Here is a 223,458-nt window from a genome sequence, read left to right as displayed (position 1 = left end):
CTCTTTCCACAGTTTAGATATTGCGGACATTGCTGCTATGAACATTGAGGTGCATATGCCCTTCTTTTCACTACATCTGTGTCTTTGGGGTAAATACTGAGGAGTGCAATTGCTGGGTCATAGGGTAGCTCTATTTTTAAATTTTTGAGGAACCTCCACACTGTTTTCCAAAGTGGCTGTACCAACTTGCATTCCCACCAACAGTGTAAGAGGGTTCTCCTTTCTCCACAACTTCTCCAACATTTGTTGTTTCTTGCTTTGCAAATTTTTGCCATTCTAACTGGTGTAAGGTGGTATCTCAGTGTGGTTTTGATTTGAATTTCCCGGATGGCTAATGATGATGAACATTTTTTTCATGTGTCTGTTAGTCATCTGTATGTCTTCTTTGGAGAAGTGTCTGTTCATCTCTTCTGCCCATTTTTTGACTTGATTATTTGTTTTTTGGGTGTTGAGTTGGAGAAGTTCTTTGTAGATCTTGGATACCATCCCTTTATCTGTAGTGTCATTTGCAAATATCTTCTCCCATTCTGTGGGTTGCCTCTTTGTTTTGTTGACTGTTTCCTTTGCTGTGCAGAAGCTTTTTCTCTTGATGAAGTCCCAAAAGTTCATTTTTGCTTTTGTTTCACTAGCCTTTGGAAATGTATCTTGAAAGAAGTAGCTGTGGCTGATGTCAAAGAGGAAAGAGGTTACTGCCTATGTTCTCCCCCAGGATTTTGATGGATTCCTGTCTCACATGGAGGTCTTTCAATCATTTTGAGTTTATCTTTGTGTGGTGTTAGAAAATGGTCGAATTTCATTCTTCTGCATGTGGCTGTCCAATTTTCTCAGCACCATTTATTGAAGAGACTGTCTTTTTTCCATTGTATATTTTTTCCTGCTTTGTCGAAGATTAGTTGACCATAGAGTTGAGGGTCCATATCTGGGCTCTCTATTCTGTTCCATTGGTCTGTATGTCTGTTTTTGTGCCAGTACCATGCTGTCTTGGTGGTCACTGCTTTGTAATATAGCTTGAAATCGGGCAACTTGATGCCCCCAGCTTTCTTTTTCTTTTTCAACATTTGCTTGGCGATTCAGGGTCTTTTCTGATTCCATACAAATTTTAGGATTGTTTGTTCCAGCACTTTGAAAAATGTCATTGGAGTTTTGATCAGGATGGTGTTGAAGGTATAGATTGCTCTGCGTAGCATACACATTTTAACAATGTTTATTCTTCTGATTCATGAGCATGGAAAGTTTTTCTATCTTTTTGTGTCTTCTTCAATTTCTTTCATGAGTGTTCTGTAGTTCCTAGAGTATAGATCCTTTACCTCTTTGGTTAGGTTTATTCCGAGGTATCTTACGGTTTTTAGTGCTATTGTAAATGGAATTGTTTCTCTAATTTCTCTTTCTACAATTGCATTGTGAGTTTATAAGAAAGCAACTGATTTCTGTGCATTGATTTTGTATCCTGCCACATTACTGAATTGCTGGATGAGTTCTAGTAATTTGGGGGTGGTCTTTTAGGTTTTCCACATAAAGTATCATGTCATCTGTGAAAAGAGAGAGTTTGACTTCTTCTTTGCCAATTTGAATACCTTATATTTCTTTTTGTTGTCTGATTGCTGTTGCCAGGACTTCTAGTACTATGTTGAACAATAGTGGTGAGAGTGGGTATCCTTGACGTGTTCCTGATCTTAAGGGAAAGGCTCTCAGCTTTTCCCCATTGAGGATGATATTCGCTGTGGGTTTTTCATAGATGGATTTTATGAACTTGAGGAATGTTCCTTCTATCCCTACACTCTGAAGAGTTTTAATCAGCAAAGGATGCTGTATTTTGTCAAATGCTTTTTCTGCATCAATTGAGTGGACCATATGGTTCTTCTCTCTCCTCTTATTAATATGTTTTATCACATTGACTGACTTGTGAATGTTACATCCTGGGGATAAATCCCACTTGGTCCTGGTGGATGATCCTTTTAATGTATTGTTGGATCCTATTAGCTAGGCTTTTGTGAGGATTTTGGAATCCATATTCATCAGGGATATGGGTCTGAAATTCTCCTTTTTGATGGGGTCTTTGCCTTCTTTGAGGATTAAGGTAATGCTGGCCTCATAGAATGAGTCTGGAAGTTTTCCTTCTCTTTCTATTTTTGGAAACAGCTTCAGGGGAATAGGTTTATTTCTTCTTTGAATATTTGGTAGAATTTCCCAGGGAATCCATCAGGCCCTGGACTCTTGTTTTTTTTAGGAGGTTTTTAATCACTGCTTCAATCTCTTTACTGGTTATTGGCCTATTCAAGTTGTCAATTTCTTCCTGTTTCAGTCCTGGGAGTTTATGGATTTCCAGGAAGGCATCCATTTCATCCATTCGTCAGCTTATTGGCATATGGTTGTTGATAATAATTTCTAATAATTTATTCTATTTCCTTGGAGTTAGTCGTGATCTCTCCCCTTTATTCATAATTTTATTAATTTGAGTCCTTTCTCTTTTCTTTTGGATAACTCTGGCCAGTGGTTTATTGATCTTATTAATTCTTTCAGAGAACCAACTTCTAGTTTCATTGATCTGATCTACTGTGTTTCTGGTTCCTCATTCATTGATCTCTGCTCTAATCTTAATTATTTCTCTTCTAATGCGTGGCTTAGGCATCGTTTGTTGCTTTTTCTCTAGTTCTTTAAGGTGTAGAGTTAGGTGGTGAAATTGGGATTTTTCTATTTTTTTTTTTTTTTTTGAGTGAGGATTAGATGGCTGTGTATTTCCCCCTTAGGACCGCCCTTGCAGTATCCAATAGGTTTTGGACCAATGTGTTATCGTTCTCATTGGTTTCCATTAATTGTTTAAGTTCTTCTTTGGTTTCTTGTTTGACCCAACATTCTTGAACAGAGTGGTCTTTAACTTCCAAGTGTTTCAATTTCTTCCAGTTTTTTTCCTGTGATTGAGTTCCAGTTTTAAAACACTATGGTCTGAGAATATTCAGGGAATAATCTCAATCTTTTGGTATTGGTTGAGACCTGATTTGTGATCCAGTGTGTGGTCTGTTCTGGAGAAAGTTCCATGTGTGGTCAAAAAGAATGAGTATTCTGTTTTAGGGTGGAATGTTCTGTATATATCTTTGAGGTCCATCTGGTCCAGTGTGTCATTCAAAGCTCTTGTTTCTTTTTTGATTTTCTGCTTAGATGATCTGTCCATTGCTGAGAGTGGAGTATTGAGGTCTCCTACAATTAATGTATTGTTATCAATATGACTCTTTATTTTGGTGAACAGTTGGCTTATGTAGATGGCTGCTCCCATGTTGGGGGCATAGATATTTACAATTGTTAGATCTTCTTGTTGGATAGACCCTTTAAGAATGATATAGTGTACTTCTGTGTCTCTAACTACAGTCTTTAGTTTAAAATCTAATCTGTCTGGTATAAGAATTGCTACCCCAGCTTTCTTTTGAGGTCTGCTGGCACGGAAGATGGATCTCCATCCCTTTACTTTCAGTCTGCATGTATCCTTATTTTCAAGATGAGTCTCTTGTAGACAGTATATGGATTGGTCCTGTCTTTTTATCCAATCTGCAACCCTGTGCCGTTTTATGGGAGCATTTAGGCCATTCACGTTGAGAGTGATTATTGAAAGATATGAATTATTTGTCATCATGTTGCCTGTGAAGACCTTGTTTTTATAGATTGTCCCTGTAAATTTTTGCTGTATATCACTCTTGGGGTCTTTCTCCTTTTATAGAACCCCCCTTAATATTTCTTGCAGAGCCGGCTTAGTGGTCACATATTCTTTCAGTTTCTGCTGGTCCTGGAAGCTCTGTATATCTCCATCCATTCTAAATGACAGCCTTGCCAGATAAAGTGTTCTTGGCTGCATGTTCTTCTCATTTAGTACCCTGAATATGTCTTGCCAGGCCTTTCTGGCTTGCCAGATCTCTGTGGATAGGTTTGACGTTATTCTGATGTTCCTTCCTCTGTGCACAAGGAATCTCTTCCCCCTAACTGCCTTTAAGATGGTTTCCTTGGTTTTAAGATTTGCAAGTTTTACTATTACATGCCGGGGTGTTGGCCTGTTTTCCTTGACCTTGGGAGGGGTCCTCTCTGTCTCTAGGATGTGAATGTTTCTTTCATTCCCCAGATGAGGGAAGTTCTCAGCTGCGATTTGCTCAAATATTTTCTAGTCCTCTCTCTCTCTTCATCCCCTCAGGGATTCCAGAATTCTAACATTGGAGCGTTTCATGGTGTCACTTACTTCTCTGATTCTATTTTCATGGATTCTGAGTTGTTTTGCCCTGGCCTCCTCATTTCCCTTTTTATCTATTAATTGGTCTCCTAGTTCACTAATTCGTTTTTCTGCCTTGCTTACCCTAGCTGTTAGATTACCTAGATTAGGTTGGATCTCATTGATAGCATTTTTAAGTTCTGCCAGTTGTTTTCATTTCTGCCCTTAAAGACTCTATGTTGCCATCAATTGATTTCTCCATTCTAGCTATTGTCTTCACAGTTGCTAGCCTGGATTCCACCTCCGACATCTTTGTTATATATGAATCCATTTGTAAATCTGTGTCTCTGAGTTTTTCCTATTTTGTGGGTTCCTCTTTGTAGTCCTTCTGTTGAAGGCTGGTTGAGGGAATGTATAGAGTCCAAATTATTGACCACAACCCAAGCAAGTTGCACCCCTTTTCTAGGGACCTTAGGGTTGATGGCCTCTTGTTTTCCCAGCCTGTCTTCTGGGGGAGGGACCTGCTGTTCTGTTTCTCAGGCAACCCTTTTTGGGCAGAGTTGCCTCGCTCCCTGTGGTGAGGGATGGGCCCAGTGAAAACTGTTCTTTGGGGGCTTTTGTTCTCTGGCAGCTTTCCCTGGTGGCTTTCTGCATCTCTTCTGAGAGTCAGAGTAGAAGAGACCATTTTCAACCCTCTGCCTCAGAGCAGAGAGATCACAGTCTATTCTTCAATGAGCTCTGCAGGCCACACTATCTCTGTTTCTGTCTGTGCTGCTATAAACTGCAGTCCTGTGTTGTGCACTCCTCAGCAGGGCTCCCAGTCCTTGCCTCCATATCAGGGCTTGGGGCACTTCTCTTCCTTTTGTGCTTCTGAAACCTCCAGCTGCCCCCAGTTTGCACACAAGGCCCTGCTGCTCCAGGTTTCCATCTGGGGCATTGCCCTAAATTCTTTTCCCCACCACTACTGGTCGGCGAGTCTATGTCCTATCCCCAGTACAGGAGGCTATCACTCACTGGCGGTGTAAGATCCCAACAGTTTGGCTTCCTCCCCCTTCCGTTTATCCTCTGATATCTGTCAGTGGAATCACGGCTCCCTGCTTCATACCTCGAAACCAACTCCCTCCGATAATCTGTTTGTAGAGATTTAGATCTATCTTCTTACATCTCAGCCTGATTTCGTGGGTGTTCAGAGTGGTCTGGTAGATATCTAGCTTAATTCTGGGGACCAGTTGGAATAGTGTTCTCTACTCCTTTGCCATCTTTTCCCCCTTCCTGGCAATTCTATCTTTATTTTATTTTATTTTGTTTTATTTTATTTTATTTTTTTAGAATTGTCCTTATTGTTTTCCACAGTGTCTGCACAAATTTCCATTCCCACCAACAGTGCATGAGTTTTCCTTTTTCTCTGCATCCTTGACAACACATTATTTCTTGTCTTTTTTTATTTTAGCCATTCTGACAGGTGTAAAGTGATATATCATTGTGGTTTATTTTGCATTTTCCTGATGATGAGTGATATTGAGCATCTTTTCATGTATCTCTTGACCATCTGCATGTCTTCTTTGGAACAATGTCTATTCAGATCCACTACCTATTTTTAATTGAATTGTTTGTTTTCTTGGTTTTGAGTTGTATACATTTTTTATATATTTTCGGTATCTACTCCTTATCAAGTATAACATTTGCAAATATCTCCCATTCAGTAGGTTGCCTTTTTGTTTTATTGGTGGTTTCCTTCTCTGTGCAAAAGCATTATATTTTGGTGCAGTCCCAATAGTTTAATTTTGCTTTCCTTTTCCTTGCCAGAGGAGACATGTCTAGAAAAATGTTTCTATGCCCAATGTCAAAGAAATTACTGCCTGTGTTTTCTTCTAGGAATTTTATGGCTTCAGATCTTTTAGGTCCTTATTCCATTCTCAATTTATTTTTTTGTGTGATGTAACTATGTGGTCCAGTTCCTTTCTTTTGCATGTAGCTGTCCAGTTTCCCAATTCCATTTGGTGAAGAGACTGTCTTTCCCCCCTTGTATATATTTGCTTCCTTTGATGTACCATAAAAGTGTGAGTTTATTTCTGGACAATCTACTCTGTTCTATCGATCTATGTGTCTTTTTTGTGTCAGTAACCATACTGTTTTGATTAGTACAGCTTTGTAGTATGTCTTGAAATCTGGGATTGTGATACATTCAGCTTTGTTCTTTTTCAAGGTTTATTTGGCTATTTGGGGTCTTTTATGATTTTATACACATTTTAGGATTATTGGTTTTGGTTTTGTGAAAAATGCCTTTGGTATTTTGATAGGGGTTGCATTATATCTGAAGATTGCTTTGGGTAATATGGACGTTTTAACAATATTAATTCTTCCAATTCATGAGCATAGACTATATTTCCATTTGTTCACATCATCTTCAATTTTTTCGTCAATATTATATAGTTTTCCAAGTATATGTCTTTCACCTCCTTGGTTAAGTTTATTCCTAGATATTTTATTCTTGCAATTGTAAATGGCAATGCTTTCTTAATTTCTCTTTTTGCTACTTCATTATTACTGTATAAAAACACATTGGATTTCTGTACATTTATTTTTTTGCCCAATGCCCTTACTGAATTCATTTTTCAGTCCTAGCAGTTGTTTTGGTGGAGTCTTCAGGGTTTCAAGTATATAATATCATGTCATCTCTAAATAGTGAAAGCTTTGTTCTTTCTGTAGTAATTTGGATGCTTATTATTCTTTTTACTTGTCTGATTGCTGTGGCTAAGACTTCCAGTACTATATTGGATAAAGTTGATGTGAATGGACATCCTTGTCTTATTCTTCATCTGAGAAGAAAAGCTCTCAGTTTTCCACCACTGAGTATGCTGTTAGCTGTGCGTTTTTCATCTATGGCCTTTATTATGTTGAAGTCTGTTCCCTGTAAAGCTACTTTTTTGAGAGTTTATATCATGAATGGATGTTTTACTTTGTCAAAAGCTTTTTCTGCATCTATTGAGATGACTATATGATTTTTATCCTTTCTCTTGTTGATGTGAAATATCACTTTGATTGATTTGCAAATATTGAACCACCCTTGCATACATAGACTAAATCCCACTTGATCATGGTGAATAACTTTTTAATGTATTGTTGAATGTTGTTTGCTACTATATGGTTATGGATTTTTGCATCTATGCTCATTAGAGATATTGGCTGCAGTTTTCACTCTCTCCTGTTTTTTTTTTTTTTTTGTGGTGTTTTTATCTGTTTTTTTCTATCAGGGTGATAATAGCCTCATACAATGTATTTGGAAGTTTTCCTTCCTTTTCTATTTTTTGGAATAGTTTGAGAAGGATAGGTAGTAACTGTTCTCTAATTGTTTGGTAGAATTCACCTGTGAAGCCATCCGGTCTGGGACTTCTGTCTGTTGGGCTTTTTTTGATTACTGACTCAATTGCATTTATAGCAAATTGCATTTATAGTCTGGTCAGGTTATCTATTTCTTTATGGTTCAGTCTTGTAAGGTTGTATGTTTCCATTTCTTCTAGGTTGTCCTGTTTGTTTGCATATAATTGTTTATAGTAGTCTCTTATGAGCTTTTATATTTCTTTTTTTAAGATTTTATTTATTTATTTGACAGAGAGAGTGTGAGAGAGCACAAGCAGGGGGAGCAGCAGAGGGAGTGGGAGAAGCAGGCTTTCCACCAAGCAGGGAGCCCAATGTGGGGCTCAATCCCAGGACTCTGGGATCATGACCTGAGCTGAAGGCAGACACTTAACCGACTGAGCCACCCAGGTGCCCCTGAGCATTTGTATTTCCATGGTAACAGTTTTATCATCTCTTTTATTTCTGATTTTATTTATTCGAGTTCACCTTTCTTTTTTTCTTGGTGGTTCTAACTAAAGACTTGTCTATTGTGTTGATATGTTTAAAGAACCGGCTCTTACTTCCATTGATTTTCTTTTTTTTTTAAATTTTTTTTTTTAAGATTTTATTTATTTGCGAGAGAGAGAATGAGAGACAGAGAGCATGAGAGGGAGGAGGGTCAGAGGGAGAAGCAGACTCCCTGCTGAGCAGGGAGCCCAATGCGGGACTCGATCCCGGGACTCCAGGATCATGACCTGAGCCGAAGGCAGTCGCCCAACCAACTGAGCCACCCAGGTGCCCACTTCCATTGATTTTCTATATTGGCGTTCTAGTTTCTATTTTATTTATTTCTCTTCTGATCTTTGTTATTCTTTGACCTTTATTTGTTCTTTTTTCTAGTTCCTTAGGATTGAAAGTTACATTGTTTATTTGAGGTTTTTCTTGTTTCTTGAGGTACCCATTTATCACTATAAACTTCCTTCATAGAATTGTTTTTGCTGCATCCCACAAGTTTTGGTAAGTTGTATTTCCTTTTTCATTTGTCTGGTGATATTATTTTCCAATTTCTCTTTTAATTTTTTTAAATTGAACCCTTGATTGCCCAATAGCATGTTGTTAAGCCCCACACATTTGTGAATTTTCCAACTTTCCTCTTGTAATTAATTTCTAGCTTTATACCATTGTGGCTGGAGAAGATGCTTAAGATGACTCAGTCATCTTAAACTTTTTAAGACCCTTTAGTGGCTTAGCATATTATCTAACCTGCAGAGTGTTCCATGTGTATTCTGTGAAGGTGAATGTGTATTCTTTTGTTTTGGGATGGAATGTTCTATACTAAATCCATCTGGTTTAACAGGCTATTTATAGCCAATGTTTCCTTATTGATTTTCTGTTTGGATGATTTTCTTTATTGATGTAAGTGGGGTATTTAAATCCCTTATTATGATTGTATTGCTGTCTAACTCTTCCTTTAGGGTTGTTAATATTTGTCTTATATATTTTGGTACTCCTTTGTTAAGTCCATGTATGTTTACAAATATTATATTTTTCTTGTTGGATTGACTCCTTTATCTTTATGTAATGCCCTTCTTTGTCTCTCATTACAGTCTTTGTTTTAATGTCTATTTTGTTGAACACAAGTATAGCTACTTCAGCTTTCTTTTGATTTCTATTTGCATGGAATATCTTTATCCATCCCTTCATTTTCAGTCTGTATGTGTGCATATATCTGAAGTGTGTTTCTTGTATGCAGCATATAGATGGGTCTTTTATTTATTTTTTTATCCATTTAACTACAAGTTGTCTTTTTTTTTTTTAAAGATTTTTATTTATTTATTTGAGAGAGAGAGAATGAGAGAGAGCGAGTACATGAGAGGGGGGAGGGTCAGAGGGAGAAGCAGACTCCCCGCCGAGCAGGGAGCCCGATGTGGGACTCGATCCAGGGACTCCAGGATCATGACCTGAGCCGAAGGCAGTCGCTTAACCAACTGAGCCACCCAGGCGCCCCTACAAGTTGTCTTTTGATTAGAGAATTTAGTCCATTTACATTTAGAGTAATTATTGAAAAGTATGTACTTACTGTCATTTTGTTAAATTTTCCTGCTTATTTTGTACTTCCTCTGTTTCCTTTTTTCTTCTCTTTTTTGGTTTGAGGACTTTCCTTAGTGGTATGTTTAAATTCCTTTTCCATTACCTTTTGTGTATATACTATTGCTTTGTGGTTATCATGAGACTTACATACTTACATTTATAAGTCTATTTTATGTTGATAACAACTTACATTTGAATGCATACATTTTTATGCCCCTGCATGTTTAATGTTTCTGATGTCATATTTTACATCTTGTTATATTCTGTATCCCTTAACTAATTATTGTAATTACAACTATTTCTCCTACCTTTGTCTTTTAATTTTTATACTAGCTTTATAAGTGATTAATCCATTACCTGTACTATATATTTACCTTTACCAGTTTGATTTATAGTTTCATATATTTTTTGTTACTACTTAGCATCTTTTCATTTCAGCGTAAAGAAGCCCCTTTAACATATCTTGTAAAATGAGTTTACTGGTGATTAACTCCTTTAGCTTTTGCTTCTTTGGAGTGATAACTGCTGGGTATTTATTTTGAAGTATATTTTTTCTTTAACACTTTGAATATATTATATCACTCCCTTCTGGCCTGCAAACTTTCTGCTGAAAAATCTGCTTATACTTTTGTGGGGATTCCCTTGTATGTAATAAGGGTTTTTCTGTTTGTTTGTTTTCTCTTGCTGCTTTAAAAAATTATTTATTTGTTTATTTATTTGAGAGAGAGAGTGAGAGAGGTGGGGAGGGGCAGACTAGAGAATCTCAAGCAGACTCCACACCGAGCATGGAGCCAGGTGCAGGGCTTGATCTAACCACCATGAGATCATGACCTGAGCAGAAACCAAGAGTAGGATGCTTAACCAACTGAGCCACCCAGGAGCCCCTCTTGCTGCTTTATTATGCTCTCCTTGTCTTTAATTTTTGACACTTTAATTATAATGTGTTTTGGTTATGGGTCTTCTTTCATGTTATTTGGAATTTCTGGGCTTCCTGTACATTTATGTCTGTTTCCTCCTCCAGATTAGGGAAGTTTTCAGTCATTGTTTGTTCAATTAACTTTTCTGTTCTTTTCTCTCTCTCTTCTCTTTTTCTGGGACTTCCCTATTGGAAATGTTGGTCTGCTTAAAGTTGTCCCATAAGCCCCTTAAGCTATCTTCATTTTTGCTCATTTTTTTCCTGTTTTGATTGGGTGAATCTCTCTGTCCTATCTTTTATTTTTTTGACTTTTTAAAATTTTTTATTATTATGTTAATCACCATACATTACATCATTAATTTTAGAGGTAGTGTTCCATCATTCATTATTTGTGCATAACACCTAGTGCTCCATGCAGAACGTGCTCTATTTAATACCCATCACCAGGATAACACATCCTCCCAACCCCCTCCCCTCTAGAACCTTCAGTTTGTTTTTCAGAGTCCATCATCTCTCATGGTTCATCTACCCCTCTGATTTCCCCCCTTCATTCTTCCCCTCCTGCTATCTTCTTCTTTTTTTTTTTCTTAACATACATTGCATTATTTGTTTCAGAGGTACCGATCTGAGATTCAACAGTCTTGCACAATTCACAGCACTTACCAGAGCACATACCCTCCCCAATGTTTATCACCCAGTCACCCCATCCCTCCTACCCCACCCCCCAACCAGCAACCCTCAGTTTGTTTCCTGAGATTAAGAATTCATCATTTCAGTGAGGTCATATGATACATGTCTTTTTCTGTTTGACTTATTTCACTCAGCATAATACCCTCCAGTTCCATCCACGTCATTGCAAATGGCAAGATCTCATTCCTTTTGATGGCTGCATAATATTCCATTGTATATATATACCACATCTTCTTTGTCCATTCATCTGTCGATGGACATCTTGGCTCTTTCCACAGTTTGGCTATTGTGGACATTGCTGCTAAAAACATCAGGGTGCACGTACCCCTTCAGATCCCTACATTTGTATCTTTGGGGTAAATACCCAGTAGTGCAATTGCTGGATCGTATGGTAGCTCTATTTTCAACTTTTTGAGGAACCTCCATACTGTTTTCCAGAGTGGTTGCACCAGCTTGCATTCCCACCAACAGTGTAGGAGGGTTCCCTTTTCTCCACATCCCTGCCAACATCTGTCATTTCCTGACTTGTTAATTTTAGCCATTCTGACTGGTGTGAGGTGCTATCTCATTGAGGATTTGATTTGGATTTCCCTGATGCTGAGCAATGTTGAACACTTTTTCATGTGTCTGTTGGCCATTTGGATGTCTTCTTTGGAAAAATGTCTGTTCATGTCTTCTGCCCATTTCTTGATTGGATTCTTTGTTCTTTGGGTGTTGAGTTTGATAAGTTCTTTATAGATTTTGGATACTAGCCCTCTATCTGATATGTCATTTGCAAATATCTTCTCTCATTCTGTCGGTTGTCTTTTGGTTTTGTTGACTGTTTCTTTTGCTGTACAAAAGCTTTTTATCTTGGTGAAGTCCCAATAGTTCATTTTTGCCCTTGCTTCCCTTGCCTTTGGTGATGTTTCTAGGAAGAAGTTGCTGCAGCTGAGGTCGAAGAGGTTGCTGCCTGTGTTCTCCTTTAGGATTTTGATGGACTCCTGTCTCACATTGAGGTCTTTCAACCATTTTGAGTCTATTTTTGTGTGTGGTGTAAGGAAATGGTCCAGTTTCATTCTTCTGCATGTGGCTGTCCAATTTTCCCAACACCATTTGTTGAAGAGACTGTCTTTGTTCCATTGGACATTCTTTCCAGCTTTGTCAAAGATGAGTTGACCATAGAGTTGAAGGTCCATTTCTGGGCTCTCTATTCTGTTCCATTGATCTATGTGTCTCTTTTTGTGCCAGTACCATACTGTCTTAATGATGAAGGCTTTGTAATAGAGCTTGAAGTCCAGAATTGTGATGCCGCCAGTTTGCTTTTCTTTTTCAACATTCCTCTGGCTATTCGGGGTCTTTCTGGTTCCATACAAATTTTAGGATTATTTGTTCCATTTCTTTGAAGAAAGTGGATGGTATTTTGATGGGGATTGCAATGAATGTGTAGATTGCTCTAGGTAGCATTGACATCTTCACAATATTTTTTCTTCCAATCCATGAGCATGGAATGTTTTTCCATTTCTTTGTGTCTTCCTCAATTTCTTTCATGAGTATTTTATACTTTTCTGAGTACATATCTTTTGCCTCTTTGGTTAGATTTATTCCTAGGTATCTTATAGGTTTGTGTGCAATTGTAAATGGGATCAACTCCTTAATTTCTCTTTCTTCTGTCTTGTTGTTGGTGTATAGGAATGCCACTGATTTCTGTGCATTGATTTTATATCCTGCCACTTTACTGAATTCCTGTATGAGTTCTAGCAGTTTTGGGATGGACTCTTTTGGGTTTTCCACATAAAGTATCATATCATCTGCAAACAGTGAGAGTTTGACTTCTTCTTTGCCAATTTGGATGCCTATTATTTCTTTTTGTTATCTGCTTGCTGTGGCTAGGACTTCTAATACTATGTTGAATAGCAGTGGTGATAGTGGACATCCCTGCCACGTTCCTGACCTTAAGGGGAAAGCTCTCAGTATTTCCCCATTGAGAATGATATTCACTGTGGGTTTTTCATAGATGGCTTTTATGATATTGAGGTATGTACCCTCTATCCCTATACTCTGAAGAGTTTTAATCAAGAAAGGATGCTGTACTTTGTCAAATGCTTTTTCTGCATCTATGGAGAGGATCATATGATTCTTGTTCTTTCTTTTGTTAATGTATTGTATCACGTTGATTGATTTGAGGATCTTGTACGAACCTTGCAGCCCAGGGATAAATCCAACTTGGTCGTGGTGAATAATCCTTTTAATGTACTGTTGGATCCTATTGGCTAGTATTTTGGTGAGAATTTTTGCATCCATGTTCAGCAGGGATATTGGTCTTTAATTCTCCTTTTTGATGGGGTCTTTTTCTGGTTTTGGGATCAAGGTAATGGTGGCCTCATAAAATGAGTTTGGAAGTTTTCCTTTCATTTCTATTTTTTGGAACAGTTTCAGAAAAATGGGTATTAATTCTTCTTTAAATGTTTGGTAGAATTTCCCTGGGAAGGCATCTGGCCCTGGGTTTTTGTTTGTTGGGAGATTTTTGATGACTGCTTCAATTTCTTTAGTGGTTATAGGTCTGTTCAGGTTTTCTATTTCATCCTGGTTCAGTTTTGGTAGTTGATACATCTCTAGGAATGCATCCATTTCTTCCAGGTTATCGAATTTGCTGGCATAGAGTTGCTCATAATATGTTCTTATAAATGTTTGTATTTCTTTGGTGTTGGTTGTGATCTCTCCTCTTTCATTCATGATTTTGTTGTTTTGGGTCCTTTCTCTTTTCTTTTTGATGAGTCTGGCCAAGGGTTTATCAATCTTGTTAATTCTTTCAAAGAACCAGCTCCTAGTTTTGTTGATCTGTTCTACTGTTCTTTTAGTTTCTATTTCATTGATTTCTGCTCTGATCTTTATTATTTCTCTTCTCCTGCTGGGTTTAGGCTTTATTTCTGTTCTTTCCCCAGCTCCTTTAGGTGTAGGGTTAGGTTGTGTATTTGAGACCTTTCTTGTTTCTTGAGAAAGGCTTGTATTGCTATATACTTTCCTCTTAAGACTGCCTTTGCTGCAACCCAAAGATTTTGAATAGTTGTGTTTTCATTTTCATTGGTTTCCATGTATTTTTTTAATTCTTCTTTAATTTCCTGGTTGACCCATTCATTCTTTAGTAGGATGCTCTTTAGCTTCCATGTATTTGAGTTCTTTTTGACTTTCCTCTTGTGATTGAGTTCTAGTTTCAAAGCATTGTGGTTTGAAAATAGGCAGGGAATGATCCCTATCTTTTGGTACCGGTTGAGACCTGATTTATGACCTAGTATGTGATCGATTCTGGAGAATGTTCCATGGGCACTAGAGAAGAATGTGTATTCCGTTGCTTTGGGATGGAATGTTCTGAATATGTCTGTGAAGTCCATTTGGTCCAGTGTGTCATTTAAAGTCTTTATTTCCTTGTCGATCTTTTGCTTAGATGATCTGTCCATTTCATTGAGGGAGGTGTTAAAGTCCCCCACTATTATTTTCTTGTGGTTGATGTGTTTCTTTGCTTTTGTTATTGATTGCCTTATATAATTGGCTACTCCCATGTTAGGGGCATAGATATTTACAGTTGTAAAACTTCTTGTTGGATAGACCCTTTAAGTACGATATAGTGTCCTTCCTCATCTCTTATTATAGTCTTTGGTTTAAAATCTAATTTGTCTGGTATAAGGATTGCCACCCTAGCTTTCTTTTGGTGTCCATTCGCATGGTAAATGGTTTCCTACCCCCTCACTTTCAATCTGGTTTTGTCTTTGGCTCTAAAATTTGTCTCTTGCAGACAGCATATTGATCGTCTTGTTTTTTAATCCAATCTGATACCTTGTGTTTTTTGATTGGGGCATTAAGCCCATTTACATTCAGGGTAACTAGTGAAAGATAGGAATTTAGTGCCATTGTATTGCCTGTAAGGTGACTGTTACTGTATATTGTCTGTGTTCCTTTCTGGTTTATGTTACTTTTAGGCTCTCTCTTTGCTTAGAGGACCCCTTTCAATATTTCTTGTAGGGCTGGTTTCCTATTTGCAAATTCCTTTAGTTTTTGTTTGTCCTGGAAGCTTTTTATCTCTCCTTCTATTTTCAATGACAGCCTAGCTGGATATAGTATTCTTGGCTGCATATTCTTCTCATTTAGTGCTCTGAATATATCCTACCCATCCTTTCTGGCCTGCCAGGTCTCTGTAGATAGGTCTGTTGCCAATCTAATGTTGCTACCATTGTAGGTTACATATCTCTTCTCCCGAGCTGCTTTCAGGATTTTCTCTTTGTCTCTGAAATTCGTAAGTTTTACTATTAGATGTCAGGGTGTTGACCTATTTTTACTGAATTTGAGAGGGGTTCTCTGTGCTTCCTGGATTTTGATGCCTGTTTCCTTCCCCAAATTAGGGAAGTTCTCTGCTATAATTTGTTCCAATATACCTTCTGCCCCTCTCTCTCTTTCTTCTTCTTCTGGGATCCCAATTATTCTAATGTTGTTTCGTCTTATGGTATCGCTTATCTCTCGAATTCTGCCCTCGTGATCCAGTAGTTGTTTATCTCTCTTTTTCTCAGCTTCTTTATTTTCCATCATTTGGTCTTCTATATTACTGATTCTCTCTTCTGCCTCATTTATCCTAGCAGTTAGCGCCCCTATAATTGATTGAACCTCATTAATGGCCTTTTTGATTTTGACTTGGTTAGATTTTAGTTCTTTTATTTCTCCAGAAAGTGTTTCTCTAATAACTTCCATGCTTTTTTCAAGCCCAACTAGTATCTTTAAAGTGATGATTCTGAACTCTAGATCTGACATCGTACTAATGTCCATATTGAGTAGGTCCCTGGCAGTCGGTACTACCTCTTGTCCTTTTTATTGAGGTGATTTTTTCCATCTTGTCATTTTGTCCAGAGGAGAATAGATTAATGAGAGAACAAAATGCTAACAGGGTAACAACGTCTCCAGAACATATACTCTAAACAAATCAGAAAAGACCTGAAGCAGGGGGAAAAGAAAGGAAAGAGAGAAAAAAGAAAAAGAAAAAAAAAGAAAAAGATAAAGATAAAGATAAAGATAAAAACAAACAAAAACAGAACAAAACAAAAAAAAAACAGAATATGATCAAATATGATCATGCTGGTACATAGATCAGTGCCACACACTAGATTTTGGGTGTATTTTGGTCTGTTAGAAGAAAGTGCCTCCCAGAATTTTAAAGAAAAAAAAACATATATGTACAAAAATAAGGGTTGATATGATGAAGGGATGGAATATGACTGTAAAGATGAAAATTATAAAAAATTTTATTAAATGAATTCATAAGAAGTTGTTTGAAAAAAGAAAGAAGAGGATTAAAAAAAACAAAAACAAAGGGAGAGAATGTCATCAGGCAGGAGAGTAGAAAAAAAACCATACACTAGAGATTTAGGGTATATTTTGTTCTGTTAGAAGAAACTATCTCAGGGGCGCCTGGGTGGCTCAGTTGGTTAAGTGACTGCCTTCGGCTCAGGTCATGATCCTGGAGTCCCGGGATCGAGTCCCGCATCGGGCTCCCTGCTCGGCGAGGAGCCTGCTTCTCCCTCTAACCCTCCCCCCTCTCATGTACTCTCTCCCTCTCTCTCATTCTCGCTCTCTCAAATAAATAAATAAATCTTTAAAAAAAAAAAAAGAAGAAACTATCTCAAAATTTTTAAGAGAGAACAACATATAAATATGCCAAAAATACGGGTAACTACTATAGAGGGATAGAATATGACTCTAAAAATGAAAAATAAAAATGTTTTTTTAAAAAGGGATTGACAAGATGTTGGTTGAAAAACGGAAAAAGAGAAATTCAAAAAAAAATTAACTTTGAAAGACTAAAGAATCATAGTAAAAAAGCCATGGAGTCTATGTGCATTATTCCCCTAGCATTGGAGTTCTGCCGTTCTCATTGATGGGTAAACTTGGTCTTGGCTGGCTGTTCTCGCTGATCTTCTGGGGGAGGGGACTGTTGTAGTGGTTCCCAAATGTCTTTGCCAGAGGCGGAATTGCAATGCCTTTGCCCGGTCCGGGCTAAGTAATCTGCTCAGGTTTGCTCTCAGGAGCTTTTGTTCCCTGCAATCTTCCCATACAGCTTTGGAGGCCGAGAGTGAAAATGGCGGCCTCCCAATCTCCACCCCCGAGGAGCTGAGTACTCGGAGCCCCACTCCTCAGTGAGCCCCCAGAGAAAAGCAGTCAGTCACTCCCGTCTCCCCGGTCTCCAGCCGCACTCCGTGCTCACCTGGCCTGTGACTGAGCATTTCTATGTCTGGCACCAGACTCGGTGTGGAGTCTCCAAACCCAGCAGATCCCTGCGGTGCACTCCCGCGCCGCTCCTCCCCGGGGAGGAAGGGGAGTCTCCCCGGATCTGCCATTTGTTGGGTCCCTGCTGGAGGAGCAGGGGCCCGACTGTGCCACGGATCATGGTTCATGGCAACCCCGAGCTGAGAGCCCGCGCCCAGTCTCCGTCTCCGCAGCCAGCTTCCCTGTTCTGATACCTGGGAGCTCCATGGCACTCAGGGACTCCCGGTCTTTCTGTGACCCTGAGGGTCCTGAGACCACACTGTCCCACGAGGGTTCCACCGCCAGCTTAGCCACCAGAGCGACGTCCCTCAGCGGAGCAGACTTCTAAAAGTTCCGATTTTGTGCTCTGAGGCTCTATCACTTGCCAGAAGAGGCTGACGGAGGCCCCTCCCCCACCGTCTATCCTCCCGAATATCGCCTCGGATTCACTTCTCCGCACGTCCTACCTTCCAGAAAGTGGTCGCTTTTCTGTTCAGAGAGTTGTTGCTATTCTTTTCTTCGATCTCCTGTTGAGTTTGTAGATGTTCAGAATGGTTTGATCCCTATCCAGGTGAATTCCTAAGACCAGACAAAATCCAGGTCTCCTACTCCTCCGCCATCTTGCTCTGCCCCATCCTATCTTTTAATACAGTGATCTATTCTGTTTCTAGTTTGCTATTGAACCCCTCTAGTGTATTTTTCAATTCAGTTATTGTATTGTGCAGTTATGTGACTTCTGTTTGATACTTTCTTATATATTCTATGCCTTTTTTGAACATTTTGTTTTTTACTGTTTTTATCCATCCTTTTCCCTAATTTAGTGAGCATCTGTATGAGCATTACTTTGAACTCTTCATCAGGTAAATTACGTATCTTCATTTCATTAAGATCTTTTTCTGAGTTTTTATCTTATTTCATTTGGAACATATTTTTCTGTTTCTTTATTTTGCTTGACTCTCTGTGTTGATGTCTATGTATTAGATGAAATAGCCACCTTTCCCAGTCTTAAAGGTTTGGCCTTGGGTAGGACATGAAACTTATCATTCACCCCTGCTCTGGCTCTTGGTTGTCTCTCAAATGTTTGTGATTATCCAAGCAGCCTATTTTATTTTTAATAGCTCCCTGTTTTTGAGGGTGTGCCAAAACCTGTTAGTGTCCTGAAGGGACGGATCTCAATCAGCACCTAGATTCAAGCTGATTGGGAGACAGACCCTCAGACAGTGTCCTTAAAAGTATGCAAATGTATTGCAGTACCTGGGTGGCTCAGTCAGTTAAGCATTGCCTTTGGCTCAGGTCCTGGGATCAAGCCCCATGTCAGGGTCCCTGCTCAGCCAGGAGCCTGCTTCTCCTTCTCCCCCTGTCCCTCCCCTGCTTGTGCTCTCTCTTGCTCACTCTCTCTCTCAAATAAACAAATAAAATCTTTTTTAAAAAATAAAGTATGCAAATATATACAGTCCTGTGGGAAAACAAGCATCAGCCCCACTGTCCATCAGAGCCAGGCAATCTAGAAGTGTCCTCTGGGTGGCAGTTGCAAAATTCAGGGCTCCAGAGGAGTGCCTAAACTCCTTTATGGGAGATACCAGTGAACTGTAGCAAGACACAGGGAAAGCAAAAAGATGGCATCCCTCAGCCTATATTCTCTGAGAGCATCTCTGTAGCCTCTAGATGTGTGCCAAATCTGAAACATGCCCCTAATGCTGAAGCTCCAGAATGAGCAAGTAAGCCTCTTTCATAGAAAGCTTGAGGTATGCTTCAGTCTGCTGTCTGTGCAGTGTTCTGGGTGTTGTAGCCTGTCAAGAACTTTCTTTACTATTGTTACACTCCCATGAGACCCAGGAATGCAAGTCCCCCTGGACACTAGAGCTCAAGGGGTATTGCCTGCACAGCAGCAACAAAAACCAAGCACAAAATGTGGGTATAAGTTCCTCTATAGGAGATGCTGGTGCTCAGGAGAGCAGCAGTGGGAAAGCATGAAGATGGTATCCATTGACTTGAGTGAGGCATAAAGGGAGTGTAAAAATGGCACCAGCAAAAAAAAAAAAAGGAAAGGAAAGGAATGAAGAAAGAAAAACAAAAAAAGAAAAAGAAAATAAAAAGAGAAAAAAAAAAAGAGATGATGCCCACCAGCTTTAGTAAGGTAGAGTGAGAGTAGAAAGATCTTGCCCACCAGCTTCTGTCCTTGGAAAGTACTACAGCAGGCCCTGCCCCTCAGACCAAATTAGGAAATGAGTCTTTCACATAAAGTCTGGGCACTTTTCAAAGGACTGCTTCTGTGCTGGATTCTGAAGCAGATGAGTCTGGGCAGCAGCCCCTTTAAGAGCCATTTCTCAGTTGGCCATAGCCCCACAGATCTCATAGGCATGAGCCCCATTGGTTTTCTTTTTTTTATCTAAATTCAATTAGCCAAAATATAATACATCATTAGTTTCAGATGTAGAGTTCAATAATTCATCAGTTGCATATATCACCCAGTGCTCATCACATCATGTGCCCTCCTTAATGCCCATCACCCAGTTACCCCATCCCTCCACCCACCTCCCCTCCCGGAACACTGTTTGTTTCCTATAGTTAAGAGTCTCTCATGGAAGGGAGGGAAAACTGAATGGGAAGTAATCAGAGAGGTTTTCAAAGTTAAATCTCTGAGGGCCTTGTCTCTCCAGTTCATCTTAAAAGTTGGGATGATCACTGTGGGTTATGAACCTTTTGCTCCTCAAGAAGAAGCTCCAGGTTTTGAATTTCCTCCTAATCATGGGTTGCTGCAGTGGAGGTGGGGTGCATGGCAAGATTATATCTCAGCCCTTCCTACCTGCTTTGGTATTTTTTTTTTCATTTGCCCAATGTGAATCAGGTCACTGTGCTAGAATTTAGGTAGAGAAAATTGTTCCTTATATAGCTGTAGATTTGGTGTGTCTGTGGGAGTTGGTGAGTTCAGGATCTTCTTATGTCTTCACTTTGAACTAGAACCTTCAACTGTAATCTTTTGACCCTAATGGCTGCAGATTTTTCATCTACCTTTAAATTATTTCCAAACTATGTCCGCCATTTTTCCACTCTGAGTTCCATGTTAGGTAAAACAGATATCAGCACCTTGATTCAGTCTTTTAGGTAGCCCTCAGACAGGTTAGGACAGGCTAACACAATAATGTGCAAATGAAGTTTTGTTTGCTCCCTCTGCAACCAGGGGCCAGGGTCATACACATCTTAAATATCATAGCTGAGCTGGGAGGGGGTAGGGAAAAGATGAATAAAAACATTAAAAAGCTTTTCTACATTTTTAAAAAAGATTTAATTTCTTTATTTGGCAGAGAGAGAATAAGCAGGGGGAGTGGCAGGCAGAGGGAGAGGGAGACGCAGACTCCCCACTGAGTGGGAAGCCTGATATTGGACTTAATCCTAGGACCTCCAGGATTATGACCTGAGCCAAAGGCAGACACTTAACTGACCGAGCCACCCAGGTGCTCCAACTTTCCTACAATTTTTTAGTTAGATTTTTCTTGATTCTATGTTTGTTTGTTTGCTATAAACATTTGACTGTTTTCCACAGTAGTGACTAAGTTAGTTCTGAGTTTCTACTTGTGTTTCAATGTTTCTGTGGAGGGATGAGTTTGGAGCTGGCTAATCCCTCATTTTACTGATTTGACTCCATAATATACAACATAATAAAGTTAATTTCTAAATTACTGGCATAAAAATGGTGGTTAGATTCCCAGGCCAGTCACCAATTTCCCATCACCACCAAAACCTAGTTAACCTAAAAATATATATGAATAAATTCACACCCCCAGGAAAATAATTGTGTATGGTATATTTCTGTATGCCTAATTCCTATATAGTGCCTGTAAAAAAAAAAGTGCTTAATAAATGCATTTTGAATAAATGAATAGTACCATAAAATCCAACCATTAATAATAACAATGATTACATAGAAATATGTGAAATTCTAGAAATACAGAATTGTATTAGCAATCACAATTTATATCCATACACCCCTTCACACTTTCCAGGGTACTTTCATATTTATTATCTCAACAGAGCTTCATAATTATTCTGTGAAGTAAGAATGATAAGAGCTATAACCCCCATTTTATAAATCAGATAGATTAAGTGATGTTCTAAGTCATCTAACTGTAACTGGCAGTGGCAGGAATTTTATCTAGATCTGCTGCATACAAAACCTCTCCTTTTATTTTTATTTCTTTTGAGACTCATTATGGAAGAAAATAATTCCTCTTTTCATTTGTTCCTCCTGAAAGAAACAACACACTGCTTTGTTGGAGGTTTTGAAAAATACCAACTGCCAACAGCTACAGGAAACCGAATGATTTCCTACTATAAAGCATCTCAGAACAACTGAATATGTGCATATGTATGAATGGTGGGGTCTGAATTCTTGGAGGGATAATTGAATTTTATTTGCCTGTCAGAGGCCCAACACCTCCCATTTGAGGCACTTATCACAGGAGTAGAATGACGATGTGAGAAGGATTTGGAGTTCAGCCCAGGCACAGGGAAGATCAGGAAATGGGAGAGGAAAGACAACCACAGGGGCCTTAAGGCTTTCTTTCTTCTTCTCTCTGATTTCCTCTCCTAACTCCACTAAGTCCATCTGTGATGTAACTGAAGAACTGGAGCCTGGGGCAAGAAGAATTGGGTGTAGAAAGATGTAGGAGTAACTCTAGGCAACAGTGAAATCCATAGAGGTGAAGGAAAAAGAGCATATTGTAAGTTATGGCACACAGAAGCATTAAAGGAGTTCTTGTGGTTTCCCTATGTGAAAAAAAAAAACAGTTTATGCTAATAAAGTTTGAGTATTTGTCTTAAAGGAAGCCATACAAAGAGTATTCCTTGCAGAGACTCAAGTGAACTATTTATCCTGTTTCTCAGCGTGAGATCTTATTTTTCCTGTAAAGAAAGAAAAAATGATATAGAGAAATGGAGTCAGGTAGACCTAAGTTCAAATCTAGCCCCACTACCAGCTTACTACTTGTGTGATTTCAACAATTTAATTTAGTTATCTGAACCTTAGTTTAGATAGTCATCCTCTAAGAAATGGTGATAACATGCATTTCAAAGTATTAATGTGAGTGTTACATGAAAAATGAACTTGCTTTTTATTTTTTTATTTTTATTTTTTTAAAGATTTTATTTATTTATTTGAGACAGAGAGAATGAGAGACAGAGAGCATGAGAGGGAGGAGGGTCAGAGGGAGAAGCAGACTCCCTGCTGAGCAGGGAGCCCGATGCGGGACTCGATCCCGGGACTCCAGGATCATGACCTGAGCCGAAGGCAGTCGCTTAACCAACTGAGCCACCCAGGCGTCCGTGAACTTGCTTTTTAAATGTTAGATCTTGTTATTATCACCTTTGGATTGTATGAACTGCATTATAGATAATCCTCATTTATCCTGTAACATTTGGAATTCATAGAGTGGTTTTCAAAAGTGAGTTTAAAAGACAATTAAGCATTAGTGTTTAAAAGTTAAACCTCAATGGAAATATTCCTAAGATATATTGTACAATTCTATACCTGCTTCAATGGTAAACTAAACAGAATTTTAAACATTTTCTTTATTACTGAGGGTCATTATTAATGAACATCCATTATCACACATCACTACCACATAAGATACAATGATAATCCTCAAGGACTAGGATACTGGTAGTCATGTGATAAGGGCAGGAGGGTTCTTGGCACATAAATTCAATAGTCTCAGAAAAATGTTTATTTCCTATTGTCTCTTTTTGAATAGTTTTTGTTCCCCCCCTTCTCAGCCTATTAGATGTTGCTTCTTGCTGTTATTGGTATGCCTGTCTCTGACTACTCCCTTTCTAATTGTTCCTGCTAATCTACCTTGGACAACCAAATAACTAAGCTTGTTAAAGTCATGTCTATGTAGTGATTCTCCTATTGTCATCCTTGGACTGGTAGTATCAACATCACTGAGAAACATGCTAGAAATGAAGAATGTCAGGCCCAATCCCAGACTTATTTAATCAGAGACTTCTGGGGGTAGATTCCAGAAATCTGTGAACAGTCCCTTCAAGTAATTCTGGTGTATGCTCAAATTTGAGATTTACTGCCCTACTATATTTGTTAATAATGTTCACGTTAATAAGGTACCAGGTTTCATTATGAGAGATATGACTTAGTAGGTCTGGAGTAGAGCCTAAGAACCTTAAGTATTTTTTTTTAACCAATACCCCAGATTATTCTGATGAAAGTAGTCAAAAAACACAATTGGAGAAACGTTTCTCAAGCATAGACCAGTGCTTCTCAAACTTACCTGGGGATTTTGTTAAAATGTATATTCTGATTTAATAAGTCTGGTGTTCAGTATTTTTTTTTTTTTTTTTAGTTTTTGTTTAAATTTCGGTTGGTTAACGTACAGTGTAATATTAGCTTCAGGCATACAATATAGTGTTTCAACACTTCCATACAACATCTGGTGTTCATTACAAGTACACTCCTTAATCCCTGTCACCTATTTAGCCTATCCCCCCTGCCCACCTTCCCTCCAGTAACCTTTCGTTTGTTCTCTATAGTTAAGAGTCTGTTTCTTAGTTTCTCTCTCTCTCTTTGTTCCTTTGTGTTTTTTCTTAGATTTCATATATGAGTGAAATCATATTGTATTTGTATTTCTCTGATTGATTTATTTTAGCTTAGCATAATACTCTCTAGCTCCATCCATGTCATTGCAAATGGCAAAATTTCATTCTTTTTTATGGCTGAGTAATATTCCACTGTATACCACATTTCCTTTATCCATTCACCATTCTATGGACATTTGGGCTCCTTCCATAACTTGGCTATTGTAGATAATGCTGCTATAAACATTGGGATACATTTACTCCTTTGAATTAGTGTTTTTGTATTATTTGGGTAAATACCTAGTAGCACAATTGCTGAATTGTAGGGTAGTTCACTTCCTGTAATTAAAAACAGTATCAGTCTTTTTTTGTTTTTGCAAAAGATGGTATTTTCTCCAAAATCAAATATTATCAAAGTTGTTTATTCATACTTTTTAAATTTTAAAGAAACGAGTTGTTTTAGTCATACAAGTTAGTTCGCTTTGAATACAGAATGAAGGAACTCTCCTATGAGTAAAATTATATGAACTTTAGTTTTAGACTCAGTGTCACCTTCTCCAGCTTCTCAGAGGCCTTTTACTCTGTCTTTCTCGGTCTTAAGTATATCATGAATAGAGAAGGAGCAATAAAGCTTCCCTTCCATGAGGGTCAAAATTCTGTTAGATTATATTATTCTTTCTGGAACTAAAATAGATGCTACACTTTCTCTAGTCTAAGCTCTAAGTTTCAGCATTTATATTCTCCCTGAAGGGTCTTGATTGACAATCCAAACCTTTTCTAAGAGGCAAAACAGTTATTCCTTCTGAATGAGTATCCTGAATGTTGCATCCTTTCAAGAAGGAATGGGGTTCTGAGTCAAGCCTTGGTACTAATCCCTGACTTTGACAATCTCTGGACTTCTCCTTATAGAAAGAAAATACCTTGGTAGAGAACCAGTCAGGGAGACTCCTCATGCTTCAACTCCCGGATTGCTTTAAATATTCCTCTTACATAGGAGCTTTTGTTGGTTATAATCTCCACAAGGAGGAAAAGCAAATAAATGATAAAGGATGTCAATTTAGACAGCTTTTCATTTCAGGTTGGATAAATGACTCTAGACCATGAGTTCTAAAGTGAACCTAGTGCTGCACCCCCCCCCATAACTTCAATATTGCAATTGGGCCTTTCAAAGTGGGGTCTGTTGATTTTCAGGATCGACAGAGCTGAAGCTATTTTTATGAAATGGACTTCAAAAATCATTTTAGTTTATTTTCTGGAAGATCTAACCTTAGGATTATTGGTGGTGAGATATAATGTCATGTACTTGTTACTGCCTTCTCCTTTTCACTTCTTTCCTTTCTTCTTTCCATTCTGTTAGAATAGTATATTGGAGGTCGGATCAGACAAATCAGACAAATTTAAGCATCTGCTCTTTTCTAGGTGTATGGCCTTGGACAAATGACTTAAACTTTCTGAGCCTTAGTTTACTCAACTGTAAAATTAGGGTAATAACACCTATTATTTCAGGGTTGTTGTGAGCATTAGAGCTAATATATGTAAGGCATAAAGAAATTATGTCTGTATATAAGTGTTCAATAATAAAAAGCTGTTATTATTGATGGTAACATTTTCACCTGCTCTCTTCATTTCACAAAGTTGTTATGAGAATGAGCTCAGATGAGTACTTTACTCAGAATTATACTATACCTTATTATTACCTAGCCATTATTTTCTATTAATCCATAATGCATACTGCTCACTCCCGATGTGTCTGTTCACTGTAGCATTTGATACTTTTTCTTATATCTTTATGCTGTTCCCCATATGCTTCATCTTTTCCACCCAACCCACTAAGTCTCAAATGTATTTGGTGGCAGAGCACCAGAAGTCATGGTTCTTTTTGTAGAATATAATGAAGTAGCTTTATTAAACATAAAATAGCTAACTATATGATTGTGCTAAATTTACTACTATCTTATTCTGTATTTTAATTTAAAGAAGCCGTAGCAATTGTCAAATAATTTTTAAGAATGTATAGAAAGAAATTTTCAAATTAAAAAAGTTAGTTGTTTTGAAAATTGGAAAAAATAGATTTAAATAGTGGAACACCCTGGCCCATTTTACAGAATTCCAGTGCCATAATGAAGAATTTTGAGATATACTGGACTATCCATCCAGAGGGTATCCATCTCTTAGAGCCAAACTTAAGTCCCACCTTCTCCAGGAAGACTTACTGATCATTGCAATCCTCTCACTGGTCTGTCCTTTCAGAACTTTTCCCTATATAAAATCAATACCATGAAATAGAATGAATTGTTTGCTGAGAGTTTCATGGTTAATAATTCACTGTGATTATAAAACAAAAGGAAGAGAAAGAACATCTACTGAGTGTCTACTGTGTTCTAGTCAATGTGATTGTTCCTTCATATATATTATACAATTTTCTTCTCATAAAAACATTTTGATGCAAGTTTTATTATTGCCATTTGTAGATAAGGAGCCTAAAGCTACTGGTCACACAATTAGAAAGCAGCAGGGTCAAAAGTTGAACCACCCAGCAAAAACATAATGTACATTCTTCTCAAATGCACATGGAACATATGGATACACCTTATGCAAGGGCATAAACTAATAAAACCATGTATGTTCTCTGGCAATACAATACAGTTTTGTTTCTTAAATTCCACATATGAGAGAAATCATATGGTATTCATCTTTCTCTGACTTATTTTGCTTAGCATAATACCCTCTAGTTCCATCAAAGTCATTGCAAATGGAAAAATGTCATTCTTTTTGATGGCTGAGTAGTATTCCATTGCATATATATACCACAACTTCATTATCCACTCATCTGTTGATGGACATCTGGGATCTTTCCACATTTTGGAAATTGGGGACATTGCTGATATAAACGTTAGGGTGCATGTGACCCTTCAAAACACTATATGTGTATCCTTTGGATAAATATATAGAGAGCAATTGCTAGATTGTAGGGTAGCTCTATTTTTAACTTTTTTTTAAAGATTTTATTCATTTACTTGACAGAGAGAGGCACAGCAAGAGAGGGAACACAAGCAGGAGGAGAGGGAGAGGGAGAAGCAGGATTCCCACTGAGCAGGGAGCCCGATGTGGGGCTCGATCCCAGGACCCTGGGATCATGACCTAAGCCGAAGGCAGACACTTAATGACTGAGCCACCCAGGTGCCCTATTTTTTAACTTTTTGATGAACCTCCATACTCTTTCCAGACTGGCTGCATCAGTTTGCATTCCCACCAACAGTGTAAGAGGGTTCCCCTTTCTTCATATCCTTGCCAACATCTGTTGTTTCCTGATTCATTAATTTTAGCCATTCTGACTGGTGTGAGGTGGTATCTCATTGTGGTTTTGATTTGTATTTACCTGATGCCGAGCGATGAGCATTTTTTCATGTGCCTTTTGGCCATTTGTATGTCTTTGTTGGAGAAATGTCTGTTCATGTCTTCTACCCATTTCTTGACTGGATTTTTTGTTCTTTGGGTGTTGAGTTTGATAAGTTCTTTACAGATTTTGGATATTAGCCCTTTATCTGATAAGACATTGGCAAATATCTTCTCCCATTTCATGGGTTGCCTTTTAGTTTTGTTAACTGAAGATTTTTATCTTGATGAAGTCCCAATAGTTCATTTTTGCTTTTGTTTCCCTTGCCATTGGAGACATGTCTAGCAAGAAGTTGTTGCAGTGGAAGTCAAAGAGGTTGCTGCCTGTGTTCTCTTCTAGCATTTTGATGGATTCCTTTCCCACATTTAGGTCTTTCATCCATTTTGGGTTTATTTTTGTGTATAGTGTAAGAAAGTGGTCCAGGGCGTGTGGGTGGCTCAGTTAAGCTTCTGCCTTCTGCTAAGGTCATGATCCCAGGGTCCTGGGATGGAGCCCTGAATTGGGCTCCCTGCTCAGTGGGGAGTCTGCTTCTCCCTCTGCCTCTCCCCCCTGGATTGTGCTCTCTCTCTCACTCACTCTTTCTCTCTCTCTCAAATAAATAGTAAATAAAATCTAAAAAAAATAAAATAAAATAAAGTCGCCCAATTTAATTTTTCTGCATGTGGCTGTCCAATTTTCCCAACACCATTGTTGAAGAGACTTTTTCCATTGGATACTCTCTTCTGCTTTGTTGAAGATTAGTTGTCTATAGAGTTGAGGGTCGATTTCGGGTTTTTCTTTTGAGTCCCATTGATCTGTGTGTCTGTTTTTGTGCCACTACCATACTGTCTTGATTATTACAGTTTTAAAATACAGCTTGAAGTCTGGAATTATGTTGGCTCCAGCTTTGGTTTTCTTTTTCAACATTCCTTTGGCTATTTGAGGTCTTTTCTTGTTCCATAAAAATTTTAGGATTGTTTGTTCTAGCTCTATGGAAAATACTGATGGTATTTTGATAAGGATTGCATTGACTGTTTAGAGTGCTTTGGATAGCATAGACATTTTTAACAATATTTAATCTTCCAATCCATGACCATGGAAAGTTTTTCCATTTCTTTGTGTCTTCTTCAATTTCTTTCATAACTGTTCTGTAGTGAAAACAGTACAGATCTTTTACCTTCTTTGGTTAGGTTTATTCCAAGGTATCATATGGTTTTTGGCTTAATTGTAAATGGGACTGATCCCTTGATTTCCCTTTCTGCTGCTTCATTATGGCTGTAGAGAAATGCAACAGAATTTTGTGCATTTGTTTTATGTCCTGTGACTTTGCTGAATTCTTGTATCAGTTCCAGCAATATTTTGGTGGAGCATTTTTTCTACATAGAATATCATGTCATCTTCAAAGAGGGAAAGTTGACTTCTTTGCTCACCTGGATGCATTTTATTTATTTTTGTTGTCTGATTGCTGTGGCTAGGATTTCAAGTAGTATGTTGCACAACAGTGGTGGGAGTGGACATTGCTGTCGTGTTCCTGACCTTAGGGGAAAAGCTCTCAGTTTTTCCCCATTGAGGATGATATTTGCTGTGTGTTATTCATATATGGTTTTTATGATATTGAGCTCTGTTCCATCTATCCCTACAGGATGGAGAGTTTTTATCAAGAAAAGATGCTCTATTGTGTCAAATGATTTTATGCATCAATTGAGAGGATAATATGGTTCTTGATTTATATTGCTCATAATATTCTCTTATAATTATTTGTATTTCATTGGTGTTGGTTGTGAAGTCTCCTCTTTCTTTTTTTTTTTTAAAGATTTTATTTATTTATTCATGAGAGACAGAGAGAGAGAGAGGCAGAGGCAGAGGGAGAAGCAGGCTCCCCACAGAGCAGGGAGCCTGATGCGGGACTTGATCCCAGGACCCTGGGATTATGACCTGAGCCAAAGGCAGACACTTAACTGACCGAGCCACCCAGGCGTCCTGTGATGTCTCCTCTTTCATTCATGATCTTATTTATTTGGGTCCTTTATCTTTTCGTTTTGATAAGTCTGGTTAGGGGTTTATCAATCTTATTAATTCTTTCAAAGAACCAGCTCTTAGTTCCGTTGATCTGATCCACCTTTTTTTTAATTTCTATGTCTTTGATCTGCTGTAATATGTATTATTTCTATTCTCAAGTTGGATTTAGGCTTTATTTGCCATTTTGTTCACAGCTCCTTTAGGTGTAATTTTAGCTTGTGTATTTGAGACTTTTTGTTTGTTTGTTTCTTGAGAAAGGCCTGTAGGACCGCCTTTGCAGCATCCCCCAAATTTGGACTGTCGTGTTTTCATTTTCATTTTTTTCCATGTATTTTTTTAAATTCTTCTTTTACTTTCTGGTTGACCCATTCATTCGTTAGTAGGATGCTCTTTAACCTCTGTGTATTAGTGTTCCTGTCCAATTTTTTTATTCTAGTTGACTTCAAATTTTAAAGCACTGTGGTCTAAAAATATGCATGGAATAATTTCTGTTCTTGTACCAGTTGATCCCTGTTTTGTGACCCAGTATGTCATCTATTCTGGAAGGTTATTCTATGTGTCCTTGAGAAGAATGTGTATTTTGTTGCTTTAGAATGAAAAGCTCTGAATATATCAGTGAAGTCCATCTGGTCCAGTGTGCAATTCAAAGCCCTTGTTTCCTCGTAGATCTTCTGCTTAGATGATCTGCCAATTGCTGTGAGCGGGGTGTTAAGTCCCCTACTATATTCTGCATTATTTATTTTTACTTAAATTCAATTAGTACATCATTAGTTTCAGATATAGTGTTCAATAATTCATCACTTGCATATAACACCCAATGCTCATCACATCACATGCCCTCCTTAATGCCCATCCTCCAGTTACCCCATCATCCCACCCACCTCCCCTTCACAACCCTCAGTTTGTTTACCAGAGTCAAGAGTCTCTCATGGTCTGTTTCCATTTCTGATTTCTTCCCACTCAGTTTTTCCCTCCCTTCCCCTATGATCCTCTGTGCTATTTCTTATATTCCACATATGAGTGAAACCATATGATAATTGTCTTTCTCTGACTGACTTATTTCACTTAACATAATACCCTCCAGTTCCATTCACATCGATGTAAATGGTAGGTAGTCATCCTTTCTGATGGCTTAGTAATATTCCATTGTATATATAAACCACATCTTCTTTATCCATTCATCTGTGGAAGGGCATCTCAGCTCCTCAACTCAATCTCAAGACCCTGGGATGATGACCTGAGCTGAAGGCAGCTGCTTAATTGACTGAGCCCCCCAGGCATCCTTATTTTTAACTTCTTGAGGAAACTCCATACTGTTTTCCAGAATGGCTGTACCAGCTTCCATTCCAACCAACAGTATAGGAGGGTTCCCCATTCTCCACACTTGTCAACATTTGTTGTTTCCTGTATTGTTAATTTTAGCCATTCTGACTGATGTAAGGTGGTATCTCATTGTGGTTTTGATGGAGTCCCAATAATTCATTTTTGCTTTTGTTTCCCTTTGCATTCAGAGAGGTGTCTTGCAAGAAGTTGCTGTGGCCGAGGTCGAAGAGTTTGCTTCCTGTGTTCTCCTTTAGGATTTTGATGGATTTCTGTCCTCCATTTAGGTCTTTCATCCATTTTGAGTTTATCTTTGTGATTGGTGTAAGAGAATGGTCCGGTTTCATTCTTCTACATGTGTCTGTCCAATTTCCCCAGCACCCTTTACTGAAGAGATTGTCTTTTTTTCCATTGGATATTCTTTCTTCCTTTGTTGAAGATTATTTGACCGTAGAGTTGATGGTCCATTTCTGGATTGTCTATTCTGTTCCATTGATATGTCTTCTTTGTGCCAGTACCATGCTGTCTTGATGATCACAGCTTGCAATATAGCTTGAAGTCAGGCATTGTGATGTCCCCAGCTTTGGCTTTCTTTTTAACATTCCTCTGGCTATTTGGGGTCTTTTCTGGTTCCATACAAATTTTAGGATTGTTTGTTCCAGCTCTGTGAAAAATGTTGATGGTATTTTGATAGGGATTGCACTGAACGTATAGATTACTGTGGGTAGCATAGACATTTTTAACAATGTTTATTCTTCCAATCCATGAGCATGGAATGTTTTTCCATCTCTTTGTGTCTTCCTCAATTTCTTAATAAGTAAGTGTTCTCTAGTTTTTAGAGTACAGATCCTTTACCTCTTTGGTTAGGTTTACTCCTAGGTATCTTATGGGTTTTGGTACAATTGTAAATGGGATCAATTCCTTGATTTCTCTTTCTTCTGCTTCATTGTTAGTGTATAGAAATGCAACTGATTTCTATGCATTGATTTTATATCCTCCCACATTATTCAATTCCTGTATGAGTTCTAGCAATTTGGGGGTGGAGTCTTTTGGGTTTTCCACCTAAAGAACCATGTCATCTGTGAAGAGTGACAGTTTGACTTCTTCTTTGCCAATTTGAATGCCTTTTATTTATTTTTTTTGTTTTCTGATTGCTGAGGCTAGGACTTCTAGTACGGTGTTGAACAAGAGTGGTGAGAATCTTCCTGACGTTAGGGGAAAAGATCTCAGTTTTTCCCCATTGAGAATGATATTCACTATGGGCTTTTCATAGATGGCTTTTATGATACTGAGATATGTTCCTTTTATCCCTACACTGTGGAGAGTTTTAATCAAGAAATAATGCTGTATTTTGTCAAAGGCTTTTTCTGCATCAATTGAGAAGATCATAAGGTTCTTGTCTTTTCTTTTATTAATGTGAAGAATCACAATGATTGATTTGTGAATGTTGAATGCCCTCGCATCCCAGGAATAAATCCCACTTGGTCATGGTGAATAATCCTTTTAAAGTCCTGTTGGACCCTATTGGCTAGTATCTTGGTGAGAATTTTTGCAACCATATTCATCAGGGATATTGTTCTGTAGTTCTCCTTTCTGATGGGGTCTTTTGTTTTGGTATCGAGGTAATGCTGGCCTCATAGAACGAGGTTGGAAGTTTTCCTTCCATTTTTATATTTTGAAACCATTTTAGAATAGGTATAATTTCTTCTTTAAATGTTTGGTAGAATTCCCCTGGGAAGCCATCTGGCCCTGGATTCTTGCTTTTTGGGAGGTTTTTGATTACTGCTTCAATTTCCTTGCTGGTTATGGATCTATTCAGATTGTCTATTTCTTCCTGTTTCAGTTTTGTTAGTTTATAAGTTTCTAGGAATGCATTCATTTCTTCTAGATTGCCTAATTTGTTGGCATATAATTGCTCATAATATGTTATTAAAATTGTTTGTGTTTCCTTGGTGTTGGTTGTGATCTCTCCTCTTTCATTCATGATTTTATTAATTTGAGTCCTTTCTCTTTTGTTTTTGAGAAGTCTTGCTAAAGGTTTATCAATCTTATTAATTCTTTTAAGGAGCTACCTTCTAGTTTCGTTTATCTGTTCTACTGTTCTGGTTTCTATTTCATTGATCTCTGCTCTAGTCTTTATTATTTCTCTTCTCCTGCTTGGTTTAGGCTTTATTTGCTGTTTTTTCTCCAGCTCCTTTAGATGTAAGGTTAACTTGTATATTTGAGATTTTTCTACTTTTTTGAGTGAGGCTTGTATTGCAATGTACTTCCCTCTTGGGACCTCCTTTGCTTTATCTCAAAGGTTTTGAACAGATGTGTTTTCATTCACATTAGTTTCCATGAATTTTAAAAATTCTACTTTAATTTTCTGTTTGACCCATTCATTCTTTAGTAGGATGCTCCTTAACCTCCAAGTGTTTGAGTTCCTTCCAATTTCCTCTTGTGATTGAGTCCAAGTTTCAAAGCATTTTGTTCTGAAAAGAAGCAGGGAATAATCCCAATCTTTGGTACCAGTTAAGCCCTGATTTGTGACCCAGTATGTGATCTGTTCTGGAGAAAGTTCCATGTGCACTCGAGAAGAATGACTATTCTGTTGTTTTAGGTTGGAATGTTTTGTAATTATCCATGAAGTCCATCTGGTCCAGTGTGTCATTCAAAGCCCTTGTGTCCTTGTTGATCTTCTGTTTAGATGATCTGTCCATTTCTATGAGTGGGGTGTTAAAAGTCCCCTACTATTATTATATTATTATCAATGAGTTTCTTTAATTTTATTATTAACTGGTTTATATATTTGGTGCTCCCATGTTAGGGGAATAAATATTTACAATTGTTAGACTCTTCTTTTTATATAGACCCTTTTATTATGATATAGTATCTTCCAACTTTTATTACAATTTCTGGTTTAAAATCTAGTTTGTCTGATATAAGAAGGGGTATTCCACCTTTCTTTTGATGTTCATTTGCATGATAAATTGTTCTCCACCCCTCACTTTCAATTCGCAGATATCTTTAGATCTGAAATGAGTCTTTTGTAGGCAGCATATAAATCAGTCTTGTTTTTTATCCATTCAGACACCACATGTCTTTTGATTGGAGTGTTTAGTCCATTTACACTCAAGGTAATTGTTGATAGATATGTGTTTATTGCCATTTTATTACTTGTTTTGTCATTGTTTCTGAGGATTTTTTTTTATCCTTTCTTGTCTTTGTCACTTTTGGTCTCTCTTTTGCACTCAAAGCATCCTCTTTAATATTTCTTGCAGGACTGGTTTAGTGTTTTCAAATTCCTTTAGTTTTTGTTTTTCTGGGAAAGTCTTTATCTCTCCCACTATTCTGAATGATATCCTTGCTGGATAGAGTCTTCTTGCATGCAGATTTTTCCCATTCAAGACATTGAATACATCATTCCCCTCCTTTCTATATTGCCAAATTTCTTTTGAGAAATCTCCTAGCCTTATGTGTTTTCCCTTGTAATTTTAGGACTTCTTCTTTCTTCTTTTAAGAATTTTTTATCAATATATTTTGAAAATTTAATTACAATATTTTTTTTAGTGTTGGTCTGCTTTTGTTGATGAGAACTTTCTGTTCTTCCTGGTTCTGGATGTTTGTTTCCTTCTCCAGATTAGAGAAGGTTTCAGGTATTATTTCTTCAAATAAATTTTCTGCCCTCTTTACTCTCTCTTCTTATTGTGGTAATTCTATAATATGAATGTTATTACCTTTGATGGAATCAGTTCCCTACATCTATTCTTGTCTTGCATATTTCTTCCTACTCTCTTTTGTCCAACTTCATTGCTTTCCATTACTTTGAGGTCTAGGTCATTAATTCGTTCCTCTACTTTCCAGTCTGTTGCTCATTGCTTCAAGCTTGTTTCCAATCTTTTTTATTGTACTTTCCATCTCTGATTGATTCTTTTTTAACTCTTTTTTTTATGGTAATAATCTCACTTGGTGTCTTCCATTCTTTTCTCAAGTCCAGTGAGTATCCTTAGGATTGTTGCTTCAAATTCTCCACCAGGAATATTACTTATATTTCCTTCATTTAAATCTCTGGTCATGGCCTTATCTTATTCATTCATTTGGGATAAATCCCTCCATCTTCACATTTTCTCTAAGTCTCTGTCTTCTCTGTGTTAGAAAAGCCAATTATGTCTCCTGCTCCTGAAAGTAACAGTCTTATGAAGAAGAGCTTACCTAGTGCCCAGAGCCTGGTGTTTCAGAGATTAACTCTGGTGCATGCTGCATGCACTCTGCTATTGTGTTTTGGCTGCTCTATCCTTCAGGTGAGTCTTCTCCAGAGGCTCTCCTTGGCTGATGTGAGCAGTGTTTGGTCTCTGACCTGAGTGTGGTGAATTTTAACTAGGCATGCTTTGGTCTGCTTGTGAAATGAGAGCTGACACAACCTGCACCAGAACAGAGGCTTGCAGAACTCTCTGGTCTGGAGACATGGTGTGGATGGGTTTTGTGCTGGTCCTTTGGGGGAGGGGTCTGACGTGCTGGGACTGATGCAAACTTGTGTGAGAATGGCACCCTGCCATAACACATGGGGTTTGGGCTTAGTGTATGCAAGTTAGACAGCTAGAGTCTGTGCTGCACTGCTTCCCCAGGTGGCTCTGTGTTAATGTTGCTGGGTGGGGGAGGGAAATGGTGCCAGACAGCAACTTCATTCCCAGAGAGGCCTCTGTTTTCACTGCCTCTCAGAGACATACCACCAGAAGAGCGAATATTCTCTCCACTGTGTGCCCCAAGCATTCTTCAGAGACATGCTACCAGAAGAGCAAATAATCTCCCCACTGTGGGTCCCAAGCATTCTTCAGGTTGCTGTTTCCAGGTTATCTACCCCTGGGTTAGTTTTCCTGCCTTCTCTAAAGGAGCAGTGTAGTGTCCTGTGCTCTCTCACACTGAAGCCCATTGACCTTTAAAACTTCAGGTTTTAGGCCCCACTGGTTGTAAAAACTCACAAAATTCATCCCCTCTTGTTTTCCAAGCAAATGGTTTTGAGAAAACTTTCTCCTTTTGGGTTTTTCTGTGTGCTCCTCTTTCTTTCCCTTCTCTGCAACCACAGCTCTCTTCCCTTGCAGCACCCCTGATCCAGTTCTCACCTAAACCTCATCTCCACACTTCTACCTTTTTCAATGTGGCCTCTTCTTTCCCTTTAGTTGTGGAGTTTTTTCAACAGCCTTCAGGACTATTTCTGAAGTATTTAGGATGATTTGATAGTTATCTAGTTGTGTTAGGTGAGGCTGGGGTCCTCCTACTTAGCTGCCACCTTCTTCTCTTAATAAATGACATTTTCTTAATTTCATTTTGAGATTGTTCATTGCTAGTGTATGGAAATATAATTAATTTTTGTATACAGTTCTTGTATCATACAATATTGCTGATTTGTTTATTAATTCTATTAATTTATTAATTACAATATATTATTTGTAGGTTCCCTAGTATTTTTTAAAGATTTAGTAATTTATCTGAGAGGGAGAGAAAGAGCAAGCACAAGCAGAGGGAGGTGCAGAGGGAGAGGGAGAGGGAGAGAGAGAATCCTCAAGCAGACTCCCCACTGAGTGTGGAGCCTGAGGACCCTGAGATCATGACCTGAGCCTGGATGTTTAACTGACTGAGCTGCCCTGGTGCCCAAGTTCCCTAGTATTTTTTACATGAAACATACCACCTGTAAATGGTAAACACCCTTTGCAGTTTTTGTTTGTTTGTTTGTTTGTTTGTTTTCCTTGACTAATTGACTTGGCTTTAACTTTAATAATAATGTTGATTGGAATTATCAAGAGTATTCAGAGGGTGGAATTAAGACGGTGGAGACATAGGGGGACCTAGAGCTTTCTTCATCCCTTCAATGAGGCTGTTTTGAGGTCAAATCACTTGGAAGACCCAGGGAATCAATCTGAGGGTTGGAAGAAGGATTTCCACAGTTGGAGGGAGACAGTGTGATAGGTGCAAGGTGCATGGAAGTGAACTGGGGGAGAATCTTTTCCATGGGGAGAGAAAAGGGAGAGAAGGGTTGAGAGAATGCAGTGTCCATTGGGTTCACACAAGAAAAAAACCTCCAGGACCACAGACTGGGGAGCTGGAGGAACTGAGTGGGCAGTTTTTTTGCAGACAGTGAGTGTAGCTCAAACTTTTGGAAGTGCACAGCTTTTTCCAGAGCTGAGCTGTAGTGTGTACTTCTAGAGGGAAGGACAGCTCTGGGTGCACAAGGTGGTGTAGGGATCTCCTGGGTCACACTGGGAAAGACCATTCTCCTTCATGGAGTACATTTGGAAGAAGGTATATTGCCTATTCAAAGACAAAACACCCTGCAGGCACCAGCAAATGGGTTTTCATCAGTAGTGAACAAAGGTTTGGGCAAGGCTGGATAATCTGGTAACTGTTTTTTTATCTCTATGCCATAGATTCTGTGCACCCTGCAGACATGGGACTGTTTTTGTGAAATAAAGGGCACTAGTCAGAGCACAGAGAGGCTCTATTCTGGAGGAAGGAACAAGATCCAAGGGGTGCTGGCTCCTTTAAGATTGGAGCTCTCAATACCTGCCAGAACCAAAGATAAAATGCAGGACAGCTGTCATGCTGGGAGTGCTAATGGCCCTTGCCTTTCGGTGAGGGGCTTCTGAACAGGGGGGGGGGGGGGGGGGGGGGTGAGATCCCCTGTCCCTGGGGGCAATGCCATTGTTCCACTGGTACCAACACAGTTGGATTTCAGAGAGCAACACAGCGGCCTCCAGTGGAGGTGGGAGCTACTTATATCAAACCTCACACCCCTGTGCCTGGCAAGCATTTTTTTCTTTTCTTTTTTTTTTTTTTTTTTTACTGGGGCACGATTGACTCTAAGCCAGCACAGCAGGCCTCTCCCCTAGAGAAGCAATACATGCAGCATGCCACAAGCACCAAGTCTACAGATCATACAGTGTGTCCCTTTCAGTTCTGGTGGGAATAGGACCAGGATGTATTTTCTTTCTCATTTTTTTTCCTTGAAATAAGGCTGGCAGGTTTTTATCTGTTTGTTAGATTGTTGTTGTTGTTTTTCATTTGCTTCTCTCTTTCTCTCTCTCTCTTTTGCACCAGGTTTCTTTTTTTCTTTCTTTTTATTTATTTACTTTTCTTTTTTTTTCTTTGGAATCAGGCTTATAGTTTTTTGTTTATTTGTTTTTTGTTTTTTATCTGTTTGGTTTATTTGTTGTTCCTTTTCCTTTTTTTTCTTTTGTTGGATGAGACAGGCTTTGTTTCCTTTTTCTCTTTTTCCCCTTCCCTTTTTTTTCAGGCTTTTTTCACAAACAAATAAAAACAAACCTAGATAAAGGCCCAAACATTCCCCACTGCAAGCCAGGGGAAACTCTGCAGAGGATGGACCAGTGGTAATGAACAGCCAAAACACAACAGTGGAGTATACACAGCACAAATTCGAAACACTTCTCCAAGTGCCAGGCCCTAGACACTGCATGACGTTTTTAATATAACATTACTCTGAGGTGAAGGATATATAACAAGCTTTCATAACAGGCAAAAGAGACAAACTTAGCTGAAATGACAGGATGGAGGAATTCTGCCCAAAAGAAAGGTCAGGAAGATAACACAGCCAATATATATATATATATATGAACAAGAATTTAATTCAACAGTCATAAGACTACTAGCTGGATTTGGAAAAAGCATAGAAGATACCAGAGAAACCCTCACTGCAAAAATAAAAGACCTGAACACTAGTCAGGCTGAAATAAAAAATGCCATAACTAAGATACAAGATAGATGATATAATCACTACAAGGAATGAAGAAGCAGAAGAGAGGATAGGTGACATAGAAGATAAAATTATGGGAAAAAATAAAGCTGAAAGTAAAATAAAAAAAAAACTTTAGATCATGAGGTAGACTTAGAGAACTCAGTGATTCCATAAAGTGAAATATCTGTATCATAGGAGTTCCAGAAGAAGAGCAGAAAAAAAGGCAGAATTTTTATTTGAACAAATTATAGCTGAAAACATCCCTAATCTGGGGGAGGAAATAGGCATTCAAGTCCAGGGGGCATAGAAAAACCCCCTCAAAAGTCAAAACAGGAGAACACCATGACATAACATAGCAGAACTTGCAAAATACAAAGTGAAAGAGAGAATTCTGAAAGCAACTCTGGAGAAAAGGTCCTTACCCTACAAGGGGAGACACATAAGGCTGGCAGCAGACCTGTCTACATAGACCTGGTGGGACAGAAAAGATTAGAATGATATATTCAACATGTTAAATAGGAAGAATATACAACCAAGAATACTTTATCCCACAAGACTGTCATTCAGAATAGAAAGAGAGATAAGAGTTTCCAAGACAAACAAAAAATAAAGGAATTTGTAAAGACTAAACCAGTCCTGCAAGGAATATTAAAGGGGACGATTTGAGCAGAAAGAGAGCCCAAAAGTAAAAAAGACCAGAAAGGAACAGAGACAACCTGTTCTGGAACAGCAACTTTACAAGTAATACAATAGTTCATGGCACTAATAACTCTGAATGTAAATGGACTAAATGCTCCAATCAAAATACATGGGGTATCAGAATGGATTAAAAACAAAAAACAAAAAAACAAGATCCATTGATATGCTTCTTACAAGAGATTAAATTTATTTTTTAATTTTTTTTTAAGATTTTATTTATTCATTTGAGACACAGAGATACAGAGAGAGAGAGAGAGCATGAGCCCTGGGGGGAGACAGAGGGAGAGGGAGAAGCAGACTCCCCACTGAGCCAGGAGCCCAACATGGGGCTTGATCCCAGGACCCTGGAATCATGACCTGAGCCGAAGGCAGACGCTCAACCATCTGAGCCACCCAGGTGCCCCTACAAGAGATTAATTTTAGATTCAAAGGCACCTTCAGATTGAAAGTGAGGGGGTGCCGAACCATTTATCATGCCAAAGGACATCAAAAGAAAGCTGGAGTAGCCATCTTTATATCAGACAAACTAGATTTTAAACCAGAGATTGTAATAAGAGATGAAGAAGGAGACTATACTACAATAAAGGGGTCTATCCAACAAGAAGATATAAAAATTGTAAATATTTATGCTGCTAACTTGGGAGCAGCCAAATATATAAACCAATTAATAATAAAATTAAAGAAACTCATTGATGAGAATACAATAATAGTAGGGGACTTTAACATCCCACTCACAGCAATGGACAGATCATTTAAGGAGAAGATCAACTAGGAAACAAGGGTGGCAGTTCCCTCCCCCAGAAGACAGGATGGAAGAACAAGAGGACAACAACCCTAAGGTCTCTATAAAACAGGTGCATCTTGCTTGGGTCGTTGTTAATACTTTGGACTCTGTACATTCCCTCAACCATCCCCCAACAGAATGACTAAGAGGAGGAACCCCCAACAAAGAAAACAATCAGAGACTCTGGCCTCAGCCACAGACTTAATAAATATGGATATAAGCAAGATGTCAGAAATAGACTTGAGAGTAACAATTATGAAGTCAATATCTAGGCTGGAGAAAAGTATTAGCGACAATATAGAATCTTTAAGGGCAGAAATGAGATCTAATCAGGCCAAACTTAAAAATGCTATGAATGAAATGCAGTCTAAACTGGATACTCTTACTGCCAGGGTAAATGAGGCAGAAGAACGAATTAGTGAACTAGAAGATTAGATGATAGAAAAGAAGGAAACCGAGGAAGCCTGGGAAAAATAATATTAAAGCCCAAGAGATCAGACTAAGAAAAATTAATGAGGCCATGAAATGTTCCAATGTCAGAATTATTAGGATCCCTGAGGGGGTGGAGAGAGAGAGAGAGGTCTAGAAGATATATTTGAGCAAATTGTAGCTGAGAACTTCCCTAATCTAGGGAAAGAAATACATGTTTCTAGGGAAAGCATACATGTTGAGAATTGACAATCTGAATAGACCAATAACCAGTTATGAAATAGAAGCACTGATTAAAAACCTCCCCAAAAAACAAGAGTCCAGGACCTGATGTATTCCCAGGGGAATTCTACCAAACATTCAAAGAAGAAATAATACCTATTCTCCTGAAGCGGTTTCAAAAATAAAAACAGAAGGAAAACTTCCAAAGTTGTTCTATGAGGCCAGCATTACCTTGATCCCCAAACCAGGCGAAGAGCCCAGGAAAAAGGAGAATTACAGACCAATATCCCTGATGAATATGGAGATCAAAATACTCAACAAGATCCTAACCAATAGGATCCAAAAGTACATTAAAAGGATTATCCATCACCACAAAGTGGGATTTATCCCTGGGATGAAAGGGTGGTTCAACATTCACAAATCAACCAATGTGATAGAACACATTAATAAAAGAAGAAACGAGAACCATATGATCCTCTCAATGGATGCAGAAAAAGCACTGTGCAAAATACATCATCTTTCCTGATTAAAACTCTCTACAGTGTAGGAATAGAGGGAACATTCCTCAATTTTATAAAAACCATCTATGAAAAGCCCACAACGAGTATCATTCTCAATAGGGAAAAGCTGAGAGTTTTTCCCTTAAGATCAGGAACACAACAAGGATGCCTACTCTCGCCACTATTGTTCAACATAGTACTAGAAGTCCTAGCATCAGCAGTCAAACAACAAAAAGAAATGAAAGGTATTCAAATTGGCAAAGAAGAAATCAAACTCTCTCTTTGCAGATGACATGATACTTTATGTGGAAAACCCCAAAAATTCCACCCGCAAATTACTAGAACTCATACAGGAATTCAACAATGCAGCAGGATACAAAATCAATGTACAGAAATCAGTTGCTTTTCTATACACTAACAATGTAATTGTAGAAAGAGAAATTAGAGAATTGATTCTATTTACAATAACACCAAAAGCCATAAGACACCTAGGAATAAACCTAACCAAAGATGTAGAGGATCTATACTCTAGAAACTACAGATCGCTTATGAAAGAAATAGAAGATGACACAAAAAGATGGAAAAATATTCCATGCTCATGGATTAGAAGAATAAACATTGTTAAAATGTCTATGCTGCCCAGAGCAATCTATACCTTCAATGCCATCCAGATCAAAATTCCAATGGCATTTTTCAAAGTGCTGGAACAAACAATCCTAAAATTTGTATGGAACCAGCAAAGACCACAAAGTGCCAAGGGAATGTTGAAAAAACAAACAAACAAACAAACAAACCTGGGGGCATCACGTTGACTGATTAGAAGCTATATTACCAAGCCATGATCACCAAGACCGCATGGTACTGGCACAAAAACAGACACATAGATCAATGGAACAGAATAGAGCCCAGATATGGACCCTCAACTCTATGATCAACTAATCTTTGACAAATCATGAAAGAATATCCAAATGGAAGAAAGACAGTCTCTTCAATAAATGGTGCTGGGAAAATTGGACAGCTATATACAGAAGAATGAAACTCGAACATTCTCTTATACCATACACAAAGATAAACTCTAAATGGATGAATGACCTCAATGGGAGACAGGAATCCCTCAAAATCCTAGAGGAGAACATAGGCAGTAACCTCTTCAACATCGGCCACAGCAACTTCTTTCAAGACACGTCCCCAAAGGCAAGGGAAACAAAAGCAAAAATGAACTTTTGGGACTTCATCAAGATAAAAAGCTTCTGCACAGCAAAGGAAACAGTCAACAAAACAAAGAGGCAACCCATGGAATGGGAGAAGATATTTGCAAATGACATTACAGATCAAGGGCTGGTATCCAAGATCTATAAAGAACTTCTCAAACTCAACACCCCAAAAACAAATCATCAAGTCAAAAAATGGGCAGAAGACATGAACAGACACTTCTCCAAAGAAGACACAGGAAAAAATGTTCAACATCATTAGCCATTAGGGAGATTCAAATCAAAACTACATTGAGATACCACCTTACACCCGTTAGAATCACAAAAATTAACAAGACAGGAAACAACAAATGTTGGAGAGGATGTGGACGATAGGGAACCCTCTTACATTGTTGGTGGGAATGCAAGTTCGTGCAGCCACTTTGGAGAACAGTAAGGAGGTTCCTCAAAAAGTTAAAAATAGAGCTACCCTATGACCCAGCAATTGCACTACTGGATATTTACCCCAAAGATACAGATGTAGTAAAAAGAAGGAGCACAAGCACCCCAATGTCCACAGTAGTCAAACTGTGGAAAGAGCTGAAATGCCCTTCAACAGATGAATGGATAAAGAAGATGTTGTCCATATATATAATATTACTCAGCCATCAGAAAGGATGAATACCCAACTTTTGCATCAACATGGATGGGACTGGAGGAGATTATGCTAAGTGAAATAAGTCAAGCAGAGAAAGTCAATTATCATATGGTTTCACTTATTTGTGGAACATAAGGAATAGCATGGAGGACATTAGGAGAGGGAAGGGAAAAATGAACGGGGGGGTCAGAGGGGGAGAAGAACCACGAGAAACTATGGACTCTGAGAAACAAACTGAGGGTTTTAGAGGGGAGGGAGGCGTGGATGGGTGAACCCAGTATAGATACTAAGGAGGGCACATATTGCATGGAGCCCTGGGTGTTATATGCAACTAACAAATCATTGAACACTATATCAAAAGCTAATGAAGTACTGTATGGTGACTGACATAACATAAAAAAAGAAAGAAAGAAAAAAAATACGGCCATCCAAATTTTGGGGAAGCAGCAAAGGAAATCCTAAGAGAGACGTATATAGCAATATAGGCCTTCTTTAGGAAGCAAGAAAAGTCTCAAACACATAACCTATTATTACACCTAAAGGAGCTGGGAAAAGAAAAGGAAGTAAAACCTAGAGCCAACAGGAGAATGGGAAATAATAAAGATTAGAAAAGAAATCAGTGATATAGAGATAAAAAAATTAGGACAGATCAACAAAACTAGGAGCTAATTCATTGAAAGAATTAACAAAATTGATAAACCTCTAGCCAGACATATCAAAAAGAAAAGAGAAAGGATCTAAATAAAGTCATGAATTGAAGAGGAGAGATCACAACCAACACAAAAAAATATAAACAATTACAAGAGACTACTATGAGCAATTGTATGTCAATAAATTAGGTAATCTGGAAGAAATAGATAAATTTCTAGACACTTAAACTAACCAAAACTGAAATAGGAAGACATAGAAAACCTGAACAGACCCATAACCAGCAAAGAAATTGAAGCAGTAATCAAAATTCTCCCAAGGGACAAGAGTCCAGGGCTGGATGCATTCCCAGGGTAATTTTACAAAACATTTAGATAATTAATACCTATTCTTCTGAAACTGTCCCAAAAAATAGAAATGGAAGGAAAACTTCCAAATTCATTCTGAGGCCAGTGTTACCTCGATCCCAAAACTAGGAAAAGACCCCACCTAAAGGATAGTTACAGACCAATATCCCTGATGAACATGGATACAAAAATTTTCAAGAAGGGAGTAGCAAATCAAATACAACAGTACATTAAAAAATATTCACCACAGTCACATGGGATTTATTCCTGGGCTTCAGGGATGGTTCAACATCCATAAATCAATCAACATGATTCACCACATTAATAAAAGAATGGTTAAGAGCCTTATGATCCTCTCAATAGATGTAGAAGAAGCATTTGACAAAATACAGCATAATTTCTTTTTTTTCCACAAATAAACCAACTTTAATAGATATTATTTTGTATTTATATAGCGTCTTCTTCAAGAACCTTAGATGCTTTACTGCATAATTTCTTGATAGAAACCCTGAATAAAGTAGGGAGAGGGAACGTACCTCAACATCATAAAGGCCATATAGAAAGACCCACAGCTAATATCATCCTCAATGGGAAAAAACTGAGAGTTTTCCCCTCTAAGGTTAGAAACATGACAGTGATGTCCACTCTCATCACTGTTGTTCAACACAGTACTGGAAGTCCTAGTCTCAGCAATCAAAAAACAAAGAAATAAAAGGCATCAAAATTGGCAAGGAAAAATCAAACTATCACTCTTCACAGACGACATGATACTCCATGTAAAAAAACTGCAAACACTGCACCAAAAAGTGCTAGAACTGATACAGGAATTCAACAAAGTCACAGGATATAAAATCAATGCACATAAGTCTATTGCATATCTATACACCAACAATGTAGCAAAATGAAGGAATTGATCCTCTTTACAATTGCACCCAAAACCATAAGATAATTAGGAATAAACCTAACTAAAGAGGTTAAAGTCCTATACACTGAAAACTATAGAACACTTATGAAAGAAATTGAGGAAGACACAAAGAAATGGAAAAACATTCCATGCTCATGGATTCGAAGAATAAATACTGTTAAAATTTCTATGCTTCCTAAAGGAATCTACACATTCAATGCAATCACTATCAAAGTAACAGCAACATTTTTCATAAAACTATAAGAAATGATCCTAAAATTTGCATGGAACCAGAAAAGAACCCGAATAGCCAAGACTTCAAACTGTATGACAAAGCTGTAATCATCAAGATAGTATGGTACTGGCACAAAAACAGACACATAGATCAATGGAACAGAATAAAAAACCCAAAAATGGACCCTTAACTCTATGTTCAACTAATCTTTGACAAAGCCAGAAAGAATATCCAATGGAAAAAAAGAACATCTTCAAGAAATGTTGCTGGGAAAATTGTACAGCAGCATGCAGAAGAATGAAAGTGGACCATTTTCATATACCATGCACAAAATTAAATTCAAAATGGGTGAAAGACCTAATGTGAGACAGAAGTCTATCAAAATCCTAGAGGAGAACACAGGCAACAAACTCTTTGACCTAGGCCACTGTAAATTTTACTAGACATATCTCCAGAGGCAAGGGAAACAAAAGCAAAAATGAACTATTGGAGCTTCATTAAGATAAAAAGCTTCTACTCTGCCACCATCTTGTCTCCTCCATTCTCTTACACCATACACAAAGATAAACTCAAAATGGATGAAAGACCTAAATGGGAGACAGGAATCCATCAAAATCCTATAGGAGAACACAGGCAGTAACCTCTTCAACCTTGGCTGCAGCAACTTCTCCCAAGACACGTCTCCAAAGGCAAGGGAAACAAAAGCAAAAAATTAACTATTGGGACCTCATCAAGATAAAAAGCTTCTGCACAGCAAAGGAAACAGTCAACAAACTAAGAGAAAATCCATGGAATGGGAGAAGATATTTGCAAATGACATATCAGATAAAGGGCTGGTATCCAGGATCTATAAAGAACTTCTCAAACTCAACACCCAAAAAACAAATAATCCAGGCAAGAAATGGGCAGAAGACATGAACAGACACTTCTCCAAAGAAGACATACAAATGGCCAACAGAGACATGAAAAAATGTTCCACATCACTTGCCATTAGGGAAATGCAAATAAAAACCACAATGAGATACCACCTTACACCAATCAGAATGGCTAAAATTAACAATACAGGGAACAACAAGTGTTGGTGAGGCTGTGGAGAAAGGGAAACCCTCTTACACTGTTGGTGGGAATGCAAGCTAGTACAGCCACTCTTGAAAATAGTATGGAAGTTCCTCAAGACGTTAAAAATAGAACTACCCCATGATCCAGCAATTGTATTACCTTATATTTACTCCAAAGATACAGTTGTAGTGAAAAGAAGGGCCACATGCACTCCAATGTTCACAGCAGAAATGTCCACAATAGGCATACTGTGGAAGGAGCTGAGATGCCCTTCAACAGATGAATGGATAAAGATGTGGTATATACATATAATGGAATATTACTCAGCCATCAGAAAGGATGAATACCTACCATTTACATCAACATGGATGGAACTGGAGGGTATTATGCTAAGTGAAATAAGTCAAGCAGAGAAAAACAATCATCATATGGTTTCACTCCTATGTGGGATATAAGGAATAATGCAGAGCACCATAGGGGAAGGGAGGGAAAACTGAATGGGAAAGAATCAGTGAGGGAGACAAACCATGAGAGACTCTGGACTCAGGGAAACAAATTGAGAGTTGCAGTAGGGAGGGGGTTGGGGATGGGGTAACTGGGTGATGGGCATTAAGGAGGGCACATGATCTGATGAGCTCTGGGTGTTATACACAACTAATGAATCATTGAACAGTACATTAAAAACTAAAGAGGTACTATATGTTGGCTAATTGAACTTAATAAAAAAAGACAAAAGCCTTCTGCACAGCAAAGGAAACAGTCAACAAAAGTAAAAGGCAACCCATGGAATGGGAGAATGTATTTGCAATTGACCTATTAGATAAAGGGCTAGTATCCAAAATCTATAAAGAACTTATCAAACTTAACACCCGAAGAACAAATAATCCAGTCAAGAAATGGGCAGAAAATATGAACAGACATTTCTCCAAAGAAGACATACAGGCCAACAGACACATGAAAAAGTGCTTAACGTCACTCATCATCAGGGGTATGCCAATCAAAACCATGATGAGATACCACCTCACACCTGTCAGAAAGCCTAAGATGAACACCTCAGGAAACAACAGAAGTTGGCAAGGATGCAGAGAAAGTTGAACCCTCTTACGCTCTTGGTGGGAATTCAAACTGGGGTAGCCACTTTGGAAAAAAGTATGGAGGTTCCTCAAAAAGTTAAAAATAGAGCTACCCTATGACTCAGCAATTGCACTAACAGGTATTTACCCAAAGGATGCAAAAAATACAGATTCAAAGGGATACATGCACCCTGATGTTTATAGCAGCACTATCAACGATAGCCAAAATATGGAAAGAGCCCAAATGTCAGTCAATGGATGAATGGATAAATGAATGAATGGATAAAAAAGATGTGCATGGAATATTATAATAGAATATTTACTCAGCCACCAAAAAGAATGAAATCTTGCCATTTGTAACGAATGGATGGAACTAGAGTTTATTATGCTACCCAAAATAGGTCAGTTAGGAAAAGACAAATATCATATGATTCCACTCATATGTGGAATTTAACTAACAAAACTGATGAACATAGGAGAAGGGAAGGAAAAATAAAATAAGATAAAAAGAGAGAGGGAGGCAAACCACAAGAAAGTCTTAACTATAGGGACAAATTGAGGGTTGCTGAAGATGAGGTGGGTGAGTAGATGCGGTAATTGGGTTATGGGTATTAAGGAGGGCACTTTATGTGGTGAACACTGGGTGTTATATGCAAATGATGAATCACTAAATGCTAGCCCTGAAACTAACAATACACCATACCTTAACTAAATTGAATTTAAATTAAAAAAAAAAGAGTATTCATACTTGCTGTTTTTCCTGGTCTTGGGGGAAAATTTTCAGTTTATTATCCTTACTTACAATATTAGCATGGGTTTTTCTCAGATCCCCTTTATGAAGTTGAGGAGGTTGCCTTCTATTCTTAGGTTGTTGTTTGATTTTATCGTGAAAGGATGTTAGATTTTATCAAATGCTTTTTCTATATGTATTGAAATTATCCTGTGATTTTTGTCCTGTATTTGATCAATATATTACACTGAATTTCATATGTTGAACCAACCTTACATTCCTCAGATGGTTCACATTTGATCATGGTGTGTAATTATTTATTTTTATGTTATTGGATTCATTTTGCCAGTAGTTTGTTAAGGATTTTGCATCTGTATTCATAAAGGACATTGATGTGTAATTTTCTTTTCTTGTGATATCTTTGCCTGATTTTGGTTTCATGGTAATACTTCTCTCATATTTGGGAAGTATTTCCTCCTATTCTACCTTTGTAAGAGGTCTTAGACATTTGATAGTATTTATCAGTGAAATCATATGAGTTGGGTTTTCTTTAATGGGAAGTTTATTATTGTTATTATTATTACTATTTTACTTATTATAGATATATTTCAGGTTTTCTATTTCTTCATGAGTTAGTTTTAGTAGTTATGTTTTTTTATGAATTTGTTAATTTCATCTAAGTTATCTGATTTGTTGCCATACAATTATTTACATCATTTCTTTTTAAATTTATTTTTATTTTAATTCTGGTACAGTTAGCATACAGTGTAACATTAGTTTCAGGTGTACAATATAGTGATTCAACAATTCCATATATCACCCTGTGTTTATCACAGTATGTACACTCCTTAATTCCCATCAACTATTTCACCCATTCCCCCACCCACCTCCCTTCTGGTAACCATCTGTTTGTTTTCAATAGTTACCAGTCTATTTATTGGCTTGTTTGTTCCTCTTTTGTTTTTTTTTTTTACTTTGCTCATTTGTTTTGTTTCTTAAATTCTACATATGAGTGAAATTATGTGGTATTTGCCTTGCTCCAACAGACTTATTTCACTTAGTACTATACTCTCTAATTCTACCCATGTCATTGCATATCACAAGATTTCTTTCTTTCTTATGTCTGAATAATATTCAATTCTATATATATACCACATCTTCTTTATTCATTAATCAGTCAATGGACATGGGCTGCTTCCATAATTTGGCTATTGTAAATAATGATGCAATTAACATATGGATGCATGTATGTCTTTGAATTACTGTTTTTGTGATTTTGATTAAATACCCAGCAGTTCAATTTCTCAATCATACGGTAGGTCTATTTGGAAATTTTTGAGGAACCTCCATACTGTTTTCTTGAGTGGTTGCACAAGTTTGCGTTCCCACCAACAGAGCAAGGAGGGTTCCTTTTTCTCCACATCCTCACGAACACTTGTTCCTTGTGTTTTCTATGTTAGCCATTCTCACAGGTGTGAGGTGACATCTCATTGTAGTTTTGATTTGCATTACCCTAATGATGAGTATCTTTTCATATGTCTGTTGGTCAACTGCATGTCTTCTTTGGAGAAATGTCTTTTCATGTCTTATGCCCATTTTATAATTGGATTATTTGTTTTTTAGTGTCAAATTGTGTAAGTTCTTTATGTATTTTGGATACTAACCCTTCATCAGAGATGTCATTTGTGTACTACCATTTCCCATTCAGTAGGTTGCCTCTTAGATTTTTTGATGGTTTCCTTCTCTGTGCAGAAACTTTTAAATTTGATGTAGTCCCAAGTTTATTTTTGCTTTTATTTCCCTTGTGTCAGAAGACATATCTAGTAAAATATTACCATGACTGGTATCAGAGACCTTACTGCCTGTGTTCTCTTCTAGGATTTTTATGGTTTGCAGGTCTCATACTTAGGTCTTTCATTCATTTTGAGTTTATTTTTGTGCATGGTGTAAGGAAGTGGTTATTTCATTCTTTTGCACAGGGCTGAGCAGTTTTCCCAATACATTTTCTTGAAGAGACTATCTTTTTCCCATAGTATATTATTTACTCATTTGTCAAAGATTAATTGACCTTATAGTTGTGGGTTTATTTCTGGGTTTTATATTCTGTACCATTTATCTATGTGTCTATTTTTGTGCCAGTGCCATACTGTCTTGATAATGACAGCTTTGTAATATAACGCTAAGTTTGAAATTATGATACCTCCAGCTATGCTTTTCTTCTTCAAGATTGCTTTGTCTTTTTGGCGTCTTTTATGTTTCCATATAAATTTTAGAATTGTTTGTTGTAGTTCTGTATAGGGATTGCATTAAATGTGTAGATTGCTTTGGGTAGTATAGACATTTTAACAATTTTGTTCTTCCAATCCGTGATCATGGAATGTCTTTCCAATTCATGGTTTCATCTTCAATGTCTTTCATTACTGCTTTCCATTTTTTCAGAGTACAAGTCTTTCACCTGTTTGGTTAGGCTTATTCCTAGGTATTTATTGTTTTTGATACTCTTGTAAATGGGATTGTATTCTTGATTTCTCTTTCTGCTGCTTCATTATTAGTGTATAGAAATGCAACAAACTTCTGAACATTGTTTTTGTTTTTGTTTTTTTTATCCTGTGTCTTTACTGAATTCATTTATCAGTTCTAGTAGTTTTTTGGTGGAGTTTTTAGGGTTTTCTATGTATAGTATCATGTCATCTGCAAATAGTGAAAGTTTTACTTCTTCCTCACCAATTTGGATGCCTTTTCTTTTTTTTTTTTTAATCTAATTGCTGTGGCTAAGACTTCCAGTACTGTGATGAATAAAAGTGTTTAGAATGGCCATCCTTGTCTTATTCCTGACCTTAGGGAGAAACACTCAGTTGTTCCACATTGAGTATGATGTTTGCTGTTTTTCATATATGACCTTTATTATGTTGAGGTATGTTCCCTCTAAACCTACTCTGTAGAGGGATTGATCATGAATGGATATTGTACTTTGCCAAATGTTTTTTCTGCATCTATTGAAAGGACCATATTGTTTTTATATTTTGTCTTATTGATGTGATGTATCACATTGATTTGCAAATATTGAACCACCTTATATACTGCAAATAATTCCCACTTGATCATGGTGAATGATTTTTTTTAATGTGCTGTTGGATTCTGTTTTTTAGTATTTTGTTGAGGATTTTTGCATCTATGTCCATCAAATATACTGGCGTGTAGTTCTATTTTTAGTGGTGTCTTTTTAAAAATATTTTATTTATTTATTTTGACAAAGAGAGAGAGAGACAGTGAAAGAGGGAACACAAGCAGGGGGAGTGGGAGAGAGAGAAGCAGGCTTCCTGCCAAGCAGGGAGCCCAATGTGGGGCTCGATCCCAGGACCCTGGGACCACGACCTGAGCTGAGGGCCAATGCTTAACGACTGAGCCACCCAGGCACCCCTTTAGTGGTATCTTTATCTGATTTTGGTATCAAAATAATGCTGGCCTTATAGAATGAATTTGGAAGTTTTCCTTGCTCTTTTATTTTTTGGAATAGTTTGAGACAAATAGGTATTAACTCATCTTTAAATATTTGGAAGAATTTGCCTGTAAAGATATTTGGTCCTGGACTTTTGTTCATTGTGAGTTTTTTGATTACTGATTCAATCTCCTTGTTGGTGGTAGGTCTATTCAAATTTTCTGTGTTTCAGTTTTGGCAGGTTATATGTTTCTAGGAATTTATCCATTTCTTCTAGGTTGTCCAGCCTGTTGGCATAGTGTTTTTCATAATATTCTATATATTTTTTTTAAATTTCTGTGGTGTTGGTTGTTAGTTCTGCTCTTTTATTTGTATTTTTATTATTTGTGTTCTTTCTTTCTTTCTTTCTTTCTTTCTTTCTTTCTTTCTTTCTTTCTTTCTTTCTTTCTTTCTTTCTTTCTTTCTTTCTTTGATGAGTTTAGCTAGAATTTTGCTTATCTTTTCAAAGAACCAACTCCTGGTGTCATTGATCTGTTTTTTTTTTTGTTGTGCTTGTGCTGGTGTATGTGCATGTGTGTGTGTGTGTGTGTGTGTGTGTGTGTGTGTTTAGTTTCTATATCATTTATTTCTGGTCTAATCTTTATTATTTCAATTATTTACAACATTTTAAAATCATTTTTATTCCTCTAAGTTTGGCAGTAATATCCCCTCTTTCATTTCTGATCTTCATAATTTGAGTCTTCTCTCTCTCTCTTTCTCTTTTTCTTGGTCAGCCTAGGCACAGTTTCTCAATTTTTAAAAATCTTTTTAGGGACACCTGGGTGGTTCAATCAGTTAAGTGTCTGACTCTTGATTTCGACTCAGGTTGTGGTCTCAGCATCATGAGATCAAGCCAAGTGTTGGGCTCCATGCTCAGTGTGGAGTCTGCTTAAGATTCTCTCTCTCCCTCTTCCTTGGCCCCTCCCCAACTTGCTCTCTCTCTTTCTCTCTCAAATAAATAAATACATAAATAAAATCTTAAAGGATATTTTTAAAGACACGACTTTTCATTTTATTGATTTTCTCTATTGCATTCTCTTCATTTATTTAGCTTCTAATCTTCAATATTTCCTTCCTTCTCCTTACTTAGTTTTTAAGTTTTTTTTTACTAGTTTCTTTAGGTGGAAGGTGTGGTTATTGATTTGAGATCCTACTTATCTTTTAATGTAGGTTTTTATTGGTAAAATTTTCCTCTAAACCCTGCTTCTGCTGCATCCCATGAGTTTTGGTAGGCTGTGGAATTGTTTTGATTCATATCAAAGCATTTTCTATTTTTTTTTTGTAGTTTCTAATTTAAATGATTGGTTACTTAGGAGCATTTTGTAAATTTCTGCATACTTTTGAATTGTCTATGTTTCCTTTAGTTATTGATTTTTATTTTATTTCATTGTACAGAAAACATATTTTGTATGATTTTAATACTTTTAAATTTACTGAAACCTATTTATGGTTTAACATATGGTCTATCCTGGAGAATGTTTTATATACACTTGAGAGGAATGTATACATTAAGGCTGTTGGGTATAGTGCTCTGTTTCTATTATGTTTAATTTATAGTGGTCTTGAAACCATCTATTTCCTTGTTGATCATCTGCTAAGTTGGTCTCTTCATTATTGAAATCGTGTATTAAAGTTCCCAATATTGTCCTGAATTGTCTGTTTCTCTCCTCAGTCCTGTCTGACTTTATTTCATGTATCTGGGGAATCTGTTATTAAGTACATGGTTATAATTATTTTATATTCTAGATGGTTGACCAATTATCATTATAAAATGTCATCTGTAATAACAATTTTTGTTATAAAGTCATTTTTGTCTGATATTAGTATATCCATTCCAACTCTTTTTTTTTTTTGGCTACAATTTGCATGGGATAACTTTTTTCCATTTTCTACTTCAAAACAATTTGTTTATTTTTACCTATAGTGTGTTTCCTGTAGATAGCATATAATTGGACCATGTGTTTTAATCCATCTTGCCAATCTGTGTCTTTTAAGAGGAGAGTTTAATTAAATTTACATTTAACCTAAATACTGACTTCTACCATTTTTCTCATTTTTTTTTGTTGTTCTTGTTACTCACTCCATTACTGAATTATTTTGTGTTAGTTGCTTTCTAGTGTATCATTTTAATTCCTTTGTTCTCTCTTTTACTATGTATTTTTAAGTTATTTTCCTAGAGATTACTCTGAGGATTACAATGAATATCTCAACTATCTACTTCATATTCATACCAATTGAATTACAGCACTGTACAAAACACTTGCTCAAATATAATTTTAAGCTCCCTTTCTCCTTTGTACTGATTTTAAATAAAAATTACATCATTATACATTGTGAGTCCATCAGTCTACTTTTATTTTTTTTCATTTTTTTCAATTTAGTGATTCATCTCTTACATGTAACACTCAGTGCTCATCATAAAAAGTGCCTTCCTTACTACTCATCACCAATTTAGCCCATTCTCACCCACCTCCTTCCATCAACCCTCATTTTGTTCTCTATCATTCAGAGGTTGTTATAGTTTGCTTCCCTCTCTCTCTTTCTTTTTTCCTATGTGTTCATCTGTTTTGTTTCTTGAATTCTGCATGTGAGTGAAATCATATGGTATTTGTCTTTCTTCAACTGACTTATTTAGCTTACCATTATACACTCTAGCTTTATCCATGCCACTGCAAATGGCAAGATTTCATTCTTTTGGATGGCTGAGTAATATTCTCTTGTATATATATACCACTTCTTCTTTATCAACTCATCTATTGATCGATATCTGTGCTCTTTCCATATTTTGGCTATTGTTGATAATGCTGCTATAAACCTCAGGATGCATGTATCCTTTCGAATCTGTATTTTTGTATCTTTTGGGTAAATACCGAGTAGTGCAATTTCTCAGTCATAGATAGTTCTATTTTAAACTTTTTGAGGCAACATCATACTGTTTTCCAGAGTGGATGCACCAGTTAGCTTTCCCACCAACAGTGTAAGAGGATTCCCCTTTCTCTACATCCTCACCAACATCTGTTGTTTCAAGATTTTAGCCACTCTGACAGGTATCTCATCATAGTTTTGATTTGTATTTCTATGATGATGAGTGATGTTGAGCATCTTTTCATGTGCCTGTTAGCACATGTTTTCCTTGTAAAAATGTCTAGTCATGTCTTCTGTCCATTTCTTAACTGGATTATCTGTTTTATGGGTGTTGAGTTTGATAAATTCTTTATTGATTTTGGATACTAACCCTTTATCAGATATGTCATTTGCAAATATTTTCTCCCATTCCATAGGCTGCCTTTTAGTTTTGTTGATTGTTTCCCTCACCGATCAGAAGTTTTTTAATCTTGATGAAGTCCCAATAGTTTAGTTTTGCTTTTGTTTCCTCTGCCTTTGGAGACGTGTCTTGAAAGAAGTTGCTGTGGCCGATGTTGAAGAGGTCACTGCATGTGTTCTCCTCTAGGATTTTGATGGATTCCTGTCTCACATTGAGGGCTTTCATCCACTTTGAGTTTATCTTTGTGTATGGTGTAAGAGAATGGTCCAGTTTCATTCTTCTCTATGTAGCTATCCAGTTTTCCCAGCACCACTTATTGGAGAGACTATCTTTTTCCATTGGATATTTTTTCCTGATTTGTCAAAGGTTAGTTGACCATAGAGTTGAGGGTCCATTTATGGAGTCTTTATTCTGTTCCATTGGTCTATGTGTTTGTTTTTGTGCCAATACCATACTGTCTTGCTGATCACAGGTTTGTAATATAGCTTGAAATCAGGCAACATGATGTCCCCAGCTTTGTGTTTCTTTTTCAACATTCCCTTGGCTATTCAGTGTCTTTTCTGGTTCCATACAAATTTTATGATTGTTTATTCCAGCTCCTTGAAAAATGCCAATGGTATTTTAATAGGGATGGCATTGAAAGTCTAGATTGCTATGGGCAGGATGGACATTTTAACAATGTTTAATCTTCTAATCCATGGGTAATATACACATTTTAAAAATGATTGTTCTTCCAATCCATGAGCTTGGAATGTTTTTCCATTTCTTTGTGTCCTGTTCAATTTCTTTCATAAATGTTCTGTAGTCTTCAGAGTACAGATCTGTTACTTAAATTTTGGTTAGGTTTATTTTGTTTTTGTTTTTGTTTTAGGTTTTGGTTAGGTTTATTCCTAGGTATCTTATGGGTTTTGGTGCAGTTGTAAATGGGATCAATTCCTTGATTTCTTTATCTGCTGCTTCATTATTGGTGTAAAGAAATGCAATAGATTTATGTACATTGATAATATATCCTGCAACTTTAGCTGAATTCATGTATGAGTTCTAGCAACTTTTTGGTGGAGTCCTTCGGGTTTTCTACATAGAGTATCATGTCATCTACAAATAGTGACATTTTGACTTCTTCCTTACTGATTTGGATGCCTTTTATTTCTTTCTGTTGTCTGCTGAGGCTAAGACTTCCAGTACTATGTTAAATAACAATGATGAGAGTGGAAAGCCTGTGCCTGGTCCTATTCCTAGAACTGAAGTTTTGTAGCAGTCTGTGATCAGTAGACTTAGTGTGTGTGAGGGGTTTCTGCTGGTCTTTTTGGGTAGGGGGCTGCTGTGCTGATTCTGGGAGGACTTGCCCTAGTAGAGATGTACCTGCAGGGTGCATGGGGGCAGGGTTTAGTGTATGTGGCTCCAGTCTCCCCTGGGGGGCACTGTGTTGCTCACTGAGGATCAGTCCTTGCTTAAATTTCATATATGTGTAAAATCATATGGTATATTTCTTTCTCTGACTTATTTCACTTAGCATAATACTCTCTAGCTCCATCTACCTCACTGCAAATGGCAAGATTTCATTCTTTCTTATGGCTGAGTAATATTCCACTGTATATATCCAATAATATTTCACTGTGTGTGTGTGTATATATCACCTCTTTATCCATTAATCAGTTAATGGGTGAAGGAGAAAGTGGTGTCACCTTTCCTGGGAGGGGGGAGATAGTGCCCACCACTCTTCAGGAAGCCCTCACAGAAGAGCAAACAATCTCCCCTCTTGTGTTCCCAGTTTCTGTCAGATCCCTGACTTCACCGTGTCTGTGTTCAAGCTGTCTGTCTGCCCGGTAGCACAGTACTCCTGTTTTATGTCATGTTCAGGGCTGGTTTCAAAAACCCAAATTTTAAGGATCTGTGTGGCATGGACCCACACTGATCCTTTGGGGGAGGGTCTTGCCATGCTGTGGCCAATGATTTTTGTCCCAGAAAAGCAGTTGCTTGAAAGCACAGCAGTTTGGAGTTTATGGTAAAGCACAGCAAAAAACTGGCACCAATGTTTGCAGTCTCAGCAGGTGTGTATGTTCCTATGCTAGTGAACAGGACAGGAAGTTTGCACCTGCCAGCTCTTTTGTCCCCTGGAGAGGCTGTGCCACCATTCACAAATGCTCTCCCAGAAGGGGAACTGTTTCTACCTGTGTGACCCAGGGTATCCTCAGACCACGCTATCTGCTCCCAGGCCTCCACCCTCCTTCCCCACCAGAGCACTGCTAAACCTGCCCAACATGACCATAGCAATAGCACAGACTTCTAAAACTTCAGTCTTTGAGCTCCACTGCTTATAAAAACGTATGGTAGTAAGCCCCTCTCCTTTTCCCAGTCAGTGGTTTTGGGGAGAGTCTCTCTTGTGCAATCCCCTGCACATTGTTTTCACTCTTTCTCTCTTTCTCTCTCTCTCTTTCTCTCTTGCTCTTCTCTCCATGATCAGGGCTCCCTTCCCTCCACAGCACCTGCAATTCTTTTCACCCCAAATCAACTCTCTACAGCTCCTACCTTCCACGATGTGGCCATTTTTGTAGCTGTAGATGTGCAGTTTGTTCTCTCAGTACTCATCAATTTCTTGGGTGTTCAGAATGATTTGATATTTATGTTTTCAAGGAACTAGGCAAGCTTAGGGCCCCCTTACTCCTGTGCCATCTTAACTCCTCCCCACTTGATGGTGTACCACAGTTCTCTTAATCTTTGTTCATTTTTCTTCATTCTTTTCAATTTCTGCTCCTAATACTAGATAATCTTAGTTGGCATATTATTAAATTTACTGCTTCTTTATTCTTCCAATTGAAATCTGCTGTTGAATACCTCTAATGCCTTTTTCATTTTAGTTATTGTCTTTTTTTCAGTTTCAAAACTTTTATTTAGTTATTTTTTATAATTTCTATACTATTATTGAAGTTCTATATTTGGGAAGACATCATTCTCATACTGTCCATTTGTTTCTTAGAAATGTTTTCTTGTAGTTCTTTAAACATATTTAAAATAACTGATTTACAAAACTTCAATGAGATATCACCCCACACCAGTCAGAATGGCTAAAATTAACAACAGAGGAAGTGACAGGTGTTGGCAAGGATGCAGGGAAAGGGGAACCCTCTTACACTGTTGTTGGGAATGTGAACTGGTGCAGCCACTCTGAAAATGGTGGTTCCTCAAAAAGTTAAAAATAAAACCACCTTATGAAATAATAATTGCACTACTAGATATTTACCCAAAGGATACAAAAATACTAATTCAAAGGGAAACATGCACCCCAATGTTTATAGCAACATTATCTATAATAGCCAAATTATGGAAAGAGACCAAATGTCCATCAACTGATTAATGGATAAAGAGGTGATATATACACACACACACAGTGAAATATTATTGGATATATACAGTGGAATATTACTCAGCCATAAGAAAGAATGAAATCTTGCCATTTGCAGTGAGGTAGATGGAGCTAGAGAGTATTATGCTAAGTGAAATAAGTCAGAGAAAGGAATATACCATATGATTTTACACATATATGAAATTTAAGAAACAAAACAAACAAGCATAGGGATAAAGAGAGAGAAGCAAACCAAGAAACAGACTCTTTAAAAAAAATTGTTAGTTAACATCCAGTGCAGTATTGGTTTCTGGAGTAGAATTCAGTGATTCTTCAGTTACATACAACACCCAGTACTCATCAAAACAAGTGCCCTTCTTCTTGTTGTAATGAGCACTGGGTATTATATGCAACTGAGGAATTACTAAACTTTACCTTGAAACTAATAATACACTGTATGTTAACTAACTTGATTTTTTTTTTTAAAGTGCCCTCCTTAATACCCGTCACCCATCTAGCGCATACCTCCTACTTCCCTCCATCAACCCTCAGTTTGTTCTCTGTCCTTAAGAAACACTTATGGCTTGTTTCCCTCTCTCCTTTTCCCCCCAAGAAACAGACTCTTAACTATGGAGAGCAAACTGAGGGTCACTGGAGGGGACCTGGGCAGGGGGGTTGGTTAAATCGGTGTTGGGTATTAAGGAGGGCACTTGTGATGAGCACTGGGTGTTGGATGTATGTGATGGATCACTAAATTCTACACTTGAAACTAATACACTGTATGTTAAGTAGCTGGAATTTATTTAAAAACTTGGAAAAAATAAGTAAAATAAAATAAAATAACTGATTCAAATATTTTGTCTAGTAAGGCTGACGTCTGGGCTTGCTCAGGAATAGTTTCTATTTCCTTCTTCTTTCCTGTGCATGAGCCATACCCCCCTATCTTTGTAGAGGTATAATTGATATTTTAAATATATATATTTAAGGTATACAAAATGATGTTTTATAAATGTATAAATTATGAAATGATTTCCACAATCATGTTTATTTACGAAACCATAACCTCATATAGTTACCATACTTTTTTTTTTTTTGGTGTGGTGAGAACACTTAACATATACTCTTTAACAAATTTGAAGTATACAATTAAGTATTATCAACTATAGTCACCATGCTCTACATTAGATCCCAAGAACCTATTCATCTTTTAGATGAAAGTCTGTACTGTTTCATCAACATCTCCCTATTTTCCTGTCTGCTGTGCTTCGTAATTACCATTCTAATCTCTGGTTGTAGGGGTTCAACTTTTTTAGATTTCATGTATAAATGAGATTATATACTATTTTTCTTTCTCTGTTTGGTTTATTTCACTTTGCATAATGTCTTCCAGGATCATCATGTCATTGCAAATAGCAGAATTTTCTTCTTTTTAGAGCTGAATAATATTCCATTGTATATATATGACATATTATTCTTTATTCATTCACCCATAGATGGACACATAGGCTGTTTTTATATCTTGGCTATTGTGAATAGTGCTGCAATAAACCTGGGAATGCAGATGTCTTCTGGAGACAGTAATTTCATTTCCTTTGGGTATATACACAGCAGTGAGATTGTGGGATTTTATGTCAGTCCTAGTCTTATTTTTTTTTAAACCACCATACTGTTTTCCATAATGACTGTACCAATTTACATTTCCACCAACGATGTACAATGGTTTTCTTTTCTCCATATCCTCACCAACACTTGTTATCTCTTGGGTTTTTTTTCTTTTTTTATTTTTTTTTTTTTTTTTTTTTTTTAAAAGATTTTATTTATTTATTTGACAGAGAGAGACACAGCGAGAGAGGGAACACAAGCAGGGGGAGGGGGAGAAGCAGGCTCCCCGCAGAGCAGGGAGCCCGATGCGGGACTCGATCCCAGGACCCTGGGATCATGACCTGAGCCGAAGGCAGTCGCTTAACCAACTGAGCCACCCAGGCGCCCTTTTTTCTTTTTTTGATAGAAGAAATACTAACAGATGTGAGGTGATAGCTCATTTTGGTTTTGATTTGTATTTCCCCAATCATTAGTGATGTTTAGTACTTTACCATCTACTTGTTGACCATGTGTATGTCTTTGGGAAAATGTCTATTCAAGTCTTTTTCCCATTTTCTAATTGGATTACTTATTTTTTTGTTATTCAGTTGTATGAGTTTTTCATATATTTTGGAAATAATCCCTTATTAGGTTTCTGGTTTGCAAATATTTTCTCTGGTTCTGTTTCTCTTGCTTTTTTAGTCTGTTGTTTCTATCCTTTGCTGTACAGAAGATTTGCAGCTTGATGTAGTTCCACTTGTTTATTTTCACTTTTGTTGCCTGTGTTTTTAGTGTCATATAAAAAATATCATTGCCAAGACCAAATTCAATGAGATTTTCCCTATATTTTCTTCTAGGAATTTAATGGTTTTAGGTATTATGTTTATGTCTTCAATCCATTTGGGGTTGATTTTTGTATATGGTGTAAGATAAGGGTCCAATTTCATCCTTTTGCATGTGGATATACAGTTTTCCCAACACTATTTACTGAAGAGACAATCTTTTACTTATTGTGTATTCTTGGCACCTTCAGTTGACTTCATATGCATGGGTTTATTTCTGAGTTCTCTACTCTGATTCCCGGGACTATATTTCTCTTTTTATGCCAGTACCATACTGTTTGAATTACTGTAGTTTTGCAATACAGTTGGAAAACACAATGCCTCTAGCTTTTTTCTTCTTTCTCAAGATTGCTTTGGATATTTGGGTCTTTTATGGTTCCATACAAATTAAGATTTTTTTTTCTATTTCCATGAAAAAAATGCCATTGGAATTGTAACAGGAATTCCAATGAAACTTTAGGTCACATTGAGTAGTATGGACATTTTATAATATTAATTCATCCAATCAAATAACATGGGATATCTTTCCATTTATTTGTATCTTCTTCAATTTCTTTCATCAATGTTTTATCGTTTTTTGGTTTGGTTTGGTTTGGTTTGGTTTTGTGTAGACCTTTCACCTCCTTGGTTAAATTTGTACCTAAGTATTTTGTTGTTTTTGATGTTATTTTAAATGGAATTGCTTTCTTCATTTTTTCCAGACAGCTCATTTGTACTATATATAGGCATAACTGATTTTTGTGTGTTGATTTTGTATTCTGAGACTTTACTGAATTTGTTAGTTCTAACAAGGGTTTTGTAAAATCTTTCAATTTTTCTACATATAGGATCTGGTCATTTACAAAGAGAGATAATGGTATTTCTTCCTTCCTTTCTCTTTTTAAAATTTTCTTTACTTTTTCTTTTTCTATTTTTTGAATTTTTTTAAAATTTTATTATGTTATGTCAGTCACCATACAATACATCATTAGCTTTTGATGTAGTGATCCACGATCCATTGTTTTCGTGTAACACCCAGTGCTCCATGCAGTACATGCCCTCCTTGATACCAATCACCAAGCTAACACATCCCCCCATCCCCTCCCCTCTAAAACCCTCAGTTTGTTTCTCAGAATCCATAGTCTCTTATGGTTCATCTCCCCCTTCAATTTCCCCCCTTCATTTTTCCCTTCCTTCTCCTAATGTCCTCCATGCTATTCCTTATGTTCCACAAATGAATGAAACCATACGATAATTGACTTTCTCTGCTTGACTTATTTCACTTAGCATAATCTCCTCCAGTCCCATCCACATTGATGTAAAAGTTGGGTATGCATCCTTTCTGATGGCTGAGTAATATTCCATTGTATATATGGACCACATCTTCTTGATCCATTCATCTGTTGAAGGGCATCTTGGCTCTTTCCACAGTTTGGTTATTGCGGACATTGCTGCTATGAACTTTGCTTCTTTTCACTACATCTGTGTCATTGAGGTAAATACCGAGGAGTGCAATTGCTGGGTCATAGGGTAGCTCTATTTTTAAATTTTTGAGGAAACTCCACACTGTTTTCCAAAGTGGCTGTACCACCTTGCATTTCCACCAACAGTGTAAGAGGGTTCCTCTTTCTCCAAAACCTCTCCAACATTTGTTGTTTCTTTGTCCATTTTTGCCATTCTAACTGGAGTAAGGTGGTATCTCAATGGTATCTCAATGTGGTTTTGATTTGAATTTCCCTGATGGCTAATGATGATGAACATTTTCTCATGTGTTAGTTAGCCATTTGTATGTCTTCTTCAGAGAAGTGTCTTTTCATGTCTTCTGCCCATTTTTTGACTTGATTACTTGTTTTTTGGGTGTTGAGTTTGAGAGGTTCTTTATAGATCTTGGATACCAGCCCTTTATCTGTAGTGTCATTTGCAAATATCTTCTCCCATTCTGTGGGTTGCCTCTTTGTTTTCTGGACTGTTTCCTTTGCTGTGCAGAAGCTTTTTATCTTGATGAAGTCCCAAAAGTTCATTTTTGCTTTTGTTTCAGTAGCTTTTGGAGATGTATCTTGAAAGAAGTTGCTGTGGCCAATGTAAAAGGGGTTACTGCTTATGCTTTCCTCTAGGATTTTGATGGATTCCTGTCTCACATTGAGGTCTTTCAACCATTTGGAGTTTATCTTTGTGTATGGTGTTAGAGAATGGTCGAGTTTCATTCTTCTGCATGTGGCTGTCCAATTTTCCCAGCACCATTTATTGAGGAGACTGTCTTTTTACCATTGCATGTTTTTTCTTGCTTTGTCGAAGATTAGATGACCATAGAGTTGAGGGTCCATATCTGGGACCTCTTTCTGTTCCATTGGTCTGTATGTCTGTTTTTTTGCCAGTACCATGCTATCTTGGTGATCACTGCTTTGTAATACAGCTTGAAATCAGGCAACGCGATGCTTTTTCTTTTTCTTTTTCAACATTTCCTTGGCGATTCGGGGTCTTTTCTGATTCCATACAAATTTTAGGATTGTTTGTTCCAGCACTTTGAAAAATGTCATTGGAATTTTGATCAGGATGGCATTGAAGGTATAGATTGCTCTGGGTAACATAGACATTTTAACAATGTTTATTCTTCTGATCCATGAGCATGGAAAGTTTTTCTATCTTTTTGTGTCTTCTTCAATTTCTTTCATGAGTGTTCTGTAGTTCCTAGAGTATAGATCCTTTACATCTTTGGTTAGGTTTATTCCAAGGTATCTGATGGTTTTTGGTGCTATTGTAAATGGAATCGTTTCTCTAATTTCTCTTTCTACAGTTGCATTGTCAGTGTAAAAGAAAGCAACTGATTTCTGTGCATTGATTTTGTATCCTGCCACATTACTGAATTGCTGTATGAGTTCTAGTAATTTGGGGGTGGAGTCTTTTGGGTTTTCCACATAAAGTATCATGTCATCTGTGAAAAGAGAGAGTTTGATTTCTTCTTTGCCAATGTGACTATCTTTATTTCTTTTTGTTGTCTGATTGGTGTTGCTAGGACTTCTAGTACTATGCTGAACAATAGTGGCGAGAGTGGGCATCCTTGACGTGTTCTGTTTTAAGGGAAAAGCTCTCAGCTTTCCCCCACTGATGATGATATTCACTGTGGGTTTTTCATAGATGGATTTTATGAACTTGAGGAATGTTCCCTCTATCCCTATACCCTGAAGAGTTTTAATCAGGAAAGGATGCTGTATTTTGTCAAATGCTTTTTCTGCATCAATTGAGGGGACCATATGATTCTTCTCTCTCCTCTTATTAATGTGTTCCATCACATTGATTGATTTGCGAATGTTGAGCCACCCTTGCATCCCAGGGATCAATCCGACTTGGTTATGGTACATGATCTTTTTAATGTATTGTTGGATCCTATTAGCTAGGATTTTGTTGAGGATTTTGGAATCCATATTCATCAGGGATATCAGTCTGAAATTCTCCTTTTTAATGGGGTCTTTGCCTTGTTTGGGGATTGAGGTAACGCTGGCGTCATAGAATGAGTTTGGAAGTTTTCCTTCTGTTTCTATATTTTGAAACAGTTTCAGTAGAATAGGTATTATTTCCTCTTTGAATGTTTGGTAGAATTCCCCAGGGGATCCCTCAGGCCCTGGACTCTTGGTTTTGGGGAGGTTTTGGATCACTGCTTCACTCTCGTTACTGGTTATTGGCCTATTCAGGTTGTCAATTTCTTCCTGTTTCAGTCTTGGCAGCTTATAGGTTTCCGGGAAGGCCTCCATTTCATCCAGATTGCTCAGTTTACTGGCATACAGTTTTGATAATAATTTCTAATAACTCTTTCTATTTTCTTGGTGTTAGTCGTGATCTCTCCCCTCTCATTCATAATTTTATTAATTTGGGTCCTTTCTCTTTTCTCTTGGATAAGACTGGCCAGTGGTTTATCGATCTTATTAATTCTTTCAAAGAACCAACTTCTAGTTTCATTGATCTGATCTACTGTGTTTCTGGTTTCTATTTCATTGATCTCTGCTCTAATCTTAATTATTTCTCTTCTAATGCGTGGCTTAAGCAACGTTTGTTGCTTTTTCTCTAGTTCTTTAAGGTGTGGAGTTAGTTGGTGAATTCGGGATTTTTCTATTTTTTTTTAGTGAGGCTTGGATGGCTATGTATTTCCCCCTTAAGACAGCCTTTGCAGTATCCCATAGGTTTTGGACTGATGTGTTTTCGTTCTCATTGTTTTCCATGCATTTTTTAAGTTCTTTGATTTCCTGGTTGACCCAATCATTCTTGAGCAGAGTGGTCTTTAGCTTCCAAGTGTTTGAATTTCTTCCAAATTTTTTCTTGTGATTGAGTTCCAGTTTTAAAGCATTGTGGTCTGAGAATATGCAGGGAATAATCTCAATCTTTGGGTATCGGTTGAGACCTGATTTGTGACCCAATATGTGGTCTATTCTGGAGAAAGTTCCATGTGCACTTGAGAAGAATGAGTGTTCTGTTGTTTTAGGGTGGAATGTTCTGTATATATCTATGAGGTCCATCTGGTCCAGTGTATCATTCAAAGCTCTTGTTTCTTTTTTGATTTTCTGCTTAGATGATCTGTCTACTGATGAGAGAGGAGTACTGAGGTCTCCTACAATTAACATATAGTTATCAATATGACTCTTTATTTTGGTTAATAGTTGTCTTATGTAGTTGGCTGCTCCCATGTTGGGGGCATAGATATTTACAATTGTTAGATCTTGTTGGATAGACCCTTTAAAAATGATATAATGTCCTTTTTTGTCTAACTACAGACTTTAGTTTAAAAAATAATTTGTCTGGTATAGGAATTGTTACCCCAGCTTTCTTTTGAGGTCTGCTGGCATGGAAGATAGATCTCCATCCCTTTACTTTCAGTCTGGATGTATCTTTAGGTTCAAAATGAGTCTCTTGTAGACAGCATATGGATGGGTCCTGTCTTTTGACCCAATCATCAACCCTGTGCCGTTTTATGGGAGCATTTAGGCCATTCACGTTGAGAGTGATTATTGAAAGATATGAATTAATTGTCATCATGTTGCCTGTGAAGACGTTGTTTTTATAGATTATCCCTGTAAATTTCTGTTGTAGATCACTCTTGGTGTCTTTCTTCTTTTATAGAACCCCTCTTAATATTTCTTGCAGGGCCCACTTAGTGGTCACATATTCTTTCAGTTTCTGCCGGCCTTGGAAGCTCTGCATCTCTCCATCCATTCTAAATGACAGCCTTGCTGGATAAAGTATTCTTAGCTGCATGTTTTTCTTTTTTAGTACCCTGAATATGTCTTGCCAGGCCTTTCTGGCTTGCCAGATCTTTGTGGGTAGGTCCAATAGGTCAGGTTATTCTGATGTTCCTCCTTCTATATGTAGGAATCTCCTTCCCCTAACTGCCCTTAAGATGGTTTCCTTGGTTCTAAGATTTGTGAGTTTTACTATTACATGGCAAGGTGTTGGCCTGTTTTCCTTTTTCTTCGGAGGGGTCCTCTCTGTCTCTAGGACACGAATGTTTGTTTCATTCCCCAGATCAGGGAAGTTCTCAGCTGTGATTTGCTCAGTTTACTGGCATACAGTTTTGATAATAATTTCTAATAACTCTTTCTATTTTCTTGTAGTTCTCTCTCTCTCTCCACTCCCTCCAGGATTTCAATTATTCTGACATTGGAATGCTTCATGGTATCACTTATTTCTCTGATTCTATTTTCATGGATTCTGAGTTGTTTTTCCCTGGCCTCCTCATTTCCCTTTTTATCTATTAAATTGTCCTCCAGGTCAATAATTCGTTCTTCTGCCTCACTTACCCTAGCTCTTAGATTATCTAGATTAGATTGGATCTCATTGATAGCATTTTTAAGTTCTGCCAATTCAGCTTTCTTTTCTGCCCTTAGAGACTCTGTGCTGCCATGAATTGATTTCTCCATTCTAGCTATTGTCTTCACAATTGCTAGCCTGAATTCCATCTCCAACATCTTGGTTATATCTGCATCCATTTGTAAATCTGCAGCATAAGTCATAATCTCTGAGTCTTTCCTATTTTGGGGGTTCCTCCTCCTAATCATTCTGTTGGTGGGTGGTTGAGGGAATGTATAGAGTCCAAATTACTGACCAGAACCCAAGCAAGATGCACCTGTTTTCTGGGGACCTTAGAGTTGTTGGCCTCTTGTTCTCCCAGCCTGTCTTCTGGGGGAGGGACCTGCCACACTGTTACTCAGGCAACCCTGTTTGGGCAGAGTTGCCCTGCCCCCCTGTGGTGGGGGATGGGCTCAGTGTGAACCAGTTTTTTGGTGCTTTTGTTCTCTGGCAGCTTTCCCTGGCAGCTTTCCGTGTCTCTTCCAAGAGTCAGAGCAGAAAAGACCATTTCCAACCCTCTGCCTTAGAGCAGAGAGAGCACAGTCTGTTCTTCAGTGAGCTCTCCAGGCCACACTATCTCTGTTTCTGTCTGTGTTGCTGTAAACTGCAGCGTCCTGGGTTGTGCGCCCCTCTGCATTGCTCCCAGTCCTCCCTCCAGGTCGTGGCACATCTCTGCCATCTGTGCTTCTAAAACCACCAGCCGCTCCCAATTTGCACCCGTGACGCTGCCACTCCGGTTTCCATCTGTGAAGCTGCCCTAAAGTCCTTTCCCCACCGCTATCGGTCTGTGAGTCTCTGCCTCATCCCCAGCGTGCGAGGCTGTCGCTCACTGGCGGTGTGGGATCCCCATGGCCAGGCTCCCTCCCACTGCCGTTTATCCTCCAATATCTGGGCACAGAATCACAGCACCCCATTTCGTACCTCAAAAACAACTGCCTGTGATATTCTGTTTGTAGAGATCCAGATCTATCTTCTTACATCTCAGGCTGATTTCGTGGGTGCTCAGAGTGGTCTGGTAGATATCCAGCTTAATTCTAGGGAACAGTTGGAATAGGTTCCCCTACTCCTCCATCTTTCCCCCCCAACCTCTTCTTTCTTTTCCTTCACTAATTTCCCTGGCTAGGACTTCCAGTATTATGCTGAATATAACTGGGGAGAGTGGACACCATTATCATATTCCTGGTCCTGGAAAAAAATATTTCAATTTTTCACCATTGAGTATGTTGTTAGCTGTAGACCTTTCATATATGTCCTTTTATTATGTCCAGATACATTCCTTCTATACCTACTTAATTTTTTATCATGAAAGGATAAATTTTGTCAAATGATTTTTCTGCATCTTTTGAGATTATTATGTGATTTTTCCCTTCATTTTGTTAATGTGGTATATCACATTTATCGATTTGCATATATGAAACCATCCTGGCATCTGAGGGATAAATCCCCCTTGAACATGGTGTATGATCCTTTTAATGTAATATTTAATTCAGTTTGCTAGTGCTTTTTAAAGGATTTTTGCATTTATATTTATCAGGGATACTATCCTGTAATGTCCTTGTCTGGCTTTGGTATTAGGGTAATTCTGGCATTATAAAATGAGTTTAGAAGTGTCTCCTTGTCTCCCATTTTTGGGAAGAGTTTGAGAAGGATTGGCTTAAATGTTTTTTAAATGTTTGATAGAAATTCACCAGTGAAGCCATCTGGTCCTAGACTTTTCTTTGTTGGCAGAGTTTTTTTTTTTTTATTACTATTTCAATATTTTTACTCATTTTTGGTCTGTTCAGTTTTTCTATTTCTTTGTGATTAATCTTGGTAGGTTGTATACTTCTAGAAATGTATCAATTTCTTCTAGGTTATCCCTTTTTTTTGACATACTATTGTTTATAGTAGTCTCTCATGATCTTTTGTATTTCTGTGGCATCAGTTGTAAAGTCTCCCCTCTAATTTATACTTTATTAGAGTCTTCTGTTTTTATTCTTGGTTCTATCTAAGGATTTGTCAAAATGTTTATCTTTTCAGAAAACCAACTATTATTTTCACTGATTTTTTCTATAATTTTTCTAGTCTCTATTTTATTTATTTCTGCTTTAATCTATATTATGTTCTCCCCTCTGCTAACATTGAGCTCAGTTTGTTCTTCTTTTTCTTGTTTGTTAAGATGTAAAGTTAGCTTGTTTATTTGAGATGTCTCTTTTTTCTTCATTTATCTATATAAACTTCCTTTTAGAATTGTTTTTGTTGTGTCCTTTATGTTTTGATATGTTGTGTTTCCATATTTGTTTGTGTCCAATACTTTTTGATTTCCCTTTAGATTTCTTCTTTGACCCATTAGGTTTTCAAGAGTATATTGTTTATATTGTTTAATTTTCACATATTTGTGAATTTTCCAATTTCCCCCCTGTTACTCATTTCTAGTTTCATACCATTGTGGTCAGAAAACATACTTGATATAATTTAAATCTTTTCAAATTTATTAAGATTTCCTCTGTGACCAACATATGACCTATCCTTGGAATGTTCCATGTGTGCTTGAGAAAAAAAAAATTGTATTTTGGTTCTGTTAGATGTAATGTTATGTATGTGTTTGTTAGGTCCATTTGGTCTATACTATTATTAACATCCACTGATTTCATATTGATTTTCTATCTGCATAATCTATATAGTGTTGAAAGCACATTTTTGAATTACTCTGTTGTTACTGTATTTTTTGCTTATTTCTTCCTTTTATTCTGTTTATATTTTCTTTAAATATTTAAGTTCTCCAATATTGGGTACACATATTTTGAAAATGCTTAAATCCTGTTGATCAATTGACTTTTTTTTTTTTTTACTATATAATAGTCTTTTTTGTTTCTTGTGGCTTTTTTTTAACTGAAAATGTATATTATCATGGTATAATATACCAATACTCTTGCTCCCTTTTGGTTGCCATTTCTGTAAAATATCTTTTTCTTTCCCTCTACTTTCAGCTTATGTGTGTCTGTAAGTCAATCTCTTGCAAGGAGCGTATTGTTGGTCTTGTTTTTTATCCAATCAGCCATTCTATGTCTTTTGATTGCCTAATTTAATCTATTTACATTTAAAGTATTTTTTAATAGATAAGAACTATCAAGAACTATTGCCATTTTATTTATTATTTCTTGTTTTGTAGTTTTGTTTTGTTTTGCCTTTTTCCTTGCTTGGGGTCTTTTGAGTTTCATGTATCTGAATGTGCATATCCCTCTCAAGATCTAGAATCTTTTTAACTATTATTTCTTTAAATAAAATTTCTGTTCCTTTCTTGCTTTTCCTGGGACTCCTATGATTTGAATGTTAATTCACTGGATGTTGTCCCATGATTCATGTAGGCTTTTTTCATTCTTTTTGTTCCTCTAACTGGGTAATCTCAAATGACCTATCTTTGAGTTTTTTGATTCTTCTGCATGATTGAGGCTGTAATTGAAGTTTTCTATTAAAATTTTCAGTTCTGTTATTGTATTCTTCAGCTCCAGTATTTCTGTTCAGTTCTTGGTTATAATTTATATTTCTTTATTAAGCTCCTTTTTGTTCATGCATTGTTTTCCTCATTTCATTTAGTTGTGTTGTCTGGCATTTCAATGAATTTCTTTAAGATTATTATTTTGATTTCTTTGTCAGATCATTCATAGATTCCATGTAGTTGGGGTCAATTACTGGAGCTTTTTTCCCTTCTGTGGTGTCATATTTGCCTGGCTCATCATGATCCATGTAGATTTGCATTTATGTGTACATTTGGAGAAGAAAATACTTCTTTAGAAGTATTTGGTCTTTAGATTGTGTTGGTTCTCTGGGTTGATGGGATTACCTCCAGAATTGAAATCAGGCTGGGTTGGAGTTGGGTCATGTGGCTATTGTTGCATCTGCAGTGGGGTCCCCAGTTAGTAGACCTGATACCAGAGGCTCAGCTGGGCATAGATCCTGTCATGCCCTTGGGTGGATTGGGATGGCCTCCAGGATCCTGTTCAGTAAGGCTGACCCTGGACAAAGGTCCACTTTAAGATCCAAAGTTTGGTCCACAGATAGCAGGCCTGTTGCCAGGTGCTTGGATGTGTTTCTCTCCTGCCAGACCAGATCCCCAACCGAATTCCTGCCAGGTCACTGAGTGGATTTCTGGGCAGGCAGAACTGACTGGGGACTGTGGCTGATAGGGGCTGGAATTGAGTTCTAGGGCTACTTCTGGGTCTATAGTCTGGACTGTAGTCTACAGAGCTGGCCCCAGGAACAACAGACAGGTGTTTCTCCCACCATTTTCCTGGGCTGGCAGGAGTGCTCCCACACTGCTATGGGTAGGGGCTGGAACCAAATTACAGGGACTTTTCAGAATCTGCAGTTGGAGTACAGTCCATGGGCCTCCCTCTGAATGCATGTACAGGTGTAGCTCCTGGTGTGTTACTGAAAAGGCAAGACTGCTCATGGACTGCAGCTAGGAGGGGATAGATCTGAATCATAAAGCTTTTCAAGAGCTGCTGTTGGACCAAATTTGGTTGGCCTGCCTCCATGGGTACCAACAGGTATGCCTCCCAGTGGTTCCCTGGGCCCACAGGACTACACACGTACTATGGCTTGGAGTGGCTGGAGCTGAGTCATAATGTTGCTTCAGCATCTGCTGTCAGACCAAGTTGGCTGGCCTAACTCCAGGGGCACCAATGGGTATATCTCCCAGCAAAACCCTGGCAAACAAGGAGTGCCCCCTTGACCATAGCTGGGAGGAGCTGGAACCAAGTTGCAAGCTGTTTCAGGATCTCTGTGGGTGCAGATAGGCATATTTCCCACCAGGTCCGTAGACTCCAAGGACTGCTCCCAGACTGCATCTGGAAGTGGCTTCAGCCATGTTTTAGGCTCATTTCAGAATCTTCAGAGGCACAAATTGGTGTGTCTTTCCACAGGTTCCTGGGACAACTACTCACAGACTGCAGCTGGGAGGGGCTAGAACCCACTTATAGGGTTGATTCAGAAATTAAGTCTCATAATCTTTTGTTGAAAACTGAAGATTTTATTTTTTTAATTTAAATTCATTACCAACAAATAGTACATCATTAGTTTCAGATGAAGTGTTCAATAATTCATCAGTTGCATATAACACTCAGTGCTCATCACATCCCATACCCTCCTTAAGGCCCATCATGGGTTTTTGGCTTCCTGTCTCACCTTTATGTCTTTCATCCATTTTGAGTTTATTTTTGTGTATAGTGTAAGAGAGTGGTCCAGTTTCATTCTTCTACATGTAGCTGTCCATTTTTCCCAGTACCATTTATTGAAGAGACTGTCTTTTTTCCACTGGATATTCTTTACTGCTTTGTTGAAGATTAGTTGACCATAGAACCCATTTCTGGATTCTCTATTTTGCTCCATTGATCTATGTGTCTGTTTTTGTGTCAGTACCATGTTGTCTGGATGATCACAGCTTTGTAATATAGGTTGAAGTCAGGCATTGTGATGGTCCCAGCTTTGGTTTTCATTTTCAACATTCCTCTGGCTATTTGGGGTCTTTACTGGTTCCGTAAAAATTTTAGGATTATTTGTTCCAGCTCTGTGAAAAATGTTGATGGTATTTTGATAGGGATTGCATTGAATATGTAGATTGCTTTGGGTAACATGGACATTTTAATAATCTCTTCCAATCCATGAGCATGGAAAGTTTTTCCATTTCTTTGTGTCTTCCTCAAATTCTTTTATAAGTGTTCTGTAGTTTCTAGAGTATAGATCCTTTACCTGTTTGGTTAGGTTTATTCCTAGCTATCTTATGGTTTTTGGTGCAATTGTAAATAGGATCAATTCCTTAATTTCTCTTTCTTCTGCTTCATTGTTAATGTATAGAAATACAACGGATTTCTGTGCATTGATTTTGTATCCTGCCATGTTGCCCAACTCCTGTATGAGTTCTAGCAATTTGGGGGTGGAGTCTTTTGGGTTTCCCACATAAAGTATGATGTCATCTGTGAAGAGTGAGAGTCTGACTTCTTCTTTGTCAATTTGAATGCCTTTTATTTCTTTTTGTTGTCTGATTGCTGAGGCTAGGACTTCTAGTATTATGCTGAACAACAGTAGTGAGAGTTGGCATCTCTGTCATGTTCCTGGCCTTAAGGAAAAAGCTCTCAGTTTTTCCCCATTGAGAATGATATTCACTGTGGGCTTTTTGTAGATGGCTTTTATGATATTGAGGTATGTTCCCTCTATCCCTAAACTGTGGAGAGTTTTAATCAAGAAAGGATATTGTATTTTGTCAAAGACTTTTTCTGCATCAATTGAGAGGATCATATGGTTTTCGTCTTTTTTTTTTTTTATTAATGTGATCTATCATGTTGATTGATTTGTGAATGTTGAACCACCCTTGCATGCCAGGAATAAATCCCACTTGGTCAGGGTGAGCAATCCTTTTAATGTACTGTTGGATCCTATTGGCTAGTATCTTGGTGAGAATTTTGGCATCCATGTTCATCAGGGATATTGTTCTGTAATTCTCCTTTTTAGTGGGGTCTTTGGTTTTGGGATCAAGGTAATGCTAGCCTCATAGAATGAGTTTGGAACTTTTCCTTCCATTTCTATTTTTTTAAAACCACTTCAGGAGAATAGGTATTATTTCTTCTTTAAATGTTTGGTAGAATTCCCTGGGAAGCCATCTGGCTCTGGACTCTTGCTTTTTGGGAGGCTTTTGATTACTCCTTCAATTTCTTTGCTGGTTATGGGTCTATTCAGATTGTCTATTTCTTCCTGTTTCTGTTTTGCCAGTTTATAAGTTTCCAGGAATGCATCAATTTTTCCAGATTGCTTAATTTGTTGGCATATAGCTGCTCATAATATGTTTTTAAATTTTTCTGTATTTCCTTTGTGTTGGTTGTTACCTCTCCTCTTTCATTCATGATTTTATTAATTTGGGTCCTTTCTCTTTTCTTTTTGGTAAGTATTGCTAGGGGCTTTCCAATCTTATTAATTCTTTCAAAGAACCAAAAACTGAACTTTTAAATAATATAACATAGCAATTCTGAAAATCAGATCCCCTCCTTTCCCAGGATTTAATGTAATTGTTATTTAGTGACTTCTGGAATAATCCTGTAAAGTCTGTGTTCTATGTTGTATGTGAACACTGAAGTCTCTGCTTGGATTAGCTTAGTTTTCAGTAATGATTCCACAAAGTTCTTCTTAAATGCTTTGAATCAATAAATTCTCCTTTTGCCAAGAGATTTTTGTGTGCATGTTGGGATATACTTTCAACACTCAACCCTTACTTCTTGTTGCACAGAGCCTTAAAGTCAGCCAAAGATGAATGATTGGGACCTTTTGGAGTCTTTCCTGATCACACACACAGTCATGCACATGCACATATCCTCCCAGATCCTCGGGAATATGTAGAGCTTTTCATTGTCCCCTCTGGACATCTAGTTTTCAGCTTTTCCTTCTAAGATTTTGGTAAGGTTTTGTTTGCCCCAACTGTTATTATGACCTAAAGCAGCTGTGATGTTAAACAACTGCCTCTAATTGCTTTTGATAAACATCTCTGGGGAAAAAAATTTGTTCACCATGCCCAAGCTTTAAGTCAAGTCAAATAAAGACAAGTCCTGTGAACCACGTTTTCCATGAAACTGCCAGAAAAATCAGATAATGATAATTCTATGGGAATGAGACTTTGGAGGAGATATAAACTCATTCTGATCCCTCTATTTGCTTCTAGATTGCTGCTTCTCATGGATACTGTGGTTGTGAAATTGTTGGCATGTCAAGGCTGCAGTTAATATGCAGGAGGAGATGGGAATAGAGCAAACTACATTTTCTGTTATTACCAAGGTTCAGCCAGTTTTTTTTGTTGTTTCCTGTTTTGTTTTTGTTTTAGAATGAACACTCCTTGGATTATTGCAAGTCTTTAGTTAATTGTCAGAATTCTGGAAAAGTTTATTTGGCAATTTTTGTTAGTGTTCTTATTGCTTTTATTGACAAGCTACTTTGGAGGACCTTTCTCTACAATTATTGTTGATATCACCCATAACTAGAATTTAAAGTTATGTGACTATCAAAAGATTTCATGTCATAAAGGTAATTACATGAACTTTTGAACATTTGTAGAGTTTTTGTCATTCATTGTTTTCACTATTTTTAACCTCTACTGTGTAAAAAAAAAAGGTGCTTTCCAAACAACTAGTACGAATGTTGACTGAGCTACAAAGTCAATTATAGAGAGATTTTTAAGGAAATTGCCGCTAGATAATAAGTGACTCACAAGAAATAATTTTTACCCAAGTCACCATTATTTAGACAAAAGTTAGGGCATATATATATATATATATATATATATATATATATATATATATATATATAACATTTATATATATATAACATTTATATATATATAACATTTGACTTCATATCAATATATATATTGAAGTCAATATATATGACTTCATATATATGAAGTCAAATGTTTTTTATAACTTTCACAAGCTGAACATGATTGTAGGCATCTATGAGTATGTCAAAGGCAACCATAGTACAAAGACAAAGCATTTAATTAAATATTTATTGAAAATCCAACATATACATAGTAATAGGCAAAGTGTTGGGATTGGGGAGGCAGAGATACAAACAATGAACATGATTGGCTCTTACCTTTTGTGGAGCTCAGAGTCTAGAAACAGACTTGTAACAAATGAGGGAGGAAGAGAAATTGGAGAGGTAGAGGGGAGAGAATCCTGAATGTGAAAAACATTATTACTCACTAGTCTTGACCCTTGCATGGTCTATTACACCTCTATATCCTTTCCTATGCTATTCCATTGGCCCAGCACGTCTTCCACAATTTCCTTACCTTTTCCCTGATGAACCTTCAATGCAAACTCAAATTTTCCTTTCCTTGCCTCAGCTAGCAGAACTACTTATTCTCTCTTTGGTATTCCCTTAGCATTTATAAAAAAACTTTATGAGAGTATATTATATTGTTCTGTAGCCATTTATTTACATGTTTGTCTCACCTACTAGAATGTGAGCACCTTATTGGGACCATGTAATATTTGTTCTAGAACCCTCAGCAACTAGAGCAGTACTGGACACAAAGTATGTAGAGAAAGAGTAAAAAATTAGAATTTCCTAACTTCAAAGATCCAAATTGTCACAGTGACTTTATAATATGGAAAAGCAGCTTTTGTTTATCCTTCTAGTGGTAATGTCTAGGAATGAAAGCCCAAGAGAAATACCACTTTGATATTATGTTTCAACAGCATAGTTGATAGTGAAGCAACTTACCAAGTTTGGGGGTATGAAAATAGGTTAGATGGATAACTATTTAGAACTTTACAGTTTATAAACAGCTTTGACATGTGTTTTGGATTTAATCTTTACAAAACCCTATGAAATAGGTACCATCATCTTTCTTATTTTACAGGTGAAGAAACTGGCTCAGAGATGTACTATAATTTGCCCAAGATCACAACTCGTCATAGTAAAGTTGGGACCAGCCCTTATGTGTCTTGACTCTCATTCTACTACAGTTATTGCTGCTTATCTTTAAGTGATTCATATCTCTCTGTACTATAACCAATAGTAGCAATATCTTAAATTTATACAATTGTACATTAATAACATACTTTCAATGACCATTTACTTGTTTGTGCTTCATACCAGTCCTCTCAACAGACAGATAAGATTATCCCCATTTTCTAGGTTAGAAAACATACTCATGGGTGAGATGACTACATAAAGTCACATAGGAATTCAGGGAGAATCTTGGGAAAATGGCAGAGTAGGAGGACCTACTCATGCCATCCCATGGTGACAACTAGATATCATCCACATCCAAGTAAATAAACCAGAGTGTGATAAACTCCACAACTTAATATAGAGAAGTTGTATCTCAAAGATTAGGAAGGTCAGAAAGGCAGAGGAAGGCTGCCTGAAAGAGACAGGGAGGTGCATGTATTAAGGCAGAGGAACTGGGTCCTTGCACCAGGGAGTTCACACAGGGAAGACTAACCCCCATAATATTTGGCTTTGAGGTGAAGAATTCCATTACTTTGTATAACCAGTGGGACTTGGAGCCTAGAATTTTAAAAGTCAGCTGACTTAGCACTGGGTGAGGCTGGAGGGTTAGTGATAGCTGGGTCATCACCCTTAAAGAGACAGCAGCCTGCACAGAGAGGCAACATAAAAACTGCAGCTTACACAACACGGGGGGGAGGGTACAAAGGGGAGACAAATCTGTTCATACTGGTTTTGGAGCATGTTGGGGGACTTCTTTGAAAAAGAGGGAACTGGCAGGCATCATTTTGTTCCCCTGCCCCATAGCATAAACAGAGCCACCTGCAGGAGGCAGGGCTACACAGACACTTGTATCCTCTACCCAGGTCTCAGGGCAAATTTTGTTAAAGCTCTGTGTGTGCCCTGCTCAACCACCAGGTGCACAGTTACCACTACACACCCTGCCAAGCCACAGTGAAGCACCCAGCCAAATATCCCCAGCCACTGTCACATGCCACATCCAACACCTGGAGCACAGCTGTCAACATGCACTATGTCCAGACACTGAGTGCACAACTACTGAGGCACCCCACACCCAGTTGCCATGCTGTGCTCAGCCACGTGGTGTGAGCCACCATCATACACTGTGCCCAGCTGTGCTTAGCAATTGTCACATGACTTGCTCAGCTTCACACCCCAGACAACCCCGGCATGCAGTCCCCAGCTGCTGGAGTGCTTCAGGGTATCCAGCATGGGACTAGTGCCCCAATCCAAATTTGCTAACACAGTTGATCTGCTTTCAAGTTCCCCAGTAAGCATGCTCCCTCAGAACTGGCCTGCTTGGGTCCCACTAATAACACAGAAAGCAAGCACAACCCACAAAAAAGAGAGTCAGTGCAGACAACTGCACAGAAAAGAAAATGGACTCAGACACAACAACAGGGCATACACAACACACTCAGGATTCTCTCCTACAGTGCCAAGTTCTGGTGGTCAGAGGACCCTGCACTGCAGGGCACTTCAGGACCTCCTCTTCATAAAGTCACTACTTTCTTTTTTTAAACGATCTTATTTATTTATTTTAAAGAGAGAGACAGAGAGTGAGAGAGAGAGAGAACAAGCCAGGGGGAAAGGCAGAGGGAGAAGCAGACTCTCTGCTGAGTAGGGAGCCCGATGTGGGGCTTGATCCCAGGACCCCGAGATCATGACCTGAGCCAAAGAAAGATGCTTAACTGACTGAGCCACCCAGGTGTCCCTAGAGTCACTACTTTCAAGAATAGAAGACATAACTGACTTTCTTAACACAGAGAAACAGATAAAATGAGAAGACAGAGAAATTAATCACAAATCACAGCTAGAGATCTAAGTGAAACAAATATAAATAACATGCCTGATAGAGAATTTAAAGCAATGATCATAAGGATACTCAGTGGATTTGAGAAAAGAGTGGAAAATGAGTGAGACCCTTAAAACAGAGATAAGGAATAAGATAGCAGAGATAAAGTACTCAATAAACAAAATGAGAAACAGGCTTCATGGAAGAAATAGCAGGATAGAAGAAGCAGAGGAACGAATTAGTGACTAACAAGACAAAATAATAGAAACTAATCAAGTCAAACAAAAGAGGAAAAAGAATTACGCAAAATGAGAATAGACTTAGGGAACTAAGTGACTCCATCAAATGTAATAACATTTGTACTATAAGAGTCCCAAAAGAAGAAGAGAAAGAAAAGGGGGTAGAAAATGTATTTGAAGAAATAATAGCCAAAAACTTCCCTAATCTGGGGAAGGAAACAGATACCTAGATTCAGAATGCACAGAGAAATCCCATAAAAATCAACAAAAGCAGACACAAATCAAGACATATTGTAATTGAATTTGCAAAATATAGTGATAAAGGAAAAATCTTAAATGTGGCAAGACAAAAGAAGTCATTAAATTAAAAGGGAAAGCTCATAAGGCTTGCTGCAGATTTCTCAACAGAAACATGGAAAGATAGAGGGAGTGCATGATATATTCATAGTGCTGAATGGAAATATCTACAGGTGAGAATATTCTATCCAGCAAGGCTATCATTCATAATAGAAAAGAGATAAAGTGTTCCCAAACAAAAACTAAGGCGTTCATGACCACCAAAGCAGCCCTGCAAGAAATATTAAAGGGGACTCTTTGAGTGGAAAGGAGACACCAAAAAACAAAAGCAGTAAAAATAAATATTTCTGTAAAAAATCAGTCAAGGAACTCACAAAATAAGAATATATAAAATATAACAACATATACTTAAAAGTGAGGAGAAGAATAAAGAATGGATTTAAATTTAAATGACCAATATAAATGCCTATATGCAGAAGAGTTTATATACAAACTTAATGGTAACTGTATATCAAAAACCACTAATAAATATACAAAGAATAAAGAGAAATAATCCAAATACATCATGAAAGAAAATCTGCAAAACATGAAAGAAAGACAAGAAAGGATCAGAGAAAATCTTTAGAAACAAACACAAGAAACAAAATGGCAATAAATATATATCTATCAATAATTACTTTATTTTTGTTTATAGTTCTTTTTAATTTTTTAATTTTTATTAACATATTATGTATTATTTGTTTCTGTGATTCATCAATCTTACAACTTCACATTGCTCACCATAGCACATACCCTCCCCAATGTCCATTACCCAGCTACCCCATCCCTCCCACCCCCTCTGCTCCAGCAACCCTCAGTTTATTTCCTGAGATTAAGAGTCTCTTATGGTTTGTCTCCCTCTCTGGTTTCATCATGTTTCATTTTCCCCTCCCTTCCCCTATGATCCTCTGTCTTGTTTCTCAAATTCCTCATATCAGTGAGATCATATAATACTTGTCTTTCTTGAATTGACTTATTCTGCTTAGTGTAATACCTTCTAGTTCCATCCACGTCATTGCAAATGGCAAGATTTCATATTTTTGATGGCTGCATAATATTCCTCTGTGTGTGTGTGTGTGTGTGTGTGTGTGTGTGTGTGTGTGTATCACATCTTTAACTATTCATCTGTGGATGGACATCTTGGCTCCTTCTATAATTTGGCTATTGTGGACATGGCTGCTATAAACATTGGGGTGCACATGCCCCTTTGGATCACTACATTTGTATCTTTGGGGTAAATACCCAGTAGTGCAATCGCTGGGTAGTAAGGTAGCTCTATTTTCAACTTTTTGAGGAACCTCCACACCGTTTTCTAGAGTGGATGCACCAGCTTGCATTCCCACCAACAGTGTAGGAGGGTTCCCCTTTCTCCACATCCTCACCAACATCTGTCGTTTCCTGACTTGTTAATTTTAGCCATTCTGACTGGTGTGAGGTGGTATCTCATTGAGGTTTGGATTTGTAGTTCCCTGATGACAAGAGATGTTGAGCAGTTTTTCATGTGTCTGTTGGCCATTTGGATGTCTTCTTAGCAGAAATGTCTGTTCATGACTTTTGTCCATTTCTTGATTGGATTATTTGTTCTTTGGGTGTTGAGTTTGATAAGTTCTTTATAGATTTTGGATACTAGCCCTTTATCTGATATGTCATTTGCAAATATCTTCTCCCATTCTGTTGGTTGTCTTTTGGTTTTGTTGACTGTTTCCTTTGCTGTGCAAAAGCTTTTTATCTTGATGAAATCTCACTAGTTCATTTTTGCCCTTGCTTCCCTTGCCTTTGGAGATGTGTCTAGGAACAAGTTGCTGTGGCTGAGGTTGAAGAGATTGCTGCCTATATACTCTTCGGGGATTTTGATGGATTTCTGTCTCACATTTAGGTCTTTCATCCATTTTGAGTCTATTTTTGTGTGTGGTGTAACTAAATGGTCCAGTTTCATTCTTCTGCATGTGGCTGTCCAATTTTTCCCAACACCATTTGTTGAAGAGATTGTCTTTTTTCCATAGGACATTCTTTCCTGCTTTGTCGAAGAGTTGGGGATCCATTTCTGGGCTCTCTATTCTGTTCCATTGATCTAGGTGTCTGCTTTTGTGCCAGTACCATACCATCTTGATGATGACAGCTTTGTAATAGAGCTTGAAGTCTGGAATTGTGATGCCGCCAGTTTTGCTTTTCTTTTTCAGCATTCCTCTGGGTATTCAGAGACTTCGATGGTTCCCTATAAATTTTAGGATTATTTGTTCCATTTCTTTGAAAAAAGTGTATGGTATTTTGATAGAGATTGCATTAAATGTGTAGATTGCTCTAGGTCGAATAGACATTTTCACAATATTTGTTCTTCCAATCCATGAGCATGGAGCTTTTTTCCATTTCTTTGTGTCTTCCTCAATTTCTTTCATGAGTCTTTTATAGTTTTCTGAGTACAGATTCTTTGCCTCTTTGGTTAGATTTATTCCTAGGTATCTTATGGTTTTGGGTGCAATTGTAAATGAGATCAACTCCTTAAATTCTCTTTCTTCTGTCTTGTTGTTGGTATATAGAAATGCAACACATTTTTGTGCATTGATTTTATATCCTGCCATGTAGCTCAATTCCTGTATGAGTCCTAGCAATTTTGGGGTGGAATCTTTAGGGTTTTCCACATAAGGTATCATATCATCTGCAAAGAGTGAGAGTTTGACTTCTTTGCCAATTTGGATGTCTTTTATTTATTTTTGTTCTCTGATTGCTGAGGCTAGGACTTCTAGTACTACATTAAATAGCAGTGGTGATAGTGGACATCCCTGCCATGTTCCTGACCTTAGGGAAAAAGCTCTCAGTTTTCCCCCATTGTGAATGATATTCGCTGTGAGTTTTTCATAGATGGCTTTTATGATATTGAGGTATGTACCCTCTATCCCTACACTCTGAAGAGTTTTAATCAAAAAAGGATGCTGTACTTTGTCAAATGCTTTTTCTGCATCTATTGAGAGGATCATATGGTTCTTGTTCTTTCTTTTATTAAGGTATTGTATCACATTGATTGATTAGTGGATGTTGAACCAACCTTGCAGCCCATGGGTAAATCCCACTTGGTCATGGTGAATAATACTTTTAATGGACTGTTGGATCCAATTGGCAAGTATTTTGGTGAGAATTTTTGCATCCATGTTCATCAAGGATAGTGGTCTGTAATTCTCCTTTTTGATGGGGTCTTTGTCTGGTTTGGGGATCAAGGTAATGCTGGCCTCAGAGAATGAGTTTGGAAGTTTTCCTTTCATTTCTATTTTTTGAAACAGTTTCAGAAGAATAGGTATTAATTCTTCTTTAAATGTTTGGTAGAATTCCTCTGGGAAGACATCTGTCCCTGGGCTCTTGTTTGTTGGGAGATTTTTGATTACTGCTTCGATTTCCTTAGTGGTTATGGGTCTATTCAGGTTTTCTATTTATTTCTGGTTCAGTTTTTGTAGTTTACACATCTCTAGGAATGCATCCATTTCTTCCAGATTGTCTAATTTGCTGGCATATAGTTGCTCATAATATGTTCTTATAATTGTATTTCTTTGGTGTTGGTTGTGATCTCTCCTCTTTCATTCATGATTCTATTTATTTCAGTCCTTTCTCTTTTCTTATTGATAAGTCTCAGCAGGGGTTTATCAATCTTATTAATTCTTTCAAAGAACCAGCTCCTCATTTCATTGATCTGTTCTACTGTTCTTTTGGTTTCTATTTCATTGATTTCTGCTCTGATCTTTATTATTTCTCTTCTCCTGCTGGGTTTAGGCTTTATTTGCTGTTCTTTCTTCAGCTTCTTTAGGTGTAGGGTTAGGTTGTGTATTTGAGACCTTTCTTGAGAAAGGCTTGTATTGCTATATACTTCCCTCTTAGGACCACCTTTGCTGCATCCCAAAGATTTTGAACAGTTGTGTTTTCATTTTCATTTGCTTCCATGAATTTTTTAAAGTCTTTTTTTAATTTCTTTGTTGACCCATTCATTCCTTAGTAGGATGCTCTTTAGCCTCCAAGTATTTGAGTTCTTTTCGACTTTCTTCTTGTGACTCAGTTCTAGTTTCAAAGCATTTTGGTCTGAAAATATGCAGGGAATGATCCCAGTCTTTTGGTACCAGTTGAGACCTGAATTGTGACCCAGGATATGGTTTATTCTGGAGAATGTTCTATGTGCACTAGAGAGGAATGCATATTCTGTTTCTTTGGGATGGAATGTTCTGAATATATCTATGAAGTCCATCTGGTCCAGTGTGTCATTTAAAGCCTTTATTTCCTTGATGATCTTTTGCTTAGATGATCTGTCCATTTCAGTGAGGGGGTGGTGTTAACATCCCCTACTATTACTGTATTATTGTCAATATGTTTCTTTGATTTTGTTATTAATTGGCTTATATAATTGGCTGCTCCCTTTTTAGGGGCATAAGTATTTACAACTGTTAGATCTTTTTGTTGGATAGACCCTTTAAGTATGATATACTGTGCTGCCTCATCTCTTATTACAGTCTTTGGTTTAAAATCTAATTTGTCTGATATAAGGATTGCCATCCCAGCTTTCTTTTGATATCCATTAGCATGGTAAATGGTTTTCCACGCCCTCTCTCTAAATCTGGAGGTGTCTTTGGGTCTAAAATGAGTCTCTTGCAGGCAGCATATTGATGGGTCTTGTTTTTTTTATCCAATGTGATACCCTGTGTCTTTTGATTGGGGCATTTAGCCCATTTACATTCAGGATAACTATTGAAAGATATGAATTTAGTGCCATTATATGTGTCTTTAGTGTATGTAAGGTGACTGTAAGGTGACTGTTACTGTATATTGTCTCTATTCCTTTCTGGTCTATGTTACTTTCACACTCTCTCTTTGCTTAGAGGACCCCTTTCAAGATTTCTTGTAGGGCTGGTTTCTTGTTTGCAAATTGTTTTAGTTTTTGTTTGTCCTGGAATCTTTATATCTCTCCATTTTCAATGACAGCCTAGCTGTATATAGTATTCTTGGCTGCATATTTTCCTCGTTTAGTGCTCTGAATATATCCTGCCAGTCCTTTCTGGCCTGCCAAGTCTCTGTGGGTAGGTCTGCTACCAATCTAATATTTGTACAATTGTAGGTTACTGACCTCTTGTCCTGAGCTGCTTTCAGGATTTTCTCTTTGTTTCTGAGACTTGTAAGTTTTACTCTTAGATGTCGGGGTGTTGGCCTATTTTTATTGATTTTGAGGGGGTTTCTCAGTGCCTCCTGGATTTTGATGCCTGTTTCCTTCCCCCAAATTAGGGAATTTGTCTGCTAAAATTTGTTCCAATATACCTTCTGCCCCTCTCTTTCTTTTTCTTCTGGGATCCTAATTATTCTAATATTGTTTCATCTTATGGTATCACTTATCTCTCGAATTCTCTCCTTGTGATCCAGCTTTTTCTCAGCTTCTTTATTCTCCATCATTTGGTCTTCTATATCACCAATTCTCTCTTCTGCCTCATTTATCCTTGCAGTTAGAGCCTCCATTCTTTTTTTTTTTTAAGATTTTATTTCTTTATTTGAGAAAGAGAGAATGAGAGACAGAGAGCATGAGAGGGAGGAGGGTCAGAGGGAGAAACAGACTCCCTGCCGAGCAGGGAGCCTGATGCGGGATTCGATCCCGGGACTTAACCAACTGAGCCACCCAGGCGCCCCAAGAGCCTCCATTCTTGATTGCACCTCATTAATAACCTTTTGATTTTTGCTTCATTAGATTTTAGTTCTTTTTTTAAAAAAGATTTTATTTATTTATTTGAGAGAGAGAATGAGAAGGAGAGCATATGAGAGGGGGGAGGGTCAGAGGGAGAAGCAGACTCCCCGCCAAGCAGGGAGCCCGATGCGGGAGTCGATCCAGGGACTCCAGGATCATGACCTGAGCCAAAGGCAGTCGCCCAACCAACTGAGCCACCCAGGCGCCCCAAGATTTTAGTTCTTTTATTTCTCCAGAAAGGGATTCTCTAGAATCTTCCATGCTTTTTTCAATCCCAGCTAATATCTTTATCATTGTCATTCTGAACTCTAGTTCCGACATTTTTCTAATGTCCATATTGATTAGGTCCCTGGCAGTTGGTACTGCCTCTTGTTCTTTTTTTTGAAGTGAGTTTTTCTGTCTTGTCCTTTTGTCCAGAGAAGAATAGAGAAATGAGAGAACAAAATGCTAAAAGGGCAACAACGACCTCCCAAAATATATACTAAATACATCAGAAGAGACCCAAAATGGGGGGGGGGAGCAGAATTCTATGAATTCTATATGCTGTATTCCCCTAGTGCTGGAGTTTGTAGTTTTCATTGATCAGTAAACTTGGTCTTGGCTGGATGTTCTTGTTGATCTTCTGGGGGAGGGGCCCGTTGCAGTGATTCTTAATTGTTTTTGCCCGAGACGTAATTGCACCACCATTGCCAAGGGCCAGGCTAAGTATCTGCTCGTGTTTACTCTCGGTAGGTTTTGTTCCCTGAAAGCTTTCCATACAGCTTTAGAAGATAAGAATGAAAATGGCGGCCTCCCAATCTGGCCCTGGAGGAGCCAAGAACTTGGGGCCACACTCCTCAGTGAGCCCTCAGAGAAAAGCAGTCAATCACTCTTGTCTCCCCGGTCTCCAGTCGCACTATTTGCTCACCTGGCCTGTGACCGAGCATTTCTATCTCTGGCACATGACCCCTTTTGGAGTCTCCAAACCCAGCAGATTCCTGCGGTGCACTCCTGTTCCACTCCTCCCGGGTGAGGAAGGGGAGTCTCCCCGAATCTACCATTTGTTGGGTCCCTGCTCAAAGATTATTGGCCCAACTGTGCTGTGGATCACAATTTATGGCAACCCCAACCTGAGATCCCACTCCTTGGCTTCGTCTTTTCAGTCGGCTTCCCCATTCCATTACCTGGGAACTCTGCCACCCTCAGGCACCCCTGGTCTTTCTGTGACCCTGAGGGTCCTGAGACCACACTGTCGCAGCAAGTGTTCCACCCCCCTGCTTAGCCACTGGAGAGACATCCCTCAGTGGAGCAAACTTCTAAAAGTTCTCATTTTGTGCTCCACTGCTCTATCACTTGCTGGTAGCTGGCTGATGGAGGCTCCCTCCCCCCACGGTCTATCTTCCCAAATATGGCCTCAGATTTACTTCTCTGCCAATCCTACCTTCCAGAAAGTGGTCCCTTATCTGTTTATAGAATTGCTGCTATTCTTTTCTTCAATCTCCTATTGAGTTTGTAGGTGTTCAGAATAGTTTGATAACTATCTAGCTGAACTCCTGGGACCAGATGAAATTTAGGTCTCCTCCTCCTCCACCATCTTGCTCCTCCCCTCAACTAACTGGAATTTAAGTATAAACTGAAAACAAAATAAAATAAAATTGGACAGGCTAAAAAAAGAAAAGTAAAGATACATGGAAACAAATGAAAATGAAAACATGACAGTCCAAAACTGGTTGGATGCAGCAAAACTGTTCTAAGAGGGAAATCCATAGCAATATAAGCTTACCTCAAGATGCAAGAAAAATCTCAAATAACCTAACCATACTCCTAAAGGAACTAGAAAAAAATGACAAAGAAGCCTAAAGCTAGCATAAGGAAGTAAATAAAGATTATAACAGAAATAAATGATATAAAAACTAAGAAAACAATAGAACAGATCAATGAGATCAGGAGGTGGTTTCTTTGAAAAAACATCAATAAAATAGATAAATCTCTACCCAGACCCATGAGGAAAAAAAGAGAAAGGACTCAAATAAATAAAATCACAGATGAGAGGGGAGAAATAACAACCAACCCTACAGAAATACAAATGATTATAAGAGAAGATTATGAAAAGTATAAGGCAACAAATTGGACAATCTAGAAGAAATGGATAAATTCCTAGAAACATACAAACTACCAAATTTGAAACAGGAAGAAATAGAAAACTTAAACAGACTGATAATCAGCAAAGAAATTGAATCAGTAACCATAAAGCTCCCAACAAACAAAAGTCCAGTAACACATGGCTTCACAGGTTAATTCTTCCAAACATTTAAAGACTTAATATTTATTCTACTCAAACTATTCCAAAAATAGAAAATGAACTAAAACTTTCTAATTAATTATATTAGCCCAGCATTACCCTAGTACCAAAACCAGATAAAGACACCACTAAAACAGAACTACACACCAATATATTTGATGAACATACATGCAATCCTCAACAAAATACTAGCAAACTGAAGCAATCAATACATTAAAATAATCATTCACCACAATCAAGTGAGATTTATTCTTGGGTTGCAAGCATGGTTTAATATTCACATATCAATCAGTGTGATACATCACATCAATAAGAGAGAGGATAAGAACCATTTGACCATTTCAATAGACACACAAAAAAGTGTTTAACAAAATACAACATCCATTCATGATTCAACAAATTAGGTTTAAAGGAAATATACCTCAACATAATAAAGATTGTATATTAAAAAACCCACAGGGAACATCACCCTTAATGGGGAAACCTGAGAGATTTTCCCCTAAGGTCAGGAATAAGACAAGGATGTCCACTACCACCACTTTTATTCAAATAGTATTGGAAGTCCTAGCCACAACAATCAGACAACAAAAAGAAATAAAAGTCATCCAAATTGGTAAGGAAGAAGTAAAACTTTCCCTATTTATACATGACATGATAGTATATATAGAAAACCTGAAAGACTCCACCAAAAACTTCTAGAACTGATAAACAAATTCAGTACAGATGCAAGATAGAAGATCAACATACAGAAATCTGTTGCATTTCTATACATCAGTAATGCAGTGGCAAATAGAGAAATTAAGAGAAAAATCTCATTTACAATTGCACCTAAATTAGTAAGATATTTATTAATAAATCCTTATGAAAAGAGGTGAAAGACCTGTACCCTGAAAACTATAGAACACTGATGAAAGAAATTGAAGAGGATACAAATGGAAAGACATTCCATTCTCATGTATTGGAAGAACAAATATTGTTAAAATGTGTATACTACACAAAACAATTTACACATTTAATACATTCCCTATCAAAATACCAACAGTATTTTTCACAGAACTAGAAAAAACAATCCTAAAATTTATATGGAACCAGAAAAGACTCTGAATAGCCAAAGAAACCTTGAAAAAGAAAAGCAAAGGTGGAGGCATTACAATTTCAAACTTCACGTTATATTACAATGCTGTAGTAATCCAAGTAATATGGTACTGGCAAAAGAATAGATACATAGATCAATGGAACAGAATAGAAAATCCAGAAATGAATCCACAATTATTTTTCAGTTAATCTTTCATAAAGCAGGAAAGAATAAGAAAATGTCCATTGACTGATGAATGGATAAAAAATGTATTATTGATATATATATATAAATAATATATATATAATATAAATATATATATATATCAATAATAATATATATATAAACTGTAATATGGAATTTTACTCAGCCATGAAAAAGAATGAAATCTTGCCATTTGCAATGGCATGGATGAAGCTAGGGAGTATAATGCTAAGTGAAATAAGCCAGTCAGAGAAAGACAAGTACCATATGATTTCACTCATGTGTGGAACTTAAGAAACAAAACAAACAAAGGGAAAAATAAGAGAGAGAGAGATAGAGACAATGAAACCAAGAAATAGACTCTTAATTATAGAGAACAAACTGATGATCACCAGAGAGGAGGTATGTGGGGGGATATGTTAAATAAGTGATGGGATTAAGGATTGCACATCTTGTGATGAGAACTGGGTGATGTATGGAAGTGTTGAGTCACGATATTGTACACCTGAAACTAATATAACACTCTATGTTAACTAACTGGAATTAAAATTTTTTAAATGTCACATAGCTCTAGTAAATGATAGAAGGAAAATTTGTACCCAGATCTCCTGACTCCAACCTCAAATGCAAAAGTTTTCTCACTATATTTAATCTTGTATGGCTTGGTACCTTGAAGGATCACTAACACCCTAGGCTCATGGGGCAGCCAGGAGATTGCCTATGACATAACATGATTGAAACATTATTTAGTAAAACATATATTGCCTTATTCGCCATTTATTAAGTTGAAAGCCTCTGAAATATTTTAATATTTATTTTAATATTTAAAATCTATTTCTTATGAATGTTACTGACTACAGAATTATAGCTGCTACTCAGAACAGAGCAACTGTAGAAAAGAAATAAACACAACTGCCCGAGGAGGGAAGTAAAAACAAATAGCGTGTTAGTTGAAATAAGGAGAATTAAGACTTATGAAGTTCTAATCACCTCTAAGACCATTCCACTCCTCTTTTTTCTCCCACTCCAATCTTCCTCCCAATACATTTTGTATTACCTCTTGGAAATCTTTGGAACTAATGAGTCTTAAGCCAATGACATCATGGCCTCAGTTCTGCAGCTACCCCTAGGAATTGTCTTGATTATGGAGTCCTTTCTAATTTTAGTCTAATGATTGAGTGGGAAGAAAGAAAATAGGATACACTCTATTCCACTAATTTTTCAAAGCAATTTAATTGGAGAGAATGAAGAAAGATCAAGTTCAGTATTATTAACTGAATGGGATGCTCAAGATATGTTTATTGCTATTAAAGTTATAAGACAGGCACTATTTTTTTTAACATACTGTAAGTAGGATGACACAGTCACATTTCCTCACAATTTATGACAAAAATACTCTGGAGGTGGAGTGTGTGGCACAGAGAGAAAAAGAGAAAATGAAGAGGAAGGAGAAAGAAAAGAGGGGAAAATGGGAGAAGAGAGCAAAAGAAACTGAGATAAGAAACTTCACCAATAAGTCATGGAAGTGGCCATATTTTCTGGAGAAAATACTTTTATAACCACTCCCCAACTATCACTAGTGGCCAGAGAACACACATTTACTGCACAGTTACTCTAACAGAGATCTTCTCCAGTAATGTATGATGCAGTTCCCCCACATGAATTTCAACTGACCTTTCTTTAGACTTTCTTTATATAGAAAGAAAAAAATAGTATGTAACCCAAAATTTCTCTGTCCTTCTAGGAGATTGAGCATTAAAAGTGTTTTTTTTTTAAATGGTATATTAAATCCAATATAAATTAAGGTTGCATTTACCAGTGTGTTTTTAGTTCATTTAGACAATAGACTGTGTGTAGAACAGGATGTTTTACATGTGCTATGGAAGTCTTTCCTAATGAAGTAAGTGGTGGTAGAAAGTAACAGGAAAATGAGCCACAATTCAAAATCAAAGAATAATGGGTCTTGAAATCAAATTGTGTGTCTATTATGTTTGAAATCCTGGAAGGACAAATGGATAATGAAAGTCAACAGACTGTTACTTTCCTATAAACATTTCATCTAAAGCTTACACATTTGATGAAGGGGTAAGCGACAAGACTTGAGGCTGCTTAATCATTCATAGCTTTGAAATGAAATCCAAAATTTTGAATAGCTCAGTTGTGCTTAGCTCTGGTCATGACAGTTTTTGGTGTGACATGCATCATTTTGGGAATGCATTGAAGATAAAAAAAAAATTTAAGGAAAAGCCAATTTTGTTTTGGAGATGTGTAAGGACAGGCTGAGAAGCATGTTCTTATTACTTGAATAAAATCCCATTTTTACAAAACACAGAAAATACGCTATTTTTTATTCTTATTTCTTTCTTAAGTATTACAACCTATAAACCATTCAAGAGCACATAACAAGTGTGTGTAATTGGAGGTTGAAGAAGCAGTAAAGCAAGTCTTTACCTCCTTTCTGATATAATTACTGTGTGTAATTAATTTAATATACATTAAAATGGAAGGATTTGGATTTTGAATTTTCTCAGATTGTTTTCATGTGAACCTTTTTCATTTTGAGACTCAGTAAAGGTTTCTAACCCCTTTCCTTCCGAATCATTGAGAAAGCTCACATTTTATGTTTCTTCCTGGAATTTATATAACTTCTTTACCTGATGTACTTGACATAGGGAATTGAAAAGTGAGGTATATAAGTCATAACAATCCAAATCTGGGTAATGTAGGTAATGATGTGGCCTGGTTGATTTAAAGCATGTATGTGAAAACACACAGGAAACTCTAATAGGTAATGTAAATGTAAATAACTATTTATATTTTATTATTATTATTACTAAAGTTTCATAACTATTATTTTCCACTTTTCTAATTTAAATTCAATTAGCTAATATATAGTACATCATTAGTTTTTGGTGTACTGTTCAATGATTCATTAGTTGTGTATAACACCCAGTGCTCATCACATCATGTGCCCTCCTTAATGCCCATCACCCAGTTACCCCATCCCCAACCCCCCTTCCTTCTGCAACCCTCAATTTGTTTCCCTCAGTCCAGAGTCTCTCATGGTTTGTCTCCCTCTCTGATTTTTCCCCATTCAGTTTTCTTTCCCTTCTCCTGTGGTCCTCTGCACTATTCCTTATATTCCACATATGAGTGAAGCCATATGATAATTGTCTTTCTCTGCTTGACTTATTTCACTTAGCGTAATACCCTCCAGTTCCATCCATGTCGATGTAAATGGTAGGTATTCCTCCTTTCTGATGGCTGAGTAATATTCCATTATATGTATATACCACATCTTTATGCATTCATCTGTCAAAGGACATCTTGGCTCCTTCCACCGTTTGGCTATTGTGGACATTGCTGCTATGAACATTGGGGTGCAGGTGCCCCTTCTTTTCACTAGCTCTGTATCTTTGGGGTAAATACCTAGTAGTGCAATTGCTGGGTCATAGGGTAGCTCTATTTTTAATGTCTTGAGGAACTTCCATACTGTTTTCCAGAGTGGCTGTACTAGCTTGCATTCCCACCAACAGGGTAAGAGTGTTCCCCTTTCTCCACATCCTCGCCAACATTTGTTGTTCCCTGTCTTGTTAATTTTAGTCATTCTGATTGGTGTAAGGTGGTATCTCATTGTGGTTTTTATTTGCACTTCCCTAATGGCAAGTGATGTGGAGCATTTTTTCATGTCTCTGTTGGCCATTTGTATGTCTTCTTTGGAGAAGTGTCTGTTCATGTCTTCTGCCCATTTCTTGCCTGGATTATTTGTTTTTTGGGTGTTGAGTTTGAGAAGTTCTTTGTAGATCTTGGATATCAGCTGTTTATCTGTTATGTCATTTACAAATATCTTCTCCTATTCCGTAGGTTGCCTTTTAGTTTTGTTGACTGTTTCCTTTGCCATGCAGAAGCTTTTTATCTTGAAGTCCCAATAGTTCATTTTTGCTATTTTCCATTTTTTAAAAAAGATTTACTTATTTACTTTAGAAAGAGAGAGAGAGAGAGCATGAGCAGGGGGATGGGGAGAGAGAGAGGGAGAGAGGATCTCAAGCAGACTTGCTGCTGAGCGCGTACCCCACATGGAGCTCTATCTCATGACCCTGAGATCATGACTTGAACCGAAATTGAATCAGATGCTTAACCAAGTGAGCCACCCAGGTGCCCCTTATTTTCCATCTTTAAAGTAAAATATGTCTTCATACAATACAGATTTGGATTTATTCTCCTTAAAGCTAATTCTAAAAACATTGGTACATTTCAAAGAGTAGGAACCAAGAAAAGAGCTTAGTATTCTTATGATGACTGAAATATGGTCACTTCTCCATTTTCTAGGCCCCAGCAAAAATCACGCATAGTAGATAAATTTTGATATGTGTAATATCCTTGAGGATGCCTATTATGAAAAAAAACAATTGCTAGAAAGGAAAGAGAAGGGTAGTTGTCTAACTAAGTGTCCCTATGTCTCCCTCATAACATGCCTCCCAGAACACTGATTGAGATTTAACACCTTCACAAATAATAAAGTTGCTTAACCACATGTAGATCATTGAGAATTTAATATTTTCTTTTTGACTTAGCTAATGCTGGACAGCTCTGTCCTACATACCTACTGAGCTTTTTTGAACATTTCCAGTGGTTCTGGCTCAGTAAACATGGCCAGATGTTTCTATCTCCATACATGGTGTTGTTTGGCAGATATTGGAAAAGATGAGGTGGAGCTTGTAGTAGAACCTGAAGACTGATCTCGGAAAATTGCTCTGTCTAAATGCAGTACAAGTGAACTGTATTTTGTAATACAAAGATGGGAAGGAGCATGTGAATTAAGAAAGTAGAGTGAGCTGACTGAATGGGAAAAAGACTTTGTTTTCTTGGTAATAATTCATTGAGGTCAATGTTGGCAGCTTTTACCTGCAGATGTTTGTCTGCTTTTTAAGTTTTTATTTATTATTTATTTAATTTTGTTATAATTGTTGTCTTATTATTATTGTTGTCAATCTCTTACTGTACCTAATTTACAAATTAAACTTTATCGTAGTTATATATTTATGGGAAAAAACAAAGTGTGTGTGAGTTTGTGTGTGTGTGTGTGTGTATAGTTCAGCACTCCCCATGATTTCAGGCATCCATTGAGAATCTTGTAACGTATCTCCCATGTATAAAGGGGAACCAAGCATGGTTAGTTGGACAAAAATTTTTGTCTAGGAACTCATGGTTGCTTCCAGTGATCACTACTTCCCTTTTGTAAGAACTCATAAGTCATCCCTTTAGTAATTTCTTCTAGTCATGATTTTATAGCTTTGAGAACTCACCTAACTTTCTTTGTCTGTTTTTCTCTTTCATCCCCCTCCATTTTCTGGTTGAATGGGAGCCTCTGTATCCATCCTTTGGATAATTCTTTGGGCAAAATTGCCGCTCTCGACATTTACTAAAAAATTCCAGATAATGGTTCACAAACGTCACTTCCCAATTTTCTCAATTTACAGAGGGAAAACATTTGTTCATAACCACTTTGGGAGCAAGGAGCTGCTTCATAACAATCCTTTACCTAATGTGGATTCTAATTCCTTTTTTTTTTTTAATTTAAATTTTAGGCAGTTAACATACAGTGCGTTATTGGTTTCTGGAGTAGAATTCAGTGATTTATCACTTACATACAACACCCAATGCTCATCATAATAAATGCCCTCCTTAATGCTCATCACCCATCTAGCCCATCTCCCACCTACCTCACACCATCAACTCTCAGTTTGTTCTCCATCTTTAAGAGTCTCTTATTACTCAGCCATCAGAAAGGATGAATACTTACCATTTACCCTTTCCATATGTTTACCTGTTTTGTTTCTTACATTCCACATATGGGTGAAATCATAAGGTATTTGTGTTTCTCTGACTGACTTATTTCACTTAGCATAATACACTCTAACACCAACCACGTGGTTGCAAATGGCAAGATAACATTCTTTTACAAGGTGAGAAATATTCCATTGTGTATATATACACCACATCTTTTTTAAATTTTAAATTCAATTAGCCAAGGTATACTACCTCATTACTTTCAGATGTAGTGTTCAATATTTTATCAGTTGTGTATAACACCCAGTGCTCATCACATCTTGTGCCCTCCTTAATGCCTGTCACTCAATACCCCATCCCCCATCTACCCCCCCTCCAGCAAACCTGTTTGTTTCCCATAGTTAAGAGTCTCTCATGATTTTTCTCCCTCTCTGATGACTTCCCATTCTTTTTTCCCTCCCTTCCACTATGATCTTCTGCTCTGCTTCTTATACTCTACATATGAGTGAAACAGCATGATTGTTGTTCTCCAATTGACTTATTTTGCTCAGCATAATACCAGCCAGTTCCAGCAAGGTTGATGTAAATTGTAAGTATTCATCCTTTCTGATGGCTGAGTAATATTACATTGTGTGTGTGTGTGTGTGTGTGTGTATGTAATATATATATATATATCTCACATCTTCTTTATCCATTCATCTGTTGATGGACATCTCAGGTCTTTCCACAGTTTGGCTACTGTGGACATTGCTGCTATGAACGTTGGGGCCCCTTCAGATCACTGCATTCATTTCTTTGGGGTAAATATGTAGTAGTGTAATTGCTGGTCTGTTGTTGACTGTTCCCTTTGCTGTGCAGAAGTTTTTATCTTGATGAAGTCCCAAAAGTTCATTTTTGCTTTTGTTTCCCTTGCCTTTGGAGACATATGTAGGAAGAAGTTGCTGTGGCCAAGGTCGAAGACTTTGCTATCTATGTTCTCCTCTAGGATTTTGATGGATACCTGTCTCCCTTTAGGTTTTTTATCCATTTTGATTTTATCTTTGTATATGGTGTAGGAGAGTGGTCCGATTTCATTCTTCTACATGTGGCTGTCCAGTTTTCCCAGTATCATTTAATGAAGAGACTGTCTTTTTCCATTGGATATTCTTTGTGCTTTATCAAAGATTAGTTGGCCATAGAGTTGAGGTTCCAATACTGGGTTCTCTACCTGTTCCATTAATCTATGTGTCTGTTGTTGTGTCAGTACCATACTCTCTTAATGATTACAGCTTTGCGATATAGGTTGAAGTCAGTCATTGTGATGGCCCCAGCTTTGGTTTTCATTTTCAACATTCCTCTGGCTATTTGGGGTCTTTTCTGGTTCCATACAAATTTTAGGATTTTTTGTTCCAGATCTGTGAAAAATGTTGATGGTATTTTGATAGGGATTGCACTGAATGTGTAGATTGCTTTGGGTAACATAGACATTTTAACAATTCTCTTCCAATCCATGAACATGGAATGTTTTTCCATTTCTTTGTGTCTTCCTAAAATTGTTTCTTAAGTGTTCTGTAGTTTTTAGAGTACAGGTCCTTTACCTCTTTGGTTAAGTTTATTCCTAGGTATCTTATGATTTTTGATACTATTGTAAATGGGACTAATTCCTCAATTTCTCTTTCTTCAGTCTCATTGTTATTGCATAGAAATGAAACTGATTTCTGTGCATTGATTTTATATCCTGCCATGTTGCTGAATTGCTGTATGGGTTCTAGCAATTGGCGGGGGGGCATTTTGGGTTTCCCACATAAAATATCATGTCATCTGCAAAGAGTGAGAGTTTGACTTCCTCTTTGCCAATTCAAATGCCTTTTATTTCTTTTTGTTGTCTGATTGCTGAGTCTAGGATTTCTAGTACTATGTTGAACAACAGTAGTGAGAGTTGGCATCGCTGTCATGTTCCTGACTTTAAGGGACAAGCTCTCAGTTTTTCTCATTGAGAATGATATTTCCTGTGGGCTTTTCACAGATGGCTTTTATGATATTGAGATATATTTCTTTTATCACTACACTGTGGAGTATTTTAATCAAGAACGGATATTGTATTTTGTCAAAGGTTTTTCTGCATCAATGGAGAAGATCATATGATTCTTGTCTTTTCTATTGTTAACATGGTCTATCACATTGATTTATTTGTGAATGTTGAACCACCCTTGTATCCCAGGAATAAATCCAACTTTGTCGTGGTGAGTAATCTTTTCAATGTACTGTTGGAACTTATTGGGTAGGATCTTGTTGAGTATTTTGGCATCCATGTTCATCAGGGATATTGTTCTGCAATTTCCCTTTTTGGTGGGGTTTTGTCTGGTTTTGGGATCAAGGTAATGTTGGCCTCATAGAATGAATTTGGATGTTTTCCTTCCCTTTCTTTTTCTGAAAAAGCTTCAGTAGAATAGGTATTAGTTTTTCTTTAAATGTTTGGTAGAATTCCCCTGGAAAGCTGTCAGGCCCTGGACTCTTGTTTGCTGGGAGATTTTTAGATTACTGCTTCAGTTTCCCTGCTGGCTATGGGTCTGTTCAAGTTTTCTATTTCTTTCTGTTTCAGTTTTGTTAGTTTATAAGTTTTGAGGCATGCATCCATTTCTTCCAGATGGCCTAAATTTTTGGCATATAATTGCTCATAATATGTTCTTAAAATTGTATTTCCTTGGTGTTGATCGTGAGGTCTTCTCTTTCATTCATGATTTTATTAATTTAGGTCCTTTCTCTTTTCATTTTCATTTTGAGTTTATTGATGTTATTAATTCTTTCAAAGAACCAGCTCCTAGTTTCATCGATCTGTTCTACTGTTTTTCTGGTTTATATTTCATTGTTTTCTGTGCTAATCTTTATTATTTCTCTTCTTCTGCTTGGTCTTGGCTTTATTTGCTGTTCTTTCTCCAGCTCCTTTAGGTGTGAGATTAGCTTGTGTATTTGAGACTTTTCTAGTTTTTTGAGAAAGGCTTGTTTTGCTATATACTTTCCCCATAGGATGGCCCTTGCTGTATCCCAAAGGTTCTAAACAGCTGTGTTTTCATTTTCACTTGTTTCCATGATTTTTTCTTTTTTTCCCATCTTCTTCATTATTATTATTTTTATGTTTAGTTAGCCACCATATAGTTGACCCATTCATTTTTTAGTAAGATGATCTTTATCCTCCAAGTGTTTGAGTTCCTTCCAAATTTCCTCTTGTGATTGAGTAGAAGTTTTAAGGCATTGTGGTCTAAAAATATACAGGGAATAATACCATTTTTTTTGGTATTGGTTGAGACCTGATTTGCAACCCAGTATGTGATCTATTCTGGGGAATGTTCCATGTGCACTCGAGAAGAATGTTTATTCCATTGCTTTAAGATGGAATGCTCTGTATATATCTGTGAAGTCCATCTGGTCCAGTGTGTCATTCAAAGCCCTTGTTTCCTTGTTGATCTTCTGCTTAGATGATCTGTCCATTGTTGTGAGTGAGATGTTCAACTCCCCTACTATTATTGTATTATTATCAATGTGTTTCTTTAATTTGGTTATTAATTAGTTAATATAATTGCCTGCTCCCAAGTTTGGAGCATAAATATTTATAATTGTTAGTTTTTCTTGTTGGATAGACCATTTAAGTATGATATAGTATTCCTATTCTTCCCTTACTATAGTCTTTGGTTTAAAATCTAATTTGTCTGATATGGACATTGGTACACCAGCTTTCTTCTGAGGTCTATTTGCATGATAAATGTTTCTCTACCCCCTCAATTTCAACCTGGAGGTGTCTTTAGGTTCAAAATGAGTCTCTTGTAGACAGTATATGGATGGGTTTTGCTTTTTTATCCAATGTGATACCCTGTGTCTTTTGATTGGAGCATTTCGCCCATTTACATTCAGAGTAACTATTGAAAGATATGAATTTAGTGCCATTGTATTATCTGTAAAGTCCCTGTTTTGGTAGATTGTCTGTTTCTTTCTGGTCTATGTTAGTTTTGGGCTCTCTCTTCACTAACAAGATCCCCTTTAATATTTTATGCAGGGCGGACTTTTAGTTTCATTGTCCCAGAAGCTCTTTATCTCTCCTTCCACTCTGAATGACTGTCTGGATAAAGTATTCTGATTGACAGCTGGATAAAGTATTCTTGGCTGAATGTTTTTTTTCTCGTTTAGTACCCTGAATATATCATGCCATCCCTTTCTAGCTTGCCAAGTCTCTGTGGATAGGTCTGTTGCCAGCCTAATGTTTCTACCCATGTAGGTTAAGAACCTCTTGTCTCAAGCTGCTTTAAGGATTTTCTCTTTATCTATGAAATTTGCAAGCTTTTGTGAACTCCTATATGTTGGGGTGTTGATCTATTTGTATTGATTTTTAGAGGGGTCCTCTCTACCTTTTTGGACTTGAATGCCTGTTTCCTTCCCCAGATTAGGGAAGTTCTCAGCTATGATTTGCTCAAATATACCTTCTGTTCCCCCTCTCTTTATTTCTTCTTTCTCAGGGACCCCAATAATTCTAATATTGTTTTGCTTTATAGTATCGCTGATTTCTTGAAGCCTCCCCTTTTGGTCCATTAGTTGTTTTTCTCTCTTTTCCTCAGCTTCCTTCCTTTCCATCAACTTGTCTTGTATGTCACGCTCTCTTCTGCTTCATTTACTCTAGCTGTTAAAGCATCCAATTTAGACCGCATCTCAGTTAAAGCATTTTTAATTTTGGCCTGATTAGATTTTACCTCTGCACTAAGAGATTCTCTAGTGTCTTTTATGCTTTTTTCAAGCCCAGCTAGTAACGTTATAATCCTTATCCTAAATTCCAGCTCTGACATTTTACATATATTTATATCAGTTAGATCTGTTGCAGAGATTATTACCTCTGGTTCTTTCTTTTGTTGTGAATTCCTCCTTCTAGGCCTTTTGCCCTGAGAAGAATGGGTGAAGGAGAGAACAAAATTAAAAATATCAACCATGACCAAGTGAAATACACACTAGACAAATCTGAAGAATTTATAAACTAAAAATGAAAAGAAGAAAAAGGGTGGGGGAGATAATATAATCTCCCTGGTGGACAAAACAGGGTGATATACTTAGTTTTGGGTGTATTTTGGTCAGTTTCTTAGAAGACACGAAATCCCAAAATTGTTTAAAAAGCAAAACTTTTATATATACAAAAAATGAAATTGAATACAGTGAAAGGAAGCCAAAAATGAAGAATATATCTATAAAATGTAAGTGTAAAAAATGAAAGTTAAAAAGACTAAAAACAAACAGTTGATAAAATAAGAAACTAGTTGAAAAGGAAAAAAAGAAAAGGAAAATTTTAAACCAAAAGATAAACGAATCATGAGAAAAAGCCTTGAATTCTATATACTGTTTCCCCCTAGCTCTGGAGTTTTGCTGTCCTGTATGTTCTGTAAATTTGGTATTTGCCTGTTGTTTGAGCTGGTCCTCTGGGGAAGGGGCCTGCTGTGCTGATTCTCAGGTGTCTTTGTCTGTGTGGCATTGCACCACCCCTTGCCAGGGGCCCTGGCTCAGTGTAAGCTGCTTCTGGTTGTTCTATGAAGTCTTTCTGCACCTCTTTAGAAGATAAAAATAATGATGGTCATGCCCTGATCTCCAGTCCCAGAGCTGAAAGATCCCGGTCCCTTCTCTTCAGTAAACCCTCAGAGATAAGCAGTCTTCACTTTTGTGTGTGCCAAAGTCTGCAGACTCCTGTGGTTTGCACTACACTAACCCTCCCCAGAGGAAGGCAGAGTGTTGCTGCATTTCTGCCCTTTGCAGGGCCCCCCATGGACAGTGGTCACCAGATCATGCCATGGTTTGTGGTTTATGGTGAAGGAGCTGAGAACCCCGTCTGGGGTCGCTGACCATGACAGGTTTCCCTGCTCCAGTGCTTGGGAACTCTGCAGGCTAAGGCATCCCCATTCTTTTTGTGACCCCGGAGATCTTGAGACCACACTGTCTCACCTAGGGTTCTGCCCCGCTTTGCCACCTGAGCACCTTTTGGGCATGTATGTCTCTTACTGGAGCATATTTCTAAAGTTTCTGATTTTGTGTTCCACGACTATGTCACTTTCTGGTAGCTGGCTTACAGAGCCTCCCTCTTCCTACCATTTATCTTCTAATATATCCCCTCAGATTCACTTCTCCACACCTCTTACTTTGTAAAAAAGTGGTTGCTTTTCTATTTGTAGAAGTCCAGCAATTCTTTTCTTACATCTCAGGTTGGATTCAGAGGTGTTCAGAATGATTTGATAGTTATCTAGCTAAATTCAAGGGACCAGATGAAACGAGGTCTCCTACTCTTCTGCCATCTAGCTTCCTCTCTCCACATCTTGTTTATGCATTCATTGGTCAATGGACATTTGGAGTCTCTTCATATTTTGGATATTGTTGATAATGCTGCTAAAATATTGTGGTGCATGAACCCCTTTGAATCTGTATTTTTGTATTCTTTGGGTAAATGCCTAGTAGGCAACTTCTGGGCCATAGGATAGTTCTATTTTTATCTGTTTGAGGAACCTCTGTACTGTTTTCCAGAGTGGCTGCACCAGTTTGCATTGCCACCAACAATGCAAGAGGGTTCCCGTTTCCCCACATCCTCACCAACATCCGTTGTTTCTTGTGTTGTTAATTTTAGCCATTCTTAACGGTGTGAGGTGGTATCTCATTGTTGTTTTGATTTGTATTTCCCTGATGATGAGTGATGTTCAAAATCTTCTCATGTGTCTGTTAGCCCTCTATATGTCTTCTTTGAAAAAGTGTCTATGCTCATCTTCTGCCCATTTCTTAACTGGATTTTTTGGGTTTTGGGTGTTAAGTTTGACAAATTCCTTATAGATTTTGGATACTAAACCTTTATCAGATCTGTCATTTCCAAATATCTTCTCCCATTCCAGAGGTTGCCTTTTAGTTTTGTTGACTGTTTCATTTGCTATGCAGAAGCTTTTTATCTTGAAGTCCCAAAAGTTCCTTTTTCCTTTTGTTTCTTTGCCTCCAGTGATATATGTAGTAAGAAATTGCTATGGCTGAGGTCAAAGAGGTTGCTGCCTGTGTTTTCTCCTAGGATTTTTATGGTTTCAGGTCTCATTTTTAGGTCTTTCATCCATTTTGATTTTATTTTTGTGTATGGTGTAAGGAAGTGGTCCAGTTTCATTCTTCTGCATACTGCTGTCCAGTTTTCCCAACATCATTTGTGGAAGAGACTTTTCCCTTTGGGTATTCTTTCCTGTTTTGTTGAAGATTGACCATGTAGTTGTGGGTCCATTTCTGGGTTTTCTATTCTGTTCCATTGATCTATGTGTCTGCTTTTATGCCAGTACCATACTGTCTTGATGACTACAGCTTTGTAGTATAGATTGTAGTTCTGAATGGTGATGACCCCAGCTTTGCTTTTTTTTCAGGATTGCTTTGACTATTTGGGGTCTTTTGTGTTTCCATACAAATTTTAGGATTGTTTGTTCTAGTTCTGTGAAAAATTCTGGTGGTATTTTTATAGGGATTGCATTAAATGTGTATATTACCTTGGGTATTATAGACATTTTAACAATATTTGTTCTTCTAATCCATGAGGATAGAATGTTTTTCCGTTTCTATGTGTCCTGTTCAATTTCTTTCACAAGTGTTCTATAGTTTTCAGAGTAAAGATCTTTTACCTCTTTGGTTAGGTTTATTCCTAGGTATCTTATGGGTTTTTGTACAATTGTAAATGGAATTGATTCCTTGATTTCTTTTTCTGCTGCTTCATTATTGGTGTACAGTATTGCAACAGATTTCTGTATGTTGATTTTCTATCTTGTGACCTTACTGAATTCATGTATTAGTTCTAGCAATTTTTTGGTGGATTTTTTTCAGGTTTTCTACATAGAGTATCATGTCATCTGCAAGTAGTGAAAGTTTGATTTCTTACTTGCTAATTTGGATTCCTTTTATTTCTTTTTGTTGTCTGATTTCTCAGGCTAAGAGGCTCAGTACTATGTTAAATTTTAATGGTCAGAGTGGACATCCCTGTCTCGTAGAAATATCATCTTTGAAATTTTCTCCCTACTTACAGTCCTTTTTGGGCAAAAGTAACTATTTTCCTTTATCCATTCTCAATGCTTTCATTTATCACTCCTTACCACTAATATTAGGCATGAGGTGTTGACTAAGGCATAGTGTCATATTAATGTTTAAATATTTATAATTTAGAAAGTTCTTCCCTGCCAGCAAATTGTTACTCTTTCCTTTAAGGCTCAACTGATACCTTCCTATTTTTTTAAACATTTAATCACTTGTCACAGTTTTTAGTCATAAATTATATATATTTTTTGATTATTATCTCTCTCCACTCCCCACAATCATCACTATAAGAACATTGAGATCAGGATCTATGTCTGTTTTTATGTCCCCAGCTCCTAACATGTTTCCTGGCACATAGTCAGCACTAAGTAAATGGTAAATGTTTATTAATTAATTTATTAGTCAGAAAGTTACTCTAAATATTATATCCTTCTTGAATTCATTCCTAATCCCTATAATCACTACTCTTATTGCTCACTCCACTGACAGAATTTAACATTCCCTCTTTTGTATGTGAATGGAAATTTTCAAGTAACTTGAAGGACCAACCATACATCCATGTTGGCCTGGGACATACCTAATTTTTATGCTTAATTATCTGACATAATTATTAGTAACATTCTTTTTATTCTCATAAGTGTCTCAGCTTGGACAATAATAGATGGCCACCTCTATAGAATTGTGTTTTAGTACTTACTAGAGCCACTTCTAGCCAATCTTTATTAGTTTGTGAGTTCTTTGAGGACAGGATCAATTCTGGTTTCTCTTTCTAGACCCAGGGTTTATTTCAGTGTCTGGCACTCAATGACTATTCTTTCAAACGAAAAGCATTTCTGCCATCTTTGCCTCAAGAAGTTTATATTGTTCAACAAAACAAACACAAAAAACACATGACACCTACACATACACAAGTTTTAGGACAGACTGTCAACATTTTTCTTAAAATCTTCTTTCTTAAGGCTTTGAAAGGTAAATCCAAGTTTATGTTTGCTAAGTCATTTATTTCTCTTCTGCTTTAGCTATTGAGTATGAAACTTTCATAATAAAAACTAATAATTATAAGAGATTTCCTATGTTGTGGGTTTTTTCCTGACCTTAAATTTGCTACTGTATATTGAACATGTACTGTATGTAACATATAGTGTATTGTATACGTGGACATGATAAAGGTGCTCACATCAATGTTAATTTGGACAGAACAAAATATAAGAGAATAGAGAAGAAAAAAAATATTCTATGGTCCATTAACTAGGAACAGTCAAACTTGTCTTCTACAGGTACCTCTCATTTGCCAATAAAATATACAGTTAGTCTTATAAAGAGTTGTTTTTAAGTGACTTTTTTTAAAGTGACTTTTGAGCTTTGAATAAATACAAGGGGAAAATCTCAATGTCCTATGTTCACTAGAAATTATTTTGAAGAGAATAAAATGTAAGTCAGATAGTAAATGAACTTATAAAAGAAATAGACTTCAAAATGCAATAAGAGATTAATAGAGAAGTGAAAGTAAAATGGATGTCTATGTATTGGCTAATTCATTAAGGGAAAATTTTGAAGTCACAAGTGGTAGTATAATCATTATGGAAGTCATATGCTACTGGGATATCAGTTCTGAGATGTCAATTCTGTATGCATATAATGTTTCCAAATGTGACTTTCCTAAAGCACACATGCAGTTATCCATATTATTCTTAGATAGAGCTATTGGTGACTTTTCTTCTTGTTTGTATAAATATTACTAAATGGTAACTGGAAAACTCTAGTACATTGGTCACATAGATAACCTGGTTTTAGATTAGTGAACACTGCTGCTATCTGAAGAGCTTGTCAGTGCTCAAAGGTCTATAACCTTTGCCTTGCTGTTAGACTTCTTAAAAAAAATCTTTTGATGGTGTCTGTTACATCCTTTACATAATTGAGAACTTACTATGTGTTCTGTTCACTTTTCTAAGCACTTTCCTTACTCATCTTACATAACCCTTACCTTGTGAGGTAAGTATCAATATTCTCATTTTATATATGAGGAAACCAAGGCTCAGACTGAGAAAAAAACACTTTGGCCAAGTTACAACTCAAACATGCAGGGACAGATGCTGTAGGTGAGAGGAGGAGTTCAGAAATAAAAACCTTCCTTAATTCTCTTTTGTAATTAATATTCTTTAAAAAATGTTTTGGTTTATTTTGCAAGTTGACTTAATTTTCTCCTCTTTACAATACAATAAATACAATTACAATAAATAAAAAGGCTGCAGATACAATTCATAAGTATACACAGACACTTTTTAGAAAAAATCTGGAGCATGCCTATTTACTTGTCACCTTATACCCTACTTCAATTGCTTGAAAGATATTTTAATTGTTTTCTATTCTACCCAGTAGATAGAGTCCCTGATATTTTGCAATGAGTAGTGCTTGAGATGTTATGCTCTTCAGGAGTGGAACTCAGCTTTAGCAAGAAGGATCTGGTGTGAGATTTGGGAAAACTTACCTGGCAGAAAGAAAGAAAATCTTTTCAAGGATGTATATATTCTTGACCCTTGTTGAAATGCCATGTTTTTCTTTCTCAAAGTTGTTATGATTAGCAGTTAACTATAGTTTGATTTATTTTGTGAGGGGGGAGGGGGGAATTACAGCATTATTGCCACCACTGAAATTTTTATGACTAGAATTATTAAAGAATTGGAGTCTCTCTTTTTTTTATTGTAAGATGAGTCCAATCATTTGAAGCACAAAATTTAAATGTCATACAGCTTGTAGTTTCTTACAAAGAAACCTTTGCATTTGGAAATGCTTTTCTAGAATTTTACTAAACATGATTGTGGTATGTTTGTTTATTTGTAGGGACTGGTAACATCTGAACATACCAAACCAAACAGGCAAACTCTTGCACCATCATTACCACCACATTTTACCACAAAGGAATGTAACTGTATGTGGATTCCAAGCAGGCTAAAAAGGAAAAGAGCTGATTAGACCTCAGACTGCCCACTGAACGGGATGACGGCCACGGCTGCAGTGGAGACACCAAAAATGGAGAAGAATGCCTCCAAGGAAGAGAAACAACAGTCTAAGCAAGACAGCATGGAGCAGAGTAATGCTGACTCTGAAGAGTGGATAAACTCTGAAAGTGACCCTGAACAGATGAGCCTTAAGAGTAGCAACAATGACAATAGCTACCAACCTGGGGATGTTCAGCTGAAAAAAAAAGAAATTCCCTCTAAGCCACACCGTCAGCTCTATAGATCACCCTGCTTAGATCATCCAAGCTTCTCCCAGAGCAGCATTCTGCAAGAGGGGAAGCTTGACTTGGAAAAGGAATACCAAGCGAAGATGGATTTTGCTCTAAAGCTGGGCTATGCAGAGGCACAGATTCAATCAGTATTGAACAAGCTGGGCCCAGAATCACTTATTAATGATGTATTGGCAGAGCTTGTCAGACTTGGGAACAAAGGTGATTCGGAAGCGCAAGTCAGCTTGAGTCTGTTAGTGCCTCGGGGTCCCAGCTCCAGAGAGATCGCAAGCCCTGAGCTGTCTCTTGAAGATGAAATAGACAGCAGTGAAAATTTGAGGCCAGTTGTCATAGATGGAAGTAATGTGGCAATGAGGTAAGTGTAGCATATTTTTGCTCTTTAAAAAAAATAAAAATAAAAAAACTTTCCTGAGCTCATAAAAATCATCTTCCTTTGCTAAATGCTACAAAAGGCCCCTGGTTGTTGTCTATGGCTTGTACTCTTGTAGGTGGAGAGAGGCTAAAATGATCCTGCCTTGGCCCTTTCTCTCTTCCTTGAAATAGTTGGCAATTTGTTTTCAGGTACCCTGAAAGCAGCATCAGTGATACTTCAGTAGAGACATAATCATTCAATCTTTGTTCCTCTTGGGGTCCCTTCTCCCACTTCTACTTGCCTGGACCAATCATCCTGAGAATGCTTTTATAACATCACTTGGGGGCTTACTTGGGAACTTGCAGTAACTCCCAATTGCCATTCTACCAAATTTGTATCCCTTTGCCTGGCTTTGTGATCTGACCTTTCTCTCCTCCCATTTGGTTTTATTTTTCACACCTACCACATTTACATCAGTCGTTTTAATAAACTCCATGTAAATTATGCTGATTTCTATCCCCACTGCTTGTGTTCATGTCATTCCCCAACTTAGGAGTGACCTCCTCATCTTCATACCCATCAAAATGTACTGTCTCCATAAATACCATCCTGACTTTTCTAATCCCAATGATTATTTCTAAGTTACAGTACCTATGGTAGGTTGAATAATAGTCCCCTAAAGATGTTCACATCCTAATCTCTGGAATCTGTGAATATGTTATCTTACATGGTAAAAGAGACTTTGCAGGTTTAAGTTAAGGATTTGAGATAGGTGAAATTATCCTGATTTATCAAGATGGACTCACTATAATCACAAAGGTCCTTATAAGAGGGAAGTAGGCAGCAGGATAAGAATGAGTAGTAAAAGATGTGATGACAGAAACAAGAGGTCGTGTGATGTAAGAAGGAAGCCATTAGCTAAGGAATGTGGGAAGGCTCTGAAACTGAAAATGGTAAGGAAACAGATTCTCTCCTGAAGCCTGCAGAAACAACACAGTCTTGTCAGCACATTGATTTTAGAATTCTGACCTCTTGAACTAAAAATAAATAAGTTGGTGTTATTTTAAGACACTAAATGTGTGGTGATTTGCTATAGAACAATAGTAAATACATAACCAAGACTGCCTTCATACTTTATTCCATACTTTCTCATATAATTTTTTAAATTTCATGTCAGAGATCTTTAGGAATCCTTTCTTCCATTTCTTTTTTTTTTTTTCAAAAACAAAAGTAAACTGTTGGGGTTTCATCAAAATAAAAACCTCTTTTCATTTCTAAAATGAGTTGTCATTCAGTTTGGCTTAAAAATTCTGAATGTTTGGGGCGCCTGGTTGGCTCAGTCAGTTAAACATCTGACTCTTGGTTTCGGCTCAGGTCATGAAATCAGGGTTGTGAGATCAAGCCCTGCATCAGGCTCTGCACTCAGCAAGGAGTGTGATTGAGATTCTCACCCTCTGTTCCCCTCCCCCTGCTCTCTCTCTCAAAGAAGTAAAGAAATCTTTTTAAAAAAAATTCCCAATGATCAGGAGCCCGTTTCCTACTGAGCCTATCATTGCTTGATGAACTCACTGGAATCTTAGACTGTACACAATCAGAACAAAAGTAAAAAGCCTTAGACCAGCAAGTTTTTCATTTGATTATCCCATTGTTCTGGAGGGCAGGGACCTTGTTTTATGCCCCCCTCCCTTCCAGCAGCCCTTATTTTGTTTCCTAATTTCAAGAGTCTCTTATGGTTTGTCTCCCTCTCTGGTATCATCTTGTTTCATTTTTTCCCTCTCTTCCCCTATGATACTCTGCTTTCTTTCTTAAATTCCACATATCAGGGGAGGGAGGCAAGATGTCAGAGGAGTAGGGGACCCCATTTCAACTAATCCCCTGAATTTAGCTCGATATCTATCAAAACATTTTGAACACCCATGAAATCAGCCTAAGATGTAAGAATATATATCTGGATTTCTACAAGCAGAAAAGCTACTGCTTTTTGCAAGGTAGGATGTGTGTAGTCATGAATCTGTAGGGAGATATTGGAAGTAAACAGAAGAGGGGGGAACCTCCATAAGCCGGCTCCTGGAAAGTTATATAACACCAGAGCTCAAAATCAGAACCCTTAGAAATCTGCTCTAGTGAGAGAAATCTCTCTCTGAAAGGGGCTCTGGAAATGAAAAGGCAGAATTCTAGGTAGGGCATGGCACTGTGGTCTCAGGATCTGAAGAGTCACAGAGCGAACGGGAGTGCCTGAACTGGTAGAGTGCCTGAGCAGTGGAACCAGAAAGCAGATTATGGTCAGTGAGGCCAGGAAGGGATTCTCAGCTTGGATCACCATAAACTGAGCTGGGCTGGTCAATAATTGCTCTTTTCCTGAGCAGCCTGAAAAAGTCTGGAACCTGCGCCTGACTGTGCCAAAGCTCCCAGGGCAGTAGCAGCCCAGAAAGGACATTAGAGTGGCACCTAGACATGATCCAGGAGCTTCAGGTGTGTGCACGAGACCCCATGGCCACTCATGGTTTTAGACTCAAAAAGGTCAGTGGCATTCCCTGGCCCCTGGGACTACCTCTGAGAGAGTTGAAGTGGGTGCATGCCGTGGGAGGCTGCAGTTTTCAGCACATACAGAAGTGGAGACTGTTTATCCTGGAGCGTTTATTAAAGAGGCCAGGCTGTGATCTTTCTGCTCTGGGCCAGAGGTTTGGGTGCAGCCATTTTTGCTCTGATCCTCTGAAGAGGTGTGGAAAGACTCCAGGGGAAAAAAGCCACACAGAGAACCAGTTTGCACTGAGCCCATCCCCCTGACAGGGGGTGGGACAACTCTGCCCAGGCAGGGATACCTGAGAAACACCGCAGCAGGCCCTTACCCTAGAAGACAGTCTGGAAGAACAGGTGGACAACAAGTCCATGGATCCCATAAGACTGTAAAATTTCAATGCCAGGGGAAAATAGTATATTGAGCTCCAGGTGTTGCCTCACGACTCATTTATTGTTCAGATAAAATTCTCCTTTTCTTTTTTTTCTTTTTCTTATGCTTTTTCTCTTTTTTTCTTTTTATTTTTTCTCATTTCAACTAGATGCTTATTATACCAACTTATATTTCATAGTCACTTTTTAACTTGTATTTTTTCACACCTGTCTTTTTTATAGATATATGCTTCATTTTACTCCTTTTTTCACTCTATTCAATTTTATCTTTATATATATAGACATATATATAAGTTTTACTTTTTAAAGATTTTATTTATTTGTCAGAGAGAGACAAAGAGTGGCAGGCAGAGGGAGAAAGAGGCTCCCTGCTGAGCAAGGAGCCCAATGCAGGACTTGATCCCAGGACCCTGGGATCATGACCTGAGCCGAAGGCAGATGCTTAACCAAGTGAGCCACCCAGGCATCCCATAAGTTTTACTTTTGTTGCAATTTTGGGATGTAATGTCTTCTAACACACAGACCAAAATTCACCCAGGAACAAGTGGAACACCCTGCTTAGTCCACACTGCAAAATTATAATCTCTCTTACCTTCCCCCCCTTTTTTAAAAAAAAATTTATTCTTGTGTTTCATTTTGGCTTTGTTTTTCTGTGGTGGCTTCCAACTACTCAGGATGTTGCTAGGGTGCAACTTGCTTGGGATGTGGTTGATATTTTGGACTCTGTTCATTCGCCCACCCATTGTTCTCTGGACAGAATGACAAGAAGGAGGAACTCACACAAAAAAGAACCAGAGAGGGTGTTCTCTGCCACAGAGATTATCAATATGGATATAAGCAAGATTCAAAGATAGAATTCAGGATAGCAATCATAAAGTCAATAGCGAGGCTTGAATAAAGCATTAGTGACAATATAGAATCTATAAGGGCGGAAATGAGACTAATCAGGATGAACTTTAAAATGCTGTGAATGAGATACAGTCTAAACTGGATACTCTAACAGCCAGGGTAAATGAGAGAGAGGGCTAGAAAGTATATTTGAGTAAATCATAGCTGAGAACTTCACTAATTTGGAGAAAGAAACAAGCATTCATGTCTACGAGGTAGAGAGATCCTTCCCAAAATCAATAAAAATAGATCATCACCCCAACATATAATAGATAAGCTTGCAAATCATACAGCCAAAGAAACTATCCTGAGAGTAGCTAGGGAAACAAGGTTCCTTACATATCAAGGGAGAAACATGAGAATAACATCAGACCTAGCCACAGAAACGTGGCAAGCCAGAGAGGGCTAGCAAAACATATTCTGGGTACTAAATGAAAAAACATACAGACAAGAATACTTTATCCAGCAAGGCTGTCATTCGGCAAGACAAGAATACTTTATCCAGCAAGGCTGTCATTCAGCAAGACAAGAATACTTTATCCAGCAAAGCTGTATTCAGAGAGATAAAGAGATTCCAGGACAGGCAGAAACTGAAAGAATATGTGACCACCAAGCAGACCATCAAGAAATATTAAGGGGGATTCTGTAAGTGAAGAGAGACCCCAAGAGTAATATAGACCAAAAAGAAACAAAGCCAATCTACAGAAATGGGGAATTTACAGGTAATACAATGATACTAAATTCATATCTTTCAATAGTTACTCTGAATGTAAATGGACTGAATGCTCCCATAAAAAGACACAAGGTTTCAGATCGGATAAAAAAGGAGGACTCATCCATAAGCTGTCTACAAGAGACTCATTTTGAACCTAATGACACCTCCAGATTGAAAGTGAAGGGATGGAGAAAAATTTACCATGCCGAAGGACCTCAAAAGAAAGCTGGGGTAGCGATCCTCATATCAGACAAATTAGATTTTATTTATCTATTTTTATTTTATTATGTTATGTTAATCACCATACATTTAAACCAAGGACTGTAGTAAGAGGTGGAGAAGGACACTATATCATACTTAAAGAGTCTATCCAACAAGAAGATCTAATAATTGTAAATATCTATGCCCCCAACAGGGAGCTGCCAATTATATAAACCAATTAATAACTAAAATAAAGAAACATATTGATAGGAGAAGGGGGGAAAGATGGCAGAGGAGTAGGGGACCCTATTCCACCCGGTCCCCGGAATTGAGCTGGATATCTACCAGACCACTCTGAACACCCACAAAATCAGGCTGAGATGTAGGAACATAGATCTGGATTTCTACAAACAGAATATCACAGGCAGTTGGCTTCAAGGTACAAAGAGGGGAGCTGTGATTCTGCGGGTAGATATCAGAGGATAAACAGAAGGGGGAGGGAGCCAGCCATGGGGATCCTACACCCCCAGTGAGAGATAGCATCCCACACTGGGGACGAGGCACAGACTTGCAGACTGGTAGCGGCAAGGAAAGGACTTTAGGGCAGCCCCCCTGATGGAAACATGGAGCGGTGGGGCTCCATGTGCAAACTGGGGGCGGCTAGCAGTTTTAGAAGCACAAAGGGCAGAGACGTGCCCTGACCTGGAGGCGAGGACTGGGAGTGTTGCTGAGGGGCACACAATCCAGGACTGCAGTTTTTAGCAGCACAGAGAGAAATGGAGATAGTGTGGCTTGGAGAGCTCACTGAAGAACAGACTGTGATCTCTCTGCTCTGAGGCAGAGGGTTGGAAATGGTCTCTTCTGCTCTGACTCTCGGAAGAGACACAGAAAGCCACCAGGGAAAGCAGCCAGAGAACAAAAGCCCCCAAAAGCGGTCTTCACTGACCCCAACCCTGCCACAAGGGGCAGGGCATCTCTGCCAAAACAGGGTTGCCTAAGGAACAGCACGACAGGCACCTCCTCCAGAAGACAGGCTGGGAAAACAAGATACCAGAAACCCTAAGGTCCCTAGAAAACAGGTGCCTCTTCCTTGGGTTGTGGTCATTAATTTAGACTCTATACGTTCCCTCAACCACCCAGCAACAGAATGACAAAGAGAAGGAACCCCCAAAATAGGAAAGAATCAGGATTATGACATCTGCCACAGATTCACAAATGGATTCAGATATAACCAAGATGTCGGAGATGGAATCCAGGCTAGCAATTGTGAAGACAATAGCTAGAATGGAGAAATCAATTCATGGCAACATAGAGTCTAAGGCAGAAATGAGAGCTGAAATGGCAGAACCTAAAAATGCTATCAATGAGATCCAATCTAATCTAGATAATCTAAGAGCTAGGGTAAGTGAGGCAGAAGAATGAATTATTGACCTGGAGGACAATTTAATAGATAAAAAGGGAAAAGAGGAGGCCAGGGAAAAACAACTCAGAATCCATGAAAATAGAATCAGAGAAATAAGTGACACCATGAAGCGTTCCAGTGTCAGAATTCTGGAATCCCTGAGGGGGTGGAGAGAGAGAGAGAGGACTAGATATATATTTGAGCAAATTGTAGTTGAGAACTTCTCTAATCTGGGGAATGAAACAAACATTCGTGTCCTAGAGGAAGAGAGGACCCCTCCTGAGATCAAGGAAAACAGGCCAACACCCCGGCATGTAATAGTAAAACTCACAAATCTTAGAATCAAGGAAAATATCTTAAGGGCAGTTAGGGGGAAGAGATTCCTTGCATACAGAGGAAAGAACATCAGAATTACGTCAGACCTATCCACAGAGACCTGGCAAGCCAGAAAAGCCTGGCAAGACATATTCAGGGTACTAAATGAGAAAACATGCAGCCAAGAATACTTTATCCAGCAAGGCTGTCATTTAGAATGGATGGAGAGATGCAGAGCTTCCAAGGCCGGCAGAAACTGAAAGAATATGTGACGACTAAGCCGGCCCTGCAAGAAATATTAAAGGGGGATTCTATAAAAGGAGAAAGACCCCAAGAGTGATATTCAACAGAAATTTATAGGGACAATCTATAAAAACAACGTCTTCACAGGCAACATGATGACAATTAATTCATATCTTTCAATAATCACTCTCAACGTGAATGGCCTAAATGCTCCCATAAAAAGGCACAGGGTTGCAAATTGGATAAAAAAACAGGACCCATCCATATGCTGTCTACAAGAGATTCATTTTGAACCAAAGATACATCCAGACTGAAAGTAAAGGGATGGAGATCCATCTTCCATGCCAGCGGACCTCAAAAGAAAGCTGGGGTAGCAATTCTTATATCAGACAAATTAGATTTTAAACTAAAGTCTGTACTTAGAGACACAGAAGGACACTATATCATTCTTAAAGGGTCTATCCAACAAGAAGATCTAACAATTGTAAATATCTACGCCCCCAACATGGAAGCAGCCATCTACATAAGACAACTGTTAAGCAAAATAAAGAGTCATATTCATAATTATACGTTAATTGTAGGAGACCTCAGTACTCCACTCTCAGCAATAGACAGATCATCTAAGCAGAAAATCAACAAAGAAACAAGTGTGAATGACACACTGGACTAGATGGACCTCATAGATATATACAGAACATTCCACCCTAAAACAAAAGAGTACTCATTCTTCTCGAGCACACATGGAACCTTCTCCAGAATAGACCACATAATGGGTCACAAATCAGGTCTCAACTGATACCAAAAGACTGAGATTATTCCCTGCATGTTCTCAGACCATAATGCTTTAAAACTGGAACTCAATCACAAGAAAAAATTTGGCAGAAATTCAAACACTTGGAAGCTAAAGACCACTCTGCTCAAGAATGTTTGAGTCAACCAGGAAATCAAAGAAGAACTTAAACAATTCACGGAAACCAATGAGAACGAAAACACATTGGTCCAAAACCTATAAGATACTGCAAAGGCAGTCCTAAGGGGGAAATACATAGCCATCAAAGCCTCACTCAAAAAAATAGAAAAATCCTGAATTCACCATCTAACTTTACACCTTAAAGAACTAGGGAAAATGAAGAAATGATGCCTAAGCCACACATTAGAAGAGAAATAATTAAGATGAGAGCAGAGAACAATGAGTTAGAAACCAGAAACACAGTAGATCAGATCAACAAAACTAGAAATTGGTTCTTTGAGATAATTAATAAGATCAATAAACCACTGGCCAGACTTATCCAAAAGAAAAGAGAAAGGACCCAAATTAATAAAATTATGAATGAAAGGGCAGAGATCACGACTAACACCAAGGAAATAGAAAGAATTCTTAGAAATTATTATCAACCACTATATGCCAATAAGCTGACCAACCTGGATGAAATGGATGCCTCCCCGGAAACCTGTAAACTACCAAGACTGAAACAGGAAGAAACTGACAACCTGACTAGGCCAATAACCAGTAACAAGATTGAAGCAGTGATCATAAACCTCCCAGAAAACAAGAGTCCAGGGCCTGAGGGATTCTCTGGGAAATTCTACCAAACATTCAAAGAAGTAATAATACCCATTATCCCGAAGCTGTTTCCAAAAATAGAAAGAGAAGGAAAGCTTCCAGACTCATTCTATGAAGCCAGAATTACCTTAATCTCCAAACAAGGCAAAGACCCCATTAAAAGGAGAATTTCAGATCGATATCCCTGATGAATATGGATTCCAAAATCCTCAACAAAATCCTAGCTAATAGCACCCAACAATACATTAAAAAGATCATGTACCATGACCAAGTGGGATTTATCCCCAAGAAGCAAGGGTGGTTCAACATTCGCAAATCAATCAGTGTGATAGAACACATTAATAAGAGGAGGGAGAAGGACCATATGGTCCTCTCAATTGATGCAGAAAAAGCATTTGACAAAATACAGCATTCTTTCCTGATTAAAACTCTTCAGAGTATAGGGATAGAGGTAACATTCCTCAGTTTATAAAATCCACCTATGAAAAACCCACAGTGAATATCATCCTCAATGGGGAAAAGCTGAGAGCCTTTCCTTTAAGATCAGGAACACGTCAAGGATGCCCACTCTTGCCACTATTGTTCAACATAGTACTAGAAGTCCTAGCCACAGCAGTCAGAAAACAAAAAGAAATAAAAGATATTCAAATTGGCAAAGAAGAAGTCAAACTCTCTCTTTTCACTAATGACATGATACTTTATGTGGAAAACCCAACAGACTCCAACACCCCCAAATTACTAGAACACAAACAGCAATTCAGTAATGGGGCAGGATACAAAATCAATGCACAGAAATCAGTTGCTTTCTTATACACTAACAATGCAACTGTAGAAAGAGAAATTAGAGAAAGGATTCCATTTACAATAGCACCAAAAACCATAAGATACCTCAGAATAAACCTAACCAAAGAGGTAAAAATCTATACTCTAAGAACTACAGAACACTCATGAAAGAAATTGAAGAAGACACAAGAAGATGGAAAAACATTCCATGCCCATGGATCAGAAGAATAACATTGTTAAAATGTCTATGCTACCCAGAGCAATCTATACCTTCAATGCCATCCCGATCAAAATTCCAATGACATTTTTCAAATTGCTGGAACAAACAATCTTAAAATTTCTATGGAATCAGAAAAGACCCCGAATCGCCATGGAAATGTTGAAAAAGGTAACAAAGCTGGGGGCATCAGGTTGCCCGATTTCAAGCTATATTACAAAGCTGTGATCACCAAGGCAGCATGGTACTGGCACAAAGACAGACACATAGACCAATGGAAGAGAATAGAGAACCCCGATATGGACCCTCAACTCTATGGTGAACTAATCTTCGACAAAGCAGGAAAAAATATGCAATGGAAAACAGTCTCTTCAATAAATGGTGCTGGGAAAATTGGACTGCCACATGCAGAAGAATGAAACTCAACCATTTTTTAACACCATGCACACAGATAAACTCAAAATGGATGAAAGACCTCCATGTGAGACAGGAATCCATCAAAATCCTAGAGGAAATCATGGGCAGTAACCTCTTTGACATCAGCCACAGCTACTTCTTTCAAGATACATCTCCAAAGGCTAGTGAAACAAAAGCAAAAATGAACTTTTGGGACTTCATCAAGATAAGAAGCTTCTGCACAGCAAAGGAAACAGTCAGGAAAACAAAGAGGCAACCCACGGAATGGGAGAAGATATTTGCAAATGACACTACAGATAAAGGGATGGTATCCAAGAGCTATAAAGAATTTCTCAAACTCAACACTCAGAAAACAAATAATCAAGTCAAAATATGGGCAGAAGACATGAATAGACACTTCTCCAAAGAAGACATACAAATGGCTAACAGACACATGAAAAAATGTTCATCATCATTAGCCATCAGGGAAATTCAAATCAAAACCATCCTGAGATACCACCTTACACCAGTTAGAATGGCAAAAATTGAGAAGGTAAGAAACAACAAATGTTGGAGAGGTTGTGGATAAAGGGGAACTCTCTTACGCTGTTGGTGGGAATGCAAGTTGGTACAGCCACTTTGGAAAACAGTGTAGATGTTCCTCAAAAAATTAAAAATAGAGCTACCCTATGACCCAGCAATTGCACTCCTGGCTATTGACCCCAAAGACACAGATGTAGTGAAAGGAAGGGCCATATGCATCCCAATGTTCATAGCAGCAATGTCCACAATAGCCAAACTGTGGAAAGAGCTGAGATGCCCTTCAACAGATGAATGGATCAAGAAGATGTGGTCCATATATACAATGGAATATTACTCAGCCATCAGAAAGCATGAATACCCAACTTTTGCATCAACATGAATGGGACTGGAGGAGATTATGCTAAGTGAAATAGGTCAAGCAGAGAAAGTCAATTATCATATGGTTTCACTTATTTGTGGAACATAAGGTATAGCCTGGAGGACATTAGGATAAGGAAAGAAAAAATGAAGCATGGGGGGGAATGCATACAGGAGACAAACCATGAGAGACAATGGATTCCAAGAAAAAAACAGGGTTTTAGAGGGGTGGGAAGCATGGATAGGTGAGCCCAGTATGAGTATTAAGGAGGGCACATATTGCATGGAGCACTGGGTGTTATATGAAAACAATGAATCATGGATCACTACATCAAAAACTAATGACGTATTGTGACTAAAATAACATAATAAAATAAATTTTTATAAAAGGAAACAGACTGATAATAATACATTAATATTAGGCAACTTCAACACTCCACTCACAGGATTGGACAGATCATCTAAGCAGAGGTTCAACAAAGAAACAAGAACTTTGAATGACACATTGAACCAGATGGACTCTGTAGATATATACAGAACTTTCCATCCTAAAACAACAGAATACTCATTCTTCTTGAGTGCACATGGAATTTTCTCCAGAATAGATCACACTTTCATCACAAATCAGGTCTCAATCAATACCAAAAGATTGAGATTATTCCCTGCATATTTCTAGGCCACAATGCTTTGAAACTGTTACTCAACCACAAGAAGAAATTTGGAAGGAATTCAAACACTTGGAGGTTCAAGAGTATCCTGCTAAACAATGAATGGGTCCACCAGGAAATTAGAGAAGAACTTAAACAATTCATACAAACGAATGAAAATGAAATCACATTGTCCCAAAACCTATGAGGCATTGCAAAGGTGGTCCTAAGAGGGAAGCACATAGCTATCCATGCCTCTCTCAAAAAATTAGAAAAATCCCAAATACACAAGCTAACCTTACACCTAAAGGACCAGGAAAAAGAGCAGCAACTAAAGCCTAAACAAAGCAGGAGAAGAGGAATAATAAAGATTAGAGCAAAAATCAATGAAATAGAAACTAGAAAAACAGTAGAAGAGATCAATGAAACTAGAAGCTGGATCTTTGAAAGAATTAATAAGATTTATAAACCTCTGGCCAGACTTATCCAAAAGAAAAGAGAAAGGACCCAAATTAATAAAATCACAAATGAAAAGGGAGAGATCACGACTAATACCAAGGAAATAGAGACAGTTGTTAGAATTTATTACCAGCAGCTATATGCCAACAAACTAGGCAATCTGGAAGAAATGGACCTATTCCTGGAAACTTATAAACTACCAGGACTAAAACAGGAAGAAACAGACAATCTGAACAGACCAATAACCAGCTAGGAAACTGAAGCAGTAATGAAAAACCTCCCAAAAAACAAGAGTCCAGTGCCAGATGGCTTCCCAGGGGAATTCTACCAAACACTTAAAGAAGAAATAATAACCTATTATACTGAAGCTGTTTCAAAAAGCAGAAATGGAAGGAAAACATCCAAACTCATTCTGTGAGCCCAGCATTACCTTGATGCCAAAACCAGACAAACACATCATCAAAAAGGAGAATTACAGACCAATATCCCTGATGAACATGGATGCCAAAATACTCAACAAGATCCTAGCCAATAGGATCCAACAGTTCATTGAAACGATTATTCACCAAAGCCAGGTGGGATTTATTCCTGGGATGCAAGGGTGGTTTGACATTTGCAAATCAATCAGCGTGATAGATCACATTAACAAAAGAAAAGACAAAAACCATATGATGCTCTCAATTGATGCAGAGAAAACATTTGACAAAATACAGCATTCTTTCCTGATTAAAATGCCTCAAAGTATAGGGATAGAAGGAACATACCTCAATATCATAAAAGCCATCTATGAAAAGACCACAGTGAACCTCATCTCAAAGGGAAAAAGCTGAGAAATTTTCCCTTAAGGTCAGGAACACAACAGTGATGCCCACTCTCACCACTATTGTTCCCAGCCTCAGCAATCAGACAACAAAAAGAAATAAAAGGCATTCAAATTGGCAAAGAAGAAGTCAAACTCTCTCTCTTTGCAGATGACATTGTACTTTATGTGGAAAACCCAAAGACTCCACCCCAAAATTGCTAGAACTCATACAGCAATTCAGCAATGTGGCAGGATACAAAATCAATGCACAGAAGTCAGTTGCATTTCTATGCATTAACAACGTAACTGAAGAAAAAGAAATTAAGGAATTGACTCCATTTATAATAGCACCAAAACCGTAATATACCTCAGAATAAACCTAACCAAAGAGGTAAAGGATCTATACTCTAGAAACTACAGAACACTCATGAAAGAAATTGAGGAAGACACAAAGAAATGGAAAAACACTCTATGCTCATGGATTGGAAGAATAAATATTGTTAAAATGTCTATGCTATCCAGAGCAATCTACACTTTAAATGCAATCCCTATCAAAATACCATCATCATTTTCCACAGAGCTGGAACAAATAAACCTAAAACTTGTATGAAACCAGAAAAGACCCAGAATCTCCAGGGCAATTGAAAAAGAAAAGCTGGGGCCATCACAATGCCTGACTTCAACTTATATTACAAAGCTGTGATCATCAAGACAGAATGGTATTGGCACAAATACAGACACATAGATCAATGGAACAGAATAGACAACCCAGAAATGGACCCTCAACTCTATGATCAACTAATCTTTGACAAAGCAGGAAAGAATATCCAATGGAGAAAAAACAAAGTCTCTTCAATAAATGGTGCTGGGAAAATTGGTGAGATACCACCTTACGCCAGTTAGAATGGCAAAAATTGAGAAGGTAAGAAACAACAAATGTTGGAGAGGTTGTGGATAAAGGGGAACTCTCTTACACTGTTGGTGGGAATGCAAGTTGGTACAGCCACTTCGGAAAACAGTGTAGATGTTCCTCAAAAAATTAAAAATAGAGCTACCCCATGACCCAGCAATTGCACTCCTGGGTATTGACCCCAAAGACACAGATGTAGTGAAAGGAAGGGCCATATGCACCCCAATGTTCATAGCAGCAATGTCCACAATAGCCAAACTGTGGAAAGAGCTGAGCCACATGTAGAAGAATGAAATTGGACCATTCTCTTACACCAATCACAAAGATACACTCAAAATGATGAAAGACCTAAAAGGAGGACAGAAATCTATCAAAATCCTAGAGAAGAACACAGGCAGCAACTTCTTTGACCTCGATCACAGCAACTTCTTGCTAGATATGTCTCCAAAGGCAAGGGAAACAAAAGCAAAAATGAACTATTGGGACTTCATCAAGATAAAAAGCTTCTGCACGGCAAAGGAAACAGTCAACAAACTAAGAGAAAACCCATGGAATGGGAGAAGATATTTGCAAATGACATATCAGCTAAAGGGCTGGTATCCAGAATCTATAAAGAACTTCTCAAACTCAACACCCCCCCCCAAAAAAACAATCCAGTCAAGAAATGGGCAGAAGACATGAACAGACACTTCTCCAAAGAAGACATACAAATGGCCAACTGACACATGAAAAAATGCACAATATCACTAGCCATCAGGCAAATACAAATCAAAACTATAGTGAAATACTACCTTACACCAGTTAGAATGGCAAAAATTAACAAGGCAGGGAACAACAAATGCTTGAGAGGTTTTGGAGAAAGGGAAACCCTCTTACACTGTTTGTGGGAATGCAAACTGGTACAGCCACTCTGGAAGACAGTATGGAGGTTCCTCAAGAAGTTAAAAATAGAGTTACCCCACAACCCAGCAATTGCACTACTGGGGATTTAACCCAAAGATACAGATGTAGTGAAAAGAAGGGCCCTCTGCACCCCAATGTTCATAGCAGCAATGTCCGTAATAGCCAAACTGTGGAAGGAGCAAAGATGTACTTCAAGATATGAATAGATAAAGAAGATGTGGTTCATATATACAATTGAATATTACTCAGCCATCAAGAAAGATGAATACCTACCATTTGTATTGACATGGATGGAACTGGAGGGGATTATGCTAAGTGAAATAAGTCAAGCAGAGAACGACAATTATCATATGGTTTCACTTATATGCAGAACATAAGCAATAGCTTGGAGGACCATAGGGGAAGGGAGGAAAAACAGAATGGGAATAAATCAGGGAGGGAGACAAACCACGAGAGACTCTAGACTCTGGGAAACAAACTAAGGGTTACAGAAAGGAGGGGGTGGGGGATGGGGTACCCAGGTGATGGGTATTAATGAGGACACATGTTGTGATGAGCACTGTATGTTATATGCAACTAATGAATTGTTGAACACTACATCAAAACTAATGATGTACTGTATGTTGGCTAATTGAACAAAATAATAAGAAAAATTTTCTCCGGTGATTCTGATAAATTCCTGGCATAAAAAAATAAAGAATTCTACATATCAATGAGATCATATGATAGTTGTCTTTTTCTGTTTGACTTATTTCGCTTAGCATAATACCCTCTAGTTCCATCCACATTGTTGCAAATGGCAAGATTTGATTTGTTGATGGCTACCTAATATTCCATTGTACATATATATCACAACTTCTTTTTCCATTTTCTTGAGGTCATTTGCTAATGCTAGTAACATAGCAAAGTGAGAACTTGAACTTACATCTTCGGGTTTCAAATGAATGAAATGAAACTAATATTTATAAACATCTGTTCTTTTTTTCTTTTTTTTTCCAAGTTTTTATTTAAATTCCAGTTAGTTAATATAGTGTAATGTTAGTTTCAAGTGTAGAATTTAGTGATTCATCACTTACTTATAACAACCAGTGCTCATCACTATAAGTGCTAGGCACTTTTGCATACATGATTTAATTCTCACCAAAAACCCTACAAGAACAGACTAATTAGGCTCATTTTTGCAGGTGAGGAGACTCAGGTTCAGAGAGGTTGAGAAACTGCCCAAGGTTATGCCAGTAATAAATGACAATGCTTGTATTGAAATCTGAATCTGACTCCAATGCTTCTTTGACAATATAATGCAATAGTATGTGGCTATTAGTGTTATTAAGAATAAATTAATGATGTACTGTATGGTGACTAACATAACATAAAAATTAAAAAAAAAAAGAATATTTGAGGTGTACCTGGATGCCTCATTTGGTTAAGTGTCTGACTTCAGCTCAGGTCATGATCTCAGGATCCTGTGATCAAGCCTTGCCTCAGGCTCCCTGGTCAGTGGGGAGTCTGCTTGTCCCTCAGCTCCTCCCCCAGCTCATGCTCTCTCTCTCTCTCTGTGTCACTCTCTCTCTCTCAAATAAATAAATACAATCTTTAAAAAACAAAAAGAATATTTGACATTCTTCCTGGTAGCAGAGAATACATTTAAGATTTCCTTTTCCAAACCTTTAAATCATGACAGCATAGTCACAAGGTTGGTAAAGCATGTGAGCCCTCTCCCCTTTTTTACTTAGGGAAAACTAGAAGCATAGTAACAAGAATATTAAATGGCCTGTACACAATATGAAAGTAATCAGAATGATACAGTGGGCCAGCGAAAAGCAGAGTGTGATTTCTATGTTCAAAGGGCCAATGGTAACTCTGCTCTTCTCCTAATAGGCATAAACTGGAGTAATTTCTGAGGGAAGAGGTATGGGATCTGCCAAACTCAACCTCTTGCCAAACTAGACCCTCCAAAACACCTTAGATTAGACCAGTTTTCCAAAGCCTATATTTCTTTAAGTGTTTTTTGTTTTGAATGTAGGGATGATAAGAACCCAGGACTTCCTTGAGGACTTTGACTTCATGGTGATATAAGACCTCCCTTATTTTTGGACTTCTGTTCAAGGATTGCTGGTTATAAAAGACACTGTAGTATGGTTCCTTTGCTTTGTAAGGAATACTGAAGAGATTAATTACCAAGGCAATTAGTTTCAACATATCTAGTCTATGCCAGTAGCATACTGTCATACTGATGGGAAGATGATCTTTTGTTTTTTGTAGGAGTTGCTTTGCTAAATTAAAGATGCCTCACACAATTTAAATAAAGCAGGAAAAAAAACAGTACTAAACCTTATTTTTAGGAGCATATTAAAATAGTACATAGTGAACCACATGATTTTCTAAAATTACCAGCTGCATCCTTGTTAGCATCTCTTTCCTTTTCTGACAGGTTAGTTACTGATGAGTCCCATTTATCCTGCAATCACATTTCACATGGTCAAAGTTCAGTGCCATAGTCTGCTTATGAATTTGTTAGTGCTGATAATCTAAATTTGGCTTGTTTTCCACATTGGTTAACTGTAACTTTATCATTAGATTAGTACTTCTTAGACAAACTACATATTAACATCTATTGTTCCTCAGCATGTTATATGAGCCTGCCTTGAAATCATGATGTGTTGTCATCTACAACATTTGCTTAACATTTGCAGTAGTGGTGTTCCTGTGATTCACATACTGATATAAGCTAAGATCCTAAAGGGTATGTTCATTGTAAGAGCTGCCTCCTTGGGGATGAAAAATCCATTTCAGAGGAATTAAAGCTTTCAAATGTAAATGCCGTCATATTCTTTAAGTCTGAGTGAAACCCAAATATTTAAACCCTAAAAAAAGGGCAGAGGAATATGCCAGTGACCCATCTGCTAGGCAGAATTTGGCTTGGAACCTGGATCATAATATGTATCTAAGCTAGTTTATAGAACAAAGTGAGATATTCTGTCACCAAGACACTTGGTAACTTGCAGGTCTAGGTTTTTAGATTACATTTTATTTTTTTAAAGATTTTATTTATTTATTCATAAGAGACAGAGAGAGAGGGAGGCAGAGGGAGAAACAGGCTCCCAGGGAGCCCGTTGCAGGACTCGATCCCAGGACCCTGGGATCATGACCTGAGCCGAAGGCAGACGCTTAACCAACTCAGCTACCCGGGTGCCCTAGATTACATTTTAGATAGGCTTTTAGATCCTAATGTTTGAAATTGCAAAATAATATTTTGTGGGTTGGGACTAAAACAGGTCATCTTGCAAGAATCACTTTATTTTCCAGTATTTTTTTTCATTTATGCATTCCTCAAATATTTATTGGCACTAAACTTTGTATACTGGGCCCTTCTGTAGGAATTTACTGCCACCTTCATCAATGTTGAAAATGAATTCTGATTCCTATTGGGCATTTGGTATGCTTCATGGAATGGGCCAATGGCATGATTTTAATACACTTTCAATGGAATACTATAGGCATTTTACATTTTTCTAACATGATAATTTTCAGTATGTTCAGAATTTATATCAGAATACAGATGTATCAAAATATTAACAGTGTTTGTCTCTGAGAGGTAGTAAAACAGATCCCACAAGGATTTTTCTTTATATTTTATGTATTTTCTACATTTTATAATATAAATATATATTACTCTTATAAAGATGAAAGATGTTTTATTGAAGAATAATTGACAATACAATACAATATTGTATTAGTTGCAGGTGTACAACATAGTGATTTGTTACTTATATACATTACAAAATGGTCACTACATAAGCCTACTTACCATCTATCATCCTACAAAGTCATTACAATATTATAGGCTATATTCCCTATGGTGTACATTACATTCTCATGTCTTATTTATTTTATAACTGGAATGTTGTATCTCTTAATCCCTTTCACTTATTTTGTCCATCCCCTACCCACCCACCCCTCTAGAAACCAACAGTTTGTTCTTTCTCTCAGTTTCTATTTTGTTTTATTTGTTCATTTATTATGTTTCTTTATATTTTACATATCAGTGAATTCATATGGCATTTATCTTCCTCTGTCTTACTTATTTCACTTAGCATAATACCTTCTAGTTTCATTCATGTTGTCACAAATAGCAAGATTTAACTATTTTTTATGACTGAGTAATATTCCTGTATCTCTCCCCCACACACACCGTGTGTGTGTGTGTGTGTGTGTGTGTGTGTGTATCACATCTTTATCCATTCATCTATTGATGGACATTTAGGTTGCCTTCATGTCTTGCCTGTTGTAAATAATGCTGCAGTGAACATAGGGGTACATAGGTCTTTTTGATTAGTGTTTTCATTTTCTTTGGGTAAGTACCCAGATATAGAAAAACTGGATTGTGTGGTATTTCTAATTTTAATTTTTTGAGGAACCTCCATACTGTTATCCATAGTAGCTGCCCCAATTTACATTTCTACCAACAGTGCACAAGTGTTCTTTTTTTTTTTTCACATCTTTGTCAATACTTGCTATTTCTTGTCATTTAGACACTAGCCATTCTAAATGGTGTGGAGTGATATCTCATTGTGGTTTTGATTTACATATCCTTGATGACTAGTGATGATGAGCATCTTTTCATGTGTCTGTTAGTCATCTGGATATCTTTGAAAAAATGTCTATTCAGGTCTCTTACCCATTTTTAATAAAACTATTTGTTGTTATTTTAGCACTGAGTTCTATGAGTTTTTTTAATATATTTTGGAAATTAACCATTTACCAGATATATCATTTGCTAATATCTTCTTCCATTCAGTAGGTTAACTTTTTGTTTTGTTTCGTTGACAGTTTCCTCTGCTGTGGAGCAGTTTTTTCAGTTTGATGTAGTCCAAAATATTTTGTTTTTGTTTCTCTTACCTGAGAAGACAGCTCCAGAACAATATACCTAAAGCCTATCAAGAGTTTACTGCCTATGTTTTCTTTAAAGAGTTTAATAGATTCAGGTCTGACATTTAGATCATTAATTTTTATTTTATTTTATCTTATTTTATTTTAATTCCATTATAGTTAACATATACTGTTATATCAGTTTCAGGTGTACAATATAGTAATTCAACAATTGCATACATCAACTGGTGCTCATTGACAAGTGCACTCTATAATCCCCATCACCTATTTCACCCATCCTTCCACCCACTTTCCCTCTGGTAAACAGATAATTATCTGTTTGTTCTCTAGTTAAGAGTCTGTTCCTTGGTTTCTCTCTTTCTCTCTCTCTTTTTCCATTACTTATTTGTTTTACTTCTTAAATTTCACATATAAGTGAAATCATACGGTATTTGTCTTACTCTCACTGACTTATTTCCCTTTGCATTATACTCGTTAGCTCTATCCATGTAGTTGGAAATGGCAAGATTTCATTCTCTCCAAGGGCTGAATAATATTTCATTGTTTACATATGCCACATCTACTTTATCCACTGATCTATTGATAGACACTTGAGTTGCTTCCATAATTTGGCTATTGTAAATCAAGTTAAAATAAACACTGGGGTGCATGTATCCCTTTGAATTAGTGTTTTTTATATTGGGGGTAAATATCCAGCAGGGCAATTACTACATCATAGGGTAGTTTTATTTTGAACTTTTTGATGAAACTCTGTACTGTTTTCCAGAGTGGCTGCACCAGTGTTCATTCCCACCAACAGTGCAAGAGAGTTCCTTTTTCTCCACATCCTCACCAACACTTGGTGTTCCATATGTTTTTCAGATGAGATCGGGCGCGTTCAGGGTGGTATGGCCGTAGTCTCCATATGTTTTTCATTTTAGCCACTCTGAGAGGTGAGAGGTGATATCTCATTGTAATTATGATTTGCATTTCCCTGATGATGAGTGATACTGACCATCTTTTCATGTGTCTTTTGGCCATCTGTATGTCTTCTTTGGGGAAATATCTTCTGTCCATTTTAAAATTCAATTATTCATTGATTAATTCAGAAGTTTTTATCTTGATGAAGTCCCAATAGTTTATTTTTGCTTTTGTTTCCCTTTCTTCAGGAAACATATCTAGTAACAGTTTGCTAAGGCTGATGTCAAAGAGGTTACTGCCTGTGTTCTACTCTAGGATTTTGATGGTTTCCTGCCTCATGTTTAGATCTTTCATCCACTTTGAATTTATTTTTGTGTATGGTGGAAAAAAGTGGCCCAGTTTCATTCTTTCACATGTTGCCATCCAGTTTTCCCAGCACCATGTGTTGAAGAGACTGTCTTCTCTCCAGTGGATATTCTTCTTACTTTGTCAAAGATTAGTTGGCCATATAGTTGTAGGTCCATTTCTGGGTTCTCTATTCTGTTCCATTGATCTATGTATCTATTTTTGTGTCAGTATGATACTGTCTTGATCACTACAGCTTTGTAATACAACTTGAAGTCCAGAAATGTGATGTGTCCAGCTTTGCTTATCTTTATCAAGATTTCTTTTGTGGTTCCATACAAATTTTGGGATTGTTCATTCTAGCTTTGTGAAAAGTGATGGTGGTATTTTGATAAGGATCACATTAAACTTGTAGATTACTTTTGGTAGTATAGACATTTTCACAATATTTGTTCTTCCAATCTATGAGCATGGAATGTTTTCCCATTTTTTTGTGTCCTGTTCAATTTATTTCATCAGTGTTTTATAGTTTTAAGAGTACAGGCATTTTATTTAGTTAAGTTTATTCCTAGGTATCTTATAGTTTTGAGTGCAAATGTCAATGGGGTTTATTCCTTGAATTCTCTTTCTGCTGCTTCATTATTGGTGTATAGAAATGCAACAAATTTCCATACATTGATTTTGTATCCTGTAACTTTACTGAATTCATGTATCAGGTCTAGCAAATTTTTGGTGGAGTCTTTTGGGGTTTCTACATAAGATATCATGTCATCTGCAGATACTGAAAGCTGTACTTCTTCCTTGCTCATTTGGATGACTTTATTTCTATCTGTTGTCTGATTGCTGAGGCTAGGAGTTCCAGTACTATATTAAATAACAATGGTGAGAGTGGACATCCCTGTCTTGTTCCTGACCATAGAGGAAAAGCTCTCAGTTTTTCCCCACTGAGGGTGACATTAGCTGTGGCTTTCTCATATATGGCCTTTCTATGCTGGTGCATATTCCGTCTATCTCTACTTTGTTGAAGGTTATTATCAGGAATGGATGTTGAACATCATCAAATGTTTTTTTAGCATCTTGTGAAAGGATCATATGGCTCTTATCCTTTCTTTTATTAATGTGGTGTATCACATTGATTGATTTGCAAATATTGAACCATCCCTGCAACCCAAGAATAAATCCTACCTGATCGTGTGAATAATTCTTTTAATATATGGTTAGATTCAATTTGCTAGTATCTTGTTGAGAATGTTTGCATCCATGTTCATCAGGGATATTGACACAATTCTCCATTTTAGTGGGGTCTTTGCTCTTGGAGTCAGGGTAATACTAGCTTCATAGAATGAGTTTGGAAGATTTCCTTCCATTTCTACTTTTTTGAATAGTTTGAGAAGTATAGATATTAACTCTTCTTTAAATGTTAGGTAGAATTCCCCTGGGAAGCCATCTGGACCTGGACTTTTGTGTGTTGGGAGATTTTTAATTATTGATTCAATTTCTTTGCTGATTATCAGTCTGTTCAAATTTTCTATTTCTTCTTGTTTCGGTTTTGGTAATTTATATATTTCTAGGAATTCATCCATTTCTTCCAGATTACCCAATTGGTTGGCATATAGTTTTTCATAATATTCTTTTATAATTAATTTCTGTGCCCTTGATTGTTATTTCTCTTCTCTCATTTGTAATTTTATTTATTTGGTCCTTTCTCTTTTCTTTTTGATAAGTCTGGCTATACGTTTATCAATTTTATTAATTTTTTCAAAGAAACAGCTCCTGTTTTTGATCTGTTTTATTGTTTTTTTTAAGTTTCTATATCACTTATTTCTGCTCTAATCTTTATTATTTTCATCTTTCTGTGGGCCTTAGGCCTCACTTGTTCTTTTTCTAGCTCTTCTAGTTGTAAGATTATGTTTTTTATTTGAAAATTTTCTTGCTTTTTTTTCAAATTGCTATTTAAATTCTAGTTAACATATAGTGTAATATTAGTCTCAGGAGTAGAATTTAATGATTCATCACTTCAACATAACATCCAGTGCTCATCATAAGTACCCTCCTTAATACCCATCATCCATTTAGCCCATCTGTCACCCACAACCATCCATCAGCCCTCAGTTTGTTTTCTATCATTAAGAATCCCTTATGGTTTATCCCTCCCGCCTTTATTTTCCCCTTCCCATACGTTCATCTGTTTTGTTTCTTAAATTCCCCATATGAGTGAAATCATATGGTATTTGTCTTTCTCTGACTCATTTTTTCGCTTAGCATAATATACTCTAGGTCCATCCACATCATTGCAAATGGCAAGATTTCATTCTCTTTTGTGGCTGACCAATATTCCATTCTATATATATATGCACCACATCTTCTTTATCCATTCATCAGTCAATGGACATTTGGGCTTTTTCCATAGTTTGGCTGTTGTTGATAATGCTGCTATAAACATTGAAGTGCATGTATCCTTTTGAATCTGTATTTTTGTATCATTTGTCTAAATACCTAGTAGTGCAATTGCTGGATTGTAGGGTAGTTCTATTTTTAACTTTTTGAGGAACCTCCTTATGTTTTCCAGAGTGGCTGTACCAGTTAGCATTCCCACCAACTGTATAAGAAGGTCCCCTTTTTCTGCATCCTTGCCAACATCTTTTGTTTTTTGTGTTGTTGATTTTAGCTATACTGACAGCTGTGTAGTGGTATCTCATCATGGTTTTGATTTGCTTTTCCCTGATGATGAGTGATATCGAACATGTTTTATTAGTCATCAGTAAATCTTCTTTGGAAAATGTCTATTCATGTCTTCTGCCCATTTCTTAACTGGATCATTTGTTTTTTGGGTGTTGAGTTTGATAAGTCTTTTATAAATTTTGGATAATGACCCTTTATCAGATATGACATTTTCAAATATCTTCTCTCCTTCCATAGGCTGACTTTTAGTTTTGTTGATTGTTTCTTTTGCTGTGCAGATGCTTTTTATCTTGAAGAAGTCCCAATAGTTCATTTTGCTTTTGTTTCCCTTGCCTCAGGGGCATATCTAGGAAAAAGCTGCTATGGCCAATGTTGGAGAAGTTACTGCCTTTGCTCTCTTCTAGGATTTTTATGTTTTCAGGTCTCTTACTTAGGTTTTTAAACCATTTTGAATTTGTTTTTTTGTGTGTGTGGTGTAAAAAAGTGTTTCAGTTTCGGGCGCCTGGGTGGCTCAGTTGGTTAAGCGACTGCCTTCGGCTCAGGTCATGATCCTGGAGTCCCGGGATCGAGTCCCACATCGGGCTCCCTGCTCAGCAGGGAGTCTGCCTCTCTCTCTGACCCTCCCCCCTCTCATGCTCTCTATCTCATTCTCTCTCTCAAATAAATAAATAAAATCTTTTAAAAAAAAGTGTTTCAGTTTCATTCTTTTGCATGTTGCTGTCAGTTTTCCCTACACCATGTGTTGAAGAGACTGTCTTTTTTCCATTGGGTATTCTTTCCTGTTTTGTCAAGGATTAGTTGACCATATAGTTATCGGTCCATTTCTGGGTTTCTATTCTGTTCCATTGATCTATGTGTCTGTTTTTGTGCCAGTACCATATTGTTTTGAAGACTACAGCTTAGTAATATAACTTGAAGTCTGGAATCATGCTGCCTCCAGCTTTGTTTTCCTTTCTTAAGATTGCTTTGGCTATTGGGGTCTTTACATGTCATTTCATAGAAATTTTAGGATTGTTTGTTCAAGTTCTGTGAAAAATGATGGTAGCATTTTTATAGAGATTACATTATATGTAGATTACTCTGGGTAGTATAGACACTTTAACAATGAGCATAGAATGTTTTTCCATTTCTTTGTGTTCAGTACAATTACTTTCATAAGTTTTCTATTATTTTCAGGGTAGAGATCTTTTACCTTTTTGGTTAGATTTATTCCTAGGTAGCTTATAGTTTTTGGTGCAATTTTAAGTGGGATCAATTTCTTGATTTCTTTTTCTGCTACTTTATTATTGGTGTATAAAAATGCAAAAGATTTCTGTGCATTGATTTTATACCTGTGACTTTGGTGAATTCATGTATTAGCTCTAGCAATCTGTTCGTGGAGTCTTTTGGGTTTCCTACATATAGTATCATGTTGTCTGCAAATAGTAAAAGTTTGACTTCTTCCTTGCCAATTTGGATGCTTTTATTTCTTTTTATTGTCTGATTATTAAAGTTAAGATTTCAAGTATTATGTTAAATAGCAATGGTGGGAGTGGACATCTTTGTCTGTTCCTGAATGTAGAGGGAAAGCTTTGTTTTTCCCAATTAAGGATGCATTAGTTGTGGATCTTTCATATATCACCTTTATGATGTTGAGGTAAGTTCCATCTATCCCTATTTTGTTGAGGGTTTTTATCAAGAATGGATGCTGTATTTTGTCAAATGTCTTTTCTGCATCTAGTGAGAGGATCATATCGTTCTTATCCTTTCTTTTATTAACGTGGTGAAGTCACATTGATTGATTTGGGTATATTGAACCACCCCTGCAGCCCAGAAATAAATCCCACTTGATTGTGGTGAATAATTCTTTTAATATACTATTGAATTCGGTTTTCTATTATCTTGTTGAGGTTTTTTACATCCATGTTCCTCAGGGATATTGGCCTATAATTCTCCTTTTTACTGGGGTCTTTGTCCGGTTTTGGAATCACTGTAAAGCTGGCCTCATAATGGAGTTTGGAAGTTTCCTTCCATTTCTATTTTTTGGGAACAATTTGAGAAGTATAGGTATTACCTCTTCTTTAAATGTCTGCTATAATTCCCCTGGGAAATCATCTCGCCCTAGACTTTTATTTGTTCAGAAATTTTTAAAATTATTTTATTATTTTTTATTATTTTTTATTTTTTTATTACTGATTCCATTTCATACTGGTTTCAGTCTCTTCTTTTTTTTTTTTTTTTTCCTGTTTCATTTTTGGTAGTTTGTATGTTTCTGGGAATTTGTCTGCTTCTTCCAGATTGCCCAGTTTTTTCGCATATATATTTTTTCATAATATTCTCCTACGATTTTTTTTTGTATTTGTGTGGTATTGGTTATGATCTCTTCTCTTTCATTTGTGATCTTAATTATTTGTGTCCTTTCTCTTCTTTTTGATAAATCTGACTAGGGGTTTATCAATTTTATTAATTCTTTCAAAGAACCAGGGGCTCCTGAATGGCTCAGTTGTTAAGCATCTGCCTTCGGCTCAGGTCATGATCCCAGGGTCCTGCTCAGCAGGAAGCCTGCTTCTCCCCCCCTCATTCCCCTTGCTCGTATTCCTTCTCTTGCTGTGTTTCTCTCTGTCAAATAAATAAATAAAATAAAAACCTTACTCCTCCTCCATCTTAACTCCTCCTGCCATTGCTTTTCCTTCAGCTACTTGGCAGTATATATTCTTCATATGCAAACACTTGTAATGTAGGCTGAGATTTTCCAAGCTTGCCACCAGGAAGCTGTGGGGGACCTACTGACTCCACTGCCACCAAAATGTGCCGTGTCCCACCCCCCACCCCAGATCCTGGGCGTTGAGCACACTTTCCTCTTATGACCACTTTTGCTGCATCCCAAAGTTTTTGGACAATTGTGTTTTCATTTTCATTTGTATTTTTTTTTTTTTACTTCTTCTTTAATTTCCTGGTTGACTCATTTATTCTTCAGTAGCATGTTTTTAACCTGCATGTATTTGTGGTCCTTCTAGATTTTTTCTTGTGTTTGACTTCAAGTTTCATAGCATCGTGGTCAGAAAATATCCATGGTATGAATTCAATCTACTTGTGAGTACAAAATGTCTTGGAGAATGTCCTATGTGCATTTGAAAAGAATGTGTATTTTGTTGCATTAGGATGAAATGTTCTGAATATATCTGTTAAGTCCATCTGGTCTAGTGTACCATTCAAAGCCATTTTTTCCTAGTTGATTTTCTGCTTAGATGACCTATCCTTTGATGTCTGTGAGGTGTTAAATGTCCCTAGTATTATTGTATTATTCTCAATGAGTAACTTTGTGTTTGTTATTAATTGTTTCATATATTTGGGTGCTCCCATGTTGGGGGCATAAATATTTACAATTTTCAATCTTCTTGCTGGATAGTACGCTTTATTATTATATAGGGCCCTTCTTCATCTCTTGTTACACTCTTTGGTTTAAAATCTAGTTTGTCTGATATAAGTATTGCTACTCCTACTTTCTTTTGACATCGATTTGCATGATAAATATTTTTCCATCCCTTCACTTTCAATCTGCAGGTGTCTTTGGGTCTAAGATGAATCTCATGTAGGTAGCATATAGATGGGTCTTTTTTTTTTTTTTTTTAAAGATTTTATTTATTTATTTGAGAGAGAGGATGAGAGGAGAGAGAGAGCACATGAGAGGGGGGAGGGTCAGAGGGAGAAGCAGACTCCCCGCCGAGCAGGGAGCCCGACGTGGGACTCGATCCCGGGACTCCAGGATCATGACCTGAGCCGAAGGCAGTCGCTTAACCAACTGAGCCACCCAGGCGCCCTCTTTTTTTTTTTTTTAATCCGTTCTGACACCTTATGTCTTTTGATTGGAATGTTTATTTATTTTACATTCAGAATAATTATTGAGAGATGTGTATTTAGGTCCCTTTTCTTACTTGTTTTGTCATTGTTTCTGGAGAATTTTCTCTGTTCATTTACAGTCCTTGACACTTTTGGTTTTTCCTTTGCATGCAAAGAGTTCCCTTTAATATTCTTTGCAGGGCTGTTTTAGTGATCACAAAGTCCTTTAGTTTTTGTTTGTCTGGGAAACTCTTTACCTCTCCTTCTGTTCTGAATGATAGCTTTGCTAGATAGAACATTCTTGGCTGCAGACTTTTGCCATTCAGCATTTCTAATATATTACACAACTCTCTTCTGGCTTGCAAAGTTTCTGTGGAGAGATCTGCAACTACGGATTCCTTTTGTCTTGCTGCTTTTAGGATTTTTTTCTTTATCACTCTATTTTGCAAATTTAAGTACAATATGTCTTGATGTTGGCCTGCTTTTTTTTTTAATTATTTTGATGGGAGCTCTCTGTGACTCCTGGATTTGATTATCCATTTCCTCCCAAAATTAGGGAAGTTTTCAGCTATTATTTCCTCAAATATACCTTCTGCCCCCTTTTGTGTCTCTTGTTCTTCTGGGATGCCTATGATATGAATGTTATTATGTTTGATGGAATCACTGAGTTCCCTAAGTCTGCTCTTGTAGTCCATCATTCTTTTTTTCTCTATTTTGTTCAGCTTCATTATTTTCCATAACTTTATCTTGTATATCTCTAATTTCATTTCTTTGCTTCTTCCCTCCTTGTGATCATTACATCCAGTCAGTTTCAGTGTTCAGATATTGCATTTTCATTTCTGCCTGATTGTTTTTGAGCTCTTTTGTCTCTGCAATAAGGGTCTCCCTGATGTCTCTCAGTCTTTTCTGTAGCCTGGTGAGTATCCTTATGACTATTGATTTAAATTCTGCATCAGGCATATTATTTATATCTGTTTCAATTATATCTCTGGCTGTGACCTTTCCTTGTTCTTTATTTTGGGGTGAATTCCTCCATCTTGGTATTTTGTCAAGGTCTCTGTCTTCTCTGTGTTAGAATTGTCTGTTATTTTTTTCTGCTCCCAAAACAAATGGCTTTATGAAAAAGAGGCTATATAATGTCCAGGGCCTGGTGCTTCAGAGAGTGTCTCTGGTGTGTGCTGTGTGCACTCTGCTGCTGTGTTTTGGTTGCTTTATTCCTCAAGTCAGCTGTCTGCAGAGGCTTTCCTTGCCTGAAGTGGGCAGTGTGTGGACCTTAGCCAGAGAGTGGTGAGTTTTAAGTAGTTGTGCTCTGGTCTGCTGTTAAATGAGACCTAATGCTACTTTTATTATAACTGAAGCCTTGCAGAACACTGTAGTCAGTAGATGTGGTGTATGCAGAGGTTTCTGCTGGACTTCTGGGGAAGGGGCCTATGGTGCTGGTAATTAAGCACACTTGCCTGATAAAAGCAGTACCAGCAGAGTGAAAGGGGGCAGTACTTGGTGTAAGCAGGTTAGGCATCCAGTGTTGGTGCTGTGCTGTTTACTGAAGTTGGTTGATGTTGAGGGGTGGGGGAGAGAAATGGTGCCAACCAGCTCGTCTGTCCCTGGAGAGAGGTCTCTGTGCTTACTGCTCTCAAGGAAGCACTCCCAGAAGAGCAAATAGTATCCTTTCATGCACCCCAGGCATTTTTCAGATAGACTGAAAAGTCTATCTGTCTCCAGGTCGCTTGACAGTCTGGAGCAGTGCAGTGCATTTTTGGCTCTATCCCAGCCAAGCTTATTGCCTTTTAAAACTCCAAACATGGGCTCCTGGGTGGCTCAGTCAGTTAAGCATCTGCCTTCGGCTCAGGTCATGATCCCGGGGTCTGGGATTGAGTCCCACATTGTGCTCCCTGCTTGGCAGGGAGCCTGCTTATCCCTCCCCCTTTGCTCCCCCCCCCCCCCCCCCCCGCTTATGTTTTTTTCTCTCTCTCTCAGAAGAATAAATAAAATCTTTAAAAAAAATAAAAAAATAAAGCACCAAACTTTAGGGACTTGCTGTGGTGGAGGAATGCACTGGTCTTCTGGAGGAAGGTCTTGCCACCCTGGGACTGCATCTATTCGGATGATCCTATAATTTTTTTTTAAAGATTTTATTTATTTATTTGACAGAGACAGTGAGAGCAGGAGCACAAGCAGGGGGAGTGGGAGAGGGAGAAGCAGGCTTCCTGCTGAGCAGGGAGCCCGATGTGGGACTTGATCCCAGGACTCTGGGATCATGACATGAGCCGAAGGCAGCCACTTAACGACTGAGCCACCCAGGCGCCCTCCTATAATTTTTATCTTTTGTTAATATGGTGTGTCAGTTGATTGACCCACAGGTATTGAACCATCCTTGAATCTCTGTCATAAATCCCAGAAAATCATAATGCAAGATCCTTGTAATGTTTTGACGAATTTGTTTGCTAATATTTTGTTGAATATTTTTGCATCTATGCTCATCAGGGATATTTATCTCCACTTTTTTTTTGAAGTGAATTTGTCTGGTTTTCATACCATGGTAAGGCTGGACTCATAGAATGAGCTTGGGGGCATTCTTCCTCCTCAATTTTTTGGAATGGTTTGAGAAGAATGAGTATTAACTGTTTAAAATTTGCTGGGAATGGCCAGCAATCCCTATACTGACAGATGAAATGTTACTCCAAACTTTGCCATGAAAGAGGAGAAGGCAAGGGGGGTCAACGCTTAGAGATGAAGACCCTTTGCTCTTCTTTGCTCCCAATTTTTTTGGTCCTTCAGGATAATCAAACATCCTTATCACTATTTTTCAAGCACATGATGTGTGACAAGGGGTCTTAATGAAACTGAAAGGATTTCCGGGAAAGATAAGATATGCTAATCTGCGTGTTCTGCTAAACATAGCCTAAGGGACAATGCATACGTCTCAGATCACAGAGCGGCTGTTATGGCTAAGAAAGCTTCTGGGAAGGTAACTCCCCACGACATTCCAATGGCAGAGTGGTCACACGGGCCAGGCATTCCAAAGGCCCATGCCCTTCTCCAAAAGGCTGACCATCCTCAATGGGAAAAAACTGAGAGCTTTTCTTCTATGATCAGGAACACAACAAGGATGTCCACTCTCACCACTGTTATTTTTTTAACGATTAATTGATTGACTGACTGATCGATTGATTTATTTGAGAGAGTGGAGGGGAGGAAGGGGCAGAGAGAGAAGGAGAAAGAGAATCTTAATTAGGCTCCACACCCAGCATGGAACAGGGATCAATCTCACAACCCTCAGAGCCAAAATCAAGAGTGGGATGCTCAACAGACCGAACCACCCAGGTGCCCACACTATTGTTATTTAACATACTACTAGAAGACCTAGTCATAGCAATCAGGCAACAAAAAGAAATAAAAGGTGTCCAAATTGGCAAGGAAAAAGTAAAACTTTCACTATTTGCAGATGGCATGGTACTCTATATAGAAAACCTGAAAGACTCCACCAAAAAAACTGCTACTACTGAAAAACAAATTCGGTGAAGCAACAGAATACATAATAAACCTACAGAAATCTGTTGCATTTCTATACACCAATAATGAAGTACCAGAAAGAGAATTCAAGGAATCAATCCCATTTACAATTGCACCAAAAAGCAAGAGATACTTAGGAACAAGCCTAACCAAAGAAGTAATAGACCTTTATCTTGAAAACTATAAAACATTGATTAAAGAAATTGAAGAGGACAGAATATAATGGAAAGATATTCCATGCTCATGTTTTGGAAACAAGACTCCAAATAGCCAAAGCAACCTTGAAAAAGAAAAGCTGAAGGCATCACAATTTTGCAAATCAAGTTATATTGGAAAGCTGTAGTGATCAAAGCAGTGTGTACTGGTGCAATAATAGACATATAGATCAGTAGAACAGAATATAAAATCCAGAAAGGAATCCACAAACTATATGGTCAATTAATTTTTGACAAAGGAAGAAAGAATATCCAGTGGAAAAAAACAGTCTCTTGATCAAATTGTGTTGGACAAACTGGATGGCAATATGCAAAATAATGAAACTGGATCACTTTTTTACACCATACACAGAAATAAATTCAAAATGGATGAAAGACTTAAATGTGACTTGTGACCATAAAAATCCTAGAGGAGAAAAGAGATAGTAACGTCTCTGACATCAGCCATAGCAATTTCATTCTAGATGTCTCCTGAAGCAAAGTAAACAAACAAACAAACAAAATATATACTATTAGGACTTCATCAAGATAAAAAGCTTCTGTAAAGTGAAGGAGAAAATCAACAAAACTAAAAGGCAACCTAAGGAATGGGCAGGTATTTGCAGTGACATATTTGGTGAAGGGTTAGTATCCAAAATATATAAAGAACTTATAAAACTCAACACCCAAAAATGAATAATCCAATTAAAAAATGGGCAGAAGACATAAACAGGCATTTTTCCAAAAAAGAGATACAGATGTCCACCACACACATGAAAAGAGGCTCAACATCACTCATCATCAGGGAAATACAAATCTAAAGTACAATAAGGTATCATCTCACACTTGTCAAAATGGCTAGAGATAACAAGACAAGAAACAAATGTTGGTAAGGATGTAGAGAAAGGGGAACCCTCTTGCACTGTTGGTGGGAATGCAAACTGGTGCAGCCACTCTGGACTGTATTTCTTATGGTGGGCCTTTTAGTCTTATGACTTATTCATTTTGTAAATGGAAGTCTATATATCCCAGTCCCCTTCACCCATGTTGCACACCATCCCATCTTCTCCCAACTGACAATGATCAGTTTGTTCTCTGTATTTATAGGTCTGATTATTTTCTTTGTTTATTCACTAGATTGGTTTTTATATTCCACATGTGAGTGGACTCATATAGTATTTCTCTTTCCCTGTCTGACTTATTTCAGTTACACTAAAACACTCTTGGCCCATCTATGTTGTCACAGATGGCATGATCTTATCCTTTTTTATAGCTACATAATATTATCCGTTCTATATATGTCTTCCTTATCCAATCATCTATTGATGGACACTTGGGTTGCTGCCATATCGTGGCTTTTGTAAGTGATGCTGCAATAAACATGGGAACGTATATATATTTTTTGAAATAGTGTTTTTATTTTCTTTGGGTAAATACCTAAGAGTGGAATTATTAGATCATATGGTATTTTTATGTTGAACTTTTTAGGAAACTCCATAGTTTTTTACATTGGCTGTACCAATTTATACTCCCACCAACAGTGTGCAAGAGTTCCTTTTTCTCCACCTCCTCTCTAACACTTATTTCTTGTTTCTTTATTATTATTATAATTCTAGCCATTTTGACAGGTGTAAGGTGATATCTTTTTGTGGTTTTGATTTGCCTTTCTCTGATGACCAGTGATGTTGAGCATCTTTTCATGTTTGGATATTAGCACCTTATCTTCTCCCATTTACAAATATCTTCTCCCATTCAGTAGGTTGAAATTTTTTTGATGGCTTCCATGTTGTGCCGAAAGTTTTTATGTTGATATAGTCCCAATAGCTTATTATTGTTTTCATTTCCCTTGCCTGAAGAGGCACATCTAGTAAAATGTTGCTACACCTGATGTCAGAGAAACTATTACCTGTGTTCTCATCTAAGATTTTTGGGGTTTAGGTCTCACATTTAGATCTTTCATCTATTTTGAGTTTATTCTTGTGTATGGTGTTAGAGACTGATTCAATTTAATTCTTTTACATATAGCTGCACAGTTTTCCCAGCACCATTTATTGATGACTGTCTTAGTCTCTTAAACAAATGGTGTAGGGAAAATTGGACAACCACATGTAGAAGAATGAAACTGGATCATTTTCTTATACCACACACAAAGATAAACTCATTGATGAAAGACCTAAAAGGTGAGACAGGAATCCATCAAAATCCTAGAGGAGAAGACAAGCAGCAACCCCTTTGAACTCAGCCACAGAAACTTCTTGCTAGACATGTCTCCAAAGGCAAGGGAAACAAAAGCAAAAGTGGACTATTGGGACTTCATCAGGATAAAAAGGTTTTGCACAGCAAAGGAAACAGTTGAAAAAACCAAAATACAACCTACAGAATGGGAGAAGATATTTGCAATTATCTTATCAGATAAAGGGCTAGTATACAAGATCTATAAAAAAACTTATCAAACTCAACACCCAAAGAACAAAAAATCCAGTCAGGAAATAGGCAGAAAACATGAACAGACATTTCTCCAAAAAAGACATACAAATGGCCAACAGACACATGAAAAAAATATTCAACATCATTCAGCATCAGGTAAATACAAATAAAAAAAAAAAAAACTGTTGGCGAGGATGTAGAGAAAGGGAACCCTCCTACACTTTTGGTGGGAATGCGAGCTAGTACAGCCACTCTGGAAAACAGTATAGAGGTTCTTCAAAAAGTTAAAAATAGAGCTACCCTATGACCCAGCAATTACACTACTAGGTATTAACCCAAAGTATACAAACGTAGTGATCCAAAGGGGCATCTGCAACCAATGTTTATAGCAACAATGTCCACAATAGCCAAACGATGGAAAGAGCCCAAATATCCATTGACAGATGAATGCATAAAAAATAGGTGGTATATATATATAATGGAATATTACTCAGCCATAAAAAAAAAATGAAAGCTTACCATTTGCGATGACATGGATGAAACTAGAAGGTGTTGTGCTAAGTGAAACAAGTCAATCAGAGAAAGACAATTATCATATGATTTCACCCATATGTAGAATTTAAGAAATGATACAGAAGATCATAGGGGAAGGGAGGGAAAAACTAAGAAATCAGAGTGGGAGACAAACCACAAGAGACTCTTAACTATAGGAAACAGAGGGTTGCTGGAGGTGTGTTTGGTGGGGAGATGGGGTAACTGGATGATGGGCATTAAGGAGGGCATGTGATGTACTGAGCACTGGGTGTTATATGCAACTCATGAAAAACAGAACTCTACCTCTGAAACTAGTGATGCACTATATGTTAATTAATTGAGTTTAAATAAGATTTTTTTAAAAAGAAAAGACTGTCTTTCCCCCATTGTACATTCTTGTCTCCATTTTCATGGACTAATTGACTTCATATGTGTCAGGTTATCTCTGGGCTCTCTAGTCTGTTCATAGGTCTATGTGTTTCCTTTTGTGCCAGCACCATACTGTTTTGATTACTACAATTTTGTAGTATATCTTCTTTTTAATTTTTTATTTAAATTAAATTTAGTTAACATATAGTGTGTTATTAGTTTCCAGGGTAGAAATTAGGGAATCACCAGTTGCATATAACACCCAGTGATAATTATATAACATGCCCTCCTTAATGCCCATCTCCCAGTACCCCACCCCCAACCCACAACCCCTCCAGCAATCCTCAGTTTGTTTCCTATAGTTAAGAATCTCTTATGGTTTGCCTCCCTCTTTGTTTTTACCTTATTTTATTTTTCCTTCCCTTCCCCCATGTTCATCTGTTTTCTTTCTTAAATTCCACATATGAGTGAAATCATATGAAATTTGTCTTTCTCTGACTGACTTATTTCACCTACTGTAATACCCTCTAGTTCTATCCACACCCTCACAAATGGCAAAATTTCATGTTTTTTGATGGCTGAGTAATATTCCATGGTATATTTATACCACATCTTCTTTATCCATTCATCCATTGATGGACATCTGGGCTCTTTCTATATATTGGCTACTGTATATATTGTTGCTATATGCATTGGGATACATGTGCCCCTTTGAATCACTATTTTTGTATCCTTTGGATAAATACCTAGTAGTGCAATAGCTCTATTTTTAACTTTTTCAGAAACTTCCATACTGATTTCCAGAATGGCCGCACTGGCTGCATTCCCACCAACAGAATATCCCACTTTCTCTGCATCCTCACCAACATCTGTTGTTTCCTGAGGTGTTAATTTTAGCCATTCTGACCGGTGTGAGTTGGTAATTCACCGAGGTTTTGAATTGCATTTCCCTGATCCCGAGTGATGTTGAGTATCTTTTCATGTGTTTGCAGGCCATTTGCACGTCTTCATTGGAGAAATGTCTATTAAAATCTGCCCATTTCTTGACAGGGTTTTTGTTTTGTTTTGTTTTGTTTTGGGGGGGTGTTGAGTTTGATAAGTTCGTTATAGGTTTTGGATACTAGCCCTTTATCTGATATGCCATTTGTGAATATCTTCTCCCATTCCATAAGCCGTCTTTTAGTTTTGTTGATTGTTCCTTTGTTGTGCAAAATCTTTTTTAACCCGATGAAGTCCCAATAGTTCATTTCTGCTTTTGTTTCCCTTGCCTCTGGAGATGTGCTAGCTAGTTGCTGAAGCCGAATTCAAAGAGATTGCTGCCCATATTTTCCTCTAGGATTTTGATGGATTCCTGTCTCACATTTAGGTCTTTCTTCAATTTTGAGTTTATTTTTGTGTATGGTGTTATAAAGTGGTCTATTTTCATTCTTTTGCTGTGGTTGTCCAATTTTCTTAACACTATTTGTGGAAGAGACTGTCTTTTTTCCATTGCATATTCTTTCCTGCTTTGTAAAAGATTAGTTGACCATAGAGTTGACGGTCCATTCTGGGTTCCTTTGATCTGTGGGTCTATTTTTGTGCTGGTATGATATGGCTTGATTACTACAGCTTTGTGATATAACTTCAAATCTAGAAATGTGATGCATCCAGCTTTGCTTCTCTTTATCAAGATTTATTTGGTTCTTTAGGGTCTTTTTCAGTTCAATAAAAATTTTAGGATTGTTTGTTCTAGCTCTGTAAAAAGTGATGGTGATAATTTGGTAAGGATCACAATAAACTTGTAGATTACTTTTGTTAGTATAGACATTTTCACAATATTTGTTCTTCCAATTCATTAGCATGAATTTTTTTTTTCATTTCTTTGTGTGCTGTTCAATTTCTTTCATAAGTGTTCTATAGTTTTCAGAGCACAGATCTTTTACCTCTTTGGTTAGGTTTATTCCTAGGTATCTTATCATTTTTGGTGCAACTGTAAGTGGGATCAATTCCTTGATTTCTCTTTCTGTTTGCTTAATTGTTAGTGTATAGAAATTCGACAGACTTCTGTGTGTCGAATTAAATCCTACCACTTTGCTGAATTCCTGAGTCAGTGCTGAATTTTTTGCTGAAGTCTTTTGGGTTTTCTACATAGTGTATCATGTCATCTGTGCAGAGTGAAATTTTGACTTTTTCTTTGCCTAGTTGGATGCCTTTTATTTCTTTATGTTTTCTGATTGCTGAAGCTAGGAATTCCAGTAGTATGTTGATTAACCATGATGAGAATAGACATCCCCATCATGTTCCTAATCTTAGGGGAAAAGCTCTCTGTTTTTCCCTGTTGAAGGATGATATTCCCTGCGGGTCTTTCATATGTGAGTTTTATGATGTTGCGGTATGTTCCCTCTATCCCTACATTGTGGAGGGTTTTTAATCAAGAAAGGATGCTCTATTTTGTCAAATGCTTTTTCTGCATCTATTGAGAGGATCATATGGCTCTTATCCTTTCTTGTATTAATGTAGTGTATTACATTGATTCATTTGTGGATGTTGAACCACTCTTGCATCCCAGGAATGAATCCCACTTGGTCCTGGTGAGTAATCCTTTTAATGGACTGTTGGGTCCCATTAGCTAGTATTTTGGTGAGAATTTTTGCATCCATATTCATTAAGGATATTGGTCTATAATTCTCCTTTTTGGTGGGGTCTTTGTCTGGTTTGGGGATCAAGGTAATTCTGGCTTCATAGAATGGGTTTGGAAGTTTTCCTTCCATTTCCATTTTTTGGAACAGTTTTAGAAGAATAAGTATTAATTCTTCCTTAAATGTTTGGTAGAATCCCCCTGGGATGCCATCTGACCCTGGACTCTTGTTTGCTGGGAGATTATTGATTACTGCTTCAATTTCTTTGCTGGTTATGGGTCTGTTTAGGTTTTCTATTTCTTCCTGTTTCAGTTTTGGTAGCTTATGTTTCTAGGAATGCATCCATTTCTTCCAGATTGCTTAATTTGTTGGCATATAGTTGTTCATAATATGTTCTTACAATTGTTTGTGTTTCCTTGGTGGTTATCTCTCCTCTTTCATTCATGATTTTATTAATGTGGGCCAATTCTCTTTTCTTTTTGATAAGTCTGGCTAGGGGGTTATCAATCTTATTCTTTCAAGGAAGCAGGGCCTAGATTTATTGATCTGTTCTACTGTTTTTCTGGTTTCTATATCATTGATTTCTGCTCTAACCTTTATTTTTACTTTTCTCCTGCTGAAACTAGGCTTTATTTGCTGTTCTTCCTCCAGCTCCTTTAGGGGTAAGGATAGGTTGTGTATTTGAGACCTTTTTTGTTTCTTGAGAAAGCCTTGTATGGCTATATACTTCCCTTTTAGGACTGCCTTTGCTGCCTCCCAAAGGTTTTCAACTGTCATCTTTCCATTTTCATATGTTTCCATGAATTTTTAAAATCATTCTTTAATTTTATGGTTGACCCATTCATTCGTTAGTAGGATACTCTTTAACGTCCATGTATTTGTGTTCCTTCCAAATTTTCTCTTGTGACTGAGTTCAAGTTTTAAAGCAGTGTGTTTTGAGAATATGCAGGGAATAATCCCAATCTTTTGGTACTGGTTGAGATGTGATTTGTGACCCAATATGTGATCTATTCTGTAGAATGTTCCATGTGCACTTGAGAAGAATGTGTATTTTGTTGCTTTAGGATGCAATGTTCTGAATATATCTGTGAAGTCCATCTGGTCCAGTGTTTCATTCAAAGCCCTTGTGTCCTTGCTGATCTTCTGCTTAGATGATATGTCCACTTCTGTGAGTGGGGTGTTAAAGTTCCCTACTATTATTGCATTATTTTTTATGTGTTTCATTAATTTTGTTATTAATTGGTTTATATAATTGGCTGTTTCCAAGTTAGAGGTATAAATATTTACAATTGTTAGATCTTCCTTTTGGATAGATCCTTTTATCATGATATATAGTGTCTTTCTTCATCTCTTATTACAGTCTTTGGCTTAAAATCTAATTTGTCTGTTATAAGGATTGTTACTCCAGCTTTCTTTTGATGTCCATTAGCATGATAAATTGTTCTCCACACCCTCAGTTTCAATCTGGAGGCGTCTTTGGCTCTAAAATGAGTTTCTTATAGACAGCATATCAATGAGTCTTGTTTTTTATTCAGTCTGATACCCTATGTCTTTTGATTGGATCATTTAGTCCATTTAAATTCAGAGTGTCCTTGCCAGGGAGCCCGGCTCAGTGTAAGTGGCTCCAGATTGCTCAATGTGTCTGTTTTGCTGCCTGAAAGCTTTTGGCACCTATGTGGGGAATGAAAATGGCGACACCCTGATCTCTAGCCCTGGAGCTGAAAGTCTGCTCACTCTACTCTTCAGTGAGCCCTCACAGAAAAGCAGTCAATCACTCTTGTCTCCCTGGCTTCTGTCAGAACTCTGTGTTCACCCAGCCTGTGACTGAGTGTTTTTATCTCAGGCACAGGACCTGGTTTGAGTCTCAAAACTTTAGCAACTCCCTCAGCGCACACCTGAGGCACGCCTCCCAGGGTGCCGGGGGGCGGGGGTCTCGTTGCAGTTCTGCCTCTTGCTGGGCCCCTGCTCAGAGAGCAATCACTGGACTATGCAGCAGTTTGGCAGCTTATGGGAACACTGAGCAGAAACATGGTGCCTGGACTCACTATTTTCAGTCAGCTTCCCTGCTCCAATGCTTGGAAACTCTGCTGCACTCAGGCACCCCTGTTCTTTTTGTGACCCCGGGGATCCTGAGGCCATGCTGTCCCACCTGTGATTCAGCCCCAATTCACCCCCTAAGCACCTATCAGGCCAACTTGTAGAAGCTCCAATTTTGTGCTCTGCTGCTTATAACACTTTCCGGTCCCCTGCTTATGGAGGCTCCCTCCCCACCACGGTTTATCTTCTGATAAATTGCCTCAGATTCACATCTCTTCACCTCCTACCTTGCAAAAAGTGGTTGCTTTTCTATTTGTAGAATTGCAGCAATTCTTTTCTCAGATATCTGGTTGATTTTGCAGCTGTTCAGAATGATTTGATAGCTATCTAGCTGACTTCCAGGGACCAGATGAAATTAGGGTCTCCTACTACTCCACCATCTTGACTCCTGTCCTAACTGCAGGTTTCTTGTATATGGCATTTATGTTGAGGTATGTTCCCTCTACACCACATTGCTGATATTTTTTATCATGAATAGTTGAATTTTGTCTAATGTTTTTTTCTGCTTCCATTGAGATGATTATATGAGTTTTATCCTTCATTTTGTTTGTGTGGCATATCACATTGATTGATTTGTATCTTCAGAATAAATCCCACTTGATGGTAGTGATCTTTTTAATGTATTATTGAATGTGGTTTGCTAACATCTTGGGGAGGTATTTTACACTTATCTTCATCAGGAATATTAGCCTATAGTTTTGTTTTGTTTTGTTTTGTTTTTGGTATCTTTGGTTTTGGTATCATGGTAATGCTGGCCTTGTAGAATATATTTGGAAGCTTTCTTTTCTCATTTTTTGGAATAGTTGGAGAATGGGTATTAACGGAACTTTCATTTTTTTGGTAGTTTTTTTTTTTTATTACTGATTCAATTTTATTACTAGTAATTCGTCTGTTCAGATTTTCTTTTTCTTCCTGAATTTGTTTGGGAAGATTATATTTTTTCTAGGAATTTATCCTTTTTTTCTAGGTTGTTCAATTCGTTGATATATCATTTTTTGTGGTATTTTCTTCTAGTCCCTTTTATTTCTGTGATGTCAGTTGTTACTTCTCTTTCATTTCTTATTTCATTTATTTGGGTCCCTTTTTTCTTGATGAGTCTGGCTAAGGGTTTATAATTTTGTTTATCTTTAAAAAAAAAAACACCCCTTGAATTCATTGATTTTTTTTTAGTCTCTGTGTCATTTATTTCTGCTGTTATCTTTATTCTTCCTTCTATCCTCCCTAGCTTTGCTTGTTCTTGTTTTTCTAGTTCCTTTATATGTAGGGTTAGAGTGAGTTTTTTTATTTATTTGTTTCTTGAGTTAGACCTGTAGCACTATATATTTTGCTCTTAGAACAGTGTTCACTGTGTTCCAAAGATTTTGGATTATTGTGTTTAATTTTCATTTCTCTCCATGTATTTTTTTCTTTAATTGTTTTGTTGACCCATTGTTTGTTTAGTATCATGTTGTTTAGTCTCCACGTTTGTGTTTTTCTTCCAGTTTTTGTTTTGTGATTTATTTCTAATTTTATCCTGTTATCAGAAAAGATGCATGGTATGATTTTCTTAAATTTATTGAGGCTTGTATTGTGGCATAACATGTGATTTATTCTGGAGAATGTTCCATGTGCACTTGAAAAGAATGTGTATTCTGTTGTCTTTAGATGGACTGCTCTGTATATATATCTATTATGTCCATCTGGTCTAATATGTCATTCATTTGTGCCTTGTTACAGTCCTTCTTTTAAAGTCTGTATCAGTGGATTTTTCAGCAGAAACTTTGCAGGCCAGAAGAGAATAGCATGATATATGCTATGTACTGAAAGGGAAAAAAATCTGCAGCAAAGAATATCCTATCCAACAAGGTTATCATTCAGAATAGAAGAAGAGATAAAGAGTTTCTCAAACAAAAACTAAAGGAGTTCATGACCATTAAAGCAGCTGTACAAGAAATATTAGAGGGGGGACTTGGAGTGGAAAGGAAAGACCATAAATGAGCATATGAAAAGCAGGAAACACAAAAGCAATATAAATAACTCTTTCTGTAAAAATCAGCCAAAAGATTCACAAAATAAAAGGTTGCAAAATATGACACCATATACCAAAAACGTGAGGGGAGAAGAGTAAAAATAAAATAAAATAAAATAAAATAAAATAAAATAAATAAAGTCTATTTTTTCTGACCTAAGTATTGGTACCCCAGCTTCTTTTTCTGCTTTCATTTGCATGGTAAATGTTTTCCATCCCTTCACTTCAGTCTGTATGTGTCTTTAGGTCTGAGGTGAGTGTCTTGTAGGCAGCACATAGATAGGTCTTATATTTTAATTTTTAAAAAATTTATTCTACCACCCTATGTCTTTTTTTTCTTTTTAAAATACAAAACTCTGACTTTAATGACTTCAAAGAGCAGTAGCATCTGTAGACACATTCATGGACACTAGCTTGCATATACACACACACCTCATACACTCAAAGAATGTACAGAAAATCTGTATTAACACACAACCAATTTTGTAATATATAAAGAGAAAGTAAAAAATTTTTCTTTTTAGCTAAAATAGAAATATAGCAAGTGCATGTAATGATTTCCAATATACTAAGCACTTAATATATATTCTCCCTTATTCCCCACAGAAAAGACTTAAAGAAAATATTGTTATCCCATTTTGTAAGTGAGAAACTGAAACCAATAAATTTTTAATGACTTGCCCCAGTCAAAGCCATAGCTATTTTATTTATGAGTCACAAGAATACAGTCTCATTTGATTATGGCCCACTAATTCACCCTGGTTTCTTTCTTTTTTAAAACAGATACAGCTGTAAAAGATTTTCATCCATCCTCTCATGTTTTTCAGCCAGTTCTTCCCAGATCTACCCTAATATCTCTGCAAATATGCCAGTGAGTCTCAGAAAAATAGCAAATATTTATAAATATTTTAATAGAAAAAATATTACTTATAATGTCATGATGCTTCTTAAATAAACATAGATAGAAGAAGTAACTTTCCTAAGAATTGGCTGCTGCTGCAGCTAAGATTACACATCATGGGCTGTCAGCTAAAGGGTTGGAAATTTTTCCATTACTTCCTCAATATACATTCTTTTAAATTTTTTATTTAAATTCCAGTTAGTTAACATACAGTGTAATATTAGATTCATGGGTACAATTTAGTGATTCAACACTTACATCCAATACCTGGTGCTCATCACAACAACTGCACTACTTAATTCTCATCACCTATTGAACCCATCCCCCCACCCACCTCCCATCTGGTAACTATCAGTTTATTCTCTACAGTTAAGAGTCTGTTTCTTGGTTTGTCTCTCTTTCTCTCCCCCCCCACCCCAGCTCCTTTGTGTTTTATCTTAAATTCCACATATGAATGAAATCATATGGTATTTGTTTTTTTCTGATTGACTTATTTCACTTAGCATAACACTCTTTAGCTCCATCCACATTGTTGCAAATGCCAAGATTTCATTCTTTTTTAAAAGGCTTTATTTATTTATTTGAGAGAGCACGAGCATGGGGAGGGACAGAGGGAGAAGCAGACTCCCCAGTGAGCAAGGAGCCCAATGCGAGGCTTGAGCTCAGGCCCCTGGGATCATGACCTGAGCCAAAGGCAGATGCTTAACCAACTGACCCACCCAGGCACCTCAAGATATCATTCTTCTTGATGGTTGAATAATATTCCATTGTATATATATACCACATCTTCTTTATCCATTCATCAGTCCATGGACGACACTTGTATTGTTTCCATAATTTGGCAATTACAGATGATGGTACTATGAACATCAGAGTGCATGTACCCCTTTGAATTAGTATTTTTGTATTCTGTGGGTAAATATCTAGTAGTGCAATTGTTGGATTGTAAGGTAGTTCTATTTTTAACATTTTGAGGAAATCCCATACTGTTTTCCAGAGTGGCTGCACCAGATTGCATTCCCACCAAAAGTGCAAGAAAGTTCCCCTTTCTTCACATCATTGCCAACACCTGTTTTTTCTTCTGATTGTTGATTTTAGCCATTCTGACAGGTATGAGATGTTATCTCATTGTAGTTTTGATATGTATTTCCCTGATTATCAGTGATGCTGAGCATCTTTTCAAGTGTCTGGTGGCAATTTGTAGGTCTTCTTTGGAAAAAAACGTCTAATGGTGTCTTTTGTCCATTATTTAATTGGATTACTCATTTTTGGGGTGTTGAGTTTTATACATTCTTTATAGATTCTGGATACTAACCCTCTATCAGATATATGATTTACAAATATCTTCTCCCTTTCCACAGGTTGCCTTTTACTTTTGTTGATTGTTTAATTTGCTGTGCAGAAGCTTTTATTTTTATGAAATCCCAATAGTTTATTTTTGCTTGTGTTTTCCTTGCCTCAGGAGACGTATCTAATAAAAAGTTACTAGGGCCTGTGTCAAAGAGATTACTGCCTGTGTTCCCTATGATTTTAATGGTTTCCTGCCTCACATTTAGGTCTTTCATCCATTTTGAATTTACTTTTGTGTATGGTGTAAGAAAGTGGTCCAATTTCGTTTTTTTTTTTTTTTTTTTTCCATTTTGCTGTCTGGTATTCCCAGCCCAATTTGTTTCAGAGACTACTTTTTCCCATTGACTATTCTTTCCTGCTTTGTTATAGATTAATTCACCATACAGTAGTGGGTTCGGTTCTGGGTTTTCTATTCTGTTCTATTGATCTATGTGTCTATTTTTGTGCCAGTTCCATATTGTCTTGATCACTACAGCTTTGTAATACAACTTGAAGTCTGGAATTATGATGCCTCAAACTTTGTTTGTTTGTTTTTTCTTCAAGTTTGCTTTGTCTATTCAGGATCTTTTGTGGTTCCATACAAATTTTAGGTTTGTTCTCCCTCTGTGAAAAAATGCTGGTATTTTGATAGGGATTTTATTAAATGTGTAAAATGCTTTGGGTAGTACAGACATTTTAACAATATTTGTTCTTTAGATTGATAAGCATGGAATGTCTTTCTATTTCTTTGTATCCTCTTCAATTTACTTCATCACTGTTTTATTGTTTTCAGAATAAAGGTCTTTCACCTTTTTGGTTGCTTTCATTCTTATGTCTCTTCTTGTTTTTCATGTAATTTTAAATGACATTGTTTTCTTTATTTCTCTTTCTCCTGCTTCAATAGATTTACAAAAAAGAAATGCAACAAATTTCTGTATGTTGATTTTGTATCCTGCATCTTTACTGAATTTGTCTATCAGTTGTAGCAAGTTTTTGGTGTAGTCTTTTGGGTTATTCTGTGTATCATATAATCTGCAAACAGTGAATGTTTTACTTCTTCCTTGTTGATTTGGATGTCTTTCATTTCTTTTCATTGTCTGATTGCTGTGGCTAGGACTTCCAGTACTATGTTAAATAATAGTGGTGAGAGTGGACATCCCTGTCTTGTTCCTGATCATAGAGGAAAAGCTCACACATATTTTCCCATTGGGGATGATATTAGCTGTGGGTTTTTCATAGGTGGGCTTTATTATGTTGAGGTATATTCCCTCTAAACCTACTTTAGTGAAGGTTTTTATCATGAATGGATGTTGTATTTTGTCAAGTGCTTTTTCTGTATCTATTTAAATGGTCTTGTGGTTCTTATCCTTTATTTTATTCATGTAGTATGAGGCATCAGGTATCCTCATTATATCTGTCTCACTTAGATCTCTGGTTGTAGCCTTATCTTGTGGTTTCATTTGGGAAGAATTCCTCCCTCTTGGCATTTTGTCTAAAAGTCTCTGCCTTGTGATCAGAGGCAAGATAGTGGAAGAGTAGGGGACCTCGTTTCATCTGTTCCTTGAATTTAAATAAATATCAAATCATTCTAAATACCTATGAATTCAACGAGATGTAGGAAAAGAATTCCTGAAATTCTACAAATAGAAAAGTGACCACTTTTTGCAAGGTAGGAGGTGTGAAGAAGTGAATCTGAGGGGATATATTTGAAGATAATCAGCAAGGGAAAGGAGCCTCTGTAAGCTGGCTACCAGAAAGTGATAAAGTCCCTGAGCACAATATCAATACCTTTAGAATCTGCTCCAGTGAAGGACTTCCCTCCCTGAAAGTGCTTAGGTGGCAAAGTGGGACAGAATCCTAGGTGGGACAGTGTGGTCTCAGGATCCTTGGGGTCACAGGAAAAACAGGTGTTCCTGAACCAGCCATATTCCCAAGCATTGGAGCTGGGAAACTGGTAAGGGTCAGCAAGCCCAGGAGGGGCCTCTCAGCTTGGTTCCCCATAAACCGTAACTGGCACCACAATCAGGCAACAGCTCTCTTGCAGGGGCCCTGCAAAGGACAGAAACACACGGCTTTCTGCCTTCTACTGGGAAGGGTGGCACAGGAGTGGACAAGATCAAGCAAAAGCTCTCATGTGGGAGCCCTACAAAGGACAGAAAATTTGCCACCCCTCTGCCTTCCTCCTGGGAGGGGCAGCATGAGACCATGAACCACCAGGCTACCACTCCCTGTGTGGGGGGCCCAGCAAAGGACAGTAATGCAGGGAACCTCTACCTTCTCCTGGGAGGATTGGTGCAGGCCCACACTGCAGGCATCTGCACAGTTTGTCACACACAAAAGTGAAGACCGCTTGTCCCTGAGGGTTTGCTGAAGAGAGGGGACTGTGGTCTCTGCTCTGAGGATTGAGATCCAGACACAGCCATTTTTGTTTTCATCTTCTAGAGAAGCACAGAGGGCCTGCAGGGTACAAAAGCCACATAGAGCAATCAGTAGCAGTAATCACACTGAGCCCAGGCCCCTGACAAGGGGGCAGTGCAACTCTGCCCAAGCAAAGACACCGGAGAATCAGGACAGCAGGCCCCTCCCCAAGAAGACCAGCTGAAACAACAGGGGAACACCAAGTTTACAGAACACACGGACTGCAAAACTCCAGGGTTAGGGGAAAATAATATAGAATTTGAGGTGTTTCTCTCATGATTCGTTTATCTTTCTATTTAACTTTTTCCTTTTCTTTTTGTTTTCTTTTTTCTTTTTGACTACTTTCTTATTTTATCAACTCTTTAAGTCATTTTTAATGTTCATTTTTTATATTTACATTTTATAGATATATTCTTCATTTTTGGCTTCCTTTCACTATATTCAATTTTTATTTTTTATGTGTATAAGTTTTGCTTTCTTTACAATTTTGGGATATACTCTCTTCTAACTAACAAACCAAAATACACCCAGGACCAAGTGGATCACCCTGTATTGTCCACCTGGAAGATTATATTCTCTCTTTCCAATCCCCCCCCCCTTTTTTTTGGTTTCTGACCTCTTTGGATTTATCTAGTGTGCATTTTGCTTGGGTTGTGGGTGATATTTTTAATTTTGTTCACTCATTCATCCATTCTTCTCTGGGCAAAATGACTAGAAGGAGAAATTCACAACAAAAGAACCAGAGGTAATACTCTCTGCCACAGATCTAATCAATAAGGATATAAGTAAAAAGCCAGAGCTGGAATTCAGGATAACAATTGTAAAGTTACCAGCTGGACTTGAAAAAACATAAAAGACAACTAGAGAATCTCTTAATGCAGAAATAAAATTAAATCAGGCCAAAATTAAAAATACTGTAACTGAGATGCAGTCTAAATTGGGTGCTCTAATGGCTAGGGTAGATAAGGCAGAAGAGAAAGTAAGTGACATAGAAGAGAGGTTGATGGAAAGGAAGAAAGCTGAGAAAAACAACTAATGTACTATGAGGGGAGGCTTTAAGAAAACAGCAATGTCATAAAATGAAAGAATATTAGAAGTATTGGAGTCTCTGAGGGAGAAGAAAAAGCAAAAGGACCAGAAGGTATATTTGAGCAAATCATAGCTGAGAATTTCCTTAATTGGGGGAAGGAAACAGACAATCAAGTCCAAGAGGTAGAGAGGACTGGTCCTGAAATCAATAAAAGTAGATCCACACCCCAACATATAATAGTGAAACTTACAAATCTCAGAGACAAAGAAAAAATCCTGAAAGCAGCTCAAAACAAGAGATTCTTAACCTACAGGGGTAGGAATATTAGACTGGCAGCAAACCAATCCAAAGAGACCTGGCAAGCCAGAAAGAGCTGGCATGGTATAGTTAGGGCACTAAATGAAAAAAACATGCAGCCAAGAATACTTTACCCAGCAAGGCTGTCATTCAGAATGGAAGGAGGTATACAGAGCCTCCAGGACAGACAGAAACTGAAAGAATATGTGACCACTAAACCAGCCCTCGAAGAAATATTAAGGAGAATCCTGTAAGTGAAGAGAGAGCCCAAAAGTAATATAGACCAGAAAGAAATAGAGACAATCTACAGAAACAGGGACTTTACAGGTAATGCAATGGCACAAAATTCATATCTTTCAATAGTTACTCTGAATGTAAATGGGCGAAATGCTCCAGTCAAAAGACACAAGGTATCACATTGGATAAAAAAAGCAAAACCCATCCATATGCTGTCTACAAGAGACTCATTTTGAAACTAAAGACACCTCCAGATTAAAAATGAGGAGGTGGAGAACAATTTATCTTGCTAATGCACCTCAAGAGAAAGCTGGGGTTACAATCCTCATATCAGACAAATTAGATTTTAAACCAAAGACTGTAGTAAGGGATGAATATGAATACTGTATCATACTTAAAGGGTCTACCCAACAAGAAAAACTAACAATTATAAATATTTATGCTCCTAACTTGGGAGCAGGCAATTATATCAACCAATTAATAACCAAATTAAAGGAACACATTGATAATAATACAATAATAGGGGATTTCAACACCCCACTCACAGAAATGGATAGATCATCTAGGCAGAAGATAAAAAAGGAAACAAGGGCATTGAATGGCACACTGGACCAGATGGACTTCATAGATATATATAGAGCATTCCATCCTAAAGCAACAGAATACACATTCTTTCCAGGTGCACATGGAACATTCTCCAGAATAGATCACATACTGGATCACAAATCAAGTCTCAACTGATACCAAAAGATTGGGATTATTCCCTGCATATTTTCAGAGCACAATCCTTTGAAACTTGAACTCAATCACAAGACGAAATTTGGAAGGAACTCAAACACTTGGAGGTTAAAGAGCATCCTAATAAGGAATGTGTGGGTCAACCAGCAAATTAAAGAAGAATCTGAAAAATTCATGGAAACTATTGAGAATGAAAACATTTCTGTTCAAAACCTTTGGGATACAGCAAAGGCTGCTGCCTCTCTAATAAATAGAAATTCTAATAAACTCTAATAAATAAAACTCTCTTTGAAAAATTAGAAAAGTCTCAAATACACAAGCTAAACTTACACCTAAAGGACCTGGAGAAAGAACAGCGAATAAAGCCTAAACCAAGCAAAAGAAGAGAAATAATAAATATCAGAGCAGAACTCAGTGAAATAGAAACCAGGACAGTAGAATAGATCAATGAAACTAGAAGCTGGTTCTTTGAAAGAATTAATAAAATTGATAAACCCCTAGCCAGACTTATCAAAAAGAAAAGAGAAAGGACCCAAATTAATAAAATTATGAATGAAAGGGGAGACATCATGACCAATACCAAGGAAATACAATTTAAAAAACATATTATGAGCAACTATATGCCAACAAATGTGGCAATCTGGAAGAAATGGATGCATGCCTGGAAATTTATAAACTACCAAAACTAAAACAGGAAGAAATAGAAAACGTGAACAGACGCATAACCAGCAAGGAAAGGAAGCAGTAATCAATAATCTCCCAACAAACAAGAGTCAAGGGCCAGATGATTCCCAGGGAAAGTCTACCAAATATTTAAAGAAGAACTAATACTTATTCTTCTGAAGCTGTGTCAAAAGATAGAAATGGAAGGAAAACATCCAAACTTGTTCTATGAAGCCAGCATTACCTTGAACCCCAAACCAAAGACCCCATCAAAAAAGAGAATTACAGACCAATATCCCTGATGAACATGGATGCCAAAATACTCAACAAGATCCTAGCCAATAGAATCCAACAGTACATTGAAAGGATTATTCACCAAGACTAAGTGGGATTTAATCCTGGGATGCAAGGGTGGTTCCACATTTGTAAATTGATCAGCGTGACAGATCACATTAACAAAGGAAAAGACAAGAACCATATGATCCTCTCAATTGATGCAGAGAAAGCATTTGACAAAATACATTCTTTCCTGATTAAAATGCTTCAAAGTATAGGGATAGAGGGAACATACCTCAATATCATAAAAGCCATCTATGAAAAGACCACAGTGAATACCATTCTCAATGGCAAAAACTGAGAGCTTTTCCCTTAAGGTCACGAACAGGACAGGGATGTCCACTCTCAACTCTGTTGTTCATCATAATACTAGAAATCCTAGACTCCGCAATCAGACAACAACAACAACAACAAAATAAAAGGCATCCGAATTGGCAAAGGAAGTCAAACTCTCACTCTTCACAGATGACATGATACTTTATGTGGAAAACCTAAAAAACTCGACCCCAAAATTGCTAAAACTCATACAGCAATTCAGCAAAATGGCAGAATAAAAGCGAAACACAGAAATCAGTTGCATTTCTATACACTAACAATGAGGCAGAAGAAAGAGAAATTAAGGAATCAATCCCATTTACAATTGCACCCAAAACCATAAGATAACTAGGAATAAACCTAACCAAAGAGGTAAAGGATCTGTACTCTAAAAACTACAGAACACTTATGAAAGAAATTGATAGAGACACAAAGAAAAGGAAAAAACATTCCACACTTATGGTTTGGAAGAATAAATATTGTTAAAATGTCTATGCTACCCAGAGCAATCTACACATTCAATGCAATCCCTATCAAAATTTTTCACAGAGCTGGAACAAATAATCCTAAAATATGTATGGAACCAGAAATGACCCCAAATAGCCAGAGGAATGTTGAAAAGGAAAACCAAAGCTGGTGGCATCACAATACCTCACTTCAAGCTATAAAACAAGGCTGTGATCATCAAGACAGTATGGTACTGGCACAAAAACAGAGACATAGTTCAGTGGAACAGATAGAGAACCAGAAATGGAACCTCAACTCTATGGTCAACTAATCTTCAACAAAGCAGGAAAGAACAGCCAATGGAAAAAAGAAGAGTCTCTTCAATAAATGGTGCTGGGAATATTGGACAGCCACATGCAGAAGAATAAAACTGGACCACTCTCTTACCTACACCAAGATAAACTCAAAATGGATGAAAGACCTAAAGGGGAGAGAGGAATCCATCAATATCCTAGAGGAGAAAAGAGGCAACAACCTCTTTGACCTTGGCCACAGCAACTTCTTGCTAGAAACCTCTCCAAAATCTAGGTAAAAAAAGCAAAATGAACTACTGGGACTTCATCAAGATAAAAAGCTTCTGCACAGCAAAGGAAATAGTCAACAAAACAAAAAGGAAACCTATGGAATGGGAGAAGATATTTGAAAATGACATACCTGATAAAGAGCGTGTATCCAAGGTTTATAAAGAACTTCTCAAACTCAACACCCAAAAAACAAATAATCCAGTCAAGAAATGGGCAGAAGTCATGAGCAGACATTTCTCCAAAGAAGACATAAATGGCCAACAGAGACATGAAAAAATGCTCCATATCTCTTGGCATCAGGGAAATACAAATCAAAACCACAATGAGATACCACCTTACACCAGTCAGAATGGCTAAAATTAACAAGATAGGAAACAAGAAATGTTGGCGAGGTGAGAAACGGGAACCCTCCTACACTGTTGGTGGGAATGCCAGCTGATACAGACATTCTGGAAAACAGTATGGAGGTTCCTCAAGAAGTTAAAAAATAGAGCTACCCTATAATCCAGCAATTGCACTACTGGGGATTTACCCCAAAGATACAGATGTAGTGAAGCGACAGGGCACCTGCACCCCAATGCTCATAGCAGCAATGTCCACAATAGTCAAACTGTGGAAAGAGCCAAGATGTCCATCAGCAGATGAATGGATAAAGAAGTTGTGGTATATATATGCAATGTAATATTACTCAGCCATCAGAAAGGATGAACATTTACCCTTTGCATGGATGTGGATGAAACTGGAGGGTATTATGCTGAGTGAAATAAGTCAATCAGAGAAAGACAATTATCATATGTTTTCACTTATATGTGGAATACAGGAAATAGCCCAGAGGATCACATGGGAGGGAAGGGTAAACTGAATGGAAGTCATCAGAGAGGGAGAAAAACCACGAGAGACTCTTAACTATAGGAAACAAACTGAGGGTTCCTAGAGGGGATGTAGGCGGAGGGATGGGATAATTGGGTGATGCGTATTACAGAGGACACGTGATGTGATAAGCACTGGGTGTTATGCAGTGTTGAACACTTCATCTGAAACTAATAATGTACTATTATGTTGGCTAATTGAATTTAAATTAAAAAAAAAACTACAAATCTATTACATTTTCAGGTTGTGCCTTACTACCAGTGAGTTTGATTTGTTGATTCTAATTGTCTTCATTGGTATCAATTTTCATGTAAATGCAAGTCAAGTCTTAAAAGCTGGTATACATGGATAAGTAAATAAACAACTCCACACTGAGGAGAAGGAGAGGAAGAGGAAGAAGTAGAAGAAGAAGAAGAAGAAGAAGAAGAAGAAGAAGAAGAAGAAGAAGAAAGAAGAAAGAGGAGGAGGAGGAGGAGGAAAGAGGTTTAGGAATAGCACCAGTTTCTGCAATTCTGTGCCATCCCAGTCGCCTTGCCAGTTACTTTTGAAGCAAACCCTAATTAAAATGACTGTATCATTAATCAAAATGCTTTGCTAGAAAGGCTCTGCAGAAGAATTTTAAATGCTCAGTGTAATACATCCCTGGTCCATTCCACTTCTCTTAAGCTTAGCAATTTTAAGGCACACCTGCTAGCCAGAATAAGGATAAATACCAGTGGACTTCCCACGTCGAGATAATTCATATCACATGATTAATTTCTTGGAAATTTCTTCCTACCCTTATGTCTGGAGCCACAGCAGAATTTCTTATACTATTTAAATTTAAATTTAATTTCACTTTAGAACAAGATTGGAAAGTTGCTTTCTGTCCAACACAGATACTTATGCTCTCTCTTTTTGTTTGCATTTTTATTTTTATTTATTTTAAAAAATTTATTATGTTATATTAGTCACCATACAATACATCATTAGTTTTTGATGTGGTGATCCACGATCCATTGTTTTCATATAACACCCAGTGCTCCATGCAGTACGTGCCCTCCTTAATACCCATCACCAGGCTAACCAATGCCCCCTCCCCCCTCCCCTCTAAATTCCCTTCCCCCCCATTTTCCCCTTCATTCTCCTAATGTCCTCCATGCTATTCCTTATGTTCCACAAATAAGTGAAACCATATGATAATTGACTTTCTCTGCTTGACTTCTTTCACTTAGCATAATCTCCTCCAGTCCCATCCATGTTGATGTAAAAGTTGGGTATTCATCATTTCTCATGGCTGAGTAATATTCCATTGTATATATGGACCACATCTTCTTTATCCATTCATCTGTTGAAGGGCATCTCGGCTCTTTCCACAGTTTGGCTATTGCGGACATTGCTGCTATGAACATTGGGGTGCATAGGGCCCTTCTTTTCACTACATCTGTGTCTTTGGGGTAAATACCCAGGAGTGCAATTGCTGGGTCATAAGGTAGCTCTATTTTTAAATTTTTGAGGAACCTCCACACTGTTTTCCAAAGTGGCTGTACCAACTTGCATTCCCACCAACAGTGTAAGAGGGTTCCCCTTTCTCCACAACCTCTCCAACATTTGTTGTTTCTCTCCCTGTCCATTTTTGCCATTCTAACTGGTATAAGGTGGTATCTCAAAGTGGTTTTGATTTGAATTTCCCTGATGGCTAATGATGATGAACATTTTTTCATGTGTCTGTTAGCCATTTGTATGTCTTCTTCAGAGAAGTGTCTTTTCATCTCTTCTGCCCACTTTTTGACTTGATTATTTGTTTTTTGGGTGTTGAGTATGAGAAGTTCTTTATAGATCTTGGATACTAGCCCTTTATCTGTAGTGTCATTTGCAAATATCTTCTCCCATTCTGTGGGTTGCCTCTTGGTTTTGTTGACTGTTTCCTTTGCTGTGCAGAAGCTTTTTATCTTGCTGAAAGCTCAAAAGTTCATTTTTGCTTTTGTTCCACTAGGTTTTGGAGATGTATCTTGAAAGAAGTTGCTGTGGGCGATGTCAAAGAGGTTACTGCCTATGTTCTCCTCTAGGATTTTGATGGATTCCTATCTCATATTGAGGACTTTCATCCACTTTGAGTTTATCTTTGTGAATGGTGTTAGAGAATGGTCGAGTTTCATTCTTCTGCATGGGGCTGTCCAATTTTCCCAGCACCATTTATTGAAGAGACTGTCTTTTTTCCACTGCATGTTTTTTCCTGCTTTGTCAGAGATTATTTGACCATAGAGTTGAGGGTCCATATCTGGGTTCTCTATTCTGTTCCATTGGTCTATATGTCTGTTTTTGTGCCAGTACCATGCTGTCTTGATGATCACAGCTTTATAATATAGCTTGAAATCAGGCAACGTGATGCCCCCAGCTTTGTTTTTCTTTGTCAACATTGCCTTGATGATTCGGGGTCTTTTCTGATTCCATACAAATTTTAGGATTGTTTGTTCCAGCACTTTGAAAAATGTCACTGAAATTTTGATCTGGATGGCAATGAAGGTATAGATTGCTCTGGGTAGCATAGACATTTTAACAATGTTTATTCTTCCAATCCATGAGCATGGAATATTTTTCCATCTTTTTGTGTCTTCTTCAATTTCTTTCATGAGTGTTCTGTAGTTCCTAGAGTATAGATCCTTTACCTCTTTGGTTAGGTTTATTCTGAGGTATCTTATGGTTTTGGGTGCTATTGTAAATGGAATCGTTTCTCTAATTTCTATTTCTACAGTTGCGTTGTTAGTGTATAAGAAATTCAAACACTTGGGAGCTAAAGACCACTCTGTTCAAGAATGTTTGGGTCAACCAGGAAATCAAAGAACTTAAGCAATTCATGGAAATCAATGAGAGTGAAAACACGTTGGTCCAAAACCTATGGGATCCTGCAAAGGCGGTCCTAAGGGGGAAATACATAGCCATCCAAGCTTCACTCAAAAAAATAGAAAAATCCCGAATTCACCAACTAACTCTACACCTTAAAGCACTAGAGAAAAAGCAACAAACGATGCCTAAGCCATGCATTGGAAGAGAAATAATTAAAATTAGAGCAGAAATCAATGAATTAGAAACCAGAAACACAGTAGATCAGATCAATGAAACTAGAAGTTGGTTCTTTGAAAGAATTAATAAGATTGTTTGCATTTTTAAAAAGGAGTAAGTTATTTTAGATATTATTAGGGTTAATATAACATTGTGATTTATTTGTTAGAAAAACCTTTATAAAAATAACTCTGAAATGTTATCTTTTTTATTCATTAATTCTAAACTGGCCACAGGGTCCCTACTCCTTAATTCTGTAAAAAGTCTTCTAGCAAAAACAAAATCTTAAATTCAAAAAAGAATAAATAAATAAAAGTCTCTGCCTTCTATGCGGTAGAAAAACCAGTTATGTTTCTTGCTCCTGAGAGTAATGGTCTTATGAAGAAGAGGTCATATAATGCCCAGGGCCTGGCACTTAAGGGAGTGTCTCTGGTGTGCTGCATTTGCTCTGCTGTTGTGTTTTGGCTCCTCTATCCTTCAGACCAGTCATCTACAGAGGCTTTCCTTGCCTGCAGTGGATAGTGTTTGGTCTTTGGCCAGAATGTGGTGAGTTTTAACTAGGTGTGCTCTTGTCTGCTTGTTAAATGAGAATGGATACTACTTTCCCTAGAACTGAATCCCTGCAAAACTCTCTGGTCAAGAGATGTGGTGTGGGCAGGGGCTTCTGTTGGTCCTCTGGGGAGGGGGTCTGATGTGCTGAACTGAGGCAAGATTGACTGAGAAGGGTGGTCCCCGCAGAGCACAGGAGTATGGAACTTGTGGTAGGTAAGTCAGGCAGTTTGTGTTGGCACTTCGCTGCTTCTCACAAGTGGCTCTGTGTTTATGGTGAGGGTTCAAGTGTGAGAAATGGCACCAGCCAACTCTGTTGTCCCTGGAGAGGCATCTCTGAATGCTGCCTCTCAGGGAAGCACTCTGAGAAGAGTGAATAATCTCTCTACTGTTTGTCTCAGGTTTTTCGGATCACTTGCCTCCAGGTTTTTTGTCTGTCTTTTCACCAGGAGCAGTGCAGTGCCCTCCAGGCTCTCTCCCAGCCAATCGTGCTGACCTTCAGAACTCCAGGCTTTTTTTTTTTTTTAATTTAAATTCAATTATCCAAATCTCCAGTCTTCAGAGATGTGATGTGGGCAAGGTTTGTGCTGATCTTCTCGGGGAGGGGCTTGCCAAGTCTCACTGAGTTCTTCCACTCTTATTTCCAGTCTAGTGAGCATCTTTGCAATCATTAAATTCCTTATCAGTCATATTGCTTATCTCCATTTCATTTAGTTCTTTTTCTGAAGTTTTGTCTTATTCTTTCTTTTGAAGCATATTACTCTGTCTCCCCATTTTGCTTGACTTTCTGTGTTTGTTTTTATGGATTAAGCAGAACAGCTACTTCTTTTAAATGTGAAGGAATCTTCTTGTGTATGGTTGTCCCCTGTGTAGTATATGTGTGTTTAGTGACTTTTGCTGGTTAGCTGAAGCTGTGGCTGGTATGGGCTGGAGGTTCTGGGGCTCTCCACATTATAAGCACCTTGGAAGGGCAGCTAAAGGTGAAGCGGGTGCAGCGGGTGCAGATCAGTACAGTCCCTGGGTTCTTCATGCATTGGGTGTCCTGGCAGGACAGCTAAGGTTAAAGTAGGTGTAAACTAAGGTGTCCCAGTGCTCTCCCCATCAATGGTGTCCTGGAGGTCTCCTGGAGCTGAGGTGAGCTGTCGCTGAGTTCCCATGGCTCTCCATGCAGCAAGTACCCAGGCAGTACAGCTGAAGCTGAAGTGGGTGCAGGCTGGGAGATCCTGGGGCTTTCTGTGAAGAATGCAACCTGGAGGACAGCTGAAGCTTAAATGGGTGCAAGCCAGGGTGTCCTGGAATGGTCTGTGCAGAGGGTATACTGGTGGGGTGGCTGGCACTGAGGTGGTACAGAGGCCAGGAAGTCCCTGAGCTCTCTACACAGAGGATGTCCTGACAGGATAGCTGAAAGTAAAGTGGGTGCAAGCTGGGAGGACCTGGATCTCTTTGCACAGAAAGTATATTGTCAGGATAGCTGAAGCTGAAGTGGATATAATCTGGAGTGTTTCAGGACCCTCTGCATACAGGGTGCTGTGAAGGGGTGGCTGGAGCTGAGGCAAGGTACAGGCCAGGAGGTCTTTGGGTACTTCACACAGAGGGAACCCTGGCAGGACAACTAAAGCTAAAGTGGGTACAGCCAGTGTATTCTCTGGAGTCTCCCACACAAAATGTGCTCTGGCAGGACAGTTGAAGCTGAAGGGGTTGTAAGCCAGATTGTCCTAGGGCTCTCCACACTGAGGGTGACAGGGAAGGACAGGGAAAGCTGAGTTGGGTGCAAGCTGGGGTGTCCCAAGGTGCTGAGTGCAGTGGGTGCCTTAACTAGGCAACTGGAGCAAAAGCCAATGTGGGCAGGAGTATCCCAGGGTTTTCTGAGCAGCACCTGGTGGGGTGGGTGAAATTGATGCAAGCATGGGCTGGAGTGTTCCTGGGGCTTGCCACTCAGAGGGCACCGTAGCAGCGGAGCTGAATCTGAAGCAGACATCACCCAGGAGGTTTCAGAGCACTCTGTCAAAAGGGTGACCTAGCAACCTGTCTGAAGCCAAAGTGATGTGGGCCTGGAGTGTTCTGGCGTGCGTTACACCTGTGGCCACCTGGGTGGATTGGCTAGGGCTGATGTGGGCTGGGGGCCCAGAGCTCCTAATTAGGGTTTCCTGAGGCAGCAAGCCAACTATGGAAAGCAGACCCTGCTCTTACCTGTTCTGGAGGGGGAGGAGAGTAAACCTTGTCATTCTCCAGTCCTTCTGACTCAGAGAGCATTCTCTCAGCTCCTTTGGGCTTTTATTTTTTTTAAAGATTTTTATTTATTTATTTGACAGAGAGAGACACAGTGAGAGAGGGAACACAAGCAAGGGGAGTCGGGGAAGGAGAAGCAGGCTTCCTGCAGAGCAGGGATCCCAATGCAGGGCTTGATCCCAGGACACTGGGATCACAACCTGAGCCGAAGGCAGATGCTTAATGACTGAGCCACCCAGGCACCCCTCCTTTGGCCTTTTAAACTGCACTGTTTTTTTGGTGCCCCAGAGCTACCAGGGCTGGTGTAGGCTTGTGGACCAAGGGATCACTGAGGCAGCAAGCTGGCTATGCATCTAGATGCCGCTCCAGTTTGCACTTTCAAGGTGGAGAGGGAACTAAACCATGTTCTCCAGTTTTTCTGACCTGGAGCCCACAGCTCTGCTGCCATTTGGCAGAGTTCTAGTGCTCTATCTTATATATGATAATTGCTTTTTTAAACCACAGTTTGTTTGTTTGTTTGTTTGTTTCTGTGCCCAAGGACAGAGGAATCTGTTCCTGGTACCTCAGTACTATCCCTTCTCACCGCTGTTTGCAGTGTCAGGGTTGGGAGTTCCCTTTGTTACCATGTCTTCATCTCTCTTTCTCTTCTCTTTGGCCATTCTATCTTTTGTTGTGCAGAGGCTGTTCAGCCAGTCCTCAGGCCTTCTTCAAGTTGATTGTTCTATAAATCAGTGTAATTTGGTATGTTCCATGGAGGGGGTGAGTTCAGGGTCTTTCCTATGTTGTCATCTTGGACCAGACACTATCTCTAGGAATCTACCCATTTCTTCTAGGTTGTTTAGTATGTTGGCATATAATTTTTCATAGTGAAAAATATTTTATTTATTTTTATTAAAGTATTGTTGACACACAATGTTACATTAGTTTCAGGTGTACAACATAGTGACTGGACAACTCTATTCTCACCACAAGTGTAGTTACCGTCTGTCTCCATACAATGCTATCACAATACCATTGACTATATTCCTTATGCTATGCCTTTCATACCCATGACTTATTTATTCCATAACTGGGAGCTTGTACTTTCCTCTTCTCTTCACCCATTTTGTCCGCTCCCCCCTCTGGCAACCACCAGTTTGTTCTTGGTACTTATGGGTCTATTTCTGCTTTATTTGTTTTGCTTTTTAGATTCCACATATAAGTAAAATTATATAGTATTTGTCTTTCTCTGTCTAACTTATTTAGTAAAAAATATTTTTAAACAAAGAATTTGGCAACATAAAATATAAATTTGGCATATCCAACAGCAAATATTACTCTTATGATTTTTATGTTTATAGACTGTGTTTGGGAGGACACACTTTATAGCACTGCCAAGCCATGTGAAATGAAATCCCATCCCTTTCCTCCAAATTTCCCCTCTATTGGCAATTCTGATGATTTTCCTGAGTTTGTGTTATTCTCATACTTACCAGCACTATAGCAGTGGGAAAAATAACATCTGGGCATCTTCCCTACCTGCCTGTTTCATGCTGAGTTCATCCAGTATTAACTCTTTAAGATCCATAGGCTGGCCCAATTTACCCATTGTTCAACTTTTTAGAAGCAATCAGCATGGTAGCTGTTTCTAAGGCTATCTTGGAGTGTATTGGCAGTTAAATATATTTCCTTTTTTTTTTCCTTAGGTGCTTTGACTTTCAGTAATGTGGTATAATTGCTTTATGGCACTTACTGGAGACTTAAACATGATTAACGTGTGTTTAGAAATGTTAGAAAAACATTTAATATTTTTTTGTCATGTGCTTCAAGTGTGATTAAGACACTGGGAAGTCTTGCAGTGTATGTATTAATGGGACCTCTGAGATTATGTATTAATTTACTCAAACGGAAACGGAACAACATAATTGGAGTAATTTCTCTTGTAGTTGAGTACTAGTGAGAAAGTGAGAAATCTAAAGAGAGAAACCCCATTATATTGTCTTAATTAGCTTTCTAGCAAAATAGTTCTTTTCTGATCAATCTTGACAAGCAATATCCACTTTATTGTACTAGAATTGGTACATGTAATGTATGCCAATTTGTTTTACCATCCAAGCTGTTTAATAACTGTAATTTAGTGTGGTTTATATTTATGTTAGAATACCAAACTCCATGCTAAGAGATCAGAATTTTCACAGGCAAACTAGGCACAAATTTAGTACACTATTTGTGAGTTTTTAAGATGATGGCAATAAATATAACTTTTCCCAATTCATCTGTTAATTTTCCCTCTTCAAATTTTCAATCAAATTTCTGTTTGACTTTTTAAGGTTTTACAATGTTCACATCTACAAATAATTATGATAAATTGTCTTCTCTTTTTACATCATGTTCTAATTATAAAATCAATACTTAATTTTTTTGAAGAAATTTTGGAATAAAGAAAATAAATCACTTAAAAGCCTCTCGCACAGAATAATTCTTTTTATTAATATTTTGATGTATCTATTTCCTAGTATTTTTTATAAATTTATATAGACTTTCTTCTACGAAATTGGGATTACATTATATATAGTCTGTATCCTTTTTTCCCTTTACAATTATATTGTGAGCATTCCCCGCATCTTAAAATTTTTAAGAATGTGATTTTTATTGGTACATTATATTTAATTAAATGTAATAACCATTTTTAGTCAGCATTTATGTATATTTTTTGCTGTCAATATCATTTTTTAAGCTTAATATATGTGCTTAAAATTTATCTCCAACTAATCCTCCTTATAAACTATCTAAACCTCTGGTGACACCTCTTCTTTTCTCAACTGTTGTGAATATCTGAATATTCTAAAATAAAGTGGTAGTAGATGTAGAGAGAGAAGAGAGAAAATTAAAGTAGTGGTAGGAAATAGCCATCAAGGTTGCTATAAGCTGGGAGTTGTTATTAACCATCTGTGGCCTTAAAGAAAGGTGTAATAATAATGGCAATATTTATAATGATTGAATAAAAAAGAACTTCATTTTTTGTTTTTAAAAATACATTTTTGGGCACCTGGGTGGCTCAGTTAGTTAAGCATCGGCCTTTGGCTCAGGTCATGATCCCAGGGTCCTGGGATCGAGCCCCACATTGGACTCCCTGCTAAGTGGGGAGCCTGCTTCTCCCTCTCCTGCTCCCCCTGCTTGTGCTCTCTCTCTCTGTCAAATAAATAAATAAAATCTTTAAAAAATAGGAATACATTTTTGGCATTTTCGAGAAATAAAATGTCTATTGTTAATGTCTTGGTACTAAGAAAAAGCCTGTTTGGAGTATTTCTTTGCTACCTATTGTTGATCTTTTATCCTTTCATTCTCTATCTTCCTAAAGCCATGGGAATAAAGAAGAGTTCTCCTGCAGAGGAATACAACTTGCTGTGGATTGGTTTCTAGACAAAGGCCATAAAGATATTACTGTATTTGTGCCTGCATGGAGAAAAGAGCAATCCCGCCCTGATGCACCAATTACAGGTACTATTTCAAATAAGACATTTCTTCTCATCCAGAGGAAAAGCTAGCAAGATAGTTAAGGGAGAGGTTGATGGTCCCAACTTAGATAATTATTTTTCTAAGTTTATTAAGTATACTTAAAATGTCTTGTATTAAGTACATTTTTAAACATATTTTTCCTGATCCAAATAAAACCATTATTGTGTTGTGGCATATGGCAGTTAAATTGAGACAACTTCAATTCAGCAAGGAATAAAGCAAACAGTTGAAAAAAAAGGAGTGCTTTCTATTTGAACATAGATTTCAGACTAAAGGGGGATGAACCTGGTTATGAGTGTGACTGAGTTTTCCAAAAGACTAAAGAAACCATCATAGAAAATGGATCACATTCTGTACCAGAGAAGTGATTGTGAGATTTGCAAATTATAGGGTAAAATATATAGAGAGAAAACTCCCATGGCAGTCAGAGCCAACTTATTCATGAAGCACAGCAGGCCCAGTGCCCAGGGCTATGATACCTTTAGGGTCCTACAAAGATGTTTTAATTTGAAGTACAGGCAAGATGGCAGAGTAGGAGGACCCTAAGCTCACCCCGTCCCATGTTTGCAACTAGATATCACTCACATCCATGTCAATAAACAAGAATGACATGAAGACTGGCAGAACAAAGTCCATAACTAAATGTAGAGAAGCCACATCAGAGAGGTTAGGAAGGGCAGAAATGATAGTTTAGTCTGGAGCAGCCAGCAAGAGGGAGGGAACTATGGTTTCAGAGAGGGGAAATCACCAGAAAGCCAACACAGGGAAAACGAATCCCCATAATGTCTGGCTTTGAATATCAGAGGGGCTGAATTCTGTGAGTTTGAATAACCAACAGGACTTAGAGTCTGAAGCTTTAAAAGTCCACTGACTCAGCCAGCAATGGGTGAGCTGGGAAGGCAAGTGATAGCTGGATCTCCACCCCTAAAGAGACAACAGCCCAAGGAGGGGCAACATAGAAGCAACACCTTACAAAACAGGAGGAAAATCTGTTTATACTGATTTTGGAGCATGTTGAGGGACTTCTCTGGGAACAAAGGAGCTGACAGTTACCATTTTCATTGCCCACCCCCCAGTATAAACAGAACCACCTGCAGGAGGCTGTACTGCAAAGACACTTGTTACCTAACCTCCTAGCAATGTGCCCTGCCCAGGAGTTCTCCTGAGGACTTGTCTATCCCAAGTCTTCTGGCCTTGGCCCTAGGCTTAGTGCAAATTTTGTTAATGCCACAGGTGCCCAACCAAGCCAGCCATGTGCACATACATCTTGTGCCCCAACCACCACACTCAGTACCCAATTGCTGCACACACAGATGCCACACACCTCTGGCCACTGCCACAGTTGTGCGCTGCAATCCTGGCTGTCATCACACTTTGAGGAATTTGCCTAGGACTAGCAGCTAAGTACAGGTTTTGTTAATGTCACATGTGCCGTGCCCACATGCCACCAGCCACCTCCACTTTCAGCCTCTGATTGCACAGACAGCACGTGCTCCTTGCTACCACCTCAGCCACATGCTTAGCTCCTGGCCACTGTCACTAACATGTGCTGTGCCTGTGGCCACAATGCACTTTGGGGGATCTGACCTAGGACTAGTGACTCACTGAAAATTTTGCTAATGCTGCCACCAATCCCTGAACCCTCCTACAGTCTCATCCCCTCAGGGCTGGCTTACCTGGGTCTCACTAACACCACAAAGAGCAAACACAGCCCACAACAGGCAGAGAATCAGTGCAGAAGCCTAGACTGAAAGGGAAAGTTACTTAAACACAATAGCCAGATGCAAGCAATACACACAGGAAAATCCCATGAAGTGCCAGGTTCTGGTGAATAGGGAATACTGCCATGCAGGTCAATACAGGACCTCCTCTTTATAAAACCACCACTTTCAGGAGCAGAGAGCATAGCTGACTTTTCTAACACATAGAAACAGACACAGAGAGGTAGACAAAATGAGGAGACAGACAAATTTGTCCCAAATGAAAGAACAGGATAAAATCACAGAAGAATTAAGCAAAACAGAAATAAGTAGTATGCCTGATAGAGAATTGAAAGTAATGATCATAAAAATGTGCACTGGACTTGACACTACAGTGGACAAACTTCAGTGAGACCCTTAACAAAGAGATTAAAAAAAAAAAAAGAACCAATCAGAGATGAAAAACTCAATAAATGAGATTAAAAATGTAATATTTGGAATAAACAGTAGGATACAAGAAGCAGAGGAATGTATTAGTGACCTGGAGTTTAGAGTAATGGAAAGCAATTAAACAGAACATATGAGAGACAAATAAATACTGCATAATGAGAATAGACTTAGAAAACTCAGTGACTCCATCAAGCATAGTAACATTTGCATTTTTGGGGTCCCAGAAGGAGAAGAGAGAAAAATGTGGACAGAAAATTTATTTAAAGAAATAATAACTGAAAACATCCCTAATCTGGGAAATTCCAGATGCAGGAGGCACAGAGAAACCTGAGCAAAATCAACAAAAGCAGATCCACACCAAGACATATTGTAATTAAAATGGCAAAATGCAGTGATAAAGAAAAAATTTTAAAGCAACAAGACAAAAGAGTTATATATAAGAGAAGCCCCATAAGTCTATCAGTGGATTTTTCAGCAGAAACTTTGCAAGCCACTAGAGAGTGGCACGATATATTCAAATTGCTGAACAGGAAACATCTGCAGCCAAGGATACTCCACCCAGTGAAACTATCATTCAGAATAAGAGAGATAAAGAGTTTCCCAGACAAATAAAAACTAAAGGAGTTCATGACCACTAAACCAGCCTTGCAAGAAACAATAAAAGGAACACCTTGAGTACAAAGGAAAGACCAAAGGTAACAATATGAAAGTAAGAAACACAAAAGAAGTAAAAATAATTACTTCTATAAAAAATCAGTCAAGGAACTCACAAAATAAATTATGACAACATATACCTAAAATGTTGGGAGGAGAGGAGTGAAGAATGGGTTCAAACTTAAATGACCATCAACTTAATATAGACTGTTATATACAGAAGATATTATATACAAATGTAATGGTAAGCACAAATCAAAAACGACTAATAGATATGCAAAGAATAAAGAGAAAGAAAACCAAATGTATCATTAAAGAAAACAAACAATGAAAGAGAACAAGAGAAGAAAGGATCACAGAAAAACATCAGATACAACCACAGAACACATAACAAACTGGCAATAAATACGTATCTATCAATAATTACTTTGAATGTAAATGGGATAAATGCTCCAATTAAAAGACATAGAGTGTCAGAATGTATAAAAAGAAAAAAAAAAAAAAACCCAAGACCCATCTATATGCTACTTGCTTGAAACTCATTTTAGACCTAAAGACACCTGAAGATTGAAAGTGAAGGGATGGAGAAACATCTATCATGCAAAAGGATGTCAAAAAAAGCTGGAGTAGCAATACTTATATCATACAAAACAGATTTTAAAAACAAAGACAGTAAGGAGACAGAAAAGGACACTATATGATAATAAAGGGGACAATCAATCAAGAAGACATAACAGTTGTAAATATTTAAGTACCCAACATGGGAGAAACTAAATACATAAAATAGTTAATAATAAACAGGAACTAATCAACAGTAATACAATACAAGTAGGAGACTTTAACACTCCACTTACATCAACAGGAAGATCAACAAATAAGAAAATCAACCAGGAAACAATGGTTTTGATGACACATTGGGCCAGGTGGATTTAACGTATATAGTTAGGACATTCCATCCTAAAACAGCAGAACATACATTCTTCTCAGGTGCACATGGAACATTTTTCAGAATAGATCACATATTAGGCCACAAAACAAGTCTCAGCAATTCAAAAAGATCAAAATCATACCATGCATCTTTTCTCACCACAACGCTATGAAACTAGAAATCAACCAAAAGAAAGAAAAAATCTGAAAAGAACACAAATGCATGGAGGTTAAATAACATGCTACTAAACAATGAATGGGCTAAGCAAGAAATCAAAAAAGAAATCCCACAAGTACATGGAAATAAATGAAAATGAAAGCACAATAGGTGCTGTGGAATGCAGCAAAAGGAGTTCTAAAAGGGAAATTTATAGCAATACAGGCCTACCTCAAAAAGCCAGAAAAATCTCAAATAAAAACCTAACCTTACACCTAAAGGATTTAGGTGTAGATCTACAATAGGATCTAGATCTAGATCTAGAAAGGTTATAGAAAAAAGAACAAAAAATTCAACCCCCAAACAGCAGAAGGAAGGAAATAATAATGATTAGAGTACAAATAAATGATACAGAAACTAAAAAAATAAAATAAAATAAAACAATAGAAGAGACCAATGAGACCAAGGGCTGGGTCTTTGAAAAGATAAAAAAAAAAAAAAAATCATAAACCTCTAGCCAGACTGCAAAAAAAAAAAAGAGAAATGACTCAAATAAATAAAATTAAAAGTGAAAGAGGAGAAATATCAACCAAAACAACAGAAATACAAACAAATATAAGAGAATATTATGAAAAAATATATGACAACCAAATTGGACAACCTAGAGAAAATGGAACAGCAGACCCCTCCCCCAGATGACCAGCACAAGCCCCTGCCCACACCATGTTTCTAAAGCCTGGAGATTTAAAGGTCAGCAGACTTGCCTGAGATAGAGCCAGGAGGGCACTGTGCTGCTCGTGGAGAGAAAGCAGGCAAATAACCTGGGGATAGACAGTATGGAACCAGCCATCTGAAAAATGTCTGGGGTACATAGGGTGAAGATTATTTCCTATGCTAGGAGCATGTCCCTGAGAAGCAGCATTCATGAAGATCCCTCTTTGGGAAAAAAGGACCTCTCCTCTGCCCCTTAGCATAAACTTGAGCCACTTGCAGGAAGCAGCTCAGCATGGACACTGGATGGCTAACTTGCATATTCCAAGCCCAGCTCCCTTGAGGGAGTGGGACAACCCTTCATGTCAAGCAAGGCTCAGTCCCAGCACAACAGAAAGAAGACCAGAACAAACCCCTGCCCACACCACACCTCCTGACCACAGAGTTCTTCAAGGTCTCAGTTCTGGTGGAGTTGGTGTCAAGTTTCACCTCAGAAGCACACCAGAGCACACCTCAGAAGCACATCAGAGCACACAAAGGTGAAACTCATGACATTCAAGCCAGGGACCAAACACTGCCCACAGCTGTCAAGGAGAGCCTCTGCAGATGACTGGCCTGAAGGACAGAGCAACCAAATCACAATAGCAGAGCATACACAGCACACACCAGAGACAATCCCTGAAGTGCCAGGCCCTGGGAACTACATGACCTCTTTTTCATAAGGCCATTACTTTCAGAAGCAGGAAACATAACTGGCTTTTCAAAAACACAGAAAAAGGCAGAAACTTAGAGAAAACCAGCCCAAATGAAAGAACAAGACAAGGCCACAGCCAGAAATCTAAGGAAAAGAGATATAAGTAACATGCCTGATGGAGAATTTAAGGTAACAATCATAAGGATACTTAGTCAGTTTGAGAAAAGAATATAAGACATCAGTGAGACCCTTACAACAGAGATAAAAGAGTTAAAAGAATTAATCAAGATGAAAGATGCAATAAACAAGATTGGATACAGACTTGATGCAGTGAACAGCAAGCTGGAGTAAAAGAGGAACAAATTAGTGACCTAGAAGACAAAATAATGGAAAACAATAAAGCTGAACAAAAGAAAGAAAGAATTATGTAACACAAGAATAGACTTAGGGAACTCCATCAAACGTAATAACTCATATTATAGGAGTCCCAGAAGAACAGAGAGAAAAGGGGGCAGAAAATTCATTTTTGGTAATAATAGCAAAAAACTTCCTTAATTTGTCAAGGGAAATAGAAATCCAGATCCAGGAGACACAGTGACCTCCCATCAAAATCAATGAAATCAGGCCAATAAGACAGATTGTAACTAAATTTGCAAAATATAATGATAAAGAAAAAATCTTAAAAGTGGCAAGAAAAAAAATCCTTAACTTACAAGGTAAGACCCATAAGGCTAGCTGCAGATTTCTCGACAGAAACCTGGCAAGCCAAAGGGGAATAGCATGATATATTCAACATGCTGAATGGGAAACATCTGCAACCAAGCACATTCTATCCAGCAAGGCTATCATTTAGAAAAGAAGGAGAGATGAAGAGTTTCCCAGACAAGTAAAAACTAAAGGAGTTTGTGACCACTACAGCAGCCCTGCAAGAAATATTAAAGGGGACTCTTTGTGTGCAAAAGAGAGATCAAAGACAAGAAAGAATCAGAGAAAATCTCCAGAAACAATGACAAAACAAGTAATAAGATGGCAATAATACATAACTATTAATAAATACTTTGAATGTAAATGTACCAAATGCTCCAATCAAAAGATATAGGTCTGAATGGATTAAAATAACAAGACCCATCAATATTCTATCTACATGAGATTCATTTTAGACCTAAAGACACCTGTATATTGAAAGTGAAGGGGTGGAGAAATATTTAGCATGCAAATAGATCTCAAAAGAAAGCCAAAGTAGCAAAACTTACATTGGAAACACTAGACTTCAAAACAAAGACTGTAAAAGGAGACAAAGAGGGCAAAATATAATCATAAATGGAACAACCCAAAAAGAAGGTCTAACAAATGTAAATATTAATGCCACCAATATGGGAACACCCAAATATATAAATCAATTAATAACAAATAAAAGGGAACTAATTGATAATAACACAATAATAGTAGAGGATTTTAACACCCTGCTTATATAAATGGACAGATCATTTAAACAGAAAATCAACAAGGAAACAATGGCTTTGAATGACACATTGGACCAGATGGACTTAATAGATATATTCAGAACATTCCATCCTACAACAGCACACTACACATTTTTTTTTCAAGTGCATATAGAACATTCTACAGAATAGAACACATTAGGTCAAAAACAAGCCTTAACAAATACAAAAAGATTGGATTCATACCATGCACCTTTTCTCACCACAGTTCTATGAAACTAGAAGTCAACCACAAGAAAAAATCTGGAAAGACTACAAATATATTAGGTTAAACAACATGCTAGGGGCGCCTGAGTGGCTCAGTCATTAAGCATCTGTCTTTGGCTCAGGTCATGATCCCAGGGTCCTGGGATCAAGCCCTGCATCATGCTCCCTGCTCTGCGGGGAGCCTGCTTCTCCCTCTCCCCCCTCCCCGGCTTGGGTTCCCTCTCTCTCTGTGTCTCTCTCTGTCAAATAAATAAATAAAATCTTTAAAAACAAACAAACAAAAAAACCCAACATGCTACTAAACAATGAAAGGATCAACCAGGAAATCAAACAGGCAATACAAAAATGGAAACAAATGAAAATGAAAACACAATGTTCCAAAACCTTTGGGATGCAGCAAAAGCGGTCCTAAGAGGGAAGTATATAGCAGTATAGGCCTACCTCAAGAAGCAAGAAAAATTTCAAATAAACAACGTGGCCTTACTCCTAAAGGAGCTAGAAAAAGGACAAAAATGAAGCCTAAATCCAGCAGAAGGTAGGAAATAATAAAGATTAGAGCAGAAATAAATTATATAGAAAAATTTAAAAAATAACAATAGAACAATGAAACCAAGAGCTGGTTCTTTGAAAAATTAAAATTGATAAACCTATAGCCAGAGTTATCAAAAAAGAAAGAGAAAGGACCCAAATTAATAAAATCACAAAGGAGAGAGGAGAAATAACAACCAACAACACAGAAATACAAACAATTATAATAGAATATTATAAATACTATATGCCAATAAATTGGACAACCTGGAAGAAATGGACAAATTCCTACAAACATATAAACTGCCAAAACTGAAACAGGAAGAAATACAAAACTTGAACAGACCAATAAAAAACAAAGAAACTGAATCAGTAATCAGAAAACTCCCAACAAACAAAAGTCCAGGGCCAGATGGTTTCACAGGTGAATTCTAACAAACATGTAAAAATTACTTTCTTAATACCTACTCTTCTGAAACTATTCTAAAAACTAGGAAAGGAAGGAAAACTTCCAAGTTCATTTTATGAGGCCAGCGTTACCCTGGTATCAAAACCAGATAAAGACTCCACTAAAAAAGAGAACTACTGGCCAAAATCCCTGATGAACATGGATGCAAACATTCTCAATAAAATACTAGCAAACTGAATGCAACAATACAATAAAAGAATCGTTCACCAAGATCAAGTGGGCTTTATTCCTGGGTTACAAGAGTGGTTCAATATTTGCAAATCAACAAATATAACACAACCACAAAAAGAAAAGAAAGGATAAGGACCATATGATCATTTCAATAGATGTGGAAAAACATTTGAAAAGTACAACATCCATTCTTGATAACAACCCTCAACAAAGTAGATTTAGAGGTATGCTCAAGATAATAAAAGCCATCTATGAAAAACCAACAGCTAGTATCATCCTCCATGGGGATGGATGGTCAGAAACAAGACAGGGATGTCCACTCTCACCACTGTTACTTTACATAGTACTGAATGTCCTAGCCTCAGCTTTCAGACAAGAAGAAGAAATACAAGGCATTCAAATAGGCAAGGAAGAAGTACAATTTTCACTATTCACAGATGACAAGATACCCTATATAGAAAACCCAAAAAACTGATAGAACTGATAAATGAATTCAGTAAAGTCGCAGGATACAAAATCAATGTTCAGGAATCTGTTGCATTTCTATACACCAATAATGAAGCAGCAGAAAGAGAAATTAAGGAATCAATCTCATTTACAATTGCACCCAAAACAATAAGATACCTGGGTAAATGACCTATATTCTGAAAAGTACAAAACACTGATGAAAGAAATTGAACATGACACAAAGATATGGCAAAAACATTCCATGCTAATGGATTGGAAGAACAAATATTGTTAAAATGCTTATACTACTCAAAGCACATTTAATGCAGTCCCTATCAAAATACCACCAGCATTTTTCACAGACCTAGAAAAAACAATCCACAAATTTGTATGGAACCACAAAAGACCCTGAAGATACAAAGCAATTTTGAAAAAGAAAAGAAAAGCTGGAGTCATCACAATTCCAAACTTCAAGTTATATCACAAAGCTGTAGTAATCAAAACAGTATGGGGTGGCACAAAAATAGACACATAGACCAATGCAACAGAACAGAAAACCCAGAAAGGAACCCTCAACTATATGGTCAATTAAGTTAGACAAAGCAAGAAAGAATATCTGATGGGGGGGGGGGGGAAGACAGTCTCTTCAAAAAATGGTGTTGAGAAAATTGGACAGCAACATGTAAAAGAATGAAACTGGAGCACTTTCTTAAACCATACACAAAAACAAATTCAAAATGGATGAAAGGCCTAAATGTGAGGCAGGAAACCATTAAAATCCCAGAGGAGAACACATTAAAATCCTAGAGGAGAGTACAGTAATCTTTTTGATATTGGCCACAGCAACTTATTAAATATGTTCCATGAGGCAAGGGAAACAAAAGCAAAAATGAACTATTGGAACTTCATCAAAATATAAACATTTATACAGTAAAGGGAACAATCAGCAAAACTAAAATGCAACCTAAGGAATGGGGGAAGATATTTGCAAATGACATATCTGATAATAGGTTAGTATCCAAAATCTATAAAGGACTTATAAAACTCAACACCACAAAAAACAAATAATCCAATGAAAAAAATGGGTAGAAGATGTGAATAGACATATTTTTTTTCCAAAGAAGACATACATATGGCCAACAGACACATGAAAAGATGCTCAACATCACTGATCATCAGGGAAATACAAATCAAAACTACAATGAGATACCACCTCACACTGTCAGAATGGCTAAAAACAACAACACAAGAAGCAACACATGTTGGTGAGGATGTTTAGAAAGAGGAACCCTGCTGCACCATTGGAGGAAATGTAAACTGGTTCAGTCACTCTAGAAAACAGTATGGAGGTTTCTCAAAAAGCTAAAAATTGAACTACCCTAAGATCCAATAATTGTACTATGATGTATTTACCAAAATAATACAAAAATACTAATCTGAAGGGATACATGCACCCTGATGTTTATAGCAGCATTACCTAGAATAGCCAAATTATGGAAAGAGCCCAAATACCCATTGAAAGATGAATGGATAAAAAGATGTGTGTGTGTGTGTGTGTGTGTGTGTGTAATGGAATATTGCTCAGCCATAAAAAATAATGATATCTTACCATTTGCAATGACGTGGATGGAACTGAAGAGTATTACGCTAAGCAAAATAAGGCAGTCAGAGAAAGACAAATACCATATGATTTCACTTACATGTGGAATTTAAGAAACAAACAGAAGAGCATAGGGAAAAGAAGAGAGAGGTATACTGAGAAATAGACTCTTAATTATAGAGAACAAACTGATGGTTACCAGAGGGGAGGTGGGTGGGGGAATGGATTAAATAGGTGATGGGGGTTAAGAAGCGCAGTTTTTGTGATTTCACCATGTATTGTATGTGAGTATTGAATCACTGTATTGTACACCTGAAACTAATATTACATTGTATGTAACTGGAATTTAAATAAAAACTTTTAAAAGGGGGAAAAAAGAACCACATGATCATTTCAGTAGATGCAGAAAAAGCATTTGACAGAGTACAACACCCATTCATTATAAAAACCCTCAACCAAGTAGGTTTAGAGGGAACATATCTCAAATTACTAAAGGCCATATATGAAAAACCCACAGCTAACATGATCCTCAATGGGGAAAAACTGAGAGATTTCCCCCTAAGGTCAGGAACAAGACATGTATGTCCACTCTCACCACTATTATTCAACATAGTATCGGAAGTTGTAGCCACAGCAATCAGACAATAAAAAGAAATAAAAGGCATCCAAATCAGTAAGGAAGAAATAAACTTTCACTATTTGCAGATGACATGATACTCTATATAGAAATCCTGAAAACCAGGGCACCTGGGTGGCTCAGTCATTAAGCATCTGCCTTTGGCTCAGGTCATGATCCCAGGGTCCTGGGATAAAGCCCTGCATTGGGCTCCCTGCTCCACGGAGAGCCTGCTTCTCTCTCTCCCACTCCCCCTGCTTGTGTTCCCTCTCTCACTGTGTCTCTCTCTGTCAAAATAAAATAAAATAAAATCTTAAAAAAAAAATCCTGAAAACCTCCCCAAAACTGCTAGACTGATAAGTGAATTTAGTAATTTTGCAGGATACAAAATCAGCATACAGAAATCTATTGCATTCCTATACACCAATAATGAAGCAGCAGAAAGAGAAATTAACAAAAGAATCCCATTTATACTTGCACCAAAAACAATAAGATACCTAGGAATAAACCTAACCAAAGAGATAAAAGATCTGTATTCTGAAAACTATAGAACACTTACGAAAGAAATTGAGGAAGACACAAAGAAATGGAAAAACAGTCCATACTCATGGATTGGAAAAACAAATATTTTTAAGAAGTCTATGCTACTCAAAGCAATCTACACATTTAATGCAATCCTTATCAAAATACAAATAGCATTTTTCAGAGAGCTAGATCAAACAATCCTAAAATTTTTATGGAACCACAAAATACCCTGAAAATCAAAGCAATCTTGAAAATTGAAAGCAAAGATGAAGGCATCACAATTCTGGGATTTAAAGTTATATTATAAAGCTGTAGTCAACAAAACAATGTGGTACTGGCACAAAAATAGACACATAGATCAATGTAACAGAATAGAAAACCCAGAAATAAACTCACAATTACATATGATCAATTACTCCTCAATAAAGCAGGAAAGAATATCCAATGGAAAAAAGCCAGTCTCTTCAATAAAAGGTGCTGGGAAAATTGGACAGCCACATGCCGAAGAATGAAATTGGATCACTTTCCTACACCATACAAAAAAATGAATTCAAAATGGAGGAAAGACCTAAATGTGAGACAGGAATCCATCAGAATTCTAGAGGAGAACACAGGCAGAAACCTCTGACTTAAACAACTCAACACCCAAAAACAAATAATCCAATTAAAAAATGGGCAGGAGACATGAACAGACATTTCTCCAAAGAAGACATACAGATGGCCAACAGACACATGAAAGATGCTCAACAGCACTCATCCTCAGGGAAATGCAAATCAAAACTACAATGAGATATCACTTCATACCTGTCAGAATGGCTAAAGTCAAAAACACAAGAAACAAGTGTTGATGAGGATGTGGAGAAAAATGAACTCTCTTGCACTGTTGGTAGGAATGCAAGCTGGTGCAGCCACTGTGGAAACCAGTATGAAAGTTCCTCAAAAAGTTAAAAACAGAACTACCCTATAATCCAGTAATTATGTTACTGGGTAATTTCCCCCAAAATACAAAAACAAAACAAAACAATACAATACAAAAACACTAATTCAAAGAGATACATGCACATGTATGTTTACATGTATTTACAATAGCGAGGATATGGAAGCAGGCCTAGTGTCCATAGATTGACGAATGGACAAAGAAAATGTGGTGTATATATATACAATGGAATATTATTCAGCCATAAGAAAGAATGAAATCTAGTACACCTGAAAGTGATATAACACTGTATGTTGATTGAAATTAAAATAAAAACTTAAAAAATATATATTTATACAAAAAAAGAGAAATCTTGCCTTGTGTAATGCATGGATGGAGCTAGATAGTATAATGCTAAGTGATAAAATTCAGCCAGAGAAAGACAAATATTATAGAGTTTCACTCTTATGTGGAATTTAAGAAACAAAACAAACCATCAAAGGAAAAAAAAAAAAAGAGAGATAGACAAACCAAAAAAACACTCTTATCTATAGAGAACACATTGATGGTTACCCGAAGGGAGTTGGGTGATGTGGATGGGTGAATAGGTGATGGGGGATAAGGAGTGCACTTGTCTTGATGAGCACTGGGTGATGCATGGAATTGTTGAATCACTGTATTTTACACCTGAAACTATTATAACACTGTATGTTAGCTACACTGGAATTAAAATTTAACAAAAAGATGTTTTAACTTTATTTTAACATTGAAGGAAAAATCGAATATAACAATTAATTTATAATAATATATCTAATTAGATTATTTGTTTTTATACCAAATCAGTTGTAAAGTATAATTTTTAATATTTCTTTATGAAAGAAGGGGCCCAAAAAGGCAAACATACCTAAGGTCCACAAAGTCATGATGTGGCCCTAATGTTGGTAGGAGTCCTACATTCACTTACAACACTATATGAAGCTATCTTTTTATAGCATTTGAGAACATATAGACCCTAGTCCTCTGAGTATCAGCTGTTTGCATGATGTGTCAAGTAAGAAAGTCAGAATGGCGGTCAGAGCTGTGTTGTGGAGCTGTCTGTAAGCTTCTGAACAGGGTCCCAACCTCGTCGGAGAGTGGATCCTGGCCCTGCTCAAGCCCAGCTTGTATGCTTTCTTTCCTCAGCAATTAAGAGGCCAAAAGGAAAGAGGGTCAGTACTCAACATGCTATGGCTTTGTTTCCCCCTTAGTTATGGCTTTCTTTCAGGCAGAAGGCAAATATGTAATTCCCACGGAGTGATGGTTTACCCTCCTGACAGACATATCCTCAGCATACTGCTCTGTTTTCTTCAGCAGCCAAAAGCTGCTGCTTCCTCCAAAGGGCAAAACGGTCATCAAGAATGCTAGGATATCAGTGTTATTTCTCACTCTTCGTGGTAGGTTTTGAATGTCATTGAATATCATTGAATCCAGTTCCATCACTTTATGGAAAACTGAAGTCTGAAGGAGGCAAAGGTGACTTGCCTAAGGTCACAATCCAAATTGGTGCCATAGCCAGGAATAGAAGCCACTTTCTCTCTAAGGGCAAATAACATTTTCATTTAGTACCAACTTTTGTATTTGTAATATGCAGATAATGCTGTTAATTTCCAAAGATGGTTTCTACTGTGCGGCATATAATGTATATTTTGACAGATCAAGACATCCTACGTAAACTGGAGAAAGAAAAGATTCTTGTCTTCACACCATCCCGAAGGGTCCAGGGCAGGAGAGTTGTCTGTTATGATGACCGGTTCATAGTCAAATTGGCTTTCGATTCCGACGGCATCATTGTATCTAATGATAACTACCGAGACCTTCAAGTTGAAAAGCCAGAATGGAAGAAGTTTATAGAGGAGCGGTTGCTGATGTATTCTTTTGTGAATGACAAGTACGTTGCTTTCAGTAGGCTCTGAATAGCCTAAATCCAAGTTTTATTAGGAATAGATTATTTCATTTCAATAAACATTTACCCAACACTTACTGTGTACTGTGCATTATGCTGATTGCCATAGGGATAAGAGGTTGAATAAGAAACAGGACTCACCCTTAAAAGAGGCTCAAAGTGTAGTGGAGAAGAGAGAGAAAGAGAACCACAATGTGTTGTGATAAGCAGTATGGTTAAAGTTTTTAAAATTGCTTTGTCTACATGAAATGATAGGAAAAAGCCTCAAACAGGAGATGACATTTGAGATGAAGTTTACAGACAGAAGAAAGGGGACTGCTGGGCACTACAGGTAAAGGGAACATCATGAATAAAGCTATAAAGATGTGAAAGCGGGTTTCATGTTGGGGAGCCAGCAGGCATGCCAGTATGGTTGAAACATATAGTCCACAGAAGAATGATACACTGGAAAAGTCGTGTGTGTGTGTGTGTGTGTGTGTGTGTGTGTGTGTGTGTGTGTGTTCAAGTGAGAATGGAGGGAATAACTGCTGGCTTAGCTTGAAGCAGAAAGAGCAATTAGAAATCTGTGACAATAGTATAGGCAAGGGGTAATGAAGGTCTGAACTCCTGAAGTGGGGGTGAGGATAGAAAGGAAGATGTTTACCTCTTGCTTGTTTGCTTTCAGATTTATGCCTCCAGATGATCCTTTAGGACGCCATGGCCCAAATCTTGAAAATTTCTTGAGAAAGAGACCTGTTGTTCCGGAGCATAAGAAGCAACCATGCCCTTACGGTGAGTACCTATTGCAGAACTGAGTTCTATACTAAGGGAAACATAAGGACTATATGAATACTTTCTTCTCAAAGGTTTCCCTTTCAAATGGAAAATCTTAACTTGTCCACTTCCTGGGAGTTAAAGTCTGTGTCTTTATGTATTCTCAGTTAGGCATTTAAAGAAACATCCTGGAAACTACATGAGGAAAAGGTAACAAGAACTGAAGGAAAGATTAGTTGTCACTTGTTTAAATAATGCATGTGTTCTAGCTGCCTCCAACCTGAGCAGTGTTGCTGGAGGCAGGGAAGTGCAGAAATCCACATGGCCTATGGAAGCAGAAAGGGCAATGCCAAACGGGATTTGGCCCCAAGAAGGACGTGTCTCTCAAGCAGGTGACTGCACTCTCTGTCAACTAATAATACTCTTTTCTTCAGTCTGTATTTTCCAGTTTGCTTCCAAATTTCATTTTCATTTGCTTTTTTAAAATATAGTTTTCTAGAGTGCTCTCATGATTTTACACAAGTCCCTCTGATACAAAGTTTGTGAGCCTAACAGTGCAACATGGGCTGCCTGGTCTGAGGCTAATTTGCATGTTCACTTCTTTTGGATAATCACTTATTTATGGGACGTCTTGGTCTTGGTTTTTTTTCTTTTTCTCAATTAACATTTATTTAAATTATAGAGTATTTTCGTGTTCATTATCTTCATTGAATCTTCACAATGACCGTATAATATAGGCATAATTATGAACTTTTTTTACAGAAGAGGAAATTGAGGTTCAGAAGGTAAAGTCACTTACCAAGGTTACATGGCTAGTAAGTGACATAGCTGGAATCCAAACTCAGGTGTGACTGGCTTCCAAGCCTGTGCTTTTTGCATTGTACTATGCTGCCTGCTGCTACCCTACACCACCTCAGCATGCAGGTTATGCCTAGGCAAAGTTGTGAATTACAGGAAAATGAAGGCTATTCAACTGCTCAGTTCTTAGCTTTTACACTGCAGTTTCCTCCCCAGCTTTCCACTTCTGCCCTCTCCCCTCACAGTGTGTGTGATGCCTCCTTGATGTTGTCCTGCCTCTTTCATCTTCATGGACAGTTAATTTTCTTCCTTAATCCCAAACAGTAAAACTCTAACCTAAGTAACCAGATTGTTACAACAGTTTCTGACAGATTTGCACCAGTATGAGAGAGAGTCTTACCCCAAGGCATTATTTTTCAGGCAAAAAATGCACCTATGGCCACAAGTGCAAATACTACCATCCAGAGCGGGCCAACCAACCACAGCGTTCGGTGGCTGATGAGCTCCGCATCAGTGCCAAACTGTCCACAGTGAAAACCGTGAGTGAAGGCACCCTGGCCAAGTGTGGCACAGGGTTGTCTAGTGCCAGAGGTGAGACAACCTCAGAAGTCAAGCGTGTGGCCCCCAAGCGCCAATCGGATCCCAGCATCCGGTCCATGGCTGTGGAGTCTGAGGAATGGCTGTCCATTGCCCGTAAGCCTGAGGCCAGCTCTGTCCCCTCACTTGTGACTGCCCTAAGTGTCCCCACAATCCCACCCCCCAAAAGCCATGCAGTGAGTGCACTCAACACCCGTTCAGCCAGCAGCCCAGTGCCAGGATCCTCTCATTTCCCCCACCAGAAGGCCTCACTGGAGCACATGGCCAGCATGCAGTACCCTCCGATCCTGGTTACCAACAGCCATGGGACTCCTATTAGCTATGCTGACCAATACCCAAAGTTTGAGTCCTTGGGGGACCATGGCTACTACTCAATGTTAGGCGACTTCTCCAAACTGAACATCAACAGCATGCATAATCGAGAGTACTACATGGCTGAAGCAGACCGAGGGGTATATGCCCGGAATCCCAACCTCTGTCCTGACAACCGTATGAGCCATACCAGGAACGACAACTATTCCTCTTACAACAACCTGTACTTGGCTGTAGCTGATAGCCATCCTGAAGGCAGTTTGAAGCTGCATCGCTCCGCATCTCAGAACCGTCTTCAGCCTTTTCCTCATGGTTACCATGACGCCTTAACGCGAGCGCAGAGCTATGGCCCAGAAGATTCTAAGCAAGCCCCCCACAAGCAGTCAGTCCCCCACTTAGTTCTGCAAGCCCAGCACCCAGCAACTGGAGCATGCTCCAGCTGTCCTGGAGACTACCCTATGCCTCTCAATAGCCATCCTGGGGCAACACCTCAGCCAGGACGTGCCCTTGTAATGACTCGGATGGACAGCATTTCTGACTCCCGCCTCTATGAGAGCAACCCCATGAGGCAAAGACGACCTCCTCTGTGCCGGGAACAACATGCCAGCTGGGACCCACTGCCCTGTGCAACCGATTCCTATGGCTACCACTCCTATCCCTTGAGTAACAGCCTCATGCAACCATGCTATGAGCCAGTCATGGTACGGAGCGTGCCTGAAAAGATGGAACAGCTTTGGAGGAATCCTTGGGTTGGAATGTGCAATGATAACAGGGAGCATATGATCCCAGAGCACCAGTATCAGACTTATAAGAACCTCTGCAATATTTTCCCTTCAAATATCGTCCTTGCAGTGATGGAGAAGAATCCCCACACAGCAGATGCCCAACAACTGGCAGCTTTGATTGTTTCTAAGCTTAGGGCTGCACGTTGACATGACATAGGACTTTTCCTTTATACAAATATAAATATTAATACTAATAATGCATTAATACTATAATAGTAACAAATAATTTTGTGTTGCGCTTTCCAAGTTACAGTGTTTATGTTATTTGAAGCGCAAAACAACGCTGTATGGTAAATCTTACTAATGTCTTATTTTCTAGAAAAGGAAACTGAATCTCATTGAGATTAAGTTACTTGCCAAGGTCACACTGCTAGCAAGTGACCAAACCAGGACTCATACTCAAGTCCTCTGACTCCAAGTCCCATGCTTTTTTGCACGGCACCATGCAATGGAGGACAAAACTCAGGGGGAGAGGTCTAAATGCAAGAAACTCCCAAGGGATTCCATTACCAACGTTTTCTTAATCATATATTCTACATTACAAAGTATTGATAATATATCTAATTTAGAGGGCAAGAGCATCAGGATCAAATCATATGTTGAATTAACCTTTTGGGATTTTTAATAGGATATTTAAAGCTATTTAAAAGTAAATGCATAAATTATTGCATGAATATCTGACCATTCAATATCTTTACTAACCAAGCTATAGGGTCACATCAAGGCTTCTAGAGGTATATTTCAAACCTACTGTTAGCAATTATATTGCATGTATAACTGTATGTTATTTAGTTTGAGATGTTTGTGTATCTCCATATAACCTTTAATATAGTGATGATGAGAAGAAAAGCTCTGCACAGTCCTTAGTCTACAGCTGTATAGATCATGAATCTAACTTGATTTTATGTCACATTTCATAGTTTCAACTGGTTTTGAAAGTGAAATTACACGCCAATATTTGAATATTGTTTTCTTAGACATCAGAGCAAACTAGCTTTATTTCCTTTGCACTTTTTACTTGTCAACATTTACTGACAGTTCTTAGCTTTTAAGTCTCTTCACCTTAGCAAATTAGGGATCAGATTACAGCCTTCTTCTTCAGAGGAGCTGATGGACAAGTTCAAGTTCCAAGCAGAGCAGGTGTGTGCTAGACAAGCACAGAAGAGTTTGACCAGGACCAAGGGATTTACTACCAGACTCCACTTCCCTTTTCCCAGGAGAGATGGCCAAACTTGTGCAGCATTAAATGATGTACACAAAAGCTGCACTCAAGGAGAGTCTAATGGATACTCTTTAGACTTTTGACCTATGCAGTATTCGACATCAAAGGATAAAATGTAATGGAGGACAGTGCACAGACAAGCAATCCACCTTCTTCAACTGTCCACCCTTTGGTCAATAAGGTCGATCATGGATGGAACAGAATTTCTTTAGGAAACAAAACCAGGGGATTTTCTAAGTGGAAAAAGGCAGCTTACAAAAGGGGATGCTACATCTTTGCTAATAGCTGGCTCAGTTATGCACTTCAGATACATACAAAGAGGATGCACTTACCCTTAGATAATTCTTAAATGCATTACTAAAGATGGAAGGACTTTGGGTTGGCACCATTTGCGCAATTAGTATCTTGCTCAGGGTGGAAACCTTTGTAGCTAAATGCCTCTAGAAGAGGCATTTATTGTTGTTGTTTTTTTTTTTTTAAGCTGTACTAAATGAACCCCTTTTTTAATCCATTGTATATTAAACATTTTGAACCATGACCTGCTCACTATTTCTTGAGCTGGAACTTGCTAATTTCTGTGATTGTTGGGGTTTTTTTGTCATGAAAGTTGAGAAGGCCTGGTCCATGTCTTTTGTTGCTTTGTGAGAAGGTGTGACACTGCCTATAAACGTTTCTTACCGTGAAACACTCCGCATGTGAGGCTATAGTCAAGGTTGTTTTTGGTGGTTTGATAATGGCTTGCATGCTGCTTTCTGGCTTTCTGTCTCTGTCCTTGTTGATAAAAACTGCATCTCAACCAGCATTCCTCTTCAGTTAACCACAGCTTCATATTCATCTCTTACCCTCTGATCTTTCCATTCCCCAGCATACTGAGGTGTAAAAGTATTTTCTGTCAGGTATAAAATAGAGAGTGACAGTTGTCACTGAAGTGTTTGCAATTCACACAGTTTCACCCCAATTTCACACAAATACCATTTCCTATTTTCAATTTCTTGGAACTTCTGAATCTGTCCTATGTCTAAATCAGGGTATTGTCAAATACAAATAGAGTAGATGACTCTACTGCCTTTGTGCCAGTTAGTTCATCTTCCTCCCAAAATCATCAATGGTACCACAGTATCCACTAGCTGCACAATTTACAGTGAAGCACAAGATTTATCTTGTCAGCTGCAATTTATCTTGACCATGTTCAGAAAAACTGTAAGCTCCTCCCAACACAGGAAATATTTTTAAGGCAGCATATGTATTTTTTATTTTCAAAAAACAATTGTCATTCTTCTCATAAAATGTGTATGAACTGAAGTAGCTAAAAGCAGTGCCTAAATAACCAGAAATGACCTTTTATTGATAAAAATTCTATCTTTTTTTCCTGATTGTATAAAAAACATGTATAAAACTCCTAATAAACTAAGTTAGGTACTGACTTTTCATCATGATGTTTCTGGCATTGTGTGTCACAGGAAAGCAGCCTGGGGGTCATGAGGGAACTGTTTCCAAAGAGCAGTAGTGGTTTATAGACAAAGACAATTTTTTAAGACTTCTTTGTTACTGTGCACACTGCCATTGTGAGTACGGTTTCAAGCATTATATTGCATAAGTTCTCTTTAGCCTATTAAATTTAATATGTCCCTACAAAATGAATTTTGTGTCAAAAGTGTGTTAGTGAATCATCTGCAAGAAGCTACAATTATGAATGCATAAATCTAGCATGGTTTTTCATGAAGTTATTAGAGAAACATTTTCTCTATACTGAGGTCTACACATTTCTTGACTTTCCCATTTTGTCTTTAATTATAGAACAACAAATACAAAGAAGCACTGGGACCTTCTCAGCTCTCCTAATAATAAAATCAGGTTTCCTTTCTAGGGTTAAGCATGTGTCCTTCAGAATACTTACCTCCAAGCACTCAGCAGAGGTTACTGCACAGTGTGTTGTGTGGTTCCAAGGACCAGTATATTTTGCAAGAGGTGCTTTGTACTTTTAATTTTTTCACTGAATTTCTGAACTCATAGCAAGTCTGTGCCTGTTCAGACCTAAGATTTTGTAGATTTTGTGATTTTTGTTGTTGCTACTTTTATTTCAACCTGAAGAAATGTGATTCTGGAGTGGCATGGTCAATCCAGTTACCAGAGCCTTTTCAAAGGTAGCATATAGCCATTGCCCTGTCTCTTAAAATGCAAGGTATGGAAGGGAGAATGACAGATGCCTTATGGAAAGGGTCTGTAAAACTTTTTTTTCTTCTAAGTAATAATATAAATATAAGTACTCTCTCTCTCTGCTAGTTTCCAGAACTTTGAAAATCCATTTTTTTCTATTTGAGAATAAATTATCTTTATACAGTAATTCCAACACTGATACCCATTAACCTTTGGCACTGAGATTTCTTCTAACATAGAAGAGTTCATTTTGAGAGGCACTCAGTTAATGTTCTATCTATGTTGTTAGTATGGGACTTTGTACAATTGCCCTTTCTGAGGGCCAACAATTTCAGTACACTTTTACTCTGTGAACCAGGTCTGAAACTGCACAGGGAAAATAATGTTAAGCTATCCAAAGAGCCCTGCTCAGGTGTGCTCCTAATCCTTCCCTGCCTTCCCCTAGTTTTCTTCTCCTCATGTCTGACACTGAGGAGGGCATAGTCTTGAACTGAAGTGGCACTACAGTTAGTTCTCACTGGAACCCAAACCAGTATATTTTGGGAACTTGCTTGTCTAAAGTAGTTGATGCCTTTGAAAAGACTCAGCATATTCAATGTCTATCATATTGTAGCTAGCTATATACATAGGCAGATTGACTATTTCTAGTCCTGATTTGTATATTACTGAGCTATAGTAGTTTGCTTTATCCATTTGTGGTATTAAACAAATACTGTTTAATGGTTGTAAACTTTTATAAAACCGCTTTGGGTTTTTTGTTTGACCCAAACATAATGTAAGTCTCAATGACAAAATACACAAAGGCAACCAGAGGTGAGTGAAAATATATCCCATCCTCAGTTTTGTCTACCCCTATAATGCAGGTGCAGTGCTTTGCAATGTTCTCACTAGCATGAATGTGCTATGACTACCTAATGAGGTTTTAATTGGTTTCACCTATAATCATGATTGAAAATGCTGTATCATTGACAATAATGAACTGTAACACACTTATTTTCTGCATAAACTATTTGTCTACTAACTACTAATGGCTGTGTTTCTTTAAGAACATCAACAACAAAAGCCATACCACACCGCCTATACACACTTCTAAAAACTGTCCTTGGAGAATTTCATTAAAACTTTAAACTAAAAAAAAAAAAAAAAAAAAAATCTGTCCTTGGGACTTGCAAGGAGAGGGGTCTCCCCAAGTGAGTTCATCTGAATTTTATCACAGTAAGCATATGCCTTCTTCTATCTTTGTATACTAACACAGCTCCAAGTGCTATTCATCTGGTGTTTCCACAGGGCTGGATTGGGCCAAGCCTCCACTCATGGGTCAGAATGAGATGGAGGGCTCAGGGCCCAGCTTAGTTTCTTCCCTGAATAGACTTAGGACCACAGAAATATCATCTGCTGGGCATTAGCCAAAATATCAGAGCTAGAAGCAGCCTGGCACCCTATACTTTACAGGGAATTCACTGGTGGAATGCTCAGCTGCATCAACTCCATCAGGTTATAGGTGTGGGAACTGAGGATTCATGAACTAAAAAGATTTGACTAAGGCTGAACAGGGAGGTAATGGCAAAGCCATGACTGGAACCTCAGGCCTCATTGCTCCCAGGCCAGTGATCTCTTTATTACAGTGGTATCTGCTCTTTCCTCATGTTTTCCAGGAGCTTCCTACTCTCACCCCAACCTCTCCACCCCTACCCCCTGAACAATCCAGGCCAGTCCCATTCTAAGGGCAGAGATGACCACAGTTGCTACAGGAGAGCCCAGGCTGAGCCTTTGGAAGGGGCTATTCATAAATCTGAGAATATTTTTCTCTTTTATCATTCTTTTGGGACTAAGAGTGCTCATCTCTCCCTATCCTTTTCCTGCTTCCTCTCACATTAGTCAGGCATATATGTAATTAAGTTCTTACTGAGTACCAAACAGGGACCTGGCCTATACTGGGCTAGGGAGAAACAGAAGAGGAATAAACAGTTCCTAGCTTCTGGAACTTACACTCTCATGAGGAAATAAGGCACATTTACAGAATAATAAATTAAGACTTTCTTGGAGGGCAGTAGCAGCCTGAGTGTTAGGGGGAGTGGTAACAATAGTTAGAATTCCAAGGGGGACAATTCAATATTCAGTGCCTCTCCCTAATCGTAGGTAGGAAATCAACTAGTTTGACCATTCCTCTCTAGCTTAACTCTCTGGCCTCAGGACTTCAAATGTTCCAATTATCCTGAACCCTTCACTGGTGTCCCAACATGCCATGCTCTTTCTTTATCCCCTCCAGACTCTTTATTCTGACTAGAGTAACTTGCTTTTGAAGATTCACTGCTAATATCACCTCCTTTATTAAGCAAGCATTGTTGATCCTTACCTACAGTGGGTCTTGCAGGCATCTTGAACAATCCTATCTTAGCACTTGTCATTCTGTTACAACTATGTTGGCATGCAGACTCCTCTACAAATAAGGGGAGTTCCTTAGAAGTAGAAACCATGTTCTTCATCACTGATGAATTATCAGAAGGGGTGACTCTTAATTATTGTCATTGAATAACAATATAATCTATACTCCCTTCCCTTGACCCCCAACTCTGTTCCCCAGTTAAATGTGTACAGTTTGAAGACTTTCTAATCAGTCTCTGATCTCTAGTCAGAAGGAAAAGGTCCAAGGGCACTGGGCTATTGTTGCTTCCTGGCCAGTCTCCCCTACCCCTCTCCCACAGCTGACCCTATCCCTGATGCCACCATCTAAAGCAGGCCTTCCCAGGGACCTGCTTCACAGACCCCAGGTTTCAGAACTCCAGCAAACAATGACCCTTGACTCTTAACCTCCTTGGACCTGGTCTAGAAATAAGCTCATATAGTCTGCTCCTCATCTTTAGGGCCGTCTTTGATGGCCAGGGGAAAGCACTTTGTCCTAGGTTATACAGACCCGAGTCCTGAGTTCAAGGCCTACTAATCCTGGTATGAATCCACACCACTCACACATACAAAGCATGGTACACTTTAAAGAGCACTTTCACATCTATTATCTTTTTCGATCCTTACAGCAAGCTTGTGAGGCAGATACTATTATCTTATAGATGAAGAAACTGGCATAATTTACCCAAGATTGCTTCCATTAAGTGATGGAGTTCCCTGGAACCTCAGTGTTTGGGCAGATTTTCCCTCTGTATTCTGGTGCAACTCAAACTTTAGCATGCATCAGAATCACCTGGTGACTGTTAAACCAGATTGCTGCTCACCCTTAATCTTTCTGATTCAGGTCAGTAGTGGGGTTCAATAATCTGCATTTCTAACAAGTACCCAGATGATACTGATGTTGCAAGAAACTTGGATCTATATGCTATTAACTTGTTTTGTGCCCTCAGACAAATCCCTTCCCTTTTTGTCTGTCTCAGTGCATAAAATTAGGGGGCTAGACTAGAACCATGATTTCCAAATTTTTTAGCAGCAAAACCCATTTGGCAAAAAAATAAAAAATAATAAATAATAAAAATAAAAAACTTACAATACATACACAATATATAAAACCCAGGCTGCTCCAGATAAGTGGTGGAGGGGAACCAAGAGTTTCCAGCACCCATCTCCACATGGACCAGGTGCTGAGCTACCTCTCAGAGTACATTTGCCAATCTCTTGACTATACGTAGCCTATATGCTCTTTGAGGGCTCCTTCAACTCTGACATTCCAGGATGCTGAAGACAGCATTTCCCATGTGGCAGGAGTGGGAAGATTTGGAGGGAAACTGACTGCATTAACCAGTCCAAGAGACTGTTCTGCCCATGCCTATCGTTTGGGTCCACACAAGAAAGGAAATCTTAACCCTGTTGGGCTGTTGGACTGATGGATCCCTTTGATAGTCTGTTTAGATCTGTGGGCCAGCTCTAGAAAAATGATCATACACACATACCCACAAAGATATTTAGGATATCCTTTAAGAAGTGTTGGGGACTTCCTAGAGGTCCAACCTCAAGTTAACCTTTGACAGGGTCAGACACGACATTTCCACTAAATTTCTCCTTGCCATTTTCATAGCATAAGCCCTCTCCTTCCTTTCTTCATTCCTTAGCTCACCCACTCCTTGGGTCAGCTTCTTGTCTGGAATGCTGCCTAGTTCTGTCCTTTGCTTCTCCTTGTCTGGGGCCAACTTGGCCCTACAGAGATGCCCACTCTCTTGCTCAGCTATCACTCTCCCCAGAGGATGGGTAATACTGTAGCCAGACTTGACCTCAACCTCCACAATGAAAATACAACCCTGAGAAAAACAAAGAACTTGTGGCACAGCAGAGCTCCCTTAGAACTCCCTCTGCAGAGCTTCAGGTTATGATTGGCGACTTTTGTCTTTTCTCACCTGGCAGAGGGCTGCGAGGAGTGTGAACATAATTTATTCATCCCTGTCTCTTGGCAGCTCAGAGCTGGCAGAGTAGGCACTCTTGAGTGTCTGACGGAATTGGGTGACCATAGAGTAGGAGCTCTTGATCAGTCCATCAGATATTTCTCTAGCTTCGGAGCCTACCACAATAAAGTCCACTCTCTTTTCTAGGCCAAAGGAGTGGAAAAAGAACAAAAGGTTTCTCTTTTGTTTTCAATTGCTGTTTAGTGCCCAGTGAGGATAAGCAAGGAAATGAGCCAAAAGCCTGCTAGGTAACATCAGGAAGGCCTGGGTCTTCCCATTGTCAGGGAGGTTCTGAGCAGATTCCCCTGATGCTGGCTGGGTTCTATAGCAATACCTCTCTTCTGGAGCCTGATGCTTCCCAGTGAGTTGGCCCCATTCTACAGCTGAGAGGAGTGAAAATGGTTCAAATCAGGAAGAAAATATGAGTGGGGCCTGGTGGTCAAAAGAATTAGGAGCAGTGGGCCTAAGGGGCCAAAGAACCAAGCTTCTGCTTAAAGTTGTTATGATCATGCCTTCTCCGGGTCCCCCAGAAAAGAGCGAGAACTACACTGGTTTGCCCCAGCACACACCGCCTTATCTTACAAACACCAAAACTAACAGTTGCCTGTTTATTGTTTTTCAAAACAAAATTTAAAAAACCCAGAACATATTCAAAATTCCATTGTGGCAGAAAGCTGAGCTGATACGGCTGAAGTGGGCTGTCTCCCAGGTTGTTTCATGGAGCATCAGGTGCACTGGTGGGGGCGGGAGCAGCGGGGGCAACAGGGGCAGGGAATGGGCTGTTGCCCCTGCAGGGCTGGATAAACCCTTTGCACCAGAGTGGGCATCAGAAGAGCTGCAAGCCAGTTTTGAGTCCATGCATCTGGCCCTGGTTCCAGAGAAGGCCCTCCAAGTTGCTGCTGCTGTTACTACTGTTGCTGCAGTTGTCACTGCCCACGCCACAGCTCAAGCCGAGGGTGCTGTGGAGAGAGGCGAGAGGGGTCAGTCAGGGAAAGAGGCAGCTTTAGGCTCTGGAAGGGTTAAGGGTGCTTGATTGATGTGTGTCTATGGAAAGGGCCCACCCTCCTGCCTGGTTTTACCAAGACTATGGAGGAAATCTAAGAAACTCCTTCAGATGGGCCCCAGGCTAGTTCTGCCTTACCCTCAATTGACAGGGGGAGGGAAGGAGCACAACTTTTCGAATGAAACTTTATTCAGAGCCCTAGTATAAAACCAGATTAAAGCAGAACTACTTGGGTTGAGGCAGGAGGGAAGGCCCGTACCACCCCACCCCAGGAAGATATTGAGAGTGGCCACCTTAACAGGTCTTTTTCTCTAAGGCCCTAGATGTTGGGGTCCCAGAGGACCCTGGCTGGATCCCTCCCACCCCCAACAGCTGGTTAAGGGGTCCAAGGCCAGGACTGGGCTACTGGACCAGGCCCAGATCCCATCGCAGGATTGCAAGATTGCTCTAGGGAGAGGACTGCCCTTCCCCTCCCTGGCGCTGCTCAGAACACTCTTGCTTCCCCTGCTTCCTGCACGTCCTTCCAGGTAGATGAGGGTGACAGCTGAGAGCAAAGCCATCATCCTCCCCCTCAGGCAGATCCATGGTTACACTACTGCAGCTGAAAAAACCCTTAGAGATGATCTAGTCCCATTCCCTCCCATCACCCACCATCTTACAGACAAGGGAACTGAGGCCCAGAGATGAAAAGGGACTTGCTCCCGGCCACACAGCCAAGTCAGGGGTGGAGCTGAGACAAGGAGCAGGGATGGGCATGCCTGTTCCAGCAGAGGAAGCCTCCCTACTGCAGGGGGTGTGGGAACTGGACCGAATCAGCTTCCTTCTGGAATTAACAGTTCCACCTGCCCACACTTGATACCCTGATGCTCATCAAGCCAGCCTTACCCAAGGGGAGAGGAGGTCTCTCAGACATGTGGGCCCCACTCCCAACTACAGACCACCTGGTTTCCCCAGCTGCCTTGTCTCCTCTCCAAGGGCCTGCTGCCCCCTGACCTGCTGTTGGGGCCCCCTGGGTTCTCTCTCTCTCTCCCTGAAAGTCCAGAGGAAGAGGGGCTCATCTCCCAGGGAGTGGGCAGGCAGCACAGGGATACACTCTCCGTTTCAGGGGCCCACAGAGGTCTCTCTGGTACTCACAGGATTCTCCCGGTCACAATGGCCCCGCATTCCGGAATGTACAGGCCCTCTGGACGGGCTCCTTTGTGTTACCAGCAGAGCCCCTCAGCAAGGGCTGCTTGGTTCCTGGCTCCCTGATGACCCAAGGGCTCCCACGCCTGTGATCCAGAGGCGAGTTTCGAGGGAGAGAATGGAGCCCTGCACAGGCCTTGCTACCAAGATGCCTGGACAGTGCGGGGAGGCCTACTGATTACTCTGTGCACCTTTGGACAAATCCCATCCCCTTTCTGGGCCTCAGTTTTCTCCTTAGGAACATGAGGAAGTTGGATTACAGCACCCGTTCTTGACCTTTTGGGAGTGGTGGACCCTTTAGAGAATCCGAGGAAAGCTATGGAACTCTCTCCTCCCAAAATGTGTGTGCACATATACATACACACTCTGTCTTTGTCTCTCTCTCACACACACACAAACTGGATGCAGTCTGAGACGGGTGCCAAGTCAGATCTGTGTGGCTACCTCAATGCCCACCCCCACAACTAGGGACTGGGAGTCCTGGCAAGGGCCCAGCCAGGGACCGGAGCTTACACATCACTCATTTAGGCCCTGACTAGGGGAAGCTACCTCCCCCACCCATCCTCCCTCCCTCCCTCCCTCCTGCAGGAGGAGGAGAAAGGGGTAAGAAATCCTGCTGCCAATGGCACTCACCCAATCTTGCATGTTGGGGGTTCCAGCCGCTGCTCTAGCACAGGCTGGTCCAAAAGATACATGGTGTCATAATTCTCCAGCATAAGCTCTGCTGGGTCCTCAGTCTGACCTGGCATTAGGCCTAAGGGGAAGGTATCCCATCGTATATCTTCTGTGGAGCAAAGGGATGAGGCAAGAGTGGGCTGATTAGCTAGTTCTCAAGCTGGTATACAGGCCTACTTACAACGTCTACCTGCCCACCTCAATTAGCCTGCTCAGCATGGGATTTCTGTGCAAGTCCAGCCTCATTCCTATCTGCATCATTTCTCATGAGCTCCTCTCTTCACACTCTCCACCCCTTCCATACTCCCTTATTCACTCTTTATTGCCCTCCTTCCCTTCCATGTGTTCACACACACCCACACTTGCCACCACAACCCACTCCCAAGTCCACACATGCCATGCACACAACTACAAACGTATTTGTTCCTCTCTGCTCTTATCCCACTCCCCCAGACATGTCCTCAACATAAATACAGACAAGGACACCTTCTTCAGACCTGGCCGTATCACTGCCTCAGCCTTTCACCTGCTCTGCTATTTCTGCACACACATATATCCTGGAGAGTCTGGATGCCCCAGAATTCCCACACCTCATCCCCAAACCCAGATACCTCAGAGTATCTGAATGACCTAGATTTCCTGCATGTCTACACACAACCCCCACTCCCAACGTGTTTGAATGCCACATCATTTCTTAGTGGCCTTGCCTTGAGAGGTATACACACACACGCACGCACATACCACCTCAGGGTGGACTCTCTCTCAGAGATATTATACTCCCCCTGCCCCCCTGCAAGGTCTTATTGCCCCCAGATGTAAACACAAAGAACATCCCTTATCTAGGGAAGGACCATCTTACTGCATAACTCACTTCCCACTGCCACCTAAGTATATACACATAAACACACAGACTGAACCCACCATTCAATGAATGTTCCCAGTTTCACTCCCTGCCTCCTATACCTCTCATTCATAGGCATACAAGAATGTATGGGAAATCTCACTGTCCCTGTACATGCGTATGCCCACGCAGAAGCAGCAATGAAAAAAGGGAGAGAAGAAAAGACTCTAATATCCTAGCCTTTCCACTTTCATAAACTACGCTCCCACCCGCGCCCCCCACAGATATTCCACTTTAGAATGAACTGTATCAGGCATTCCCACCCTGTCTGTCCAACCCCTTAAACACCCTCTACATAGTATTATAGTAAACCCTCATTCCCATCCTTATACCAGTGCATCCAATGTTTTCAAGTGAAGCTGTCATGAGCTTCTCCAAGTAGATCCAGTTTCTGGCCTTCTCCATCTCCCTGGTACCCAAAAAATTCTCCTTGTCATAATGTCCCTGGCATTCTGGAAAGTCCCTGGACTAGCTTTTCATGTTACCCATAGAACCACCCACCCCAACTCTTTTATAGGAAGAACTTGTGCCTGTCTTAATGCCCTGTGTTGCCCTATAAAGATACCTTCACACACAGGGACCACATCCCCCATGTCTGTCACTGACCTGACCATCCTCCCCCCACCATCACTAACATTCCCAACCCTGTCTACATCATAGCCCCTGCCTCTCTGGCCTGACATCTGTGTACACGTCCCTCAGTGACAACAGAGACACACATGGGCTACTTCTGGATGGCTGTCTCACTGCCTGTTCTCACACTTTTCCATATACCCCCACCTCTTATTGTTGTTACTTCTCCTCCTCAGAGATACCGCCCGGCTCCCAAGGTCTCAGTGACCCTGCCTCTTCTTCCAAAAACCTAACATGACCCCGTGTGCATCTATGCACAGATGCACAGTGTCCACTTCACAATGACTGCTTTCACAGCCCCTACTCTCTCACACACACATACAATTCTGCCTATGTCAATGCCCCTCCCATTCCATATTTACAAAGACCCCAAACATAGCCCTCCTTGCCCTAAGAGACTTCTCTGCCACCAGGCTTTGGTTATGTCGAGCGCGTACAGGACCACACACAGACATAAAAGGTGCTCCCTCACACCCGGCACTCAGTGCCTTTATGCCCCAGCCCTTCCACACGCATGTCCACACAAGGGCAAAGGTTCTACCTTTCCCCCTAAGTTCCTTTGCTACCTTCCCTCTCTCTCTCTATTGTTCCCTACCAGGCCCACCCTACACCATACCCAATCCCAGCTGTTTTCCTTCCCTCTTTCAGGTTTCATCATACTGGCTGTGCCCTACATCTACCCCTGCCTCCAGTGTGTAGACATACACCAAACTGTTCATTCCTTCAGTATCTCCCTGCCTTAAGGTTCCTGTTCCCTAACGTAAACAGAGGCATTCAAAACACATCCCTCAGGAGGAGATTTGTGTACCCCCACTTTCCTATCACCTCATCTTCTCTTTCCCCCCCCAGGCTTTGTCTCACTAACTTGCATACTCACCTAAAAACCACACCACTCCTTAATTTTCACTCTTCTGATCTCCCTTTAGTTCCGCTAACTTAATACCCCTGGTTTCCCCCTTTCTCATATACACAGCAAAATCCTGTCTCATCACCACCCAGCCTCCATGTATACATACACATTCACATATACATAGAAAGCATTATTATTTGTCTCCCTGCTCCTGATCACTGCATGCAAGAAAACACACGCAGAATCACATATATCCACCCACCTCTTGCTTTCTCCTCTGTATTTTGCTGCTCGGCGCCCCCACCTACACCATCCCCCGTGGGGCACTCTGCATGAAGCAGCCAGTAGCAGGACAGTTGTTAGGGCCCTGAAGCTTACACACTCTGTCTTAAAGGGGAGGAAAGCCAGGTGTCATCTACACATCAGGTTGCCTCCCAGGCTTGCCTCACACTGGCCACCTTCTGTTACTTTCCATCTCTTCTCTAGGGTGGAGGGAAGGCTCAAGAACCAGCCGTAGAGGGAAGATTGGTGTGATGGAAAGTGGGTATCAGGCTTCTTACCAGAGCTAACTTGCCATGGAGAGCCCTGCAAAGCTCCTCTTTTCTGGGCCAGGAGCCTGGCATTCTCAGCAGTGGGAGACTCCTCCCCAGTAGAGAAAGGCCCCACCTCCATTCGGTCTTCCTCCTCCTCCTCCTCCTGCTCCTCCTCCTCATCTTCATCATCTTCATCTTCCTCTTCCTCCTCCCACTTCTGGTCATCATTTTCCTCTTCCTCCTCCACCTGACCTTCCAGATCTTTCTCCTCCTTTTCATCTTTCTTGAGATCATTAAGGCTACCCTGCTCCTCCTGCTGCTGGGGTTCTCCTTCAATTCCAAAGGAACCAGCTGGTTTGAGGCTCCAATACAGGCTGTCCAGTGTGTAAGGAGACTTCCCAATGGGGGAGGCCTCTGAGCCCTCCTGTACTAGGCTGTTCTCTCCAGTCTGGGTATAAATGGAACAGATGCGCAGCAGTCTCTCCTGCTCCTCGTCTGGAAGGACCTGTCCCATGGCTTTGAAGACACTGAGCAAAGGGAAGGATGGGGTAAGAAAGATTCAAAATCTCAACTCACTTCATACCCTAATACTCCATGGTTTGAACTTGGGTCTCTGAGTTTCCAGACCTGCCTCTGAAAGGCAGTGCAGAAGAACAAACAGAAATGGGACCAGGGCCCCTGAACAAGCTCTGTGATTCATCTCTGTGGCTCACTTCCATTCTCAGTAAAATAAGGATAATAATGGCACCTGACTTATATATAGGGTTGTTGGGAAGAGTAAGATAGCTCAGATAGAATGCCTGGCACAGTGCCTGGCATACAGCGAGTGGGCATGCAATAAATGATAGCTATTCGTCTACACTAAATGCTATGTAAATACACAAACTAGCCAACAGGCCAACAGGACTGGACATGAGAATGGCAGACCCCTCTCTTCCCCTGGCCTAGCTGAGCAATTTGTCGAGCTCCAAAGATATGCCTGGAAGTGTGTTGGGCTTCTTCTGCATGGAACACAAAATGTGATCCCTTTCCAGGAGCAATTATAGCCCAACCTGAAATGGAGGAAAAAAAAAAAAAAAAAAAAAAAACAGCAGTTGACAAGACAAAGCAAGATGTGGGAGGGAAGCCAGATGAGTCCTGTGGACCTTGGGCACTACAGGAGCTGGGGAAAGGCAGAGTACAAGGAGGGCAGGAGAGATCAAGGGAAGGCTTTGTGCAGAGACAAGAGTGAGCACACTATACTGTGTACATGTAGTGGGAGTAGCCTGGCTCCAGGGGAAGGGCTGTGCTGGGGAGCTGTGGGAGGAAGAGAAGGCTGCAAAGGTTAAGTGTGTGTGTTGGGCAGAGGAGGTCATCTGACGACTCTAAGCACAGGTGATGGCTGCATTTCTGAAGATCGCCATGGTGCCCATGTGGAAGATGGCCTGGATGGGGCAGCCTGGAGGCAGGGAGACCAGGGAGCCCGTGAGGGGTTGACCTAGGACACTGACAGTGGAGATGAGGGGGAGAGAAGCTGTGAAAGACAGAGAGCAGGACTTGATGACCGGATGGTAGGGGTCAAGAAGAGGGGAATTAAAGATGATGACAGTGTGCATGCAAAGGACGGCGCTAACAGCAAAACCAGCAACAGACACAGAGCCAATAGGAAGGAGAGCTCCTAGGGAGGAAGAGGGTGTACACCCTTTGCAGAGCCTCATATAAAACCAGGCATCTGGTCACTGCTAGAGGCATGGGTGGAGTGGACCAATAGTTTCCTTCTAGGTGTATTGAGTTGTGAACTGAACTGTGAGTCATTCATGGAGGTTGCCATATGCTCAGCAGGCTGTCTGGCCACATATGGTCTCTGGTCACCGGGGGTAGGGCTGGGGGCTAGTGACTCTATTGGGATACCCCTTCTGCAGGGCTAGTTTCATATTCCAAGAAGACACTGGCTCAAATTGAATTGATATTGGCTGGCTGGGGGAAGCTAAGTTTCCAAGCTTTTTGGAGGAAAAGCCAGAGAGAAGCTCTTCCCTCTCACCGTGGTCCATTAATATGATTAATAATAAATATTCCCAGGCACTTGATAGTGGCAAGATGCTGTATCACCACTGTTTATTATTACGCACCCACGATCTCAAGCTGTCTAGTGTGACCACTGAGGTATAGGGGTGATACGAATCGTAAAATGCATCTCTCCTCGGGTTTGTCTGGTCATAGGTCAGGTTGTGGGAAGAATGTGCACTTTGGACTCACAAAACCTGGGCCCAAATCCCTGTCCCACCAGCAACAAACTGTGACTTTTGGATAAATCACTTCACTCCTTGGTGCTTCAATGTCTTTCTTATCAAATAAGGATAGAATACTTCTATCTCCAAAGACTGCTGTGTCAAATAAAATTACTTCTACAAAAAGCACAGCACCATGCCTGAGAGAATTAACTGCCAGTGGTATCTTTTATTTTTTCTTCTGGAGAAAACAAAGCCAGGTTCTTTATGTGCCTAATAATACATGCTTTTCACAATCATGCAATCTAATGGAACATTATAGAAAGAGCACAGGAGTAAGGACAGGGTATCTGGGATGCTGCCTCTAGCTCTGACTTGCAGACTGCCACTGACTTACAGCATAATACCTAGGATGATCCTGTGTCTCAATCTGTGTAACGGGGATGAGTAGGACTCTAGATTCACTGATTATCTGGGCAAAGCAGTATCTGTGCACAAGGAGTCGTACCCAAGTAAGCCGCTGTTACTGCTGGTATGTGTCGCATCCCTCTGGTATGCTTGGATTGGGAGAAGATCTCTGTGGTGCAGACTTCTCTAAGACCAGCAGCTTCCACTCTGCAGGCACTTAGGATTGGAAAGTACCTTGAAGGCCACCTATCCAAACCTCTCCATGCTGCTCTTTTCACTCCCTCCCCCCATTACATTCACATGCCATGGTCTTTCTAGACTTTGAAACTTCGTTTATTCTCCTGGAGTCGCTCAAATGTCCTGTCATGCTTTCCTGACCCCTCCAAGTCTTTTTGGTTCTCCTCCCAGTTTCCCACCCATCTGTATCACTTCTAGTCTAGAGCATACACATCTGGAGAATCTGGCTGTTTGGTTCAGTTCCATCTGCTGGAGGTCTTGCCCTGGCTTACTTTCTCTACAAAGCTGATTTTTTTTCCCCTTATAAACTACTACCATGCCCCAAATGCCATCAGGGTTCAAGAATGACTTTCTGACTCTATGAAGGGATCAGGGGACTAAGAGGGTCTTGGCAGCCAGACTCCCACTTCATTCAGTCCCCAAGCACAAATTTAGCTCCCACCAAAGAGAGCACTGCTGGCCATGAGATAGCAGAATATACTTTATTTAGTTCAACAACGTTTACTGAGGTCTGTTTAGGGCCTGGATTTGTGTGGTGGTTTAGAGCACAGATGGCTAACATAGAGCCCTTACCTTTGAAAAGCTTAAGTCTGATAGAGGGAAGGAGACACTATGGGAAGTAGACATGGCAACACAAAATCTCAGATTTGGGAAATGCTTGAGTCAACATAACAGCATAGATAGTGATACCACCAACTGAGATAGGGAGCAAAAGAGGAAGATCACTTTGGGACTGGGGTTGAGAATAAGATGACCAATTCTCTTTTGGTCACAGTAAAGTATCTGTGGGCCATCCACAGGGAGATGTCTGACATACAGTCAAATATAGGAGGCTAAATCTTAGGGGAGAGGCCTGGGATAGATAAAGAGATTTGGGCCTTGCCACTTTATAGGAACTGGAAAAAAAGCACAGGCATTTCAAGGAGAGAGTGGTAAAGAGCCATTAATGCAGCAGACACAGCAACGGACAAGGGCTCACTGGATTTGGTCATTAGGAGGTCAAACAGTTTTGGGGGTAAATGCCAAACTGCAGTAGGTTGAGGAATAAGAGGGTAGTGAGGAAATCAAGATTGTTGAGTGTAGACTACTCTTTTGAGATGTTTTGATGGTGGTGGCGGTGGGGAGAGGATTGATATGCTGCTGATTACCCAACACAGGGATGCAGGGTCAAAGGAGATTTTGCTTGTTATTGTTGTTTTAAGATGAAAAAGAAAACTGAGGCACATTCCTAAGTTGAAGAACAAGAGTCAGCAGAGCAAGTGAGAGGCAGGGTTGAGGCCCCAGTGAGCCACCCCAGCTGAGGTGGCTCCAGAGCACAGGTGGAGGAGCAGGCTTTGAGGTGGGGCAAGGCCACCTCATCCTGAGACTGGCAAGATGGCTGAGTGCTGCCGCAGATGAGTTCACGAGGGCTGGACCTCAGGTCGAGGGAGCCCTGCGGGATGCTCGAGAAAGCTAGGGTGAAATGGGAGAGGGGGAGGGGCTTGAGGTGAGTGGTAAGGGCTTAGAAAAGTCAGGAAACAGGAGACAAAGTGGGCAGAAAACAAGTAAAAAGTCCAGACAAGCAGAACTGAGGCCTGGCCTGAGATTAAAAATTATACCTCTGTAGCGCCAGCAATCCGCAGTGCTATGTGGTTTTCTCCAGCAGAGCTCAGCTACCCGGGCTAAGGAGTGGGGGAAGCAGAGTGGGGAGGATCAATCCCAGCTAAGGGGTTTGCAAGTCAGAAACGCCAAAGGATGGGCAGAGCTGAGGGTCCTGACAGTGAGCGGTTGAAGTGATCAACCACAGACAGGACGGAGGGGAAGCAAAGTTAAGGGAGATGGGAAATAGAGGGATGGAGGTCTGGATGCAGGCAAAGAGCTAACATCATGGGATGCAAGGGTGAGAAATGGAAGGACAAGAGGTTATGGTCACTGAGTGGGATGCTGGGATGTCAGGTTTCAGAGGTGGAGCAGCTCTGAGTGATGGAAATGGGTTGCAGAGTGTAGTGGAAAATGAAAGTCACTGGAGTTGAGGAGGTGAAGAGTATCAGATGGATCACTCGAATGAGACAGATATTGCTCCAGAAAGCAAGAAGAGAATTGCATGCTAAGGGCTTCCACGAGTATGAGGGAAGTGGTCAGAATATGACAGAGGAAAGGAAAGGGAGACAACCACAGGTATTTACAGGAACCAGTGCAATATTCAGTTTGACTACAGCACCCAGGGTAGATTGGGTAAAGGGGAATCACAGGAGGCATGGTTACCATGATAGGTTGTAGGAGAATCAGAAAGATTTTTGAATGTAAGGACAAAAAGCCTAGGCTGCATCAGAATGGCAATAGGAAGTCACGAAAGGTTGGTGAGCACCTAGGAGAGGTACACTTTGGGAAGATAACAAAGGAGATAGTACTGGGCTCAGAGTCAGAAGACTGGGTTCAGTAATAAACAGCAGCTACCATTTACTGTGCACTTACTTTGTACAGGCCACTGTGCTAAGCACTCTGGGGGTGGGAGGGAATTGTCTTATTCATTCTCATACTGGACTCAGTTCTCCCATCTGTTAGTAGGAGGGAAATGGGACTCAGAGTCCTTACAAAGGCCCAACTCTACCACTCTACCACTCTAAGGCTGTGTGGCCCTGAGGCCTGTGGAGCCTCACCCTCTTACCAGGTGGAATTCAAGGGACTTACAGCTGAAGGAGTTGGGAGCTGGCCCAGCAAGGTGAGCCCAAGCAGGACTCAACCACCCGGGGCCAGTCAAGGGAGGCAGAGCAGTTGAACAGCCTCCAGCTCCTTCTCGCTTCCCACTGGCTTGCAGAAAATCGGCGGGCATTCCGTCCTGAGAGACAAGAGAGGGTCTGAGGAAAAGGAACCAATAAGCCTCCCACCCAACCTTGTACCTTTAAAAGATTGGCTCTGTCCCTCCCCACTCCTCCAGACTCCCCACTCTATACCTCCCATTTGCTCAAGCATTTAGGCCCTTTTATCCCAGACCAGTTTACTTGGCTCAGAGAAAAAAGAAAAAACGTAGATTTGTCCACTGCTGCTGCGGGGTCCTCCTGGGCAAGCCTAAATCTTTAACAAGGGATATGTCTGCCTGGTGCTATTCAGCTGAGAGCTGAGGACAGTGGCAGATGCTCCTGCCTGGGCTGTGTTAGGCCCTGAGGCTAGGGCTAGTCTCCCTCACCAGTCTTGGTGTTAGCCACAATCAGTTCAATGGTCCATCTGAGGATGTAGGTGGGCCGGATCCCGCTGTCCCCCAAGGCTGGCAGCTCGGAGAGCATCCTCTCCAGCAGGGCCTGCGTGAAGGCCTGGGAGTGCAGGCCCCTGAGCAGAGGCTGCCAGAATTGAGAGAACGGCTTTGGCACCAGGATGTCATTCAGGTCCACGTTTTCTGGTTTGTGAGGGATACAGGTTGATGGAAAAGGGGAGGCAGGGGCCCATGGGAGACAAGGATGGAGGAAAGGGAAAAAGAGAGGGAGGAAAGAAGTAAAGGAAAGGGGGACAGAAGGTGGGGAGGAAGGGGAAGAGAGAGGGAGGGAGGAGGGGGGGCCCACCAACAACAGAGTTGCCACCACAGAACAGAAAGAGAAGAGCAGAACAGCGAGGAGAGAAACCAGTTAGTATCTGACAACCAAAGGACTCAAAACAAAGTATTAAAAAAAAAAAAAAAGAAAGCTCTGGTTCTAGCTTCAGCTTTGTCAATAACTCACTGTGTAACTTTGGGTCAGTACCTTCCCCTCTCTGGACCTCAGTCTGCCCATCTGTAACATGAGGATGTTGAACTAGATGACCTCACAAGGCCCTTCCAGTTCTGCTGTTCTAGCTTTCTAGAAAGTGGCTAAATCACAATTAACATAGCACAATAATGGCATTAAGACACCCCCACACCCCAGCCCACCCAATTCCAGGCCACCTGAGAATAGCCCAGCAACTGAGTAACAGTGGGGCTACCTGTTCTGCTCAGCTGAGACAGGCTTCCAGAGGCTATGGAATGGCAGGAAACAGCCCTTGCCTCCCAGTCCTGGGCCACCCAGCTCACCCCTGGTGTTCTTGCCCAGGAAACACAGTACTCTAAGACTGAAGTGAGCCCCCAGGGTCATACCTTCATAGTCTATCTGCAAAGCTGCCAACTGCTCAAATGTGGGGATGAGAAAGCCATCATCTAGAAAAGCATCCAACACAGCCTCCCTGGAGCAAGAGGACACTTAATTAAGCCAACTGAGCAAATAGAAGACCCTCTTCTACTCCCTTACCCACTCCCAAGGCAACTTATGCCTCTGGCTCAAGTGAGCAAAGCAGCATGGGAAACGAAGGCAGCTGACATTTGGATCTCAGGCCTCAGCCTTCTCAAGCAGAGGCTGGGCCAGAGACTGGGATCAGTGGGTTTTGAACAAGCATTTACCAAACACACGGTGATCTAAGGCCCATAATGAGGGTGGTAGCAGCTGAAACAAGCTTGAAAGCACAGATGGAGAAAGGTCCCAGGCCCACATAGGAGGTAATGCCTAGGATCACAGGGTCAAGGGCTTTTAGACTTTAGCTACTACTCAGTCTTTTTGCTGGACAGTCCTCCAGTCTCTTACCCCTCCCCTTCTCCCTAGTTACCCTCTTTCAAACCCTAGAAGCAGAAACTGTGGGGACTTAATTGCTGGAGCAAATATAATCCTTATTCCTAGGGACCCCAAGAACCCAGGTCTAAGTTACAGGGGTTGAAAGCATAGACTATCACGGTAATCCCTCATCCCATGTAGCTCAAACTGAAACCAATTACAGCCAGCGGGTCTTCTCCAGATCTAGCAGTTCCCCTCAAGAGAGGCTCCCCTAGCTGACCAGGCCTAGAGGGGGAACATGAGCTCCCAAGGTATCTCAATGGCCAGAGGCACTGTCAGATCATGCCTTCATGCTTAGATCCCTCCCTCCACCAGGTCTGAGGTGGAAACAGTTGTCCTTCATCCATCTCCCATCTCCTCAGGTCAGTATCCAGGAAGAGCACTTAAAGCAGCCAGCTGCCTGCTCAGCATAACCGGGCAGACACTACTGTACAGAGGTACAGGGACAGTTATCCCAGCTGCTGAAGTGGCCTTTGCTGAAGGTTGTGAAGATGCCTAGGATGGGCAGACACTGATAAAAACATCTTTGGAATTAGTAGTATCCTGGGAATGAAGAAGACTCAAGGGGCAATCCCAACCTGCACTGTAGGCTCCCAGCCAGGCCCACCCTGTCACCTATATGACCTTCCTAATACTCTCTACTCGATCCCAGACTCCTTCCAACCTCTCCCTAGTTTGGAAGGTCTAGCAATGCCTCCATAGGTTCTTAGTGGAAGGTTCCTCAAAGCCCTTTCCAGCTGAATTTAGGTACCAAGACCCAAGAGCTAGGGAGGAGAGGAAAGGATAGATATTGTCTGCACTAGATTGAACAGAGCACTATTTGGAAGGTGGGGGGCGGGAAGAAGGCTCATGGCCACACTGAGCAGGGAGGGACTTACTCTTTCAAAGAGCCAGACCCTGGGAAAGCTTCTCCTGTGTTCCCCCAACCACGACCATACAAAAGACATGACTACTCCCCACTTGCAGTTCAAAAGAACAGCAGTGCTCCCCATATCTTTTACCTCAAACTTGGACAAAGGCTAGACAGTGAAGTGGTAAGGATGAAGGGCTTTTCCTACTTGCCCAGAGCACTCCATACCACTGGACAGAGAGGAACAAAGTTGGCCAGGGGACTGATGACCGTAGACATTCGTGTCTCTGGCCATTTTAGTGATTCAGAATAGGCAATCACTACTTGGTAGCTGGCAGGGCCAGGGGAAGAGGGTCATGCAGAATTTGGATCACCCCTCAGGGGATCAGGATTATCCTTAAGATTTCCTTACAGCAGAGGTGGACCAGCTGGGATATGGAAGCCTAGTTCTGTGAGGCTGCTAGAGTAGACAGCCCCTGATTACCTAGTTACACACCTGTTCTCACATGTAATGCCCTTGAGCTCTGCCAGGATGCATTCTACAGGTGGAGACAGGTTGTTCCATGCCTTAACAGCCTGAGGTAAATGCCTAAATTTCTCCAGCACCTGCCAGCAAAGAAGTTACCATCAGAACCCTGATTCAGCCAAGCAACCCTCTCCCACCCTTCAAGGATTCCTTCCCATAGGACCTCTCAGCACCTCCCTCCATGGGATAAGCAGGGCATGCAGGGGCGGGCCCACAACTCCCCTACTGGCCCCACATTTTAAAATATCCTGACCTTCAAATGCCAGACTTTCTTTTCTTCCTCCTCCCTCCCCACCTTGAATTCCCTGTGGCTCCCAATCACCAGATACTCCAATACTGAGATGTCCAGTGAGGGCGTTTTGTTGGAATTGGGCCAGAGACCCTTGGGCCCAGGAATGAGGGGAAGCAATGGGTTACGGAAGAAAGGGAATCAGGAGACCGAGATTCTAATTCTGGTTCTATCACTAATTGCGTATGTGACCTGGGGCTAGTCCCTTCACTCATCTGTGGTTTCAATTTATTTCTTCATCTGTGAAAAGGAAGAGTTAAGCTGAATGGTTTCTAGGCTACCTCCCTTCCTGCTAAGGGAGCACCCCTCAAGCTCACCTGATCTAGGAAAGTTCCTGGGTGCCCTCTGCTTATCAGCTGCAGTATTGCAGGACTATGCAACCACCTATGACCAGTTGTTCCCTACCACCCAGTGGGGCAGATTATCCACAGACTTCCATCATCTGCTCTCTTCCATCGGTGTGGAGGATCAGCCAACTGGATTCTGCTTCTCTTGTCTCCTTCCTAGATCCCCCCTCTCTTTCCGAGAAGCTCCCTCAAGCTCTGCCACTTTTCTTTCAAATTCCTTCTCAGGACTTCTCTCAGGAAGCTGGCAAGAGGGAAGAAATGGCTGGGGCAAGTGAAAATACACAAAGTCAAGGGCGCTTTCTTACCTTAAACTGCTCCTCTTCGTATAATACCAGCAGTTCTCGGGCTCTTTCTGAAAACAGAATATGGAAACAGATAGGGCAGCCCAGCCCTTTGCTCCTCATGGGATTCTGAGCCCCTCTCACCTCACTTCTTGAGTTGTAAATTAGGAACTAGAATTCTTGCCTCTCCTACTTCACAGGGCTCAAGGGAAATGGTTTGTGACAGTAACTGTTTTAAGCTAAAACTCACCACAACCCCAGAAGAAATGCTGAGCCAGGGAAATAACCAGTGTTAACCCTAAGTCTGAGTCTTCCAGACTCATGGGCCCCTCTATGTCCCCCTCCCACCCAAGGACACCTACCATATAGCTCTTTATGTCTCAGAGCCTTTTTCAAATGTGAATCAACCTCTTTGTTGCCTTCACTGTCTCCATCAACCCTGATATCCAGTTCTGCACCTTTCCCTTTATCCTTAGGCTCTGGTCTCTGTTCTGTGATGTCATCAACAACAATATTTTTATCTTCCTCTGGGTCTTCTTCATCTGTCTCTTCCCTATCCTCCTCCAGCTCCCAGGTCTCTCTCAGGCTGTTCTCCAGTTGGCGGCACCAGTAGGTCTTCTGGAGCCAATCCAGAACAAAGTAACAGCCTAAAGGAGGGAAGGAAGGAAGGCAGTGTCATAGGAGTAGCCACAGGCAAACAGCTCCTAGCAGGCCCTTAGCCTCCTCTTATAAGCATTATGGGAAGACCCCAGGGAAGAGGCTTGGCTCCAAGAAGGCACAAATCTCCAATATCTGGAAGTAGCCCCTCTTGCTCTGGGTTATCTCTCTGTTCTTTGCTTTCTTCTGCTCACCAGCACCTTTCCTAGAAGAAACTAATACCAGTATTAGAGATGGGATGCCAAAAATAACACAGAGCTGGCAAGTGAAGAATAGGGACCCAGGCCCACTAGCTAGTTACATGGCCTTGGCCAAGTCTCTTCCCTTTTCTAGATCTCAGTTTCCCCAACATGAAGGGACTAGGCTGAATCAATTGGGATGGGGTGTCTAAAGAATTCCTGGGTTCATGACACTTGATGGCTCACACCTCTCAGCCTGCCCCCCATTCACCTCTTTAGGTATGAAATTTAAGGGGATGCCAAAAAATGTAGTACCCAAGAGATTAAAACAGTGTCCTGCCAAGCCATACTGGAGCCTGAAGCGAAAGGAGAAATCACTAATAATCCTGCCTTTATTTAAAATTTTGGCATTTTGTTCACTGTGGGTTTTTCCATATCAAAATGTTACTTATCTTGATTCCTGAGCTTTTGACACCCTCTTAACATTTGTGCCCAAGACAAATGCCTCACTTGCCTCAACCTAGTTCTGGCTCTGACACCAGTGAGAGATCCTCCTTCCTCTCCCTCTCCCCACAGTGCCACCCAGCCCAGGCCCCTGGGCTCAACTATGATAGGTATACTCCCTGAAGACTCACCTCTGCGGCAGTCATTTATATGGGGCATTTTCTTGTGGGTCAACTCATGGCGAAGTTCAACAATCCAATCCGGAATGTTTACCTGATTGTGAGGGATGGGGTGAGTACAGAAATTAGAAAATATTAAAGCTGGAAGGGACCACAGAGATGAATTAGCTTGGCCTCCCCACATTTTACAGATAAAAATATTGAGGTCCTGAGGCGGTTCCGGACTTAGAGGCAGAGCCAAGATTAGAAACAAGGTCTCTTTATTCTTTTTACTGCTCTGTGGAGGTGATCTGAAAAATCAGAAAAGATAGCTACCTCCTCCAACCACCAACCACCCTCTTCCAACAAAGATTCCTGTGAATGAGCATTAATAATCACCTCCAGCCTTCCTCTGCCCTGTCTATGAGTCCCAATTCCCAGGTACCCTTTATCCTTCCTCCCTCCCTCCCACACCCTTTTTCAGGAAGCTTCTCTTGATGGCTGAGAACCTACCTGCCCTCTGGGCTTCTACACACCTCACATACTCACTCAGGGCAGGAATATCAGGCATTTTTATGCTGCTCGGCTGAGCTTGTCTCCTCCCTCAGACTGTCAGCTCCCAGAAAGCAGGTGCTGTGACTGCCACCTCTTTCCTGTCCTCACCCAGTGGAGCATTCCAGTGCCTCAGCTTCAAGGGCCCACTCCCAACAAACTGGACAGGCCAAGCCACTGAAGACAGCAGCCATGAGCAAGGGAGCAAGTCTGCTTCTTTCAAGCTGGAGGCGGAGGCTCTGGGGTTCTTGCTGGGCTTGGCTGATAGTGGTGGGATGAGCTAGTCTGACTGTGTGCCCATATCACCCCATGCCCCATTTAGTGAGCCCTCCTGGGGAGAGAGAATTGAGCAAGGCCATTTTGTCATACATACCTCCTGAGCCAGGAACTTGAGAGGGAGCTTGACAAACTTTGTCTTCCTCTCTGAGATAAGATTCACAAACCTGGGGTTGGGGAAGAAATAAGTGGCATAGCCCAAGGAACTGTTTTACTCAAACCAGTGCGGCTTCAAAATACCTTGCTGAGTTACTGACACCCTGCATTTCTACAACCTTTCCACTAACTGTTCTGTCCTCTTCTTATGATTGGTATCAGCCAGCACAGGGATGTCTGCCCTGTACTGAAGCCATACAGATGAAGAAGACACTGCTCTGTCCTTGAAGAGGTCAGTCTAGAATAAATAATCATGACATAATAAAATATACTGTGCTAGATCATATGTTATAAATGCTAAAACAAAAAATTACCTACATCAAATGATATGGAGAGCCCACCTAAATGATGGAGAAGATAAGAAGAGCTAGGGAGGACCTCAAGGCACACAAAGTAAACAGTATGAGATGAGCAGATTTTGACAGATGAGAAAATTCAGTGGCAGCCTTTTCCCTGATATGTATGAAACAGCTAGAACCACTCTAAATCACTTTGTTAATCAGGAACTCCCAGCCCATGTGTCCACTTCAACTCAGCAACCTTTCAGTGTTCAAGGACAGAAAGGGGAAATGATGGTGCTATGTATGGATGGGAGAAGGGTTGAAAAATCCACGTTAAGTCATGGCCAAGGACATCAGACCATTCAGAAAAGTTCTGGGTAAAGAGTTAAAGGGGAAGGAAAAAAAATCAAATTATCAAAGCTGGAAGAGATACACTGCGATCACTTGGTGTAAATCACCCCCACCCCACATTCCAGAAAGAGAAGAAAAATGGAAGAGAGAAGGCTCTCAGGAAAAAGAAAAAAAGTGGAATGTGTGTTGACAGGCGGTACCAAAAGCTGTCAAATCAAACAATCACAGGGTGACCCATACAGAGGGACACATGGGGCTTTTTGCTTCAGGTAGCACCTAAAGCCAAGCTTTGCTTATCCAGTGGCTACCCCCACCCCCCATCCCTCAACCCACCCCCACCCTTACCCATGTAGGTCTTACCTGACCAACGCCATGCCATAGAGAAGTCTAAGTTCATCAGGGCCCAAGCCACCAGTTACATCCATGAGCTTACAGCGTACCAGGTCAGCAGTAGAAGCCACTGCCAGGGGGAGTTCGTTGCCTAACCTAAAGAGCCACAGTCCAGCACCATCATAAAGGTCCCTTACCCTGGTCCACCCTCCACCTCAGAACATAGATCGCTGTAAATTATTCCAATTACATAACTGGCTCAAGAGTGCATGACAAGACACAAATCAAAGTGGGAAGAGGGAGGGTAGTGTCCCTGGGATCTAATTGTATGCAGGGTGTTTGTGAGAGGCCCGCTAAGGTTTACAAAGGACACCTAACTGCTAAGCAATCAACCAACAATTAAGTGTGAACACACCCCTTTCTTTCACTCTAAAACCTTCATTCGGCTAGAGAAGACTTCATCCTTTGCTCACAACTCAATCTTACCAACTGGACTGAGGTGCCCCGTTCAAACACGGTTTTGCTAGCAAGCACCGCCTCCCGCCTCCCCCCAGCCCAATTCGACTCAGAAATCCACCCTCGGCTGTTAACCTACCTACTTCTTAAGCCCTGGCTCAGCCACACTGGTACCTTCAGCACCTTCCCCAAAACAGAAGGCTCGAAGATTTAACAAAAGGGTGGTTGTGGCACACCCCCTTCCTTTCCGCACACGGGATTAGTACAAAAGCTTGGCTGTGACTTTCTCCCAGGCTCTTCGGAAAGGGGCAACGCCCAAACCACTCATAAGGACCTTAGGCATTTAGAAGACTGCAGAATAGGGCCTTCTAAGAGGAACCCTACCAAGGAAGAGGCGCCACCAGCACGGAAGAAGGAGGGCTGAGCCTGCAGCCTTACCTACTCCTCCACACGGTGATGCGGTTCAGGGCGTACCGCTGCAATTTATGGTCGTCACAAAACAGATACACCGTCACCTGATCCCACTCGGCCCTACTGAGCCAGGCAACCACGATGCGCTGGGCCCAAAGCGGAGGCGACCCTTTCTCTTTGACGCACTTGCCGCACCACGCACTCCACACGCGATCCATCCCTTGGTGATCTACACCTGGCCGGGGCCCGGATTCCCACCGGACACTGGGCTTGACTGCAGGCCTTGTGTCGCAGCACTCCCAAAAGCTTTCAGTTCAACGTGCTACCTTCACTCCAAACGGCCGCTGTGCCAGTAGCCAATGGGAGAGCGTGACCCAGACGCAAGCCCGCCTCTCTGAGTTAGCGAGGCAAATCGGAACACGAGAACTGGGGGCCACCCTAACCACAAATTAGAGGCAAGGCCTCGCCAGCCGGAAGTGTTCTTTTCTTAAAGCAACCGTGCGAGCAGCAAGTGTTCTGCCTCAAGGTTCCGCTAATTTCCTGGTTGCTTACGTGCGTCTGTCCCAGACCCAGACTCCGAGGAGGATGTGTCTCAACTGGGGGAGGAATTTCACTTTGCGCCCTTTGGTGGGCAGGGGAGGCATCGTGATTGTCCTGTGTACCGAGAATGCGTTTATGTTTTCATTGCCATGAATCAGCACCTGACCCAGAAAAACACTGTGGACACTGAAGCAAGACTACAGAGCAAATATTGAAATATTTAAAGTTGGATTGAAAAATCTGCTGGTTTTTCACATCTGTACCGTGAGGGACTTAGACTGGGTGATCTCTAGGTTCTCTTCCATATCTGTAAATTGTAGGATTTTACTTTTTCAGCAATCCACTGCTATGTTGTTTTCAACATCTACATGGGTATACTTAGTTTTTCTGCATAATTCCTTAGGATTCTGGAGTTGTCAGGGGGACAATTTTCTGAAGCGCTTCTGATTTTACAGGTTGGCTAGATTTTTCAGAGTTCCATACCAATCCTTCTCACAGAAGTTATTTTCCAGTCTTAACACTTGAGAGAGAACTGTTGATAGCAATCTTTTTTTTTTTTTCATTATTATGTTCACTTAGCCAGCATATCAGTTTTTGATGTAGTGTTCAGTGATTCATTAGTTGCTTAGAACAACACTCATCACAACACGTGCCCTCCTTAATACCCATCACCCGGTTACCCCATCCCCCCACCCCCCTCTCTTCTGTAACCTTCAACTTGTTTCCCGGAGTCCAGAGTCTCTCATGGTTTGTCTCCCTCTCTGATTTCTTGCCATTCAGTTTTCCCTCCCTTCCCCTGAGGTCCTCTGCACTATTCCTTATGTTCCACATCTGACTGAAACCATATGATAATTGTCTTTCTCTGCTGTTGATAGCAATCTTACCAACATTTCTGTAACTCCTTTTCAATTTATAGCAACAAATTCCGATCCATTTTCCATATGTGCTTCTTTCTCCAGCCATTTTCCCCTAAGATGCAGTATTCTCATGATTCTTGAATGACAGTTACTCTGTCCTAAGTAGCCATGCCAACCAGTAGGCCAGTTATCTGCCCCAAACTAGATACCCTTTAACCTTCAGGATCTTGGCTGCATTCAGTCAAAGACAGGGAGATGGCTTATATGACTTCCTAAGATCTAATCCAGTCAGAGGAGGTGGCAGGTCTGAAGGAATCATTTGTGAACATTCTGGGGGCTTAGAGTCTAATTTTGGATAGTGCTTTTCTGTAAAGACCCATATCCTTCCCCTTTCATTCCCATGAAGCTGAAGGTCTCCCTATTCCATGTGTTACAAGAAAACTTGACCAAAGTACATAACAAGAGCACCATGTCTAATATGTGACAAATGAGGCCTGATACCTGTTGATAATTAGGGATTACTGTGTCAAAAATTGTGTTAAGTGGTGATAGCTTTGAGGAGACACTATATTAGTTTCTTGTGGTTTCTTGTGGTTGCTGTAACAAATTCCCAAAAAATTTGTGGCTTAAAACAACAGAAATTTATTATCTCACAGGTCTGGAAGTCAAAAGTCTGAAATCAGTGTTATTTGGCTGATATTATTTGGCTGCTCTAGAGGAGAGTCCATTTCTAGTCTTTTCCAGCTTCTGGTGGCTCCTGGAATTTCATGGGTTGTAGCCACATCACTCTAATCTTCCAGGCCAGCATCTTCAATTGCCTCTCTACTCTGTCTTCACTTCACCTTTTCTTTGTATGTATAAGATCTCCTACTACTTGTGATCACATTCAGGGCCAATCTGGATAATCCCTGATAATCTCCCCATTTCAAGATCTTTAATGTAATTATATTTATAACTAAAAATTTAAATGTATTTATTTAAAATTTAAAATTTAGGGGCACCTTGGTGGATCAGTCGGTTAGACATCTGCCTTTGGCTGAGGTCATGATCTCGGAGTCCCAGGATTGAGCTTGCATCGGGCTCCCTGCTCAATGAGGAGTCGGCTTCTCACTCTGCCCTTCACCTCTCTTATGCGCTCCCCCCCTCTCTCAAATAATAAATAAAATCTTTAAATTTTAAAAAAAAATTTATTTATACATAAAGTAGTATTTTTCCATTTTATTTATTTATTTTACCATAGAAAGTAACAGCCACAGGTTCCAGGGATTAGCACGTGGATGTCTTTTGCTGAGCGGGGCGGGGGGGGGGGTTCTTTTTCAACCTACCACAGGTACTGTGGAATCCATCCTGTCACATGTTCAAGAATCCTAAAAATCCCTAGGCATGTGGTGCTGCAGGACCCCTCCAGTTGTACCAATGGGCTCGAAATAAACAAGCACTCTCCCAGTCTAAGTCATTGCCTATGAAATCTTTAGGTTGATCAAATTTGTCTTCAAGCTACTGCTTCCCCTTGTTTGTTTCATCATCCCCCTCTTTCTAAATCCCCACCCCTACTTTTGTACATCCCATTCATCTAAGGCCATCCTGAGACCCCTAATGAGCATATATCTATATGTTGATACCCTTCAAGGCTCCGGCTCTGGTCCTATCTCTTCCTGGAGCTCAAAATCCATTTAATCAACTGTGTGCTGCACTTCATATCAACCTGTCCAAAACAAATACTTTCACCATAAATTTGACCCCCATCCTATATCTTTTGATCCTAGTAAATGGCAGCAGTATGCACATAGTCATCCAGCTTCAATCTTTGCACTCAGACAGCTTGGGAGTGAGTTCTGGCTTATTTACCACTTACTATCTGTGAAAACTTCAGCAAGGTATTTAACTTCTTCATGCCTCATTTTCTTCATCTGAAAATGGAGAGGAGAAAAACACTTACCTCATAGAACTGTGTGGATTAAAAGAGATAAGTGTAGCACTCTTAGGACAATGCAGGACACATTGTAAGCACTAAAAATATTAGTCTATTTGTTATTAACATTATCATCCTCTACTATTCCACCTTCTCCCTTACCTGCATGCTACCCCTCCCCATAACTAGATAATCTGTCTAGTAAATTCTATTTACTGTCTTTTTAATAAGTCTTCTCATGACATCCTCATGGCCACTGCTCTAGGTCAAACTTTGGTCCTCTCTAGATCATCTCCTAACTGGTCTCCCTGCTTCCATTACTTACACAGCCAGTCTCATAAAATGGAACCTCATCTTGATAGAGTCATACATTCTTGGATTGTTTTCCTGAAACAGTAAGCATTAAATGGCTTTCCATGGGTTTTTACAATTTGGCTCAAAACAACCTCATGTCCAACTATTCTTTGTAACACATTGAAGTTACAGCTGGTCTCTGAATATGTCTCTTGTAAGCCTTTATGCCCTTCTCTATTATTTTAGCCTATCCAGAAAGCTTTCATTTTTTCCCTCTTTCTGGCAAAACACCATTTATCCTTTAAAATTCAGGATCTTTTGTCAAATCCAATTTTCCCAAGCAAAGTAAATCTGTCAGGCCCATCTGTGGACCCCACACTACTTTTTACATCCTTCTACCGGAGAAAGGAAAAGAAAGAAATGCTTGTTAAATGCCTACCATGCTCCAGGTCCTGTGCTAAATGCTTGACAACATTGAACTTTATCTGAGCCCTAGGGTCCAAGAATGTAGCCACAGTTGAGAAAACTCCCCCACCCGTTTGAGTTCCAAGAAAACAGCTAATTGTAAAGGACCACATTGTCCTGGCATATTCTGAGATAAGACCCTACCCATACTTTCTCATGGCTCCCATAAGACTGATGATGACTCCTTTGTTCACCTGCCTCTTTAAAACTTTCCTTTCTTTTCTTTAAGCAGTCTCCCTATGGCTATAACCTGAATAAAATCATCTCCTTAATTCTGTGAAGCTAGTTTTGTTCTAATTAATTTACAGATGAGAAAACTGAAGCTCAGCTGCATGGCCTAAGGTGGCACCATTAAGAAGGAGGGAATGTAATTTCCTCCCAGGTCTGTGTGGCTTCAGCCTAGGTTCTTTCCACAACTCTCAGACATAGGATGTGACTTACCTGTTTACAGGTCAGCTTCAGACCATGAAACCTTCAAAATCAGGGACATCCATTTCCCCAGCTAATCTTAATCCTTGTTTGCTAAATGAATTCCTGAATAAACCATGTCAATTCCCACTGAGGTGGTGTTGCAGTGTTTCTCATTCCTTTTTAACCTAAGCCTCTTTTTGATAAGTAGGAAAAACAAATGCGAAAGGCTTAAATTTTGAGCCAAAGGAGAATTTACATTTTAAATGTAGACGATAGTGCTTTATCCTAAAGATTGGGGTGCTCTGAGGAATTTCAGGCCTGATGGGGGGGATGGTGGTGGAGGGGGATGGCTAATGTCCCTTTTAAAACCTCCAGGCTTCTAAAGACCTCAAGTGACAGAATTTCCTCAGAGAAGTAGATGACCCACTTGAGAATGGAAGATATTCTTTGTCCACTATGTCACAATTATTATTCTGTCCAACAATACCCCAGGGTCAGGTGTTGAGAGGTGATAACCAAATAACATCTCAGGCTAACTGCCTGCTTCTGTTGTAGGATCCTCTCTAGAATTATAATATCCTTTCAATGGAGGGCACCCCAAGGGTCATCTTATCTAGTCCCCTGATAAAGTAGATTGCATCTCTGTCAAATGGGAACCTATGCCTTCTTAGGGATTTGTTTTAGACACTAACAGTACTCACAGTAGGTCACTGTTATTTGTGTCTAGCTTCCATGGTTTGTGCTTCAGTAGCAATGTGCCTTCTTTCAGCTCTCTGCTGAAATGGCAGACAAATTTAGAGATTCAAAGTTCCCACTCAAACCCTAGTCTACCTGAAGAAGACCTCCATTTTAATTCTCAGATTATGTATTCTTTCCTAACAAAGCCAGACACTCCTCTATTACTAGCATGGAAGGTTAGATTGGAGCAGTGCACACTGGCTAAGAGAGGGAATTATCACTTTTAGGGGTCTATCAACATTTCTTTAAGGAAGTAGCTTTCAAACATTTCTGGCTCCAGACCTATTGTAAGGAGACACATTTTACTTCATGACTCATTTCACACAAACACGTGTAATTGAAACAAAGTTTTCATGAAAGAGTATTTAACCTTACTACATGCAATTCAATTCTAGTTTATTTAGTTTCATTTTTTGAAAAATGCTGGTGATCACTGTCATGTAAGGGGTTCATGGACATATACTGCCAACACCTGAGAATCAAAACCTTCTATTCCCATACTTAGCCTGGACATTGAAAACTAAACCTATACCTTATTGTCTACACAAACATAATTTCCCTATTCTACTGTCTTCATTAACATGACTTTACTTTTCCAGGGCTCTCCTGCCCAGGCAAATGGTTTATTACAGGAACATCCTGAAAAATCCAACGAACTCTTCAATGGAAAGCATCAACAGAGAGTTTAAAATGCCCTAGGAGTCTTTTTAATCCATCACTTCAAAATCCTTGTCTTGCTGTTTCCACTAATCTTGGACAGTTGCATTATGATCCTTACCTAATTCTAATCATGTCCCTTCATTGAAAGACCTACCTCAAACCAAACTTCCAATTCTCAAGTTTTAACTTTGCCTTCCCTCCCTTTGAGACATTTTGCTGAAGCTTTGCATAGGTAGTGCTCTTCTTCACCCTGGTAAGCAATAAACTCAACTTGGTCTTACCAACAGTCTGTGTTGGTAATATTTGGGAAGCCAGCTTTTGATAATACCACATGATGCAGATACAACATGGGATTTATTGGGGGGAAACTTCTAAGCAGGCCAAGAAGTAGCAGGGCACACACAGCCTCTCCTGATCTCTCCTTGTTCCATGGCATATGCCAGTCAGAGATGTTGTGTGTGCACTAAGGCCAAAGCCCAGCAAAGAGGGGCCTGCTTGGACAGCAAGCTGGCTGTGCAAATGTGAGCACTCCAAGAGAGTACAAGCTCTGCTTCCACATTGGGAAAAGGAGCTAAGGCACACCTTGTTTCTCTAAGTAACAAGAAATGTATCAGTGATCTTCCAAATAGGTAATAGTGCTAGGAAATATGCATGATAGAGGCCAAGGTGTACATACTCAGGGCACTAGGAAAAGCCTTTTTCACCAAGAATGCTGATATCAGCCAGAGGCCTTGTCTTTCCACAGCTGGCTCAGTACAGCACATTCAACTCTCAACTGAGCTACTGAAAAGGGGAAGGAAAGAGGTTCTGGGGCTATCCAGAGTTGTCTCACATATATCACCTGGAAGTGATTCCACAAATGACTATTGGGTTGCAACCTGCAGTTTAAAGAACACTGTTCTAACTTTTAGCGTAATTTTTTTAAGGTAATTAATGTGTTCATTATATTGATTGTGGCCATGATTTCATGAGTATATACATATTCCAAACTCATCAAATTTTATACTTTAAATATATGCAGTTTATTGTATGAAAATTATACCCCATTAAAGCTATGAAAAATTAATAAAAGCGGTAGATAACAGTAGAGGGTATAGAGGCAACAAGATTGGTCATATGTTGGTATTTGGTAAAGCTACTTTTGCTTTACCAGGAAATCTCCTGCATATTTTTAAAATGAATTTTACCACACAGATATGAAGACAAAACAAAACAAAACTTCAAAAAGGAAAGAACCTGCACTAAGGATCTGAATCATGACTGCACAATTATTATAAGGAGTGTGGAGAGTGAAAGTTGCTTCAAGGACCTAGCAAACACAAATTTCTTTAGGGCCTTCTGTTGCCCTGGTGAAAAAAAAATTCTCATATCCTCAAGGCATAGGAGAAATACGGAGACTAAGTGGTATTCATGTATTCAATAATTCATCAAATAAATATTAATTAAGCACCCATAAGTACCAGGCACTCCTCTACGGGATGCAGCAGTAGACAAAATTAAGGTCCTGGCCTTCATGGAGCCTACATTCTAGTGGAAGGAAAATGACAACTTACAAGAAAACAAGTACTGTGTAACATAATTTCAGGTAATGATAAGAGCTATGGAAAAAAAAATAGGTACAAGGTAAGACAGTAATAAGGAGTTCAGGGAAGGCCTCTAAAGGATGAGTCCAATCTAGAGTTGGGATTGAAATATCAGAGGGGCGCCTGGGTGGCACACTCAATTGAGCGTCAGGCTCTTGGTTTCAGCTCAGGTCGAGATCTCAGGATCATGGGATCAAACTCCACCTCGGGCTCCACACTCAGTGAGCAGAGTCTGCTTGAGATTCTCTCTCCCTCTGCCCCTTCCCCCACTCTTGCTCTCTCTCTCTCTCTAAAATAAAATAAATAAACCTCTAAAAGAACAAATATTGGAAATGGAGACAAGGGAAGGAATAAGAAAAGGTGATTAAATACTAGAAATCAAGGTTATTTACTAGATATTGGAGGAAAAGTGGATAAGAAAGATATCACTCAAGTGAAATGTGTGTCAAAGCCCCTGTCCTTACCCCTACTAATAGAAGGGAATAAATACAGGGTGCTTTTAGAACAGAAACAACACAGCTTTCTGTGTTCTCATTTTTCAGTTGTCCAATGATCCAGCTGTGCTATATGTTGTTCAGCAGTTGACCTGTATATCAGGTTGGAAAGCCAGAACTTGGGGCTGGGCATCAAGGAACTAAGAACTGTTAAATCCTGATCCTTGTTGACCAGGGTTTGGGGGATTGCTTCACTTGGGGAAGTGTGACCCCACATGCATCCTTAATACTACCGCCATGCCTACCATTACCTTACCACCTCCCAATTTTATGTTGTTTTAATTATATTCTTCCAAGCAGGTTTACATTTACAGAATATGTAAATTGAATAAACCATGTCAATTCCAATGTTACTGACAATGTAAATTGTCATTAACTATATAAATCTAACCATATAAATATTAGCGATGTTTTGAAGTCTTTTTTTCTGTGAATCTTTCTTCCCATTATTCCCATACATCTTGTTGATATGCTATTATATATTTTTCCCTGCACATAACCAAATGTTCTTATGCATAGATGCATATATTGTTTGCTTTCCAAAATGGGATCATATCATAAAGACTTTTCTACATATTTCCTTCAGCAGTATCTCATTAAAACCCCTTCAAGTCATCTGATATAGCTGAAATTATTTCTTTTGATGGTGTGTAATAATCCCCACCACAAACATACTGTATTTTTTTCAACTGTTCCCTATTGCTGGGCATTCATTTTGTTACTAACTTTTTGGCACAAAGAATTATGATGCAATCATATTTTTGTACAGATTTGTTGGAGAGGTATTGTTGCCATACATAACTCATGTGGTTATACTTGGTGGCCCTGCTAAGAAGGGTAAACAGGCTCTTTAATTTTTTTTAAACTCTGATTTGTACTGTTGGCCAATTTCTGTGGTTTCAATACTTTCATTATAGACAATTTCAAGCTACCAATGTGAAATCCCCTTGAACACAGAGTTGGGAAGAGATGCACACAATTGGCTCCAGCCTATAAAAACCAGCTCCAGAACAGCACCGTGAGGACTAATAGAAAATGCGGTATTCCATTCTTGTTTTGTTGTTGTTGTTGTTATTGTTGTTGTTGTTGTTAATTTCTTTTGGTGGCAAGAAGAGGAACATCACCCTTACTAGCAGGTCCACACTGCACAATTCTGCATGGTACCATTCACATCTACATGAAGGATCACCTCTGGAGTTATGCAAAACACAACTGTTCTTGGTGGCCCTACTTCCTAGTTCCCCTAAAATGAGACCATTTGCTTCTTTGTAAGGCTAACATAAGGGTGCAGGGCAGAAGTTCTAAAGTTTAGCATGTAGTAGAATCACCCAGGATACTGGTTAAAACCAAGATAAGTGGGCTTTACTCCCAGTCTCTGACTCTGCAGGTCTGGACTGGGGCCTGATATTTTACATTGCTAAGTTCCCAGATGGTGGTGACATTGTCGATTTAGGGACCACCTTTTGAGTTCTAGTGGTATAGAATAAAGTAGGTGTTTTCTCTGTGAGCAGGAAATACGTGGCTGGACCACTCAATTAGAATGCTTGCCTTAGGGAATGAGTGCTCAGGGTAGAGTAGAGTACCAAACCCTGATGCCTATTGGGGCTTCGCAGGTAGCAGAAGTATGTGTAGTGGCTAGCTGGGGTGTAGAAAACGTTATGTTTAGGATCAATTTCTTTGTTTTGAGGTTTAGGTGCTTTAGAAAGGACAAATTGACCAAAGTCAAGGACACTTGGGGAGTAAGAGCTAGGCACTAAGCCTGGGAGATGGGGTTGAAAAGAGTCAACAGCCAAAGAGATATCAAAAGGAGAAGGGGGAGGGTCTCTAGCCCTCTTTCTTTCTAATACTCCCTCACCTCCATACTTTAACATCTGCTTCAGGATCCTCAAATTTCAGTGTATTAAGATAGCTTGCTGGGTAAGAATTAAACGTACAGAGGTGTGAGAAGGTGTATGGTCTTCCACTCAGCACTAATGTAAAAAGGGCCTGCTTGGCCTGCAAGCCTGATTCCAGAGAATGTAGTGACCTGAGCTCTGCACTAGGTGGCAGGATACCCTAGTGTTCCTGTTTCTCTTCCCCCTCAAGACAGTGAGCTAAATGCTTCTTTGGACTTCATTTTGTCTTATCTGTAAAATGAGAACTTTGGGGTAGATTATATTGATGAGAGATAGAAGTAGAAAAATGTTCATCTTTAGCCCAGAAGGCTGACCTATATCCTGCATAGTTTCAATAAGGATCAAATATGTGCTGGTTGCTATATTCTTAAAGGGTCTCATATGACTGCTGTAAATCTCACCAATAGTTAATATCAAACTGAATGACAAGCACCAGAGAAATCTTGCAAAAGTAGCTTTATGAGCAGAACTTTAAAGAGAACTCTTATCATCTAATATTCCCTGCATGTCCCCTCCCTCTTGAGCACTAAGTATATAACCACCAGCTTCATACAGCAAAAGTGCAGCTCTTTCTGCCCACAGGGGCTGTCCCCATGCAACTTAAATAAACTTACTGATTTTATATGCAACTGATGAATCACTGAACTCTACCTCTGAAACTAATAATACACTATATGTTAATTGAATTTAAATAAAATTAAAATTAAAAATAAATAAACTTACTAAGTTGCATTGTAAAGTATCTCAAGAATTTTTTCTTGACCATTGCTCTCAAGGATCCCACAACAACAATGGGCCACCTCTATGAGCTCTACAGTGTAAGATGTGGCTCCTCTTGGGTGCTGGTTTTGAAATCAAGGACTGGAGACATTTTTGTGGATGTCAAGAGACTGAAGGAATGGGCTTGCTGCCTCCCCATAACTGTCTACTATCTTGGCTGGGATGGACTTCTCACTCTTCCCTCTCCACTGATATCCTAGTCCCAGCTGTCACTTACCTCTAAGCCTCTCAGGGGCCCCAGCTAACTACCAAACTCTCATTGCCATCATACCCTGTGCCCCGTGTGTGCGTGTGTGCATGTGTGTGTGCATGTGCGTGTGCGTGTGTGAGGGGAGTGGGGTTGGCCACAGGGTACAATGCTAAAATGGATTAAGAAGCACTGAACCTGAATTTTGAAGACTTATCTCCCCATGTTTAACATGGGCTGTATCTTATTATGCCAGGGTTGTAATAAACCCAAATAAGGTGACAAACAAAACACTTCTCAGAAACATTGCAATATTGTAAGAAAAGAACTGGATCCAGAGTCAACCAGTCTGGGCTTGAATTCTATCTGGGCCACTTTTCAGCTCTTTGACCTTGAGCTATTTATCTCATTCAGCCTCCCCAGAGTTTTCATTTGTAGCATCAATTGAGCTAATAATATCCACTAGACCAGGATTTCTCAACCTCAGCACTATTGACATTTTGAACTAAATAATTCCTTGTTGGGAGTTGTCTTGTGCATTGAGGGATGTTTAACAGCGTCCCTGACTCTTATCCACTAGATGTCAGTAGCACTCTCCTCCCCCCATGTTGTAACAATAAAAAATGCCTCCATTCATTTCCAAATGTCCCCTGCAGGTAAAATTACCTTGGTTGAGAAGCACTGTCCTAGAACACAGAATTACTGGGAAGAATGGAAAGTAGAAGCACATTGCAATTTGTTGAATTTATGTAATTTTATAAATCTTTAGGATTTTGATTAGAGAAATACAGAAATAGACAAATTTATGAGTCAAACAAATGATGAGGTGAGGGTTAGATTATGTTTTCATTTGGAGAGTTGAGAAGAGATGATTGAAAATAGGATGACCAAACATCCCAGTCTGCCAGAACTCAGGGATTTTCCTGCAATGTGAGATTTTCAGTGCCAAAATCAGGAAAGTCCTGGGCAAAGGGCGATGTCACTCTAGTCAAAAAAAGTCACCACTGGTATGTACTACATGCAAGACATTGTGCTGGGCACTTTACATACATTGTTCAGTCCTGGCAATAAGCCTGTTACAAACATCATATTTCTATTTGCTTGCATAAGCAACTGAGACTCAGTGCAACAGAATGGTCTAGCTACAGGCATTTGGGCAAGTCTACTCAAAGGAGGTGGGATGGTTTCAGTCCTTCCAAAAAACCCCTGTGCTCTACTCTGGGATCTTCTTCTCCCTATTCCTTGGTCCAGGACACATAGGAGGCCTACCAGAACACAGCCTGTGACTTGCTGGTGACAGTATAGATGCGCAGCTCTGAGCATATCATGCCCAAAATATTCAGCATAAAGTGGGCTTGAGTGGGCCTCCTTGGAGTATACTCTACATCAGCAAAAGTATCTCCAAGGGTAAGGAGATAGTCATGAGTAAGGGGGGATCCCCAGAAAAATCCATCTGCAAGATTGTTTTGGCTCTTTTTTGGGGCATTGCCCTTGAATTGGAGGAGGTGGGATGGGAGAGGTGAGTGGGATGACAAGGCAGAAGAGACAACAAATACTCTGTGCCATTCTGGAGCCCACATTTCCTCAGTGTGCCATCATTTCCTAGGAATTCTCAACATTCCACTTCAACCCCAACCAAAATAAAATAAAAATTAAAAAAAGATTTTGATCCTGGAAGTCTGTGCCCAATGGTGATGCTGGTATCATAAACCCTTGCCAGGCCTTTTGAAAAAAGCTGTCATTCCAAGGATGAACAATTTTCTTTAGGGAATTCTGGAGCTTTTTCTAATTGCTAGAAAATAATGTCTGTTTCTTCTGCTCTTCTTCCTGCCTCCATTTTGATGTCCTAAATTGCTATTCTCACTCTAACCTTAGAAAGTTAAACTTGCATTTGCTTCTAGTACCACAGTAGAATCTGCAAATTGATCATTTCTTTTCCATGAGTATCTCTTGATCAAAGGCCAGGATTTGTTAGTGCTGCTGTTTGCTTAACAGGAACTACCCACTCTCATCACAGATTTGCCTGTTCCTCTCTGAAGTCCAAGGCTGCCAGAGAATACTGTTCTTTGCTGTATACCTCCTGGTCTCCAGTCAGTCAGAGAGATCTCACAACAGGGGGGAGGAAGCATGCTCACACAGATCCACTCCTACACTTAAGACTTCTGAGGCAAATTCTCCCAGAGACATGGACTGTTGAAACTGGAAGGACCTTCAGAAGGTCAGCCAGTTTAGCTCCCTAAGGAAGCTTAGAGAAGTGGAGGCAGTGATGACTAGAAAGGTCAACAACCTAGCCCAGGATCACTCAGTCACTTGGGGGCTGAGCCTGGAATTAGAATCCACAGTTGCTGGAATCTAAATTACCATTCAGAATACTTCTTACTTTATTTTTTTGGGGGGGGGTTGACTATATTCTTTTTTCTTTTTTTTAATTTTATTATGTTATGTTAGTCACCATACAATACATCATTAGTGTTTGATGTGGTGATCCACGATCCATTGTTTTCGTATAACAACCAGTGCTCCATGCAGTACGTGCCCTCCTTAATACCCATCACCGGGCTATCCCATCCTCCCTCCCCCCTCCCCTCTAAAACCCTGTTTGTTTCTCAGAGTCCATAGTCTC

General features: G+C 39.1%; 3 protein-coding genes across 3 annotated transcripts; 1 reads left to right on the top strand and 2 right to left on the bottom strand.

Annotated features, from left to right (window-relative positions):
* The first annotated feature begins 104,290 nt into the window (after positions 1–104,290).
* Positions 104,291–182,637, top strand: ZC3H12B (zinc finger CCCH-type containing 12B). The gene is made up of 5 exons (XM_021679912.1): positions 104,291–104,898; positions 164,872–165,011; positions 178,996–179,230; positions 179,910–180,016; positions 181,217–182,637. The coding sequence occupies exons 1-5, from the start codon at positions 104,291–104,293 to the stop codon at positions 182,635–182,637; spliced, it is 2,511 nt and encodes an 836-aa protein (XP_021535587.1).
* Positions 182,638–190,845: 8,208 nt separating this feature from the next.
* On the bottom strand, positions 190,846–206,395 carry LOC110572272 (LAS1 like ribosome biogenesis factor). The gene is made up of 8 exons (XM_044911554.1): positions 206,227–206,395; positions 205,793–205,839; positions 202,968–203,053; positions 202,050–202,256; positions 201,554–201,701; positions 196,059–196,558; positions 193,073–193,223; positions 190,846–191,210 (listed from the first exon to the last, which is right to left on the bottom strand). The coding sequence occupies exons 1-8, from the start codon at positions 206,308–206,310 to the stop codon at positions 191,078–191,080; spliced, it is 1,356 nt and encodes a 451-aa protein (XP_044767489.1). The 5' UTR covers positions 206,311–206,395; the 3' UTR covers positions 190,846–191,077.
* A 151-nt stretch (positions 206,396–206,546) lies between these two features.
* LOC123323373 (ribosomal biogenesis protein LAS1L-like) lies at positions 206,547–210,351 on the bottom strand. The gene is made up of 5 exons (XM_044911555.1): positions 210,047–210,351; positions 209,183–209,308; positions 208,132–208,201; positions 207,240–207,321; positions 206,547–206,630 (listed from the first exon to the last, which is right to left on the bottom strand). Exons 1-5 carry the CDS (start codon positions 210,235–210,237, stop codon positions 206,587–206,589), a joined length of 513 nt encoding a protein of 170 aa, XP_044767490.1. The 5' UTR covers positions 210,238–210,351; the 3' UTR covers positions 206,547–206,586.
* Positions 210,352–223,458: the final 13,107 nt, after the last annotated feature.

Source organism: Neomonachus schauinslandi, chromosome X (genome assembly GCF_002201575.2).
Source record: "Neomonachus schauinslandi chromosome X, ASM220157v2, whole genome shotgun sequence".
Classification (NCBI taxonomy): Eukaryota; Metazoa; Chordata; class Mammalia; order Carnivora; family Phocidae; genus Neomonachus; species Neomonachus schauinslandi.
Note: the sequence above shows the minus strand (reverse complement) of the source record. Positions and strands in the feature narration are given on the sequence as shown.

Excerpts from the sequence above, each read along its gene's own strand:
- ZC3H12B (XM_021679912.1), top strand. The coding sequence starts at position 104,291 with ATGACGGCCACGGCTGCAGTGGAGACACCAAAAATGGAGAAGAATGCC. Across the intron at positions 104,899-164,871 it reads GGAAGTAATGTGGCAATGAG|CCATGGGAATAAAGAAGAGT; the intron begins GTAAGTGTAGCA and ends ATCTTCCTAAAG. Across the intron at positions 165,012-178,995 it reads CCCTGATGCACCAATTACAG|ATCAAGACATCCTACGTAAA; the intron begins GTACTATTTCAA and ends ATATTTTGACAG.
- LOC110572272 (XM_044911554.1), bottom strand. The coding sequence starts at position 206,310 with ATGAAGAAGACCCAGAGGAAGATAAAAATATTGTTGTTGATGACATCA. Across the intron at positions 202,257-202,967 it reads TTTGCAGATAGACTATGAAG|AAAACGTGGACCTGAATGAC; the intron begins GTATGACCCTGG and ends CTCACAAACCAG. Across the intron at positions 201,702-202,049 it reads TGTGGCTAACACCAAGACTG|GACGGAATGCCCGCCGATTT; the intron begins GTGAGGGAGACT and ends CTTGTCTCTCAG.
- LOC123323373 (XM_044911555.1), bottom strand. The coding sequence starts at position 210,237 with ATGGATCGCGTGTGGAGTGCGTGGTGCGGCAAGTGCGTCAAAGAGAAA. Across the intron at positions 209,309-210,046 it reads ATCACCGTGTGGAGGAGTAG|GTTAGGCAACGAACTCCCCC; the intron begins GTAAGGCTGCAG and ends GTGGCTCTTTAG. Across the intron at positions 206,631-207,239 it reads TATAAATGACTGCCGCAGAG|GAAAGGTGCTGGTGAGCAGA; the intron begins GTGAGTCTTCAG and ends AGTTTCTTCTAG.